The sequence below is a fragment of the Macaca thibetana genome, chromosome 12 (genome assembly GCF_024542745.1).
Source record: "Macaca thibetana thibetana isolate TM-01 chromosome 12, ASM2454274v1, whole genome shotgun sequence".
NCBI classification, from domain to species: domain Eukaryota; kingdom Metazoa; phylum Chordata; class Mammalia; order Primates; family Cercopithecidae; genus Macaca; species Macaca thibetana.
Window position 1 is genome coordinate 26,578,954 of NC_065589.1, and position 227,228 is coordinate 26,806,181.

The 227,228-nt window shown below is 42.3% G+C and overlaps 3 protein-coding genes across 5 annotated transcripts; 2 read left to right on the top strand and 1 right to left on the bottom strand.

Moving 5' to 3' along the window:
* Positions 1-1,241: 1,241 nt before the first annotated feature.
* On the bottom strand, positions 1,242-21,527 carry TMEM169 (transmembrane protein 169). 2 transcript variants are annotated; one of them, XM_050751299.1, is made up of 3 exons: positions 21,419-21,527; positions 6,429-6,821; positions 1,242-2,381 (listed from the first exon to the last, which is right to left on the bottom strand). In XM_050751299.1, the coding sequence occupies exons 2-3, from the start codon at positions 6,697-6,699 to the stop codon at positions 1,759-1,761; spliced, it is 894 nt and encodes a 297-aa protein (XP_050607256.1). In that variant the 5' UTR covers positions 6,700-6,821; positions 21,419-21,527; the 3' UTR covers positions 1,242-1,758. The 2 variants fall into 2 exon arrangements, with proteins under 2 accessions (XP_050607256.1, XP_050607255.1); XM_050751298.1 differs by having other exon boundaries at positions 21,413-21,499.
* Positions 21,528-21,597: 70 nt separating this feature from the next.
* PECR (peroxisomal trans-2-enoyl-CoA reductase) lies at positions 21,598-63,470 on the top strand. The gene is made up of 8 exons (XM_050751291.1): positions 21,598-21,791; positions 36,066-36,199; positions 37,110-37,275; positions 43,631-43,712; positions 50,232-50,328; positions 52,734-52,844; positions 58,167-58,278; positions 62,590-63,470. Exons 1-8 carry the CDS (start codon positions 21,611-21,613, stop codon positions 62,673-62,675), a joined length of 969 nt encoding a protein of 322 aa, XP_050607248.1. The 5' UTR covers positions 21,598-21,610; the 3' UTR covers positions 62,676-63,470.
* A 5,021-nt stretch (positions 63,471-68,491) lies between these two features.
* MREG (melanoregulin) lies at positions 68,492-157,048 on the top strand. 2 transcript variants are annotated; one of them, XM_050751310.1, is made up of 5 exons: positions 68,492-68,934; positions 102,955-103,114; positions 152,667-152,757; positions 154,063-154,226; positions 154,787-157,048. In XM_050751310.1, the coding sequence occupies exons 2-5, from the start codon at positions 103,022-103,024 to the stop codon at positions 154,919-154,921; spliced, it is 483 nt and encodes a 160-aa protein (XP_050607267.1). In that variant the 5' UTR covers positions 68,492-68,934; positions 102,955-103,021; the 3' UTR covers positions 154,922-157,048. The 2 variants fall into 2 exon arrangements, with proteins under 2 accessions (XP_050607267.1, XP_050607266.1); XM_050751309.1 differs by lacking the exon at positions 68,492-68,934 and adding an exon at positions 83,090-83,600.
* Positions 157,049-227,228: the final 70,180 nt, after the last annotated feature.

Below are 227,228 nucleotides of genomic sequence, written 5' to 3' on the forward strand. Positions count from 1 at the left end.
GTATATGAGGTGCTAATATCTATGTATAGCATATTCGAAGTATATGTAGCTAATATCTATATATAAATTCTCTGTGTAAGATTCAGGCCTAAATAAATAAATGAATAAACAAATGAATGAATAAATAAATAAATAAAACCATATTAGCAGTTTGGGGTTCTGAATGTATTTAAATGATCATTGTGAGGCAAACATTCTGACTTGCCTACCAAAATAACCATTCTTTCCTATAATCCCAGCACTTTGGGAGGCCAAGGCAGGCGGATCACCTGAGGTCAGGAGTTCAAGACCAGCCTTGGCAACATGGTGAAACCCCATCTCTACTTAAAAAAAATACAAAACTGCCGGGCGCGGTGGCTCAAGCCTGTAATCCCAGCACTTTGGGAGGCCGAGACGGGCGGATCACGAGGTCAGGAGATCGAGACCATCCTGGCTAACACGGTGAAACCCCGTCTCTACTAAAAAATACAAAAAAAAAATAGCCGGGCGAAGTGGCGGGCGCCTGTAGTCCCAGCTACTTGGGAGGCTGAGGCAGGAGAATGGCGTGAACCCGGGAGGCGGAGCTTGCAGTGAGCTGAGATCCGGCCACTGCACTCCAGCCTGGGCGGCAGAGCGAGACTCCGTCTCAAAAAAAAAAAAAAAAAAAAAAAAAAATACAAAACTTAGCCGGGCTTGATGGCATGCGCCTGTAATCCCAGCTACTCAGGAGGCCAAGGCACAAGAATCACTTGAACCCGGGAGGCAAAGGTTGCAGTGAGCCGAGATAGTGCCACTGCACTCCAGCCTTGGCAACAGAGTAAGACTCCGTCTCAAAAAGCAAAACAAAACAAAACATAAAACAAATAACCATTCTTCCTTTTTCTCTTCAATTAGTGTGAACCCAATATTTAGCTGAGAATATAGCTACCCAGCCCAACAACTACATTTCCAGCCTCTTTTGCTCATGAGATCATGTGACTGAGGTCTTGCCAATGAGATATAAGAAGAATTGAGTGGGACTTCTGGGAAGTCTCCTTGAACAGGAAGGGTGTGTGCTTCTCTGCCCTTTCCTCTATTTTATCAGAAACATGGATGTGATGGCTGAAGATGTAATCAGCACTGGATGTTGAGGATAAGGGTAAGAAGGGTCACATCCTACTAATGGTAGAGAAATAGAAGAAGCCTGGGACCTGGATTACTTCACAGGGTCCCAGGATAGTCTGCCTCCAGACTTCTGTACAAGAAAGAAATACACTTCTATCTTGTTTAAGCCACTGATATTTTAGGGTTTTAATTCTATGCAGCTCAATCTAAATCTAAATGATGCACACAAATGTTTACCTTCTGCTACACTGTGGTAGCCCAGCTTCCTAAATGTCTCACTCCATCCCTGTCTATTATCTTGGTGGATGTGGTTACCCCTGAGGTTCTTTATTCTCCCTGACACATTTAGTCACATACTCCCCTCAGTTCTAGGCACCGGTAACACCTTCAGGCTCCCAAAATGACACACCGGAGAATTCCGTTGTCCTAGATAAATGGTGATTTTAGGGCAGGGAATCAAGAAGAGTTTGTCCATTGGATGAACTGCTTTGGCACAATTGCTCGTCTGTTCCCTGCCCTCCTGGAACCCTCAAGATGATAAAACTGATCAGTATGGACTATGGTTTCCCAGAAGAACTGCAGAGAGCAGGGGGTAATTTAAAGAAAGAATCTGCTGGAATTGTAAGATGATATATAGGCTACTGGGGCCAGAGGAGGAAGTAAGTTGTTGGGAGTTTAGACCGTGGAGGTTTCTACCTCTTGGATGGGGTCCTTGTTGGAGAGAGTGCTTGAGATATTGTCGGATTCAAGCAACTCTACAATGCTGTAGGGAGAACAGTCCTCTAGACCCAGCTTGCTGCAGAGCCAGCCACAGAAGCCTTTCTCCATGTCCCGGGCAGCTTGCCACCATGCTCCCCAGGACCATGAGAGCTGGACCACAGCGGCGTAAAGGCCCAGGGAGGAAGCCATGGCCATGATGAGCACTGGATAGAAGAGAATGAGGCAGGGGCAATACGAGATCTTGTGCCAGAAAGTCCTTTCCTCATTATACACGAGGAAGATGTTGTACCAGGTGATAGTGCCATAGTAGAAAGAGACAACAAAAGAGAGGATGAAAACCACAGGCAGGCAGACCAGCGTCCAGAGGACCACATGGGGCCCACGGTCGGCTCCCACCTGGCAGGCCATTCTTCCTTCAGGCGTCGTTTCCCTTGATGACTCTTTAGGCTTGGTCAGTTCCTGCAGCTCTTTCTCTGTCAATGTGACATGGATGTCCACCATCTGACCCTTTTTCTTCCCTCGTGTGATGGTCCCAGTTAAGGTGACATAGCGGCTGTCCAGAGGCAGGTTCCACATATCTGCAGGGTACAAAGGAGGTGAGAGTCGGCCGGGCGCGGTGGCTCAAGCCTGTAATCCCAGCACTTTGGGAGGCCGAGACGGGCGGATCACGAGGTCAGGAGATTGAGACCATCCTGGCTAACACGGTGAAACCCCGTCTCTACTAAAATACAAAAAAAAAAAACTAGCCGGGCGAGGTGGCGGGCGCCTGTAGTCCCAGCTACTCGGGAGGCTGAGCCAGGAGAATGGCGTGAACCCGGGAGGCGGAGCTTGCAGTGAGCTGAGATCCGGCCACTGCACTCCAGCCTGGGCGACAGAGCCAGACTCCGTCTCAAAAAAAAAAAAAAAAAAAAAAAAAAAAACAAAGGAGGTGAGAGTCAAGATCAGAAGAGTGGGCATTGCATCTCCATGTCGCACCCTCCCAGGCTGGGCATGAGGACAAGAGTAGCCTTTTTTACAGCATCTGGCACAGTCCTGAGTCAGTGATTCAATGGAGGACTGAGTGGGTCTCCCTTGGGAAGGCGACCACTGGTGTTATTGCTCCCACGTGAACTCACACTCCTTGTGCCTGGGCCCTGATAAAATTGTGAGGCATGTTAAGCTTGTTTTTCATGTACTCTCTCTGCTTTTGGGGGCCTCAATCTTGGCACAATCTCTGTGGCATGGAGGAGTGTGAGGAACTTTGATACAGACATGATGCAAATGATGATCCTATTTCTAGGTAACTGGTGCTGTGAAGATACTGTTCCTGTGTATCAGCTACTCTGTCAAGACTGCATGTGTGTGCACTGGACTGATGGACAGCCACCACCTTCCCTTATCATGCCTAGTTCTGTGCTTTCTGAGAGGGGGCCCCTCACATGCCTGATCCAGCCATCACATCTAGGGGCTGCACGCACACACACATGCATCCCACATATACCATACACATACACCCTCTCACATACTACATACACACCATACACACACACACATGCCATCTCCCATACACACGACACTGTCCCATACACACAACACACCATGCACGTCACATACACATACCACATACATACCCCATACACACACCACATACCCCAAACACCATACATAACACATACACCACACACATGCCACACACAACCTCCCCACACCTGCCACATACAACACATACATACACATGCCATATACACACCACATACCCATACATACCACACATACACACAACATACACACATCACACACCACACACACCCCACACACACATAGACACATCACACACACCACACATACACACACCATACATGCACACAAATGCTACCCCCCACACATTCCACATATACGCACTACACATACCCACCCACATGCCATAGGCACACACCACATAATATACACATTCTACACACACACCACATACCCATACATACCATACCACACATACCATACACATACACACACCACACACATACCACCCACACATACATACACCATATACTCCCCCATACCACACCACCCACACCCATCCACACACACAACACACCACACATCACACACATACCATACAACACACACAAACAGCCCACACACCTCCACATGCACCACACCCACACCGCACACCACACATACACACACATACATGACACACCCACACAGAACCAAATAGCCATCTTCTGGCCACCCTAGAAGTCTGGGTGGGGATGGGAAAATACAGGCTTTAGGCAGGCATGGACCTTGGGCCCTGTGGCCTCCTTGCCCCACAGCTGAGAGATAAGACGAAGTCACTTAAAGAGCAGGGCCCTGGATAGTGGCAGGAACTCTGCTTACCCAGAGAAAAGGAATGTGCAGTCCCCCAAGCCCCATCTTTTCCCAGTCTTCATCACGGTAAACACCACCATCTATCCTCTCTGTCATTCCTGTCAATCACCCAGGAGTCATTATTGATTCCCCTCTTTCCCTCACTCCCTGCCTCTGGTCAATCAGCAAGTTCAGATTGCATCCTGAATCCAGCTTTCTCCTGCTATCACCCGAACTTCTCCATTAGTGCTACTGTGGCTGCAGGGACATAATAGTCTCCCATCAGCATCCAGTCTTAACCCTTATAATTCATTCTTTATAGAGAAGCCAGAGTGATCTTTTACAAATATAAACGAGATGATGTCTCTTTGCTTAAAAGTCCTCCATTGCCTTCCTCTTGCACCTGGAACAAATCCCAAACTCTTTGCCAAGACCTGCAAGGGTCACCAGGATCCATCCCCTGTCCACCTACCTGTCCTCCTCTCACCATCCTCCCGCTTATTCCCTATACTCCCTACACTGAAATAACTCCTTTCCATAAACAGGTCAAAGCTGCTCTCACCTCAGGGGCTTTGCCCTTGCTGTGCCGCCTCCTCCAAAAACTCTGCCCTAGAACTTTTCGCGGTGGCTCCCTCATGTCATTTGGATCAATTCAAATGTTACCTCCTCAGAGAAAGCTTTCACAACCATGCAATCTCTCCCCCACCACCTTCCACCCTCCACCAGTACTCATCTTCCCATCAGCGTGGTTTTGTCATCTTCGGAACTCATACCACTACCTGAAAAAGTATCTTTTATTTGTTGACTTGTTCATTGTCTGTCTTTCCCTGAAGGTCAACTGCAGAAGAGCAGGGAAATTGCTTATCTTATTCACTGTGAGCATATGTCTTAGAGATCTATCCATCTACACAAGTAGATCTGCCTCATCTCTCTACAGCTGCACAATAATAATTATTATTATTTTTTTGAGATGCAGGCTTGCTCTGTCACCCAGGCTGGAGTGCAGTGGCAGGATTTTGGCTTGCTGCAACCTCCACATTCTACAAACACACATTCTCCATCTCCCAGGTTAAAACAATTCTTGTGCCTCAGCCTTCGAAGTAGCTGGGACCTCAGGCATGCCCCAGCACACCTGGCTAATTTTTGTATTTTAGTAGAGATGGGGTCTCACCGTGTTGGCCAGTCTCAAACTCCTGTTGTTGGTCTCAAAGTCCTGACCCCACGTGATCTGCCTGCCTTGGCCTCCCAAAGTGCTGGGATTATAGGTGTGAGCCACCGTGCCCAGCCTCCACAATAATTCTTAATACAAATACATCATAGTTGCATTAGCTGCAACAAATATTCGTATACATGCCTCCTTATACAAGGATAACATGGGCACAAGTTTCATGGAGTAGATATTGATAATTTCTGGGTCATGAGGTATGCATGTTTTGAACTGTGAATTTTACTAAATATTTAATAAATGTTGACAAGTTTCCTCCACAAAGTAGTTGAGGCAGTTTCCACTTTCACTAAGGTGCATGAAGTATATCCATTTTCTCATATTGATGTATTCATAGTTTACCCAATTTTTGGCAAGCCTACATGGGAAGGAATACTATATCTCATTGTTGTCATCATTTGCCATATGATTTTCTTATGGCAAATTTTCTCATAATTTTCTTTATTTATATGAAAGTCAACAATTATTATTTTATATACATTAAGTAGTTAGCATAGTCTGCTTGTGTTACCAATTTTTGTGTATAAATCAGCCTCTTCCATTACATTAGGAATTCTGAAAGGGTGGAGATTTCTGTACTATCTAGAAAAAATGTAATAGGTGCTCAGTAAATACCATTTGTTGAATGAAGACTGTAATATTGCGCCAGGCGCAGTGGCTCATCCTATAATCCCAGTGCTTTGGGAGGCTGAGGCGGGTGGATCAATTGAGGCCAGGAGTTCGAGACCAACCTGGACAACATGGTGAAACCCAGTCTCTACTAAAAATACAAAAATTAGCAGGGCATGGTGGAGCATGCCTGTAGTCCCAGCTACTCAGGAGGCTGAGACAGGAGAATCGCTTGAACCCAGGAGGTGGAAGTTGCAGTGAGCCGACACCACGCCACTGCACTCCAGCCTGGGTGACAGAGCAAGACTCTGTCTCAAAATAAATAAATAAAAGATGGTAATATTGCAAGAAGAAATGTATCACCAAGAAGAAATAGGTCAGTAAGCATACGCCTGTCTGTTCTGGAAGATGCCCTTTTGGTTTCCTTCTCATGGCTTTAAACACGTGGGCTAGAGAGACTTACCATCATCCACAGGGTAGTCTAGGAAATCATCTCCCTCCTCCTCTTTTGGCCGATCTCCACCTTCTGATTCACTGGGCTCCTCGTCTGTTTTCTCGTTGTCTGAGCGGTAGATGATGATGGATTCTGGGCGTGACTCTTTCCTCTTCTTTTTCCTGCGCCCTATTGTGGATTCGCCATCCAGCGCCAGGGCAGCAGCCACAGCCTTCCTGAGAGAGCCCTGGTGGGGGCTTGGGAGCTGGACCTGGCCTTCTACTGCTGCTGGCTCTTCCATCCCAGCCCTGACGTCTACCTATGTATTATAAAGAGTTGGACTTCTTTGAGCAAACTCACAGTTCACACATCACAGAGCTTCTTCCTAGATGGGGCTATGCATGTCCCAAGGATGCATTCCACCTGAAAGATAGGAAAGCAAAGCCATCAACAGGAAGCAAATGGGGTGAGATGGACAGGAATGTGGGAAAGGATCCTCAACTTGGCAGAAGCCTTCCTCTCCCTTTACTTCTTGCAACACTTTATTTTGGGAGTGCAATAGAAATCTCTTACAATAGATAGTGAATAAACTTTTTTTTTTTTTTTTTTTTTTTTTTTTTTGAGACGGAGTCTCACGCTGTTGCCCAGGCTGGAGTGCAGTGGCGCGATCTCGGCTCACTGCAAGCTCCGCCTCCCGGGTTCCCGCCATTCTCCTGCCTCAGCCTCCTGAGTAGCTGGGACTACAGGCGCCCGCCACCGCGCCCGGCTAATTTTTTGTATTTTTAGTAGAGATGGGGTTTCACTGTGGTCTCGATCTCCTGACCTTGTGATCCGCCCGCCTCGGCCTCCCAAAGTGCTGGGATTACAGGCTTGAGCCACCGCGCCCGGCCGTGAATAAACTTTTGCTACAGCAATATTTTCATCATTTATACAAACATATAATATTTGGCAAAATCCATGTGAAGGAATACTATATCTCATTGTTGTCATAATTTGCATTTTCCTTATTCATATGAAAGTCAACAATTATTTTTTTTTTTACATACATTAAGTAGTTAGCATAGTCTGTTTGTGTTACCGATTTTTGTGTAGAAATCAGCCTCTAGTTGGAGCATGCAGAGTATAAGGAAGTTGGGTGAGGAAGCCTTACCAGTAAATGAGAGTTAAGAATCACAGGTAGGCCAGGCGTGGTGGCTCACCCCTGTAATCTCAGCACTTTGGGAGGTTGAAGCGGGTGGATCACCTGAGGTCAGGAGTTCGAGACCAGCCTGGCCAACATGGCAAAACCCCGTCTCTACTAAAAATACAAAAATTAGCCGGGCACAGTGGTGGGTGCCTGTAATCCCACTACTTGGGAGACTGAGGCAGGAAAATTGCTTGAGCCTGGTGTGGGGGTGGGAGCAGTGGAGGTTGCAGTGAGCCGAGATCATGCCACTGCACTCCAGTCTGGAAGACGGAGTGAGACTCTGTCAAAGGAAGAAAGAAAAAAGAAAAGAAAAAACCACAGGTGGCTGGGACCAGTACTCCAGACTTCTGGCTATTGAGTCATACATTAAAACTATACTCAAATGGATAAATATAACATTAAGCAAGCCACTCACAGATGGTACAACCTCACCAACCATGTCTACCTTGCTATTCTGTAAAGGAAATCTGTCTCCTGGCTTCTTGTCAGCCCACAATTTCAAAAAGTTGCTGGGATTTGTCCTATCACATGCTGCAAGAGCAGTGGAGAGGCTTCACTTTCACCCTTAAAATAACATTGTCTCTCCACTTTCTGTTCTGGACAGCGCAGGTCTATATACCTGTCCTTCATTATTTTTCCTGGTAACTTATTTGTTAAAGAAAGCAGGTCATTTATCGTGCAGATTCTCATAGTCTGGTTTTTGCTGATTGCATCCCCACAGCATATGCCTCTGAACTCTGTGTTATGAGTTGATAGTTACATAGAAAGTCTTGGCCGGGCGCGGTGGCTCAAGCCTGTAATCCCAGCACTTTGGGAGGCCTAGACGGGCGGATCACAAGGTCAGGAGATCGAGACCATCCTGGCTAACACGGTGAAACCCCATCTCTACTAAAAAATACAAAAAACTAGCCGGGCGAGGTGGCGGGCGCCTGTAGTCCCAGCTACTCGGGAGGCTGAGGCAGGAGAATGGCGTAAACCCGGGAGGCGGAGCTTGCAGTGAGCCGAGATCGCGCCACTGCATTCCAGCCTGGGTGACAGAGCCAGACTCCGTCTCAAAAAAAAAAAAAAAAAAAAAAAAAAAAAAAAAAGAAAGTCTTGATCAATTTCATGTTGAAATTTTTTTGGTTGATGGTTTGTTTTGTTTGGCAAGACAACTTTAGAGGTGGTGTTTTGTACTTCCATTAGAAGTCCCCTAATGCCTGGTTGACTCTTTTTGTGAAGTTAATAGCCCATTTATGGCCATTGACTATACCCATTAAATCATTAGGGGTTACAGAATGATGCTATTCCATTTCTCTCACTTCGTCATTTATTAGCTAGAATACTGTCATACACTTTTAACATACCCAGTTTTAATCCTAGTGAAAGAGGCAAATGTTCCTGCTGTTATGCAATATTATTGGCATTTATACTGTGAAAAATAGCATAGGAACTATAGTGGCACCCCATATGGATATAAAAAGTTTCCAAGCTATTTACCAAAAAATTCCCCACTTTTCAAATAACTGTGCATATTATTGAGAATAGCAAGCTTCTACTCACAACCCTGCTGCCCCACACTCCTCGAGGCTGTACACTCTTCAGCAACTCCAGGTTACTGGCTGTTACTTTTGTTCCCAACTCCCAAATCCCTCACTGTATTTCAGTGCTCTCTGAGCTTTTCCTTTCTTGCCACATGTACACCATTTGCCATCCCTTTATTCCCAATAATAAAGCTTCTTCTCCTCTCATGTGTATTCAAATGTTCCCAGTGTCTAGTGGACTGGCCCAGTGGATGGGAGTGGGGCAGTGGAGAGAAGAAAGAAACAAAAATTTCACTAGGCTCTAGGATTCCACTAGGCTCCATTCATTTTGAAGCAAATCCCATGTCTAAAAATTATATATCTTTGGTAATTACCATGTGACAGGAAGGACTGTATATCATATCTCTTCAAATGCCAAAATACATATTTTTTTTCTCATTTCAATGTTTCTAAAATTTAGGTGAATTTTAAGCCCAATGGAATGGCTTTTTCTCTCCCTCCAGGCAGGGGAGCTCTCCTCTGCTGCTCTCTCACCCAGTATTTCCTCTGTCCTCTGTTAATTTTCTTTTCCTTTTTTTTTTTTTCTTTGAGACGGAAGTCTCGCTCTTTCACCCAGGCTGGACTGCAGTGGCGCTATCTAGGCTCACTGCAAGTTCCGCCTCCCGGGTTCACGCCATTCTCCTGCCTCAGCCTCCTGAGTAGCTGGGACTATGGGCGCCCGCGCGCCCTGCTAATGTTTTATATTTTTAGTAGAGACGAGGTTTCACCGTATTAGCCAGGATGGTCTCGATCTCCTGACCTCGTGATCTGCCCGCCTCGGCCTCCGAAAGTGCTGGGATTACAGGCATGAGCCACGGCGCCCGGCCCCTCTGTTAATTTTCTTTGTCTTTCTGTTGGATTGGCAGGTGTTGCATCTAAATTAACTTTATACCTGGGCACTTAACCCAATGCCTGGAATAAATCAGGCACCCAGCGACAGAATTGGGAATCTTAGTGGTAGGATCCACAGGAAGAAATGGGCAGGTTTCACTACATCCTCACTGCCTGACTTTGCCTGGGGGGTGTACTGTGGGCAGAATGAGCGCAATTATCTTTAAATTCTTATACATGGAGCTTTCTGGACCAGGAGACTAATTTGGCTGAGGCGTCTAAAAGTACAAAGATGTACACAGAGAGAAGCAGGGGAGACAGCCCTCCGAAGGTAAATAGCTCCCGAGGACATGTAATCCAACCGTTAGAATGCTGAGCAGGCCTTGGGCAATGATGAACTCGACCAGGGCTCTTCTACCAAAGTGGCCTCAACACAGAGGACAGCGGACCTCTACCCACAGGAAACTGAATGTGGAGGCTGAACGCGATCCACCCCCAGGTGAAGATTTTCAGGTTTTGTTGTTAAATATATGTATATGTATATGTATATGTATATGTATATGTATGTACACACACACACTTTTTATTATTACTTTAAGTTCCAGGATATACATATATATGTATATCTATATATGTACTTATACATATGTATATATACACAAATGTGTATATATACACATTTCTCATTCTACTCTCTAAGTAGAATGTTTAATACAAAAATGTTTTCCCTGATCAAGTCCTCTTGTAAACTGACACTCAGAAAGCTGCATCATGGTAATTCTATGGTAGGAACGACCTCTGAACAAACCACTTTGTACCTACTTGAAGGATGCAATGATCACACCTTGGGAGGCCACCCTAATCCACTGTGTTTTCCTACTTAGATCTTCTGTTTTTCTCTGTAGTTTCCTTGGCCCTTCTATACAGTGTAAGTTTTCATACTAGGGGTTGAGACCCTGAGGAGATTAAAGGACCAGAACTTCTGAGCTGGGAGAAGGTTTATGTTCTGTACTCCTTACTCCTTCTTTGAAGATGTGCCTAGATGTTCAGAAGGGAGACAGAAATGTTAAAGAGTATATGTGAGAAGGCAAGTTGCAAATCTCATACTTCTCGTTCCCTTTTCCTCTCTCTTTGTTGAGGGGATAGTGCTCTAGGAAGATGTGGCAGGGCAAAGTGAACACATGCATGGAGATCATGACCCTTATTAATGGGCCTTACAAACAAAAAAAGGTAGCCGGGTGCGGTGGCTCATGCCTCTAATCCCAGCACTTTGGGAGATCAAGGCAGGTGAATCACTCAAAAAAAATTTTTAAATTTAATTTAAAAAAACATAAAAAAGCTATGGTGTTCGACACTCTTGATTTGGTTGGGCACAATGGGAGAGGCCAATGTTAGATAACAGGAAGAGCTTCCTGAGCCCAGGGACAGACTAATATAGAAAATAGTAGCTAAGAGAAGCTTTGGAGTCTCTTGGGGATATAAAAGATAAACGTGATCATCTTGTCAGCTGATGGCGGAGAGGGACAATCCTATCGGAGGCAAAAAGAGAGATGACTTTTGAACATCCCATTAAAACCTTAGATAAGAAATATGAAATGTAAAGGTTGGTGAGCTCCTGGCCATTCACATTAGGGGGCTATTTTTTGCCTCAGGCACAGCTCATTTTAGAAAGGTGCCCAGCCAATGTCTACTCACAGTAGTCACAGGACAGAGACACTGTCCTTGATTTACCTTGAAACATGATTTCCTCATCTCCCTACAATTAGAACATTATCCTTTGAGACTACAAAATATTCCCACAAACTTAGGAAAAGATGGATTGTTTTGTAGTCATGGTAAAAAGTAGACAGTAGAACCAGTTTTAAACCTGTTCAATTGATTAACAACAATCTCCCTCAGCGTCTTAGTCCATTTGAGTGGCCATTAAGAAAATACCGTAGACTAGATGACTTATAAACAACAAAGATTTATTTTGTACAGTTCTGGGAGCAAAAAGTCCAAGATCAAGGTTAGGGGTTTGGTTAAGGGCTCACTTTCTGGTTCATAGAGGGTGACTTCTGACTGTGTTTTTACCTGGTTGAAGGAGGAGCTGACTAGCTCTCTGGGCCTCTTTTTTTTTTTTTTTTTTTTGAGAGGGTGTCTCACTCTGTCACCTAGGCTGGAGTACAGTGGGGCAATCTCAGCTCACTGCAACCTCTGCCTCCCGAGTTCAAGTGATTCTTCTGCCTCAGCCTCCCAATTAGCTGAGACTACAGGCGCCCGCCACCACGCCTGGCTAATTTTTGTATTTTTAGTAAAGATGGGGTTTCACCATATTGGCCAGGCTGGTCTCAAACTTCTGACCTCATGATCTGCCCGCCTTGGCCTTCCAAAGTGCTGGGATTACAGGCGTGAGCCACTGAGTCCAGCCTCTGGGTCTCTTTTATGGGGGTACTAATCCCATTCCTGAGGACTCCACCTTCATGACCTAAAGCCTCACCTAAAGCCATGACCTTGGGGGCTAAGATTTCAACATATGGATTTTGGGAGAACACAAACCATACCATAGCACTCAGCAAAGTTGTTTTTGGAAATTAACCCATCAGTCAGTCCTTTGTTTCTGAAAGTCAATCAGGTGAGTGACTCTGTCCCTGTTTGGCTGACTTTCACACTAGTGTGAGTTGACTTTTGGCCAATCAGGGTCTGGCACTCTGATGTTGGCTTTCAAAAACGTGCTCACTTAGGCAGTTGTTGATTTAACATGTTTAAAACCAGTTCTGGTGACTACTTGTTATCACGAATACTGAAAAAACAGTGTTTTCCTAAATTTGGGGGTATTTTTTATTGTTCCTGCAAGGCTGGAATGATATCAGATGTCTCAGTACTAGAATATGAGTTATCTGTTGTCATGCAACAAATAACCCAAAAAGTAAAGGTTTAAAACAATAAAAAAGTTATTATCTCACACAATTATGTGTGTCAAGAAACTGGGAGTGCCTTAGCTGGGTGGTGAGTAGTCTTCTCTACCTGCTTCCTGCCTATAGAATTTGGAGGTCCAAAAGCCTTTTGTTTTGTTTTTGTTTTGTATGGTTTCTGAACCTTTTAGTGTTCTGTGAACAGAATTTTCTCAAAAATTCTGTGGGATTCCTATAAATAGTTACTCTGAGTCGCTGGTTTTGTTTCAAGATCTCTAAAGATGTCAGGGCTGCAGTGATCTGAAGGCTTGAATGAGGCTAGATCTGCTTCCAAGATGGTTCACTCACATAATGCTGACTCAGTTTCTCTCCACGTGGGCCTCTCCATGGTCCACCTGAGTGTCCTCATGAAAGTGGCTGGCTTCCCCCAGTGTGAGTGGTCTGAAAACAGGTATTTTCTTTGACCACCCTGACTTGACTCTTGATCCCATCTCTTCCTCATCTTTGATTTCCTCCTTCTCCAATAGCTCCAACTTCCTTCTACTGGCTCTTTCCCCTTTGCCTTCAAACAAACTCAGAGTTCCTTATCTAGAAAAAAATAACTTTACCTTGCCACTTTACTCTATCTGATATCCCATTTTTTTCTCCACCAAGCTTTTCTATCAAATAGTTTATAGCCACTCATATCCAGTTCCTCCTGCAATCTTCTGCCCTCTTTTTCTCCCCACTCCCAACCTCCGTACACACACACACATATGCACATGCAAATCACTTGCAAAGATGATTTAGGCCAGGAAATTAGCATGTTTCAAGCCTTAGGTGTCAGGCTGTAAGGTAAACTCTTTATAGACGTTACCTTACTTGCATGTCTCAACAAGCTTGACGGGTAGGTCTTATTTTCCTCACTTGACCTATTAGGTTCAACATGTTAAATATAGCAGTGAGAGAACTTGGGTTTAACTCTATACTTGCATAACTCTAAAGTCCAAGATTTCCCCACTGAGAGTTAGAAGTCAAGGCGGGGTGTGGCGGCTCACGCCTCTAATCCCAGCATTTTGGAAGGCCAAGATGGGTGGATCACTTGCAGTCAGGAATTCAAGACCTGGCCAACATGGTGAAACCCTGTCTCTATTAAAAATACAAAAAGTAGCTGGGTGTGGTGGCGCATGCCTGTAATCTCAGCTACTCAGGAGGCTGAGACAGGAGAATCGCTTGAACCTGGGAGGTAGAGGTTGCAGTGAGCTGAGATCGTGCCACTGCACTCCAGCCTGGGTGAGAGAGTGAGACTCTGTCTCAAAAGTAAAATAAATAAAATAAAATATAATGAAAATAAAAAACTAGAAGTAGTCAAGTTGTAGTAGCTGCAGTGAGCAGCTGATGGTTTTTGGGTTTTTGGTTTTGTTGTTTGCTGTCGAAAACCCTATTTCTCCTTCATTTGATGACAGATCCACTCATTTCGGTGAGGAACAGTCTTGAAAGTGCCTGATGGGATCACAGTGACCACTTCGCCATTCTTACTCTCCTTGTCACACCAGTGCTGTTAATTCCACTAATTTCCAAATCTTTCTTGAACCTTCCCTCACCTCCTTTAACTTTCTACTCTCTCTTTTACCTCTCAAACCTTCCTTCTGTCTCTTTTGCTCCCTTATCTGCCTTCTCCAACCCATAATTGCCAGTATTTTGTAGGCCCGATTCTTAATTCATTGTCCTCTATTCTCAATAACACACTCTGTTCCTCTTGTTGAAATATACAGCCTTCCTGCACACAGCTGTAGGACCACTGCTATACCAAGAACACCCAAATCTAGATCTCAAGACTGTATCTCCAATAGCCTGGCAAATATTTTCTAATTGAATTCCCATCATTTTAGCAAAGCATGTTCAAACCAAACTCATGTTTATTTACAGCAGACAACCTCTCAGTGTTACTAAGAGGAAAGGAAAAGGGGGAAAGGACAGGAGAAAGGGATGAAGAAGGAAACTCCACAACATTTGTGGGGTTTACTGACTGTATAATTTGGTAGGTTCTGTGTTAATTGATTATATAGTTCAGGCATTATCTCACTTAATTACACATTCAAAAAGTATTTATGTATTCATTTATTTTTAGAGATAGGGTATTTCTATGTTGCCCAGGATTGACTTGAACTCCTAGGCTCAAGTAATCCTCCCACCTCAGCCTCCTGAGTAGCTGAGACTACTGTCATGTGCCACTGTGCCCAGCTTCAGTAAATACGTATTAAGTAACACTATGTGCTAGATATTGCACAATTGTTCTACGTACAACAAATCTTTTTTTTTTTTTTTTTTTTTTTTTTTTTTTTTTTTGAGACACAGTCTCGCTTGGTCACCCAGACTGGAGTGCAGTTGTGTAATCTCAGCTCACTGCAACCTCCATCTCCAGGTTTAAGCGATTTCTGTGCCTCAGCCTCCTGAGTAGCTGGGACTATAAGCATGTGCCACCATGCCCAACTAATTTTTGTACTTTTAGTACAGATGGGGTTTCACCATATTAGCCAGGCTAGTCTTGAACTCCTGACCTCAAGTGATCCATCTGCCTCGGCCTCCCAAAGTGCTGGGATTACAGGTGTGAGCCACCATGCTGGCCTAGGTACAACAATTTTATGAAGCAAGTATTATTTTGCAGACGAGGACACTTGGACTTAATAATAGTAACAACAGAAACTTATTGGATGTTTATTGTGTGCCAAGTGCTCTAAGTACTTTAAAATAATCATATTGTTCAATATTCACAACAAACCAATGAAGTAGGTACTGTTTTTATTCCCATTTAGAGGAGAAATTTGCTCAAGCTTACATAGCTAGTAAGTGGTGGGGATGGAACTCACACCCAACTTTGCTAATTTCAAAGCCCATGTTATTTTCATTGTGCCATACTACTCGCCAACATTTATCCAAAGATCTATAAACTTCTAGAATGTTCTTTGATGAACCCATTTCCTATATGAAGGACATATTTCCATATACCTAATAATAATTAGTCTCAAAGTACTGCTAGTCATTCCTATGAAATCTTTTTGTTAATTTGTTCATTTGAATTTCTCCTACCACCATATGCCAGAATATAGCCTTCATACTACTTCCTGTAAACTGGAAGTCATTCTAAAATAGAAGACATTCCTCTACCATTTTTTACCATATTAATGTTGATTAATAAACAAAACAAAACGAAACAAAACAAAACAATATTTTTATTTTTCTGAAGGCCTGTCTGGTGTTTGAGGCTCTCCATATTTGCGCCCCACCCTAGGATTCAGAAACAGTTTTTCCCCTTCCCTTTCCCACATGACTACTCAACACATCTGCTTATGTTGATTTATTCATCTTTGTCACATTTCTCCACCTTTTTCAAGCCTGGCTCAAGACACACTCACTCAGTCACGTCCTTTCCTGTGACTACCCCAGCCCCCACGTCCTCTCCTCCCACCCTAACCCTGTGTTGCAGGTGTATGGTGAGAATTCAATGAATGGCCCAGTATAAAATGCCTAATACATGACTGACACTTCATAAATATGTTTCTATTCCCTTTATTTGGCCTCCTTCTATATGCAATGTAATAGCATTTGCCATCTGAACCATACTCTTAATACTTAATTACACAGCATTTCATATCATTGTATGGATTATAGATGGCATCATGAGTTTTCATTCATCTTCCTAAGTAGATAACAAACTTCTAGAGATCAGGAACTCTCTTACTCTTTTTCTTCACCACCAACGGGAAAACCCCAGGGCTGGACTTATAGGACAAAGACAGTATGTATTTGTTGACTTGATAGGACAGAGAAGAGAAAACGCCTTACCAGAAATATGACATAAATAGCTGTTAAGAAAGAAAAGCTTAATTCTCTTCCCCATTTTTGTATACTTTATTATGCTGTTAGTATTTGATCTGAGAAGCAGGTTCTAAACATCTCTCCTTCCTTTTAGATTTCATAAGAGAGAGGTTAAAAGAAAATCTTACCCAATTTCCAAGGCTTTAATAAATAGACTTGAGAGGAGAGAGAGGACTTTGTTCTTTTCTCTGGAAGTTAAGCTGTGCCCATCTTCCACTTCCACTTCCAGTCTAAAGATTATTAATAGGCTGGTCACGGTGGCTCATGCCTGTAATCCCAGCACTTTGGGAGGCCGAGGCAGGTGGATCGCTTGAGATTAGGAGTTTGAGACCAGCTTGGCCAACATGGTGAAACCCCCTCTACTAAAAAATACAAAAATTAGCCAGGCATGGTGGCACACACCTGTAATCCCAGCTACTCTGGAGGCTGAGGTAGGATAATTGCTTGAACCTGGGAGGCGGGTGACTTCACCCTGGGTGACAGAGCGAGACTCTGTCTGAAAAAAAAAAAAAAGATTATTACAAATGTGATATTACAGAGTGTTAGCTTCAAGCAACCATTAACTCTGGACTCTTGGTCATTGTAGGGGGGAAAACAGGTTTTTAAGAACATGCTTATACTCTAGAATTCATGCTTAGAATAACTGCTTTTAAGCCACTTTTGAAAAAAACTATCCAGATAATTCTTTTTTTTTTTTTTTTTTTTTTTTTTTGAGATGGAGTTTTACTCTTGTTGCCTTGGCTGGAGTGCAATGGCACGATCTCAGCTCACCACAACCTCTGCCTCCCGGGTTTAAGCAATTCTCCTGCCTCAGCCTTCTGAGAGGCTGGGATTACAGGCATGCACCGCCATGCCCAGTTAATTTTGTATTTTTAGTAGAGATGGGGTTTCTCCATGTTGGTCAGGCTGGTCTCGAACTCCCAACCTCAGGTGATCCGCCCACCTTGGCCTCCCAAAGTGCTAGGATTACAGGCATGAGCCACCACTCCCGGCCCAGATAATTCTTAAATTCATCTACCCAACTTTCCCATCTCCACTGCTTCTCCTCTGGTCTAGGAGGCCACTGTCTCTTAACTGTGGTTCTAAAAAAAAATGCTCCTATCTTCCAGCTTCCACTCTTGCTGCCTTCCAATCAATTCCTCACTCAGCAGTAAGAAACATCTTTTACTTAATTTTTTTTTTTAAATTTTTTGAGACAGAGTCTCGCTCTGTCACCCAGGCTGGAGTGCAGTGGCATGATCTTGGCTCGCTGCAACCCCCACCTCCCCGGCCTGATTCGCCTGCCTCAGTCTCCCAAGTATATGGGATTACAGGTGTGTGCCACCACGCCCAGCTAATTTTTGTATTTTTAGCAGACATGGGGTTTCACCATGTTGGCCAGGCTGGTCTCAAACTCCTGACCTCAGGTAATCTGCCCACTTCAGCCTCCCAAAGTGCTGGGATTCCAGGCATGAGCCATGGCACTCAACCAGAAACATCTTTTTAAAACATAAAGAAAATCAGATTGCCAGGTGTGGCAGCACGTGCCTGTCATCCCAGCTTCTTGGGAGGCTGAAGCAGGAGAATTGCTTGAACTTGGGAGGCAGAGGCTGCAGTGAGCTGAGATCGCTGCCATTGTATTCTAGCCTAGGAGACAGAGTGAGAATCCATGTCAAAAATAAAAATAAAAATAAAAAAGAAAATCAGGCTGTTTTCTGCTTAAAATCCTCCTGAAACTTCCTACTGTTATACAGGTGGAAGTCCATGTGGCCTAAGGACCTCCTGATCCTGCCACTCCATCTATACCACCATAGGAGGTACACTATGCTCCAATCACACTGGCTGTATATTTATTCCTCAAGAGCACCAAATGCTTCCAAATGCTTGAGGTCTTCTTCAGTGCTGTCTACTTTGCTGCTCTGCCACTCCACCCCTGCCTCTTCCTATGCCCGTTTTTTTTTTTTTTTTTTTGAGTCCTTGTTCAAATGTCTCCTCCTCTGAGCCCTTCTTGACAACCAAACTAAAAACTTGACTCCCTGCTCTGCCTCTCATTATTCTTCATCACAACAGCTTGTTTCCTGTATAAGACTTACCAACATTTGTGATTATTTATTTTTCTTTTACTTATGTATTGCATAGCTCTTCTACTAGACTCTAAGCTCTATGAAGTGGTACCATAGAAGACGACCAACAAGTAGATGTTCGATAAATCTTTTTAAGTGACTGGGTGAAGTGGTAGCAACTCAGGAATAGCTTATTTCTGTGAAAGCCTGAGACTAAGGAGAAGTTTAATAAAAAGACATCAATAAGCTCCTTTATATGCCTCGTTACGGCACAATTGCTAGGGAGTTTTGCTTCGAGGTGGGGGCAGGACCAGATGCCTCACTGACATTCCTTCAGCACTGAGATTCTGGAAGTCTAAATGTTGAGAATCCCACAAGCCCCTGTCAGTCTGAGCTAGCAGCTGCTTTGCAGAGGGGAGAAAATAAAGTTACCAGGCAGATGGGGTGGGGGAGGGGTGGGAAGATGAAGGCAGTCATTGCTAATGGGGTATGACAGAGCCATGGGGAGAGGTTTGGGGGTGTGGGAGGACCTTGGTCACAGGAATGCCTTTTTCCCTAGGACAAAGAGGGCAGTGACACAGAGCACAGGGAAGAGCAGCATTTGATTCAACCAAAGGAGTGGTCAATGCGGCATGGCGTGGTTGCCTTGGGAAGAGATGCCGCAACTGGAGGCAGAATTAAAATCTGAAACAAAGAGCGTCCAAGCAACAGAACTATTGCTGTGCTTCCAGGCCTTTTCGCCTGGAACTTAGTGGATTAGTGGACTTTCAAACCCTGACAGAGGTCAGAGGCAGAGGCAGAGATCATGCCTCTAATTTTAAACAAAAGATCACTTGAAGAGACCCCAAAGCTCTCTTAATCGCAGGTTCTGCCTGGATTGTGAAAAATCGCCTTCTGACTGCTCATCCTGCAGCTTCCTTGCAGCTGAGGAATGGCACCTTGTCATCCTCAGTGGGCATCACTGGCTTGCAGCCCTCAGTCCCTGTTTCACTGGAAGACATCAGAATCCCACTCTCAGTCTACTCGGCAGCCACATGGAAGCTGCAGAACAGCCAGATTCCCACTGACCTGCCCTGGCACACCTCTGAGAATCCATGGGTCCAGGTCAGGGCATAAATCATGTTAAGTTATATCTTCAGTAAAGTTATCATTTAAAAGAATTTAAAGTGTCCCCACCCACAAGCAAGAAAGCCTGGACTTTTCTTGAATAAGTTACCCCTCAGAACTGAATCAATATTTCTTTTCCTTAAAAAAAAAAATACTTTGTCATTGGGATCAAACCAAGAAGAGGTATATTTTTCTGCAACAATACTTTGAGCTTTCCTGTTTGAATTTACTTTGTTTTAAAGGAGGTGATGGTGTTGTGATTTTGAAAAATTGGTCCTAACTACAGAACTGACTTAAGTAGTAGAGGTAAGTGATTCCTGGATAAACTATCTAGCAAATGGCAACCAGGAGATTTATCCTTTTCTTTAATGAGTGTAGATTTGAATCTGTCAGCAACAAAGATAGAGGGAGAAGTGTTTCTAAAAAGAGATCAGAGAAGGACAAGAGGATGGAGGAACAGGGAAGTGTAGCTTCCAACAAGAACCGCAGCCTGGCTGGTGGGTGGGACCTCATGGAGGAAGTGATGTCTGATTCCTCTGTCAACCAGACCCATTTCCAAATGGCTTTTGAATCCTAGGTGGTAGGTCCAACAAAAGGATGATGGCATTTATTTGCCTTTATATCGTTTTAATACCTGTCAGGGGAAAATGCAACACTCTGACAACAGCCTTAGAAATAGCATCCCACCTGGATTGTTAAGACCACGGCAACTGGCACATTTGGCCAAGTTCTTATGGTGAAGTCTCAGTAGGCCAGTCCAGGTGTAATCTGACTGGTGGGTTGACAGCGGGAAGCGAGATGAAAAATAAGGAGCAGATCTGAATAATAAATCACTGTTACTAGGCACCAAAACACAGATGAGAAATTTCCCTCATCCTCAGCAGGTTCACCCTCCTGCACAAGGAATCAACTACAGGACATGATCTCAAACACCTATAGATGCATCTTGCAGGAAGCGTACACCCTTCAATGAAAGATCCTCTTCTGGACTTGCTATGCAGCCCAGCTGAAATGGATCAGGTCTCAAATCTGGTAAAGATGATCTTTCCCCTTGATTTTTGGGTGGGGAGTGGGAGGTGAGACAGGGGTGGGCCTGAGTTTATTTTTTAAATCGTGTATTCTCTTGGTTCTGTGGAAAACTGCAACCGTATCTCCTCTTCTCCTTCACTCTCTCCTCCCGGGCTCCCTCCCCAAGGATGAAAGGATCTAAAAGTCGGATTTCTCCCCCTCAGCTAAGCCTGCCCTTTCTCCCCTTCCCAGCCAGCAGCACACAGCACCTGGAGCCCCAGCATCGCCGACGTCCGACCCTGGCAGGCGGGCGCAGCGAGGGCGCCGAGCTGCAGCCCTTTTCCAGCTGCACTGGAAATTTAATTATAATTAATCGTGAGAGCTTCAGCCTTGAGGATTGAATTTTTGAAATAGAGCACACCCCGCTGGTTTCTTTCTGGTCTTTTTTTTTTTTTTTTTTTTTTGCATTTCCCTTCCACCCTCCCCAATGGCATCGAAATTTAAGAAAACGAACGAGGAGTCTCACCCACACCTGCCCAGGGACCGACGCTGGCGGAGGATGCGGACAGCCGGCGAGGAGCTGTTCTGCTCGTGGAGGATGCGGCTTTGCCGCGGCGCGCGGGCGGGGCGAGGGGCGGGGCGGGGCAGGGCCGGGCAGGGGAGGGGGCGGGGTCCTGGCTGTCACGTGGGCTCGGGCCCTGCCCGGCCCTCCCGCCCGCCTCGAATGGCTCTGAGAACCAGCAGGGCCCCCGCTCAGCTGTTCTGGCACGCCGCTGCAGAGATGGCCTCCTGGGCTAAGGGCAGGAGCTGCCTGGCGCCTGGTTTGCTGCAGGGCCAAGTGGCCATCGTCACTGGCGGGGCCACGGGCATCGGAAAGGCCATCGTGAAGGAGCTCTTGGAGCTGGGTACGTGAGCGGGCCGCTGGTGCACAGAAATGGCTGGGGTGTCCTGGGGTAACCTGGAATCGGGAGCCAGGGGCTCTCGGCGGGGCGGGGGAGTGCGGAGCTGCAGAGCAAAGCGGGGGCAGGTGTGGGCGAAATTACGACCACCATGGAGACAAAAGAGAGCAGTTCTTCCTAAGGAATTATGGAGCCACTGGTTAAAAACTAAAGGGACCACTCAGGCCAAAGAGACTGTGCCCGAGATAGGCAATAAAAAGACCAGTGACACATGCTGTGCAATTAGTTTTATATTCAGATTTAAAATTCATCCATTCTATATGCTTAATGTGAGTGATTAGGAAACGTGGGAAGACTTCATTTAACTGGAAAAAATTGTAAGCATACTGAGAGTCTCTCATAGTATCTTCTCACATCTCTTAACCACAGCAAGGAAGTATGCTGAATATTTACCTTAACTTGGGTGAAGGAAAGCCTTTGTAAACATTAAGTGAGGGAATAAACCACAAAGGGGAACATAAATCAGTCTGCCTGTATGAAGGTGTAAATCTTCATTGAATTAAAAAAAATGTATAAAGTTTAAGGGCATATGAAGAAAAATATTTACAACATCGATAAATTATTTGTTGGTTTTGAGATAGGGTCTCACTCTGTTGCCCACGCTGGTCTAGAACACCTGGGTTCAAGGGATCCTTCTGCCTTGCCTCTGACTCCCAAAGTGTGGGGATTACAGGCTGAGCCACTAGACTCGGCAAAGAAAAAATCCAACACACTGATAGAAAAATTAGACTAATGGTATGGACTAAGTGTTCCAAAAGAACTACAGACAGGCAAGAAGCATATGAAAAAAGGATCAACTTTATTGGTAATAAAATATAAAACAGTAAGATTTCATTTTTCTAACAAAATTTTGAAATATTGGGAAAAATTAAAGTGTTGATGCAGGAATGAGAAGGCAGGAATGTAAATTATTACAAAATTTCTGGAGGGCAATTTGGAAAAAAAGATCCAAAAACCTTCACAATGTTTATGCTCTGACAGTAATTCCTTTCTCAGGAATTTAAAGAAACAGAGTCAAGCAAAGATTTTCATGCAAGGATGTAGTCTTGAGTAGTGAAAAAATGGAAATTGCCTAAAAATCCAATATGAGGGAAATAGTTAAATCAATTACAATGAAATATAATGCTTCCATTTAAATATCTTGCTATTTGTCCTGGCAAGGTGGCTTATGCCTGTAATTCCACACTTTGGAGGGCTGAGGCGGGCAAATAACCTGAGGTCAGGAGTTCGAGACCAGCCTGGCCAACATGGTGAAACTCCATCTCTGCTAAAAATACAAAAATTAGCGAGGCATGGTGGTGCACACCTGTAGTCCCAGCTACCTGGTAGGCTGAGGCACAAGAATCACTTGAACCTAGGAGGCAGAGGTTGCAGTGAGCTGATGTCAAGCCACTGCACTCCCGCCTGGGCAACAGAGTGAGATTCCATCTCAATAAATAAAGAAATAAATATCTTGCTATTGAAGACTTATTTGGATAAATGCATACCGTATTATTGGGAAAAGTAGAATTCTAAACCTAATAGCCTTCCAATTTTACTTTTTTTTTTTTTTTTTTTGAGATGGAGTTTCACTCTTGTTGCCCAGGCTGGAGTGCAATGGTGCCATCTTGGCTCACCGCAACCTACGCCTTCTTGGTTCAAGTGATTCTCCTGCCTCAGCCCCCTGAGCAGTTGGGATTACAGGCATGCCCCACCTCGCCTGGCTAATTTTGTATTTTTAGTAGAGACGGGGTTTCCATACGCTGGTCAGGCTGGTGTCGAACTCCCAACCTCAGGTGATCCGCCCTCATTGGCCTCCCAAAGTGCTGAGATTACAGGCATGAGCCACCGTGCCTGGCCCAGTTTTGCTTTTAATAAAAAATACACATGCAGGGCTGGGCGCGGTAGCTCACGCCTGTAATCCCAGCACTTTGGGAGGCTGAGGCGGGTGGAGCACGAGATCAAGAGTTCGAGACCAGCCTGGGCAAACATGGTAAGACAGGGTTTCATATGCCTGTAATCCCAGCTACTGAGGAGGCTGAGGCAGGAGAATCGCTTGAACCCAGGAGGCAGAGGTTGCAGTGAGCCAAGATCACGCCACTGCACTCCAGCCTGGGTGACAGAGCAATACTCTGTCTCAAAAAAAAAAAAAAAAAAAAAGTATTATACATGCAAAAATAGACCGGAAGGAAGTTTATAAGATTTTTAACTATTTTTCTGAAAATAATGTTAATTATGAGTAATTAAAATTGTCTTCGTCTTTTAAATATTTTTTAATGAACATCTAAATTATCTTTGGTTACCACTGTTTCCAACATCTGGCATAGTATGAACTGAAAAAGAAAACATCTATGTTTTTAGTTAAAAAAAAAAAAAAAGCAAAAACATTTCCTAATAAGGCCATGATATAACCTCATCACCATTACTGCCTAGTTTATTCTCAATACCAAACTCTCTCCTTTTTCAGGAAAATCTATAAGAAAATCAGAATCAGTTATCAATTCATGCAAAGGTCAGCTACTAGGCTTCTCAGCAGATGCATAGGACCCTAGTTCACCTTGAAGGACTTTCAGTGGGATTTTATGTATTTGAACTTTCATCCTGTTGCATAAGTGTGCTATTCGAACTTTCATCCTGTTGCATAACTGTGCACTGGCCAAAAACTACACCCCTGGAATAAGGTTGTATTTTTCTTACCACAAACTAAAACATTAGGACAATGGTCTTGTAATCTTTTGGAAGACATGGATCTCTCTGAGATTCTGATAAAAGCGATGGAGTGTCTTTTGAGAAAAAAAATCATATACTTAAAATTATATATAGACAATTATTTTGTTGTATTGGAAATGGATTTCCTTCAGTGAATGAATATAATATAATATAGTATTTTATATATATATATATATATATATTTTTTTTTTTTTTTTTTTTTTGAGATGGAGTCTCGCTCTGTCGCCCAGGCTGTAGTGCAGTGGCACAATCTTGGCTCACAACAACCTCCGCCTCCCGGGTTCAAGCAATTCTCTGCCTCAGCCTCCTGAGTAGTATTTTTAATAGAGATGGGGTTTCACCATATTGGCCAGGCTGGTCTTGAACTCCTGACCTTGTGATCCATTCCCCTCGACCTCCCAAAATGCTGGGAGCTACCACGCCTGGCCACAAAAATCATTTTTTATAATGACTTTTTCCTCTTTATTTTTTTAATGCAAGAATTAATGGCTATTTCCACAGCATTGTTATAAAAACCCAAATTGAGCAAAAAAGAAAATGTTAGCCAGTTTTTTTTTTTTTGAGACAGAATCTCACTCTGTCACCCAGGCCAGATTGCAGTGGCATGATCTCAGCTCACTGCAACCTCCGCCTTCCGAGTTCAAGCGATTCTCATGTCTCAGCCTCCCAAGTAGTTGGGACTACAAGCATGTGCCACCACGCCTGGCTAATTTTTATATTTTTACCAGAGACGGGGTTTTGGCATGTTGGCCAGGCTGGTCTCGAACTCCGGACCTGTAGTGATCTACCCACCCCAGCCTCCCTAAGTGCTAGGATTATAGGTATGGAGCCCTCACGCCTAGCCTCCAGTTTTCTTTCTAGTCAGAAGGCCACTGTTTTTTGTTTTTGGTTTTGTTGAGATGTGGTTTTTAAAACGATGATGACTGTATTGTCTTTCACTTCCACAGGATTTTGACTTTTCCTTTTGCTGAGAGGATACAGAGAGCTTTAGCTCACAAAAGCAGGATATTGTAGGCAGAATTGGATCTCCTTTGTACCTTTGACAGGTGCCGTTAGGCAGAGAGAAACCTGATTTCGTCAAGAAAAACCTAAGGTCATGAAGTTGAATTCATATCAGATCTTTTTTTTTTTTATCTTCAAGTTAATCATTCACTTTCTGTTACTACAGTACAACATAAATTAGGTATAGTAGATAAAATGCAATTAGGAAATGCAGGTGGAAATTATGAGCCAAGACAGCATTTTTTCTTGCTCTAGTCTAGTCTAACTAGCCTGTTACCAACACCAGGGACCAAGAAGTTGCTGAATAAATGTAGTATTCTGAGTTGAAGATGGAAAAGGATCAGTATCAGCCTAAGCAGGAACGCAGCATACTGGGGCTACAAGCCTCTGATGTTGAAAGAACTCCTTATCCACAAGCTACTCCTATACCTATTCTTTTTTTTCTTTTTTTGAGATGGCGGAGTCTCGTTCTGTTGCCCAGGCTCGAGTGCAGTGGCGCGATCTCGGCTCACTGCAAGCTCCACCTCCCGGGTTCACGCCATTCTCCTGCCTCAGCCTCCCGAGTAGCTGGGACTACAGGTGCCTGCCACCTCGCCCGGCTAATTTTTTGTATTTTTAGTAGAGATGGGGTTTCACCATGTTAGCCAGGATGGTCTTGATCTCCTGACCTCATGATCCGCCCGCCTCGGCCTCCCAAAGTGCTGGGATTACAGGCGTGAGCCACCGCGCCTGGTCTTCTGCACCTATTCTAACCAAGTCAGTTGTGCTTCCAGGATCTCTCTAGCTACATATAAACAGAAAGTTTATTCAAATGATTCAGCATGAAAGGTAAGGATTATATATAATATTTTTCTAGTTTATTATAAGGTAACATAAGAGGTTTCCAATAAAAATAGTATAGAAGTGTATAAAAGAAAAAAATGAGCTTTACCCATTCTGCCCTTTTTCTAAATTCCCTTCCTAGTGATTTTCTATAAATTTAATGTGCACATGTATACACATGTATATATATTTGTTTTTTACAAAATTGGGATAACAGTATTCCTGCTCTGTAATCATTTATACACACACACACACACACACACACACACACACACATAAATATCTTGTTTTTTCTTTGTTTTTTTAGACACAGGATCTTGCTCTGTCACCCAGGCTAGAGTACACTGGTGCCATCATAACTCACTGCAGCCTCAAACTCCTGTCTCAAATGATTCTCCTGCCTCAACCTCCCAAGTGTCTAAACTATAGGCATGTACTACAATGTTTGGCTAATTAACACATTTTTTTAGAGACAAGGTCTCACCCAGGATGGTCTTGAACTCCTGGCCACAAGCGACTCTCCAACCTTAGTCTCCCAAAGTGCTGGGATTACAGACATGAGTCACCATGCCTGGCCCATATCTTGTGTTTTTCGATGGTAGTACTGTAGTCATATCTCATTCATTTTAAAGCTGCATAGTATTCCATTGTGTGGATCTGTAATAACTTATTTAACCATTTCCTGAATGGGCATTTAGGTTTTAATTTTACCCAGCATTGCATTGTTTTTCCCTGTAATACGTTTGCACCCTAGTTTAAGTTTGTCTATAATGGACAGTTCTACCAGTGAAAGTAAATGGACTTGTAAAGTGGTATTTCAGTGCATCTTTACTTGTAGTAGACAATTGACCTGAAGTCTTGAGGTTTCAGATAGTAACTAGTGATAATTTAGTAAACTTCTATTTAGATAATCCATGTGAGTCATCCTATTTATAGTCTCACCATATTTTTTATTTGAGGTCTTGGACAAAGTTAGGCATTAATCACCTTAATGTTCTTGTTTGGTTTCTCTCTTCCCTCTCCCTCTCTTTCTCTCTTTCTCTCTGACACAGTCTCACTCTGTCACCCACGCTGCAGTGCAGTGGCACAGTCTTGGCTCACTACAACCTCTGCCCCCAGGTTCAAGCAATTCTCGTGGCTTAATCTCCTGAATAGCTGGGATTACAGGCATGTGCCTTCATGCTCAGCTAATTTGTTTTTGTATTTTTAGTAGAGGTGGGGTTTCACCATGATGCCCAGGCTGGTCTTGAAGTCCTGAACACAAGCGATCCACTGGCCTTGGCCTCCCAAAGTGCTGGGATTACAGGCGTGAGCCACTGCGCCCAGCCTAGGTGAAGTTTTTAATCCCCGCCCTGCGGAGCCTATGCCCTACTCTGGGAACTGGAGCGAAAAATACACATGTTGAAGGCAGAAATATCAAAGAAAGAAGTGGGCGAAGGAGGTGGTGGCTTGTCCTGGGGTGCTTATTTCTCCTTTCCATCTCACTGATCAGCTCAGCTATTTCTCCTAAGTGACAGAAACCTAACAGGGTTGGATTAGTCTGGAAGTATATACAGTCATGTGTCACTTAACAAAGGGGAAATCTTCTGAACATGCATCCTTAAGCGATTTCATCATAGTGTGAACATCATAGAGAGGTAGGCAAACCTAGATGGTGTAGCCTACTATACACCTGGACTATATGGTATAGCCTACTCTACACCTGGGCTATATGGTATAGCCTATTGCTTCTAGGCTACAAACCTGTACAACATGTTACTGTGCTGAATGCTGTAGGAAATAGTAACACAAAGGTAAATATTTGTGTGTCTAAACATATCTAAACATACCAAAGATATAGGAAAAATACGGTATAAAAGATTAAAAAATGGTATACCTGTATAGAACACTGCATAGGACATAGGAGCTTGTGGGACTGGAAGTTGCTCAGGGTGAGTTAGTGAGGGAGTGATAAGTGAATGTGAAGGCCTAGGACATTATTGTTTACTGTTGCAGAATTTATAGACACTGTACACACAGGCTAAACTAAATTTATTAAAAAATAAAGTAATTGCACCTATGACATTACAGTGGCTACAGTACCACTGGATGATAAGAACGTTTAACTTCCACTTTAATCTTATGGGGCCACTGCCATATATGTGGTCTATCATAGACCAAAACATTGTTATGGGGCGCGTGACTGTGTTTCAGTTGTTTTTCCTCCTGGGAGAAGAGGGCCCTCCTGGAAACTAAAGGAGAAAGGAGTAAGCATTCTCCTAACCATAGAACTTCTGTTTTGTTGAACATTATATATTTTGATAAATTCCATTTTAAAGTTAGGCAAGGCTTACAAGGAACTCATGGTGAATCTTTCCAATTTTTGCTTCATAAAACCCTCAGATTGCACACAAGAATTTCCAAAAGTTGTTACCATTTTTAGTTTACTAAATTATAACCTAAACTTTAAACATAGTTTTTTAAATTGCCTTACTTTGTACAAGCTCTATGGAAAACAGTATAGAGATTTCTTAAAGAATTAAAAATAGAATTCCCATTCAATTCGGCAAACCCACTGCTGGGTATCTACAAAGGAAAATCAATCACTATGTGAAGAAGACACCTGCTCTAGTATGTTTATCACAACACTATTCACAATAGCAAGTTAAGGAATCAACCTAACTGTCCCATCAATGGATGACTGGATAAAGAACATATGTTATATATACCATGGAATACTACTCAGCCACGAAAAGAATGAAATCTTGTCTTTTGCAGCAACACGGATAGAACTGGAGGCCTTTATCCCAACTGAAATAATTCAGAAACAAGGTCAAATGGTGCATGTTCTCACTTATAAGTGGAAAGTAGAGAGTGGGTACACATGGACATATAGAGTGGAATAATAGACACTGGAGACTCTAAAAGGTGGGAGGGTAGAAGCAGGGGAGTGAAGGTTGAAAAATTACCTGTTGGGTACAGTGTCCACTATTCAGGTGATGGGTACACTAAAAGCCCACACTACACATATATCCATGTAACAAAACTGCACTTGTCACCGCTACATCTATAAAGATAAGAAATAAAATAAAATGCCTTATTTTAATATGCAGTAGCTAGCTTATCTTATACAACTAAAAGAGTTCAGGCCAAATGGAGAGCCCTTGTACTCTGTGCCTTTATGAGCTTCATTTATTCCACATATATATGTTGGACTGTGTGTTAGCATAACAAATAGAGCAATTGCAGGGTCCCTACCTTCCAGGAGATGACAGTGAGTGGTGCAGACTGTTAAATTAGCAGGTAATTATGATACAGTGAAATGCTGTATTAGGGTGAGAACAGTCTATAACTGTATCGCCTCACATGGAATTTAACACTGAAGAACCACTGCAGTCCAGCCTGGGCAACACAGTGAGACCTCATCTTTAAAATATATATGTAAAAGAACCATTTAACAGTTCATAGGTAGTCTTTGCTTTTGCATGGCATTGTAGCATTGTAACAATGATCATGCAAGCTGAAACCATGCAAAGCAAAAATAGTCAATGGGAAAAAGTACAAGTATTTCATTACCTTCAGAAATTTTTGTCAAAGTGGTGCCCAAACAGGGACTTTCAGGGACAAACAGAGACCTGAAGGGACCTAAAGAGGCCTGCAGGGACAAATAGAGATAAGTAGGGATAAATAGAAATGGTGATAGAGTTCAATAGAGACTTTTTGGCAAAAGTCATCTTCACTTGCAAGGCATTACTGTAGTCCCAGGAGTTGCTGATTTTGATTGTGAAGAAAACATTCCAGTAGTCATAGTGTCACAAGATCTTTGGGTTTTTGAACGAGGAGAGTATATTGCACAACTATGGCTTGTTTTCTGTAAGTTGCACCCTTCTCCACGGAGGGAGAAGCGAGGGAATCAAGCATTTGAAAGTACAACTAGGAGAGAGATTTTTCTATCACAACCCACAGCATTTAATGGACCCACCTGTACAGTACAAATTGAAGTTCTTAAGGATCGTTGTTGTTGTTGTTGTTTTTGGAGACGGAGTCTTACTTTGTTGGCCAGGCTGCAGTGCAGTGGCATGATCTTGACTCACTGCAAGCTCCACCTTCTGGGTTCACACCATTCTCCTGCCTCAGCCTCCTGAGTTGCTGGGACTCCAGGCACCCACCACCATGCCCGGCTAATTTTTTTGTATATTTAGTAGAGACAGGGTTTCACTGTATTAGCCAGGATGGTCTCGATTTCCTGACCTCATGATCTGCCTGCCCTGGCCTCCCAAAGTGCTGGGATTACAGGTGTGAGCCACCGCACCCGGCCAAGGGTTTTTTTTTTGCTATGCTGTTGCACGAGAAGGATGAGCTTCAATTTGCTTTCCCTGTGCCTTCTGTTAATCAGAGAGAGCCTGCATCTCCTTATCAATGAGAAGTTTTACCCTACGGTAATTAACCAAAGAGGCAGAAGCTGAGTTACAGCTTGTGGAGCAGATGCTTCGGCATGCCTCCTGGCCACAGCCACAAAAGCCTTTGCTTCTGTTTCGGTAGATTTACTAACGTGGGGATGAGGGTATCCTTGTGTTTTTGCAGGAGATGAACAAACCGTGTGGGTTCCCTCAAGGTGTGTGCGACCGTAGAATGGGAGACTAGAGGGACCCATGGATCCCAACCATGGGCGTGGTTCCCCCAGTACATGCTGAATGTGAAGACGGAATGAACCACCGAGGCTACACATTTTGCAATTGCCTTTCTCAATTAATTCAAAAAACAAAAAGGGAGAGATGTTGCAGGCCGAAAGAGTGAGGGTCGTGATCAACTCAGTATAACACTGGAGGGTATATGAGCAAACAGCAAACTGTTCTCGTAAATGCAGAATGTTGGCATACCGACAAACTGTCTGCCACCCGGAAGGAATGCTGAAGATAGTCACGACCCAGGCACAAGTGTTTCTTGTGATGAGGCACATCTGAAGCTTGTTAGCAATAATGTGAACCTGTGATCAGTTAAGCAGCTGACCAATCATTTCCTCCTCCTCCCTGCTTTTTCTACCCAATAAATACAAAAGGCTGTAGAAGCTCAAGGCTGCTGCTTTTGCTCACTAGAAGCAGGGAGCCCTCTTCTTTTTCCCCTGGCCCCTTCCTTTAAAACAGTTTCTTTTGTTTTAAGTTTTCATTTCTGCATTCATCTTCCTTCCTTCAGTCTCCTAATGATGGTCTCAAGTAGTAACAGTAGTAACTGTAGGAGTCAGTGTCTCAAGCTCTCAAGTAGTAACAGTAGTAACTATGGCAGTCTGCCACATAGGGAAATGAAAAAAATAGTAAAACTAGACCAGTTTTACTGGGGAGATGTTGGTCAAAGAGTACAAAGTTTCATTTAGACAGGAGGAATAAGTTCTGATGATCTATTACACAGCACGATGGCTATAGTTTGTAATGCATTGTGTATTTCAAAATAGTGAAAATAGTGGATTTTGAATGTTCTTACCTCAAAGAAATGGTAAGTATAAGAGGTGATGAATACATTAGCCTTATTTCATTATTCCACAATATGTTTATGTATCAAAATATCATGTTTTACCCCATTACTGTATACAGTTATTTGTCAATTAAAAATAAAAATTTTAAAAACTCAGTATTGAAAATTAAACTATTATTTTCATGTGAAAAGTATGTTGAGTCATTTGATTAGTGCTTGCCTTCTCATTGTATACCTTATGATATGGAGCAAGCATTTTTCCTATACCTTGTTAAATTGTCATACTCCTTTCTACGTTTGGATCAGCTTCCAACGTTTTATCTTTTATACTTTCAATGTCATGAAATATTTCCAAAAGTTTCTTTCTTTTTTTTTTTGAGACAGAGTCTTGCTCTTGTCACCAGGCTGGGGTGCAATGGTACAATCTCAGCTCACTGCAACCTCTGCCTGCCTCCCGGGTTCAAGCAGTTTTCCTGCCTCAGCCTCCCGAGTAGCTGGGATTAACAGGCACCTGCCACCATGCCTGGCTAATGTTTGTATTTTCAGTGGAGACAGGGTTTTGCCATGTTGGTCAGGCTGGTCTCAAACTCCTGACCTTGTGATCTGCCCACCTCAGCCTCCCAAAGTGCTGGCATTATAGAAGTGAGCCACTACGCCCGGCCCCAAAAGTTTCTTTAATGTGAAATTTTTTGTGGGTGTCACTTCCTTTGGGATATCTTCGTCTTCTTTGTCACGTGTACTTTCCTCATTAAGTTTGCCTTCAGTAAGATCTTCTGGCTTTCTGTAGTTTCTAGAATGGTGGCAGTGTCATGCATTCCCCTTTTATAATTCCCCTGATATGCAATTCTAATTTTGCTTCCAGTGTTACAGATTTTCATTTCTTGGTCTCACTTTTCATGTTTGTTGACCAGTCCCTCCTAAGATCATGTGTTTTTGTAAAATGTCACTTGGGTTTCTTGTTGAAAAACCAGGAGGTGACACAGCTATATTCTTTGCTGTCTGAGCTCTTCTGAACTGAAGAAGCGATGCACAGTGGCCATTCACTGATAGATGTTGGAAGAAATGACATGATTAATCACTGATCTTGATGTGCATCTGTTCTTTATGATTTGCGGGTTGAAAAGCTAGCAGTGGAGTTTGCATTTTATGCAGTTACAGTTAATATACCGTGGTTATTGAAATTTGAACCTTGTTGTTGAGAGACTGGTGTCTTTAAGCTAAGCTAACTGAAATCAGAGCATAGTAGAGCAGAGCAAAGGAAGGACTGTCTCTACTTCCATTTCACCCTTCTTAGCCATTGTGCTATTATTATTATTATTATTTTTTTTTTTTTGAGACGGAGTCTCGCTCTGTCGCCCAGGCTGGAGTGCAGTGGCGCTATCTCGGCTCACTGCAAGCTCCGCCTCCCGGGTTTACGCCATTCTTCTGCCTCAGCCTCCCGAGTAGCTGGGACTACAGGCGCCCGCCACCTCGCCCGGCTAATTTTTTTGTATTTTTAGTAGAGACGGGGTTTCATTGTGTTAGCCAGGATGGTCTCGATCTCCTGACCTCGTGATCCACCCGTCTCGGCCTCCCAAAGTGCTGGGATTACAGGCTTGAGCCACCGCGCCCGGCCATGTGCTATTATTCTTAAGGAGAAAGAGGGAACCATTTTATTTCTACATATGTTATAAATCCTATAATACGTTGTTATTTTTGCTTTGAACTATCACTACCTTTTAAAGAGATCTGAATAGAAAGAAGAAAAATCTTTATATTTTCTCACGTAATTACTATTTCTGCAACATAGACCTCATCTCTACAAAAAAAAAAAAAAAAAAAAAAAAAGTGGCCGGGTATGGTGGTTTATGTCTGTGGTCCCAGCCACTTGGGAGGTTGGGGTAGGAGGATCAGTGGAGCCCAGAAGGTCAAGGCTGCAGTGTGCCAAGATCACCGCTGCACTCCAGCCTAGGCAACAGAGTAAGACCTTGTCTCAAAAACAAACACACAAACGAATTGTTTTTAGTTCTCTTTCTTCTTCTGTATATTTTTAGATTTTTATTTGGCATCATTTTCCTTCTACTTGAAGGACTTCCTTTCATCTTTTTTGTAGTGCAGAACACCTTGATGAATTCTTCCAGCTTTCATATGGGTGAAAAAGTCTTTATTTTGCCATCATTTTTGAGAGGTAGTTTCACTGGGTCAAGATTTCTAAGTTCACCATCTTTGTCATTGCTTTCGGTACCGTAAAGATGTTTCACTGTCTTCTGGCTTGCATTGTTTCTGAAAGAAGTCTTCATCTTTCTTGTTCTATATTTAATGTGTTGTTTTTCTCTGGCTGCTTTTAAGATTTTTCTCTTCATCACTGGTCTATTTAATTATGTCATCAGTGTCATTTCTGGTTCTAGTTTTTGTTTTTTGTTTTTTTTTTGTTTTGTTTTGTTTTGTTTTGTTTCATACAGGGTCTTGCTCTGTTGCCCAGGCTGGAGGGCAGTGGGGTGATCTCAGCTCACTGCAACCTCTGCCTCCCAGGTTCAAGAAATTCTCCTGCCTCAGACTCCTGAGTAGCTGGGATTACAGGCGCACGCCACCACGCCTGGCTACTTTTTGTATTTTTAGTAGAGACAGGGTTTCACCATGTTGGTCAGGCTGTTCTCAAACTCCTGACCTCATGATTGGCCCGTCTCAGCCTCCCAAGTGCTGGGATTACGATTACGGGTGTGAGCCACTGCGTCCGGCCTGGGTCTGTTTTTATTAATTGACTTTTCTCCTCATTATGTGCTGTTATTTTCCTGTTCCTTGGCATGCCTGATAGTTTTTTTGTTGGATGCCAGATACTAAATTGACCTTGGTGGATGTTGACTATTTTTATATTCTTATAAATATTCTTAGGCGCAAGAGACTGAGACCATCCTGGCCAACATGGTGAAACCCCATCTTTACTAAAAATACAAAAATTAGCTGGGCCTGGTGGCGCATGCCTGTAGTTGCAGCTACTTGGGACGCGGCGGCAGGAGAATTGCTTGAACCCGGGAGGAGAAGACTGCAGTGAGCTGAGATTGTGCCACTGCATCCCAGCCTGACGACACAGCGAGACTCCGTATCAAAAAAAAAATAAATAAATAAAATAAAAAAAAAAAAAATATATATATATATATATATATACACATACATATACTCTTGAGCTTTGTTCTGGGATACAGTTAGGTCACTTGAAAACAATTTAATACTTTAAAAGAGGCTTGATCCGAGCAGCCTTTAGTCTATGGTGAATTTTGCCTCACTGTGGAAGCCATCTGCTTCTGTGTATTTTACAGAATGCCCTGTGAAAGGTTTCCTTCTGCTGGGCACACTAACCATTCCCAGTGCTGTGTGAGTGCCAGGGTTTGATCTCCCTGCCCAGTTTTGGTGGTTCTTTCCTCTTTGATTTATTCCGAAGCATCGATTGGTACTCAGGTGAAGATTCAAGAGAGACTCTGCAGATCTCTGGAGTTCTCTCTCTCTGTATATCTTTCCTCCCTATTCCCTGGGCAGTCTCACTGCCTTAGATCTCTGGAGTTCTCTCTCTCTGTTTATCTTTTCTCCCTATCCCCTGGGCAGTCTCACTGCCTTGGCTCCCTAGGCTCCCAACTTCTTCTCTTCCACCAGGGAGACTTTGGTCTCTGAACGTGTTCCCCTCCCTTGCTGCAGTCTAGAACCTCTCTCCAGGCAGCAAGCTGGGGCAATCCAAGGGCTCATGTTTGTTTTCAGTCTTCCAGAGATGACCGTCCGGTGCTACTTGATGTCCAGTGCCAGAAAACCATCGTTTCATATATTTTGTCCAATATTTTAGTTATTTCAGGATGGAGGGCAAATTCAATTTCTATTACTCCATCTTGTCCAGAAGCAGAAGTCCTAATTCAGCTGTTTTTAAGACGTAGGAACACACATGGCCAGGTGCAGTGACTTGTGCCTGTAGTCCCAGAACTTTGGGAGGCCAGGTGGGAGGATTGCTTTAGCCTGGGAGAAGTTCAAGGTTACAGTGAGCTATGATCGAGCTACTGCACTCCAGCCTGAGCAACAGGGTGAGACCTTGACTCTAAAATAAAAAATACTTCAAAAAATGAAAGACATGATATTTTTTTCAATATTATTATTGAAATTTGGACAACTGGTGAAAGCATATTTATTTGTTCCCTGGCTGTTTACTTCTCAAGGTGTAATGTGGTCACTGCATCTCATGAAGGCATATTTATTTGTTCTCGGGCTGTTTCTCCTCAGGGAGTAATGTGGTCATTGCATCCCGTAAGTTGGAGAGATTGAAGTCTGCGGCAGATGAACTGAAGGCCAGCCTACCTCCCACAAACCAGGCACGAGTCATTCCCATACAATGCAACATCCGGAATGAAGAGGAGGTAATGGAGAGCTATCTGTATCATTTATTCATTCATTGTAATTTGCAGTAGTAGTTCTTAAACCTGGCTGTGCTTCAGGTTCTCCTATTGTAGCTGTCTTAGATGAGGCTCACTAGAAGCAGAGGCTGTGAAGGAGATTCTCATGTTAATGATTTACTGAGCCAGTGGCTCCTGGAGAAGGAGAGGAAGGGAGGCAAGAGTGTGGTCTCAGCTAGAGATGGCCTTTTGCCCTTTAAGTCATTTTTTATCTTTTTTTTTTTTTTTTTTTTTGAGACAAAGTCTTCCTCTATTGCCCAGGCTGGAGTGCAGTGGTGCAAAATCGGCTCACTGCAACCTACACCTCCTGGGTTCAAGCAATTCTCCTGCCTCAGCCTCCTGAGTAGCTGGGACTATAGGTGCATGCCACCATGCCCAGCTAATTTTTGTATTTTTCATAAAGACAGGTTTCACCATGTTGGCCAGGCTGATCTCAAACTCCTGACCTCAGGTGATCTGCCTGCCTCGGCCTCCCAAAGTGTTAGGATTACAGGCATGAGCCACCGTGCCTGGCCCCTTGAGTCATTTCTTAATGTTCATTTTAATCTGATTTCATCAGTGTTTATTCTGGGTTGGTAGCTTACAAATTAATATACGATGGAGGCCTGCCCTACTCAAGGGTGTTCCAGGCCCTTGGATCTATCTTGTCGTCAAAATGACAATTTTAGCTTTGTGATGTGTGGGTATTGGGTGCTGGTACATTATTCGTTGATGTAGGAGTTTTAGGGTTATTCATTGCTGCATGTTCATTCATTGTGGTACTTGGAGTGACTGTTCACTGTGAGAGATTGCAAACTCTGTCTAGAGCAATCAATCAGGCCAGGTAGCAGGTTAGGCTAGTAAACTTTTAGTAACTTCCAATGTTCTTCTTTAGGTGAATAATTTGGTCAAATCCACCTTAGATACTTTTGGTAAGATCAATTTCTTGGTGAACAATGGAGGAGGCCAGTTTCTTTCTCCTGCTGAACGCATCAGTTCTAAGGGATGGCACGCCGTGCTTGAGACCAACCTGACGGGTACCTTCTACATGTGCAAAGCAGGCAAGTACCGTCAGTATCCACAAGTCACCATGTCTTTATTTAGAGATCTCAGGAATCCTATGAGGGACTCAGAAACCCCATGTCATTAACATTTCTTGCCTAGCTTTTCTCACTTACAACATAGGAATGTAAATTGGTACATTTCAGTATAGTAATTTGGCAATATTTATAAAATGTGGATATCCATCAATCTCATCATTTTATTTCTTGGAATTTATTATGAGGAAATTATTAATGATCTGTACATAGATTTAGCTATAAACTTGTTCATAAAATTGGCGAAAACTCTCACACTTATTTTGTTTTTAAGAAATGAATCTATTAAATCTTTTAGCAGAACCAATTAATAAATTCAGAGAGAATACCAGAGACAGAGTCTGTATGCTCTCTAACAACTAATTAGCATGCATGTATAGTCTTTGGATTCAAGGTTGTGTTTTGTGGGTTGTTAGTACTGAACTCCTGAGTTGGGTAACTCAAGAGATTCTTTTTTTTTTTCTTTGAGAAGGAGTCTTGCTCTGTGGCCTAGGCTGGAGTGCAGTGGCCTGATCTCAGCTCACTGCAAGCTCCGCCTCCTGGGTTTACGCCATTCTCCTGCCTCGGACTCCCGAGTAGCTGGGACTGTAGGCGCCCGCCACCACACCCGGCTAGTTTTTTTTTTTTTTTTTTGTATTTTTTAGTAGAGATGGGGTTTTACCATGTTAGCCAGGATGGTCTCGATCTCCTGACCTCATGATCCGCCCGTGTCAGCCTCCCAAAGTGCTGGGATTACAGGCTTGAGCCACCGCGCCCAGCAAGAGATTCTTTAAAAACTACCCAACTCTTTCTTATGATGAAAAATACAGATGAAGTACAACCCTAACTCAAAGGGTCTTCATGCCAACCTGAATTAGGCTTTATATTCTTAGTGTCTACAAGTCAGAGGTCTTGCAGACATCTCTACCTGTCTAGCAGAATCAAGCTCTGTATAAGTTGCGATACAAGCTGGGTCATTCCAGTAACATGAGTTGATTTTTCTCACATAAAAAGTCCAGGTCTGAGGATTACATGGTAGTTTCATAATCGTTAGGGACTGAGGATCCTTCTTATTGCTCTACTGTTCTTGACCTGTGGTTTCCATTGCATGACTGAAGAGGGCTGCTCCAGTTCTTGCTATCAAATGTGCATTGCAGACAGCAGGAATGGGGAAAAGTGTAATGCTCACCCATTCCTTTTATGGGCACCATCTGGAAGTAGCACCATGATGTTTGCTCACATTCATCAGCTAGAATTCAGTTAAATGATCATACCTAGCTGTAAAAGAAACTGGGAAATAGAGTCCTTAGGTGGGCAGCTATGTGCCTAATACAAATTCTATTTCTGTGGAAGAAAGGGAGACTGAGTATTGGGAGACAACTAGTGGTCTCTAACCCAAGCTGTATAGCTCGGTGCTTTCACTCCTTGTAACAAGCAAATCAGCAATGTCTTACCAATCCAAGATTCCTTGCTAACCACTGTCAATTAAAAGTCTACAGAATTGAAATTCAGCAATAATTTTTATTAGCCAAAACTGGCTTGTAAAGAGTACAGGCCGGCCGGGCATGGTGGCTCATGCCTGTAATCCCAGCACTTTGGGATTTGGCCGAGGCGGGCGGATTACCTGAGCTCAGTAGTTTGAGACCAGCCTGGGCAGCACGGTGAAACCCCGTCTCTACTAAGATAAAAAAAAAAAAAAAAAAAAAAAAAAGAGCCAGGCATGGCAGCATGCATCTGTAGTCCCAGCTACTTGGGAGACTGAGACAGGAGAATCTCTTGAACCAGGGATGCAGAGGTTGCAGTGAGCCGAGATTGCGCCACTGCACTCCAGCCTGGGCAACAGAGCGAGGATCCATCTCAAAAATAAAAAATAAAAATAAATATAAATATAAATAAATAAAAAGAATACAAGGCCTATTATTTTTGCTTTTACTTATTTGGGGCTTTTAGTTTTTAGTTTTCATAAGTTATATTTTTCTTTTTTCTTTTTTTTTTTCTTTTGAGACAGAGTCTCACTGTGTCACACAGGCTGGAGTGCAGTGGCATGATCTCTGCTCACTGCAACTTCTGCCTCCCGGGTTCAAGAGATTCTCCTGCCTCAGCCTCCCAAGTAGCTGGGACTATAGGCACACACCACCACATCTGGCTAATTTTTATATTTTTAGTGGAGACGGGGTTTCACCATGTTGGCCAGGATGGTCTCCATCTTCTGACCTTGTGATCCACCTGCCTCGGCCTCCCAAAGTGCTGGGATCATAGGCATGAGTCATTGCGCCTGGCATGGCTACTAACCACCATGCTCGGCTAATTTTTTTTTTTTTTTAGTGCCAGTGTTTCCCTATGTTGCTGAGGCTGGTCTCAAAACTCCTGGGCTGAAGCCATCCATCCGCCTCTGCCTCTCAAAGTGCTGGGATATAGGTGTGAGGCACTGCTCCCGGCTGATTCCATTTCTGATCTTTGCCCAATTTACTTTCAGAATTGGAAGATGTACAATGATGATTTTAAAAATTTATGCCTTATTTATTAATTGGCATTCTTTTATGAAGATGAGTTTTTCCTTGTTTTCTCACCTCCCTATCCCCATCTCCTAAGCATTACTGTCGATGAATGGAATTTATTTTTATTCAGTATTTCTAACCCATTATTGTCATTTTCTTTCTGACGTTCTAGTTGTCTGGCTGATCTGGCTTCTGTATCTTTTTGACATGGCTCAGACCTGTTTCTCCAAGAAGACCTAGTTGCCTTTACTAGGGAATCATAATTGTTGTTTGCTTATTTATTTATTGACTTTTTGGAGACAGAGTCTTCCTCTGTCACCCAGGCTGGAGTGTAGTGGTTCAAGGCTGCATAGCCCATTGCAGCCTTGAACTCCTGGGGTCAAGCAATCCTCCCCGCTTCAGCCTACCGAGCAGCTGCTACTATAGGCACATGACACCACGCCTGGCTAATTTTTAAATTTTTCATAGAGACAGAGTTTTTCTGTATTGTCCAGGCTGGTCTTGAACTCCTGGGCTTAAGTGATCCTCTCACCTGGACCTGCCAAAGTGCTGGGATTACAGGTGTGAGCCACCACTCCTAGCCGGGAATGATTTTTAGAAGGTGAGATTTGGGTGCTACATGTGTTCACTACTACTGCGTTATCATTTCTTCTAGACATTTTCAGAACTAGGAAATAAATAAATATATGAATATGGTGGTATTTGTCCAGAAGCAGAAAGTCTGTATAGAATAATTTTAATAAATGGTTATTCTTCTTTCTTGTGCTAAAAACAAATGGTTTTATATAGTTTTCAGTATTTGATATGATATGGAAAATATTGCTTTATTTATTTTTATTTCCAAACTTTTCTTGGCTATTCATGACCATTTACTCTTGTTTTCTTTTTTTTTTTTGAGACGGAGTCTCTGTTGCCCAGGCTGGAATGCGGTGGTGTGATCTTGGCTCACTGCAACCTCTGCCTCCCTGGTTCAAGCAATTATCCTGCCTCAGCCCACGGAGTAGCTGGGATTACAGGCACGTGCCACCATGCCCTGCTACTTTTTGCATTTTTAGTAGAGATGGGGTTTTGCCATGTTGGCCAGGCTGGTATTGAACTCCTGACTTCAGGTGATCCATCCACCTCGGCCTCCCAAAGTGCTGGGATTACAGGTGTGAGCCATCACACCAGGCCCATTTATTCTTTGACATGAATTTTATATTCAAGCTTCTTTCTCAGAAATCCTGGGGAAATTTGATTGGAATTGTGTTAAATTTAATAACTTGGAAATAATTGACATGTTTAAACATAGAATCTTTCCATCATAACATATCTTTTCATTAATAAAATATTGTTTATATCTTTTGGCAAAGGTTTGTGGTTTGAATCACATAGATCACTTTAAATTAAGATTATATGCCTAGATATATTTCATGGCTATTGCTAGTTTGAATGGACTCTTTTTACACTTTATTTTTCAGCTGGACTATTGTTGGTTTATTGAAAACTTATTTTTTTTCAAATTTATCTTCTAGCTTTAACTGATAATTTGCAGCTTTATTTAATAGTTTGTCAAACTAGTTTCGGGTTTTCTAGGTATATGATCGTATTGTTTAAAAATAACTATTGTATTTCATTGGGCCAAAGATATAATTAATTGTGAAATTCACCATCATTCTATATACATTAAGAAAGTAAAAACACTGCTATTTATAATTGTGAGATACCACCAACTGTAAGGCATCCCAAATTTAGCAATGTGAAAATAAGGTGAAAAAATTGTCTTAGATTCCGAATATGTTGTATTTTATGTCTTCTTTTCTACTGGCTTTACTTTCTTTTTTCTGTTGTATATTATGAATTGGTAAAAACTCACAGGGAAGCAGTCGGTAATAATGGTAAGGTATTCTTATTTTTGCTTAAGCCCTTAATAGGATTGAGTATTTAATTTTGTCTGATCTTTAAATTCTAAGAATTCGGGGCCGGGCGCGGTGGCTCAAGCCTGTAATCCCAGCACTTTGGGAGGCCGAGACGGGTGGATCACAAGGTCAGGAGATCGAGACCATCCTGGCTAACACAGTGAAACCCCGTCTCTACTAAAAAATACAAAAAACTAGCCGGGCGAGGTGGCGGGCGCCTGTAATCCCAGCTACTACTCGGAGGCTGAGGCAGGAGAATGGTGTAAACCCGGGAGGCGGAGCTTGCAGTGAGCTGAGATCTGGCCACTGCACTCCAGCCTGGGTGACAGAGCGAGACTCTGTCTCAAAAAAAAAAAAAAAGAATTCGGGTTTCTATTGAAGAGAGACTGGAGATACATCTCCAGCATTATCTTGATTTGTATGAGTAGAATTGGTGCCAAATATCAAGTGGAGCTTCCAGCATATATAAATCATAAAATATTTAACAATGAGGCTAACAAAAGAAGTGTAAGACTTGTATGCTACAAACTGCCAGACACCGCTGAGAGAAATCAAAGAAGATTTAAATAATGTAAAGATATTCAGTGTTTATGGGTTAGAAGTTTCAATATTGTTAATGTGTTAGTTCTTCCGAAATTGATCTGTAGATTCAGTGCAATCCCTGTACATTTTTGCAGAAATTAACAAACTGATCCTACACTATATATGGAGATGCAGAGGGCCCAGAAAAGCCAAAACAATTTTGCCAAAGAAGAAAGTTGGAGGACTTAACGCTTCTTGATTTCACAGCTATTTCTTGATTTTAAGACAATGTGGTACTGACATAGGATAGATGTATAGATCAACATGATTAGTCGTTAGGGAAATGCAAATAAAAACTCCAGTGCGATACCACTTCACACCCACTAGAGGGCTATTATGAAAAAATCAGACAGCAAGGGTGTATGTAAACTACATCCCACATGCATTCCTGAGAGTAATGTAAAATGGTGGGGACACTTTGGAAAACCATTTGGCAGTTTCTTTAAAAGCTAAACAGAGTTAACATATGACCACACAAAGATTTGTATTCATAATTGCCCCAAAGAGGAACTATCCAAATGTTTATCAGCTGATAAATGGATAAATAAAATATGGCATATGCACATAACAGAATACTACTCAGCAATCAGAAAGGAACTATTAACACATTGCAACATGGATGAACCTCACAAACATGATTCTTTTTTTTTTTTTTTTGAGACGGAGTCTCGCTCTGTCGCCCAGGCTGGAGTGCAGTGGCCGGATCTCAGCTCACTGCAAGCTCCGCCTCCCGGGTTCCCGCCATTCTCCTGCCTCAGCCTCCCGAGTAGCTGGGACCACAGGCGCCGCCACCTCGCCCGGCTAATTTTTTGTGTTTTTAGTAGAGACGGGGTTTCGCCGTGTTAGCCAGGATGGTCTCGATCTCCTGACCTTGTGATCCGCCCGTCTCGGCCTCCCAAAGTGCTGGGATTACAGGCTTGAGCCACTGCGCCCGGCCACAAACATGATTCTAAGTGGAGGAAGTTAGACACAAAAGACCACATATTGTATGATTCTCTTTACATGAGATTTTCAGAAAAGGTAAAGGCAAATCTAGAGAAACAGAAAGATGAGTGTTTTCCTGGGGATGGGTTGAGCTGCAAATGGGTGTGAAGGAACTTTTTGGGGTGATGGAAAGGTTCTAAAGTTGGATTGTAGTAATGGTTGCACAACTCTGTGTGTATTTATTAAGTCATTACATTGCACACTTAACGTAGATGAATTTTATGATGTGTAAATTTTACCTCAATCAGGCTTTTTTATAAGGAAATGTAAATGAACATGTAAAACATAAACCAAACAGGCACTGTGCTGAAACAAGGTATCAGGAGGAGCAGGACACTGTTTAAAAATTTAGTGATCGAGTTTGCCTCTATCCTGCAGTTTACAACTCCTGGATGAAAGAGCATGGAGGATCTATCGTCAATATCATTGTCCTTGCTAAAGCTGGATTTCCATTAGCTGCGTAAGCATTTTTATACTGTTTTCGTTCTACGTCTTTGAGTTTTGTCTTCTGAATGGGGGAAGCGGGATAGGGAACATTTCTTAAATCAAGATCATTAATACCTTTAATGAGTTGTGATCCTAATAGTTAGCATTTTCTTTTAATTGAACTTAAAATTGAAGTTAAATTTCAAAGTTTTATTTATTGTTTATTGACCTTAAAATTCAAAGTACTTCTAAAACATTCCCGTTCAGATTCAGACTGCCAGATTCAGACTACCTAGTCATGTGTTCACCCATTAACCAAAAACTGTAGAAATGAGGTTGCTCTGATATGCATGGTCAGCCTGAGGAATGAGGAACTGCGGTCATCACCACTTGGACATGCACTGAGAACAGGCAAGAGGTACTTCCTCAGGTGGAAATCAATGTGATGTTACTAAAAACAGAGTAAAAAATGGTGTGCAGGCCATTGATACCACTATACCTTCTTTTCCTGCTCATTATTCTTTACTAAACATATTTACCTATTTTAGCATCTTGGAAGAAATAATTCAGATTGTAGGTTCTTTCTGGCATTTCCCATTCCTCACAGGCAATTACTGTTGATAGTTTTGGGGGCATGTCTTTTTCCTACATTTTAACAAAAAATTTAGGATACTTTAAACACTATTCTGTATCTTGATTTTTCTCAAATGAAGCAAATATCCTGGAGATATTTTCTTACCCAAATCTAAAGAGATTTCTTCTTTTTTTTATGACTAATATGCCACTTTATAAACCATAAGTAAGGAATGATTTATGTAACCATTTCCAGTTGGTGAGCATTTGGGTTGTTAATACCAAAACCCAACTAAAAACCTGCAGTAAGTAACATTTTATATACATCAGATGGTGTGTGGCCTAAATTGCAAGAAGTATATTTGCTAAGTCCAAAGCCAAATGCCACTGTAATTTTAAGAGATATTGCCAAACTGACCTTTGGAAAAGTTGTAGTTCCTTTATGAGTGAAATTTATCCTCCTTCATGCATATGTAAGAAGTAATGAGAGTTTCTTTGCTTAAAATACATTTTTGAAATGAAATCAGTGGCTTTTCTGATATTCGGTTGGAGGAAAAAACACAACTTGTCTTTGCTATGGAAAAGACAGTCTTTGCTGTGGAAATATGTTTCAGATATTTCTTTTATTCTTTAAGAATCGTTTCCTTTTCCAATGGCTTTCACACTTTTGACCATGACTCATAGTAAGAAAAAAATTTTACATCTTGACCTAGAGAACACATACGTGTATGTGTGTCTATAGGCAAAACAAAATTTGTGAAGGAAACCTATTCTTACTATCTATGTGCCTCTGATTCTTTTTTTCTTTCTTTTCTTTTTTTTTGAGATGGAGTTTCGCTCTTGTTGCCCAGGCTGGAGTGCAATGGCACGATGTTGGCTCACTGCAACCTCTGCTTCCTGGGTTCAAGTGATTCTTATGCCTCAGCCTCCCGAGTAGCTGGGATTACAGGTACCCACCACCACGCCCAGTAATTTTTTGTATTTTTAGTAGAGACGGGGTTTCACCATGTTGGTCAGGCTTGTCTCTAACTCCTGACCTCAGGTGATCCACCCACCTCAGCCTCCCAAAGTGCTGGGATTACAGACGTGATCCACTGCACCTGGCTGATATTTTCAATTTTATTGTGGTCTGCTCTGTTATATTTTCTTTTTTGCACTTGCTGCTTATTACTTGCTAATTTTATTTCACTATTATCATGGTGTTGTAATTTGAGATTTGGAAGACATAGGTTTCGGTATCCTCTACAATAGATGAGGAGGGTGAATGTCAGAGATTGAGCACTCCTTTGTTTTAAATTTGAGCTCTCTTAAGAGACAAATTGAAGCTGTTGGCTGTCACTTGTTTACTTGACCGGTATAGGTACCTGCACAAGGTACATCTGGAAATACTAAAATGAATCAGATGCCGTCCACACTCTGAGGGAGTCACAATTAGTAGGGGAGCAAAGTATGACAATAATCAGCCAGAGAGAGAAGGTGTTGGATGTTCCAGCAAAGGTATTTGCAAGTGTGCAAGCAGGGGCACAGAGGAGGGCAGCATCCTGGCAACATGTCTCGAAGGTGAACTCGACTTTGGTGACATAGGAGGAGGAGAAAGGAAGCCAAGTCAATGAGACATTTACTATGTAAAGATGCAGAAATTTGAGACATTATGGCGCTTTTGGGAACTACAAATAATTCATTGTGATGATGGGTGGTGCGGCCAAATGGAAATTAATAGCTGGGAACAGAGTGGGAGTCAGAAAAGGCCTTAACTACCAGGGAGAGGAGTTTGAACTGCGTCAGGGCTTCCTACACTAGAGCCTGTGGCCCTGGGGCTCTGGGGCTGTGCATCCAGGAGGGCGCCTAAAGCCGCAGGATTATCACAACTAAGGCATTTACTTGGAGGATCTTTTTACTCTTAATGGTTGAGAAGGAAAACATTTATATTCAAGTATGTATTACAAAGAAAAGCTCAAGAATGATGAGGATTTGGGAGTCATGGTTTGGGAGAGCATCATCTAGTTGTCTTTATGGGGAATATTTATATACTAGGTTTAGCCTATTACAAGTTGTCTTTTCTTTTCTTTTTTTTTTTTTTTTTTTTTTTTTTTTTTTTTTTTTTTTTTGAGACGGAGTCTCACGCTGTTGCCCAGGCTGGAGTGCAGTGGCGCGATCTCGGCTCACTGCAAGCTCCGCCTCCCGGGTTCCCGCCATTCTCCTGCCTCAGCCTCCTGAGTAGCTGGGACTACAGGCGCCCGCCACCGCGCCCGGCTAATTTTTTGTATTTTTAGTAGAGACGGGGTTTCACTGTGGTCTCGATCTCCTGACCTTGTGATCCGCCCGCCTCGGCCTCCCAAAGTGCTGGGATTACAGGCTTGAGCCACCGCGCCCGGCCTTCTTTTCTTTTTTGATACGGAGTTTCGCTCTTGTTGCTGAGGCTGGAAGTGCAATGGCACGGTCTTGGCTCACCACAACCTCAGCCTCCTGGGTTCAAGCGATTCTCCTGCCTCAGCTTCCCGAGTAGCTGGGATTACAGGCATGTGCCACCATGCCGGGCTAATTTTGTATTTTTAGGAGAGATGGGGTTTCTCTATGTTGGTCAGGGTGGTCTCGAACCCCTGACCTCAGGTGATCTGACCACCTTGGCCGCCCAATGTGCTGAGATTACAGGCGTGAGCCACTGTGCCCGGCCTATAAGTTGTTTTTATATTAAATATCTTTTTTCTTTTTTTTTTTTAAGACAGAGTCTCGCTCTGTCACTGAGGCTGGAGTGCAGTGGCGCAATTTCTGCTCACTGCAGCCTCTTCCTCCCGGGTTCAAGCAATTCTCCTGCCTCATCCTCCCAAGTAGCTGGGATTACAGGTGCGTGCCACCATTCCCGGCTGATTTTTTGTATTTTTAGTAGAGGCGGGGTTTCACCATGCTGGCCAGACTGGTCTCGAACTCCTGACCTCGTGGTCCGCCCACCTCAGCCTCCCAAAGTACTGGGATTACAGGTGTGAGCCACCGCACCTGGCCTACATTAAGTATCTTTGAATAACCCCAAATTTATTTTTTAGCTAATGACTAACTTACAACATCCGTGACTGTAGAATTTGGAATATCTTGTGAAGTTCACCATAATGGAATTTGACATATTTCACTCTTATTTTGATTTTGATTAATTTTTCCATTGACAATAGATATTTATTTTTTCAGAAAAGAAGTCAGTGGGGCTGGGGGCAGTGGCTCACACCTGTAATCCCCGCACTTTGGGAGGCTGAGGTAGGCAGATCACCTGAGGTCAGGAGTTCAAGACCAGCCTGGCCAACATGGTGAAACCCCATCTCTACTAAAAATACAAAAATTAGCCAGGCATGGTGGTACACATCTATAATCTTAGCTACTTGGGGGGTTGACGTATGAGAATCACTTGAATCTGGGAGGCGGAGTTTGGGCTACAGAGTGAGACTGTGTCCCCGCCCCCCGAAAGAAAAAAGAACTTAGTGACCTTATTTAACCTACTATCTCAGTTATTTCTTTCTTTTCTTTTCTTTTCTTTTTTTTTTTTGAGATGGAGTTTCACTCTTGTTGCCCAAGCTGGAGTGCAATGGCACGATCTCGGCTCACTGCAACCTCCACCTCCTGGGTTCAAGCGACTCTGCTACCTAAGCCTCCTGAGTAGCTGGTATTACAGGCGCCTGCCACCACGCCCAGCTAATTTTTTGTATTTTTAGTAGAAATGGGGTTTCACCATGTTAACCAGGCTGGTCTCGAACTCCTGACCTCAGGATCTGCCCACCTCAACCTCCCAAAGTACTGGGATTATAGGCATGAGCCACCACACCCGGCCTATCTCAGTCATTTCTTTCAGAAGAATCTAAAGGCCATCCAAAGAGAACCAGGAGAAAAACAATATGCCAGGAAGTAACTTGAAAAACACAAGTTTAGCAGTTGACAAGTGTGGATTAAAAATACATATATATTTGCTGATTTCTTTAGTATCTTTTCAACATTCTGATTCCTTCCATTTTTTGGGGAAGCCAGAGATTGCATTTTTAAGAGGCAATAGAGAAGGTCTTCTTCTACAACCTTAGATAACACAGGCACTGAAAAAAAAATTACACAAATATAGGTTGAGCATCCTGATCTGAAAACTCAAAATCCAGAATGCTCCAAAATCTGATAATTTCTGAGCACCAATAGGATGCTCAAAGGAAATGCTTTTTGGAGCATTTCAGATTTTGGATTTTCAGATTAGGGATGATAAACAAGGTAGTATATGCAAATATTCCAAAATCTGAATGGATTTGAAATCCAAAACACTTCTGGTTCCAAGCGTTTTGAGTAAGGCATACTCAGTTTGTAAAATGTTCAGTTGAGGCTCGGCACAGTGGATCATGCCTGTAATCCCACCACTTTGGGAGGCTGAGGCAGGCAGATCACCTAAGGCCAGGAGTTTGAGACCAGCCTGGCCAACATGCCGAAACCCCATCTCTACTAAAAATACAAAAATTAGCCAGGTGTGATGACGCACGCCTATAAACCCAGCTACTCGGGAGGCTAAGGCAGGAGAATCGCTTGAACCCGGGAAGCAGAGGTTGCAGTAAGCCGAGATCGTGCCACTGCACTCCAGCCTGCGTGACAGGGAGACTCTGTCTCAAAAACACAAAAAACAAAAACAGAGCCTTCGTGAACTGTGAGACAGTTGGAGTCTCTGAAAGAGAAATGAGAAACAGGGACAGAAAAAAATTTGAAGACACTGTGGGTGAAAATTTTCCAAATTTGATTAAAAACTATAAACCTATAGATCCAAGAAGCTCAATAAATCCCAGTACAAATAACATGAAGAAAAGTGTACAAGGCACATGATAACCATATTGCTGAGAACCAGTGCTGAAGAGAAAATCTTTTTTTTTTTTTTTTGAAGAGAAAATCTTAAAAGCAGCTGGAGGAAAAAGACACATTGTAGACAGAACAGATTTCTCATCAGCACCAATGCAAGTTAGAAGTCAGTGGTGTAACATCGTTAAAGTGCCAACAGAAAAAAGCATGCAAACCCGGAATTCTGCATCCATTGAAATATCTTTCAAAACCAAAGATGAATTAAAGACTTTTTCAAACATAGAAAATCTGCAAGAATTATCACTAGCAGACCTATGCTAAAATAAATGTTAAAGGAAGTCCAACAAGATTTACTAAATAATGTGTTTTTTACCATCTGATTTCAAATGCCTTTGATTGGAAGAATTTTCCTAATTAGTTGTATAAGTTAATTTTCTCACATTAAATTATCCTATATTTGGTTTTGAGGATCTTGTAATTAGAAATTCTAAGCCATAGTGTCTATCTACACAAGACCCCATACTTCATTTATTTTTGAGATGGAGTCTCATTCTGTTGCCCAGGCTGGAGTGCAGTGGTGTAATAACAGCTCATTACAACCTCCGCCTCCCAGGTTCAAGTAATTCTCCTGCCTCAGCCTCCTGAGTAGCTGAGATTACAGATGCCTGCTACGATGCCTGGCTAATTTTTGTATTTTTAGTAGAGATGGGGTTTCACCATGTTGGCTGGGCTGGTCTTGAACTCCTGACCTCAGGTGATCTGCCCGCCTCAGCCTCCCAAAGTGCTGGGATTATAGGTGTGAGCCACTGCACCTCGCCACCTTTGTTATTTAAAATTGATTTTAAAAACAACCACATGCTTGAAATCCTGAAAATTACCGATATGTTTTCCTTTATAATCAAAGTTCTTGAAAGTATTCCTCTTGCATAGTGATTTGAGGAGCCTTATCTGGGTCTATGCCATGTGAGAGTTGCTTGATCATCAGCTGTGGCTTGGATTTAATACTGAAGGACATAGTTTTTTCTTTGTTGTTTAGACAGAAGCTCAACAAGACAGACTCCATAGCAAGAAGTCTCTGGTGGAATTGTCAGGTAGTTGGCATACCTGCCAGCTTGGGAACAAGAGAAATACTCAACAGAAGCTGATTGTCATGTTTATGTTTTGTCTTTCAAAGGCATTCTGGAGCTGCAAGAGCAGGTGTTTACAACCTCACCAAATCTTTAGCTTTGGAATGGGCCTGCAGTGGAGTAAGGATCAATTGTGTTGCCCCTGTAGGTAAACGATCTATATTGAAATTTACTGACAAATTATGCTTCTCTGATTCCATTTGTGGTGTTGATAGAGGTATTTGGTAATATGCAAGTGTAGCATAAAAGATTGACTTTAAAACATAGATAAAATGAGAAAGTCTAATTTTCTTTTTTTTTGAGATGAAGTCTCACTCTGTTGCCCAGGCTGGAGTGCAGTGGTGTGATCGTGGCTCACTATAACCTCCACCTCCGGGGCTCAAGTGATTCTCGTGCCTCAGCCTCCTGAAGAGCTGGGACTACAGGCACACGCCACTACCCCGGGCTAAGTTTTGTATTTTAGTAGAGATGGATATTCACCATGTTGCCCAGGGTGGTCTCGAACTCCTGAGCTCAGGAGATCTGCCGCCTTGACCTCTCAAAGTGCTGGGATTAGAGGCATGAGCCACTGCACCCAGCCCAGAAAGTCTAATTATCATTACAGAAGTACTCTTTGATTTACAGCCAGATTGTCAAGAATGTTAAACAAGTGATTCTCGATTCTGGGTATTTTTTTTTTTTTAGAAGGAGTCTTCCTCCGTTGCCCAGGCTGGAGTGCAGTGGCATGATCTTGGCTCACTGCAACCTCTGCCTCCCAGGGTTCAAGTGATTCTCCTGCGTCAGCCTCCCAAGTAGGTGGGACTACAGGCACTTGCCACCACCCCCGGCTAATTTTTGTATTTTTACTAGAGACGGGGTTTCACTGTGTTAGCCAGGATGGTCTCAATCTCCTGACTTCGGGATCCACCCACCTTGGCTTCCCAAAGTGCTGGGATTACAGGCGTGAGCCACCACACCCGGCCTATCTGTAGATCTTATCTCTGTGATGTCAATAGGTGTTATATGTGCCACTCAGTGAAGGCTAAGCATGCCTGACTTCAAGCATGAAGTTAGTAAACTCATCTCTGACAAAGGCACTCCTACTAGTTCTAATTCATGTTTGCCTTCCAGAGACTTTTTTGGTTTAATGACCAAATTTTCATACTTCTAGATTTTATCTTCTTTAAATAAAAGGCAACATATTGTGTAATTGGAAGCCACTATATCTCTCCAGTATCATTTGAAGTAATTAAAACTGCCAAATTTTCTAATTTTATTTTAACTTTGCTTTCCTCCCCTCCTCTCCATAATTTGTTTAACAGTTTGGCCGGGCGCGGTGGCTCACGCCTGTAATCCCAGCACTTTGGGAGGCCGAGGCAGGCGGATCACAAGGTCAGGAGATCGAGACCACGGTGAAACCCCGTCTCTACTAAAAATACAAAAAATTAGCCGGGCGCGGTGGCGGGCGCCTGTAGTCCCAGCTACTCAGGAGGCTGAGGCAGGAGAATGGCGTAAACCCAGGAGGCGGAGCTTGCAGTGAGCCGAGATCGCACCACTGCACTCCAGCCTGGGCGACAGAGCGAGACTCCGTCTCAAAAAAAAAAAAAAAAAAAAAAAAAAAAAAAAAAAAAAAAAAAAACAGTTTGAATCCATTACAAATGGCTGTATCCTGTGACATACAGTTTTTTTTTTTTTTCTTTTTTTATGTTTGGGACAAGGTCTCGCTCTGTTGCCCAGGGCGAAGTGCGGTAGTGCGATCACGGCTCACTGCAGCCTCGACCTCCTGGGCTCAAGTGATCCAACTCAGCCTCCTGAGTAGCTGGGACCACAGGCGTGTACCACCATGCCCAGCTAATTCTTTTTTATATTTTTTGTAAAGACACAGTCTCCCTTTTTTCCCAGGCTGGTCTCAAACTCCTAGGCTCAAGTGATCCTCCAGCTTCGCCCTTGCAAAGTTCTGAGATTACAGGCATGAGCCACTGCACCTGGCCTGGGATACAGTTTTTGAGTAATTTTCCTGACCTTAGAAAGCTAGCGAAAGATACATTTAAAAATTTCGAAACAATTAACATTTTAGTTTATTGGTATTGGATTCAAATGCTTTATTTGCGATTTCAATCTAGGTAAAAAGCCAAGAAAATATTGCATTTTTCTAAGTCTCACGTAGCCATTGCCCAGTCTTCTCTTGTAAAGCAGAGAAGCCAAATGGAAACTAAAATAAACAGAGTCCCCTGTCCCATTGTTCCAAGTTAAGTGCCTCTTTCATTTACTTACATAATCATGACCTTCAGAAAGCAAGTCTTTCATGAAAAAATCCAGGACATGCTTAGGAGGAAGAGGAGGTCACAAAATAACCATTGAGATCATCCATTTGAGGATGATGGGGACTGTACTCCTTTGACAACATGGAGGAAAATTAATATCAGCACTGTTCACTTGTTTTTGACTTAAGCTACTTAATGTTTGAAATGCCAGTAGGCTATCTTGATATCTTTATAATTAAAATGTAATGCACTTTATTTTAGTGCATTTAGTGTAATGCACTAAATTTGTTTTATTTTTAAACACAGGGAATTATTTATTCCCAGACTGCTGCGGAGAACTATGGTTCTTTCGGACAAAGCCTCTTTGAAAGTTCTTTTCAGAAAATCCCCGCTAAACGAATTGGTGTTCCTGAGGAGGTAAGGCATATTTCCAGCATTGATTAGAATTGCTGTGTGTTGTACTTTGGAATTTGTAATTCAGTGTCATTTTTATGTGGTCTGGATGACATTATTTCTCCCACTGCCACCAGATCATTTCCCCTGTTCTTTCTGGCTCTCAGATATACTCTGGTTGTGCTTTGACTACTGACAGCAATCTGTACTTGAGAGTGAATGTGGTATAAATTAATAACAGCGTTTTTTTCCAGTTTGTTTTATTGTATTTTCATCCCATTATTTTATTACCTGGCATTTGTTGGTACACAGGACCCCAGGACTCTAAGCAAGTCAGACAATTATGGCCATAGGAAGTTCCACATGAGATTTTGGTAAGATTGAAGTCTGTAAAATCAGCGGCTTTCCAAAATGCCAGCAGCAGCAGTCTTTGTGGTTTTTTTTTTTTTTGGCTTGAGACAGGGTCTCACTCTGTTACAGGCTAAGTACAGTGTCGTGATCATAGATCACTGCAGCCTTGAACTCCTGCCTTGGCCTCCCAGAGTGCTGGGACGATGATGATGACGATGATGATTTTTTCGACAGAGTTTCTTTGTCTCCCAGGCTAGAGTGCAGTGGCGTGATCTTGGCCCACTGCAACCTCCACCTCCTGGGTCAAGCGATTCTCCTGCCCCAGCCTCCCGAGTAGCTGGAATTATAGGTGTATGCCACCACACCCGGCTAATTTTTGTGTTTTTAGTAGAGGCAGGGTTTCACCATGTTGGTCAGGCTGGTCTTGAACTCCTGACCTTAAGTGATATGCCCACCTCAGGTGTGAGCCACAGCACCTAGCTTTGCATCAGTCTTGAAATGTAATTTTTTTTTTTTTTTTTAGGAAAAGGATGTCTTTCCCACAACAATAAAAATGAAAATATCTAGTAGTAAACTTACCTCTAAATGAAAAACAAAACAAAAAATCACCTGCCTCCTTAGGGCAGTAGGTGGTGCATCAGTTTCATAAATGAAAAAACAAAACAAAACACAAAAAGTCCCTTTTTCTGAGGAGCAGCAAAAAGACCGGAATAACTAGGGGCATATAATATTCCTTGATGGGGAGAACCAATTTTATTAAAAAGTCAAGTTTCCCTAAATTAATTTATAAATTTAATATCTTTTGGGAATTTAACATGCTGATTCTATCAAAAATATTTATGCAAAAATTGCCAAAAATGTTTTGAAAATGAATAATGAGACGATTACCCTTCATGGTGTAATGAAACTGAAGCTGTATATATTTACGTACTGTGTATTTACATACTATGAAACTATATTTATTTACAGCATCTGGTGCCACTAAAGAAAAATATTAAAAATAGTAGAACAGAACAGATTCTTGAATTGGAACCATATGGGGGAGTTTATGGAGTCAAAGTAGCATTTTAATCTGTAAGGAAAGCACAAAACACTCAGCAAAGTGTTGGGGGCATTTGGCCACTTAGTAATAAATTAGAGTCCCTATCTTGTATTATATACAAAATAACTTTCAGATTTACTAAATTGCTAAATATAAAAGCAAACCCATGAAACTCATTAAAAGAGTTATCATGCCTAGAACTAGCTTTTATCAGTTTGATGAATGTCTTTCCAGAAATGTACTATGCGTGCATTAAACGTTTGTATTTGTTGACTTTTTTTTTTTTTTTTTTTTTTGTGGCGGAGTCTCACTCTGTGGCCTAGGCTGGAGTGCAGTGGCCGGATCTCAGCTCACTGCAAGCTCCGCCTCCCGGGTTTAGCCATTCTCCTGCCTCAGCCTCCCGAGTAGCTGGGACTACAGGTGCCCGCCACCTCGCCTCGCTAGTTTTTTGTATTTTTTAGTAGAGACGGGGTTTCACCGGGTTAGCCAGAATGGTCTCGATCTCCTGACCTCGTGATCCGCTCGTCTCGGCCTTCCAAAGTGCTGGGATTACAGGCTTGAGCCACCGCGCCCGGCCTTTTTTTTTTGTTTTTGTTTTATGAGACGGAGTTACGCTCTTGTTGCCCAGGCTGGAGTGTGGTGGCACAATCTTGACTCACCACAACCTCTGCCTCCCAGGTTCAAGCAATTCTCCTGCCTCAGCCTCCTGAGTAGCTGGGATTACAGGCATGCGCCACCACGCCTGGCTAGTTTTGTAAAGATGGGATTTCTCCATGTTGGTGAGACTGGTCTTGAACTCCTGACTTCAGGTGATCTGCCCACCTCACCCTCCCAAAGTGCTGGGATTACAGGCATGAGCTACCACGCCTGGCCTATTTATTGACTTTTTTATGAAAACAAGATCTTCCTTTATGTTATTTTCCGTAACTTGTTATGGATATACTATAATATAATCAAGTCCCATTATGATTTGCATTCTGTTTACATTTTTGTTCTTGTGGTAGTTCTGCATTGAACATTATGAATATAATCATGTACTCTTGTGTGACGGGATATGTTTCTAGAAACAGAGTTCCTGAACCAAAATAGGCTTGCATTATATTTTGTAAGATACTGTTAAATCAAACATTTGATGAGCCAAGGTCTTTGGATTTGTATTCTGAAAACTAAGAGTAATTTTGAATGAATTTTAATCAAGGGAATTATATTACATTTTTATTTTGGATAGAATACTTTGTTTAGGAGGCTAGGCACAGTGGCTCTCACCTGTAATCCCAACAGTTTGGGAGCCTGAGGCAGGCGGATCACTTGAGGGCAGGAGTTCAAGATCAGCCTGGCCAACATGGTGAAACCCCATCTGTACTAAAAAATACAAAAATTACCCAGGCGTGGTGGTGCGTGCCTGTGGTCCCAGTTACTCGGGAGGCTGAAGCAGGACAGTTGCTTGAACCCGGGACATGGAGGTTGCAGTGAGCAGAGACTGCGCCATGCACTCCTGCCTGGGTGACAGAGTCAGACTCCTTCTGAAAAAAAAAAAAAACCATATATATGTATGTATGTATATATTTATGTGGCTTATGTTGTCTATATTTGCTGTATTAAAAATTAAAACCAAAATTTAAGAAATATTTATGAATTCATGTAAAAATGATAATAAAGCAGTACATGTTAACATAACATGTAATCAAAAATAGCTACATTTAAGAAAAGAAACAAGAAAACCATTATTTTTTTTTTTTTTTTTGGGTCAAGCAATTCTCCTGCCTCAGCCTCCTGAGTAGCTGGGATTAACAGGCATGCATCAGCATGCTTGGCTAATTTTTGTATTTTTAGTAGAGACAGAGTTTCACTAAGTTGGCCAGGCTGGTTCAAACTCTGACCTCAGGCGATCCACCTGCCTCAGCCTCCCAAAGTTCTGGGATTACAGGCCTGAGCCACTGCGCCTGGCCGGCTTTTTGTGTTTTTGAGGGGGTGTGGTGTACAGAGCATTAGAGGTCATGATTACTTGGGTGAGATGGCTGTTGTCTGGCTGGCATTTCAGAAAGGAGCTCATTGGAGCAAGCCTCTTTTAGATGGGCGGACTTGAACGAACATGTTCATTGGCTGAGTTGTCACTACTGGATCAAACAGGGTTAAAACCAGCTCCGTTGCTTATTACCATGTCTCAGTACAATCTGCCTTTTCACAGCAATGTGGGACCTTTTAAATAGGGAATTCTGTGCCAACCCTGTCCAATAGAAATACAATAATAGCCACATTTGTAATTTTAAACTTTCCAGGAGCCACATAAAGAGGTGAGATTAATTTTAATAATATATTTGATTTAGCTAATACATCCAAAAGTGTCATTTCAACATGTAATCAACATCAGAAATTGAGATTATTTTCTTCACCCCTTGGAGCCTTCAGGATTAATGAGATATTTTACATTATTTTTCCCATACTAAGCCTTCAAAATCCAATGTGTGTTCCACACTTACGGCACATCTCAATTGGACCAGCCATATTGAAAGTGTTTGAGTAGGCAGCTATGGCTAGTGGCCTCGTTTTAGATAGTGCAGCTCTGTACTAGCTGCTGGGAATACAAGGATGGAGAGAAGGCTTGGCTGCTCTCCAAGCTCTTAGGGTCTCAAGGAGGTATAGCCTTGTAAATGTAGGACCAGGACTGGGATGAGGCAAGCAAGGCATGGACAGAAAATGTAAGGACCCGCTCCCTCTCAGGGAAGATTTTGCACTTGTGCAAACCTGAGAGTGAATACCTCCTTAAATCTTGCACCCTTGACACCTTATTTGCCTCACGCTAGTCCTGGCCCTGCCTGAGGTTCTTTTAAACTGCAGATTCTGGGACCCCCAACCCCAGGGTTTACAATTGCTATGATCCTGGAAGGATCTAGGAATCTGGAGTTTCAGTAAGCCTCCCTAGTGATTCTAATGCAGATGTTTTGGATCATCACTGTTTAAGAAACTCTGCTTCTTCCCACAGCCTCAAATGAGAGCTCCTTTACAATCAGTGAAATAACTTCCTTCTGATTGGGTTGGGAGTAGATGGTGCTGAACCCATCAGCTCCCTATTTGAATTTTTAAGGAGTGCAGTGGGAGTCTGAAGTGCCTTTGGGTTTGTTTCTGAAATGGAGTCTCACTCTGTCACCCAAGCTGGTATGTAGTGGTGCAGTCTCAGCTCACTGCAACGTCCTAGGCCCAAGCAATCCTCCCACCTCAGCCTTGTAAGGAGCTGGGACCACAGTGCTTAAAACTTTAAATACCACAGTGTTTAAAAAAAGAAAGAAGAAAACCATTATTTATTTATTTATTTTTTTTGGTTCAAGCAATTCTCCTGCCTCAGCCTCCTGAGTAGCTGGATTAACAGGCATGCACCAGCATGCCCAGCTAATTTTTAGCCACTGCGCCCGGCTAAGTTTTTGAAGTTCCTCTTGTAGAGAGCTCCTTTGAGTGTGTGTTGCTGGGCTTTTGGCCTCACAGGACCACAGACTGAACAAACCAGAATGCTAGTTTATTGCTAAACAGACACGTTGGCTGTTTCAGGGACCAACATATAAAAGACCATGAGGTAGTGATGGAAAATGGGGTTGCGAAGGACAATGAAAGGCATGAAAGGAAGTGAATTGTTTGACATGGGAAAGAGCAGAGCTGAAGCACTGAGTCGACTTATGGCTTCTTCACGTCGTGTAGCTTGCTTGACACTGTCTAAGGCTCCCTCATACCTTGCCACCTTTACCCTATTCACCTACCTGATTTTGGTGATGCTCAGGTAGAAAGGGAAGTTGTAGGAAAAGGAAGTTGTCTATGTACTGTGAGGTTGTGGTGCACATGCACACACTGTTGGATTCATGTTACAGTCATGTGCTTTGAGCTGTCTTTACTAGGGAATGTGAAGTGGTTGGAAATGGGGAGTATTTGCTTTTACCTATTCACGTGTGTGTTTCTGCTTCCAGGTCTCCTCTGTGGTCTGCTTCCTACTGTCTCCTGCAGCTTCCTTCATCACTGGACAGTCGGTGGATGTGGATGGGGGCCAGTGCCTCTATACTTACTCGTATGAGGTACCAGGTGAGCAGCTGAGGAATGAGCAGTCACCAGCTTTATGCTGTGTCGTGTTCAGGAGTTTAAAATGTATTATAAGTAGTTATTTAAGACATGAAGGTGTTCTTTTATAGAACTTAAGAGATGAGGGTATTCTCTTATAGAACATCAAAATGTACAAAATGTTTATATTCATGATGTGATTTTTTAATGAAATATTCCTAGTCACAGAAAATATCTCACTATCTTTATTATAGAACTTAGCTTTTTATGTATGCATAGGTTGGTGGAATTTGAACCCTGAGAAATATTCTCAGTATGAGTATATGTTTCTAAAGAGGAGATAGAAAAGAGGCAAAAGCATGCTATAGTTTTAAAGATTTAATTCCATTTTGTTCCTCCAATAAATGGCTTACATATCTGAGCAGAAGAATCAGGCCTGCTAGGTGGGGTGGGGTGCTATGGTGCTATTTTGTACTGTCTTTGAGATGTATATTGAATGAAGCTGTATGAATTTTTGTATTCATCATTTTTGATGTACAAAAAACAGAAATATGGCTGGGCGTGGTGGCTCATGCCTGTAATCCCAGCACTTTGGGAGGCCGAGGCGGGTGGATCACTTGAGGTCAGGAATTTGAGACCAGCCTGGCCAACATGGTGAAACCCCATGTCTACTAAAAATATATATAAAAAACAACCAGCTGGGCGTGTTGGCAGGCACGTCTAGTCTCAGCTGCTTGGGAGGCCGAGGCAGGAGAATCGTTTGAACTCGGGAGGCAGAGATTGCAGTGAGCCAAGATCATGCCACTGCACTCCAGCTTGTGCGACAGAGCAAGACTCTGTCTCAAAAACAAAACAAAACAAAGCAAAACAACAAACAAAAAACAAACCAGAAATTTTATAAGTTTCAATCAAATATTGATATTACATGCAAATGCCTTTGTGTGTGTGTGTGTGTGTGTGTGTGTGTGTGTGTGTATCTCACGACTAGACAACAGAACTTTGGCATTTGATGGGTCCTAAAAGATCACGAAGTCCAGTACCCTAGTTTTATAAACAACAAAACAAATCCACAGAAGTTAAAAGGTTTGTCCAACCTAGTAACTCTAAATCCCTCCAAAAATGTAGTAAAGGATATAAAATGCAAATGTATTGAACTTCTGTTCCTAAAGATAATTAAGTGACTAGTAGCAAATTAACATGTGGTTGATGTAACCCAGATGAATTTGAATTTCATATCAAGGACCCAGGTTTTACCTACTCTTTCAGGTGCTGACAGTCTGATCAAGGCTTAAGGCCTTTTTTGCATTGATAAATGACTGGTATATCGGAGAGGTGAGCAAAAACTGAAACTGGTTTTCCTCTGCTCCCACAACACAACAACCATTAGCACAGAAGACCTCTGTGTCCGGTTGTTTGGGGTTATTTCCCCCACACACCAAGCAAGCCAGAACTTTTTTTTAGTTCCGTAGCAGACCCCGGCTGGGCGTCCTCTCATTCAGTTCTGACAATGGAGATAGGGTCCGCTCCCACAGGCTGAGGCTCAGTCCCACAAGATGCCCCCTGCTGCAGACACCGTCGCAAGTCAGGGCCTCCAAAGCTTCTGACTGACTAGCTGCAAGTTGGGGTTCCCATGACCCCTTCTTTGGGTTGGAGTAATTTGCTAGAGCACCTCACACAACTTAGGAAAACACTTCGATTTACTGGCTTATTATAAAGGATATTACAGGAGATACAGCCGAAGAGGTGCACAGGGCAACGCATGTGAGAAGGAGCACGTAGCTTCTGTGTCCTTTTGGGCCCCACCACCTGCCAGGAACCTCCATGTGTTCAACTATCTGGAAGCTCTTGAACCCAGTCCTTTTGGGTTTCTATGGAGGCTTCATTACATAGGCATGGTTGATTAAACCATCGGACCTTGGTAATGAACTTAACCTTCAGCCCCTCTTACCTCCCCAGAGGTTGTGGGGTGGGTATGGGCTGAAGGTCCATACAGCCTTGGTCTGTCTGGTGACCAGCCCCTATTCTGAAGCTAACTAGGGGCTGCCAGCCGTCAGTCAATCATTAACATATAAGAACACACCACTTTGGAGAGTCTAAGGATATTAGGAGTTGTATGCAGGAAATGGGGTTGAAGACCAAATGTATATTTCACAATATCACGGTATTAGAACTTTAATTTTACTTATTATTTTCCCCTCCCATGTGTACTTCATTACTAGTAGCATCAATGTGGTGATGTCCATAAGATACTGTGGTTTGAAGCGTCTTGGTTGGAAAGAAGAAACACCTGCCTAGTTTTGCTGTATTGTTTTCTGAAGGAATTCCAAGTAGTGAGGGTGGAGAGAATCTTTCCACTTCTCTCACAGTAGAATTCAGTCACTATTTCTTACGGTAGGTTGCACTGTTTTTCCTTTAGAAGGGCAAGAAATTTCAAATAGCTGCTTCCTTAGGCCTTCAGTGAAATGATTTTCTTTTGTAATTCTAACACTTTTTTTTAATCATTAAAAATATTTTTTTAAGTTTTTGAGGAAAGCAGCTACATCTGTCTTTTAAGAATATACTGCCCCCCGAGAAATGATTGAGACTATTCAGCCTTTCATTATAGTGTTTTCTTTTAAGATTGGCAGCTCCAACGTGAGAATGCCTAAGATGGAAACTTGGCTCTACCCTTATTAGCTGTATGATTGTGAGAAAGTTAATTTCTATAAGCCTCCATTTTTTCCCTATATGCAGGGACACATACAGTATTTATTTCATAGAGCTGTTGGGAGGATTAAGTTAGATAATGCACTTTTTTTTTGTTCTTTTTTGAGATAGAGTCTCACTCTTGTCGCCCCGGCTGGAGTGCAGTGGCATGATGTCGGCTCACTGCAACCTTTGCCTCCCAGGTTCAAGCGATTCTCCTGCTTCAGCGTCCAGAGTAGCTGGGATTACAGGTGCCCGACACCATGCCCCACCACTTTTTTTGTAGTTTTAGTAGAGATGGGGTTTCACCATGTTGGCCAGGCTAGTCTCAAACTCCTGACCTCAGGTGATCCGCCTGCCTTGGCCTCCCGGAGTCCTGGGAGTACAGGCGTGAGCCACTGTGGCCGGCCTTAGGTAATGCACATTTAAAGCCCTATGTCAGGGGCTGGGCACCATGGCTCACACCTGTACTCTCAGCACTTTGGGAGGCCAAGGTGGGCCAACTGCTTGATCCCAGGAGTTCGAGACCAGCCTGGGCAACCCGGCAAAACTCCGTCTCAACAAAACATTGAAAAAATTAGCTGGGTGTGGTGGCATGTGCCTGTAGTTGCAGCTACTTGGGAGGCTTAGGTGGGAGGATCACTGGATCCTGGGAAGTAGAGGCTGCAGTGAGCCATGATCGCATCACTGCACTCCAGCCTGGGTGACAGAGCAAGACCTTGTCTCAAAAAATAAAAATAAAAACATAAAGTTCTTTGTTGAACTGGATGTTTTTAGTCACAACTCAAAATGGGCTAATCAGTAAAGGAATTCGCTGGCTCACATCACTGAAAAACAGGTAAGACTTGACTCAGGAGCTCACTAATCTCATCAAGGATAATTTTTCCCCGTTTCCTGTTTTTGCTTCCATGGTGTTGGCTCTGTCTTAAGGCAGGCTGTCCTCATTGCAGGATGGCTGCCTGCTGTTTCTGTGTGTAAGGCTGCATACTTCCGTGTTCCTACCCAGATGGACAGAGAGAGAGAGGGCTGGGGGAGTGACTTTGTTCCAGAATTTCTAACAACATGCTGAGATCCACTCTATATTACATCAGCTTATGCAAATGTCCATTTCCAACCAATAACTGTGGCAGGGTTATAGTGCACTGATTGACTTAGCTTAGACCTCATGCCTTGGTGCCAAGCTTCCCCGGCGCCTTCTAGATCCTTAAATGGAAACAAGCTGTTGGAAGGAAGAGATGGGGACCTGGATGCTGGAGAGGCAACTAACAGTGCCCGGTACAAAGTAAAGACACTATTTTTAAATTGTTATTATTAAGGAGACACTATTTCTTGATGATCCACAGTATGCCAAGCAATGCACACATGGTGTCATGTTTAACCCTCACAACTCTAAAAGGTAGATATTGTTATATCCTTTAATAGAGGAGGAAACTGAGGCTCAGAAAGAGTCATGCCCCCAAATTCAGGAAAGCTAACATGTGGCAGACATGAGATTCAAACTGAAGTCTTTTCTCAAACGTGTGCCCTAAGAATTTCTTTTTTGGTGCTGAGAAAATGTGTGAACCAGGGAAATTCACAAGAGGATTTGGTGGGATCAAAGAGGACAAATGAGATTTGCAAATGACAGGAGGTTTTCCACTTCTTTAACAGATCATGACAACTGGCCCGAGGGAGCAGGGGACCTTTCTGTTGTCAAAAGGATGAAGGCGTCTTTTAAGGACAAAGCTAAGCTCTGAGTGGAGGAAACAAGGTGTCCTCCATCCCCCAGTGCCTTCACATCTCGAGGATATGCTTCTGTACTTTTTAAAAGCTTATAGTTGGTATGGAAAACATTTTTCTGATTTTTAAATGTTATTAATTATATCTATTGAAAAACTATTCCTGAAATATATACACTCTTATGTCCCAATAAGCCTGTGATTTAAAAATGTTTAAGTAACAGAAATTAACATATTTTAATGATTTTACTTTGTATTTCTAAGAAAAGTATTTGAAAGATGGAATAATTTTAAATCAATAATAATTCTAGGGATCATGAACTCCCAGAAGATTTTATTATTTAATTGTAAAGGTGGAGGCCAGGAGCCATGGCTCACACCTGTAATTCCAGCACTTTGGGAAGCTGAGGCGGGCGGGTCACTTGAGATCAGGAGTTCAAGACCAGGCTGGCCAACATGGTAAAACCCTGTCTCTACTAAAAAACAACAACAACAACAAAACACAAATCAGCCGGGTGTGGTGGCGCACTCTTGTAGTCCCAGCTACTCGGGAGGCTGGGGCAGGAGGATTGCTTGACCCCGGGAGGCAGAAGTTGCAGAGAGCTGAGATTGTGCTACTACAGTCCAGCCTGGGCTACAGAGTGGGACTACATCTTAAAAAAAAAACCCCAAAAACAAAACAAAACAAAAAAATCATAAAGGTAGAAAATAAATCTAAATTGTGTCATAATTATGATTATTACAATTAAAATTATATAATGACTTATTTTTGGTGGCAAATACTTTTGGAACAATAAAGCCTTATGGTAATTATTGATGTGTAGTTTCTTTTGTTCATGAAGTCAAATTTGTATAAATTCTGTTAATTCAAAGAAAAAGTTTTTTGTGATTTATTTTTGGCAGTGCCTGATTTGTGTCTTGATTTTCTGTCCAAAGTATTCCCTTTACTCATGAATCTCCTTCTGTAGGCAAAAACAAAATTTCAATTGTATGCAAATGTATTAGGGTTCCACATTCTGCCTTCCGTGGCTCCAGTCTGATAGTTAGACCCTAATTTAAGAAATGCCTTTAGCAGCTTGAGTATGTTCATTCTTTGTCTTAATCAAAGTTCTTTCAAGTGTCTGAGGTGAAGTAGCTATTTTATTTTCTTTATCATTAACACTCATCTTATTTGTTTGTTTATTTTTGAGATGGAGTATCACTCTGTCACCCAGGCTGGAGTGCAGTTGAGCAATCTCAGCTCACTGCAACCTACGCCTCCTGGGTTCAAGCGATTCTCCTGCTTCAGCCTCCTGAGTAGCTGGGATTACAGGTGTGCACCGCCACGCCTGGCCAATTTTTGTATTTTTAGTAGAGATGGTGTTTCACCATATTGGCCAGGCTGGTCTTGATCTCCTGACCTTAAGTGATCCACCTGCTTTGGCCTCCCAAATTGCTGGGATTACAGGTGTAGGCCACTGCGCCCAGCCTATCATTAACACTCATTTTAAAGTGTATGATTTACCAAGCTCTGGGGTTTGGGACCCAGAATCTGCAGCTTCCTCATGCTCCCAAGCAGGGCTAGCATGAGGGAGAGGCCAACACGGTGCCCAGGGTGCAGCATTTAAGGAGGTATTCTCCATTGTCAGGTTTGTGCCAGTGCAGACTCGCCCTTGAGAGTGTGTCCTTAAATTTCGTGCTCATACTCATAATGTGGGAAGATCAGGAAGCTTTCTTTTCCTCCCAGACAGCACTTTAACGGTGGTCTTCTGGAACCGATAATATCATAAAGACTGAGGATTACAAAGTGTGTTCAAGGGCAAAGTGGCCCTAATACAGGTTGGTGGAGAAGTTGGAAAAGACAGGGCTTGCTTTCACATGACCTGTGTTGTTGACTGCCACTGACTCCTTAAATCTCCATAGCGTTGCCATTTATTTCTGCTTAAGGCACGGAACCTGCCTATGTAGCACTAAACTTAGGTACAACTCCTTATTAGAGCTTCTTCTTAGACTATCACGGGACAGCTGGTCATTACCTATATTTTAGAATTATGAATTTATTATCCAGGGCTCTTGTATACCTCATAATAGTATCCTGTCAATAATACTCTTTTGAAACTACACTTAGTAAATTTTGTTGTAGAGTGAGTGTTCTTGAAGAGGCTTAATAATTTGGAGCTCCTACTATGTATTTAGCATTATGCTAGGAGTCAGACATGCAATGGTGAAAAAATACACATGGATCCTGCGCTTACTGAGCTTACAGTAGAGAGAGAGTCAGAGAGAGAGAGAGAGAGAGAGAGCGCGCGAGAGAGCACGAGTGCTATAAAGGATAAGGCCATGATGCCCGTGGCGTACAACTGAAAGAAAGGGGCATCCAGAAAACAACATGAAAACCATTCTATATTTATGTAAAAAGAGTTTGTTGATAAAGATGACCCTTGTGAACATTATCCCTCCCCACACACTAATCTTACGGCTTGTGGCTTATGTTAGTTCAGGTCCTCTGAAAAGCAGGTGCCCAGACATAATGAGATTTGCATGACACTTATTGGGCACCAGGTCTGTGGAGGATAAAGACAGGGAGCCAGAGAAGGCAGCGTTGGCCTTCAGACCATACTGCAAGGGTGACCCCTGTAAAAGAGAGGGGAGAGAGGATTGGGCAGGAGGCATCTCGGATTACAGCTAAGTGATGCTTTCTTAAGACAGGCTTGCTGAAAGTATGCATTCATATTTCCAGTGGCCCACAGGAATACCAAAAGGCCCTCAATGGGTCACATGGATTCCACCTGTATTGCTCCCTGTCCCTACTGTGTAAAAGTAACTCTATCTCCTCCTGCCGGTGCCTGGACAAAGGGAGTCCAGAGTGTTCCGGCATCAGTCATAGTTTGTAGCTCACTGGGACCTTATGTCCCCTGGCAAGAGCCTCCCTCTTTGGGACCAGGATTTCCAGTGCTGCTATTCTCCTTAAATCCTGCAGCAGATCACTGGGAATGATGGAATGCAGGGCCACTCCTGCATTCCGGATCCCAGACATGGTCCCAAACCTACTAGGGACATGCACCCTTGAAGTCAGCACTCCATCCTGGCCCTTCAGCCGGGTCTTGGTTGTTGAAGCCCTCTGTGAGGCTGGCTGCCGATGGGTGGTGCAGAGTGTGGACGGACAGTGGTTCCACAACCAGGGGCTCACTCTTTCATGTCCTTCACTGGGAAGTGAGTCACCTGATTGGATGCTATGTCCCATGGGATTCCATGCCTATGGACCAGGCTTTCTATAGCCCCCAGATAGTCATGGTGTCTGAGTCCCTGCAGGCAGGAAAGGCAAACTCTTGCCTGGAAGAGGCATCTATCAGTATGAGAAGTGACGAGAAACCACACGGCAATTTGAACAGGGACAGTTAAAAGTGAAGAGTGATTATCACAGCAGATTGGAGTAGTATAGGACTGGCTAGCAGGAAGTAAAAAGAACATGAGAATAGCGGAAATCAGGAGTAGCCTGCACTACTAGGGCCAAGACTGAGAGCTCAAAGAAGAGCCCTGGCTGGGCACGGTGACTGATGCCTGGAATCCCGGCACTTTGGGAGGCTGAGGAGGGTGGCTCACCTGAGGTCAGGAGTTTGAGACCAGCCTGGCCAACATGGCGAAACCCCATCTCTACTAAAAATACAAAAAATTAGCCAGGCCGGTGGCAGGCATGTATAGTCCCAGCTACTAGTGAAGCTGAGGCAGGAGAATCTCTTGAACCTGCAGTGATCCAAGGTTGCAGTGAGCCAAGATTGCGCCACTGCACTCCAGCCTGGGCGACAGAGTAAGACCCTGCCTTTAAAAAAAAACAAAAAAACAAAAGAGCCCTCCACAGCACCCCTGGAGCTGACGCCCAGATTGAGTAGGGAGGGCATGGCTGTGGCTCAGTGGAAGGCAGAGAAGTCACTGTGGTGCTCTCCTGGTGGAACTTTCTAGAAACCTGCCCTCTGGGGTCCTGGGGAAAACTGCACAGAGAGGTGTCCAAGCAGAGGCCTCTGATGCAAAGCTCCCCGAGGGAGGTACTGGGAAGCTGGTGCTGCTTAGCACTCCTGCGGAGCAGTCTGCACTGCGCGGGTCAGGAAGCAAAACCCTCTTCCTCCTCCAGTGTCTCTCCATCACTCTCTCCTGACAAAGCTTCAGAGCCCACTGGCCCAGGGAAACAACTTACAGGGCCCAGATCCATTTTCACGGAACGGAGAAGCAGTACATCTGGAGCCAGCCGCTTGTCGACTGGCCATCCTGTGGCCCCTTGGTGTTCTTAAGGAGCAGTGCCACTTCAGGGCTCAGCAATGGTCTGTGTTGCAGGAAGGTTGGACGTTCAGAGGCAGCAACAGCTCTGTTGACCTCGGTTAACGGGGAGTCCATGCTAATGGGCCGTCGACAGCCTCCCTCCATCCCTGTGCCTGTCACACCAGTTCTGGGCTGGCCAGTGATGAAGGCCAGCTATCAATCGGCCGAGTCTTCTTGGCTGCTTGGTTGTTCTCGCCTCTTCCGTGAGGATTCCATTCTAGGGGCATTAACGTGGGAGGCGGAAATGACCCTCCCCTGGAGCACCCACTCCCCTGGGCTCCTCTGTAGGCCTCTACCCCAGTCCTTATTTCCTGGCCACTGTATATATTCTCATCTCGGGCCACTTTTCATTCCCTTGTAGATACCAGTTGCTCCCTCGTACGCAGCCCATTAGAAAGCTTTTCCATCTCCACCATCACGGGGCCACTCCTGAATAGTCCTATCATGAAGTTCTGTCAGCTGTGAAGGAGAGAAGGAAGGGAATTGGGTTGGAAAAAAAAATCACAGACTGCAGTACAGTCCAAGAAAGGGAGGACTAGGCAGATGGGAAGTTCTCAAGCCAAAGTCACCCCTGGGAGCCGCCCTTGTCCCAAGGGAACAGCCTAGATGGACAGCAGGACTGTGCTTGTCATGGGCCAGGAGCAGCCCGAGGGGGAAGGCAGTGGTGGATGGAGAGTGACAGCAGCTGGGGCCCACAGCCAATGGATTTTGTTTCCCGTAGCAGGAAATCTACGGCATTTCTTTTCATGGCTGCCACTTGGCTATTCTGCAACTGTAAAACTTCACTATTGATCTCATTCAGTTTTTAACACGACCTGGGGCTTGGCTCAAAGCAGTGCCACCTTGTGGTTAGTTGTGGAACACCAGCCTGTCTGGGCAGTGGCTTCTTAGGATTCAAGAGGTGGCTACAAAGCTTCAACTTGAGCTTTAGTTTCTTCCTTTGGTATTTCTTCTGCACCCCTTGTTTACAAGGATTTCATTTCAGCAAAGGAGGCATCTATTGAAATAAGACCAACCAGCAGGAAGATTCTAAACCATATTCAAGAATGGTATACTACATCCAAACTAGCGATTATTGAGCCCAAACTGAATTATTTGGACGGGGGTAACATGGGGGAAAGTGAGCTGACAACACCTAAAGGTTACTGGGGAGAAACAGGATGGAGTTTTCACTGAGCCTGCCATAGTTTATGGTGGTTCATGAGTATGGCAGAGAGAGTGGAAGACCAGGTCCCAAATAGAATATACGTTTGATGGTGCAAAGCTATTGCCTTCTGACCTGGATTCTGCTCTGCAGGCCCTAGGAAGAACCCTGTACCCCTGGTCAGCCTCCCATGCTGGGTTAGCATTACCAGTGAGTCAGCTCTAGCATAAGCCAGTTGGGTAAATGGAGGGTTGCAAGAAATGGACAATGTCATCCAATTATTCTGTAGCATTGTTGTACCTGAGGTTCATATGCTTTGAGTGGGAAAATTATATCCCGTTGGTAAATTTGGAAAAAAACTCAAATAAATCAGGAAAGCAAAAACAATATTCCTTGTTTCTCTTGCATATTTTGGACCATTTGGCTTTTGTTTTCATTTGTCTGGACTGAGTTACAAGTTTAGTCAGAGTTTGTAGTTCTAAGTATGACTCAACAGAGTCAGCTTTTTCAAATGCAAATGATTATCATGGACTTAAATAGCAAGCATCTGAAGAAAAAGTCATTTCTGTAAGTGATTCACAGTAGATATAAGTCAGAATTTCTTACCCTGTAATTTTACCTTCTGCATGAAAAGCTGTCTACCAAAGGCTATTTTGTTAGTTGTCTTTGACTTCCTGTTCTCAGATGAACCAAGAAGAGAGGAACAGCCTATTTCTGGTTTTACTGAAGCCTTTTAAAAATTCTTGATGATTTAAGAAATACAAAAATACAGAGAAATAGAGAGGTTCCATTTGAGTTTATAGTGAAAGATGAGGAGGAAGATGAGGTCCTCAGAAGAAGGTAGGTAAGACTTGCTGGGAGATTTAGCTGTGAGACATCGAATCTGGATTGGGATTAATGGGATTGATTGTGAAGTGGAGGTAGGCTGGTATGGCCATTAGGGGAATTAGGGTAAATGAATGCTTTTATCCAATTCTTTCTTTTTTCCATTTTCTTTCTTTCTTTCTTTTTGTTTTTTTTGAGACAGATTCTTGCTCTGTCACCCAGGCTGGAGTGCAGTGGTGTGATCGTGGCTCACTGCAACCTCCGCCTCCCAGGTTCAAGTGATTCTCGTGCCTCAGTCTCCCAAGGATTACTGGCATGTGCCACCACGCCCAGCTAATTTGTATATTTTTAGTAGAAATGGAGGTTTCACCATGTTGGCCAGGCTGGTCTCAAATGATCTCCCCACCTCGGCCTCCCAAAGTGCTGGGATTACAGGGGTGAGCCACTGTGTCTGGCTACCTTGTGGTTTTTGGGCTACTATTCTTACTTCAAAGTTAAGTTTCTCTTAGGGAGCTTCTAACTCTACTGGGTAATAGTGGTGGCACAGCATTATTTGTTTAAAGATACTTTAATTCACATATTTTTTAGCTTCCAGCAAGTATATTCACACCATTGTTTTGTCTTTCTCTCACCAAATACCAAATGTATTACAGCAGAATATTCCTATCCCACTTTTCACATTTTACCAATAAGAGATGAATGATTTCATCAAGTATCTTTGAATTGTTTGGAGTATGCCTTTGCTAACAGATAATTATTTTGGACACCCTGAAATCTCTAAACATCATTTTTATTTCAAGAAACTTAAAAGAGTATATGATCATAATACTTCAAACTCCTTTCGATGAAAAATATTCTTTACATGTAGACAGAAGTTATCTCTCATGTTTAAAGTACAGATTTACATAATTTGGCTCTCCAGAGCCTACTACATGGATAGGATGCTTGATTTTAAGTACAGATAGTTTTACCTGATTTGCCTTGTGTGATTTAAGTTTGCTCTGAAGACAGAGTAACAACATTTTAATAATTCCAAGTTATTAAAAAATTAAAGTTCTTACAGTAGAGGGTTAATTTTCATAAAGTAGGCTGTTCCCAGGGATTTTTGGGTTTGATTTTGTGTGTGTGTGTGTGTGTGTGTGTGTGTGTGTGTATGTTTTACCCCATTTCATTTAATTGAGGTGAAAACGACATAATATAAAAATTAACCAGTTTAGCCAGTTGCGGTGGCTCAAGCCTGTAATCCCAGCACTTTGTGAGGCAGAGGTGGGTGGACTGCTTGAGCTCAGGAGTTCAAGACCAGCCTGGGCAACATGGTGAAACCCCATCTCTACAAAAAATAGAAAAATTAGCCAGGCATGGTGGCGCCTGCCTGTAGTCCCAGCTACTCAGGAGGCTGAGACGGGAAGATCGCTTGAACCTGGGAAGGTTGCAGTGAGCTGAGATCGTGCCACTGCACTCCAGCCTGGGCAACAGAGCGAGACTCCATCTCAAAATAAATAAATAAACAAATAAAATAAAATTAACCATTTTAAAACGAATGATCCAGTGGCATTTAGTACATTCACAATGTTGTGTAGTTATCATCTTTGTCTAGTTTCAAAACTTTTTCATCATCCCAAGAAGAAACTCGATACACATTGAGCAGTTGCTCTTCATATTCCATCCCCCTCCCCTGCCCCCAGCAGCCACCAGCTGGAGTTATGTCTCTCTCTATGGATATTTAATGTATATTGAATCATATAATGTGTGACCTTTTGTGTCTGGCTTTTTTCACTTATCATAATGTTTTTGAGGGTCATCCACGTTGTCACATATGTCAGTACATCTAGGGAAGAGCTTTCATCATGTTTATGTGGGTGAGATTGCTTCTACTTGTGAACAACTTCCTGAAATTTATTTCTAGAATGTTCTCTCCAAAGGGCTGAAGGCTTAAGTGATCATGCCTGGAGGACTTACTCTTATGTTAAAGAAATCTGATAAAAGAATTCCTGGCATTTTGAGGGGAAGGAAATCCTGAGCTTGTGTGACTGCCCACAGGGATGGATTTTGGTGCAGGGATTGCCGGGCAGTGGCTGCTGAGATTGGTGGGCCCTAGATCCTCCCTCCGGAAGGAAGAAGCTGCTGGAAGTGTTGCCAGCCACGGCCCTAGCTGTCAGCCCACATCTGGGACAGCCTCCGCTGAAGAGGGCTGCCTCAGCCAGGGCCATGTTCCCTTCCCCAGTAGCCCTCATCCAAAGACTGATGGTCATGGAGGGGACAGAGAGGGCCAGTTCTCGCTCACCGACTCAGAACAGCTCTAAATTTTCATTCTGTCTTTAGAACTCCCCGTAGGGTTGACTGAGGCCCAATCAGTTCCTTCGTGCCCTTCTTTTCCCCAGGTGTTGGTTCCATGCGCACTTATAATAAATCTGTGTGCTAAATTCCATCTCACAGTTAGCCTTCCTGGGAAGCTGATCGGCAGTACCAGATTTCCTGCCAGTTACAGAGAAGGAAGGAAGGTCTGCACCTCCTCTAAGCCGAGAAGCTTTGCTCTTTGGCTGCTGCACTGTCTGTGGGTAGTAGAGGTCTTCTCTCCTAGTTTTACGATTTTTCCCTGTCGAGATCTTTGAATCAACCTCTTCTAGGTATCAGTGGGGCGGCAGCTAAGGATTTTGCCTTTGTTAATAAGTTTTGCGTTCCTACAAAACCATTCTCCTATGTTGCCATAGGAGAAAACATAAACATTAAAATGAGATGTGCATTTTCATGCATTCTCTTGCTTTTCAGGGATGTCATAGTGCCAGGAATCATGAAAGGAATACTCAAATTTTGAGTCAAACTGTTATGCCAGTGCATCTTTATAATACGTTTTCTTTCTTTTTTTTGAGACAGAGTCTTGCTCCATTGCCCAGGCTGGAGTGCAATTGCGTGATCTCGGCTCACTGCAATCTCTGCCTCCCGGGTTCAAGCAATTCTTCTGCCTCAGCCTCCCAAGTAGCTGGGATTACAGGGATGGGCCACCATGCCCAGGTGATTTTTTTTTTTTTTGTATTTTTAGTAGAGATGGGGTTTCGCTGTGTTGGCCAACCTGGTCTTGAACTCCTAACCTCAGGTGATCCACCCGCCTCGGCCTCCCAAAATGCTGGGATTACAGGCATGAACCACCACACCCAGCCAATACATTTTCTATAGGCAAGAAACCACATTTGTTTAACAACAACTGGACAGGTTCTGCTCTCCCTTGGACTGAGAAGTACTTGTGATAAGTCATTTGGCCTAGGGACAAAAGAGTGGGCACTGGGCCTCCTTTATTTGTAATTTTTTGTTTTTTTTTCTTTCAGACTGAGACTCACTCTGTCGCCCAGGCTGGAGTGCAGTGGTGTGATCTTTCCTCACTGCAACCTCTGCCTACTGGGTTCAAGCAATTCTCCTGCCTCAGCCTCCTGAGTAGCTGGGATTACAGGTGCCCACCACCACATCCGGCTAATTTTTGTATTTTTAGTAGAGATGAGATTTCGCCATGTTAGCCAGGCTGGTCTTGAACTCCTGACCTCAGGTGATCTGCCCGCCTCAGCCTCCCAAAGTGCTAGGATTACAAGCCTGAGCTAACGTGCCTGGCTAGCACCTGATCTTCTTACAGGGTATGTAGGAAAGATGTGTGCTATAGGGAGGGGTGGCTCAGTTTAAATTCCCTACCTGAAGTGACAAGGCCTTTCTAAATTGAAAACAGCTCATGGGGAGAAGACCCTGCAAGGCTCGGCATGGGAAGGGAGAGAAGCACTTAGAGGCGGACAGATTCAACTCCACGCACTGGTTCAAAGGGTACTCATGCATATGCTTGAAAGGGCCCTCTACTTTTGTCAAGGAAAATATCTAATATTAAGCATTTATCAATTGGAGAGGCTGGCCAGGTGTGGTGGCTCACACTTGTAATCCCAGCACTTTGGGAGGCCAAGGTGGGCAGATCACTTCAGGTCAGGAGTTTGAGACCAGCCTGGCCAACATGGTGAAATCCTGTCTCTACTAAATATATAAAAATTAGCTGGCCATGGTGGTGGGCATGGTGGTGGGCACCTGTAATCCCAGCTACTCAGGAGGCTGGTGCAGGAGAATCGCTTCAATCCCGGAGGCAGAGGTTGCAGTGAGATGAGATTGTGCCACTGCACTCCAGCCTGGGCAACAGAGAGAGACTCTGACACTGACACACACACACACACACACACACACACACACACACACACACTCTGAGACAGAGAGAGAGAAATAAAATGTAAAAACAAAAAGTTTTAATGGTTCATTTAAATTGCTTCCTTTGTATTATTTAAGAAATATATCTAGTGGCTTATACATTTTCCCATGGTTTTCAGGCTAATAAATCAAATACCAGTGCTTAATAAGATGAAATGAAATAGCAATGCAATAATCAATGCTATTTGGCACATGGTAGCCAAGAAAAGAGAGGACTTACCTATTGCTCAATTTAGCAGTGCCCTAACAGGTTTAGAGTTTAGTTTACAGCTAGTTTAAATCTCCCACCTAAATATTACTATGTCCCTGTAAGCTCTAGGCTCATACAGGCATTGTGGCCACAGCAGCTCTCCATCTGTGGAGTAAAATAAAGCTTCCGAACCTGTTTGAGATCCTTAGCCCCATCTCCAGAGACTGCAGTGAATTTACAATTGGAAGCCAGGAGGTGGCAGCACAGAGGATTATAGGAAGGTTTGTAAATAACCTTTGTAGGGAAGTCTAAGGTTTGTATATAACCTTTGTGGGGAAGTCTACCTGCTGTCTTTACTTTTGTAGAACTTGGCCGGGAGAGTTGCAGGGTTCTGGCCTGTCGAAGTATCTCCTGAGTGTTGTGGAGAAAGAAACCATATAAAGGAATGGCGAACTAAAAACCCACAGGCATAAATCGGTTATCTTTAACACTCAGATGGGGAAGGATCTGGGCTTCAAGTTGAGGCAAGCCTTCAGTGGCCTTTCATAGCAAATGTGAATGATGCTCAGCTTTTCTCCTACTACAGTTTTTGATGCATATTTTCTCCTATTTTGTAACTTTGAGTCACCTTGCATATAGCAAGTGCTTAATAAATGCTTCTTAGAAACTCTACTTCTGCTTCTTAGAGTTTAATTGAATTAGGAAGCGCACCCATGATAGCTGGGTCCAGGCTTATGTTTAATTTTGGTTAGGTTTAATATGGAGAGACTTTGGAGAACACAGAAAACTTGGAATTGTAGGGGGCTTGTCTTCCGGAGGTAGGAAGAGGTTGAATTCCAAATCTCATCTCCGGGGCTGAGACTTGAGACTGTTCCGGGCATCTGGAAAGTGTTTGTTATGGCAGGAGAATTAGCTGTGACAACAGAGTTCGATATAGGAGCATAGTTAGAGATGGAGATATAATCAAAGTGGGAATATTGTTAGATGTAGCAGTATAATTAACCATGGGAGTCTAGTTAGAGATGACAACATAGCTAGCTATAAGAATCTACTTAGAGATGGCAGCATAGTTAATCATAGGAAAGATGGGGGTGAGGTAGGGAAGAAGATATGGTAGGAACCGAAGGATGGGTGACTGAAGGCACCGATGAACACAGAACATTTGAGTTTCATAATTTTCTACTTTTGGCTCTGGGTAGTACACTAAGGATAAGTACTGTTGTTATTATTTTTTTTCGAGATAGAGTTTTGCTCTTGTCACCCAGGCTGGAACACAGTGGCACGATCTCAGCTCACTGAAACCTCCACCTCCCAAGTGCAAGTAATTCTCCTGTCTCAGCCTCCTGAGTAGCTGGGATTACAGGTGCCAGCCAGCCACCACACTCAGCTAATTTTTCTAATTTTTGTGTTTTTAGCAGAGATGGGGTTTCACCATGTTGGCCAGGCTGGCCTTGAACTCCCGACCTCAGGTGATCCACCTGCGTTGGCCTTCCAACGTGTTGGGAGTATAGGCATGAGGCAGCACCCCCGGCCAAGTACTGTTTGTTTTTCTTCTTTGCATTGCAGAAGAGGTTGAGCATAGTGCCATGCTTACACGGTTCATAATAAATACTTGTTGAGTCGAATCGTTTCAGATGGTCACAGTTGCCTATGGAAGGTGATGGGGTTGGATCTGACTGAAGTATGAATACTTAACAATAATTGCAGCTAACGTTTACGCAGTGCTTCCCATTTCCCATGACACTGTACTAAGGGCTTTCTGTGTATTATTTCACCCAGTCCTGACAGCAGCCACAGGGAGGCACTGTTATGCCAAAGGCCATACTCTAAACAACCCTGCCAGTGGTTCATAAATTTGACATGCCTCAGAATTCCCAAGCCTCTGGAGCTTGGGAGCGTTTTAAAAATGCAGATTTGGCCAGGTACAGTGGTTCACACCTGTAATCCCAGCACTTTGGGAGGCCGAGGTGGGTGGATCGCCTGAGCTCAGGAGTTCGAGACCAGCCCGGGCAACATGGTGAAACTCCGTCTCTACAAACAAACAAACAAACAAACAAACAAACAAAAAACCAAAATGTTAGCTGGTTGTTTTCGTGCATGCCTGTGGTCCCAGCTACTTGGGACGCTGAGATTGGAGAATTGCTTGAGCCCAGGAGGTAGAGGTTGCAGTGAGCCGAGATCGCACCGCTGCACTCCAACCTGGGTGACAAGAGTGAGACCGCATCTCAAAAAAGCCCAAAAAGCCCGAGAAATAGTAAAAAACACAGATTCTTGGGCCCTACCAAAGAACATCAATTCAGATGATGTCAAATAGGGCCCAGGAATCTGGAGTTTGAATAAGCATCCTTAGGGATCCTAGTGCAGGTCTTTAGGGTCGTCGCTCTGTGAGAAACTCTGCTTCTGCCGACAGTCTCAGATGAGAGTCCCTTTACACTCAGTGAAATCATTTCTGTCTGTTTGGTTTGGGGGTAGATGTTGGTGAGGTCACCAGTTTTCTATCTGAATTTTTAAGGGACGCAGTGGGAGTCTGACGTTACTCTTGCAGAGAACTCCTGTAGTGTGTTTTGTGGGGCTTTGGCCCCACAGGACTATTCCCTGTGGGGTCCTTTCTGTCCATTCTAGATGGTGGTCCTCCTTGGATACACACACCCTGCTTGAAACAGTGCATTGGCAGCTGCCATTACCAAGAGTTGTGGATGTTTTCTCTGGCCCTGCCAGGATCCATTCCCCTTTTTGTGTTTCCAGTTGATTTTCCTTTGGAAACGAGACCTTTCCCACTCTTAGCCCTTTCCTGTCTCCCCAGTTCCTCTTCACTTGAGCTCTGCAAGGGTGTGCATGAGACTAGAACCTGCTGGGGAGATGTATTTCCTCCCTCTGAGCAGAGCAATTGGTTCTATTTGGGCCCAGGAGAGCCAAGGCTGGGCCTGTTGATCAACTGTCTGGGAAGGAGCTATCCTCTTTCTGCTAAGATCACTAACAGAAAAGAGGGTGCAATTCAGGCCTAGTAGGGACCTGAGAATGCCATAACTCAGAGCTCAGAGATGAAAAGAGACCAATCTTTATTTTATCTTTGGAGGGCCTTGGTCCAGTTATGTCTAAAGCTGGCATTACGTCTGAAGTTTCCAGTTACTTGAGGCAGTGCATTTCTTCTTATACTTAAACTCGTTTGAGTGATGTTTTTTGTCCTTAATAATTAGAAGACGATTAATATCCAGAGGATAAAGGTCATAAATCTCTACACAAAAAAGTGTTAGACACACAACGGGGTTAGAATCCCTTCGTTGAAGAGCTGAAATAACCAAATTTTCTTGGAGAAAAACATCTTACTGTGCTCTACACCTCTTCCAGCCCAGCTTATGTGTGTTTTTTTTTCTCCCTGGGAAAAATTACTTTCTCTTTTTAAAAGGGCAGAATTATTCCCAAGTATGAACTTGCCTAGAGAGTAATCTCTACTGAATTTTGAGAAGTTATAATAGGTTTGTTGTTTGGAACTGAAGAATAAGAAAAGACTATGACTATTAAGGTTTCCTAGAGTATATACTTTGGGGAAGGAGGGGAAGTGAAACTGACCAACAAACTGCATCCGATAAAAATAGTTTGAGGCTGGGCGTGGTGACTCACAATAGTTTGAGGCTGGGCGTGGTGACTCACGCCTGTAATCCCAGCAATTTGGGAGGCCGAGGCGGGCAGAGCAGGAGGTCAGGAGATCCAGACCATCCTGGTAACATGGTGAAACCCCGTCCCTACTAAAAATACAAAAACAATTAGCCGGGTGTGGTGGTGGGCGCCTGTAGTCCTAGCTACTTGGGAGGCTGAGGCAGGAGAATGGCGTGAACCCGGGAGGCAGAGCTTGCAGTGAGCCGAGATCGCGAGATTGTGCCACTGCACTCCAGCCTGGGTGACAGAGCAAGTGTTTGTCTAAAAAAAAAAAAAAAATTTGAAAATGTAGAAAGTCATTTGTATTATGGGAAACGACAGAGTGATAGAACAGATGGAAACCGATAGATAGTGTCTGTTTCTCTTCAGGGAGGTGAAGCAAAGCAGATACACAGAAATAAAAATCTCACCTGACTAAACCAAACTTTGGTGTGTTGTACCCTGCCTAAAAGAGGGTTGTATTCTTTCAGGATTAGCTCTCTCTCTCATCACAATTACCCTTTTCCTGCCTCTTAACCTACTTCAGGTGACTGTATGGGGTTAGTTTTGAAAGCAACAGACTCTAACACTGGTTAACTTAAGCCAAAAAAGAAAAAAAAAATTAGTGTTGACTGACAAGTTATGGAGTAACCCATAGAATGATGGGAATACTAAACAGCTAGACTAACAGACCTTGTTTCGGAAATGCAAGAGCAGGAAAGCTCTAAGCATCTAACGCCTACAGCAATAGCAGTTGGACCGGCTCTTCAAGATGCTACCCTTAAAATCATTCATGCCTCAACTCCAACTGTTTTCCAACTTTGAGTCTTTGCCCTTAAGATGCAAATTATAGAAAAAGTGATTGGCTCATCTTGGTCACATGTCAATGTCTTGGTCACATGTCCATTTCTTGTTGAGGGTTAGGGGTGAGGGATGGAGGGTACCTTCATTCTTATAGCCAACCTATGGAATTGGGGGCGTGTTCTTCAAAGGAAAACAAAACGCTGTTACCAAAAGGCAGAGTGAGGGATACTACAGAGGCAGAAACAAGAGACTCTTTAAGGACCCGTGGCTGGATTTTACTTTGGTGATGTTAGTCATGTCACTCCCTAATGTGACTTCTGTGGAGAGGTGAGGCATGTTGCTTCTCTATCTTGGATCACTTGGGGTGAGTGATGATGCTTGGCTCAGAATACTGTTTTGTTTCAGAAGCTCTCTTTTTTCTCTAAGGAAGAAAGTGCTTGTTAGTTTTTTTCTGCTGGATTTGGGGAGCGCATAAATAGACTCCTCAGAATTAAACATAACCTTCCATGTCAACACTAAATATCTTTTTCTGTTTTCCTGCGTTTATTCAGCACATTTGTTAAGTGTGCACTATGTGCATGCATTGTTCTAGATGTTGTTGTATGGCAAGGTCTGCACTGTTCTAGATGTTGGGGATATTGCAAAGAACAAAAGAAAGTCCCTTACTCCATGAATGGACCCCACATTCTAGTTCACCATTGTATTCCCAGTGCCTGGCTTAATAAATTTTTGTAGAACGAATAACTGAATGATACCAGCTCTTGCTATGTTGTCTAAGCACAACTTTTTGGTGAAATGTGTTAATGATGTGCCATAGGAGCTTAATTTTTTTAATTTTTTTTTGAGGTGGAGTATCACTCTGTCGACCAGGCTGGAGTGCAGTGGTGTGATCTTAGCTCACTGCAGCCTCTGCCTCCTGGGTTCAAGTGATTCTCCTGCCTCAACCTCCCGAGCAGCTGGGATTACAGGCATGTGCCACCACTCCTGGCTAATTTTTAAAAAAATATTTTTAGTAGAGACGAGGTCTCACCATATTGGCCAGGCTGGTCTCAAACTCCTGACCTCAGGTGATTCACCCACATTGGCCTCCCAAACTGCTGGGATTATAAAGGCATGAGCCCCCGTGCCTGGGCGGAGCTTAAATGTTTTGAATTTCTACTTCTTCCTCCCTGCCTATGCCTTTTCCTCTAACTCCCAGAAGTCGTCAAAAAATTCTTAAAGAGAGGGGCCTGCAAATTCTACTAGTTGTTTTCAAACCAGACTCTAGAGTTTCCCCTGCTATGGGGAAATCTGAAAATAGGAGCCAGCAGGTCTGCCTTGGAAACAAGCAGATAATGGGTCTATGAGTCACTGATGTCAGGGGACTGCCTACTCCCCGGACAGCAGGTGCCAAGGGGGCTCTTGGTAAAAGTCAGATGCTGCTGCCTGTGGTTGGCGGTGTTGGCTTCAACTCAGGCAGTAGGAACCATCTAGCACCATTCTAAAAAAGGGGAAGCTTGCTGCTCCCCTGTGAATGATATCTGAAATAGGAAATGGGATTGTCAGAATGTGATCTCAGCTACCACATTTGAATGTGAAACTGGACAGTTTGGTCATGTTTTCATTCCTATCAAAGTTGTAATTTATCAACAAGGAAACTGTGAAGGCACTAAAATTCTGGGAAGATGAATGCTAAGAAAAATACTGATCTAAAAATCCCTTAAAACCTAATAAACAGAATACTCATATCAGTTAGTAAGAATGAGGTAGTATTATGTATACTAACAAGCGTTGCTTTCCAAGACATATTATTAAGTAGAAAAAGCTTGCAAATAGATGCATGCATGCCTTTTAGATAAACAAAATAAAACTCACTACCGATAATAACAGCACACACAATGATGCTACATCACAAGTACACATACGTGTTTATGTGTCCAGAAAAAGGTTTGTACCATATTGATAATAATGATTACCCTGGGGAATGTGGGGGGAGGAGGTAGAAAAGAGATTAGCGTTGTGGACAGTCAACAGAGGAAATCTGAACTGTAATATTCCAATTTTTTAGAACACTATTTCATTTAGAAGTTTTAGAACTTAAAATTAATTTTAAAAATGTTAGTAACTGTTAGAGTTGGCAAACATTCCACATAATCCTTAGCAAGGCAGGACATTAACCTCTTGATCAAGTTTGTTAAATAGATGTAGTTTTGTGGCTTTCTATCAATATGGCTTTCTACAAATACCCTGTCTGAAACAAACCACATAAAAGGTGTCTGTATATTGCAGAGGTACAAATGTCATATGCAAGCCAAGTAGTGCTGGAGCAGACATTTCCCCCAACGAGCCTATATTATTTGAATTTGTTTAATAATATTGAATTCTGATATTTCTTCAGCGTTTTATAAAGGTTTTAAAACTGTGTCATTTGAGTCTGACAACTGTGTTGAATAGGGTAAGACTTGTCACCTGTATTTCACAGATTAGAAAACTGAGGTTCAGAAAAATAAGTGACATGTTTAAAAATCAAAGTTAGTAATGGGGCACAGCACCTATATTTTCCAGGAGCTGAATGCTCCAATTTCTCCATTCTCAGCAAATCCAACTCCAATAGTTACTAGTAGTTGTCTGTCCCTAGATTTCATTTTCTTGCTAGCTGAGTTCACATTTTGGGACCCTCCTTTACTCACTTTCTACTTGAACCTAGGTGGATTATCTCAAAATCCAAAATCTAATTTCAGAATACAGTCATTTTTACCAGGGGATTTTCCAGCCAGTAGGAAGTGTGCTTTCTAAAACCACACTCAGCCTTCATCCTGGCACCAGGTGCAAGTGGTAAGCGACATGGTGTGGGCATGACAACACAGTCCTGTGCTGTCTGGTGACAGCTGGTTCTCCGTCACATCCTGTTAATGTTTCATGATGGGTCCATATCCTGTCTCCTCAGCTAAGCCAGAGGCTGCAGGGACCTTCTGTTATTTTTACTTATCCCTTAGTAGCCTCTCAATGAATATGTACTAGATAAGTCCCTTCACCCTCACACTGTAGCTGGAACAGGACGAACCTGTGTGTAGTAAGACACTTTTAAAAATAATTCACCGCCCATGAGGACTGACACTTTCATAAGCTCTTGCTCCTCCTCCTCACCCTCCAAACCGGTTCCTCCCACACTCCTCTATCTCAGCCAGTGGAGATTCAGCCTGCAAGTTTATAAATCCAAAACTTGGGACTCACTTTTTTCTTTTTTTCTTTTTTTTTTCACACCCTACTTACAATCCTTCAGCATATTCTGTTGGCTCTACCTTCAAATTCCATCCAGGGTCCAGCCATTCCTTATCACCTAGACTGTTACCACCCACCACCCTGGTCTAAACCACTGTCATCTGTCACCTGGACCATTAGAAGGGCCTCCATATACATCTCCCTTGACACCTAGATTTTTCTCAAGACAGCAGCCAGTGGATCCTATTACCATCTTAGTCAGACCATATCGTTCCCTCTACTCAAAAACCTCTGAAGATTTGCTCAGCTCATGTGGAGCAAAATCCAGAGTCCTTGCAATCAATGTCCTACAACGTCCCATGTTCCACTACCTCCTATAACTCTTCCCCTTCCATGGCCCCCTTCTCTCTAGGGCCCCTGGAGTTCATACTCTCTCGCAGGTACCCTATAGTTCATTCTCCCTCCTCTAGGGTTTTGCCCATAGCGTTCACTCTGCCTGAAATACTCTTCCTGGCAGTATCATGGCTAGCTTGCTCACCTCCTTCAAGTTTTTCTTACATGTCACAGTCTCCGCGAGGCCTTCCCTGACCACCTCATTTAAAAGTGCAGGCACCACTCCGCTCCACGCAACACACACACGCATGCGCGCACACACACGCACGCGCGCACACGCACGCACGCACATGCGCGCGCGCACACACACACACATACACACACCCCGCTCTCCCTGGCACTTCTTATTCCCTTCCTCGCCTTATTTTTCTCCATAGTACATATCGGCTCCTAACATACTGAATAATGCTTTGTCTGACTTCCCACTAGAACGTTTGCTCCATGAGAGTAAAGATTCGTATTTGTTTCATTCACTGCTGTATTCCCAGCTCTTAGAAAATGCCCGGCACATAACACATGAGATGCTCCATAAATATTTGTTGAATAAATCAGACTGGAAAAGACAACACTTTAGATTGAACCTTGTATTTGGCGAGGGTATAGGGAAGTAGATACTTTCATATGTTGCTGGTCAGAGTGCAAATTCGGATTATTTCTTTGGGGAGCAATTTGGCAAGATCCATCAAAATTAAAAAGGCCCCAGACCAATGACCCAGCAATTCAACTGCCAAAATTTATCCAATAGATATTTTTTGTTTTTAATTTAATTTTTTTTTTTTTTTTTTTGAGACGGAGTCTTGCTCTGTCACCCAGGCTGGAGTGCAGTGGTGTGATCTCGGCTCACTGCAACCTCCGCCTCCCGGGTTCAAGCAATTCTCCTGCCTCAGCCTCCTGAGTAGCTGGGACTACAGGAGCGTGCCACCACGCCCGGTTAATTTTTGTAGCTTTAGTAAAGATGGGGTTTCACCATGTTGGCCAGGATGGTCTCGATCTCCTGACCTCTTGATCCGCCCCCCTCGGCCTCCCAAAGTGCTGGGATTACAGGGGTGAGCCACCGCGCCCGGCCTATCCAATAGATATTCTTGCAGATGTGTTCAAATACGTTGGTTCAAGAATGTTCACTGCAGCATTATCTTAATAACAAAAGGCTGGAATCCACCCATATGTCTATCGATAGGGGTCTGAGTAAGTAACATGTGGGCATCCTTAAAACTGCTTAGCATGAAACGGTTAAAATGAGAGGAGGATATCCACGCGCTGACATGGGACAGCCTCCATGATACAATGAGTCAAACAAGCCAGGTGCAGAAATGTGTGGAGTTTGCCGCTGTCTGGGTCAAAGGGAGGAGGACAGGTACATATATTAACAAGTCTGTACAAGCACAAATAAATACAACTGCATATAAATAAATAACTCCGGAAACTCACAAGTGGTTGCTTCACAAATAGGGGCTACTTAAGGACTAGGAGGTTTGAAAACAATTTTTCAAATCATTGTAAATATATTACTTAAAAAAAAAAAACGACAACAAAAAAAAAACCCCTACGTCTAGATGCATCAATCCATGCTCTTTTGGTAACTTTTACTCTGTGTGGAGCTGACATCAAAAACATGCCCAAAACTCTGCTTTGAAGGCGTGTGGGGGTGGATAAGGAACTTTAATTTCCTCGCGCAGTGAAGCCAATAAAAGGTATGAATAGATTCAGCCCAACCTCGTGCTCTGTGGCTCTAGGGCTTTCCCCTCTCCGCCCTCCCCCAGCCTGGCTGCCAGTCTTCGGTGCCCTGGGATTTTGAGGACTGGCTGGAGTCCCCGCTTCCCCCTTAGAGGGCGGCAGCGGGGCGTCTCGGGGACGCATGCGCCCCAAATTGCGCTCGAGGAATTAAAAGAGAGGGAAAAAAGCCCCAAGAAAACTCACGCCCCAAACAAAACGCAAGTAGAGGAGGGCGCGCGGCCTGCAGCCCTCGCCCGCGTCCCCGGCCGCGGCGTGATGCGCGCGGACCAGCCCGCGACGCTCGGGCTGCCGCTGTCCCCGCACCTGGACGCCGGCCCCGTGGCCGCGCCCCAGCCTCGATCGCTCGCTGCGGCGACAGGCCCCCAGGCTCTCGGCGCCGGTGGGGCCCTTCGCTCTCCATGGGGCTGAGGGACTGGCTGAGGACCGTGTGCTGCTGCTGCCGGTGCAAGTGCCTGGAGGAGCGCGCCCTGCCTGAGAAGGAGCCCCTGGTCAGGTGGGTGCACCGCCCGGGCCGGGATCTGGGCTTACCTGGGCCCAGGCCGGGCGCCGGGAGTGTGGACACCTGTGTGCTTGTGTGAGTTGGGGAGGTGGGCTTGCTGGAAGGGCACGCGGAGGCGCCATCTCAGCCCCTTGGTTCCTTATAGGATGTTTTGCGTTTAATTCTTGGGTAAGATTTTTGCCGAAAAGCACAAATCTTCGGAGACACCTGAGACCCAGCTGGATGTCTGTACAAAGTGCCAAGAATTCGGGTGTCCTGCCTGGGCAGGGAAGTAAGGGAGAGAAGTTGATCAGAAGTTTCCATAGGCGTCTGATAAAATACAGCTGTGACTGGGTATTTGATCGGTATATTACAGTGAAACGGGCGGCTGTGGATTTCTGTGTCATTCAGCAAAAAAAGTTGTCTATTTCTCATTCAATTTTATTAACCCAGAGAAGACGATTCCAGTGACTGAGTATGAGGAAATATTTTTCACATGAAAAAAACGCATGTTTCATCAAGGGGCAGCCTATTCACTAGGATGTTGATTCATTACAGGTTAGGCTATGAAGTGTGAGGAAATGTAATACTCATTAGCAATAAGCTAAGAGGCTTTGTGAAGAGACCATACCGGCCCAGTTTTGTTCAGGGCTGTGATTTTAAGCAATGATTTTCTATCTCGAGTTTGCTGAAATCGAGGCTGGACTAGGTCATGCCTCAGGGGTAGACATGACAGAAACAGAGTATTTAAAATGGAATTAGGAAACAGTATTTCAGGTGGAACCCCAGGGTTGAGTAAGCCTATACCGAAGCCAGGGTTTCTTTCTTTTGAAGTATGCAAGTCACGTAATACAGCTTGCACAACTTTTTCTAAGGGATAATTTACCTTTCTTACTCTATCAAGTCCAAACACCCCCTTGACTTTGGAGATCTTACATAACCCCTTCCTGCCTGTCCACTGTGATTTTCCAGTACATTAAACAGTGTACACTCCTTGCGGCCGTGGGAATAATCCACTCATTCGCTCCAACCCTCCCTCAAGTGGTGACCTTTATCCTTGCTCCTCCTTACCAAAAGCTGTTTTCAAGGCCTTCTCAAGCAATCTTCTTTGATTACTTTGCCCTTATCCATCTTCCTCTTGTAGGATGTAGGACTTAGAAATTACCATCTACTCCTTGCTGTTTGGTGAGCACACATGTATATAAACATGTAACTCGTGTATATTATATATATAAAGTCATACACACAATACACGGCGTTTTTGATTGCTCTGTCGATGGCACTCCCACTTAGATTTTTAGATTATTGTGGGTAGGGAGAAATGGAATAATCTATCTCTAATCTAATAGGTAGTGGGCAACTACAATCTAGAACTTTATGCTTAGGTTATATGCTGAACTTGTCAGGGCTCTTAGTAACATGAAATACAGGTTTGAGCTTAGTTTCATCCTCAGAGGCCTGAGTATTTCCAGTTTTCTGTCCAGGATTGCTGTTTCAGTTAATAGTTCTGGTGGTTTTAAGATCTAGACCCTCTCCTGTCTTGGCTTCTGTCTAGTGAGTACAAGTCAGTGAATTTTGCATGTGATTTTAAGAAGCCCCAGGGTCAATTGGAGCGGAATAGCATAGTGCTTGTGAATCAGGTTGCCTGGAAGGAGTCTGCTCACCCAACTGGGTGACCTGGCACAAGTTATTAAAATTATTTGTGCCTCAATTTCCTCATCTGTAAAATGGGGATGATAATGGTACATACTTCAAAGGGTTGCTGTGAGAGACCAAAGGAGATAATACATATAAAGTGCTTAGTAGAGAGTGTGACACATGGTTAACACTCAATAAATTGTAGTAATTAATTATCATTGTTATTCTGAGCATGTGGGTAGGAGTGGACTGGTCTCATGTGGTTTAGTGTCATGCTGGCGTCATTTCCATATAAGAATATTTGGGAAGAACAGCTTATTAATGGATACGTGGAACAGTGGCATGTGTGTATATGGGTACCTGTAGGTTCTTTCCTACACAAGGCATCTGAAGATTGGATCTGAAAACTTTTTTTAGTTGATTTAAAAATTTTTTAAAGTATGCAATTCAGTAGTTTTTAGTATATTCACAAAGTTGAGCAACCATAACCACTATCTTTTTTTTTTTTTTGAGACGGAGTCTCGCTCTGTTGCCCAGGCTGGAGTACAGTGGCGCGACCTCGGCTCACTGCAAGCTCCGCCTCCCAGGTTGACGCCATTCTCCTGCCTCAGCCTCCTGAGTAGCTGGGACTACAGGTGCCCGCCACCATGCCTGGCTACTTTTTATTTGTATTTTTAGTAGAGATGAGGTTTCACTATGCTGGCCAGGATGGTCTTGAACTCGTGACCTCGTGATGCACCCGCCTTGGCATCCCATAGTCATAGGATTACAGGCATGAGCACTATCTAATTCCAGCAGGTTTCATCACCCCCAAAAAGAAACACCATACCCTTTTGCAGTCACTCTTCCCTCTCTTCCTGCCGCCACTGAGGCAACCACTAGTCTACTTTTTGACTCTATGGATTTGTCTGTTCTGGACATTTTGTATAAATGGAATTATGCAATATGTGGCCTTAGGTATCTGGCTTATTTCACTTCACAGAATGGTGTCAAGGTTCATTGTGCTTTAGCATGTATCAGCACTTCATTCCTTTTTATGGCTGAAGATTTCATTGTATGGCTCTATCACAGTTTGTTTATCCATTCATTAGTGGATAGACATTTTGATTGTTTCTACTTTTGGGCTATTATGAGTGCTGCTGTGAACATTCATATACATACAGATTTCTGTGTAGATGTGTGTTTTCAGCTCCCTTGGGCAAATACAGTATATCTAACTTTTTGAGAAGCTGGCGTGCTATATACAAAAATGACTGGTTTGAAATCTTGATGTGGTGAAATCCTGTGGGCAGATGGTCCGAATTATTATTTTATTAAGAACATCATTCTTCATGTCGATTTTTTTCCATCTATAAAAAAAGTTTTGTTCAGACATCTTTTGTTCCCAAACCAAATCCTTTACTGATTGAAAGAATGGTTTCCATGTTTTCGCTCCCTAAGGCAATAGTGCATGGAAGAGGTGAGGTCAGGGAAGACATTTGTCACCTGTGTGCATGATCACCTCCAGTCCTTTTCCAAAATGCACCAGGGACTCTTGTTCATTCAGGAAAAACCACGGTTGGTCCCAGCTCATTTGCCAGACTGACAATACCACTGATGACATTGGTCCTTTTGCTTTTTCTGGAACCATGTCCCTGCGGGGGGAATGCCTGTGCTTTCTCTGATTTTCATCTGTATTTCTTTCTGGCCCACTAGTTTTCTTCCTTCCTTCCTTCCTTCCTTCCTTCCTTCCTTCCTTCCTTCCTTCCTTCCTTCCTTCCTTCCTTCCTTCCTTCCTTCCTTCCTTCCTTCCTTCCTTCCTTCCTTCCTTCCTTCCTTCTTTCTTTCTTTCTTTCCTTCCTTCCTTCTTTTCCTTCCTTCCTTCCTTCCTTCTTTCTTTCTCTCTCTCTCTTTCTTTCTTTCTTTCTTTCTTTCTTTCTTTCTTTCTTTCTTTCTTTTTCTTTCCTTCCTTCCTTCCTTCCTTCCTTCCTTCCTTCCTTCCTTCCTTCCTTCCTTCCTTCCTTCCTTCCTTCCTTCCTTCCTTCCTTCCTTCCTTCCTCTTTCTTTCTTTCTTTCTTTCTTTCTTTCTTTTCTTTTCTTTTCTTTTCTTTTCTTTTCTTTCTATTCTTTCTTTCCCCTTTCTCTAGAAATCTGCTGAGGCTTCACTCAACTAAAAATTTGTCCTGCTGTAGTCCTGCCCTTCAATTCCTGTTCTCTGCTGTTCACTGTATAATGCACAAACGTCTTTAAAGAATAGTAAACTGTACCCCCACCTGCTTCTTCACCTTTGTATTTTCCCCCCACTTAGAATCACCTGGTAAATTTGTTTAAAATGAAACTTTTGGGACCCATCCCTAAAGATTGTGACTCACTGGGTCTGGGATGGAGCCTGGAATTCTGCATTTCGGTAAATATACCAGGTAGTTTTGCTGAAGGTGGTCTAGGAACACCCTTTGAGAAGCACAGCTCTAAATGCTGATGCTCAAGATGGGACTGAAGGATTGCATCCATTTGGGTAGCATCCATTTATTAAGTGAGTAGTTATTGGGCTTCTACTGTTTGCCAGGCACTGAAATCTGGTTTCTGCCTCTGGTATAATTACATGAAAAGTGCTCTCTTCAAAGAGAAAGAAATTGGATGTTCTTTTCTCAGTGTACATGGAATACCTCTGTGCAGACTATTCATCCTTTCTTTTACATTTTCTGCTGCCCTGGCTTCTCTGATTTTGCTTTCTCTAGTCTTTTTGTCTGTAAACCTGATCAACCTCATCATGCAGGTTTTCTTCCTGGTGCCATTGCCAATGCCATAATTGTTAGCAGAGACACCTTTTTGTTTTCTTTACTTTTTAAAACTCTGCTCAGATTTTAAAGACTACCTTTTCAGTTGCCACCTTTTTGATGAAGTCTTAGAAATTCTCCCCAAGAAGTTATGGTATCTCGTTTCTTTCTTTTTACCCCTCAGGTCACTTACTGCATTTTGCCTAGTATTACGTTATAAGGTGGGTGGTATAGTTCCAGTGAAATTGGAGAGGCTGAATCTTACCTTAGTATCCTCTGTGGTGCCCAGCACAGTGGTCTACATGGAATAAGAACTGAGTAAATCCTTTTTTTTTCTCTCTCTCGAGACGAAGTCTTACTATGTTGCCCAGGCTGGAGTGCAATAGCATGATCTCAGCTCATTGCAACCTCTGCCTCCTGGATTCAAGTAATTCTCCTGCCTCAGCCTCCTGAGTACCTAGGATTACAGGTGCACCCCACCATGCCCAGCTATTTTTTGTATTTGTAGTAGACACGGGGTTTCACCATGTTGGCCAGGCTGGTCTCGAACTCCTGACCTCGTGGTCCTCCCGCTTCGGCCTCCCAAAGTGCTGGGATTACAGGCCTGAGCCACCGCATCTGGCCCATAGTTTTTGATTAGTAATAATTACAATGAATCTTTGTTTATTAATTGCTTTCTATGTGTAAAAATTTTAAATGGTATTTAAAGCAAAATATTGTGAAGAATAATAAAGCTAATACCCATAGCTAGCTACCCTAGCACTCACCTTAAGAAAGAAAACGTTAAATAGAGTTGAGTGACGCACATATTTCTCCATAGCCGCATCCTGCTCTCACCTGCAGTGGTGACCTTTACACTGAACCTGTGTTTAGTTTTCTTAAACATGATGCATACTTGCTCTGTGAACCAAGCCTAGTGGGAATTAGGAGACCAGAGTCCTCATCCCAGCTCTTAACCAGCTGTGAGATCCTGGGGAAGTCTCCTAACTTCCTTGAACCTTAGTTTCTTCTTTTGTAGAATAAGGAGACGAGACTTTAATCATGATCTTGAAGGGCTGTTCCAGGCTTGATTGTCCTCTGCCCATGGACTTGTGTGAGCTGACGTTCTGTTTGACCCGACGTGGAATACAGAGCAGTGAGGCTGGCTGTAGTGCCCGGAAGGAGGCTGAAGACCCAGGAAATGTGAATCCTGACCTTTTGTCTAACTCTTCTGTCCAGAGCTGTCTTAGCAGTGAATAATTTTGAGTGAGCAATTTTTATGGAAGGAGCAATTTTTATGGAAGCAATTTTTGTGGAAGGAAGAACAAGTCTGGGCCTGGAGAAAGGACACATGGCCTGATTCTAACACAGCCTTGATCCTAACCCAGGCTTCAGTCCCAAATATTTGAATCATCTACTCACTGTTTTCTCACGTTTTCCCCAATTTTAGGAATGAGTCATCTAAGAGTCACAATATCAACCGTCCATATAAGGTTTGAGGTTCTGTATGCCACTCTCCCCTACACTGACCACATTTCTAAAACAGGGTAAATAGTGATCACACAACAACAACAACAATAAACCAGTATGCATTGAGGAGAGGATAATGATGCAAATAGATTGTTTTGGTGTGGCTAGATCATTGATCATTTGTCTGTAAAATAGTGAGTGGCTTTTGGTTCAAAATTTCATGTTATTAATTAAAAGAAATACTTGGAGTATGTAATCACCAGTTTTCTGGGGTTGCCACCACCATTTCCCATAAACGTGGTGGCTTTTAAAACAAGATAAATCTATTCTTTCACAGTTCTAGAAGCCATAAGTCTGAAATCAAGGTTTCAGCAGGGCCACAGTCCTTCCAAAGGGTCTAGGGGAGAATCATTTTTCACTGATTCCAGCTTCTGGTGGCTCCCAGTGTCCCTTGGCTTGTGGCCACACAGCCTCATTGTTTGCCTCCCTTCATCTTTGATGTGTCTCTCCTCTGTGTCTAAAATCTCCCTCTCTTTTCTCTTATGAGGACACCAGTGATTGGATTTAGAGTCTGCCCTAAAACCTAGGATGATTTCATCTCAAGATCCTTGACTTAATTACATCTGCAAAGCCCTTGTTTTCAAATAAGGTCATAATTATAGCTACTGGGGATTAGGACTTGGACATATCTTTTGGGGGGAAACTATTCAACCCATTACAGAATGCTTTTGGAAAAATGTGTGAGCCCAAAGCATTGGTTATTATTTCAGTTTTGTAGCATGGCTTTCTTCCATCAATGATAACAGCATGCTCTTGCCGTATAAAAATCTACCTGAGGCCAGGTGCGGTGGGTCATACCTGTAATCCCAGCACTTTGGGAGGCCGAGGCAGGCCGATCACCTGAGGTCAGGAGTTTGAGACCAGGCTGGCCAACATGGTGAACCCCGTCTCTATTAAAAATTTAAAAAAAAATTAGCCAGGCGTGGTGACGGGCACCTGTAATGCCAGCTACTTGGGAGGCTGAGGCAGGAGAATGGCTTGAACATGTGATTCTTCTGAGCATGTTTGTGTTCCTGGTGGCACAGCTGCAGTCACTTTTAAGGAGAGAGATGCTCGTCCTCTGGCACCATGGAGCCTACTGCCATGTACGAACTAATACAGACATCAGAGGCCTGGGAGATGCTGAGTCAGGACACAAAAGAGCTGGCTGTGGTGTAAACGTCATGCACTGAGGGATCTTTCACAAGGGTTACTTTGAACTTTTTCAGGGAAGTGCAATTGTTACTCTCTAACTTCTATTAGCTGTTAATAACTGATAAACATCATTACATCTGTCTGATTTTTCAAAAGCAAAAGAAGAAATGGAAAGAATGAACAATGATAGCTATGTTTTTATGCGTGGCTCTCTTTAAGCCACCCAAGAGGACCATATAATGAGCTTCCAAATCTATTTTGCTCCTTGTTCATCTCGATGCCCACCTGCAGCTTCCATTCATGATAACAAACTTGATGCCCTCTGCAGGCAATGAATGGAGAACAGATGTCACTGTTTTGTTTTTCTACAGTGCCTGAATTCCTGTGAGGGAAAAGTAAAATAAAATCTCAGTTTGCTCTAGATGACTATTTTGTGCCCACACAAAGGATCATTCTAAAAAGGAATTGATCAGGGCCTTCGGGTGTGGGCCAAATTCAAAACAAACTGAATTTTCCCGAATGACCCACAGATAGAAAGCATTTACAACAGTGCCTAGTCTGTCACAAGCACTAAGCCCAATCTGTGCAGGATCAGGAGCATGAGGGCAGGGAAGATGAACTTCCCTGTCAGAGACACTTTCCTCCTCAACTCAGTCTCTGCCCCAAGCAATGTGACTCAAACTAAACCATTTCTTCTGTATCTGTTAGTAAAATCCCCACCATAGCCCTATGAGGCACAGCTGTTTCTTGTTGTCTGTGGTCGTTAGATTCTGTAAAGTCACTTGAACACTGAATTAGTGAATACCAAACCATTGTTCCTAGGGGAAATACAGGGTTAGGTTCCTGTGGGCCGATGGCAGGATTAGATCCCTGTCAACCAATCAATACATAACGTTGTTTTATGGGTTTCTGCCTAAAGACACCTTATTTAATATATATTGTTGATCTATCAATATTGAACTCTTGGCCAACACCCTATATCTCACGTTGGAGTGAAGCTTATCCAACATGTATGTTAGTACTTTAGCACTACATTTTGGGAGATATTCTAAACAGTGAAATTGCCAGCTAAAAGTACAAAAATGCAAAAAAAAAAAAAAAAAAAAAGCCGCTAAGTGGGGGTCGGGTGCGGTGGCTCACACCTGTAATCCCAGCACTTTGGGAGACCAAGACAGGTGGATCACTTGAGGTCAGCAGTATGAGACCAGCCTGGCCAACATGGTAAAACCCCGTCTCTACTAAAAATACAAAAATTACCTGGGCGTGGTGGCACGTGCCTGTAATCCCAGCTACTCTGAAGGCTGAGGCAGGAGAATCACTCGAACCTGGAGGCGGAGGTTGCAGTGAGCTGAGATTTTGAGACACTGCGCTCCAGCCTGGGTGACAGAGCGAGACTCCATCTCAAAATATATAAATAAATAAAATGTTGCTAAGTGATCACAAAAAGGACACTTGTTTCCAATCTGATAGCTGAACCAAGAAGCCTGAGTGTTGCCTTTTGACCTCAGCTGGGTTGTGCATCTCAGGCAACTCTAAATTTTTTGCCACTCTAGGCATGTTCACGAATGGCCTTGGAAAAATCACTAGTATTGATTTTGGGGTTACAGGTAAATTTTGATGAGTGGGCGAATTTGCAAATACAGAATCTGCAAATAATGAGGATTGGCTGTAATTATGTCTGCCATCCCCACTTGGCCACTGAGGAAACTGAGGCACAGAGAACTTCAGTAACTTGCTTAGAGGCACACGTGGTTGAACTGGGATTCATATGCTAGTAGATTTCAATGCCATAGAAAGAGCAGAGCCCTTCGCGCCGAGAGGTATGGAACTAGCTGCTTACGTGGTGTGTGTTAGAAATTGTGTTTGGAGTTTGAATCTTTCCCTGAATTGTTATAGCCTGGGGTCCAGAAACACTGGGCCTTTTCCTGCATTGAGGCTAGGGAAACCAGGTGCCAGTGGGAAAGAAGGGTGGGGGAAGGGAGGGCTCACAACATGTAAAAGGGAATCACCACCAACTCTAGAAGTATCATAATCTTTTACATTTGTAGAGTTTCTCATTTTACAGTGTGGACTCTCCTGACTTGGAGCTGATCAAATCGTCTTCTCCCCGTTGGAAGGGCTTTTAGAAAGTGTTGACGAGTATGTTTATGTCAGTGAGATTTCTCAGACCGGGGCCCAGATGGCCTGACTTTTTTCCCACCACATACTATTGGGTTTTCCAGAGCCAGGTCTCTGAGCAGATTGGGAAGATTGGCACACCTCATCTGTGGCTTCCTGCAGAAACCTGCAGTGTACAAAGCTCCGGGGCCAGACAGTGATTCACAGGAAGTGCCTGCAGGGGCACAAAGGGTTTGTACTGAAGGAAAGTGCCCTAGATGGAAGATTCTCATTGCAAGGCCGGCACTTTTGCCTGCTTGAAAGACAGGGGAGTGATAGGGGAGGGCCAAAGGGGCGTGAATGCTGTCCCGGGTACAGGGCTTTACCCCCAACAAGTAGGAGGGAAGCTCTTTATAAGAAGTCAGCTGTCCAAAATTCACAAGGATGACTTTTAAAGGTTTTCTTCCCTGGAAAGCCACAGCATCCCTCTTCTTTTTTTGTGACTTGCATTAGTCAGTCTTAGTGCCGTTGGAAGTTCCCAAGATGAAATTTCTTTCTCCTACACATCATGTGAGTTTGCTGGAACTTTTTATTCTCTAGAATCTTGAAGTGATCTTATCAGTACACCACCTATGTTTAAAAAGTAAACTCTGCTTAAATGCTGGATAAAATAGTTTATTCCTTTAGCAACTAAAGTTGTTTTAGTCTTGTTAATAAATCTTTGTTTTGTGACAGTTATATACCATGCACTCTATTCTTTTGTGCCCTTTTAGGAAGTAATTTTGGTGACATAGTATGCAACAAAAGAACCCTGAACTGTTTGACACCGTCCTGAATCGGCTTTTACTTAGCTTTTTTACTTTTTTTTACAAAAATCTTTTAAAAACGTGTTTGAATGTGTGATATTACAGACAAAAAACCATACACAAATATGTTTAGTATAAAGAATAACTATAGGCTGGACGCTGTTGGCTCACGCCTGTAATCCCAGCACTTTGAGAGGCCGAGGCAGGTGCATCACTTGAGGTCAGGAGTTCGAGACCAGCCGGGCCAACATGGCGAAACTCCGTGTCTACTCAAAATACAAAAAAAAATTAGCTTGGTGTGGTGGCGGCACTTATAATCCCAGCCACTCTGGAGGCTGAGAAAGAAGAGTCACTTGAAGTTGGCAGGCAGAGGCTGCAGTGAGCCAAGACTGCACCACTGCACTCCAGCCTGGGTGACAGAGGTAGACCCTGTCTCAAAAAAAATAAAAAATAAAAATAAAAAGAATAACTAGAAAGTGAACACTCCTGTAACCACCTCCCATGGCGAGAGATAGCTATTGCCAGCCCTTATCTCCTCCTCGATCATATCTAGACTTCTAGCTTTCCCACCTATGTGTGCACCTTAAAGATGTACTTTTGTATTGCCTGCCTTTAAACTTTGCATAAACGGGATCAAACTGTGTGTTCTCATAGAACTCACTTTGTTGGTGGAGCTTTGGGAGATTCCTCCGTGGTGTTGTGTGTAGGCTTGTTCGTGGTTCTTATTGCGTTAGAGTGTATTCCATTTTGTTCCCCTATTCTACTCTTGGTGGACTTTTGGGTGGTTTCCAGTTTGGGGCTATGAAGTATGGTTTAAAGTCAGCATATAAGGTGAAATTAATTATTCATCCCTCAGTCATACTGGCCTGCCCCTGGTTCCTCAAATATACCACCCACACCCCTGCCTCAGGACCTTTGCACTTCCTGCCTACCCTGCCTTGAAGACTCTTTCTCTGGTTTTCTGTGTGGATAACTCTTTCACTTTATTTAGATCTCTGCTCAAAGTCATTTTATCAGAACATTCTTCCCTGACCATTCTCTTAAAACCGTGCCCCACTCTTCACTGTGTCCCTTACTCACTATGTATTTCTTTATAGTCCTGAATATCATGGGACATAAACATATGTGCTTATCATCTGCTTCCTTCCACAAGACTGTAAGGCGAATTTTCAAAAATTTAAACAGCTAAAAAAATGTTAGGAGCTCGTCTGTGAGCCTGAAGACACAGAGTCATACTCATCTGTACAGTTTAGAGCCCTGTGAACTTGGGAAACAAGGGTGCATTGGGTCAGGAAATATTTATTGAGCATTTACTATGTGCCAGGCACTGGTGTTTTTTTTTTGTTTTGTTTTAGGCAGAGTCTAACTGTCGTTTAGGCTGGAGTGCATTGGCACGATCCTAGCTCACTGCAACCTCCGCCTCCCGAGTTCAAGTGATTCTCCTGCCAGGCACTGTTTTAAGCACTTGAGATATATCACTGAGCAAAGTAGATGCAGATCCCTGTCCTAGTGGCTTTTATTCTAGTGGTGGCGGTGGTAGTGGTGGGGGGCACAATAAACAGTAATAAGTAAACTAGGAGATAAATAAGTTTGTAGGAAACAAAAGTAGAGCAAGGGAGGGAGCATGTTGCAATTTTAAATAGGTTGGTCAGGGCAGGCTTGTTGAGGAGGTGGTGTTTAAACAAAGACTTGCAGGAGAGGGAGGAGTGAGGATGTGGCTGTCAGGAGAAAAACATTCTAGGCAGATGGAGATCAGCCAGTGCAAGGCCCTGGGGTCAGGGTGTGACTGATGGGTTCAGGAAACCGAAGAGGACAGGGTGGTGGGACTGTCACTGCAGGCCTGTGGACCACTGCAGGACTTTGGCTTATCCCGTAGGCCAAATGGGTTAGCCACTGGCAGGTTTTGAGCTGAGGGATGACATGATCTGATTTACATATTAAAATGGTCACTTTGGCCATCCTGTTAATAAAGAGAAATAGGTGGGTAAAAAAGACAACTGCAGAAATTCTTATGCAAAACATAAGAGGCCTTGGCTCAGGGTGTAGTGGTAGAGGTGGATGGTTTTTGATTGTGGAGCCAATAGGATTTTCTGATGGATAGGATGTAGGGGATGAGGGACTGGGGGATGCCGTCAAGGGTCTTGGCCTGAGCAATGGGAAGGACGGAGTTGCCATCATCTGAGTGGGGAGCCTGTGGATGGGTTTAGTGGGAAGATCAGGTGCTTGGTCTGGACCACACTGAGCTTGTGTTGTCTGTGAGACATCCCAGGGGAGATGGGAAATTTGAAATTTGGGAGAGAGTACTGAGCTGGGGATTCCGATTCAGGAATCTTCCTCATGTTGATGACGTTTAAAGGCGTGGCACTAGATGAAGTGACCAGGTGTGAATGAAAGCAGAGGAGACACCGAGGACTGGGTCTTATCTTCCTCAGCCCTCGTATTTCCTCAGCTGGATGACATAACGGTGCTTGCTTCACAGGGTGCCTGTAAGGACCGTCTTCAAGCCTCGAGAGCAGGGCACAGATGTGTGAAGCAGCATCATACGGGGCTCTGCCTCAGTGTGAGAATAGAAAGCCCAAAGGGTAGGAGCACATCAGAGTGGGATGCCAGGAAAGGGGTGCCCAGGGCTTTTCTTCCTTCACACTGAGGCAGGTCACATCTCTGGGGTTGAAGGAAGTCATGAGTGTAGGTGGCAAGTGCTGAGGAAAGTGCTGGAACCAATGGAACAATCGCCCCACCGCACCCCAGCTTGGGCAACAGAGCAAGACTCTGTCTCAAAAAAATAAAAAATAAATAAAAAAATAAGAAAAAAACTTGGGGATAAAACATGTTTAAACACTGGATCAACTAGGTAAGAGAAAGCTGGTATCTGAAAGAACAAAGGAAGGAGAGATAGAAAGAGAGAAAGGAGAAGGAAAGAGAGAATGAGAGAGAAGGAAAGAGAGAATGAGAGAGAAGGAAAAAGAGAGAGGAGGAGAGGGAGAGAAAGAGAGAAGAGAGGGAGAAAGAGAAGAAGAGGGACAGAGAGAAACCAAGAAAGGACAGGAAGAGAGAGGGGGGAAGAAAGAAAAAAAAGAAAGAAAGAAAAGAGGAGAGGGAGAAAGGAAGGACTGAAGGAAAGACAAAGAAGGAGAGCGAGGAGGGAAGGAAGGCGATGGTGGAGAGGGAGAAGATCTTTGGTTCACCTTCTCCATCCCAGGGAGGTCTCAATAGAGGGAAAAAGGGAAAGGTCTTGAAGCCAGGGGAGGTAGCAGGCCAGCGACTTCCTAGCAGGAAATCAGACCAAAATCTGTGAGTGTCAAGGGCGTGGACCATTGATTGCTGTTGACTGGAGATTTTCTTTCCTTGCTGTTTTCAGAGTTTCAGTCTTAAGCTAGTGGCCACTGCCACACGACCTGTGGGGAGAGCAGTAAAGTCACTGGAACTGCTGGTGTGGGCAGCCAGCCTGTGTGCACTGTATTTGGTGGAGCCTTCCAAGGTCTTTTACATGCAGTCCTTGTTAGTAGTGAGGAATCCTGAGGAACTCTTGGTAAATGGCTTCAATGCTGACTAGCACTTTGCAGCCGTATCCCCAGGCAGAAGTTAGTACCTACAGACCTTTGTCTCTTGTTTAGCTGTAGATCATGTTGAAAGAAAAGACTCTGGATTGATTGGGTCTTGTGCCCCTGGGTGGGATTAAGGGTGAAATCTGAGACTTTTCTCACCCTACCTTTTGAGAGTAAAAGCAGCTTAGTGTGTAACCTCAGAGCCACCTCTCAAACGCCTGACGTTAATAAAATATTTATCATCAGCAGATGGTGGCCAGGGGAAAACAACCACTTTCACTTTCATTAGAGCCTTTTAGAACTCATGATATGGGGGAGGGAGAGAAAGGGAAGCTTCTGACTTCTGGTCTGTTTCCCCTCATCTGTCCTCCCAGGGGTTTTCAGGCCCAGACCCCTGGGCCTTTGCACTACATTCTCTTGGCACAGGCCCCAGAGCCCTTCATGGTCTGGGATACATAGAGGTTCCAAAGCTGCTTCTCCTTAGGCCATTTGCTGTAGGCTTCTGTCTGTTCTAGTTTCTCTGTCCAAAGGATTAAACGTTTTAAAACAATGTGGCTTGATACCTTGACCTGATGGCTGTGAAGGAGTGAAAGGGGCAGGCCCAGAGAACGGGACCCAGGATCCGGTGAGCCAGGCCAACTCTCACAGATGCTTCTGATGCTGCTGAATGAGCTCACAGCCCCTGTGCATTTTTACCAGTATTTTGAAAAAAGTTCTTTCTTTATTTAACAGTGGTGCCCCACCTTTCCTATGCCCCAAAGAAACCTTGCAATTACTGAATAAGAACGAAGCAGGAGCCAGGTCTGGGTCTGGAGAGGGAGCGGGGCAGAGTGGAGGAGGCTGCTCTGTGGCCACCAGCAGGTCAGATCCTGCTGGGAAGGGCCCAGGAGCTCACAGAGATTACCACTGCTGGGAGGCATTGCCCGTCCAGGGGCATAGCAGTTGGTTCTCTGTCCTGATTTACATCATCCCCTGAGTATCAGTGACGAGGCAGAGTTGGAGGCTTGTTAGGGGAACACTGCTTCTAATTAGGGCAGGGCTAGATATGGTGAGATCCCAGGAGGCACTCACCTTCTGGAGACATGGGCACTTCTAAACAGGCTGGGGTTGACCTTCCTATGGAGCTTTACTTGGGCTTGTAGATGAAGGATGAGAGGCTAGTGTTTTATGCTGGCTGAAGTCATGCGTGTATGTGTGTGGATGGATGTGATAGGCGAGAGAAAGAGAGGAGAGACAGAGATGCAGAGACAGCTAGAGAGAGGAGAGGAGAAATAGAGAAAGAGGAAAAGAAGCGAGAGTGACAGAGAGCAAGAGAGAGGAGGGACAGAGAGACAGAGAGAGGTTGTGAGAGGGTGGGGAACTGGCCAGGGAGGCAGCTGAGATCGTCATTTTAAAATAGGAAAAGAAATTGTGGCTTAGCAAAGTAAAAGGTGGCTAAATTATTCATGGTCTAATGTTATTTTTACTGATTTTTCAGGTACATACTGGCTCCTTTCTAAAGCTCCTGCTTTAGGGAAATTTTAAAAAGGTGGTACCATGAGTTATGTCTGGGATTTCCTTCAGCAGATTTCGGGGTTACAGCGCAGTTTGTTGCATTCAACAAGTGCTTTTAAGGCAACTGCTGTGTCCTAGGACCCTGCTAGGTGATGTGGGAAAGAAATGTAGAAATGTAGAAGAGAAACTGGATACAACCCCTGCCCTACAGGAACTGACCCACCTGTTGAGGAGACAAGACATAGAAATGAAACACATCTGGGAGAAGATGGAAGACCGATGTCAGGAAAAGTACCAGGGTTTCATTGCCCCAGAAGTGCATTTATTGTGATGTTGGAAGCCATGGTTGCCGCTCTTGGTGGGAGCTCTGTGCCAGGTCTGGGTGACTCAAGGAGAGTGCGTCCTGGAGACAAGCCCCCAGGGGCACCTGCTGGTTTGTACAGGGAGCATCCACATAGGTAGTCAGGATCTGAGCTGCTTCACTGTGAGTTCATCCCTGTCACGGCATTTGGATGCTGAGTTATATGACAGTGGCTTCTCTGGGATCCCCACCCAGGAACTCATGTTGGGGGGACTGTCAGCTGGCTGCCTGGCCCAGAAGAAGTCAAGCACTGCAGTATTCTTGTCCCTATCTGCAAAGGATGGGTCCTGACACCGAGACCCATGCTTGTGTAACATGAAGGGTGGAATGCAGGAGCCCTTGGCTCAAGCCCTGAATATATTATGCAGTGGTTGCATATCATTGGCTGCAGAAAGAAATTGGAGTCAGCATCCTTCATGTTATTGACACTTCTGTGGTGTCCACCTGCTCTTTGGCATTCCTCTTTGTCCTGCCTGATCTCGCTTTCTGGACTCACCTATTCTTTTCCGTCTCCTAATCCCCTAAGACTATTCTTCTGATTCTCTGACCTGCTTCTGTGATGCCATGAAATGCTGTATATTGCTCCCACATCTAGATCTCTGCCCTGTCCTCGCTCCTAAACCCAGGTCCCTGACATCTCCGTGAACATTCTGCAGACTCATGAGGTCAGCCTTGGCTTCTGCCTCATACGTTGCAGTTAAAGGCATCACCTTTGCTGGTACCTCTGTGCCTCCCATGATGGGCTGCTGTCACCCCTCTCAGATGCTGCTGGAATCAGTCCTCATTTCCACTCTCACTGCTATTTCCCTCACTTTCAACCTCACTCACTTTTATCTCAATCATAATTTCAGAATGTTCAAAATTATGTATTTGTTTAGCGATAGAACCCCATTTTTCCTGAGCCTCAAACAACCTTCCTTCTAGCTCTAACAAAGACTATTTGAATGGAGAAGCTGCTCTGGTTGTGGTTGGTTTGTGGGTTCTTTCTATCTCTGCCAGAGAAGCCCTGCCCATCTCTTTCTCTACTCCTGCCCCACTGTGGTCCCAAGGCCCCCTGACACCAGGACCTCAAAGAGCATGGCTTGAAAATTACCCCTACCCCCGTGTGACAGTTGATTGTGACACCCTTCTAAGCCATCTTCTTGTTCTTCCTTCACCCAGAGTTATTTCTCTAAAATCCAGACCTGACATGGCTCAAAAGCCTGTTGATAATGTTGCAGTTCACAGAATGAAGCTTGGACGCCAGCACTACTTTTAGTCTGACCCCATATTACCTTTTCTTCTTCATGTCCCTCCATTTTCCTTGCTCCACGCACCACATGCTGCAGTCATGCAGGAATACTTCGATTCCCCAATCCTGTGGGCTCCCAAAGCCCCCATATACTGCTTTGACTTGAGCTGATCTTTCTGCGAGGAATAACTCTGCCCTTGTTTCTCTTCCTGCTGGAAGCCTGTTCAGTCCTCAGGTCTGGTTAGTTCTTGAACTTCCTTCTCATCATACATAACTTATTACTTCTTCCAGTTTGTTCCTACAACAATCTGTGCATGCTTTTTTTTTTTTTTTTTTTTTAAATGTACTGATCTCATTGCATTACAGTTATGTTAAGGGCAGAGACAATGTCCCATTTATCTTCATGTCCCCATGGCACCCAGTGCAGGACTCAGTATACAGCAGGCATTTATTCCACATTTGTTGAATAAACAAACAATGGAACGAATGAAATGAGTGAATTTAACATGCTCATTAAAGTTCATGTGGGCAGCGCCCAAAGGCATCGTTTGCCTCCTCTTTCACTGGTTCCTCATTCTCAGGAAGAGTCAGGCTGTGGGGCTGCCTGTGTTCTAGCTTTTATGGTATCAATCAGTAAAAGCAGTGTGGTTCTGAGCATAGTGCGCTTGAGCTGTGTCTGATTTCCCATCATCTGCACCTTTCCCCATAGGGCCAGGTACTTTGTTCAGTCCCAGACCCTAAACTTCTGACCTGCAGCCACAGGGATTTCAGGACCATTGTTCAACATTCAGTCTCTAAACCCCGTGCTGATTCAGGTAGCTGGCCTCCTGCTAGCCTTGGTTCCAAGGTTCTGTCCCCACCTTTTGCCCTAGTTTTTGTAAGTGGGCCCTGGTTGTTGTCCCAATTTATTTTATTTTATTTTATTTTTTTTTGTGAGCTGGAGTTTCGCTCTGGTCACCCAGACTGCAGTGTAATGGCGCGATCTCAGCTCACTGCAACCTCTGCCTCGCCAGTTCAATCGATTCTCCTGCCTCAGCCTCTCAAGTAGCTGGGATTACAGGCATGTGTCACCACACCTCGCTAATTTTTGTATTTTTAGTAGAGATGGGGTTTTGCCATGTTGGCCATGCTGGTCTTGAACTCCTGACTTCAGGTGATCCACCTGCCTCAGCCTCCCAAAATGTTGGGATCACAGGTGTGAGCCACCGCGCCTGGCCCTGTCTTTCAAAATTTGAGACTGTGATTGGCAGTCTGACCTGTACATCATCATTCTAGGGCTGGAGCCCCTCCCTAGCTGGCTGGGTTCCTGCTGCTGAACCCCAATCTGGGGACTAGCACTTTGCTTCCTGTTGCAAGATTTCCTTAGTGCCAACTTCTGAGCATCCCATATTGACATCTCAACATTTTGTGTTTCCTTCCACCCCAGGCCTTTGAAGATGCTGTTTCCTTTGCCTGCAACTCTGTTCCTGTTTTTCCACTTAAAGGTGGAAAAACCTTTAAGAAGAGGTGCTCCAGCACCTCTTCTTCGTGACGCTTGCCTGACGCCTGCCTTCGTGAGGGTTTTCTCTTAGCAGCTTGCATATGTTCTCACGGCCTCCTGAGCTCCCCCTTAATGGCACTTATCACAATTTTTATTTTATAGTCATATGATCATTCATTAATGTCTTTCCCATACTAGTGAGGTCCAAGGGCAGGGATGATGTCTGTTTTGCTCACAATTTTATTGAGCCCTGTGATTAGCATGTAGTCAGTGCTTTATACATATTACTAGATGAAGTGAATAGCTTCGGTATGACCCTACCTGTCCTTCCCACAGAATTCAACTGGGGGTTACAGAATTAACTGGGGCTGTGTGCAGGCATGCCCCAGATGTGATGCTCTGTCACTAATCTCTGTAAGTCCACACCCAGGTACCACCTTATAAGGCATAAATCATAAAACAAATGTACAAAACAGGACTGCTGAAATTCTCACTCAACATTCTGTCTTGTTTATTGAAAGTCTTTGGGTATGCATATTTATTACTTAATTTTCCTGGTGTAAGGAATTTTATAGCTATTATATATCATTGTACTCCAAGTTTACTGTGCTTCCTTGAACTCAGAGCTAGTCAAACGTTCATCCCTTCCTGTTAATCGTTTTCTTTTAATCACACAAGAATTCTATTCCTGGCTGGGCACAGTGACTCACCCCTATAATCACAGCACTTTGGGAGGCCGAGATGGACAGATCACTTAAGGCCAAGAGTTCAAGACCAGCCTGACCAACATGGTGAAACCCTGTCTTTACGAAAAATACAAGAATTAGCCGGGCGTGGTGGCAGGCGCCTGTAATCCCTGCTACTCGGTAGGCTGAGGCAGGAGAATCACTTGAACCTGAGAGGTAGAGGTTGTAATGAGCTGAGGTTGTGCCACTGCACTCCAGCCTGGGTGACAAAGCGAGACTTTGTTTCAAAGCAAAAAAAAAAAAAAAAAAAAAAAAAAAAAAAGAATTAGATTTCCTTTGTTGTCTTAGCTTCTGGGGTACTCAGTGCTGAATTTCATATTTAACTGTAGTAATTACCTCTGCTCAGGTACATCTGTTCTCTGTTCTTTTTAAAGTGATTTATTTGTATTTTTGGTTTGTTTTTACTGCTCTATTGTGTTATGCTTAATTATTAAAGACAATTCAGACCTTTTTGACAATATATTTGTATATTACATTGTATAAGTTTTAGTTGATATTGTATGTTGCATGCATATGATATATAACATTATATATATTATAAAACCCCAATCTTTCCTTTTTTTATACAACAGTGATAGCAATCCGTATTCCTCATTTGGAGCAACTCTGGCGAGGGATGATGAGAAGAATTTATGGAGTATGCCCCATGATGTGTCCCACACAGAGGCAGATGACGACAGAACCCTGTACAATTTGATAGTCATTCGTAATCAGCAGGCCAAAGACTCAGAGGTGAGCACCATTTGAAGTCTTGCTGTGTGCAGATGATGCTGTATAGCAAAAAATAGTAATTCCTGAGAAGATCAGCTTGAAATAACAAAAAGAATGAAGGATGAGATGTTTGAAATGAAGGGCAGGTATTTCAGCAGCATATATTATCACTGGTTGCTAATTATAGCTAGTCTTGATTGACCTGCTTGATATAGAGATAAGGCTCATTTCTAATTCCTACCTTAATGGCACAAATTACATGCAAGGCAATGCTGTTGAAGTGTGTGAAGATAGTTTGCCATCTTAAATGGCTTACCCCGTCCATCTCTAATCTTTCCAGTTGTTTACTAAACCACAGTTACTTGATTCAGACTGAAGTTTGAAGGGTACTTTGCCTTATCACTAATTTTGAATTAGTGAAGCCTGAATTAGTTTTTTTCCCCTTGTTTAAAGATCCTTAAATTGTGCATATTGATCAGACAGCAGTGGATCCACTATATATTCGAGATTCTTCTTGTGATAAGGCTTGAACCCTCGCAATAACTCTAAATCCAAAGTGATTGATTTAAGAACACTAGAATATTAAAAAGGAGAGAACTCTGTAAGTTAAGAGAAAACAGCAAAGAGGATCGTAGTCTTTTTCTCCTTTCTTTCAAAAGTCATGTTTGAGTTAGGTTTTCCGACTTCTGTGTTCATCAGCTAGCTCTGAGGAGGAAGCTGTACTAAATATACACTCCATGCTTCTTTGTATAGAGGAATTGAGCAGGGTAGGGAACCTTATAGTTGGGTTTAGTATGTATGTTGGCAGCGGGGGGGCGGGTGGAGGTGCTGTGGAGCTCGTCTTTTCCTTATCAAGGTTTCTTTATTTTTGGTAATTAATTGCTATCTCCCCCGCTAAAAAAAACCATATTTTAGCAGGAGGTGATAAACTTTTAGAAGTGCCATGTGTCCCAGTCCTTTTATTCTGATGTGACTTGGATGCGTTGGAGGGGTTAGAGATGCAGATCACAGGGCCGGGGAAGGGCCTGCAGTTGCTTCTGCTCTCTAGGTCTAGGGAAGGGTGGACTGGGACTCCTTCAGTGGCTGCTGTGTAGCATCCCACTAGTGACTGAGCACCCACTACCTCTGGCTGCTCATGTCCCCAGCAAAATCCCCTCTGTGATGGGCAATGCTGAAGGCAAGTCATAAAGCCTGCTGCTGCCAAGAACTGCATTCCCTGGCTGCCCTTTCTGAGCGTATAATTGGGAATGTGTGGCCTTGTTTTCTCTTTAGTGGAAAGAACAAATTCTTACACTCCTGTATTACATTAACCAGCTAAAGTTTCCGCTGGTGAAAACAGTCAGTTCTTCTCTTTTCTTCCTCTTCTTCCCTGACTCTGCCCAAAGCAGTAAGAGCAATATGGAAATAATGTATAGTGTCTCTCTCCCTTTCTCTCTTTCTGTCTCTCTCACCAGGCCCCATGCAAATGTGTAAGGGGCTGGAAAAGGTATTTGGCCTGAATTTGGCAGCTCTCCCTGGAGGAGCTCCCACCTTTCTGCTCACTTATCTTTACTTTTCAAAAGACAGCAGAGGCAACATGAACTACAAAGCCCCTCGAAAAGCACAGCTTCTAAAGTGGCCCATTGTGTCTTTTTTGTGTGATCCTTGGGCCTGGTGTGATGGGTCTTCCAGAAGCCACCGCCTCCTCCTCCTCCTCCTTCTTCCTCTTCCTCTCCTTCTTCCTCTTCTCCCTCTTTTTTTTTTTTAAAATTATACTTTAAGTTCTGGTATACATGTGCAGAACGTGCAGGTTTGTTACATAGGTATACACGTGCCATGGTGGTTTACTCACCCATCAATTGTGATTGCTCAATCACAGACCCAGGTCTGTGATGTTCCTCTCGCTGTGTCCCTGTGTTCTCATAGTTCAGCTCCCACTTATGAGTGAGAACATGTGGTGTTTGGTTTTCTGTTCCTGTGTTAGTTTGCTGAGAATGATGATTTCCATCATTCTCGAGAGCAGAGGCAACTGAGAATGATGGAAACCATCATTCATCCATGTGCCTGCAAAGGACATGAACTCATTCATTTTTATGGCTGCATAGTATTCCATGGTGTATATGTGCCACATTTTCTTTATGCAGTCTATCATTGATGGGCATTTCGGTTGGTTCCAAGTCTTTGCTTTTTTGAACAGTGCTGCATTAAACATACGTGTGCATTTGAGATACATTCCATCAATACCTAGTTTATTGAGAGTTTTTAGCATGAAACGGTGTTAAATGTTATCAAAGGCCTTTTCTGCATCTATTGAGATAATCATGTGGTTTTTGTCATTGGTTCTGTTTATGTGATAGATTACGTTTATTGATTTGCATGTGTTGAATCAGCCTTGCATCCCAGGGATGAAACTGACTTGATTGTGGTGAATAAGCTTTTTGATGTGCTGCTGGATTTGGTTTGCCAGTATTTTATTGAGGATTTTCACATTGATGTTCATCAGGGATATTGGCCTGAACTTTTCTTTTTTTGTTGTGTCTCTGCCAGGTTTTGGTATCAGGATGATGCTGGCCTCATAAAATGAGTTAGGGAGGATTCCCTCTTTTTCTATTGATTGGAATAGTTTCAGAAGGAATGGTACCAGCTCCTGTTTGTACCTCTGGTAGAATTTGGCTGTGAATCCGTCTGGTCCTGGGCTTTTTTTGGTTGGTAGGCTATTAATTACTGCCTCAATTTCAGAACTTGTTATTGGTCTATTCAGGGATTCAACTTCTTCCTGATTTAGTCTTGGGAGGGTGTGTGTGTCCCGGAATTTATCCATTTCTTCTAGATTTTCTAGTTTATTTGCATAGAGGTGTTTATAGTATTCTCTGATGGGTGGTTTGTATTTTTGTGGGATCAGTGGTGATCTCAGCTTTATCATTTTTTATTGTGTCTATTTGATTCTTCTCTTTTTTCTTCTTTATTAGTCTGGCTAGCGGTCTATCTATTTTGTTAATCTTTTCAAAAAACCAGCTCCTGGATTCATTGATTTTTTTTTGAAGGTTTTTTCGTGTCTCTACCTCCTTCAGTTCTGCTCTGATCTTAGTTATTTCTTGTCTTCTGCTAGCTTTTGAATTTGTTTGCTCTTGCTTCTCTAGTTTTTTAATTGTGAGGTTAGGGTGTCAATTTTAGGTCTTTCCTGCTTTCTCCTAGGCACATTTAGTGCTATAAATTTCCCTCTAAACACTGCTTTAGCTGAGTCCCAGAGATTCCGGTACATTGTGTCTTTGTTTTCATTGGTTTCAAAGAACTTATTTGTCTCTGCCTTAATTTTGTTATTTACCCAGTAGTCATTAAAGAGCAGGTTGTTCAGTTTCCATGTAGTTGTGTGGTTTTGAGTGAGTTTACTAATCCTGAGTTCTAATTTGATTGCATTGTGGTCTGAGAGACTGTTATTATTTCTGTTCGTTTGCATTTGCTGAGGAGTGTTTTACTTCCGAGTATGTGGTCAGTTTTAGAATAAGTGTGATGTAGTGCTGATAAGAATGTATATTCTGTTGATTTGGGGTGTAGAGTTCTGTAGATATCTATTAGGTCCGCTTGCTCCAGAGCTGAGTTCAAGTCCTGGATATCCTTGTTAATTTTCTGTCTTGTTGATCTGTCTAATATTGACAGTGGGGTGTTAAAGTCTCCCATTATTGTGTGAGAATCTAAGTCTCTTTGTATGTCTCTAGGTACTTGCTTTATGAATCTGGGTGCTCCTGTATTGGGTGCACATATATTTAGGATGGTTAGCTCTTCTTGTTGCATTGACCCCTTTACCATTGTGTAATTCCCTTCCTTGTCTTTTTTGATCTTTTTTCCTTTAAAGTTTGTTTTGTCAGAGACAAGGTTTGCAATCCCTGCTTTTTTTGCTTTCCATTTGCTTTGTAGATCTTCCTCCATCCCTTTATTTTGAGCCTATATGTGTCTTTGTACATAAGATGGGTATCCTGAATATAGCACACTGATGGGTCTTGACTCTTTATCCAATTTGCCAGTCCGTGTTTTTTAATTGGGGCATTTAGCCTATTTACATTTAAGGTTAATATTGCTTTCTGTGAATTTGATCCTGTCATTATGATACTAGCTGGCATTTTGCCTTTTAGTCGATGCAGTTTCTTCGTAGTGTTGATGGTCTTTACAATTTGGCATGTTTTTGCAGTGACTGGTACCGGTTTTTCCTTTCCATATTTAGTGCTTCCTTCAGGAGCTCTTGTAAGGCAGCCCTGGTGGTGACAAAATCTCAGCATTTGCTTGTCTGTAAAGGATTGTATTTCTCCTTCACTTATGAAGCTTATTTTGGCTGGATATGAAATTCTGGGTTGAAAATTCTTTTCTTTCAGAATGTTGAATATTGGCCCCCACTCTCTTCTGGCTTGTGGGGTTTCTGCAGAGAGATCTGCTGTTGGTCTGATGGGCTTCCCTTTGTGGGTAACCCGACCTTTCTCTCTGGCTGCCCTTAACATTTTTTTTCTTCATTTCAACCTTGGTGAATCTTACAATTATGTATCTTGGGGTTGCCCTTCTCGTGGAATATCTTTGTGGTGTTCTCTGTATTTCCTGAATTTGAATGTTGGCCTGTCTTGCTAGGTTGGAGAAGTTCTCCTGGATAATATCCTGCAGAGTGTTTTCCAACTTGGTTCCATTCTCCCTGTCACTTTCAGGTACACTAGTCAAACGTAGATTTGGCCTTTTCGCATAGTGCCATATTTCATGGAGGTTTTCTTTATTCCTTTTCCTTCTTTTTTCTCTAATCTTGTCTTCATGCTTTATTTCATTTAGTTGATCTTCAATCTCTGATATCCTTTATTTTGCTTGATCGATTTGGCTATTGATACTTGTGTATGCTTCATGAAGTTCTTGTTCTGTGTTTTTCAGCTCCATCAGGTCATTTATGTTCTTTGCTAAACTGGTTACTCTAGTTAGCAATTCCTGTATCCTTTTTTCAGGTTCTTAGCTTCCTTGCATTGGGTTAGAACATGCTTCTTTAAGTCGGAAAAGTTTGTTATTACCCACTTTCTTAGGTCTTCGTCTGTCAATTTGTCAAACTGATTCGCTGTCCAGTTTTGTTCCCTGCTAGCAAGGAGTTGGGATCCTTTGGAGGAGAAGAGGCATTCTGGTTTTTGGACTTCCCAGCCTTTTTGCACTGGTTTTACTCATCTTCATGGATTTATCTACCTTTGGTCTTTGATATTGGTGACCTGTGGATGGGGTTTCTGTGTGGATGCCCTTTTTGTTCATGTTGATGCTATTCATGTTGATGCTATTCCTTTCTGTTTGTTAGTTTTCCTTCTAACAGTCAGGCTTCTCTGCTGCAGGTCTGCTGGAGTTTGCTGGAGGTCCACTCCAGACCTGTTTGCCTGGGTATCACCAGTGAAGGCTGTAGAACAGCAAAGATTGCTGCCTGTTCCTTCCTCTGGAAGTTTTGTCCCAGAGGGGCACCAGCCAGATGCCATCAGGGGCTCTCCTGTATGAGGTATCCATTGACCCCTGCTGGGAGGTGTCTCCCAGTCAGGAGGCAGAGGGGTCAGGGACCCACTTGAGGAGGCAGTCTGTCCCTTAGCAGAGCTCGAGCACCGTGCTGGGAGATCCACTGCTCTTTTCAGAGCCAGCAGGCAGGAACGTTTAAGTCTTCTGAAGCTGCGCCCATAGCCACCCTTTCCCCCAGGTGCTCTGTCCCAGGGAGATGAGAGTTTTATCTATAAGCCCCTGAATGGGGCTGCTGCCTTTCTTTCAGAGAGGCCCTCCCCAGAGACGAGGAATCCAGAGAGGCAGTCTGGCTACAGCGGCTTTGCCGAACAGTGGTGGGCACCACCCAGTTCAAACTTCCCAGCAGCTTTGTGTACACTGTGAGGGAAAAACCGCCTACCTAAGCCTCAGTAATGGCAGACGTCCCTCCCCCAACCAAGCTCAAGCATCCCAAGTTGCCTTCAGACTGCTGTGCTGGCAGCGAGAATTTCAAGCCAGTGGATCTTAGCTTGTTGGGCTCTGTGGGAGTGGGATCTGCTGAGCCAGACCCTTTGGTTTCCTGGCTTCAGTGCCTTTCCAGGGGAGTGAACGGTTCTGTCTTGCTGGTGTTCCACTGCCACTGGGGTATGAAAAAAAACTCCTGCAGCTAGCTCGGTGTCTGCCCAAATGGTCACCTTGTTTTGTGCTTGAAACCCAGGGCCCTGGTGTTATAGGCACCCAAGGGAATCTCCTGGTCTGTGGGTTGCGAAGTCTGTGTTAAAACTTCCTCACAGCACAATCCCTCACGGCTTCCCTTGGCTAAGAAAGGGAGTTCCCTGATCCCTTGCTTTTCTCTGGTGAGGCAACACCCCACCCTGCTTCAGCTTGCCCTCTGTGGGCTGCAACAACTGTCTAACCAGTCCCAATGAGGTAAGCCAGGTACCTCAGTTGGAAATGCAGAAATCACCTGTCTTCTGCATTGATCTCGTTGTGAGCTGCAGACTGGATATGTTCCTATTCGGCAGTCTTGAAAGAACCTCTTCCTCTTGCCTAAGAAATGAATTCAGGCTCAACTGTAGAGGAACAGGAACTCTGTTTCCAAAACAGGCACTCAAATAAATACCATGAAGATGTGATGATAATTATGCATGAAATGGTTAGAAATAACCCTTTTCATCGTGCTTCCTTTATTTATTTTTAGTTTTTATTTTGAGACAGAGTTTCACTCTTGTTGCCCAGGCTGGAGTGCAATGGTGTGATCTCAGCTCACTGCAACCTCCGTCTCGTGGTTTCAAGTGATTCTCCTGCCTCAGGAGTGAAACTCCAGAGTAACTGGGATTACAGGCATGTGCCAGCATACCCAGCTAATTTTTGATTAACTACCGGCTAATTTTTGTATTTTTAGTGGAGACAGGGTTTCACCATGTTGGTCCAGCTGGTCTCGAACTCCTGACCTCATGTGATCTACCTGCCTAGGCCTCCCAAAGTGCTGGAGTTACAGGTGTGAGCCACTGTGCCCATCCACTGTCTTCTTTTACATGTGTAACAGTAATGTAGTTTTCAAAAGTTGCTTATGTTGCCAGATGTGGTGGCTCATACCTGTAATTCCAGCACTTTGGGAGGCTGAGGTGGGTGGATGATGAGGTCTGGAGTTTGAGACCAGCCGGACCAACATGGTGAAACCCTATCTCTACTAAAAATGCAAAAATTAGCCTGGCGTGATGGTGCTCGCCTGTAATTCCAGCTACTCAGCAGGCTGAGGCAGGAGAATCTCTTGAACCTGGGAGGCAGAGGTTGCAGTGAGCCAGGATCGTACCACTGCACTCTAGCCTGGGAGAGAGAGCGAGACTTTGTCTCAAAAAATAAAAAAATAAAAAAAGTTGCTTATGTTTTCTTCTAAATTGTTGAAATTCATTTTCCCTACAGATTGGATCATATATTATGTACTGTTCTGTACTTTGCTTTTTTCCCACTTAATATATTTTGGACATATTTGCATTTTAATATGCTTAGATTTACTTTTTTGCTTTAGGTGACTCTCTAGTATTCTCTTGCATGGATTCACCATCATTTATTCAACCAGTTCCTATTGATATTTAGGTTGATTTAATATTTTTCCTGTTGAAAGCAATGTTGTAGTGGACATGCATATATATTTGTATGACCTTCCATAGTTTTTTCAGTAGAATTGTTGTATCAAAGTATGCACATTTGAAATGTTGGAATTGTGACAATGCTTCATGTATTAGTCTGTTCTCATGCTGCTAGTAAAGACATATCCAAGACTGGATAATTTATAAAGGAAGGAGGTTTAATTAATTCACAGTTCCTCATGGCTGACGAGGCCTCACAATCATGGCAGAAGGCAAAGGAGGAGCAAAGTCATGTCTTACATGGCAGCAGGCAAGACAACTTGTGCAGGGGAACTCCTATTTATAAACCATTAGATCTTGTGAGACTTACTCACTACTACGGGAACAGTATGGGGGAAACTACCCCCATGATTCAATTATCTCCACCTGACCCTGCCCTTGACATATAGGGATTATTACAATCCAAGGTGAGATTTGGGTGGGGACACAGCCAGACCATATCACTTCATTCTTGCGAAACTAGGGAAAACACTTCAAGATGGAGAACAGAGGTTGCAACCTCAGATGTCTTCAGGGACTAGGCAGTAACATCAGTAAGGGAAGTGGGCACCCCCTGCCCATCACCCCGCATATTGAATGGCATTGGAAACTCATACTGCTTTTAATGGGAGCAGCTGTTAACTCTAGATAGCTGCTTGCCATGTTGAGAATGTGAACCCACTCACCATGTTGAGAATGTGGGCCCACAAATACTGAAATTTTTAATTTTTCAAAAGAAGCTGAAAATCCAGATTTTCAAATAAAATGTCGAGATTTTAAAATAACTCAATTAGAAAATATGTCAGCTAACTAAAATATGTTTTCTTTCCAGTAGGAGATAGCTTAAAATAAAATAAAATAAAATATGCCTATGGGCTATTGATATGTAAAGATGTTTATAGCAAGGACTACTACTACTTATGATTATTGTTGTTTTGTCCAAGATAATTGAAAATTGAATTCACCATTGATTTAGAAGGTGAAAGTGGGAAGCTAGAGGGGGGTTGTTTTTAACATTGAATGAGTTCCATATTTATTACTATTGCTTATTTTCTTTTCCACACAGGATAAAATTGTTACAGATTTTAATTTAAAAAAAGGATTTTGGTTTTGGAGGAAAATCAAATTTCACTTACTAAGGAACAAGGAACCCTAGATATATTTTGCATGATACAATTTAGAAGCTCAAGAAAGGTATTAAGAAGAATGGAACATAATATTTTTCCTTGAGTAGCAACAGCACAAAAGACCTAGAAATGTCCATATTTGGAATTCTCTAAATGATGAAAAATAATTTCAAGACAGTGTATGTATTATCTGCATTCCCCTTGGAATCTGAAGCTGGTAGAGGAAGGACCACAAATAATTAAGGCTAAATTTACAGTATTCCAAATTGAAAAAAAGTCAGGAAAAAATATACATGTAGAAGAGCAAATAATGAAACAAAGGCATGAGCTTGAAGTCAGTTGGTGTCAAAAAATACAAAACAACATTATTTAAATCTCATAGAATCCACCTTCATTTACATAAGCCTTCTGGAGCTGATGGAAAACAGACCTTCAGCAGAAGAAATGATGCATTTTCAAACCTCTAAGTAGTGGAAAAATTATTGCTCTTATCGTTGAATGATGCCATAAAGCACATTATGTTTGCCTAAGAAGTAGTAAACAGCCTCAAAGTCATGTCCCTAAATTATCCTTATGTTCATTTTCATTAAAGTAGTTGTACTTTATGTAACATGCTCTGCTCTAGGGAGCTTAATAATTGTTAATGAAATATGGATACAACTTATTATTTATCTAATAATTATAATCATACTGAGTGAACTTATTCTCTAAGATATTAATAATAATGAAAATAGTGCCAGGCACTGTTCTAACCACTTTGCCTATATTAACTGTGTCCTCTTTAACAACAACTCACTGAAGCAGACACCATTGTTATTTCCATTTTAAGCAACTTTTCCAAGGGCACACAGCTGCTAAGTTTGGATGCAGGATTTTAATCTGGCTTTGTGGCTCCAGAGATATATAATGAGTATCAGGATTGAAATGGAGAGAAAGGAACAGATATTGTTTGTGATTCAATACAGATTTCAAAATGTATAAGCCGAGTCTGCTCATAAGCCTGTCTCTGTGTCTTGTTGGTGCCAGTGAGTATGAAAGGGATTTTCATGTCAGTGGGATGACAGCTACGTTTGGTCTGAGGATGGTGACCATGTTTCAGGAAGTGCTTCCAGGCACAACACACATGTTTCCCAACTTATGCTTTTCCATAAGCATTGGATTGCCACTGGTTAAGACTTATTTTCCGGGCTTCTGTTTGATGACCTCCAAAATATTTCATTCTACTTTGTTCCATCCCTTCTTCACTTCGTTTAGTGTTCTCTGACCTGTTTTAGTGCCTGTTTCTATGGTTTGGCAGTTCCTTTAGGAGTTTGTACGTAGCTTTAACATTTTGACTCTGCTAAAAAAAGCCTTAATTTTTATTTTTATTTTATCTTATTTTTTTGGTGACAAGGTCTTGTTCTGTTGCCCAGGCTACAGCATGAGGGGCAATCATAGCTCACGATAGCCTCGACCTCCTGGCCTACAGCAATCCTTCTGCCTTGGCCTCCCACAGCATTGGGATTACAGGCATGAGCCACCGTGACTGGCTGCTTTTACATTTTTGATTAAGGAGATATATGCTAACTAATACGGTTTGGCTGTGTCCACACTCAAATCTCACCTTGAATTCCCACATGTTGTGGGACGGACATGGTGGGAGCTAATTTGATCATGGGGGCAAATCTTTCCCATGCTGTTCTCTTGATAGTGAATGAGTGTCATGAGATCTGATGGTTTTAAAAAGAGGAGTTTTCCTGCACAAGTTTTCCTTCTTAGCCTGCTGCCATCCATCTAAGATGTGACTTGCTCCTCCTTGCCTTCTACCATTATTGTGAGGCTTCCCCAGCCATGTGGAATGGTAAGTCCAATTAAACCTCTTTCTTTTGTAAATTTCTCAGTCTGGGGTATGTCTTTATCAGCAGCATGAAAATGGACTAATACACTGACTATCAGATCATTCTCATAAACCCTTTCTAGTACTGTTTTGGTTCAAAAATAGGTGATGTTTATTTGGCATAATGAGTGACAGAAATTCTATGCTTATCCTTTAAGGCTATTAAGTAATTGTATGCTCACAAATGCATATCCCTCTCATGACATGTGTCTGCCTGCTTGTCATTCATCAGCAGGAACCACATGGTCATCAGATGCTTGTGTGGCTGGAGTGATCTCTGAAAACCACACTTGGCCAAACCCCCTGGGAGCAGCTAAATTTTATTTTTTTTAAAACTACAGAGGCAATACTTCCTAAATACATACAAGTATTACGTATCAACTAAAAATAAAAGTGAAAAATTAATACTACAGAGGCAGACACATAAATGATCCTCGTTTATAATGTATTTGCCTCCAGTACATCAAGACTACCTGCTAGGGTGTTGCCAGACATTGTAAACAGTTCCTTAAAAATGTTGAAGATAGGAACAGACCTTCCCAGCGGCTCTCTCTAATGTCTGGGTCATACACTTAGCCTATCATGTCCCTAATACAAAAAGAGGCAACAAAGCAGAGTTGATTGGAATATTTGGTGGGAGAAACAGGGAAATGGGGGTTGAATTGATCATGTACCAGCCACAGAATGCTTAAGCACTCAGAAACCCAGATATTCCAGTTTGGCTCTGTAAAACTGTGTCTCAACATGTCCCCAAGAATTGGACAAAGCCCACTCTTTCGGGGCCATCTGATTTCTCCAGAAGTGGGTGAACATTGGCTACATTTAGAGATAGGACTGCAAGTTTTACCCCAGCCATGGAGGAGCAAAATAACTGGAAAATGGAAGCGATTCTGTAGATAATTTTGGGATCCTCTGAAGGCGTCTTTCTTTGAGGTCCAGATTATCTGGATTATTGAATGCATTTGTTCTTTCTTTTACTTTGCTAGTGACTATTTGGGTTCAGAGGATTTGGGGCAGGGTGGAGGGAGAGAATAAACAAGCTTACTAGGATCTGAGAATCAAGGTTTCTTGCACTCTATGTTCTAGAGAATAATATTTACAGAGTATTACCCTGTGTGCTAAGCAGCATGCTTCATGTTCTCCAGACAAATACTGAATCCTCATGGTAACCCTATGAAAGAGGCATTTTGACTCAGATGATTAGAGACTTTGTCACTGGTACAAAGTGTTAGAGGAAATGACTGGGAAAATTGGGATCCCAGCTCAGTTCGGTGTGACCCAGAAACCTGCATGACTAGACACAGTACTTCAGGCTCTCCAGTGAGTTTAGAAAGAGCTTCAGTGGAACTTCTTTGGTCAAAGACAAAGTTACCAAGCAGATGTTGGCTTCCTACCTCGAGTAGACACTCTGGTCTGTGTTTGCTGATCATTACTCACCCTGTGTCAACTGATTCATGGAGTGACTGGTTTTGGTATTGGTTTTGTATCTACCTGCTTTGGGCACTGTGTATCACGTGGCCCTGATGGTGTTGCACCATTCAGTTACTAAAATCCACTGGATTATACCAGAAGACATTGTGTTCATCGGTCTGTGATGTTTCTACTCTTCGCTCATCCCCCTTCTCCTTTTTAAGGAAAATATAAGCATTTCTTTTGGTTAGCATTAAGAGAATCAGTGTTTCTTTCTTTCTTTCTTTTCTTTTCTTTCTTTCTCTCTCTCTCTTTCTTTCTTTCTTTTTTTTTTTTTGTGACAGAGTTTTGCTGTGACAGAGTTTTGCTCTTGTCACCCAGGCTGGAGTGTAATGGTGTGATCTTGGCTCACTGCAACTTCTGCCTCCCAGGTTCAAGTGATTCTCCTGTCTCAGCCTCCCAAGTAGCTGGGATTACAGGCATGCATCACCACATCTGGCTAATTTTTGTATTTTTAGTAGAGACAGGGTTTTGCCATATTGGTCAGGCTAGTCTCAAACTCCTGACCTCAGGTGATCCACTTGCCTCGATCTCCCAAGGTGTTGGGATTACAGATTTGAGCCACCGCGCCTGGCCAGTGTTTCTTACTAAGCAGGTAGCACATCAGTGCTCCATGTAAGTCAGAGAACTGACACAATAAATAGTGGCAAACCTGATGTATGCCAGGGAGCAACGTCATTAGCAATTCTGCAGGATGTGTGGTGGTGAAGAATGTGGTCTCTGGAATCAGACAGTTTGTGGATAAGAATCATACCTCTGCCATATTCTAATGAGATGACACTGAATAGTGGTTTAACCTTAGAGTGATTATACTATCTGTTGTCCAGTTTGGGACATACTCACCTAAGTTCTTAAGTAAGAGGAGAGGGGCTGCTAATATTAAGTATTCCAGGCCAAAAATATAAACTGGGACTGCCCTAGACAAGGATCACCTTTCTTTTTTTTTTTTTTGAGACGGAGTCTCGCTCTGTAGCCCAGGCTGGAGTGCAGTGGCTGGATCTCAGCTCACTGCAAGCTCCGCCTCCCGGGTTCACGCCATTCTCCGGCCTCAGCCTCCCGAGTAGCTGGGACTACAGGCGCCCGCCACCTCGCCCGGCTGTTTTTTGTATTTCTTAGTAGAGATGGGGTTTCACCGTGTTATCCAGGATGGTCTCGATCTCCTGACCTCGTGATCCACCCGTCTCGGCCTCCCAAAGTGCTGGGATTACAGGCTTGAGCCACCGCGCCCGGCCCACCTTTCTTTTTTAGTTTAAAATGTATATAACAAAAATTTCCTATTTTAATAATTTGTAAGTTAAGTGGTAGTTTGGTGGCATTGAGTACATTCATATTTTTTGGCAACAATCACCACCATGCATCTCCAGAACTTTTTCATCTTCCCAAACTAAAACTCTATGCACACTAGACAATAACTCCTCAGCTCCTGGCAACTTTCTACTTCCTTTCTCTATTAATTTGGCTACTTTAGGTACCTACTGTAAGTGGAATCATGCAGTATTTGTCCTTTCATAGCTAGCTCGCTTCACTTAGTGTAATATTTCCAAAGTTCATTCATACCATAGCAGCCGTCATAATTTCCTTCCTTTTTAAGGTGGAATCATATTCCATTGCATGTATATGCCACATTTGGTTTATTCATTCATCCATTGATGGACACTCAGGTTGCTTCTATGTTTTGGCTCTTGCGAGTAATGCTGTTGCAAACACGGATGTACAAATATCTGCTTGAGTCCCTGCTTTTGGTTCTTTTGGGCATATATCTAGAAGTGGAGTTGTTGGAACATAGAGTAATTTATTTAATGAGTTATTAATTATTTAATTTAAGTAATTTATTTAATTTGTTAAATTTTTTGAGGAACTGAGATACTGTTTCCCACAGTATCTGTACCATTTTACATTTTCACCAGCAAGGTACAAGAGTTCCAGTTCCTCTACATCTTTGCCAACACTTGTTATTAATCTTCCCTTCCCTTCCCTTCCCTTCCCTTCCCTTCCCTTCCCTTCCCTTCCCTTCCCTTCCCTTCCCTTCCCTTCCCTTCCCCTCCCCTCCCTTCCCTTCCCCTCCCCTCCCCTCCCCTCCCCTCCCCTCCTCTCCCCTCCCCTCCTTTCCCCTCCCCTTCCCTTCCTTTCCCTTTTCTTCTTTATTTAAGCCAGAGTCTTGCTTTGTTTCCCAGGCTGGAGGGCAGTGGCATGATCTCGGCTCGCTGCAACCTCTACCTCCTGGGTTCAAGTGATTCTCCTGCCTCAGCCTCCCGAGTACCTTGGCCTCCCCAAGTGCTGGGATTACAGGCATGAGCCACTGTGCCCGGCCTCTATCACTTTTGTTAACCTCCAAATTGCTCATTGGAAAAATAGCTGACAGCTTCATACTGATCAGTTTTCACACCTGCATAAAGTAGATGCACTGAAACTGTGGGCCAGTCACAACCACTCAATGTCATCATGAGGGATGTAAACCTGGAAGAGGCTGATGTCTGGTGGAGCCTCCCTCGAAACTGCTTGGCCATGGAAGGTAAAGGAAAGGACAGGAGACTGGGGAGCTTTTTGTAATTGAATTCTACTCTGTTTTCTGAGCATTCATATTCTAGGATGTGATGACCAGACCTCCTTGTTTTACTCTTCTGTAGATCTAGTCTGTCCTCATTGACCTCCTTCCCCTGGAGCCCCAGAAAGATATATGAAGGCCAAGGGTAACGTAACTTGTGAGTCCTGACAGGTCAGTGAAATAGGAAGGATGGACAACAAATTGGGACCCTCCAGGAGAATGTAGTGCCTGGAGGAAAAGGGCAAGACACTGGCCAACTTTCTCCGTATCCAGAACCTCGCTATCACACCAACACATCGCTGCACTTCTGTGTTTCCTGCGTATTGTGCTTGTGGTAGTCAAAATTTCTGGAAGGCCACCTATTAATTGGCAGGCATGTGCAGGATAATTTGCTGACAGAAATGGGCTCTTTCCATTAGTTTGTTATTACTTTTTTTCCACATCTTGCATATAATAACTGGGCCTGAAAGGAAACTGAAACCATAAAGCTGCCTCAAAGGTTTTATTTTTAAAAAATCACAGTCAATGACATACATTTTGAAACACCAGGGATTAATACCAAGTCAAGCCTCCAGTGACCTACTCAGTATTGACTTTGGTTTTTCTTAGAGTGTCTGAGATCATCAGAGATGGCTGCCTGTCATACAGTCAAGGCACCTCCTATAAGCATTTGCTGGCTTCTCATAGCAGTCTTTTGAAATAAACAAACTATTGGCCGGGCGCGGTGGCTCAAGCCTGTAATCCCAGCACTTTGGGAGGCCGAGACGGGCGGATCACGAGGTCAGGAGATTGAGACCATCCTGGCTAACACGGTGAAACCCCGTCTCTACTAAAAAATACAAAAAACTAGCCGGGCGAGGTGGCGGGCGCCTGTAGTCCCAGCTACTTGGGAGTCTGAGGCAGGAGAATGGCCTAAACCCGGGAGGCGGAGCTTGCAGTGAGCTGAGATCCGGCCACTGCACCCCAGCCTGGGTGACAGAGCGAAATTCTGTCTCAATAAAAAAAAAAAAAAAAAAAAAAATAAATAAATAAAATAAACAAACTATTTTAAAAGAGAGTGAGTGAGAAACCCAAAGAGGTTAAGTGACTTTTCTCAGTAGTGCCCAAGCAGAAATGCACTTCTTACTTGCTGTCAATGCATTTACTATAAAGTGGAGAAGGAAAGCTACAAGGTTCAGTGAATTTAGGGCAGATAATTGAATACTTTTGTTTACCATTTATTATTATTATTATTATTATTTTTTTTGGGGACGGAGTTTCGCTCTTGTTGCCCTAGCTGGAATGCAGTGGCAGGATCTCGGCTCACCGCAACCTCCGTCTCCCAGGTTCAAGTGATTCTCCTGCCTCAGCCTCCCGAGTAGCTGGGATTACAGTCTTGCACCACCATGCCCGGCTAATTTTGTATTTTTAGTAGAGACGGGGTTTCTCCATATTGGTCAGGCTGGTCTCGAACTGCCAACCTCAGGTAATCCACCTGCCTCGACCTTCCAAATTGCTGGGATTACAGGCGTGAGCCACCTCGCCCGGCCTATCTTTTATTTTAAATGTGAACAGGAATAAGCTTATAGGCATAGAACTTTGCAGAAAAAAAAATGTAAGATAGCGTCCAGCTTATTTCACTCTTATGAAAACTCCAATGTGTGATTGTTATTTCAAAGGCATCTAGGCTATTGTCATACACAGGGCATGCTTTAACAAAAGCTCAAATTCTACTTGATGTGTCCATTCATCAGTTAATTTTATTTAAAATGACGTGTCTCACATTAAATCAGGAAGCTTTGATTAGTAATTAGAGTGTCGTCATTTCTTCATACACCTGAAAGGCTACTTTTTGTTTTGAGTCTTGATGGTAATTTTGGCCTAGGAAATTCCTTTCTGTTTTTCCTAGATTCCTCACCTCTCAAGTCAATGTGAGAACTGAGTGGTCGATATTGCCACACATTAGATTTTCTCCATCTGCCACCATATGGGCCCGCTTCCAGTTTTGCATCTATTCTTAGCGTCAGCATGGTAGATGTGTGAGGAGGGAGGCTGGTCGATTGTTCATGCAAAGCTCACAGACTTGCAGTGCAATCGGTGTGGTGACTTCTGCTCTGATGATCAGCTGTGCAGGTCTCTGAACTTGATTGTTTTCAGGGCTAGGGCTGTTTGAACTTAGTGGGTGTATTAGTCAGCATCCTCTAGAGAAGCAGAACCAACAGGATGGAGAGAGAGAGAGAGAGGGGAGAGAGAGTGAGAGAGGAGAGAGAGAGAGAGAGAGATTTATTTTAAGGAATTGGCTCACGTGATTGTGGAGGCTTGGCAAGTTCAGAATCTGAAGGAAGCCAGCAGGCTGGAGACCCAGGGAAGAGTTGTAGTTCAAATCAAAAGGTAGTCTGCTGGCAGAATTCCTTCTTACTTGAAGGAGGTCACTCTTTGGTCTATTAAGGCCTTCAACTGATTAGATGAGGCCTGCCCACATCATGAAGTAAATGTGCTTTACTCAGAGTCCTCTGATTTAAACATTAATCTCACCCAAAAACACTTTCAGAGAAACATCACAATAATATTTGACCAAATATCTTGGCACTGTGGCCCAGCTAAGTTGACACATAAAATTAACCATCACACAGGGTTTCACTAACACTAACCAAATTCTCAAAAACTGCTGTATAAACCCACATGCATATAACCATTAGGTTGGACATAAACTTGACTGGTCAGTGCGGTCTCTCCCCTTTAACAGAATCTGTTAGGGAAGACTGAACATACAGGCAGGTGACTTGGTAAAAAGGAATCAGATAATAAGAAAAATGACAACTGACCTTTATTTATTTATTTTATTATACTTTAAGTTCTAGGGTACATATGCACAACATGTAGGTTTGTTACATAGGTATACACGTGCCATGTTGTTTTGCTGTACCTATTAACTCATCATTTACATTAGGTATTTCTCCTAATGCTATCCCTCTCCCTGACCCCCACCCCACAACAGGCCTTTGTCCAAATGTTCTCATTGTTCACCTATCAGTGAGAACATGTGGTGTTTGGTTTTCTGTCCTTGTGATAGTTTGCTCAGAATGATGGTTTCCACCTTCATCCATGTCCCCACAAAGGACATGAACTCACCCTTTTTTATGGCTGCATAGTATTCCATGGTATATATGTGCCACATTTTCTTAATCCACTCTGTCATTGAAGAACATTTGGATTGGTTCCACGTCTTTGCTATTGTGAACAGTGCCACAATAAATATATGTGTGTGTGTGTCTTTATAGCTGCATGATTTATAATCCTTTGGGTATATACCCAGTAATGGGATGGCTGGGTCAAATGGTATTTCTAGCTCTAGGTCCTTCAGGAATCACCACAATGTCTTCCACAGTGGTTGAATTAGTTTACCCTCCCACCAACAATTTAAAAGTGTTCCTATTTCTCCACATCCTCTCCAGCATCTGTTGTTTCCTGACTTTTTAATGGTTGCCATTCTAACTGGTGTGAGATGGTATCTCATTGTGGTTTTGATTTGTATTTCTCTGATTACCAGTGATGATGAACATTTTTTCATGTGTCTGTTTGCTGCATAAATGTCTTCTTTTGAGAAATGTCTGTTCATATCCTTTGCCCACTTTTTGATGGGGTTGTTTGTGTTTTTTCTTGTAAACTTGTTTAAGTTCTTTATAGATTCTGGATATTAGCTCTTTGTCAGGTGGGTAGATTGCAAACATTTTCTCCAATTCTGTAGGTTGCCTGTTCACTCTGATGGTAGTTTCTTTTGCTGTGCAGAAGCTCTTTAGTTTAATTAGATTCCATTTGTCAATTTTGGCTTTGTTGCCATTGCTTTTGGTGTTTTAGTCATGAAATCTTTGCCCATGCGTATGTCCTGAATGGTATTGCCTAGGTTTTCCTCTATGGTTTTTGTGGTTTTAGGTCTAACATTTGAGTCTTTAATCCATCTTGAATTAATTTTTGTATGAGGTGTAAGGAAGGGATCCAGTTTCAGCTTTCTACATATGACTAGCCAGTTTTCCCAGCACCATTTATTAAATAGGGACTTCTTTCCCCATTTCTTGTTTTTGTCAGGTTTGTCAAAGATCAGATGGTTGTAGATGTGTGGTGTTACTTCTGAGGGCTCTGTTCTGTTCCATTGGTCTATATCTCTGTTTTGGTACCAGTACCATGCTGTTTTGGTTGTGTAGCTTTGTAGTATAGTTTGAAGTCAGGTAGCGTGAGGCCTCCAACTTTGTTCTTTTTGCTTAGGATTGACTTGGCAATGCGGGCTCTTTTTTGGTTACATATGAACTTTAAAGTAGTTTTTTCCAATTCTGTGAAGAAAGTCATTGGTAGTTTGATGGGGATGGCATTGAATCTATAAATTACCTTGGGCAGCATGACCATTTTCACATTTGTTCTTCCTATCCATGAGCATGGTATGTTCTTCCATTTGTTTGTGTCCTCTTTTATTTCATTGACCAATGGTTTGTAGTTCTCCTTGAAGAGGTCCTTCACATCCCTTGTAAGTTGGATTCCTAGGTATTTTATTCTCTTTGTAGCAATTGTGAATGGAAATTCACTCATGATTTGGCTCTCTGTTTGTTAATGGTGTATAGGAATGCTTGTGATTTTTGCACATTGATTTTGTATCCTAGACTTTGCTGAAGTTGCTTATCAGCTTAAGGAGATTTGGGACTGAGATGATGTGGTTTTCTAAATATACAATCATGTCATCTGTAAACAGGGACAATTTGACTTCCTCTTTTCCTAATTGAATACCCTTTATTTCTTTCTCCTGCCTGATTGCCCTGGCCAGAACTTCCAACACTATGTTGAATAGGAGTGGTGAGAGAGGTGACAGTTTTCAAAGGGAATGCTTCCAGTTTTTGCCCATTCAATATGATATTGGCTGTGGGTTTGTCATAAATAGCTCTTACCATTTTGAGATATGTTCCATCAATACCTAGTTTATTCAGAGTTTTTAGCATGAAGGGCTGTTGAATTTTGTCAAAGGACTTTTCTGCATCTATTGAGATAATCATGTGCTTTTTGTTGATGGTTCTGTTTATGTGATGGATTATGTTTATTGATTTGAGTATGTTGAACCAGCCTTGCATCCCAGGGATGAAGCTGACTTGATCATGGTGGATAAGCTTTTTGATGTGCTGCTGGATTCGGTTTGCCAGTATTTTATTGAGAATTTTCACATCGATGTTCATCAGGGATATTGGTTTAAAGTTGTTGTGTCTGTGCCAGGCTTTGGTATCAGGATGATGCTGGCCTCATAAAATGAGTTAGGGAGGATTCCCTCTTTTTCTATTGATTGGAATAGTTTCAGAAGGAATGGTACTAGCTCCTTTTTGTACCTCTGGTAGAATTCAGCTGTTAATCTGTCTGGTTCTGGACTTTTTTTGGTTGGTAAGCTATTAATTATTGCCTCAATTTCAGAGCCTGTTAGTGGTCTATTCAGAGATTCAGTTTCTTCCTGGTTTAGTCTTGGGACGGTGTATGTGTCCGTGAATTTATCCATTTCTTCTAGATTTTCTAGTTTATTTGCCTAGAGGTGTTTATAGTATTCTCTGATGGTAGTTTGTATTTCTGTGGGATAGATGATGATATCCCCTTTATTATTTTTTATTGCGTCTATTTGATTCTTCTCTGTTTTCTTCTTTATTAGTCTTGCTAGTGGTCTATCAATTTTGTTGATCTTTTCAAAAAACTAGCTCCTGGATTCATTGATTTTTTTGAAAGGGTTTTTTGTGTCTCTGTCTCCTTCAATTCTGCTCTGATCTTAGTGATTTCTTGCCTTCTGCTGGCTTTTGAATTTGTTTGCTCCTGCTTCTCTAGTTCTTTTAATTGTGATGTTAAGGTGTCGATTTTAGATCTTTCCTGCTTTCTTTTGTGGGCATTTAGTGCTATAAATTTCCCTCTACTCACTGCTTTAAACGTGTCCCAGAGATTGCTGAACATTGTGTCTTCGTCCTCATTGGTTTCAAAGAATATCTTTATTTCTGCCTTCATTTCATTATTTACCCAGTAGTCATTCAGGAGCAGGTTGTTCAGTTTCCATGTAGTTGTGTAGTTTTGACTGAGTTTCTTAATCCTGAGTTCTAATTTGATTGCATTGTGGTCTGAGAGACAGTTTGTTATAATTTCTGTTCTTTTACATTTGCTGAGGAGTGCTTTACTTCCAACTATGTGGTCAATTTTGGAATAAGTGCGATGTGGTGCTGAGAAGAATGTATATTCTGTTGATTTGGGGTGTAGAGTTCTGTAGATGTCTATTAGGTCTGCTTGTTGCAGAGCTGAGTTCAAGTCCTGGATATCCTTGTTAATTTTCTGTCTTGTTGATCTGTCTAATATTGACAGTGGGGTGTTAAAGTCTCCTATTATTGTTGTGTGGGAGTCTAAGTCTCTTTGTAGGTCTCTAAGGACTTGCTTTATGAATCTGGGTGCTCCTGTATTGGGTTCATATATATTTAGGATAGTTAGTTCTTCTTGTTGAATTGATCCCTTTACCATTATCTAATGGCCTTCTTTGTCTCTTTTGATATTTGTTGGTTTAAAGTCTGTTTTATCAGAGACTAGGGTTGCAACCCCTGCTTTTTGTTGCTTTCCATTTGCTTTGTAGATCCATCCCTTTATTTTGAGCCTATTTGTGTCTCTGCATGAGAGATGAGTCTCCTGAATACAGCACAATGGGTGTTGACTCTTTATCCAGTTTGCCAGTCTGTGTCTTTTAATTCGGCATTTAGCCCATTTACATTTAAGGTTAATATTGCTATGTGTGAATTTGATCCTGCTGGTTATTTTGTCCATTAGTTGGTGCAGTTTCTTCCTAGCATCGATGGTCTTTACAATTTGGCATGTTTTTGCAGTGGCTGGTACCGGTCTTTCCTTTCCATGTTTAATGCTTCCTTCAGGAGCTCTTGTAAGGCAGCCCTGGTGGTGACAAAATCTCTCAGCATTTGCTTGTCTGTAAAGGATTTTATTTCTCCTTCACTTATGAAGCTTATTTTGGCTGGATATGAAATTCTGGGTTGAAAATTCTTTTCTTTCAGAATGTTGAATATTGGTCCCCACTCTCTTCTGGTTTGTAGAGTTTCTGCTGAGAGATCTGCTGTTAGTCTGATGGGCTTCCTGACAACTGACATTTATGGAGCACTCCCTGTACTCCAGATGCTGCTCTAAATATGTTACATATACCACACCAACTACCATTGTCCTCCAGGTATGATAACTTGGTGCTTTCCTCTCCAGTATAAAGTTATTCATGTCATTTGGCTAGAACCTCCTGTCCTTTGATGGTGGTAGATGGTGAATTCTGAATGTCATCCCTAGATGAGTAGTAGCTTTAAGCACTGGGTACATGCAGAAATTTGGGAAGGAAGATAGCAGAATGTGGACTCAAGGCAAATCTAGAATAATGTAATATTGTGTGAATATGGGGCTAAGAGCAAGGGATGTATTTCAAATAAAGGCTCCAGTTGAAGAGGCTGGGCAGATAGATACCCAGACAGAGCCAACAGATTTGGAATAGAAGGCAAGATGCATGGGATAGAACGGAAGGTAGAGTTTCAAGAAATTGTAGTCTGAGTGAAACACACAGATTGTTGCAAGTAGAACTTAATGCATTACCAAGGCTCAGTGAGGAAATGCCATCTTACTGTCCCATTTTTTCTTTTTTTTGAGACAGAGTCCTGCTCTATCACTTGGGCTAGAGGGCAGTGGTGTGATCTTGGCTCACTGCCACCCCTGCCACCCTGGTTCAAGTGACTCTTCTGGCTCAGCCCGGCTCCCCCGCACCAGGCCCCCTGTGAGTAGCTGGGATTACAGGTGCACACCACCACGCCCTGCTAGTCTTTGTATTCTTAGTAGAGACAGTGTTTCCCCATGTTGGCCAGGCTGGTCTTGAACTCCTGACCTCAGGCAATCTGCCCGCCTCAACCTCCCAAAATGCTGGGATTACAGGTGTGAGCCCCATGAGACTTCTTGACTGTCTTCCCGTCAAATAATGATATCATCTCTGTTGCCCATTGATAGTTACACTTTTCCAACTGAAGGCTCATTCATTTTCTTGATTCATTATTTAATATATAAAGCTGACTGAAGGTACAGAAACCTATGAGGATATTAAGCTTTGGGGAATCTCTGCCCAAATGGATTGTGGCAGTGTCTAGTAAAGATTGACATTTTTCTCTTGGCTGAGCCCATGGGAAGTGGCTGCCCCCAAATGGTATTCCTTGTGATCAAAACAGCTCCTTGGCTTCTGTGTCAGTCATTTAGGTTGCACTGACTAGCTCTTTTTAAGGTAGAATAGCCTACATATTGCATCTAAATTAAATCAGCTCATCCAGCAGTTTTGCTGTCAATCTAGCCTATGGTCAGTGGGCACCATTCTCACACTGCTAAACAAAGTTATATGTTTCCTGGAGTATGGTTATGAAAGGCAAAATTATAGAAATAAAACTACCTAATGAAAGTACTGGTTAAGTATATCTTAAGTAGCTTCACTAATGAATGCTATATACCTTGAAAAATAATGAGATAGGATTTATAGATAGTGAATTGGAAAGATGGTTATGATTTATTGCTAAGTGGGTATGTATAATGTTATCCCATTTGTGTAAAAGCATATATATGCTAATGTACAGTGATAAGATTTGTGGACAGTTACCTGTATTAGAAGTAGGTGGAGGGAAGGAGGCTTTTACTTTCCTTTAACTTTATCGTTTTCTGTACAGTTTGAATACAATTCAGAGGTATTATTTCATATATATATAATTCATATAAAATACAATTCTCTCCCTATTATTTCCTAACACATTTTGTGGTGGCTGTTTCCCTGGGTCTTTCTAAACTATTTTGCTTTGATTTACTGTGGGTGTGCTGGAGAAAGTGGGAGGTGGAGAGAGAGAGAGTGTGTGTGTGTGTCTGCGTGTGTGTGTGTTTAGGAATTGTGTCTGTGTGTTTAGGAACTGGAGCAGGCTCTGAGGAATTGCACCAGAGTAGATAAAGCAAAAAGGTGTTGAAGCCATTGGTTAGCATGTATCTTTCCAAGGGTCTAAGATTCTTCCTTTACATCAGGCCCTTTCTTTGCAGCTGTCTTCCCCTCCACCTGCCTGTGAAGTCACATGCTAATTAATAGATCTTTGTGTGCTGCCTTTTTCACCACTGTGCCCTCAACACCACTCCTAGCCCTGCCTCTTCCCCTTGGTTGTTCTTGCTCCTCTTACAGTTAATGAAAATGGCTCTTAATTGCATGGCTCCCAGGAGAGCCCCAGATACAGATTCAATGGAACCTCCTGATGTGTGTGGGCTCAGGTGGGGCATTGAGGAAGGTTCTGAGGAGCCCTCCATAAGAACACTGGGCTTGCTCTCTGGCTTTAATTGAATATGTGGGGAAATGGGAGCACCTGCCCAATTCTGATGGGGGCTGAGACCTGCTGCTTCTCAAAATTAAATCTGCAGAGTTCTGGAAAGAGACTGGATTTTTCTTGACATGAAACAGTCCTTTCCTTTGGGTGCCAGGTCCCCAGATACCTGTTGTTACATAATCCTTACACATGGTCATGCTATTTACAGCCCAGGAGTGAGCTGTGTCATTTTATGGTTTTGCAATCTAGGAGGCAGGCCACACACAGCAAAAGAATACAAGCTGGGCACACCCTCTTGAAATAATTGCCATGTTGAATTACAATTTAGGTGAGGTAAAGTCACACCCAAGCTCTTTTACCAATACGCTGTTTTCTTTGTTGTTAATAAAGCACTTAACGTGGGGTGATTTTCAATGGACCCAAGTCCAAATTAACCTAGTTTCTTCTTCCATAAAAAACATGTTTTGCAGCAGGAGGCCACAAGCATGCAGGAAGTGTGTTGGAGTCACAGATTGCCAGACCTGGCTGTGAAGTTGCATTTTTCAACTAAGAAGTAGAAGGTCCAGGTGCCCTTGACGATTAACCAGGCCCAGGTATTGGGCTGTCCTCAGAGAGGGCTGTGATGGGATTAAGCCTGTTGCAGCACAACCAAAATATTTTTTGTTCCAGTGTACAACCGAATGTACTTTAATCTGTTCTAGTTTCTTTTCTTTTTTGCCAGCGTTGGTGTGTACCAGAAAGTTTGGAAAACAGGTCCAAGTGGTAGAGATAAAAATCTACTGCAGTTGAATTCGTTGATAAGCCCAGGACATGCCTCAGGGACGTGGCATTTATCCATTTGCTCCAATCTCTTTCCCAGCAATCACTTAACATTTGGGGGAGTTGGAGGATAGCTGGGAGTAGGCATGCAACAGCTTGTAAGGAGGGAGAGGCCTGTGGACTGTGGACTGGACAGGGTGTCCACTCTTTAAATCCAGCCTTGGCAGTCTGCAAAAATAAATTCAAAAATGTTCTTTGTTGTCTTACGCTGAATGTGGTGTTACCTGTTTAATGTTGAGGTTTCAGCGTTTCTTTCAACAGGGCGTGACTACAGTACATGCTCTTGAGCCATTATCCCTTTGCTTCTCCAGGCAGAAGTTTGGAGGGAAGGGGCTTTGGAGTAGGACTGAGCTACCCAAAGATGTATTTGTAACCAGCAAGGTGGGCTGCCCTTGCATGCGAGGTCATTCCCCCTATTGTCCTGGGCTCTCCTCTTAACTCCCGGAGGGCCCCTTCTCCAGGGTCATCCAGCCTCCAGGGTTCTTGCCCTGTCATCCTCTGCCTATGCCCCTTTGGTTGCTCCTTACCAAGTTTAGCTCACCCCAAAAGGACCCCAACACTCATATTTTTTTTCTCCCTTCTTTTCACCCAGTTACATGTCCATTCACTCTACCTAGGCTTAGCTCAGCTGGGAATTGTTAAGAAGCAGGTATTAGGAGACAACCAGAGGAATTCAGTGAGGGGTGTGAATGGCCAATGAATTTAACCTGCTCTGCAATTTTGGAAGAGGAACTTGTAAAGTGAAATTCATTGTAACTGGTGAAATTGAGGGACAGGAGAGGTTTTCTGAACAGAGAGGCCAGTTCAATGCTTTCTTGCCGGACGTCCAGATAACCTATGGATAATGCTGCTGACGTTTTTGGTTTTTCCCAAGTTGGAGTTGGAGCAGCCTTATCATCTGAGAAACACTGCCAGAAGCTTGATTTCCAGGATTCCTAGGAAGGAGACAGGGTCCTGAAGGTAGAGGACATGGCACTGGATCATCCAGGTGGCTTCTTGTCCAAAACGATCTTGTGGAGCCCAAGGGCTGAATGGTCTAGAGGGGGTGATCCCTGGCATGAGCAATCAGCCCCTGGTACATCTTTGAGTTGCACTGTTGGGCAACTAACTGTGGGTGCCAGGAATGTTTTTCCCATCTGACAGGTTAGGTAAGGCAGCACGTTTGAGAAATGACCTCCCTTCTCGCTGGCAGATCCTTGGCTGACATTGAAACACAGACTGTCCTTCATATACTCACTCTACCTGTTCATCTGCCCTAGTTTCAAAAGGTGTTTTCTTGTTCTTTTGTCTCTGCTGTTTTGGACTCTTTGCCCAGCTACAGTAAGTTGAGAGCAGGGCCATGTAACACAGGCAGGAAAGGAAGTAGGCAGGACCTCTGCTCCTTTGATCCATCTTTTTCTTCATTCAGCTTGCCCAGGATATTCTACCTCATTCTGTCTGTGCCTGTCTTTATGCAAACTTCTCATCTGACACAGGGCAAGATCCGGTCATCTGGAGGAACTGGCTCCGGACGATATATATCTAGGCTTTTGATTGCTAGGTGTCCAAAACCATAAAATTTCATTGACTCCTTAATATTTTAATCCATGACATGATATTTACTGCTTACCTGTTTTGAAGTGATGTTTGCGAAATAAAAAGCACCTTAGGGTATATAGATACTAGAGAGAGGGCATATGCTGACAGGTGTCAGAATGATGATTTTCTATTGAACTCCTGCCTCCAAGCATGGATAACAGTTGTAGTTGTCACTATTTTATTTTAAGTTCTGGGATGCATGTTCAGAACGTGCAGGTTTGTTATATAGGTATACATGTGCCATGGTGGTTTGCTGCACCCATCAACCCATCATCTAGGTTTTAAGCCCTGCATGCACTAGATGTTTGTCCTAATGCTCTACCTCTCTTTGCCCCCATCCCCTGACAGGCCCCGGTGTGTGATGTTCCCCTCCCTGTGTCCATGTGTTCTCATTGTTCAGCTGCCACTTATGAGTGAGAACGTGCAGTGTTTGATTTTCTGTTCCTGTATTAGTTTGCTGAGAATTATGGTTTCCAGCTTCATCCATGTCCCTGCAAAGGACATGGATGAACTCATTCTTTTTCATGGCTGCATAGTATTCCATGGTATATATGTGCCACATTTTCTTTATCCAGTCTGTCATTGATGGGCATTTGTGTTGGTTCCAAGTCTTTGCTATTGTGAATGTCACTATTGTTTTTTTAACCCACTGTAGCAGCTGAAGCTGTGATTATCTTGTCCTAATAATTAACATTTGTGCAGCACTTTTCTTTGCAGCGTGCTTTCTCGTGTAATATTTGAGCTTTACAAGCCTGTGGCATTGGCAGGCAAGTGTCTTTCACTCTACAGTTGGTAAAACTGAGGTCACAGAGACTGAATGACTTGCTAGTCAGGGGTAAAGCTCAGACTCAGACCCAGAGCCCATGCGTTTCCATACTGCCCTTGTGCATGTATGGCTGTGCAGATGAGTAAGAGACCCTTGTTAGAGAGGCTTGGGTCACAGTCCTTTGATGCAGAAGCCTCAAAGTAGAACAACTCATATTTCATGACTGGCTCTGTTTATTTGATTCATCTTGTGAATTCAAAATGGAAAATCCATGCATTTAGTGGCTGTGTTGTTTGCTGGGGCTGCCATTCCAAAGTACCATTAACTGGGTGGCTTAAACAACAGAAACTTGTTCTCTGACAGTTCTGGGGGCTAGAAGTCTGAGATGAAGGGTTGGTTCCTGCTGAGGGCAGGATGTTCTCCAGGTCCCCCTCCTTGGCTTGGAGGTGGCTGTCTTCTCCCTGTGTCTTCATGTTGTCTTACTGTGCACGTGTCTCTGTCTGAATTTCCCCTTCTTACTGGGAAACCAGTTGTACTGGATTAGGGCCCACCAGAATAACTTCATTTTAACTCGATTACTTCTGTAAAGAGATTGTGTCTAAATAAGGTCATCTTCTGGGATACTGGGGCTTAGCACTTCAACATACCAATTTTGAGGGGACTCGATTTAACCCGTAATGATAGGCATGCAGTTGATAAAATAAAAAATGTAGGCCATGGTGAGAATTTTTAACTCTGTCCTAAGAGTTAAATACTTTCTAGTGAATACTAGAAAATACTAGAAAATTCTAGAAGTGAATACTTCTAGAAAGTGAATACTTTCTAACCAAATGAGTAGAAAACACTTCTTTGTCCCTTTGCAAGATTTTTTCTTTCCCTCTGAACCCTCTAACTCCTAGCCTGAGAAGCTTACATTGGGAGTCCTAAGTAGGCCTAGCTTTAACTGCACCCCCACCCCTCCATGACTCCCACACTGGGAGACAGTTCTCCCTGGGTTTGCTGGTCTCTGCACATCTTGTGAGCAGAGGCATCGTCTGCCCTTTGTTCTGGACTACCTTTTCAAGGATGCTTATATAATGCATGGCCTTGGGAGGCGGACATAGTGTCTCCCTCTGGCACAAAGAGCAGGCAGGATTATTGCCCATTATAAAAGATTCAGGTTCCCTAAGTTCAGGGTTTCTCCTTTGTAATGCAACCTACTGTATATGCATCATTTGTTTTTCTTTGCCTTACAATATGGAAACTGGGACTCGGAGGTATGGCATAAAAAATGCTGATCCAGGAATCTCATTTCTTTTGCCAGCACCCATGAAATTGGCAGGAGAACTTGTTAGCTTGTAAAGCGGGTAAAATCTCAGATGCTTTACAATTCCTGACACACTTAAAATAGCTCGTGTACTGGCATTGCGGCTCAGATCTTAATCGTGGGTCAATGCTTTGGCATAAGTCTGTGCTTTTTACGCTTTATAATGTTATCTCTGGAACTCTTTTCCCTCAAATGAAATCCACCAGGAAACTGATACAATTAAAGCTTCTCTGGATCAATGACATAGGGGTCATTGACTAGAAGCCTAGATTTCTAGAAGCCTAGATTTCTCCATCTTAGATAGCTCCAGAGACATCTTTGGAGAAGCTGCCCAATTTCAAAAACACTGTGTTGGGCTACTAAAGACCCCTTTAAAACTCAAATCTGATGTCTGGGAAGAATAACACATTAAATTCTTATCAGACAATGCCAGGTGCAGTGCCTCACGCCTGTAACCCCAGCACTTTGGGAGGCTAAGGCAGGAGGATTGCTTGAGCTCAGGAGTTTGAGACCAGTCTGGGCAACATAGCAAGACCTAATCTCTACTAAAAATAAAAACAAAATTAGCCAGGCGTGGTGGTGTGCGCCTGTAGTCCCAGCTACTCTGGAGGCTGAGGCGGGAGGATTGCTTGAACTTTGGAGGTTGAGACTGCAGTAAGTCATGATTGCGCCACTGTACTCTAGCCTGGGTGACAGAGTGAGGCCCTGTCTCAAAGAAAAAGGTCTCATGAGACAGATTAATTATATTTAGCAAAAAATTGAGTTACCAGTTACTCATAGGTCAGCACAAATTCATTTTTCAAAGGATTGGACTCCAGAACTAGTAAGTTTTGATTGTAGGCTACAGAGGGGAAGTTTGTGAGAGGGAACACTGCATCGGCGGGCCCTGGGCATAGGGCAGGGCTGAGAGGTAGAGTAGGAGAGTGCTAGAACTGAGAGGTGCTAAGAGTATAGTAGATGGTAATGAAAGTCACTTTTGAACTACTTGGTTTCTGTGCTCATTAGGATCCCTTCAAGCCGTCCTGTGAGCTTTGGGTAGGGCCAGGCAGTGGGAGAGAGGCACCTTTCATCCATGTATGTTTTATGTTGGGGTTCTGATGTGAGGCATCATTTGAAAAAATTACTATCCTGCTGAAGCAAGATTAAAAGCTCATCTTTTAGGCCGGGCGCGGTGGCTCAAGCCTGTAATCCCAGCACTTTGGGAGGCCGAGACGGGCGGATCACGAGGTCAGGAGATTGAGACCATCCTGGCTAACACGGTGAAACTCCGTCTCTACTAAAAAAATACAAAAAACTAGCCGGGCGAGGTGGCGGGCTCCTGTAGTCCCAGCTACTCGGGAGGCTGAGGCAGGAGAATGGTGTAAACCCGGGAGGCGGAGCTTGCAGTGAGCCGAGATCCGGCCACTGCACTCCAGCCTGGGCGACAGAGCAAGACTCCGTCTCAAAAAAAAAAAAAAAAAAAAAGCTCATCTTTTTTACTGTCTTACCTGACGCTGTGGTAATGAGTGTTGAAAAGTAAAACAGATGCTTGTTCCCTAGAGCACAAGAGGAAGGTGGCTCAGCAGAAAGAGTTCCTGGGGTTTGGACCCAACTCTACTACTGTCTTCTGACTCTACTGTGAATTTGCTGTGTGACCTTTGGCTGGCCACTCAACCTCTCTGGGCTTGTTTTCTCATCTAACAGAAGGGATACCTCCTTCTGGAGACATGATTTCAAAAAGTCCCCATATTTAAAGGCTGATGTACTGTGAAAAGGTGGTGTAGCTTTTAACCCCCAAAAAACATTAAATATTGGATTCCTATGTGTTTGCATCTTAAGCTGCTAGACCTCATTCATGCCAGACCTCATTCATGCCCTTTGAGCAAGATGCATGCATTGGGCCTGAAGTGGAAGTTGTGGGCATTTTTGAGAGTAAAATGGGTGGATTTGATTCCTCCTGCTACATTTCCCTTCACACTTAGGACACACTATGACACGTGGGCCAAATCCAGTTTGCTGCCTATTTATAAATAAAGTTTTATTGGAACACAGTCATGCCCATGAGGTTACCTACTGACTATGGCTGCTTTTGTGCTACCAATGATGTTTCACACAGAACCCCAACATAAAATACACATAAAAAGTTTGCTGGCCTCTACTTGAGGCCACTTGGTGCTCGGTAGAGTTGGCCCAAATGACTGTGTGGATTTAATTTTTCATACAAAAAGGACACATGAGCAACCTCTTTGAGGAAGACTTCTTATACTCACTGATGTATGATACTTTGGAAGAAGAGATCCTCTTTAGAAATTGAGAGAATCTTCTAGCTTTTTCATTTATGGGTATAAAACATTTTTCATTTACCAGTGATTTCTTTCTTTTGAAAAATGGCTAAACAGTGCTCTATTATGTGAGATTAGTCTAAGTGAAAAAGTGCACTATAATTTTCAAATATATTAAAATGCACCCTCTCTTGGACTAGTGCCACTCTGCTATTTTCCTTTCATAATCTGGGGTTTTAAATCCACAGAAAATGTTTTAATGGCTTTGTTTGAAGCCTATCATGTTGACAAGGAGGCAGGCAGATGACTGACAAGGTAAATGTCTCTTTACCTTGAATGCTGCAGAATTCAGCATTCACAAGGCAGCTTCCTAACTTGCTTGGTGAGGAGTCATTCATATGTCTATAATAGCGAGGAAAGACTGGGGTAATTATAAACAAATGTGTTAACCAGTGAGTTTCCAGACAATCCCAGGACTGCTTCAGCTTAAGTGATTATTTTGCCCGAGGCTTTTGGCATCAGGGTTTATAAGAGTAAACCCCAACACTTGAGTGGGGGAGGCAGAATCTGCAGGTTCAGTTAAAGATTATGGGGGAGTAAAAATGGACAGTGAATGGGATACTAGAATTGTAAGGGAAAATGTTTGCCAAGTGTGGTGGCTCATGCCTGTAATCCCAGCACTTTGGGAGTCCAAGGTGGGAGGATCATGAGGTCAGGAGTTCGAGACCAGGCTGACAAACATGGCAAACCCTCATCTCTACTAAAAACACAAAAATTTGCCAGGCGTGGTGGCGTATGCCTGTAATCCCAGCTACTTGGGAGGCTGAGGCAGGATAATTGCTTGAACCTGGGAGGCAGAGGTTGCAGTGAGCTGAGATCGCACCAGTGCACTCCAGCCAGGGTGACAGAGTGAGACTCTGTCTCAAAAAAATAAAAAATAAAAATATAAAAGGGAAAATGTTTTACAAGGCTTGAACTTAATAATTCTTAGTTGTTAAAGGAATCCTATTGCCATTGACAAGCACAACATACTGTCCCTTTTATTAAAGGATCAGTGTGACCGGATTTGTTCGTAGGGACACAGTGTGCTCTAGATGTGCTTGGGGTGATTAGGGAAGTGGTTTAATTTGTGGCTCTAAGTCTTAAAAAAAGAATATAGGTAATTTGAGAAGATCTGGGGTAGGTCATGAAAATATGGAAAAATTAGAAAGTAGAAATCAAACTATGGAAGTGGGGCGGGATGAACAAAACCCATTGTCAAATCGGATCCACACAGATCATAAATTTTACCCATCATTAAGCTTTACTAATAATTTTAAAGAGGCAGGCAATTGAGAGGCTCAGATAAAGCAGAGAGAGGTCTGGGACATTGAGGATGCCTCCCTGGGACCCCCTTGCCCTCCCTAGACCTGTCCCTCTGACTCATAATACTAAATGGGTCTAGGTAAGGTATACAATGCAAAGCTTTTAAGTTATAAAAGAACTCCATTTGATACCCCTCATTATTTTGTTGGCTACATGACATTTTCCAGGGAGCCATGCCTCAAAAATTTTGAGTATTGCAACTCTAAGAAATCCTTTGGCCAGAGACATCCTTCTAAGGGCATTCAGTAGGCAAGGTTTTTCCTCCTAGCAAGGATCATTCCTCTCATTACCTGGAGGTGCAGTTGATGAGAAATTAGATAGGATCACCTGTCTTCTTTCCTTTCTTCCTAGGATCATTCATCCCTTCTCACCACCAAGTCCCCTACTCCCTTTAGGTGAATGAATGGATCACAGCCCTGCTGCTTAAACTTCTTCCTCCTAGAGAGTCAAGGTAAAAAGGACTGGCATTGTTCAGTGTCAAGCAGAAATAAACAACTTGACAGCTTGCAAACAAAGGAAGAGCAGATGTAAGTAGGGTCCATGGTGATAGGTTTCCTGAAGAATAATTAGGAAAGGGTTCACCACTACAACAAGAAGCTTTTGGGCTAAAGAATGAGAAACCCAGATTTCTAGGACTGTTGGTTTTTCTAAAAAAGCACATTTTAACTTTCTAATTTCTTCTCTTCCTTCCTCCCTCTGTATCCCCTGCCTGTCTCTGCTGAATGTTCTCCCTACCCCCTGAGATGACCTCAACTCTGCTGGGGCTCCTGTCCTTGTCGTCACCTTGTTCTTGCTGTCGCCATGCTCCCTGTCTGCCTCCTCCCCTTTGAGGCTGGCAGGGATCCTGGAATACAGGGTCAATGCCCCACAGAAGCAACAGTGTTTTCGGCTGAATTCGGGGACATGCACAGGAACCTGCAAATTTATCAATAGGACTTTCAGTTTAACAAAATTCTTTGAAATCAAATGAGCTATGGCCTGTGAGTTGCCATCCTAAACATAGCAAATACCTTTTAAAATAAATGTAAGTTATAATAGTACTCAGACCTAGACTTTTCCATTTTTGAGCTAATTAGATGCTAGATTAGGTTTACAAAGGAAGCTTTAAAAATAATCATTCTTAGGGATTTTAAAGTTTCTGTTCTGATTATAAAAGAAGTATGTGAGCATTGTGGAAAATTTGAAAAGTACAGGAGGAAAAGAGTCACTCATACGTAATCCTAGCCGAGATAAATACTATTGTACCATTTTATTGCATTTTTCTTCTGGTATTTTGAAAAGAAATATCTGTCTATCTATCTATCTGTCTGTCTGTCTATCTATCTATCTATCTATCTATCTATCTATCTATCTATCTATCTACCTACCTAGATTCTTAGAACTGGAATTCTTGGGTTAAAGATTTTGCCCATTTTTATATGCTTTGATACATCCTGCCAAATAGTTTTCACAGAAAGTGACAAAAATTTTATAACTCAATCATAATACAAAATAGCGCCTTTCACTAGACCCTCTCAAGCACTGGCAACTTCGTTTTATTTTTATTAGAAAATTTGGCTAGACAACAATAGCAAAACAGTGTTCATTGTTTGAGAATTTCTTTGATTATTATAGGGTGGATATTATATCTTAATTGATATTTTTGTGAATTATCTCACTGTCTTTTGCTCATTAGTGTGATTCTCTTTTCTTTCTCTCTCTCTCTCTCTCTTTCTTTTTTTGAGACAGAGTCTCACTCTGACATCCAGGCTAGTGTACAGTGGTGTGATCTTGGCTCAACTGCAACCTCGACTTCCTGGGTTCAAGCGATTCTGGTGCCTCAGCCTCCTGAGTAGCTGGGACTACAGGCACGCACCACCACGCCGGGCAAAGTTTTTGTATTTTTAGTAGAGGCGGGATTTCACCATGTTGACCAGGCTGGTCTTGAACTCCTGACCTCAAGTGATCCATCCGCCTCAGCCTCCCAAAGTGCTGGGATTACAGGTGTGAGCCACCATGCCTGGCCTGACTTTCTTTCTATATTAACCCCCTGCTATATTTATATCAAATACTTCTGATATTTTCTTGCCATTTTCTTGTGATTTTTTTCCGTAACTGTATAAAAGTTTCAAAATTTTACTAGTCAAGATTATCTTTTCTGTTGTCTTGGAAGTCTTTTAAAAGTAATGAGACGTGTGTCTAAGTGTAGCTGTCAGTTAAGTGAGATTATGGGTATGAAAACATTTTTGTAAAACGAAAGACACTATTATTTCTTTCCCTTCACATATAGAAGTTTCAGATTTGTATTTAGTCAAATTTATTTATCTTTTTTCTTGTCTTAGGGGTCTTTTCAAAGCAATGACGTTAGTCTAGGTGTAGTTATCAGTTAATGAATTAGGGTTATGAAAGCATTTTTGTAAACTGAAAGACATGCTTCAACTATAGAACTAAAAGGGCAACGAATCTTCACCTCCACTATCACCTGGAGAGGGCCTGAAATCCTGAAGGATCCACATGAGAGTGTTTTCTGGTGGTATTAGGCTAAAGAGACATTCCTTTGCAAGTTTTGCCATATTTTAAAATTAAACGATTGAGTATAATGTTGTGTAGATCAGCACTGCCCAATAAAAAGTCAATGTAAGCCATATAAGTCATTTTAAATTTTCTAGTAGCCACATTAAAAAAGTAAAAATAACATAGGTGAAATTAAATTTAATAGTCTAATTTAATCAGTTATATAACAAAATTATCATTTCAACATGTAATCCATATAAAAGTTCCATTTTTTGTTTGTTGTTTTTGAGATGGGGTGTCACTCTATCACCCAGGCTGGAGTACAGTGGCATGGTCACGATCTCGGCTCACTGCGATCTCCGCTCGCAGGGTCAAGCCATCCTCACACCTCAGCCTCCTGAGTAGTTGGGGCTACAGTATTTTTGGTAGAGGCGGGGTTTTTACCATGTTGCCCAGGCTGGTCTTGAACTCCTGGGCTCAAGCAATCCATCTGCTTTGGCCTCCCAAATTGCTGGGATTACAGGCATGAGCCACCATGCTTGGCCCTTTCTTCTTTAGTCTTCAAAAATCTGATGCATATTTTACCCTTACAGCCCATCTCAGTTTGGACCAGCTACACTGAGGTGCTCAGTAGCCATGTGTGGCTATTGGCTGCTGTATTGGACAGCACAGGTCTGGATGTGGAGGCATAGCAAAATGTTTGAGATGTTTTCTCTACCCTGGATTCAGAGTTCAAATTAAATTTGGGTCACTACTTTGAAGAAGTGGCCTTTCCCAATGGTACATGCTTAAACTAATTGAACGAATTGGCTATTTCTGCCTTGTTAGAAATGTAAGTCTTCTTTTTCTATTCACAAGCAGGAATTTAGTCATGTTATCCTTTGTCTTTGCTGTAACTAATTCTCTTTCCTCCTTGCAGAGCCCCAGAACTCGGAGGTGGTTCCAACTAGTTGATTAGGAATAACAATATCACATGGAAAATGGCAAGCCCCAGCCCTCCCACTGACAGCAATAGCAAAATCTCATCCTGAGTTTTGCTCTTTTAACCCTAAAGCTGTACATGAGGTGGGAGTCCCCAAATTAGACAAAACTAGCTCGAATCTTATGCTTAGTGGCCCCTTCCCATGGCTTTGCAGACACACTTGGGCAGCAGCAGCTGTGAGCTCTCCCTTGGCTTAATCTGGTTAAAACCAGGATAAAGAATTAGGTCAGGGGCCTCTGGCTGCAAAGCAGTCTGTTTCCAGAACTCAAGTGGAGCCGTGGAATAAAAATAAATAGAATTGGAAAAGCATTACTCAGCCTTCGCATTCGACCTGTTCTAGGTCAAAACTCTAGCTCGGATTCAGAGTAAAAACAGATAAGCATTGCAAAGAGTGGTGGGACTGCATTAGTGACCAGGCTATGCATGTACCTGTCTAAGGTGCTCTAAGCAGTAACTCCAAGGTGCAATTTGGGATTTGAGGCTCTGCATGGTATATAGAGATGAACTGCCCCCCCCAAATTTCACTTTATTAATCTTTTAAGTATCAGAGCATCTGGGGTGGGGCCTTAGGGCCTGGTGATGGGAGCAGCAGGTAGTCCTAGGCCTGGGGGCATCGTGAACTTCGCTAAGACCCAGTTTTTCCTGGGATTCAGTGAAAGGGCAAGTAGATAGCTCTGGGTCAAAAAGGAGGAGAGGCTGGGTGCGGTGGCTCATGCCTGTAATCCCAGCACTTTGGGAGGCTGAGGCAGACAGATCATTTGAGGTCAGGAGTTCAAGACCAGCCTGGCCAATATGGTGAAACCCCATCTCTACTAAAAATACAAAAATTAGACAGGCATGGTGGCGGGCACCTGTAATCTTAGCTACTAGGGAGGCTGAGGCAGGAGAGTCACTTGAACCCAGGAGACGGAGGTTGCGGTGAGCCAACATTGTGCCACTGCACTCCTGCCTGGGTGACAGAGAAGACACTGTCTCAAAAAAAAAAAAAAAAAAAAAAAAAAAAAAAAAAAAAAAAAAAAACGACCTATGTGTGAATCTATACCTAGAAGCTGGTTCTCATCTTACTGAATGGGTAGGTCTAATGAGGCATGGAGAGAGATACCTACATGGAGAGTTTGACCTGCCCAGCCAAAAAGGCTCATTTTCATCAGCTCTGGTTACCAACAGACAAACCTTTCTTAAAGTGAGTGCTCCAGGGTGAGGAGACATCCAAGCTAAAGCATAAAGCAACCATTGATGGGAGTTATTGAGGGCCCCTCTAAGTCCTGAAGGTGCCAGGCCGCTGGGCACAGGTTCCCCCTGGCCTCCACCCCCTCCCACCTGCTACTCCAAAGTTAGTCCAGTCTCTTGCTTATCCTCTAAGTCACTATGTTTCTTTGCTGTGTCATTTGATCCTTTTCCATTTGGGCTGAGGTGAGGGCAGACAGTTAACGAGTGCACCAGCTGTCTAGGAACAGTGAAATACGATCCTATCTTTTTCGCTTGCACACCATGGCTGGTAGATGCAGAAAGTCAGCTTTTGTAGTGCCGGAAGAAGATGACACCATCCAGGCCCAGGTGTGTTTAAAGGAAGCTCGGAGCTTCTTCTGCATGATCCCCCATCCCTCGTCTTCCCTGCACTCCAGCCTGGGCGACAGAGCGAGACTCCGTCTCAAAAAAAAAAAAAAAAAAAAAGGGAGTATCTATACAGTCAGTAACTCTACAACAATTTTCGTAAAGGAGCTGAGGAAGTTCAAAGCAAGCAGCAGTTACTTTCAGTTGGTAAGAACAGCAGAGACTTCTCAGAGGTGGTGGCATTTGAGCTGAGCCTTGAGGGGTGAGTAGGATTTAGATCACAGAGGAAGGACATGAATGAACATGGTCGAGGCATGCAGGTTCAAGGCGTGCTGGAGGATAGAGTGGTGATCCCAAGTGTCAGAGGCAGACTATGTGTGGAGGGCTGTCATTGGGAATAAGACCAGAAAGGCCAGATCGTGGGTAACCTTCTTGGGATTGAAACTTTATTCAGTAAGCGGTATGGAACAACTGAAGTTTGCAGGGAGGGAAGTGACCCAGTCTCATCTTTGGGAAGACAGCAGGTTGGGAGGAGATTGGAGAATTTAGCTTCTGGAAGCAGAGGAACCAGTTCCTGCAGGCATTCAGGCCAATTAAGGCAGAAAAGAGTACGAATCTTGTGCAGAGGGAAAATCTCTGCACAAGTTGAGGTGGCTGGCTTAGATTTGGAAGATGGGATTAAGGGAGGGAGCAGCAGTTGACAAAGTTGGGAACATAAGGTGGAAGGGTGACTTGTGGGAGGATGGTGGAGTCTGATTGGGCTCACGCACATGTCAGCAGCCCATCCACTTGGACACATCCAGCAGAAAGGTGGAAACTGAGACCTGGAGCCGAGGCCTGAGGTGAGGACTAAAGTAAGAGATTTAGGTGTCACTAGAGAGAAGTAATAACAACAGAAATTGAGGCATTAGGGGAAATTATCTAGGGAGAGAGAGGTGAGAAGAAGACCTAAGACAGAGCCTTAGGAAAGGACTGCAAAGGAAGAGATGAAGGAAGAGGAACCAGCAGAAGGAAGAGAGCTGCGAGTGAGGGGGATCAGCTGGAGGATGTGCTTTAGAGGCAGCAGATCCCGAATCCCAGAGCTCCTCCTGACTTAGACTCTAGGCAAGCTACTGTCGCTTTCCTCCCCCAAATAGGGATAATAATACTACCCATGGCGCTCAGTGGGCACTTAATAAATGCTCATCTCCTTTCCCCTTTCCCATAGAAACCTAGAAAGGCATGTTAAGAAGGGTATGGCCATCAGGATTAAATACTTCAGAGGCGGTGAGGGTCTTTGGAAAGGACTATAACACTCCCCTAAATCAGGTCACTAGTGGGATGGGGAGAAGTATTAATACCTTAGCCTTTTCCATAGAGAGCAGGCCTGAAGAAGGCAGATTGCTGGGGGCTGGTGATCAGCGGGTAGGAGGAAGTGAGAAGAGCAACGGAGGCTCCCAGTCTAAGCCATTTGGCAGTGAAGGGAGGGATGGAGAATGGACTGGAGCTTGAGGAGGTCAAGGAGTTCGTTAAGGGCAGGGGGCTGTGGCTGCTTGCATCAGTGCAGCCAGCTGTCCTATGAAGAAAAGTGAGCTTGTTTCTTGCAGAATCCTTTTTCTCTTGGGTTTGGCAAATGCCGTCAAGCATTTGGATGTTTGTTAAAATGTGCAGCTGATTAACTGTGGGAGGAAGAGGCCCATCATGTGAGTGAGTGAAACTGGTTTGCTGCACGAACTCTGAAGACGACTTGGCTGGGTTGTGAATCAGGAGTTCTTGAAACGCTGTAATCTCACAGGCCTGGGGGAAGAAGGGTGCATGCTGTCCAGGGAGGTTTCCAAGGAGAGTCTTCCTTTTGAGATAAGAACTGGGGGAAGGAAGTGGGAAGAGCAGAGGAAGTACCTTAGGTAAGTCTTCCTGGGGGTTTCTCAGTCTGGAAGCCTGAAACCTCATTTCAGAAAAGTATCAGGGAGTCTCACAGCCCTCCCTGCTGCAGACAATCACAGCTCAGTCCCAAATATTTACCTTCTCTCCTCCGTCCTTAGAATCTCAGACCTCTGCGGCTCCTGCCCGCTTCCTCTCTTTCTTCCTCTTGAGGGGAATGATTTACCTTCATCAAACTCCTTGAGAGATGAAGTGGAGACAAAGTGGAGAGGAGGGTGTGGGGGAGGGAGGGACGGGAAAAGTAGGAGGGGCTGGAGGGTCCTACCACTGGCTCTGAGGAGGAAGAGGAGCGCTGAGGTCCTCAGAGGAAGCACCAGGGCGCTGTGTCCCGTGAATCCACCCTTCAGAAAAAGATCGTCCCTGGGTTTGGCAGCATCCTTTGCTGGATGCGGGGAATCTCTGCCTCTAGCAAAGTTCTGTTTCTCCCCAGATTTCAGTCGTGTTTTCCTAGTTCCTCCTCAGGTGTAGCTGAGGAAGCGTGGCTTCAGGTTGATCTTTTCTCAAATCAGTTGTTTTTTCTCTCTTTTTTCCACTTCTTTTCCTTCCTTCCTCCCTTGCCCACCCTCTCCCGTCCTGTTTGAAGAGGCAGGGTGGACGGTGGCTCAATGTGTCGGTGGCACAACCAGACTGTTTGGGTTTCATATCCCAGCTTTTCACTTACCTGCTGTGTGCGCTTGGGGAAGTTACTTCAGTCTCAGTTTCCTCATCTTAAGATGGATTATAAGGGTATCCGTCTCATAGGGCAACATAGCGCTCCCCAACTGGAACACTGAAGTATAATTTTTAGACTTTATATAGAAACACACTATATGATTTTTAGTCCATGTATGGTGACTCATGCCTGTAATCCCAACAATTTGGGAGGCCAAGGCAGGAGGATCACTTGAGCCCAGGAGTTTGAGACTAGCCTGGGTAACATAGTGAGACCTCATCTCTACAAAAAATAAACAAAATTAGCTGGGTGTGGTGGTGCACACCTGTAGTCCCAACAACTTGGGAGCCTGAGGCAGGAGGATTGCTTGAGCTTGGGAGGTCAAGGCTGCAGTAAACCACAATCATGCCACTGCACTCCAGCCTGGGCAACAGAGTGAGACACTATCCCAAAAACAACAACGAGCAACACCAAAAGAAATGAAATGTACTATAAAATTTTTAATTTCTAGAAATTTAATTTCTACAGGCTATTTCAATATAACATGTTATTTCCTGTATCACCCGACAAAACCCAAAAAGGATTTAAAGGCATCTGCAAAAAAGGGCAGATAGGTGATTGATAGATTAGATAGGTAGGTAGGTAGGAAGGTAGATAGATAGATAGATAGATGTAATATTTGCAGAGTATTTACCATTTCTTAGGGACCACTCTAATCTCTTAAACTCATTAATCCTCATGAATGCCACATTTTGGATAGATTGTAATGTTTGGTTTATCCAAGCCCTCAGCCTTTCTTTCACATGAACTGCTGTGTAGCCAGTTCTGCTGCTTTGGCTGTGTTGATTTTTTTCAACCTAAAAATAGAGTGTATTTTTATTTATTCCTAATAAATTTTGGTCTTTAGATTGTGCCTCACAGGCTTTATTTGTTATACGTTTGACATTATAATTCCATGTACTAGTAGTAATCCTTTCTACTTTTGTGATCTTTGACTTCATCGAGTCACTGATAAAAATCAGCTCCAAAATTGAGCCCCACGGTGCATTACTGGAGACCTTTCTCCAGACTGACATCAACAGTTCTGTGTACTCCTTAGTAGTGGCAGAACTACCCTAGTCTGCATCATCTGTTTCACATTTCTCTGTGAAAGGCAAACATGAGAGGATTTCTTAGATGCTGGTGGCAATCCAGATCCCCACCGTGTATTATATGTCTTTCTCCACCTTATCTGATATTTCCCACTACCTACAAAATGAGAGAAGACTAAACTGGAGAAGCAGTCAATACAGTTTTTCTATCTTTTAGATGATCCCTCTTCATTTTAAGTAGAAGCAGCATAAGATGATGTCAATGGGTGAAAACTGGAAGGAAAGCGACAACAGTCATCATATTCAAAGAATTCATTTTACCAAGAAGTTGCCACTTTCAAGTAAAAGTATTTAACAACTCTAATTTTTAGTCTGTGATTTAGATGTATTTAATTTTTGTAAAGCAGTGTTGTCAGCATCCCAGCCATGTGGCATATTCTTTTAGTGTGTGGTTTGAGTTGAAATGAAAATTCCCGAAGGGTTGTATATAGTGCATGAATCCATGTGGAAGCTTAATGCTTTTCAACGGTGATACTGGAAAGAATGACTAGGAAGCCAAAAATCTTAAGGAATGTTCAAGTTTTAAGACACATGTAAGAAAATATTTTTCTGTCTATACCAAATGGTAAAAAAGTCAAAGAAAGAGCCCAAATCTTACATTTTCATAAAGACTGATTGCTAAAACATATTATAAAGTGAAAAGTGCAAGGTATAATATGCTACTATTTATGGGGAAAATGCTGCTAAAATTGGTAACATTAATTACCTCTAGAGAGAATACTAGTGACTGGGGGACAGAGCCTTTAGTACTTTTTGAATCATATAAATGTATTACCTTAACAAATAATGAATGTGGCCAGGCGAGGTGGCTCACGCCTGTAATCCCAGCACTTGGGGAGGCCAAGGTGGGTGGATCACCTGAGGTCAGGAGTTCGAGACCAGCCTGACTAACATGGTGAAACCTTATCTCTACTAAAAATACAAAATTAGCTGGGCACTGTGGTGCATGCCTGTAATCCCAGCTACTTGGGAGGCTGAGGCAGGAGAATTGCTTGAACCCAGGAGGCAGAGGTTACAGTGAGCTGAGATCGTGCCATTGCACCCCAGCCTGGGCAACAAGAGTGAAACTCCTTCTCTAAAAAAATAAAATAAAACAATTGAATGCATAAGAAAAAAGAAGCAGGACTCGAGGAAACAACAATAGTCATTCTTTTCTGTTTTTTTCTTTTTTATAGGGTCTGTGGGCTTTGGGATTCGATGCATTTAGATTTGAGTTCTGGCTTAGCTGCTGTTTGCAGTTGGGCATGGGACAAATTACCTAACTTCACCAGAGTGTCATCTATAACATTTTGAGTGATACTCTTTCAGTTGTTCTCTCTCTCTGTGTGTGTGTGTGTGTGCACGCGCACGCACGCACGGATCAAATACAATAAGGATCATTTTAGCCTGAGTTTGAACATCTTCCTCTGAAGATGGTTTTTCACCATCCAAGAAAGACAAAAGACAAAGTCATCTTAATGGTTGGTCTTCAGATGGTGAATAGATTTTAGCTCCAAGTTTTTAATCAAACGTGAACTTTGAACTGGTCATTACATCCAGCCAGAAGGATTCAACCTGTCTTCATACGAGAGTTGAATGGTTAAGTCAATCATAGTTAGACCCTTCTTGCTTGAATCTTCAGAAGAAATTAGCCAATTAGATATAAGCCACCTCTTTCCTTTGTTATAGCACATCTCATGAGAGTTAGAGGCTTTGCTCTGCTGGACAGAATTCAGGGGAGGTACCATAAAGTAAGCCCTGGCTACAGACAAGGGCTGCTGTTATATCTGTGTCATTGCCTAAGACACTTTTGGGACAGAAAGATGGGGATCTAGGCAGAGCCATTAACACTGCATCCTCTGTAAGCCCTATCTATTCCCAGCTAGATAAATCCACGCACTGAAAATTTTTCCTGAGGGCGAGGGTGGGAAAATATGAAACTAACATTTTGTGTGGTATCTATATTGTCCTTTATATACTCAATGAGTGGGCTTTGCAACATGAATCTTTCCAATGCAAGGGCCAGAAAAAGAACTCCAGTTGTCTAAACCCAAATGGATTGGCTAAGATAACAGAGAGTTCCTGAAGTAGGTCTGACTTCAGACGAGAATTGACCCAGAGGCTCAGAATATCCATAGGCTCTATATCTCTGTGATTGTTTCAACTTTGTTCTCTGAGTGTTACTTCTTGTTTAATCTGGCTCTTCTCAGGCTAATCAAAGTGATGAGAGCATTTCCTGATTTTGCAGCTTCATATCACATTATGCAGGACAGAGAAAACACCATTTCTGATTGCTCCAGAAGCTTCATGGATTTCACTGCCTCTCTTTTGGCTTGAGTTGGGTTATGTGCCCATCCCTGAACCAATAGGTTATGCCAGTTGGCTTAGGTCATTGGATTGCAAACCTGGAATCCCTTCAAGGGATTCTGATATCATTGGTCTGGGAAGTGAATCCCATCCATGGCTATTTTAAAACACTCCTTGGATGATTCAGCCAAATGAGTTTATTGGCATAAGCCAATCAGTGTCTGCTCTGATAGCTAAGACTATAACTGTTCTGCAAGGGAAAGTCTGGGTGTACTTAATAGATTGATGGGAGAAGGGGATAACAGATGTTGGCAAAGAAAACATCATATTACTTGTGGCAAACATATTAGCTGCCCTGGTGTTCATGCCCTTTATTTCTTCCTTGCCATCAGAACCCAGTTTTTGTTTGGGGCAGCAAGGTGCCAACCTTAGGTGATGAATTGTGGTTGTCCAAAGTGCTATTGATAATCTGCTTCCTCACTTTTCCAGCCTCCCGTGCAATGAGATAGGGGAGAGAGAGAAAGAGAGGAAGAGAGAGAAAGAGAGAGAGTGCACATGTGCACAGAGGAAAAGCTAAGTTACTCTTTGTTCATAGAGGGAGTACAAGGAAGTTTAAAGTTAACACATGAGAAAATTGGAAGTATAAGCCTATTCTTGGAGTTATGGAAGTAGCTATCAGAAAAAGAAGAAGAAGAAATGTTGAACAGTAGCTATCTCTGAGGAATTAGACTGGAAGAAGAGGAGTAAATGAAAAATGAAAACCTTTAGTTTTCATTTTGTATCTTTCTGTTCTCTTTGTTATTGTATTTGTATGTGATTATATTATTTTTATAATTAAAAATGAATTGATCTCTTTTGAAGATGTTCCTAAGAGTTTAAGGTGATTTAAAATGTATATGTTATTGTTAGAGTATATTTCTTTAAGTGTGTAAGTCACCTTTTTATAAGAAATAAAAAGTACTTTTAAACTATCCCATTTATCTACAATCAATAATATAGATGAGAATCAAATGTTGTGTTTTAAAATATTTAATTGACAAGTGAAAATTATATATATTCAAGATATACAACATGATGCTTTGATATGCATATACATTGTGTGGTGATTGCCACAGTCAAATTAATTAACACATCCATTACCACTCATAACTACCATCAGTGTGTGTGCCCGCGTGTGTGCATGCAGTAAGGACACTTAAAATCATCTTGAATTCCAAGTAAACAATATAGTATTATTAACTATAGTCACCATATATACACCATGGGGATGTATATCTGTACCCCCATGTTCATTGCAGCATGATTCACAATAGCCAAGATATGGAAACAGCTTAAGTGTTTCTGGATGAATGAATGGATAAAGATAATTTATTAAATATATTGCAATGGAATACTATTCAGCCTTAACAAAGAAGGAAATCCTACCACTTGTGACAACATGGATGGACATAGACGTCATTGTGCTAAGTGAAATAAGCCAAGCGTCGAAAGACAATTACTGCATGATCTCACTTATATGTGGAACCTAAAAAATCAAACCCATAGAAACATAGAACAGTCATTGCCGGGGAATAAAGGGTGGGGGAAATGGGAAGATGCTGGTCAAAGAATCAAATGTTGTTTTAGTTTTATGCATGAGGAAGTGATCTGAGGAGCTTAAATCAGGACTCAAGGTCAAGGTCAAGGTCAGCTCCTGGGGATCGAAAGCTGGAGGAGAATTAGCCATTGATGGTGGCAGGACATTGAGTTTTTTCTGCCTTTCATCTTGTTGCCTCAACCTTCTTATCTAGCAACCCTAATCTGATTTGGCCAACAACTGATGAGGAAAAAACCCCCAAGAATTCAGCTATAAACATCTTCAGTTATTGATTTTCAATTATGTTTTTCAGTTTGACTCGTTCTCAGGTATCTTATGAAATTAGCTCAGTATGTTTTCTTTTGCTACACCTTTGTTAATTTACCCATTGTTAAAGTTCAGGCCCACGGCATCACATTGACCAGAATATATTATTTCAGAAATTAAGGAGAAACAAATAATATTATTTTAGAAAATAAGACTTTAGCTTTTGATGTCTGGTAGAATTGCATTGAAGTCACTTGGGAAGAATATGTAATTGACCTTTAACTGTTATTTTCAAAATATTTGTTTCAAACTTAAAAAAATAGATCATTACTATTTAAAAATTGGAAAGGGACATCAGAAGACTTGCTCTAACGCCAGGGAGTAGGGGAGTTAGTTTCTTTAGTTGTGGAGAGACGTAACTGGATAAAATTTTTTACATCACTATTTTTCATTTGCTGCATTTCGATCTGTATTAGCTTGTTCTCACACTTCTATAAAGAACCACCTGAGACTGGGTAATTTATGAAGAAAAGAGGTTTAACTGACTCACAGTTCCACAGGCTATACAGGAAGCATGGCTGGGAGGCCTCAGGAAACTTACACTCATGGCAGAAGGGTGAAGGGGAAGCAAGCACCTTCTTCACACGGTGGCAGGAGAGAGAGAGAGAGAGAGAAGTGGGAAGCGCTACATGCTTTCAAACAACCATATCTTGTGAAAACTCTATCACGAGACAGACAGCACCAAGGGGATGGTGCTAAACCATTAGAAACCATCTCCATGGTCCAGTCACTTCCCACCAGGCCCCTCCTTCAACACATGGGGATTACAATTCAACATGAGATTTGGGTGGAGACACAGAGCCAAACCATATCAAGATCCAATTCTTTGGAGTCACTTGTTTAAGAAGAATCCAGATTCTCCTCTTACCAATTATTTAATCAAGTGCCTATTCTTAGTTAAAACCCTACCAATGCTTCTAGTTGTTTTAGAGCTTTAAATTTTGCATAAAATTTCCAGATACTTTCATGTATGATTATTCATGACTATTCTGTCAAAAGAAGACAGTAATAATATGGAAGTATGACATCCATATTTTCATTCCACTAATTTTAACAAGCACCTGTCATGTGCAAGCTGTCCCCAAACCATGGTAGGGGAAGGTGGGATCCAAAGATGCATCAACTATGGATTCATCCTTAGCAGATCTTTAATCTCGTATTGATTACTAGTTGTGTGTTACTTCCCCAAAAAATGTTTTATCAGAATAACAGGCACTGAAACTGAATGAATTCATGTAACATTCATTGTGGATATTTAGGAATAGCAAAATGATTAATAGGTGGACAGCAGGAAGGGAAGGATGTTTTAGAAGTCCAAAGCCTGGATAATCCAATGATGAATGGGTCTCTGAAAAACGGAGATTTGGCTGCACTTAGAACAAGGCCTACAAGGCCTACAAGGCCTAAGACATCAGCCTATGGAGCTACAAGAAAAATTGGTAGAGACCTCTAATTGCAAGTTGGCGAAGCCACCTAGTGGTTCGTTTCACAAGTTAAAGTTGTGTGAACATATGAGGCAACTCATCCGTGGATTGAGTGGGTCTCTAATCAAGTGTGATTAAGAATCTGGTCACTTTTCATGAATTCCAGAAAGCAGGGTCATTTTCATTGAGAATAAGCACAGTGTAACTCCTCCTAATATTTCTCTTATTTTACTGCCATCTTTTTATCTAAAAGGAGTTAAGGCGACTCACATGAAAGTATAGTGAGATAAGATAAACTAGAATAAGACAGGAAAGAAAGAGGAAAATATGAATAAAGACATAAAAAGTAGCCAGAAATTGAAGTAATTCAAAAATGCTTGTGAAACCCTATATATATATATATATATATATTTTTTTTTTTTTTTTCATGAAAGTACTTGAAATTTTCAGGCACAAATGGAAACGGATCAGTTATAAAATTTACAGCATCCAGAAAGACGAAATAATTTTTAGGAAAGATAAAACCATCTGATACTTAGAGCAGATAAATTTTTCTTCTGGAGGTCCTCACAAACTGCATACTGCATAATGTAATGTATCATGTCCTCCATGCTCATAGTAGAAATAATTCTGAGTCCTGGAGGATATTTTTTTTTTTTTGAGACAGAGTTTTGCTCTGCTTTCCAGGCTGGAGTGCAGTGGCACGATCTCAGCTCTGCCTCCCAGGTTCAAGCAATTCTCCTGCCTCAGCCTCCCGAGTAGCTGGGACCACGGGCACACACCACCATGCCCGGCAAATTTTTTTTGTATTTTTAGTAGAGGCGGGGTTTCACCATGTTGACCAGGCTGGTCTTGAACTCCTGACCTCAGGTGATCCGTCTGCCTCAGCCTCCCAAAGTGCTGGAATTATAGGTGTGAGTCACCACACCTGGCCCTCTGATTTTTTTTGTTTTTTTTAGACAAAGTCTCACTCTTGCCCAGGCTGAAGTGCAGTGGTGTGATCTCGGCTCACTGCAACCTCTGCCTCCTGAGTTGAAGCGATTCTCCTGCCTCGGCCTCCTGAGTAGCTAGGATTACAGGTGTGCGCCACCACCTCCAGCTAATTTTTGTATTATTATTATTATTATTAGTAGTAGTAGTAGTAGTAAAGACAGGGTTTTGCCATGTTTGCCAGGCTAGTATGGAACTCCTGACCTCAAGTGATCTGCTAACCTCCGTGTCCCAAAGTGCTGGGATTAAAGGTGTGAGCCAGTGGGCCTGACCTAGGATTGTTTCTTAATTGTGCTACACTGATTTGGAGGAGCATGTGGACCAACCTCCATTTTAAGGGCTTGCATTAACTCATCTGATCCTCACAATAAGCCAATGAGGTAGGTAGGTTTATTATCCCCATATTGCAGATGAAGCAACTGAGGAACAGTGAGGTTAAGAACTTCTCTGAAGTCAGGCTGTCAGTAAATAACAGAGCTGGGATTCAAACCCAGACACTCAGGCTCAGCACCCACAGTATTTTCCAATATGCTATACTGAGTGGCCAAGTAAGTATAATAAGGCCCATCCAATGAAGACAGCAGTACTTGAGTTTTTTCCCCTACAACTTACATAGTCTGTGGGGGATGAGATAGGTATGCTTTTTTTTTTTTTTTTTTTTTTTTTTTTTTTTTTTTTTTTTTTTTTTTTTGAGACGGAGTCTCGCTCTGCCACCCAGGCTGGAGTGCAGTGGCCAGATAGGTATGCTTTAACATGATGCTAAAGATATGGCCAGGGTTGCATATTTCTTATATGACTTAGTTAACTTTGCCCTCTTCCAAGGTCACAGACTTTGTCTCTGACCCCAATCACCATGCACACGTGCACATGCACATTCAACATGTCTTTGGTAAAATACAAGAGGACTGGGTGAAAGTGTTCAAATTTGCCACTTCCTGACTTCTAGAAAATAGCTGAAAGCCCATGGCCTGCGGATGTGCCATCCGCAGATTCAAGATCTAAAATGCAGTCATAACAAAATTTTGCTACCTTTTTTTTTTTCAAAGTGATATCTATAAACATTCGGAAATGGCAGCTAAATTGGGTTTTCTTAACCAGTCATGAGTTGATTAGCGATCAACAAGGCAAGCCTTGAACAGAACTTAGTAGAGAAATAATGGCATCATTGAAACATTTTCAGTTAGAGGAGTCAAAATATCATATAACTTGAGTCCTAAATTGAGCATTTAGAATGATGTTCTTTTGGTCTGTGCATTAGGATAGCTGTGTGGTTAATGTCTTTGCTAAGAAACAGTAAAAGGTATACTCTATAAAATGACTGCTCCGTAGTGACAAGGCTTGTTAAAAACAAATTTCTTTGACATTTTAAAGGCACACTTATCTCAATAAAGATCCTAATGCTCCTAAAAGATTCAAGTTCTATATTGGAACAACATGATGACATCCTATACATAGGACTGATAAAGAACTTTAATCAGTTGATAAAGTTGAATTTGTGACAGATTCATCCTATCAAAGGAATATAAGTAAAAAAGAATGTTGCTGAGATATAGTGAAGGAAACATTGCCCAGGAATCAAGAAACTTGGGATTTTCAGGTCTACTTTATTCTGACTACAAAAGGAGACATAGATTTTTGTGTGTGTCAGTTTCTTATGAACTTTGGAGCCAGATTTGGGTTCAAATATCTATTCTGATACCTATTAGCTGATGACATTGGATTAGCCAATGAAGCTCTTTGGGCCTCAGTTACTGCATCTATAAAATGGCTTTAATAATATATAGATTTTATTAGGTGCTCACTGTGTGCAGATATTGTGCTTTCTGTATGCCATCAGTCTTTATAACATTCTTAAATGGAATATTTATCATTGTTAACTCCACTTTACAAGTGAGATCACTAAGTTGAGAGACTATGTAATGTGAAGAGTTTCAGTAAGATAGTTTATGCAAGGTGCCATATCACCTGGTGCAGAGCAGATTCTCCAGCAGTGGAAGCTGATACTATTCCTATCAACTTTATCTCATCCGTCTCCTTCTCTTCTTTTAGGCATGCTTTGAAGATTAATAAAAGAGAAGAGCCATGTGTTTAAGCAACATGAGGTTTGGGAATGAGATAGAGGTTTAAGCCAAGGGGTATAAACAAAACTAAACTTTTATTTTCCTACAGGAGTGGCAGAAACTCAACTATGATATCCATACCCTGCGGCAGGTTCGAAGGGAAGTAAGAAACAGATGGAAGCGCATCTTAGAAGATTTAGGTAAGTCTGAAAGAGATTGTGAAATGGTAAAAATAACTAGTTGTGATCATTATTCTTCAATTTCTCCACCATAGTTTTTATAAAAGGAATGTCAATAATTGGCTGATTAAGGCTACTGGGTACTAATTATTTTCCCAATCTTGCTCTTATATCCTCAAGCATAAATGCCTGATGTTTCTGTTGTCACCAGTCCATGTCTTCTGGATACACTCTGCCATGTGTTACTCCATCTGTCCCTAGTATAGGGTACACAGGCCAGTGCAGTCATATAGGCACTACCATTTATTTATTTATTTTTGGCATTGTACATTAATTTAATTAGATGTGGGTGTTGACCAATTAGTCATAGCTTTGTAAGATGAAGCAGGTTGGGAGAAATATTGTTTGCAAGACAGACAGCAAAACTCAGTGTAGAATTTCAGAAGAAGTATGGAAGAAAAGCTTTGTCAAGGTTGGCAAAAATACTTGTGACATTAGGTTGGATACGTGCCCTCATCACTAATGGTTAATGATAATGATTTTTCTTAGTTGTCCCAGGATTGTGATGTAATAAATGTGACCCCCACATTATAAAATAATCCTACTTCAGTGTTTAAAAAGTGAATTGATCAGTTCTGAAGTCCTTGATCCTTTTGCTTTGAAAGAGAGCATGACATCTTGGCATCATCACTTTTCAAGCGTGGGGTGCCATGTGACCAGTCTCTGTTGCTTTGGTTGGCATGCAGTGGGATGGGATGGGACCTCTGCCCTCTTTGCACATCCAGTATTGTTGTGAGCTAATAGCCATTTTTTTTTTTTAAAACAATGTAAGTTACTCCAAGTGGGTTTAAGTCTTTGAGTTCTTTATACTTTTGGGTAAGTGGTTTTTACCAGCTAATCATATTACCCTGAGGAAGGAAATCTAGGTTTGGAGAAGGACAGCCTGGAGGGAACCACTTTGCAGGCTGGGAGGCAGGTAGGAATTCTGGGGACAGGGGAGAAGGTAAAACAGTAGGGAGGACAGGAAAGAGGGCTTCAAACCAGAAACAAGGTGGCAAGCACCTGGTGGATGAGTATCTGAGGCTCTGAGGGAAAAGTTAACAAAGAGAAAAAAAAAATACCAAAAGAGTTGTAATTAAATATCCAGGCAATCACAGAGATCTGGGAGGCAGCACATGGAATGGTGCCTTTGGCTTCAGTTTTCTGATGCTTTATACTTGTACAGAATCCACATGGGTCTGCTTGTAATCTCCTGTGGGGACCGTATTGCGGGACACTTGTTAACTTGGGACTACTATACATGAGTGGTACATTTTTCTACCTTAGGTTTTCAAAAGGAAGCTGACTCTTTGTTGTCAGTGACTAAACTCAGCACCATCAGTGATTCGAAAAACACAAGGAAAGCTCGAGAGATGTTGTTAAAACTGGCTGAAGAAACCAATATTTTCCCAACAAGTTGGGAGCTCTCAGAGAGATATCTCTTTGTTGTGGTAAGTGGATGCTTTTTTTCATCTGCCCTAATTTTGCCTCAATTGTTTGCCTTTTAAAAACTATTCACTATCCTACTTATTCCAGCACCACCATCACTATCACATATGAGGTGGCAGATGCTGGCATTATATACTCTGATTCCCAGTGGCCCGCAGCATCAGAATCACCTAAAGAGCTTTAAAAGTTCGGATTTCCGTATCACACATAGACCTACTGAGGCTTGGGTTCCAGCTCAAGAGTTTGTATTTTTTCAGTGGATTCTACTGTGTAGTATGTTTTCTGAACCATTTGTAGGTCAAAGAGACGTGAGAAGTATTGAACCTATAAGACTAAAAAATAATCTGAAAGGACATTAAGGAGTGGGGAAATATTTCTTGGATAATGTAAGTAAAGGATTAAGGTGTGTCTCTACATTTGTTAGGAAAAAATTAATAAACGTCTTACGTGCTCATTGTCATTTCCAGGGTGGGTTTTGTTGTTGTTAGATTGATTTTTCCTATTGACATGTCTTGGTTCCTATCTTGCCAGCAGGTTTTTGGTTTGTTGTTTGTTTTTGCAGGACCGTCTCATTGCACTTGATGCTGCAGAAGAGTTCTTTAAGCTTGCTCGTCGAACTTACCCCAAGAAGCCTGGGGTTCCATGCCTGGCAGATGGCCAGAAAGAACTGCACTACCTTCCATTTCCAAGTCCCTAAAGGAGAGGCTCAGGGACAGAATGGGAATTCTTCCATGAGGACTCAGCAGTCAACCAAAGTTGGACAATTACATGTAGAAGAGAGTGAGCAAATAGAGAGTTTGCTTAGTGAAAAATGATAATGAATTCTACATAAATGTAAAGTCTTTAATCTGAGGACCCTGCCCCATGAATTGTGCAGGGTGCACTGAAACGCCTTGGTGATCTCACATTTAGGAGGAAAGTTACAGAGTTGGTCAGATGGATAGTTCATAATGGGTGGTTCCATTCCAAGACCCCATTGCCCCAGCTTTGATTTTGGTTGTATCATAATCTCTGATCATGAATCCTACTGACAGAGTGGACTATTTCAGTTCATAAAACAATATGATTAATAGAGAGAGCTGTCACTGAGTCTCAAAACAGACTACCAATTTTAAAATAATTATTATAAAATGTATGCTAACCCCAAAATAATACTAGACATGATGTAACCTCTCTGATTTGGTCACCTTGTAGAACCTTGGAGGTGTCAGGGCATCGCTTTGAGTATCAGTTATGATTATTCAGAAGTATAGATGTATCAGATGACAGACATGACAAGGAGTGGCTGGGCGTGGTGGCTCACGCCTGTAATCCAGCACATTGGGAGGCCAAGGTGGGTGGATCATGAGGTCAGGAGTTCGAGACCAGACTGACCAACATGATGAAACCCTGTCTCTACTAAAAATACAAAAATTAGCCAGGTGTGATGGCACGCGCTTTTAATCCCAGCTACCCAGGAGTCTGAGGCAGGAGAATCGCTTGAACCTGGGTGGTGAGGTTACAGTGAGCCAAGATTGCACCATTGCACTCCAGCCTGGGTGACAGAGCGAGACTCCGTCTAAAAAAAAAAAAAAATGGAAATGACAAGGAGTACTGCTCAGAAGGGAGACCCAAATGGAACTTCCTACAGCTGCATTTAAAGAGTTCTGTGTTCATGTGTGGTACATGCATTTTAAATTCCCAACATTATTGATATCTGGTTCTCTCATCTCTGTATATTGTCCTTTTCTATTCCAAAAGCCTTTGGCCTTTTTTTTTTTTTTTTTGACGGAGTCTTGCTCTGTCACCCAGGCTGGAGTGCAGTGGCGCAATCTCGGCTCACTGCAACCTCCGCCTTCGGGGTTCAAGTGATTCCTCTGCCTCAGCCTCTGGAGTAGCTGGGGCTACAACAGGCGTGTGCCACCACACCCGGCTCATTTGTTGTATTTTTAGTAGAGATGGGGTTTCACCATGTTAGCCAGGATGGTCTCGATCTCTGGACCTTGTTAGCCGCCTGCCCCAGCCTCCCAAAGTGCTGGGATTACAGGCGTGAGTCACCGTGCCCGGCCATGCCCTTGGCATTTTATCTGGAATAGCATCTGTAAACTGAAATGTTTGACCTCTGTTTTCTTCTCTTGTCTTTCATCTGTTTCTGGTTCGTTGGCTGGCAGCTACACCTGTGGGGGGAACTCTCATGCAGACTTTTGCACATATGCAGAGAGTATTGCACTGAAGATCATTGCTGGACCTTCTTCAGTTCAGAAGATAATTTTCAAAAGGGAGCAATGCTGCAAATGCAGGTTGCTTTTCTCTACAGATTGAGAAGTCCAGCTTCAAAAGTTACTTGCCACTTAAGCAAGGAACTTATCAAGAGATCATGGTTCATTTTACTGAAAAGACTTTAAGGATTTGTAAGTTTAATCCATAGATTGCTGAGAACAATGACAATATGTTTATTTTTACAGATTTTGCACTTCTGAATTCAGGTTAAAAACTAACTTGTATTTAGTCTGCTTAGAGGATTGTGACTTGAAAATTTTTGCATACCAATGAGCTTTTTGGTAGCATCCACAGTGTTTAAAATATTTCATAGGCAAGATCCGTATTCTCCATTTATTAATGCATTGCAGACCAATTTAACTGCTGTGTTTCAGGAAAATTCTTCCTAGTTTAATAAGTAAATTAAAAGTTTTATTTTTTATATTTAGTGCTTAATCTTTGTCTCATGTTATGTAAAATTAGCCTGCAGATATTTTCTCTCACTTCTGTAGGCTCTTGCAAGATAAACATTCAAACAGTGAAACAAACAATAAAATAAACAAATCTAAGGATGTTGTGTTGTTTTAATCTCTGTCTCAGAATTTGCGTTTTGCCTTTCCGCCTTTTTTATGTCAAAATAGATGAGATTGTTTGCATCTATAGAGTATAAATTGTTACCACAGTATTTTGATAATGAATAAGGATAGGACTATCTCTGTGATTATTAAAATACATGGAATTATCCAGGAAATTTTCCTTACAAGGAATTAAAAGACTCCTGTATTTACTTTTCAGCTGGATGTGTATTATATTTCTGACATAAGAAGGGATAGATATTCTTTCCCATCATCCCTTTAAATTAAAGGGCAGAGAGGCTGAAACACTCATGGGTTTAAGGACCTCCCATCATCCGAAAGCTAGTCAAGAATTAGATGTGTGCTAAAGTCCACTGCCCATGGCAGTGCATGAGAGAGGTGCAGGGGTGCCTCAGGTGGCCGCTGGAGATGTCACTGTGCTTAGCAGGACCAGGAGCCACAGATGTGTGGGAGGCCAGAGAGTTTCCCACTTTTTGTCTCCCTGTCGACTACTTTAGTACTCATTTTTTATTTTCTTTTTTTTTTTTTTTTTTTTTTTTTTTTGAGACGGAGTCTTGCTCTGTCCCCCAGGCTGGAGTGCAGTGGCCGGTTCAGGCCATTCTCCTGCCTCAGCCTCCCGAGTAGCTAGGACTACAGGCGCCTGCCACCTCACCCGGCTAGTTTTTTGTATTTTTTAGTAGAGACGGGGTTTCACCGTTTTAGCCAGGATGGTCTCGATCTCCTGACCTCGTGATCCGCCCGTCTCGGCCTCCCAAAGTGCTAGGATTACAGGCTTGAGCCACCACGCCCGGCCTCATTTTTTATTTTCTTACTTTAGTACTTCTTAAAGGCTCATCTGTGTATGGAGGTTGATTTTGGGTGGTAGATGGATTGAAGTTTTTATATTAATATTTATTTTAATATGCACCAGGGGAAAAACCCTATAACTAGTAGATCAAACACCTGGTTTTACAGTTCATGGATGTATTGCACAGAATATTATTTATGCTTTCTTAAGGGCAAAGGGACACCCAGGAAGGCACAGAGGACGCATGTACTAAAGGGATAAGGAATGCATTGGTCAGAGGGCAGCAGCATCCCTGAGAAGCTCAGTGGCAGTTCTGAAGGCCAGATGCTGTTACAGACGTGAGCTCACTGACAGCAATGGACATGGAAGAACAGAGGCCCAATGGCAGTGAGTCACTATCAGAAGACAAATGGATACAATTATCACAATGAGTGGCCAGGTCGAAGGATTCCTGCACAGAGCTTTGGAGACAATTAATGGAACATGGCATCTTTAGGAGCAAAATAGGTATAAAATGAGTATTGCTCAAACGATACCTTCAAAAGACCTCAAGGATGGGTGATCAGGAGATAGGGCACAGCCTCCTTAATAAAAGGTCGTAATCTTTTGCCAAATTTTCAAACCTTTGTTATTTTCCAAATGCAGAAACTGCTGATTGAAGGAAAGTCTAGGTCTTCAAGAAGGTCTTTGTAAAACCACTGCAAGTGTGTATAGCAATGATGCCCCTATGGTTATTTACTTGGATAACTGTACACTGGGGAAGGGGAGTACATGAATAATCTGAGGGTGCTGAGACACAAGGTCCAAGCTGACATTGATACTTCAGGACCAGAGTATCACTAGAGTCCACCTTTTGGAGCGAGGGGCATATGGGATTCAGATAATACAAGGAGTTCTTTTCCATGTATTACTTAGCACTAGGTCCACTGAATTCATGGCTCTACCCAATGGTAGGGTCCCTGTCGATACTACTTTCAGAATAAATGATCATTTCCCTACTTAGACTCCCTGTCATCTCCTTACTTTCAGAATAAATAATCAGACTGAACATACTTGGGAGTTGACAGAACCGCCATTCTTTTCTTGGTGTGTGTGTTAGAATTGTCTTAAACGGAAAGCCATGTGGAAGCCTCTGAAACTGCCCCACCTCCTGGCCAAGACAGTAAACCAAAATTAATATTCCATCCCATGTGAAGGCAGAGATTAGTGCTACCCTTCAAGACCTAAAGCGTGTGGGAATGTTGAGCCTTATCATAATTCCATTTAATTCACCAGTCTGACCTCTATAAAAACTAGACACTGGATGAAAGTGGACTATTGAAAACTCAGCCAAGTAGTAACCCTAACTGCAGCATCTGTACCAGATGTGAAACCTTGGCTAGAATAGATTAAGACAATGTCAGCTACATGGTTTGTGGTCACTGATCTGTCAAATGTGTTCTTTCTCTACCCATCAGAATGGTAGGTCAAAAACTGTATTCCCTTGAGATAGAAAATATTTATGATGGACACACACACACACACACACATACTCTCTTACATTGCTCCAGAGTTCCCTATTAGGTTGGCTGAGGCTTTTGTTAAATCTCTCCCTTTCTCCAAGCCTGTCTTCCTTCTCTCCTCCACAGGAATTTGCTAATAGACTTCTTTCATGCCAATCTCCATCTCAAAATAATTTCCCTCAGGGAACCCAACTGTGACGGTATCTCAGTTGCCAATACAATCACTACCACATATTTTCCAATGTGATGGTTTTTTCAAGACCATCATCAAGTATCCTTTCTTTAGTGAAGACATTAAATGTAAGTTTCCCTAGGTGTTATCTGACTAATGGCAGTAACTTTTGGAAGAGAAACCAATTTATCTGACTACTTTCCAATGCCCAGAGAGGGATCATGGCACAACCCTGGCTTCCTTTTCATTGAATTAATGTATTTATTCATTTCCTCGGATCACTTTCTATTACTAATATCACAAGAAATATTTTGCAGTGAAGAGAGTATACTCTCATAACTTCTAAATCACAACCACCTACAGGATGAAAATAGCTAGCCACTTTGAACTTGCTATTTACAATGTTTCAGCAAGTGTTATTAACTTCTAGAATATTCTTCCATCTTCTGTTTTGACACACTATGGATGGGCATTTCGGTATCCAGTTTTCAAGTCACTTAACCTATGGGTTTAGAACACTGGGTTGTGGAGAACTAAGTCAGGCAACTAGATTTTAGCTTGAGTCTCATTGTTTGATCACTTATTAGCTATAGGAGATTTATTTGATATTGTTTCTCACCTATGTTCTAAGTATGTAAAGATAATCAATTTGGAGAGAATAGAATTAGAAATATAAAAATAAAATTATGACATAATAGCTAGAAGAAGCTTAAGCCTATAGATCATCACTTTTTAAAAAACCAACATCGGGTTTACTCATTCTGCCTCAGCCTCCCGAGTAACTAGGACCACAGGCGCCTGCCACCACGCCCAGCTAATTTTTTTTTTTTTTCCAGTAGAGACGGGGTTTCACCGTGCTAGCCAGGATGGTCTCGATCTCCTGACCTTGTGAATCACCCGCCTCAGCTTCCCAAATTGTTGGGATTACAGGCGTGAGCCACTGCACCCGGCCAACATCTGTAGTTTTTATGCAACAATTTATTTTAAACATTTTTGACATAAGTAGTGTGAAATATGCATATGTGTAACTGAACTTTATCATATATTTTAGAGACATATAGTTAGCATTTGAAGTATCCTAATCAGGAATCCACTTTCTAAAGATGGTTGCTTAATCATTTCAATTATCTTCATCAAAATTTGTATCCAAAAGTTTTTTAAGCTGTGTAAAGGATACTAGGAATACTTTTCTGTCTGGTTTCCGTCACCTTTTCTAGGAAGAAGATACTAAAAATCTGTCAAACCCAGCGGTACTCAAGGCCTAGAGCTCTATTTGTTTTTTATCTGTCTAGTTCACACACCTAACAATATGTTGTCGGATCTTATTATTGGAATATTGTTGTGTCTGCCAAAGAATGAAACTTTGCTCCCGTTTCATTGAAACTTTTATTTCAATTGTTGTGCCTGAGAACAGAAAGGAGGACTTATTTGGGATTACAGGAAGCAAAGGTAGAATTTCTGAACAATAAGAGTTGTACATTTAGAAGAATTTGGGCCAACACTTGCCTTCATGGTAACATGCCACCTGGTTATAAGATTATGGGGAAAGAAATATATGGTCTTCACTTTCTTTTTTGTTGTTGCTGGAGATGACTGGTATTTACTAAAAGACTGGATATTTACTGACAGGTCACATTGGCTCAGGTTTCTAATTTCTAATTTCTAACCCATTTTCCAAACAAAAGATTAGTGCAGAAAATTAAAAAAAAAAGAAGAATCAACTATAATATCAGAACTGTAAGACAACCAAGCATTCATAGCAATTTGGAATATTTCATTCTTTTTTATGTGCATATTTAAAATTTATATGTATAATAATTATTTTTTTGAGATGGAGTCTCCCTCTGTCGCCAAGGGTGGAGTGCAGTGGCGCAATCTCGGCTCACTGCAACCTCTGCCTCCCGGGTTCAAGCAATTCTCCTGCCTCAGCCTCCCAAGTAGCTGGGATTACAGGCACCTGCAACCACACCTGGCTAATTTTTGTATTTTCAGTAGAGACGGGGTTTCACCATGTTGGCCAGGCTGGTCTCAAACTCCTGACCTAAGGTGATCTGTCCACCTCAGCCTTCCAAAGTGCTGGGCTTACAGGTGTGAGCCACTGTGCGTGGCCTATATGTATAATTTTAAACCCTGATTTTAAAATTTAGGTCAGGGATTGTGAACTCCAATGCTTCCAAGAGTCATTGGATTGGGACTGTGGATCAAAGGGGGTTATATGTTTTTTGTCCTAAAGGGAATGGTTATTACTTAGCTGCAAATAATTGTCATGTACAAGGGCTCAGTTTTGCCAGTTATTCTGATTTTTTGAGTAGAGTCAAACAAACATATTTTTGTGTAAATTTTCTCAGTATGAAAATGTTCACTAAATTAAAATTTTAAAAACATTGTATAAGCCAAAGATATATATATATGATCTGATAGTTTACCACATTTCTCAAGTCATAAACATTTTATGTTACTAAATAGCCTCTGAGAACATCATTTTTACAAAGCTATATAATATTTGAGTAGATGCAACAAAGTTTACAATCTTTCATCTATTTTTGGACTTTTAGAGGCTGTTCCCAATTTTTCTCTGCAGTGAACATCTTCATGCATATTGCTTTGTCCTCTGTTCTTAGTGAAATTGCAGAATCAAAGGTCATGAATATATAAATCATTCTTTATGCTTATCATCACGTATTTTCCAAAAGACCTGTACAAATTTATGCTATCACTTACCAGTGATGTATGAGAATATAGTTTCACTATATCTTTGTCATCACTGAAATATACACTAGTAAAAAAAATTGGTAAGGAAACAAATTGGTACCTCCTTGTTGATTTAATTTGCATGTTTATTAGTTAGGTTGAACATTATTCCATACGCTTGTTCACCATTTTTATTTCTTTTGTGACTTGTCTATTTGTTTTCATTGTCCCTTGTCTGTGGGGAAGAAACTCTACTTTGAAATTTTAACAATGTCAATCTATGCAGCAGCCAGGTATAAATAAACATCAACACCTGCTTCATGTTTAAAACATCTGTTTTATGGGGCTTTTCTGTTCTCTACTACTTGTCAGCTTTTATCCTTGGGTCTCTGTCTCACATGGCAGCATTCGTAATAGAGGCAAAATGGATTGAAAGGCATCTTTGAACGCCTTTGATACTGGCTGAGTTCATGTTGTGGGACATCACTCTAAAGGACTAAGACTAATCAAGTTTTACATTTACCTTTTATTATTAGTTTCTGAATTATGTTCTAAATTATTTTGAGTTTACAAGTTTTAACACTGTGATACTGGGTGCAAGCGTAACTCTTGGCTTTGAGATTCCATAGTGAAAACTCGAGAGCTCAAATGGATCTTACAAGTCTTCTATTCCAAACTGATCATTTTGCTAACGTGGGTTTAGGTCACTGCTCCGAAGCCACAAAGCTGGTAAGTAACTGCAACATGGTCTACTACCTGTGACTCTGATCTCGAGTTTAATTGTCTTTCCTCTTCATCATGTTCTGTTTGCATGTTACCGCTACATTTTGCAATATAATTTGGTCCTGATATATCTTAATTCAAGTAAGGAATGGCGGCATTTTCGTTATATTCATGTCAGAAATCTGTTACAGAGGAGTAGTTACTTAGCTCTTTCAAGCCTGATGAAAAATTTCTGGAACCATGGAAAACTTTTATAAATATTGGTTTTGTTACTCTTCTCTTTGTTTTTTGATACGGAGTCTCGCTCTGCCGCCCAGGCTGGAGTGCAGTGGTGCGATCTCGGCTCACTGCAAGCTCCGCCTCCCGGGTTCGCGCCATTCTCCTGCCTCGGCCTCCCGAGTAGCTGGGACTACAGGCGCCCGCCACCGCGCCCGGCTAGTTTTTTTTTTTTTTTTTAGTAGAGACGGGGTTTCACCGTGTTATCCAGGATGGTCTTGATCTCCTGGCCTCGTGATCTGCCCACCTCGGCCTCCCAAAGTGCTGGGATTATAGGCGTGAGCCACTCCGCCTGGCTGGTTTTGTTACTCTTTGAGAGATACAGTGGTGAACCAAGATGCAGGACAAATTAACCATCAAATATTTTACTTTGTTAATGGCAGAGTGCAAAAATGCAGTTTAGATATCTTATTAGAGGTAATTTTATTAGCATCATTACTGCAAGAGGCTCAAATCCAATTATGGGGCAAAAATTGAACTGATGATTTCTATTCAGAGGCATTTGATGGCAATAAAATACACGAGACAAAGGAAATGGCTGCTATGTTCTAGAAGCTAAGTATCTACTCTTTAGTATCCTGAACTTCGTCTCTGTTGAAGCTTCTGAACCTTTCTTTTGGGCAGGTGAGCAGGTGGCTGCAAGGGTCTTGCCTTGTAAGTGTAGTAGGAGTTCCAGCTAAGCCTACATTAGTTTTCAAAACTGGGGGTCTTGTTGGATATGTAGGTGCCTGCATCCCACTCAGGATAATCTAATTCTGAAGGACTAGCATGAGGCCTGAAAATAGGCATTTTTTTTTGCAAAGATTGTACAGAAAGTTTTCGTGGCTGGGCGCAGAGGCTCATGCCTGTAATCCCAGAACTTTGGTAGGTTGAGGTGGGTGGATTACCTAAGGTCAGGAGTTCAAGACAAGCCTGGCCAACATGGAGAAACCCCATCTCTACTAAAAATACAAAAAATTAGCTGGGTGTAGTGGCAGGGGCCTGTAATCCCAGCTACTAAGGAGGCTGAGGCAGGAGAATCGCTTGAACCAGGGAGTCAGAGGTTGCAGTGAGTGGAGATCATGTCATTGCACTGCAGCCTAGGCAACAAGAGCAAAACTCTGTGTCAAAAGAAAAAAAAAAGAAAGTTTTCATATACCCCACATCCAGTTTTCCATGTTATTAACACCTCACATAAGTATGGTACATTAGTCATATCTAGTGAACCAATATTGATACATTATTATTAATTAAAGGCTATCCTCTCTTCCTATTTCCTTGGTTTTTACCTAATGCCACATTACATTTAGTTGTCATGTCTCCTTAGGTTCCTCCTCTTGGGCATAATAGTGTCTTGCACTGTCCATGGTTTTGAGGAGTACTGGCCAAATATTTTGTAAAATATACCTCAGTTGGGATTTGTCTGATATTTTTCTTGTGATTAGACTCGGGGGAAGGCCACAGAGATAAAGTGTCATTTTCATCACATCATATCAAGGTTACACATTAACAACATGACCTAGTGTGATGATGTTGACCTTGATCTCCTGCCTGAGAAACTACACAGCTTTCATGCTCCCTGCTCCAGGATAGCTTGATGCAGGTGATCTCTGGAGCACCTTTGGAGAAAGAGTGGATGTTGCGTCCACTCAAGGATTCCGGCATGTCTGAAGATGTCTAAGGGGCTTATATCCAAAAGACAGGCAATAACAAATGCTGGCAAGGATGTGAAGGAAAAGGAAGCCTCATACACTGTTGGCAGGAATGTAAATTAGTACAACCATTAGGGAGAACGGTTTGGACATTCTTTGAAAAACTAAAAATAGAGCTGCCACATGATCTGGCAATCCCACGGTTGAGAGTATACTCAAAAGAAAGGAAATCAGTGTATCGAAGAGATAATCTGCACTCCTATGCTTGTTGCAGCACTGTTCACAGTGGCCAAGATTTGGAAGCAAGCTAAGTGTCCATCAACAGATGAATGGATAACGAAAATGTGGTGCATATACACAAGAATGAGATCCTGTCATTTGCACTAACATGGATGGAACTGGAGGTCATTGTGTTAAGTGAAATAAGCCAGGCACAGAAAGACAAACATTGAATGTTCTTACTTATTTGTGGGATCTAAAAATCAAAACAATTGAACTCATGGAGATAGAGAGTGGAAGAATGGTTATCAGAGGCTGGGAAGGGTCGTGGAGAAGGGGTTTGAGGGTAAGGTAGGGATGGTTAATGGGTACAAAAGAAATTAGAATGAATGAGTAAGATCTAGTATTTGATGGCACAACAGAGTGACTATAGGCAATAATAGTTTAATTGTACATGTTAACATAACTAAAAGAGTGTAATTGGATTGTTTGTAACATGAAAGATAAATGCTTGAGGGATGGATACCCCATTTTCTATGATGTCACTATTATGCATTGCATGCCTGTATCAAAATGTCTTATGGACCCTAGATAGATGGATAGATAGGTAGATAGATAGATTTCTCCTTTTGGTTATGTTTCTTGGAAGAATACTGACTAATAATGTGAGTGACCTTGGGCAAGTTATTTAACCACTTTAATCCTTAGTTTCCCCTATAGTTAAATGGGTGAAATGCTTGTTATAAAGTTTAAATGAGCTAATGCATGGGAATTGATCAATTCAGACAGCACCCACTAAGATACCACTTGAAGTGGTTCCAGCTGTGGTTTCTGAGTAAATCAGGGGCCCAAAGATTTTGGAAGGAATTTCCAAATTCCTGAGGTGAGGGTGGCCACAGTGAGTTGAGATGAAACTAGAGAAATTTTGTTATGTGACTGCTCTTGAAACTTTATAGTAGCTTCTTAGCTGAGATGTCCTGAGAAATAGTTTCACACATGAGGGCAAGGTTGAAAAGATCTGATCTAACTCTTGTTTTTCTCTTTACTGTCCAGGCCTCTGGAAGAGGCAGCACATCCACCCAAGACAGTGATGGTGCCAGGGAAATTACCAGCTCTTCTGAGAGTTCTGCTGATTCTGGTTAATAAACTGGGGCTTGGCATTTAGAGGAGAATGGAACAGAGTGGTGAAGAGCATAGGCTCTGGTGCTGGAGTGCTAGACTTTAAGATGAGTTTACTTGTGTACAGTTGGGAAAGTTATACAGCCTTTTGTGCTTTAGTTTTGTCAATTTAAAACAAGAGAAATAAAACCATCTAATCTGTCTAGGTTTTTGCATGAATTATATAATTAATTTATAAGGCAGTGCCTTTTTTTTTTTTTTTTTTTTTCTTGAGTCAGGGTCTCGCTCTGCCACCCAGGCTGGAGTACAGAGGCACCATCAGGGCTCGCTGCAGCCTCAACCTCCCAGGCTCAAGCAATCCTTCTAACTCAGTCCCCCTGAGCAGCTGGAACTACAAGCGTGTGCCACCATGCCCAGCTAATGTTTTGTATTTTTTAGTAGAGATGGGGTTTCACCATGTCGGTCTCGAACTCCTGTACTCAAGCAATCCACCTGCGTTGGCCTCCCAAAGTGCTGGGATTACAAGCATGAGCCACCGCACCTGGTCAAGGCAATGATTCTTATATAACAGGGAAGGGGAGCAATTTTGTTCCTCAGGGGATATTTGGCCATATCTGGAGATATTCTTATCTGTCACAACTGGAGCAGGGGTTGGGGGAAGCACTTCTCATGTTGTGGGTGGCCAGGGATGCTGCTAAACATCCTACAACGCGTAATACAGGCCCCTATCACAAAGAACTATACATCCCAAAATACTAGTAATGCTGAGATTGAGAAATCCTGAGATGAAGGATTCAGAATAAAGCCTGTCTTGTGGCAATTGCTCAGTGTTACCTATCATTAATAAGCTTTGAGTAAGAATGACATACATCTGACACATAGTTTACTGAGTGAAAGAGATGGAGAGGAATCTTCATTTTATTCTCTGATAAGCCATACAAAGGACATTTCAGCCATAAGGGCTGGTTTCCAGGTTTTTTGTTGTTGAGAAGATGCTGTTATTATTATTATTTTGAGATGGAGTTTTGCTCTTGTTGCCCAAGCTGGAGTGCAATGGCGTGATCTTGGCTCACTGCAACCTCCGCCTCCCGGGTTAGAGTGTTTCTCCTGCCTCCACCCCTGAGTAGCTGGGATTACAGGTGCCCACGACCACGCCCAGCTAGTTTTTTGTATTTTTAGTAGAGATGAGGTTTCACCATGTTGGCCAGGTTGCCAACTCCTGACCTCAGGTGATTCACCTGCCTTGGCCTCCCAAAGTGCTGGGATTACAGGCGTGAGCCACTGTGCCCGAGCTTATTATTTTTATAATCCGGGTACACATGTAGTTTCCAACCATAACAAATGCTGGCCTTTTGGTTGGGGTAGTTTGGAATATGTCCAATTATGCTTTCTCAGTGAATGAATAAGTGAATGAATTAATAATTATAGAGGAAGCTCCAAGGCACATGGTATTAGGAAGATGTCACAGGGAGACCTGAAGGATGAGAGTGAGAAGGGTGTTGTGCCTGGAAAATTGGCTGTGGGATACTGCCCACTGACTCTTCTTTCAGTAACCCTTCAGATTTTTGCTGGCACTGTCACCAGTAACTTGCATCTATGGGCAGACAAGTTGGCAGTCCCTGGGAAGGCTCAGAAGGGTATAAAATCTCTCGGAATGGCAAGGAGAATTTCCCAAAGGATCTGATGGCATCCTCAGCCAAAGACATGGTGCTATCAGCAAAGTGATGAGGATGAAAGCAGGGCACCTTGGTGGGTATGGAAAACAAGGGAAGCTTGTCTTTCCAAGTGGCAAAATGCTGCTAAGCCTCCTGCTCTTTGTAGCTTTCTGTGTCTGCTAGGTTACATCTTAACCTATATTAATGTACCTTGTATCCTTTGCCCAGGTCTGTTGGGTGCCTTTCTGTCACTTGTCTCCTAAAGAAAACAGATCCAAGTTTAAAAGGCTTGTGTTATGCTAGGAGTACCTACGTCTCTGCAGATAAGCCTCAGAAGCTGGGAGTGGCACGGGGCTGGGCCAACAGGGTGGGAGGCCAAGGAGAGTGAGGTGAGGAGAGGCAAGAGAAGGGTGGGAGTTCTGGAAGGCTGAGTGGCTGTAGATCTGGTTTTTCTACACCAACCCCCCTTTAAAGAGATCAGCTATAGATTATGTATATGTATCTATTCTTTGTAACGTTGTCATTCCAAATATCTGATGTTTTTCCCTTAAAGAATTTCATAGCTGGGGAAAAATGTTGAAAATCACTGGCATACACAGATCTAAAATCACCCCTTATTTATAGATTGTAGCCGATTAAATAGTTTCCCCAGAATTCACTATTCACTGAAGAGTTCAGGTGTCCAGAAAAAGTTAAGGCAAAAGCAGGATTATTTCCAACAATTAACACAATCTATTCCGTTTACTCCAGAGAAGGCTGTTAAACCATCTTAGAGGGCTTCTCGCCTTCAGGAACTCTCACGCACATAGTCCTGTCTTTGAGTTTGAGTCTGAGGGGAAGCTGAGATGAGGCTGAGATGGGCGTGAGATGCATGCCAAGGCTGTGTGATGTTCGGTCTTTCTGGAATTAGGACAACCTGCGGCCTTCTCCTGTGAACGTCTGTGGAAGCAGCACCATAAACACTCCGGTGAGTGCTTCTCAATGATATCCATGGGTGGATAAATGTAACTGATTTGCGTCTTAGAGTAACAAACAGATCCTCCCATCTCCAACAAGGGGCTGTGCAGGATTCTGATTGAACACTAGATGCCGCTGTTGACTCACTTTGTGGTCTGTGAGCGTCAAGCTATCATCCCCCAGTCTCCATCAGGAGAGACAATTTTTAAAAGCCTGAGTCAATTTCCGAAGTTCTGTCTATTTTTCTCTCATTTAGTGATTGATTTAGAGGGTTTTTCTTTATTTATTTTTTGGTGAATTTCAGAGGTTGTCTTTTTCTTGGAGAACATTTGGAAATTGGCAGAAAATGAAACGACGAAAGGGCATGGATGTCTTTTAAAGAAGAAAGGTCAACTCAGACTAAAGGCTTGTAAATAAGATCATTTTTGGACTTCTGAGTTTCTGCTCCAGAAAAAATTCAAGTTACTCTCAGGCCTACCTGTTTCTCTAGTTCTGTAGCATGCCAAATTGTGTGTGTCTTCGGCATGTATTTGAATATTATAATATGAGATATGCGGGATAGCTGCCTCTACTGCATTCCGGGTTGCTGGTGTCATTATTGGTTTTCTACCCTCTAAAACAACTTCTTACTTTGGCAAATTTTTACAACAAAAGGAGAAAGACTAGTGAAGCGTGCTGCAAATATCCATTCCTTTTAAACGTACCAAATTTTAAATAATCATCTAATTAATTTTCCTCTTAGGCACATTTTGCTATCTCACTTTGATAAGCAGTAAAATTAAGGATTAGAGAGATTAAGTAGTTACCCAAATTGATACAGCTAATTGTACAATCTGATTCAAACCTTTATTTCCAAAAAAGTTTCAACTTGACTTCTACCAGATCTGAGAGCATTTCTGAAAGCTATATCCTCTTTTGAAGACCAATCGGGCATATACGTTTTCAAAGGCTTTTGAAATATATTTGCAGAATCTTCTAAAGAGAGAACAGTTTATTGTTACATTTAGCTATAGCTAGATTTATAATAGCTGTGCATATTGTAAATGTGTGTATATTTAGGCATTGTATTCTACAAAGGAATTCAAAACTACCAGAATCTAGTTGGGATTTCTTAGAAGCTATACACTGGCACACAATTGGATGCTGTAAATGACAGAGACAGTTCATATTTTCAACCTGGAAAGACCCCTATAGGAATTTCCCTGGACATCTCACTGCATTCATAGCAACTGAATATTTTAAAAGCAAAGCTGTGCTAACTCTTGTTCTCTATAGTTAGTCACCCTCCATCTTCAAAACTATCTACCACTCCTTACTTTTATTAAAGTCCTGGATGCCTCCTTTGGTAACTCCATAACGTTGGACCACAGAAGATCATGGAAAGTTGGTTTCCCCTCACATAGGATGTAGTCTGGATCCCGTTTTATAAAGCCGGTCAGTCTTTTTATTGTTATTATTTTAGCAAACCAGGCACTAAAGAAAAATAGGCCAGTTAGGACCCAGTTTCAGACTCCAAGCAATTTGTTAATGTGTGGTAAAGGGAATCCCTCTCTCAAAAGGCAGATTACTGAAAGTGATTTAGAAACACAGAACATCGCAAATACAATTGGAGAGCCCTTGCTCCATTTTTTTATCTTCAAAATTCCTTGATTCTTCCAGAACAAATATGACTCAGACTTAGAGAGAGCTTTATCTCTGTGCTTCAATAGCAAAAGTACTCAAAGTGTTTATCATATTGAATTGAAATGTATGTTTACATTACTGTGTCCCTGTCTCCCAGAAAAGAAGACCTCTTTTAGGGTAGCACCATATCCTGGTCAACTACAAATCCTCGTTGTCTTTGTATTCCTGTGACCTGATCTTTTCATAGTGCCTGGCCTACAAAAATGTTTTTTCAATCCTGACTTCATGTCAGAATACCCTTGGAGTTGCAAATGTACAGATATGTTGGCCCCCTCCAGACCTCCTGAGTCGGGCTCTTGGACAGCATGGTTCAGAGAAAAGAAAACCAAAGACTTGGGCAGTTATAGATCTGAATCCTCCAGGACATGTGACCAACTCCTTTAGAAGAATATACATGCAGGCTGGCGCGGTGGCTCACACCTGTAATCCCAGCACTTTGGGAGGCTGAGGTGGGCAGATCACCTGAGGTCAGGAGGTCGAGACCAGCCTGGCCAACATGGTGAAACCCCGTCTCTACTAAAAATACAAAAATTAGCCAGGCGTGGTAGCACATGCCTGTTTTCCCAGCTCCTCAGGAGGCTGAGGCACGAGAATCTGTTGAACCCGGGAGGCAGAGGTTGCAGCGAGCCAAGATTCTGTCGTTGCACTCCACCGTGGGCAACAGAGTAAGACTGTCTCAAAAACAAAAAAAAAAAAAAAAAAAGAAAGGAAGAATGAAGAATATACATGAATTGCCAGCTTTGCCAGCTTCTTTTAGTTATAACATGGGAAAAGTGTCTCAAGAACTCTGAGACATTTAAGTTTAGAAAATAATTCAGCTTTCTGTTGGGGAACCACACCCAGAAGAAAAATGCTTCACTAATTAATATAATCTACACACCAAGCAGAACAAATTTATAAATATCTCTTTGGAATTATGTATGAGGGAAATCCTCAAATGTTGAATTCAAAGTTGGATAATAAACGGTGAAATGAATTGTACTGGACCCAATATTATGAATTTAAGTTCTATAAAATATTATCAGTATTATCTTTGTTTTGTATGCTATTTTATTGCTTTAGTTCAGCAACTACAGAAATGGTTGTGAGGTCTTTCACAGGTTTGCTGGGATGCTGTGATCCTGATTTCCCCATGATCATCAATGTTTCTTCCTGGGGAATTCTCAGTTGCGTAGCTCCTTTGCAGTCTCCTTTGCTGGATCCTTCTGTCATGTGCGTCTGTGTGAAGAGACCACCAAACAGGCTTTGTGTGAGCAACAAGGCTGTTTATTTCACCTGGGTGCAGGCAGGCTGAGTCCGAAAAGAGAGTCATCGAAGGGAGATAAGGGTGGGGCTGTTTTATAGGATTTGGGTAGGTAAAGGAAAATTACAGTCAAAGGAGGGTTGTTCTCTGGCGGGCAGGAGTGGGGGTCACAAAGTGCTCAGTAGGGGAGCTTTTTGAGCCAGGATGAGCCAGGAAAAGGAATTTCACAAGATAATATCATCGCTTAAGGCAAGGACCGGCCATTTTCACTTCTTTTGTGGTGGAATGTCATCAGTTAAGGCGAGACAGGGCATTTGCACTTCCTTTGTGATTCTTCAGTTACTTCAGGCCATCCGGGCTTATATGTGCAAGTCACAGGGGATGCGATGGCTTGACTTGGGCTCAGAGGCCTGACACCTTCTCTAACCAATCTTAAAATCCAGGAGTTTCTATGACTTTCATTCACTCTTTCGTTAAAAACAAATGTTGGCCATTCTGACATGAAGTCAGGATTGAAAAAACATTTTTGTAGGCCAGGCACTATGAAAAGATCAGGTCACAGGAATACAAAGACAACCAGGATTTGTAGTTGACCAGGATATGGTGCTACCCTAAAAGAAGTCTTCTTTTCTGGGGGACAGGGACACAGATGTTTAATGTTACTCCTGTAATTCAAACACTGTAGGAAGCTGAGGCGGGTGAATTGCTTGAGCTCAAGAGTTCAAGGTCAGCCTGGGCAACATGGCAAAACTCCGTCTTTACAAAAACAAAAACAAAAATTAGCCAAGCATGGTGGCGTGCACCTGTAGTCCCAGCCACTCAGGAGACTAAGGCGGAGGATCCCTTGAGCCTTGGGAAGTCAAGGCGGCAGTGAGCCGTGATCGCACCACTGCGCTCCAGCCTGGGCAACAGAGTGAGACCCTGTCTCAAACAAAAACAAAAAGCAAATATTTATAGAAGGCGTTTGAATAAAAAGAAAAGATTGGATCCAGTTTCTAGTGGGTAAGGCAGATGAGAACAGAGTAGACAAACAAACAAGGTAATTACAGTTTCAAGCAGTGCCATAATATGAACACTGGATGAGATAAGGTGGAACTGAGTGGGGCCTCTCTGCATAGGGTGGTCAGGGGCCTCTTCTCTGAGAGAGGTCTGGGTGGGACCCTTAAAGGAGGAGTCACAGTCATCAGTCATGCAAAGATGTGAAGGAAGAGTGGCCCAGGCAGAGGGAACAGCACGTGCAAAGGGCTGGAGGCAATAAAGGCTTTGGCATAGCTGAGGGTGAAAAGGAGCAGAACATGCCTGGAGTAGCCTAGGGGGTCATCATGAGCAGAGCGCTGGAGGCATGAGGAAGGGTGGATCTTCAGTTTCTGCCTCGTGCGACCAGAGAAGGGTGTCTGCCGTGGAGAGCCAGGAGCTGACTTACGTTGTGAAACAATAATTTGCCATGCATTGCGAATGGATCAGAGGATGGCAAGAATGGGAGCAAGATGAGTCAGAATTGAGAGAGGATGATGGTTTGGACTAGGTTGGTGGCATTGAGGAGGAGCATAAAGGGGTGAAGAGTGAGGTGTATTTTGGAGAGGTAATGGACAGGAGTTGCTGATGGATTTGAATCTGGGGGATGGTGCAGGAAAAGGAGAAATCAAGGATCACTCATGGCTTTCTAGCTGTGGCAGAGTGTGGGGCCATTTGCTGAGTTAAGGATGTCTGGGAGAAGAGGCTGGATCAGAACAGAATCAATTTTGGATCAGTTTTGATGAAACCCCACGAGTTCCTCCCCGGATTCCCAATAATTGGAGAATGTATTTTGTTTCTAAACACGTATAGAATATTGTGGATTTTTTTTTTTTTTTGGTAACAGCTTCATTGAGGTATAATTCACATACTATGCAATTCACCTGTTTCAAATAGATAATTCAATGGTTTTCAGTATATCCACAGAGTTGTGCAACTACTACTACAATCAATTTTAGAATATTTTCATTACCCTAAAAGAAACTGTACCCTATTGCAGTCACTCCTCCTTCATTCTTCACATCTACCCTCCTCACACCAAACCTTAGGCAGCCACTAACGTAGTTTCTGTCTCTAGATTTATGTGTTGTGGACATTTGTGTAAGTGGAACCTGTGGTTATATGGGACCCTTTGTTCCTGATTTCTTTCACTTAGTCTTGAAGGTTCAACCATATTGTTGCATGAAGGTGTTTGAATAAAAAGAAAAGGAATAAAATGATTGTATTCCTTTGTATTGTGGAATAATATTTCCTTCGTTTTTATGAAATAATATTTCATACAATATTATAACATTTTATGGATCCATTTATCGGTTAATGGGCATTTGGGTTTGTCTTAGTCTGTTTGGCTGCCATAATGCTCGCTGTGGCCTGAGTGACTTAAACAACAGCAGTTATTTCTCACAGTTCTGGAGTCTGGAGGTCTGTGATCAAGTTGCTGGCTGATTCAGTTCTCAGTAAGGGAGCTCTTGCAGGGCGCCATCTTTATGCTGGATCCTCCTGCGGCAGAGAGACATGATCTCTCTCCTGTCTCTTCTTCTAACGGCACCAATTCCATTCGCGAAGTCTCGTCCCTCATGACCTAATTACCTCCCAAAAGCCCCACCTTCAAATATCATCACAATGGGGATTAAGACTTCAACACATGAATTTTGGAGACATTGCATTCATAGTGAGGTGGTTTTCACTTTTGGGGTATTATGAATAATGTTGCTAGGAATGTTTGTGTGCAGGTTTTGGTGTAGATATCCAGGAGTTTTGTTTCAACGTGAGAATTTTGCAGTATTTTTAGGACAGTGTTTGTAGGACAAAACAAGCTGCTGCCCTTGGTTCCGTGCTGTCTTCTCGCAGCTGACCATCCTGTGACCTTTGCCATTGAGTTTAGGAGACTCCATTCCACTGTAGACAAACCAACCTGAACCCTCACGTCTCCACCTTGTGTCTCTTTCTGTTTTGTATCCAGCTGCTACACCTGCAGTTGGTCTGTTGGTGAGCATTTATGTGGGAGTTGGCTCACACTGTTGATGTGTGAAGAATGATGTTGGCTCATGAGAGCGTGGGGTGACTTCCTGGAGGAAGGAGAACAGCCTAACATGTATCACGAGAGGGAAGCTATGAGGGCAAGAGAAGCTGCAGCCAGGAGGGAGTCCTGGGTGGGACCTCCAGCTCTCCACTTCCTAACTTGGGCAGATTGCTGAAACTTCCTGACCTTCATCTGTAAAACGGCAATGCCAAGTACGATTTATTTCATCAAGCTGTTGCTAGGAGTAAATAAGATCATGCTGAGCACTGTCCTGGTATATAGTAATTTCTCAATAGCGGACGTTTATTATTATTTTTATGTAGCTACCTCTTCATGGGCTACAGATTATTCAACTCAACATAAATTCATTCCTCTCCGGTCAGTCTGGCCATCTGTCAAGTCTGGTGATTCTCTCACCTTCCATCAACAACACATGGAGGTCAGCAATGTGGCTCATGCCTGCAATCCCAGTGTTTTGGAAAGCTGAGGCAGGAGGATCAATTGAGCCCAGGAGTTCAAGACCAGTCAGGGCACCATAGTGAGACCTCATCTCTACACAAAATTAAAAAAATAGCTGAGTGTGGTGGCATGTGCCTGTGGTTCCAGCTACTCAGGAGGCAGAGGTGGGAGGATTGCCTGGGCCTGGGAGGTCGAGGCTGCAGTGAGCCGTGACCATGCCACTGCACTCCAGCCTGAGTGATAGAAGGAAAAAACAAACAAACAAACAAAAAAACCAGCACGTGGATAATAAGACATGCTTCATACGTTATTATAGAGGTTGAATGAGATAAGAACTGTACAGGATTTGGCATAAAATATATCATCAATCAATGATAGCTATGATAGCAGTGACTGTCCCTTTGTTAAGAATGTATCTTTTTTTTTTTTTAACTTTAAGTTCTGGTATACATGTGCAGAATGTGCAGGTTTGTTACACAAGTATACATGTGCCATAGTGGTTTACTGCACCCATCAACCTGTCATCTACATCAGGTATTTCTCCTAATGCAATCCTTCCCCTAGCCCCCTCCTCCCTGACAGGCCCCCAATGTGTGATGCCTCCTGCCCCATGTCCACGTGTTCTCATTGTTCAACTCCCACTTACGAGTGAGAACCTGCAGTGTTTGGTTTTCTGTTCCTGTGTTAGTTTGCTGAGAATGATGGTTTCCAGCTTCATCCATGTCCCTGCAAGGAACGTATCTTTTGAACACCTACTATGAATTGCTGTTCTAGTCATGGGAATGCAGCAGTGAATAGAATGAAGTCTCTGCCCTTGAGGAATCCGCATTTTCACCATCATTGTTATTATTGCCAATCTGGTCTGTACTGTTAGGAACAAAAGGGAAAGGAGAACTAGGCATGTCTCAGGTGATGCCTAAGTAGGAACATTGGCTGTATTTCTACTTAAAGCAGGCTCGGGACTTCGGTCTTTTTCCCCTTCATAGGAACAGACAAACAAAAACCCAAAAGAATTCAGGCTGTTAGGATCAGAGCCTGTTGACTCTACCCTTGGACTTTCCCATAGTCCTGGCCTGGGTCCCTGAAGAGTCTCACCGTTCAGTCAAGGCTGCTGCTCGCAGACGATGGTGATACATTCTGCTCTGTGTGTACCGTTTGAAGTTGAATTGCCTGCAAACCTAAAAATTATTATTGATGTTCTCAACTGTTTACTAGTGTGGCAGCGACTATGATTTGTGCTTTAATATGTTTTTCAAAGCCCATTTACTTTGTAAGTTCAATTCTAAAGTGCTCAGGGGGATTCCCAAGTGGCAGACGCTAATGGACGGCTGTGCTGGATGGCCCGTCGGAAGATGGCAGTAGAGACACGTGTATGCAGACCTGGATCTCTTAGGCAGGGTTTGTCACACCTTACAGTATTCAAAAAACAAACTTGTTGTTGCTCTTGTTTGGTTTTTCATGTAGGCCCCATAGATAATCCACTTAGGTTTTTCTTCTGGTGCCCTGAGAAGTCCGCATCCTTCCAGGAACAGGACATTTCAAGGGATCCATTTGTAAAAGTGAACAAGATTGTTTGCAGATAGGGTCTTCCGTCCCTTCGCAATTGCTCAGTAAATTGTTGCTGATTGACTTACGGTAGTAGATGAAAAGTGATTAACAAGAAGCAAAGTGATGGTGCCTACCCTGCAGGTTTTTAATAGGTTTTAAGCTTATTTATAGGTTTGTGAACAATCCAGAACATTGAATGAAAAAGGACTGGCAAGAAGAGGATGGACATGAAAGTGGATTTTATTTGATTATGATTCTTGTCCTGGATCATTTTTGTCATCTCTGCAAGGACGATCGGAGCTGAGCCCTACTGCCCTTGCAGGAAAGAAAAGCCTCTGCAGCTTCTTTCCAGCGTCTTTGAGAAAATGTTTATGTCGCATGATATGCTGACTGCCACTTGGTGCCCTGTATGGATTTTCTAGACAGTTTGATGGGCAAGAAGAAAATATGCAGACGCTTCGGAATCCACGACACGAGTCTACTTTCCAGCTTCAGCTCTGTCGTAACCCAAAGAGGGGTTTCAAAAACAGAAGGAAAACATGCACCACGATGATAAAGTGGAATGTTAGGAGCAAAAAAAGAGGGTAGTGGAGAACATATGCTTCAGCTGCATGAAATGGCTGAATGTCTCTTGCACAGGCATTTGCGTGCAGGGTCAGCTACATAATGTGCAGGGCCCAGGACAAAAGGAAAATATGGGGCCTCTCATTCTCTCTTGCAAAATTACTGAGAATTTCAAGTTGGTGAAGCAGAGGATTATATCAAGCACAGGAATGGTTCTGAGTATGGACCCTGCTCATGTGCATAGGTTTCACCCCTATGAAGCCAGCAGTGTGTGTGTGGTGTGTGTGTGTGTGTGAGAGAGAGAGAGAGAGAGAAAGAGAGATGGAAACAGAGACACACACAAATACACACGTGAGAGAGGGAGGATTTTTCTTAATATTCTATTTTCACTGCTTTACGTTTTAAGGCAGAGATTCTCCACTTTTGCACTAACGACATCTTGGAACAGATAATTCTTAGTTGTGGGGGTCGTCCTGTGCATCACAGGGTGCTCAGCCTTCTCCTTCTTATTCTTTACCCACTACATGCCAGCAACACCTCCCAGTGCCAGTTTTGACCATCAGAAATATCTTCAGACATTTGTCACGTGTTTCTTTGTGGGGCAAAATCACCCTGGTTGAGAATAACTACTTTAAGATAAGATTTACCACATTCCCAAAGAGAGCTTAATGGCTTATCTTTCTTTCTTTTTTCCTTACCCAAGCATGAATAAAAATATGAAAGACCCGAGCCCAGTGGAAGCAAAATACCAACTATCCATACCAGGCTCATCTGGTTTGGGGCGAAGGCACATCCGGGTTCTTCATATGCGTAGCTTGTTCTGGCTGCCTTGGGTGAATATACATTTCACAGACTGTCTGTTCTCTGAGCCCTGAAAATGTATCCTTTAATCTTCAACTCAGAAAACCCCTTGACTCTGGAACGAGACACCAAAGGCCTTCCCGTGACAGGAGGGGAGTGGGCTGTTTGGATTGCTAATTTGTTTTCACTCTTTAGTCTGTTTTTCCTTCATGCTGATGTTCCTCTTTAGACCTGGAGTATGAATAATTCTGCGTAGCCCGAGGGGAGAAGCAGGAGGCCTGCTTGTAGAGTTGTTTGTACTGTAATGAAATAGAAAGTTTAAAAGCTTACTGAGCCTGAGCAGTTGAAAAGGGAGGGAGGTCTAGTAAGCACTTTCAAAATTACTCATAAAGCGTGACAAATTCTGGATGTCTCTTGGTGGTCAGGGAAATGAATCACCCATTTCACTTAACAAAGGCACCCCCAAGCAGAACAGCTCCCCGAATGTCAAGTCCAAATGCAGAGAGGTCCAATCAAGAATGCTCATCAAGATAGCCTTCCTAACTCTGCATTTCATGAATTGTGAACCTGAAAGCCAAGGTCAGCCCTGACATTTTCTGGCTTGTAAGTAGTAACTTGACAGCTACTGTCTGAGATATCTCACCTCTTCTACTTCATATTCAGAGAGGTTCTGGTCTGGAGATGGTTGGGCTTATTAAAACTTAATGACAAAAAATGTAAGGACCTTACGCTTGAGTGCTTTGCTGAACCTTTAGTTGAGTTAACTAGCTACAGGCTGGACATCTCCTTCAGGACAGTTGTTCTGAAAATGTACAGGTTTATTAAGTGCTGCATGGCTACATTGTATTATAAATATTCATTTATGTGAAAGCGACCCTTTCAAACTGTGAGCTCTTTAAGGCCTATGAATTCCCAGCAAATAAAACAATGCCTACCCTATAGTAAATGCTCAATTAATGACCTGAACTGATTTCAAGCCAAAAAATAGATGAGATGAAAGAGTGGATCAGTTAAAAACATCCTTATTAGTTTGCACCACTGCACTCCAGCCTGGGCAACAGAGCAACACCCTGTCTCCAAACAAACAAACAAACGAAAAACATTCTCATTAATGGAAGGACAAATTAGCAACCTACCATTTTAATAAAAGAAGAAAGGCAACAGAGTGGCAGAAGAGAAGAGTTTTAACTGCTCTTCCTCCCCTTTCATGGAAGGAATCTTTGACTACCGGAAATCGCATAACACACTCAAGTTTTGGACTGATGGATCATGAATACTAGCACCGGGAAGATTTATTTTTCTTGCAGCTGTAATATGCCGAGGGAATGGAAGAATTAGAATATTCTCCTCTCCTCCTTTCACATAGAACTGGCTGCCTAAGAATCTGCTGTAAGTGTTACAGGGAAGGGGTCCCGATCCAGACCTCAAGAGAAGGTTCTTGGATCTCACACAAGAAAGAATTCAGAGCGAGTCCATAGAGTTAAGTGAAAGCAAGTTTATTAGGAAATTAAAGGAATAAAATAATGGCTACTCCATAGACAGAGCAACCTCGAGGGCTGCTGGTTGCCCATTTTTATGGTTATTTCTTGAGGATATGCTAAACAAGGGTGGATAATTCATGCCATATAGGCATGTAGATAACCAGCAGTGATACAAACAGTTCTTTGTCCATAGACATGCAAGTAAATTTTGTTCTCTGGAAATACACCATTGGTATTTCTCCATAACCTATTTTAGACCACAAAGGGTAACTTCCTGACATTGCCATGGCATTTGTAAACTGTCATGCACTGGTGGGAATGTAGCAGTGAGGACAACCAGAGGTCTCTCTCGTCTCCCTCTTGGTTTTGGTGGATTTTTCCAGCTTCTTTACTGCAACCTGTTTTTATCAGCGAGGTCTTTCTACCCTGTATGTTGTGCTGACCTCCTATCTCATCCTGTGACTTAGAATGCCTTAACTGTCTGGGAATGCAGCCCAGTAGGTCTCAGCCTCATTTTGCCCACCTCCTATTCAAGATGGAGTTGTTCTGGTTCAAACATCTCTGACATAAGGGTAAATGGCTAGAAAGACTGAGAAGACTTTAGGAGTGGAAGTGGGAAGAGAACAAGGTAGAGACAAGACAGGAGGGGCGATTTGAGGCCCACCTGAGGTGGACTTCATGGATTCTTCAATAAGGAAAGTAAAGATCAATTTTGTACTGTTCTCTGGGTTTTATAATTTTAAAAATAGAATACAATCACAAATCTCAGATATAAAATGAATACACATTAGAGATCTTATTTAAATCATTAATTAATGAGAGAACTAGTAAGATGTTACAACTAGTTCCAAGGAAAATTTAAAGAACCAGCAAACGATGCTGCAATAAATTTACAAATAGATGTAAAACTGTCTCATTCCACAGTGGGGGAGGAAAACCAATGGTGTATTTTTAGAGAACAAAATTGACTTTCGTGTCTATGGACAAAGAACTGTTTGTGTCACTACCAATTACCCACAACTGAAAGAGTTGTAAAACAGTGAAAGTCAAGGAAAGGCACAGAGACCTCAAAGAATCACATAACCTGAAATGATGTATTTAGACAGTGCCTAGTTCTCCATTGAAGACACCTTATAATAACTTTGGTCCATTTCCAAGTATTTTACATTTTTTGGTTCTATTTATATATGTTTGATTGTCTGATAGTAACACTTTCTTTGATGTAACAGACTGTACTTTCAGGAAAAGAAACTGAGCTGTAACTTCCTCTTCGAACAATTTCAGCAAGCCAGGATTAAACATTTGTGGATAGTGTCTGAGTCCATTTAGAGTTTCTATACAGAAATACCTGAGGCTGGGTAATTTATGAAGAAAAAAATGCTTATTTGGCTTGTGATTCTGATGGCTGGAAGATTGGGCATCTGCTGAAAGCCTCAGGCTGCTTCTGCTCCCGGTGGAAGATGAAGGGAAGCTGGCGTGTGCAGAAATCACATGGGTGAGAAAGGAGGCAAGAGAGAGAGGAGAGGTACCAGGCTCTTTTTAACAACCAGCTCTCGCAGGTACTAATAGAGCCAGAGCTTATTCATGACCGTGAAGACAGTGTCAAGCCATTCATAAAAATCCATCCTGGCTGGGCACGGTGGCTCACGCCTGTAATCCCAGCACTTTGGGAGGCTGAGGTGGGTGGATCATGAGGTCAGGAGATCAAAACCATCTTGGCCAACATGGTGAAACCCCGTCTCTACAAAAAATACAAAAAATAAAATAATAAAATAAAATAAAATAAAATAATTAGCCAGACGTGGTGGCAGGTGCCTGTAGTCCCAGCTGCTCAGGAGGCTGAGGCAGGAGAATTGCTTGAACCTGGGAGCTGGAGGTTCCAGTGAGCTGAGACCACACCACTTCACTCTAGCCTGGCAACAGAGTGAGACTCTGTCTAAAAACAACAACAACAACAACAACAACAAACCAAAATCCATCCCCACGACTCAAACACTTCCTACTTCCTATTAGATTCTGCCTCCAACAATGGGGATAATTTTAATATGAGGCTTGGGAAGACAAACATCTAAACTATAGTGGGTAGCTCTCAGGTTAAGGGGGGGGAAGGGTGAGCAGAAGTCCATTTTGTGTACATAGGTATACCTCCTCTGAGACAACAGTTACAGTTAAGTTTTGGACCAAGTATTAACCTAAGTTGTTGCATCTAGTGTAGTCTCTACCCTACCTTGAGCTACATTCTGTGGGCACATGAAAGTCTTGAAAGGTTACAATTTGGAGCTCCTTCAAGAGCAGAAAAGCGTAGCATCCCTCTTCCGCAATTGTTTTTAGTGCTCCTGTGGGTAGGCTCTGCTAGGTATTAGGGGAGGAAGAAGTGTCTGTCAGAACAGTCCTTAATGTGAAAAGGGCTTGGATAATGGAGAGGTGGTCTTTGAAGTGAAAGGAACATCATGAGAGGAGAGCACTCAGAAACCTCTACAGTAATGGTTTTCTGAGAACAGGCATTCTTTCTTTTTGTTAAAATAATTAATTAGGAGGCCATTAGACTGGCTCCTATGTAAGCAAATGGAAACCCAAGTCAGTGTAAATGGTCATATTCTAGGAAAATGAAACTTAAGCTTAACCAACCTGAACTGCCAATTAGTTTCTAATTAGCGACTTTCCACTGGAATCGTCCAAATTAGACTTCTGCTGCATTTTAACCAACTGTATTTTCTTTACCTTGCTTCTGAGAGTCACCCTATGAAAGTTTCACCCTATGAAAGTTTCATCCTTTGAAAATCTTCCCCTCATGCCCTATTGGCGGAGAGCACTAACCACCTGCAATCTGGAGCTGCCTGATTCATGAATTGCTATCTGCTCAAATAAAATTTTAATGTGGCCAACTTTATCTTTTAACACTTTCATCAAAGTATTGTCACAAGGATGTAAAAATATATATAGCTGAAAACTCAGTTCTGATAGGTTTTTGTTGACTTCATAGCTCAGACCAAAAGAGGTCATTTAAAGTTGAGTGGTGAAAATAGAAAAGAAACTTACACTTTTTTTTTTTTTGAGACAGGGTCTCATTCTATCACCCAGGCTGAAACTCAGTGGCACAATCATGGCTCACTGCAGCCTTGACCTCTTGGGCTCAAGTGATCCTCCTGCCTCAGCCTCCCCAGTAGCTGGGACTACAGGCATGCACCATCATGCGAAGCTAATTTTTAAAAATTTTTGTAGAGGTGGGGTCTTGCTATGTTGCTCAGGCTGGTCTCAAACGCCGATGCTCAAATAATCCTCCCACCTTGGCTTCTCAAAGTGCTGGGATTACAGGCACGAGAGGAATTTATACTTTTTAAAGATGGAGACATGGATATTTAGTTAGGAAAACCAATGTGCCTGAAGTGGCTCAGTATTTCTGAGTCATGAGATCATGGATGACATTAGTGGTGAATCCAAAATCATCCTCCAGGTTTGGATTGAAAGGTGACTCTTGAGGATTTACTTTTTGATGGGGCATTTAGTGCAAGCTATTGCTTTAAATCACAAAGCTCTATCTGCTTGCTCACTTTTTTTGCTCTTTCTCCAGTAAGTAAACATTGGTGGAGAGGTTTATCCTCTCCTTGCATTAGAATTTTTGAAAATCCATTATGAATAATAGTAGTTAACTGAACTCCTAGTCTTAGCACCATGGAAATTGAACAATTTGGTCTGAAAAGCAAGGAAGAAGACACCAACCTTCCTTTAAAACCTTTAAGTTTTTTTTTTTTTTAAATACGTGTTGCTACATTACATCTGTGCATTACAGATAGCTTGAAAGTCAGACATAATTTGTGATTCTAACTAATTTTCATAATTTTAGCTTTAATGCAAAATAGCTGGGGTTTTTGGATTGGGTTAGAATCTTGCTGTAAAAGTATGAAAATGAAACTGTAGACTTGATCTCCTTTCTTAGTAAACATACAGACAAAAATATGTCTGTGAAGCTTGAGAGCATATGATAATTTTTTTCTTATGGGAATACTTAGCACAATAACAAAGTTAACCCAGAATGGAGAATTACTTCTTTCCACATTGTATTTATATCAAGTCCAATATCTCAAAAAGAAGTTGGCTCAGAATCATTGATTTAAAATAGGTCATTGGTGAATTAATGAAACATAACACCCCAAATTCTCAGCTGAATTAAATAAATAAGCCAGATAGGACCCCTGGTAGATACAAATGTCTAGTTTATATCTCCCAAGTTACTAAGAGAGTGATTACTGAATCGGGGTGGAAGGGTAGAGTTTGACACATGGAGTGATTTATGAGTCCCTGTTCCATGGGAAAACATCAGGCTAAAATCAATTCAGGTTTTACTTGCATTGTATTCTCTTTCAAACTGTACGCGGATTCAAGAATAGTTGGTATGTTAGGTGTGCAAAGGTATAAATTCACATCGTGTGCTTGGAAGTGTTTCTCCTCCTGTAGGTGAGTCTCAGTAGTGCATGAGTAAGATTGAGGAGGACAGATGAGGTGGTCTGCACTGCTTAATCAATACTAGAAGCGGAAGTTGAAAAGAGACAATGGATAATTGAAGATGTTTTAGCATTCTGTTTGGCACCTAGAAAAAGTGGGAGTTATGTTTTTTGAGAATTGTGCATTCAGATTTACCACACCTATAGGACAGCTGGAAAGAAGACAAGTGAGAAAAACAGAGACACAGAGAAGGGCCTTAATTCCTTAGTGGTCGCACATTCCTAGGCTACCCGGCAATGGCCAGGTCCTTGGCTGTCATTTGGTCTTCAAGTTCTCTGCTGCTTGTAAAAGAGATTAAGGGCTAAAGTGCTCCCTGGTGAGGTGGAAACATCAACTTTTGCTTGACCTGATAGAACCGTAAGGCTGGAATATCCCTGGATTGCTGTTCCAGAAGAGCCAGCTTATTCGTCCATTGCTGTTATTCTTATTACTAAAAATTTATTTCCACTTGACAGCAGTGGCTGCTGTAAAATCGCCTCTCCAGTGACAGTTGTTTCAGGGAGCAGAACTGCCTGAAGTCCCAGAGTGTCCGCTAATGGCTGTCTTCTGAGTGCCTCCCAGATGGCTGGGGGATCATGGTCTCTGGGATTTCCCCTTCTTGCGTAGGGTGTGAGGCTGATGGTAGAGACGATGCCAGGTCCAAGGAGCTCCTGAGGGAGGATAGCACAGATATTCTGAGTGGGAAATGGAAGGGCTAGAATCACAGTAGTGCCATAAACTTGAAATTGAGTGTTGGGAATAGAGACGTTGAGAAGACAGCTGAAATAATTGAATAATATTAACAATATTACGAACTTTAAGATAACTCCTTCTAATTACATATAGCAACAATTGGACTGTGACTCTTGAAGTCATTCCTTATATTTTGAGACCTAGAATCTGTAAGACAGAAAAATATTTCACAGAGCAGTGAGACTGTCCCTTGCAACATCAGCCGGGTATAGTTGATGGCCATGGAATGACCTAAGAGGTATGAATGTGAGCTAGTGAGACTGGCTCCTGTGTGAGGCTTAAGTAATTTGTGACTTCTTCATGGTTACACTTCATTTACTGTTCTGAAAACAGTGAAACACAAAACCAGTGAGAGGCAAGAGAAAACCCTCTTTCATCCTCAATCAGTGGCTGAAACATCTCAACTCAGAGTTGGCCCACTCATGCTTCTCAAATCTTACAGCAACTCTTTAAACTGGGGGAAAAAAGGGATTCAAATTCACCCAATCTTTAAGCAAATTATTTTTCTTTAAAACAATTTTTAAAATACTTTAATAGGGTTCAGAACACATTACACCAAGTCATCCCAAAATATGCCTCTTTGGCATAAGGATTATTTTGAGCTGGTTATTTTGAGAGCCTGCAGACACAGGAGACACTTTGAAAACAAAAGTTACCTTTTTGTAAGAGAAATTTATACCTATGAAGGAAATCTTCACTTTTAAGGATATCTCCCTCTCTGTACCAGGAAGAAAGGGCTGACTAAATCACTGGAGACTCTTATCAGTGGAGAAAGTGTGGACTTAAATCTGCAAAATAAACCTGGTTCTTGTTTATTGTACTTTTCCTGACCACCTCCCCATGACCATTTCTTTCGCCACACTCCTCCTTCTTTATTTCAGGGGACAATAGTATTTAAGCCTGGAGTCTAAGACAATTCTTTATCTAGTCTTGAGATTTAATCTTTGAGATTTCCCAAAGTTATTGCCCATGTATTAACATGTATATAGGAGGTAAACATGTTATTAAACTTCTGTTTAATTTTCTCTTGTTAATCTGTCTTTTGCTGCAGGGAATCTCAGCTAAGAACCATGGAGGGTAGAGAAGAAATTATTTTTCCTCTCTTTTACTTACTTGCACAAGGCAAAACTTTTAAGTTAGCACATACAAATGTAGAGGAAAAGTAAGTTTCCATCCCCAACCCCTAATTCTTCTTCCCAAAGACAATAGCTGAGAGTATTTTCTGGTATAAGCTACCAGAGGCAGTCTTTCCAAATTGAAATGTGTATGTGTGTGTTTATGGATCTATCATCTTTTTGATACACACACAAAGTGTGTGTTTCCCTACCTTCATAACTATTAGTATATTATACATACTGTTCGGCATTTTGCATTTTTACATATCTTGAATAGCATTTCCTATGTTTAACTGTCTCATTTTTTAATGCCACAGTGAATATTTGAATACACTTTTCTTTGTACATAAATAAAAATAAATCTGTGGGATCAGTTCCAAAAGAGTAGAACTGCTGTGTCAAAATTTAAAATGTATATGCATTTTAAATTTTGATATATATTGACAAAATTTCTTCCAATTCATACTTGCAAGGGAGAAAAGAGATTGTTTTCTGTCTACCCATCTAGATTCTATGGTTGAGACCCACGAATCAAACTGATAAAAGACAGGTTGATAAGAGAAAAAGGTTTTAATTACAGATGTATGCATGGGAGTTCATAAAGAAAACGATGGGTCAAAGAGGTGGCTACAAGATTGAGGCTTATACACTATTTTTGGGTAACCAAAGAAAAAAGGATTTGGGGCTTTTGAACAGGGCAGCAAATTATGGAAAGGTGAGGGTGTGACTGCCCAATAGGTTCACTTTGCCCACTGCCTAGACAGAATTGATTTATCAAGACAGGGGAATTGCAATGGAGAAAGAGTAATTCACACAGAGCCGGCTGTGCGGGAGACCCACGTTTTATTATCACTCAAATCAGTCTCCCCAGGCATTTGGGGTTCAGAGTTTTTAAAGATAATTTGGTGGGTAGGGGCTTGGGATGTGGGGAGTGCTGATTGGTCAGGTTGAAGACGGAATTGTAGGGGGTCGAAGTGAGTTTTTCATGCTGTTTTCTGTTTCTGGGTGGGCTGGCAGGACTGGTTGAGGCAGATTACCAATCTGGGTGATGCCAGCTGATCCATCAAGTGCAGGGTCTGAAAAATATCTTAAGCACCAATCTTAGGTTTTACAACAGTGATGTTATCCCCAGGAGCATTTTGGGGAGGTTCAGATTCTTGGACCCTAAACTGTAATTTCTAATCTTGTAGTTGATTTGTTAGTTCTGCAAAGGCAAACTGGTCCCCAGGCAAGAACAGGGTCTTTTTGGGAAAGGAGTTTTCTTTTTTTTTTTTTTTTTTGAGACGGAGTCTCGCTCTGTCACCCAGGCTGGAGTGCAGTGGCGTGATCTCGGCTCACTGGAAGCTCCACCTCCCGGGTTCACGCTGTTCTCCTGCCTCAGCCTCCCAAGTAGCTGGGACTACAGGTGCCCGCCACCACGCCGGGCTAACTTTTTGTATTTTTAGTAGAGACGGGGTTTCACCGTGTTAGCCAGGATGGTCTGGATCTCCTGACCTCGTGATCCGCCCGCCTGGGCCTCTCAAAGTGCTGGGATTACAGGCGTGAGCCACCGCGCCCGGTCTGGAAAGGACTTTTATCAACTTTTTCAGAGTCAAACCATGAACTGAATTTCTTCCCAAAGTTAGTTCGGCCTATGCCAGGAATGAACAAGAACAGCTTAAAGGTTAGAAGCAAGATGGAGTTGGTAAGGTCTGATTTTTTTCACTATCATAATTTCCTTGGTTATAATTTTGCAAAGGTGGTTTCAAGGAGAGAAAATATTTGGTAACTAAAGATTGTCTTTTATTCAGATAAGAGTCTCTCATGTGATAAGAACTGTCTCTGGAAATAGCTGTCTCCCTGGTTAGAAGACATCTTTACAAATGGAAATTTCTTTAAAAATATATATTTCCTTTAGGGAGATAAAGAGGTTTTTCTGTATCTGCTGGTTCTCGGTTGCCTTTAGCTCAGAATATTCTCTATGCCAAAGTGGCATATTTGGGGCCACATATTCTTCACACTCACACCAGCAATGCATCAAAGTTGTTTTTTCCTTAACTCCTGCTCACACAGCCCAGGTTTTTGATGGAGCTAACAACAATTTAATGTCTTCTTTCTATCTCTCTTTTCCACCTATCCAAAGTGGGATTTTTATGTAATATTAGCAACGTTCAGAAAACAAGTTGTTGCCTAGATAATGCAGCTCTTCTTACATACTGTTCCTGTTGTCTGAAGTTATGGGAGCTGCAGTATTAACAGAATAAATGCAGTTGATTTGATTCGGTAGAAAGGGCTTGAATTTAATCTAATATTTGCTTCTAATTTGATTATATGATTGTCCTAAGTCCCACTACTGAAAGCAAGAGGACATAGTTCTTACTTCCAGGTAGCTTAAATTGTTTAGCAATTAAAAGGAAAAGAAAAGACCTGGAAAAATTGTTAGTAAGATGCTTTGAAGTATTTGTGGACAAAAGTGTATATCTGGATATATATCTCTTTTCGGCATACACAATTGCATGAAAATCAGCATATACTTGTTTGTCTGAGGCTTAAATGGAATCTGAATGTGGTAAAAAGTAAAGGAATAGACCAGCAGTGAATTGAAGCTATCCTTTTGGTGGTCAATTCCAAGGGAGTGAGGAGCAGATTGGAATTGAGCAATCGGAAGAGTATAGTTGGCTTTTCAGGAATTTGGCTATGATAGGAAAGGAGAAGGAAAGGAAGATAGGAAAGAAGAGTCATTGGAAAAGAGAAAATACAAGACTCAGAGAAAAAGGTTGTGGTGGAGCTCAGAGAGGCTGGGCTCCCAGGTATGAGAGGAAAGGAGGGAGGACCCTGCTGAGAAAGGGGAATGGGCAATTAGTGATGTCCATTGAGATAGCTCAGAGCAGAGGTAAGAGGAGTTGAAGTTTGTTTAATAGAGGGGATACAGGACTCGGATGTCAGCCAGGTGTTAACCCTGGGTCAACCACCCCTAGGTTTATAACCTTTACATGTCTGGATTGTTTTGCTTTTAATGGAGGTGTTCTGGTTATCATAAGGCTAAAGGTCTGAGGCACAGGAAGATGCCTGGTCCCATTAGCTTGGGAACACAGAGCACGGTTATCAACGATGATGGCTTTGGGAGATGTGGCTGGACAGGGGGCAATGATATAGGAGCTAAAAAGGAACTATTTAGGCAGACAGGGAGGGTACGGGAGTCCTCGGTAAGGTTTTCCTTTGAATAAAAAGCAGTCCCCAAATCATTTTCTTTTCTAACAAACAGCAGCCTGTAAAATCAAGCTGCAGACATAGACAAACAAGGTGGAAGCTTGCATGGGTGAATGCTGGCAGTTGTGCCAATACGAAAAGGCTATCTGGGACTAGGCGTGTTCAAAATGATGGCTCCATCTCCTCTTCTCTTTGCCAGCCATGTGTGCAGTAAGAAGCAGGCAACATGGTGCTAGCCAGGCAAAGACCTCATTTACATAATAAGATTAGGGTGGGGCAGCCAGCTTCCCCATGCATTATGTAAACGTCATACCTGGCCCAACCAATCTTTGGGCCCTATTTAAATCAGACACCGTTTCCTCAAGCCTGTCTGTAAAATCTGGTGCACTCCACCATGGGCCAGAAGTCCCATTTGGGTGCCCTCGTCTGACTTGGGAGAGAGAGATGTTCTCCTTTCTCTTTCTTTTGCCTATTAAACCTCTGCTCCTAAACCCACTTCTTGTGTCAGCATGCTTGATTCCCTTGGCCAGAGACAATAAACTCCAGGTATTTACCCCAGATGACACAGCTTCAACATTGTAAAGCCCATCTTTAAAATACAAGTGTTTAAGTACATCTCTGCATTAAAGGAATGGTTGAAGGGAAAAATCCTAAGTAGCCACATGAATATGGCTGTTTAGAGACAACCAGGACTATTATTTAAAAAGTGATCTATGCCTGTTCAATAGGCAGTGGAGGTAGCTTAGGAAAACTACTGGCAGGACTGGACTATAAGCATGGAGATAGGTCAAACCCCATGTGACAATCTTTCAGAAAGAATGTAAACTTATGCTTTTGGTCCATTTTCCATTTGTACCGTCATCCTCTGAGGTGTTACTAAGCCTTGAACAACCCCCGTGTTATCAAATACAAAAGCAGTGAAGGGCAGCACTTGGGCTATCAGTATATTGGTGCACTTGCAACAGATTTTGAATAATTTCCTTGATAAGATCTGGTCTCCAAAATACGGCCTGTATTGTTTCAGGAAAAGGGTTGCTTTCTGCCCATGTTAGGAGACTCTGATTTGGCCAGCAGAGGTACAGAGACAAGCCATGTGGGATTCAGGAGATGCTTCCTCTGCATCAAGAGGTGTTTATTTATCTTGCCTTTCCTCTCACAATGGCCAGTTATCAGATAGCGTTATCTCTTATATGAGATGTATTCTCCAAGGTAAAAAGTGGTACAGGGCTCAAAAGACATCCTCTGACGCTGAAAGGTGTTGGAATCAGGTAGGAGCTCCCAAAAGGGATTATTGTAAGGGTTTTACTTATATGTTACAGATTACTGTTCCTGCAAGGATATCAAAACACTACAAGCATTACGTTACTTATTCTCATTTTAAATTGATAACGAAGAGAAGCAGAAGTGAGCTGAGAATAGATGCTTGCCCACACTCACAGGATCAGTTAAGAAAACATGTTACCCCCAGGGTGAGGACTGGAGGCGTTTTCATGTTGGAGGAGCTCCCAAAAAGGCAAAACTAAAGATCCCTCATCAAGGTTTATGTTCATATCCATCTTTCCAGATGGCCACAACTTCAACCTGGCTGAAAATTTGAGAATGCAACCTTCAGCCCTGCCTGCTACCTTGAAAAAAAAAAAAAATGGCATGGCCATTGATTGAGTGTAATGATGCGCAGCTGCAGGGTTTCCTCACCACTAGCTCTTCCAGGGGAAATAAGGCTATAAACTCAGACCCCTCTTGAGGCACGGAGGGAAGAAACTGTCTGGGTCCTTCCTTGACACCTGGACCTCGCTGTGGTGCAAAGTGAAACTCATCAACTCAGGTGGCCAAGAAAAGCAGATGTTTAGCACAGCTAAGTGTAAAGTGTGGGGGAAATGGCTTTATGGGCCTTTGGCTGAGATGCTTACATTGAATGTTCTGCGTAGGAAGTCATCAGGTACTGGAATAGTATAAACAGACCTTACTTCGTGGAGTAACTTACTTTGGATTGGTGGCAACAGCAACAATTTCTAGCACAAAGGAACATAAAGATCTACTTTTTATTTGGAAGATTTTCCAACCAGCAAGGGCTGCTTGTAATGAAAAATAGGGGCATTGCTTCCTTAATTTTAAGTGGTTATTCATCATCAGAGGGGATGATGTTGACTTGTGGTGACAGTATTTCCCAAAGCACTTTCCATGGTATGATTGCCTTCGTCTGTCCAATCACCCGTGAGACACATAGGAATTATTGTCACTAGTAAACCCATGGGGAAACCGAGGCTTAGACAGCTTGAGAAATTTGCTCAAGGGCACACAGCCAGTAAATAGTGAGAAAGAAACTGAAGTTAAGTCTAAGTTCAGAGCTCCTTTCACTCAACTGGTGTTTCTCAAAGTGTGGTATGTGCCACTGGTGGGACATGAGATAATTTCAGGTGGTACATGAATGGAAATAGAAACATTTTAATATTTAGGCTTTTTATTTTAATCTAATTTAAAAGGGGGACAAGAAGAATGGCATAGAGGTTAACTCAGGTGAACTCAGGCTAAACTCAAGTTCCAGAGCCATCCTACCTGGATTCTAATTCCAATTCTATGACTTATGATGTGATTATTTCCTCATTAGTTTAAGCCTCAATTTCCTAATCTGTAAAATGGGCATAATAGTAGCCCTACCTCATAGGGTTGTTGTGAAGATTCAATGAGTTAATATTTGTAATAAGTTAATATTTGGTTACATTATAAGAGTTCTACAAGTGTTTATGAAGGAAATAAAAAAACATGGAACTTACGATCGCATTGGGTATTTTGAATTTAAAGAGAGTAAAATAGGCATTTAAGTAAAAGAAAAAGATTGGAATAATTTGAAGTAAATTAGGTAACTAATAGCACAGGTAGTGGTCATCTGTGAAGACAATGACTAGTCTATATCAGGTAGGACAGTAGCCCAAAGAAGCCTGAGCCCACTGGGAGGCACTGGGGGCTGTACTGCGTTGCCTTGCTTCTGGAGGGAAAGATGGCAGTGGGAGTCATCAGCCTGTATCAGGACATTTGCTTATGTTTTGTATCCATTTACCCTCTCCTCTATTCTGAAGAAGTCATCTTCTCAGGCAATGTTCCTTAGACCCAATGCATGAAGACTCACTTTAGCAAGGAGTACAGTTCCAATCACTCTACAAGTCACCAGGACAAGAAAACCAAGAAAAGTCACCTTGGTTCCTTGCTCTGAATGCTTTAGTTGGAGTGTCAGAGGCAGAAAGGTGGAAGCCAGGCCAGACCCAGGGTGCTGGAGGCAAGGGACTTGGGGGAACTGGGAGAAGGAGAGGAACTATCAATTCAAAAAACCAGACACCATGACCCTAAGGAGACAGGAGGAGAAATGCTTTAAAGTGAGTCATCCTGTTTCAACACCAGACAGTTACCTCAGTGGAATGAAGGGGAACAAAATTTGCTGATACCATCACTCCCATTTACTAATGGCAGGAGAAAAAAATGAATATGCCATTTGTAGTGATTCCCCTTTAGGCACAGATTTACCATAACCTGCTCCTCCCTGGCTTGAGGTCTTTGCTCTGGCCAAGGATCATACAAGGATAAAAGCATCCCTGTCTTGTTTAGTTGAGTTTGACACCCTGTTCCCTAATTAGCTGCTTCTCTGAGACCACTCTCTACTTGAACCTGTGTACACTGACGACATTCTTCCCTCAAGTCGCCAATAAACACAGCAACCTAAAATCACAGGGTGAAGTAAGTGGAGCAACAGGGCTTCTTCCTTGACGACAGTCACCGAAGGCTGTGGGCTGGAAGCCACATAGGCTTCAGGTCACTTGTCACTCTGGGCCAGTGGGATGTTGGAAGTTTTCAGACTCTCAGTAACTTGAGAAATCTGAGCTTCAGCAAAAGTCCTATAGTCAGGTAGGGTTAGACTACCTGGTTCAGATGAGTTCTTTCTCCTCTGGCTACTCCAAGGTAATTCAAGTTGATAAATTGTAGTAGAAAGGTACTGATCAACATAAGCAAAGGTTCAGTTTACTGGAAGGATTGGTGGTAGCTAAGAGAGTTGAAGAAATAACTGGATCATCAGATCTTGTAAGGCAGAGAAAATAGACTTTCCCAGAAATATCCGGTAACAACAGCTAACATTTATTGAGAGCTTACTATGTTCCAGCCCTTGTTCTAAGCCCTTGGCATACACTAATTCATCTGCTTCTTGATACAGTGCTATAAGTTGGGTATATACTTATTATCCTGTGGGTAAAAGAGTTACAAAACCTAATTGACCTTTTGTTAACTGCCTGTTATCTGGAAACCAGTTATGATGCTATGTGTCAACCTTGATGCTAGGAGACATTGCTTATGGTAAAAAAAAAAAAAAAAACCTTGATTGGGAAATTGCTCCTAGACTAACAGAACTATAAATACCTGTTAGGAAGCTCTAGTTTTGGGCTTCTCTGACTTTTACAACTTACATGTCCTTATGGGAGGACCTGAAAGCTATGCCTCTGGAATTGTTACAAGAACTACCAGTTATTTGAGAAGAAGAGGGTGAAGGGGGAGGAGAGGTCACAAGATTTTTAATCCAGAGCAATTCCCACCTGATGTGGATCTTAAAGCTAATTTTTATTGCGTGGACTATTGAAAGGACTCTTGTACTGAAGAACATCTGATATGCTTCTCAATAAACTGATGCCAAATGTGGAGCTTGTGGAGCTTATTGCTGTCTTGTGAGTCTAAATGTTTATTTGAACCTAAGACGACCCTAATGGGCAGTGCATATTGCTTTTCTGCAGAAAAAAATGAGGCAGAGAGAAGTAAACCTAAGTAATCCACGGTCACATGGACAATAAATAGTAGAGCCATGTTCAATCTTGGGCCAGCTGGTTCTAGTACTTGTGTGGTGCCACACGTTGCCTCTCAAACAATTGTCCAGTCTTTGTAGGGTACAGCCTTCTGGAGGAATTTGCTCCTGTTAGTTCCAGTTTTGGGTCTCTCAGTTCAAGATGCAAATTGCCGGGGAAGAGAGGTGTCCTCACTGTGCCATGAACCCATTTCTGGCCAGGAGAGGGACAAGTGCTTTGGATGAAAATCCCAAGAGGCAAATCAGAAGAGAGTGAGTGTGGATTTGACAAAAGCAATGAATGCTCACTTTCACTGGGGTTGGATTGGGCTCTAGGACACATCCATACTGAGCATTCGTCTGCAATATGCTTGTCGTTGCTATTGCCATTGGTGTTAATGTTGAACACATATCAGGGGAACCTCTATTTGGTAGATTCTCACAATACCCTCTATATTTAGAGACAGTATTTAGAGAGCCCTGAGAAGGGAAGTATTCCACAGTGTGGTTTTGCGGTATCAGGCAGGAAAGGTGTCTTTGGGTGAAACTGTGAAGTAGCTAAACTCCTTCAGAGGCTGGGGACACAGCTGGTAATTGACAGTTGGAGGCAAGTGGGAGAAGAAAATGGCTTGTTGTGGGGAGAAGCTTTGGAAGGCCAGAGCTTGCTGGATCATGGGAACACATTGTGCTGGGTCAGGAAACAGGTCTGGTCCCCTCTAGGAGACGAAAGGGCAGCAGTTCGGTAGGCTTGGAGAGGGTGAGGTTGGGATAGAACAGAGAGCTGGATAACAGGATAGGTGAGATATTGGGAATTGAGTGATAAGTTCCAGTGGGGTCGTTAAAGAAGAGAGGAGTTAGTGAGTTTGCTGTGTTGGGAGCATTTGCCAAGGATGTGCCCTCAGGGGATACATCACATTCAAAAAATACATCTAGGACCACAGTGTCCACTGACAGTGACAGCTCAAGGCTTCTGGGATGGCTGTGACTGGTGGTTCAAGGCCTGTTTCTCTGAGGGCTGTGGGTTGGGCAGGGGTCTCTATCACTGTCTGGCTTTGAATCTGCCCTCTCTTCAGGCTTTAGCCCCTCCTCCGCATCGCTGTGACTCTCTCTGGGCATCTCCTGGTCATCTCATACTTTGAAAGTTTTTTCCTCCTAACCCAATGTCTCAGGGTATCACTGGTTGCCTGGCTAGCTAATGTGAGAAATAAATTCAAAGAATAAGGCTGGTGTTAGTGACTGAAGAGTTCACTTGTTTTAGAAAATATATTTATATTTAACTAGTCCTTGGGAACACAATGTGGGAATCTCAGACATTGAGACATTTCTTCTGATTGACAGAAAGAAATATTTTTAAGCAGAAGGACTTTTGGCCAGACCTCAAACCTTATGAAAAATTTGGCCAGGGAAGAACTTGCAAAAATGAAACCTGGCTAACATGTATACGTGTTGCTTTGTAAAGTAATGCCCTCCTTGTCACTGGGTGTGTAGAGGCAGAGTGATTACCAGTTAGAATTTTCTCAGAGATGCCAATTAGAAAGATTAGATTAGTGATATCCTTTTACACATAATTTTTTTTTCTGTGAGACTTCAATGCAATGAGGTAGAAATGACTACTGTATTAGGATTCACAGACTTTTTTTCATTTTCCCTGCCTGCCAAGGGTTCATACGGGTTACAGCAGCACCTGGGCTTTGCCGTGTAGGACAGACTCAGGGCAAACAAGCAGAAAGCAAAAACCCAACTGGTGAAGCCAGACAGGCTAAGCTGAGCTACATAAAGAGGGACTGAGTCAGAAAAGGGAGGAAAGAGAGGTGGAGGAACCACACAGGTTGGATGTTGTGGAAAGTTTTTGTTCTGGCTGTGAAAGTAGGAAGGAACATAAGATTTCAGGAAGCACCTGCCACCTGGGTGAAGGAGATTAAGAACGGCAGCAATTGGGAGTAATGGATTTTAAAGATATCTTGGTGTGCATTAAATGTGTACTTCACCCCTTGGGCTTTTTCTTTAGAGACTGAGTATAGATTTGAATTGCTTTAGATTATGTATTTTTTCAATGACAGCTGTTTCTTTGAATGTGACTACATGCCAAGATTGGACCACAAAGCTGTCTGGCATTTACAGAAGAAGCCAAATGTAACATGGATCAATGGTAAACCACTCTTGATGAATACAGAACGGGCATCTCAGAGACCCCGTTAGCTTCACTCTTGTGTCCTGAGATGCTGGCTCTGACCCTGGGAGTTCTGTGAAGCCCAGTCTGAAATCGCCCTCTAAATCCACCCACAGTCCCTTCCAACTCTAAAAGTCATTGTGCAATGCCAGCCTTGCCTCACTTTTAGTCACAGACACTGGCCACAGGGAAATGTAGACTCTTTCTGATTACACATCTGAGTTGCCACATTTTGGAAAAGATGCCCTCGGCACGGAGCCTCTCCCGGTTCTTGGCCGTGGGGTGTGGTTTTGTGAATGGGACCCACTGTGGTGCCGTGGAGTCCAGGTAACATGACCCAGTTCTCTGCTTTGCCTCAGAGCGGACGTCTAGTTACTACTGCCAGTCTCTGCAAAACTGCTCTGATTACCCAATATTTTCCTCTTGTCTGCAGACATGACTTCTCATAAATCCGTTTGCTGTATCCCTTTTGGAACAGGGCTCGAGGGTTTAAACCAGTTTGTTCAGCGGGACCCTGGGCATCAGGCAAACAAGGGATCATTTGAAATATTCTGGGAGTGGCCCTGGTCTCAGGCAGGCAGACTTAGGGGACACTGCAGACAGCCTTCCAGAGCAGAATGTTGATGAAGCAAACACTTGCTCCATCGAGGCTAAAGGAACACAAGAGAAGCCCAGGTGCGGAGCCCCCTCTGAGAGGCTGAACGCTGGGTCCTGAGAAGACGTGGCATTGGTGACGACCAGCTGGATGAGATTCCTGTTTTTCCTTGCTTCCCATGGAGCAAGTTGAATTGTCTGTCACTGAGAATTTCCATATAGTCATCTGTCTGAGAAGCCTACTTTTATCCTCCACAGAACCCTTAACAAAAGACTCATGATTGACTTCTTAAATTACAAAAGTAATACAAGCTTGTTTTGACAGATTATAAAATCCCAAAGTGCATGAATTTAAAAGCATCTCCTGCTTTCCCGTACAATTTCCTTCCGAGAGGTAATTGCTGTGAATGAGTTGGTGTATGCCCTTCCAGAATTTTTTTCCACGAGAGGCTTCCATCTCAGTAGATAGAGGATGCAAAATGCCAATGCTATCATTTTAGATTTTGGGAGACAAGCAGGATTTGAGCGATGGGGGCTGGGGAAGGCCTGGTGAGAGGCAAGGGCCAAACCCCTTGTTCTGAGCCAATGATTTTTCCAGCAACCAGGCTCCCATCTCATGGGCTACATTTGCTCATACATATATTGTTTTCAATGCAATTTTAATAGCCCACACATGTGTCTGATTTATCTACTTTTATGGCATGAGCTGTGTCAGTGGTCTGGCGCAAAGTCCTCAGCGGTGCTTGGCAACTCCCTAGTTGCTTCCTGATGAAGAGCTACTTTTAGTTTCTGAAAATCCTTAAGATTTTTGTAATGAACTGGGGATGAAGTCGTGGAGGGAATCACATGGGACATAAGTCCTTGCCTGTGCAGTATTTCTTTTTCCCTGTAGGAATTTCCAGAAGTCTTGGGAACAAGGTAAATTCTAGCTCTCCTGTTGAATGCCATCCAGGCTGGGCTTTAGCATGGACTCTTAGGTTGAGACTTGTTGGTTAAAGATCTGTGTTTTAGAAACTCTGTGAGGAACGAGCAGTACTGTGTTAATAAATATAAATGCCTGTGCAGGGCCTAGCAGAGAGTACCACCTTCTTTCCCTTTTACCTCTCCTGCAGTTAACAACTGGGCTTCTTCAATATACTGATTAGCCATTGATAACATATATTCATTCAATAAGTATTTATGGAATGTCAGGCACACTTCTAGGCACTTGGCATACATTGGTGAACAAACTAAATATTCCTGACACCAAGAAGCTTACAACCAGTGGGAGAAGAAACATGTAAACCATAGGTCAATTAAGTAAGTAGATTTTATAGCATATTAGATGGTGATAAATGTTCTGGTAGGAAGAAAAGGGATAGTGTGGGCATGAGGTGAGAAGTAGGTGGGGTTTTCAACAGGGTTGTTCAGGATGGAGCCCCTGAGGAGGTGGGATTCGAGGAAGCTTTGAAAAAAAATAAAGGAATTAGGGAAATGCCCAGGGGAACAACTTTGGCTATCTTCCCAGACAAGGACTTATACTCTCAGTGCTTTCCTTCTGCATGCCAACCCAATCCATTATGACATTCTTAATAATTTTAGGAAACTGTAAGTTCTTGATTAGGAAATGACTGAGGAGCAGAGGTGGAGAGTGCCCAGGGAAGAGGGTGAGTTTTGGCTCTCCTCAAAGAAAGAAATGACCACAGCTGTTACTCCAGATACCAACAATGGCAGAGCCATGCACCGCTGTGTGGCACTTGAGGGTGGCGGAGCACTCAGCATGGCCAGAGAGTGAGACGGGCAACAGCATGGCAGGGAGGTGTAGGCTCAGAGGCAGAGGCACCCACAGATGTGATTGGCAGACCCAGAATGATCTCCCCTGCTCCTAGACACTCCTGCCTGAAACACCATCATCAGAATAGATTCTTTTGATTTCCTCTTTAAAAGTGCACACAGCATTATGGGGGTGACACATAACTAAAATCAAAATCGTGTTAGTGATTTATTAGTGTTCTCCTTCTGCTGGGAGAGACTCAGAATACAGGGCTCTCAGGAAGGGGCGTGGAAGGGTGGAGACAAGATCCAGAGAGAGTTGGCTGGGCACGGTGGCTCACGCGTATCATCCCACCTCTTTGGGAGGCTGAGGCGGGCAGATCACGAGGTCAGGAGTTTGAGACCAGCCTGACCAACATGGTGAAACCCCGTCTCTGCTAAAAATACAAAAATTAGCCGGGCATGGTGGCACGTGCCTGTAATCCCAGCTACTTGGGAGGCTGAGGCATGAGAATTGGTTGAACCCGGGAGGCGGAGGTTGCAGTGAGCCGAGATCGCGCCACTGCACTCCAGCCCTGGCGACAGAGTAAGACTCTGTCTAAAAAAAAAAAAAAAGAAAAAAGATACAGAGAAGGGGCAGACAGGCGCTGCAACCAGCCTCACTGGCACCTCGGAGTCCTCCCAACTGAGTTATGTCCATTTACTGATGGAGAGCAACAGGAAAGTCACACCATTCACATTGATTGCTTCCTGATAAATAGAAATACTGCTCAGTCAGTTTTTGAAAAGTCTAGCAAAATCTGCCAGTGGGGAACTGATGAGGAGAGAGTGGTTGATTTCTTTTAAATTGCTGAACCAGAGAGAGAAATATACTCCATAGTCTCTTCTTGTAACTGCTTGCTAATTTCAAAGCTGCATCCCTACAAGTCTCTACAAATAGAGATCTTGGCCCAGAATTTCTCATAGAATTCTCATAGTCCTGGAGTAAGGGATTTCAGTTGACTGATTATCCTGTATTGACTGTCCTCCGCATAGTATATACAACAAATAATTTTTAGTGTCTCCCACTCCCTGCTCAATAATTCTCCCCAGTTCCCTTTTCAAAGACTCCTTTTAGAGGCAGAACCCCTCCCTACCTGTCGTAGTCATGTAAGTATTATGTTTGGTCTATTTGCATAATAATACCATGGTAACAGCCCAGGTAATAGCCTAGCGTCTAACAGTGTAGTGTCTGCATCTAGTAGGTGCTCGGCAGTGGTTACATGGCTGAATGCTGTTGAGCAAATAAATAATTATAACAATTTATGCTCAATTTTTGGGCAGAAGATTTCAAAAGTCTTTTTAAAAACATACACTAGGCTGTGGTCTGAATGTTTATGTTCCCCCAAATTCATATGTTGAAATCCTCACCCCCACAGTGATGGTATTAGGAGGTGGGGCCTTTGGAAGGGGATTAGGTCATGGCAGCAGAGCCCTCATGAATGGAATTAACGCCTTTATAAAAGAGACTAAGAGAGAGACCCCTAACCCCTCCCACTGTGTGAAGTTAGAGGGAGAAGATGGCTGTCTATGAGGAAGTAGACCCTCGCCAGACATGGAATCGATCTCAGCCTTGATCTTGGACTTCCCAACCTCCAGAACTGTGAGAAATACATTTCTATTGTTTATAAGGAAACCAGGCTATGGTATTTTATTAAAGCAGCTTGAGTGAATTAAGACATTGTACTCCATTTGATCCTCACAGCATCATGGGAGACATTATCATTGTTCTCAGTTTAAATATGAAGAACATGGTTAGAAAGGTAGGTGAATGAGCTAAAGTCACAGCTGATAAGTGGAATTTGAACCCAGCTCTAGGCTTTTGCTCTCTATTTTGAGTGAGATTTACTTTCCATACATAGTAGGTAACATGAATATGCCTTTGTCCTAGATGCCTTAATATACTCTATACCATAGGTAGTCAACAAAAATAATGGGTCAGTCTCTTCCGTCATGAGGCTAATTCTTTTTTTTTTCATGAACTCTAAACCTATATAATTCAAAAGAGTAAAAAAATAAGAACTCTAGCCAGAGTTAAAATCTCTGACACTGAATATCCTCCAACCCTTACCTCCACCCTCCTGCCAAGTTCTGTAGATATGAGACAGGCAACTCAAAAATGATTTTACTTGCACTTTATGTAAAGCAAAAGTAATAAGCATTTGCTTCTGTTATGGGGCATTTTGAGATCTTCTGATGACCTTCACTGTTTGGGCCTGGTTCTCCAATTGTACAACGGTTCTCAAATTTGAGTAGGCATACATACCAGCTAGGGGGCTTAAAAATTCAGAGTCCTTAGTCACGCTTGCTATTTTAATTTAGGAGGTCCACGTTCAGCAACACTTCAGGGTGGTTCTGGGGCGGAAGGCATGGTGGACACATTTACTAGGATATTGGCTCACAGCCACTCAGAAAGCTGCTACCTAAGTGTCTTGAAGCTTTGAGGACATCAACTAGAAACTCCAAAAGTCAACACCTTGTTGATCTCACCTGAAGTCTGAATTCAAACACTTCTCAGGCTTTACTTGTATTACTTACTTTGGCTGATGGCTGAGGTTTTTCACTACCGTCTTGCCATGGTGTATGTGTTTTTATTCGGTTGGAACTTGGGCTGGGGAGCAGGGATGATTCCCCTCTTAAAATACCTTCTACTTTTTATAAAGATCAAAAGCACTAGTTGTGTCTGGAGGTCACTGAACTAAATGTCCCACCAATGACTCTCAACGATGCCAGGAGTCGTTTCCAATTGCTCAAATACTGCACCTGCTTCTCTTCTTTCCTTGTTAAATATTTGCTGTCTGTCTGAATTGGGAAAGGTTATTTTGCACCAAATGCAAATGAGGATGGTTTTGACTGGTGCTTCATTGTACTTTTATGTGGCTTCCTTTTCTTGAGAATGTGCCGTGGATAGAAGTGCTGTCTGTCACTCTTCCTAATGGGCTATTCATAAATGTGCCCCTCTGGTCAATCAGCTTGTTTTGTCTGTTCTGTGGCTTTATGGAGGCTTTGTTTTCTCACCTGTAGCAGATGTATTTGGACTCCAGATGTTTTAAAGAATCTTTCCAGGTGGGCCTATATTATGTTATACAGCAGCAATAACTCTTTTAAGGGGGTGGCTTTTTAAGAAGTTCTGATTGCTTATTGTTTGGGAAGTGCTTGTGGTTCCTAATTAAGCATTTCATTAGAAGCTGCCAAGGTCTTTTGGTCTACAAAGTGACTCTATTAAGTTGATTTTTTTCTAATTCCATATGGTGTTATGTCTACGCTTTGGTGACATGTAAATTTTGTTAAATCGAGACCCACATATGAGATACTTAGTAAATGATTTTTACTAGATGATGATGATAGTAAAAAAAAAAAACCCATAGAAACTTAGTAAAAAATATGCTTATATTGGCAAAACTTAGAGGAAGCAAAATCTAGCAGACATAGGGGTGTAGGAATTTTAATATTAAAAAATTTTTTTTAAGAAAAAGTTTCAACACATACAAAAGTAGACAAATAATATGCTGATCTCCCCTATACCTATCACTAAATTTTGACAATGTTCAGCTTATGACCAATTGTATTTTTCTATGGCTCTTCTTCTTCCCCCTTCCCTGGATAATACTAGGCAAATCTCAAGCCATGTTATATCATTCATATAATTTCATATGTAAATATTTCAGGATGCATTTCTAAAAGACAAGGACTATGCTATTACAATGTAATCACAATACACACAACAGACAATAATCATATACTCGAAATTGACAGAAATTCCATAATAACATCAGATATCCAATTAGTCTTCACGTTTCCTTAATTGTCTTAGGAATGCTTCCTCTCTCTCACATGCTTTCTCTCTCTCCCCAACTTAAAAAAACTCAGGATTCATACAATGAAATCAGTTAAGTATCTTTTAAATCTCATTTAATCAATAGAGACTTTCTTCCATTACATTTTATTTTTCTTAGGATTTTGTAGTTGTGTTGGTTGGAGAAATTATGTAGTTTGTCCTAGAGCTTCCAGTTTGGGTTTTGCTATTCCCATGATTATGTTAGATAAATTTTATTCCCATAATTATGTTAGATAAAATAATATACATCATGTGTGCATACTAATCCTTCGAATTGGAATTCAGGACTAAGAAGGGTTTTTACCATTTATATCTTCTTTCTCTCAGTCTCCAAAATCCCAGTTCTTATCAAAAGCTACGTAATTACTTATTTGTTTATCCTATACTATGCACAAAAGAATTTCAGAATAACAATTCCAACACTACTATGAAGACTATGATTACTGAAACTAATTTGTGGTAATTTTGCTTTGTAATTACTTTTGTCATTGGGTATGTAGAGTTAAATTCAGTGATGTTCTGGTAAATGTTTAACAATCAGTATGGTGCAAACAAACAAATAATACAAGATAGGAACCAAAGTAAAAGAAAACCTGATTTGCAGAATTTGCTAATTTCCATAGTATAAATACCCCCACTGTGGCCACCTTCAAGCTATGATCTTGAAGTCACTGAATGCATAGGTGAGAAGACATGCTCAAAATCAGAGATTGCCTGCTGGCTGGTTCCAGTACACCGTGGGGAAACTCCTCTGTTTTGAAGCCACTTGAAAGAATTCTTCACTGTGTGGTTGTGCTACCAATTGGACATTTGTTTCACTTCATTTTAAAGTTTTAGAGATTACTTTTCAAATTTAAATATTTTATAATTTTGCAAAGTATTTATGTGGTTTCAAAGTCAAATCTACAAATATTCATAGAAGGTTAGCTTCTATCCCTGTCATATTCATGCTATACTCCTCCTTCCTCCATAGGTTTTAAAAATCATGGTTTTAAACCATCTATTTTAAATTATTATAGTATCATTCCATTACTTTCTTTTTTAAAAACGTACATATATATGAGATCTCTCTCTCTCTCTATATATATATGTATATTCTCATTCTTAGATAAACAGTAGCAGTTTTACCTAAGCACACTTTTTTTACACCTTGCTTTTTCACTTAACAATATATCCTGGAGATAATTTCATAGCAATAAATTGTACACACACACACACACACACACACACACACACACATACACATTTCATTCCCTATTTAGCTGAATAGGACTACTCCATTTTTTAGATGGAACATACTTGATTTAACCAGTCTTTTATTGATGAAAAGCTAAGTTGTTCAAATAATTTTAATTAATTATTATTATTATTTTTTGAGATGGAGTTTCGCTCTTGTTGCCCAGAATGGAGTGCAATGGTGTGATCTTGGCTCGCTGTAACCTCTGCCTCCTGGGTGCAAGCGATTCTCCTGCCTCAGCCTCCCGAGTAGCTGGGATTACAGGCATGCGCCACCACATCCGGCTAATTTTGTATTTTTAGTAGATACAAGGTTTCTCCATGTTGGTCAGGCTGGTCTCCAACTCCCGACCTCAGGTGATCTTCCTGCCTCTGCCTCCCAAAGCGCTGGGATGTTTATTAGATAGTGCATTCAATAGTTTAAAATCCAGATGATATAAGAGTATACAGTGAAAATACCCTACCCACCTCTTTTCCCAGATAGCTAGTTCCTGTCCCCAGAGGCAATCTGTTATTTGTGTCTTTAGCTTACAGGCATTCCTATTTGTGCTTGTAAGGTGAAGACACTTATTGTCAATCCTACTTAGTAAGAAGGGTAAATAAGAGCTAGAGCACCCAAGTGTCTCAATCAGTCTTAGTCAATGCCATATCACTGGATATGGGACTAGGCATCAGGCCTCTAGATAGCAGCAGTTAGCTTTTTTATTCTATGAGTATGCATGTCCCCTTTCAGCTCCCACAGTAGAATAGCAGTTACAAAGGTATTACTTGTTACATTATCTTTGTCTCAGTTGAAATCAGTTAGTAGTGATCTGTGAGGAGTAACCACTCCCATCATCATTGTGATGATCAAATGATGAATTTGTTTTAATTATTGTGTTCTAATGTGAACAAAAATGGCATCGTGGTGAGAGTCAGAGAAAGCAAATTAAACAGGAAACCATTATCTAAAGTAAATGACATTGACCCAGACTCATCTATGAAAATATACAAAAGACACACACTTTGTTCTATCAGAGGCAGTGTAACAAGAGCCTAGCATCTAAAAAGAAAAAAACAAACATATCACAATTAGCAACTGCCAGTATTAGAAATAGTGGTGAGAGTTTATGGGTGTCCTGTGAGGAGAAAGGTGAAAGTCTGAGCGTTCCTCGTCAGTGATAACCTCTCAAATGCTCCAGTGCTCCAGTCTTCAATCCCTTGTGTGGTCTCCTCTCACAATGAATTAGGGCTGACTCTATGTGACCAATAAAATAGGGTGGAAGTAACAAACACTCTGTGACTTCCAAGGTTGGGTCCTAAGAGGCTTGCAGCTTCTGCTTTGGTCTCTTGGATTCTTGCCCAGGGGAAAGCCAGCCACATCTGGGAGGATGCTTAAGAACCTCCACAAGAAGAGAAGCTGAGGCCCCCAACCAACAGCCAGCCCAGTTTGCCAGCCATGTGAGTGAGCTGCCTTGGAAGTGGATCCTCTATCTCCAGTCAGTAGACTACAGGTGACTGCAGCCCTGGTGGTATCTGACTGCAACCTCATGAGAGACTTGAGCCAGAATGACCTGCTGTGCCACTCCTGAATTCCAGAGCCACCGAGAAATCATGAAGATTGTTGTTGTTTTAAGTCACCAAGTTTTGGAGCTTCTTACCCAGCATAGATAATTAATAGGATATCTGAATCACAAATTAGTAGATAATAAGAATCTTCATGACAACTTTGAGGCAGGCATTTTCTAAAATAATATTTATTGCTCCTTCCTGATTATAACAGTAGGAAAATTGGAAACTACAATAAAGTTGTAAGGAAAAATAGAGAGCACTTTTAACTATAAGATAGGCCCTATTATATTTATTATACAGGTTAGAAACCCAAGATGCAGAGAAGGAAGAAACTTTCCCAAGTTATACAGTCACTAAGTGGTTCAGTAGTGTTTGAATATAAGCCTGTTTAACTCAACAGTGTAATTTTTACCTGTATTTAATCTTTAAAAAGTGGAATTAAATACTGGTGCCCTTTAAATGAAAACTCTCTATATAGCAAAAAATATCTCTAAGCCACGGTCTCTGCTCATCTATTCATTCACAGATTCCACAAATAGGTATTGAGTACCTACTATGTATTAGATATTGTGCTAGGTGCTAAGGAAACTGAGGTAAACCAGAAAGACACACCTAGTGTCTGTTCTATGAATATTACAGCATAGTGGAAGACATTGACATTAAAAAGATAAGCACACAATGAATGTAGGACATTCAAATTGGATAAGTGCCAAGAAGAAGAAGCTCAATGCACATAAGTGTATTGAGAAAGAGTGCCATAATTTAGATTAATGGGGCCAGGAAAAGCTGGATATTTTAGTCTAGTTATTTTTTTATTTTTTTATTTTTTTATTTTTTTGAGACAGAGTCTCATTCTCTTGCCCAGGCTGGATGCAGTGACATGATCTTAGCTCACTGCAACTTCTGCCTCCTGGGTTCAAGCAATTCTCATGCCTCAGCCTCTCTAGTAGCTGGGACTACAGGTTCGTGCCACATGCCTGGCTAATTTTTGTATATTTAGTAGAGATGGGGTTTCACCAGGTTGACCAGGCTGGTCAACCTCAAGTGATCCTCCACACTCAGCCTCCCAAAGTGTTGAGATTATACTTAGTCCTCATTTAGTTATCTTCTGTAAGATGTAGAAGTTAGTAAAAAAAAAAAAAAAAAAAAAAAAAAAGACTAGGGACTAGAGTGTTCCAGGCAAAGAGAACGGCATGGGCTAAGATCCTGAGGTGGGAAATTGATTGGCATATTTACAGAATCAAAGGTAGTGTCTCTGCAGAGTAATGCATGAAGGAAAGAGAGACATGAGATTACTTGGAGAAGGGCTGGGGCCAGATCACATGTAAGACTTACCATAGGACATTCTACAGTGTTATGTATTTTCTTTTAGGAGCAAAGGGACACCTGTGAGAGACTTTTAATTTCTAATTTGCATTTAAAGATTATTCCATCTCCCATGTGGAGAAAGGTAGAAAAGGTAAGAATGGAAGAGGGAGAAAATAGCAATGAGGCACTTGATATGTTGACATGGCTCGTGATTGAGGGTGATGGGAGTGCTTTGAGATTTCTAGACGGATTGAGACTTGGTAATGGATTGAGTGTGAAGATGAAGGGACATTTACAGAAATGAGCACCAGGGTGAGTCAAAGTGACACTTCCAAAGGTGAGAAAGACTAGAGGAAGAACAAATTTGGCTGGGGTATTAAAGAATTCACTTTAGTTCTAGATCCTTGAGGAATTGTCTGCCACACTGTCTTCCACAATGGTTGAATGAATTTACACTAAATCATTCTGCTATAAAGACACATGCATACATATGTCTACTGCAGCACTATTCACAATAGCAAAGACTTAGAACCAACACAAATGCCCATCAATGATAGACTGGATAAAGAAAATGTGGCACATAGACACCATGGAATACTATGCAGCCATAAAAAATAATGTGTTCATGTCCTTTGCAGGGACATGGATGAAGCTCAGCAAACTAACACAGGAGCAGAAAACCAGACACCACATGTTCTCACTCATAAGTGGGAGTTGAACAATGAGAACATGTGGACACAGGGAGGGGAACAATACACATTGGGGCTTGTTGTGGGGAGCGGGCCAAGGGAAGGGAGAGCATTAGGACAAATACCTAAGGCATGTGGGGCTTAAAACCTAGCTGATGGGTTGATAGGTGCAGCAGACCACTATGGCACATGTATACCTACGTAACAAACCTACACATTCTGTACATGTATCATATGTATCCTAGAACTTAAAGTAAAATTAAAATAAATAAATATATAAATAAATAAATAAAAATAAAAGAATAATTCACTTTAATGTATTCTGATTGTCAATTCCATAGTGCTTGGGCAAGATCAAAGAATTTGACCAGTCCTTGGGAAAGGATTTATATCCTGGTTCTAGTCTGACAGCAACAGCTGCTTACAGATACCATCTCTCAACTGTTATCCAGGTACCTTGTGCTTTTCCTTCCCTTGTGATCTTATGATTGAGGATCTCAAACTGTGGGTAAGGAAACATGTCACTAGTTAGCACAGCTCTGGCTGGATAACCTTCTATGAGTCCATGAATCGCTGCTAACCACATTAGAGCAGTCACCTGGAGGTCTCCTTTGAAGAAAATGCCCCTGTGCTCTTTCTTTTTGGTCACTGCCAAGGGAGTAGGGGATTTTCTTCTTCAAAAATCATGTGTTTGCTATAAAAATCTTTACTGTTCCCTCCCCCTTGGCATGTTGTCTCTGGATGTTTTCGGCGTAAAACATACTCAGTTAAGTTGCTGAACACAGAACTCTTTCATTACAGTGTATGTGAATTTTAGGTCGATAGAACACTTATTAATGTATTTAGCTTCTTAACATTGCTTGTTCCAAAGAGATAAAGGTATGCAGATTTCTGAATTCAAGGAGCTAATTCACTTTTATGTATCTCTGAGATACATAAAATATCTTACTTCTCCCAAGTAACATAATTCTCTAAATCATATCTCTGGGTAAAAATAGGCCCATTAAAATATAGAAAAGAAAATACAAAATAATAAAATATTTCAAAACAATAAGAAACCCTCAAATAAGATTGGATCTTTCATGTAATTTTAGAAGTTATTTAACTGTTCTAAAAATGGCTCTCAGAGCAGTACTATTTTTCTGGTCAACAGAAAGAACTATTCTTTCCTTGAGAATTCCTCTTTCTTGACTTGGCTGCTTTGCCAGTGGGATTTCTCTCAAATCACATGTACTTTTTCTGAATACAGTTATCAGCTTTGCAAAACAGAAGCTCATCAGCGCCAGGCATGGTGGTACGGTGGGAAAGTGCAGGCTTGGGTGTGTAGTCTTTCTTGGGGGGGAACTTCGTACCTCTTATCAATCACCTGGAACTCATTCCTTCATCTAGAAGTAAAGCACTATTGGCTTTACTTGACTTGGTGGGTTTGTGTGAAGATTAATTGAGCTGGATATGAGTTTGGAAACCATCAAATCTCTTATTAGGGTAAGATGTTTTGCTTCCTCTTGCTTGGAGGAAGTTTTTCTTTTTTATGTAGTCCACCTCTCTCCATCCCCCTGTCACTACCTTAGCAAAGACCCCTTTCCTCTCTTCCCTGGACAGATGAACAGACTCCCGTCTCTAGCCTTGTTCTCCTCAGTCGTTCCTCCACCATGCTGCTCTTGCAATCTTTCCTAAACTCAAATCTCAGGAGACGGAGTTGCCACTTAAACCTGATGGTGCCATCCTATGACTTAAAGTCCAGGGCCTGTGGAATGGGTTTCAGAGCTCCCCCTAGATGCCCTCTCCTCTCTTCAGTCACCACCTCTGCAGCTACATGGACCCACCTTCCAATCTCCAAACTTACTCTGTGGTTGTGTTGCTCTGGGCCTTTGCAACTTCCCCATAGTCAGCCTGATGAGCTACTCCTACTTCTCTTTCTTGTCCTCACTTAAGGCTCATCTCCTCTTAAACTTTCCCTGACTCCCCCAACCCCTTGTCCTCGTCACCTCCTGTTTCTCTTTTGTTTTCTGCTTGTTTGAGCCCTATCTCAATGACATACTTCATACTGTTTGCCATCTGTTTTGCTATCATACTGTTTTGCCATCATTTGTGAAACCCAAGTGTTCCAGGCTTCATCAGTCACTGGGCTGAAAAATGCAGCCACTTTCAGCCCAGGGTGCATCCAAAGGGCTCCTTTCCCTTGTCTGCTCACAAGGAGCCTCCTTGCACAGCTTCCCTGTGCCAGGGGAAGAGTTTCTCAGAGTTTCAAAGAGGATCACAGTGGGTCTGTGAACCCAGAAGTATCTGAGACAGGTATCAGTCCATTTAGGAGTTTATTTTGCCAAAGTTAAGGAAAAACCCATGACACAGCCTCAGGAGGTCTTGACAACATGTGCCCAAGGTAGTTGGGGCACAGCTTGGTTTTATACATTTTATGGAGACATGAGACATCAATCAATATGTGTAAGACGTACATTGGTTCGGTCTGGAAAGACAGGACAATTTGAAGGGCAGGGGTGTGGGGGCATTCAGGTCATAGATATATAAGAGACAAATGGTTGCAATCTCTGATTAGCCTTTCACTGAATACACAATTTACATGTGAGAGGGAGGTAGAGGAATAGTCAGTTATGCCTTAGTCTGGCTTAGTGAATCTGCATTTTTACAGAAACAGTAGGGCAGAGGAAGGAATCCAACATGCCTCTGTCTCAGGTGAGCAGAGGGAAGACTTTGAGTTCTATCTGTCCTTTGTCTGGCACCTGTGAAGATAAGCTATCAATTTACATTGCCAGGGTGAAATTCAACAGAACAATTTTAGGCTAAAGATCTTGAGGCCCACAAGGAATTTCCTTGTAGACAAATATGAGGGAGGTGTGTAGCTTTTTGAATCTTTGTGGCTTTCTTTAGGGGAGGCAGGTTTGTCTGACTAGCAGTTCTCAGCTTAACTTTTCCCTTTGGCTTGGTGATTTTAGGGTTGTGAGATTTATTTTCCTTTTACAGGTCCATGTGAGTCCTTGCTCCCTTTTGCTATTGCGGCCAGGGAAGCAGCTGGTGAATGATTGATCGCCTTTCCCTCTGGAGCTTCAACTGGGACGGTCCTGGAGATTGGCCGCCATCATGCCCATCAGGGAAGAGGCCGGAGGTGAGTCGTGCGGCTCCTGCTGCACCCACCAGCCGAGGTATGACGCCTGCTTGCTCTCCTTTGGTGGCGTTTTGAGTTAGAAGAATGTTCCTTCCCTTCATGGAATGTCCACGGGGGAATAGAAGCCTCAGGGTGTTACAGAGGTCGTGATGACTTCAGTCTACTCCACACTCTGCCCATCTCGCTAGACGTACAATACCACAGATCTCAGTTGAGATATGTTCCAGAGAAAAGAGATATTGATGGTTCCCCATAAAAGACGTGACATGAAATGGTTAATGTGAATAGAAGAATCCTGACTTGTCTGAAATATACATTTCCAGGGAGGAAATGTAGAACCCATTGAGTATCATTTGTACATTTATGCTTGTTTTTAAATCCCGGAGACTGTGAATGCTGGCATCCTGGAATTTCCAGGAGTCATAGTCTAGACTGAAGATAAGACACTCTGGTCTCTCTGAGCCAGTCTCCGTCCCTTCTATCCACACTAGGGGAGGAACTCGTTTTACAGCACTGAGGTCTCTGGGGACATTTTTCTGCCTATGGTAGAGAAGAATTCCTTAGAAGAAAGAAAGATGACTATTTCAGATGAAGAATTAGGCATGTGTCTGAAAACTTCTGGCATAGATGGAGGAAGAATCCCAATATGTTTTTGTGGTTATACAGCCAAAAATTATGTTAACTACATGAGTGATGTGACTTGACTGGGAAAAGGCAACCTGAGAGTATTTTAAGATTCCTTGGTTATGTAATTATATATCCAGAAGGTACCATATCCAACAGAGTGATAGATTAAAAATTATAATCAGTGTTCTTAAGCACATAATTAGCATATTGAACATTGACAGTTCAGACCTTAATTAAGTACGTAGCCTGCTAACAGAGGGAGTTCTGATTTTAGAGTTACATCGGAGCCTTGCTCCCAGTGGGGGAAAGTTTTAACTAATCATGTAAAGTTTCTCTTCCACATCTCTTGTTGCAATAAATCAAAACTACCCTTTCTAATATGATTCCTTATGTTGCCCTGATGTCTGGGTAGGGGATTGAGGGTGGGGAGTGTAGGAGGAATTTGGTGGTTCTGTCAAAGGTAAATTGAATATGTTCATCATTACAATTTCCTTCTGTATCTGAAATAATTTCATATGTGAGTTTTTGGAGCTTTATGAGCAGCCTTTAAAATACTTAGGCTGCTTTCTTCTAGCACTGAAACCAGAAATCATTTTTTTAATGTCATGATCTATTTAGAAGTAATTTTGCCTTATAGCCAAGGGTAATCTCATCACTGAGTAATGCTTCTATTTATATAAGTCTGTCTCTCAGAGCCTGTTCGTATCTTGAAGAAATCCCCAATGCAGGAGGCAGGATACAAAATTGAATACCATCATGTAATATCCCCAAAGGGACTTGTTTAGTGTTTTCTTATCCAGTTACCCATGGCTACAGGGAAAGATTTTTCAAAATTCAATACAAATTGTGTTAGCTTGTTTTTCTTCTTGACACTCTGAAGTCTTCTTTGATCACAGTAGATTTTAGAGGAAAAAAAAATACCTTTAGATCTCTCAATGTCAAGGGGCACCCAGACAGTTATTCCATTGCCCTTCTACAGAGCTGCTAATTGTTTAGAAGGACAAAGATATCTCAGAGTAAGCATTCTGGGACCTCAGTAAGAGCTGTTTGCTCTGCTCAGTGTCAGGAGGGTCTCGGGCATTAGCCAAGGGGCTTTAATTATTGAAGGATTTTATTATGAGGTTGTTTTATCTAAAAGACAAATTCCATTTATCATATCACCAGTCAAGTATCAATTCATCATCAGGTATTTAATTATTGATGAACTATTATGTTTTGTGTACTTTCACCTATTTTGGAAAACAGCGTTTGTCAAAAGCTTGGCTTTCACTGCATTCACAAACTGTTGTCACTCCATAAGGAGCCAGAGATTCCAGAATTTGAAGGAAAGGGCAGAAAATGGCACCCTTACAGTTCACTGGGCTATGGAATTCCCCAAATCTCACTGCAGACTTTAAAATGCAGTTAATATGAAAGAATATGTGCTCTAATTTGTTTTAATTTCCCTGAAGTAGTTTTATAAGAGAAGGGATTAGTCTCTATGCAGTTTAGAGAAAGAAGGCCACAAAAAGTGGGTGGTGCTAGTGTTTATCTGGCTGAGGCCTCCTTGCCTTTAGTACACCTAGAGAGGTCAGCCTCTTAGTGAGGCGGATATCATTTCCCCAACTGCAGCAGCCTGAGAGACGTTTGTCACAGAGCACCCAGTTCCCTTGGCTGTGATTCTGTGTTCACCACACAAACTTGTGAATGCAAATTTCTCTTCTTAAGGACAGGGGAACCACAGTGTGTCAGGATCTGCCAAAATTAGTGACCCCTCCCGTGCCTTCCTTAGAACATACTTTGATTCTTAGGAGAATATTTCAGGATGTAAGGAGACATAAATTGATTAAAGGATTGTATAGGCTCTTTTATTCTCTTTCAAATGCAATGCCCCAATTTATCATGCCCACAGTGCTTTCAACTCTGTGGCTAAAGGTCGTCCCAGTGTCCCAGGTGTCTGAAGCTCGGAACTAGCCTGGTCCACTTGTGTTTGTAGGTAGACAGAGATCAACGTCCAGAGCCAGCAGCTAAGCCTTTGTAGGGATTTCTGAGCTAGAACTACAGAAAAAGGAGGAGGAATCCCGACTCTTTTCCAAGACTTTTTCTGAATAAGTGGTTGCTGTCTACCCATCCCTTACTTCCATTAGTCACCCCCCACCCCATTGCAAGGTTGCAGTTGACCCCATCCAGAGTCCATTCGAATTTGAACCAAATGGCAATGGCAAGTCTTCTCCAAAATATTACACAGATTAGGATTTTTAAACAAAGGCAGTTCAGGTAGAAAATGTATGTTATTCATCTTTCTTCTGCTAGGAGAATACATTCCTTTTTGATGTTGGATATATTGCGTTATAGACTGTACATTGTGTCCCCCACCCTGTTGAAGCCTTAACCCCCAGCATGATGGTATTTGGAGATGAGGCCTTTGGGAAATAATTAGGTTTAGATTAGGTCATGAGGGTGGGGCCCTTGTGAGTGGTTTCGTAAGAGGAAGAGAGAGAGAGTTCTCCCTCTCCAAGTGCAGGCAGCAAAGAAAGGTCATGTGGGAACACAATGAGAAGGACTTGCAAGCCAGCAAGACAGTCCTCACAGAACCCAACCCTGCTGAAACCTTGATCTTGGACTTCCAGCCTCCAAAGCTGTGAGAAAATAAAAATTTCTATTGCTTAAGCCACCCAGTCTATGGTATTTTATTATGACAACTCATCAAGCAGACTAATACATGTTGTCAATAGTTTTGTGAAAAAAATCTCTTGGTTTAATAAGTGTGACTCAGTTCTCTGGGATTTTCTCAACCGTGGATGAACTGGTAGCCTGATAAAACCCAGATCATAGATTCGCCTATTCTGGACCTACATACAAATGACATCATACAGTATATGGCCTTTTGTGGCTGGCTTCTTTGACTGAGCATGTTTTTCGAGATCCATCCATGATGCAGCATGTATCAGGACTTCATTTTTACAAAAATTTAATTTAATATAGTTTATTTTAAGTTGTGGGATACATGTGCAGGATGTGCAGGTTTGTTACATAGGTAAACGTATGCCATGGTTGTTTGCTGTACCTATAACCCATCACCTAGGTATTAAGCCCCCATCTCAATAAAGCTGTTATTTAAACAAACAAACAAACAAACAAACAAATAGATAATCAGGGAGCAAAGTTAGAGACTAAGCAAACCAATGACAAACCCATTGAAAATAACACCAAGGGATAGATGTCCCACGAGGTCCATCCTGCGCAGCCAGCCTGCTGCACGTGTGCACCTTTTCCATCTTGTTCTCGTCATTGACTCTCTTTCTCTCTATCCTCTTGCCATGCTATAAACTACAACAGAATTTGGGGAAGGGAGGACACAAAATTAAAACACATGAAACAGAAACAATACAAAGCTAAATGTAATAAATGATAATTTTACCTTCCTGCTTAAAACTTCTCAGTACCCTACATAGGAGTTTCATCAGAAATTTCCCTCCACTTCTGACTCCTATAAAAAAAATACAAGAAGGGGGAAAAAAGAGTTTCGTCAAAGTTACTTTCATATGAGAGGGCAGAGAGTATGGCAAGAACTGACCGAATCAATCAGGAAATCTACTTGAAACCTTATTTTTTATTTCAAAAACTGTGGAAATTTTGTATTCTACTGCAGAATACTGCCATGCTGTTTTAATCTAAAAAAAGTCCTTCCCTTCTAATCTTTATGTAAAATTTATGTTTCAAAAAGAGCCTCATTTGTTTGCATTTTTTTCTTTAAGTCCTGGCCTACCACATTTACTCCAGTGGGTAGATGTGAACTTGTTGACACCAGGAGCTTCTACAATGAAAGCCAAGCTCTGCAGCATGGCATATAAAGCCCTGAGTCATTTCTCTTTTCTTTTTTTGGAGTTCCATACTCCAGATTCACTGGAGTTTTTGGCACAGTTTCTATTATTCCTTAGACCTTACATGCTATTCCCTTGGACCGGGATGCATTTTTATTCCACCTGCTCTATCTCTGTCCACCAATACATCTCTTACCTCTCCTCCAATTCCCAGCTCATGTGTCTTATTCCTCTCTGAAGCACTTTCTTGACTTTCCCAAACAAAGATGATCATATTTTCTTTTGTGAAGGTATAAACTGAATATTCCAAAGCTCTCCAGTTATCTGAGTATAATCCTTTCCTTTAGTAGCCAAACATATTGAATAGATCCCCATCCCACATGCAGTACAAGATTCAGTGCCCTTTCCGGTATTTTCAAGGTTCTCATGGAGGCTCATAATTTCCTTCTTTTTGAATTTTTCAATTATCCAGCTTGCTTCCCTGCTTCTCTGTGGGCATGGACTAGCTTTGTCTATAGTTCTCCAAAGCTTCACTAACAAAGACGTGCTGTATGGCAGACATTTACTGAAGTTTTCAGAGGGGGATCACCAACCAAACAGATATTAGAATAGCGAACAACCTACACTTAAATATTTGATATTTTAGGCTCATGGCCAACCTCACATGGGACCCTTTCCCAGGCAATCCATGCCCCCAGCTGTCACCTGCTGCTTGTTGCTGGGGCTTTTCTCCTCCTCTTCTTTGAGTCTTCAGGGCCCTTTCAACCTCCAAAGCTTCCAGGGGCCAGTTCCACAGCCCTGCTTCTGGGTTATGTGAGGTAATTTGGCGCTTTCTTTGTCTTCTTTTTCATTTATATAAGTTTAGAGGGACCTCCCCTTTTATAACCAAAGAGGCTGTTCTAAACAAAAGATAACAATTTTCTTCGTAACAGCAATTCTTTAACATCCTAGAGCAACAGACTTAAACTGCAGTTAACCGCATGTGGCGGTTGCTGGATGCACCGCCCAGATCCCACTGCAGGAGTGAAGGATGTATTTTCTCAGCTGCTGGGAGTGGTAGAAACCTCTCAGCTGCCAATCCCCGTCAGTAATTGCCTTAACTGAAGAGATCGATCTTGCTCAAGGCCATTTAGCCTTCCTGGGGTAGCCTCTATCCAATGACTCCTCGAAATGCTTCCTGGCCCAAGCTCAGGTGATTCTGCAGGGGCCATCCCAGCCGCAGAGTTGCCCATGGGGTTGGCAGAAGCCTTCGCTGAGGCTCCATCACAGCTCATTTTTTCTTTCTTCTCCATCTTTCTTTCTCAGGGATTGATCCTAAGAGTACTCTACTCCCTGATAACCTCCTGCATGCTAGTCTCCACTGCAGTCTGCTTCTCGGGAAACAAAACCTGTGACACTCTGCTTCACACGTTTATCCTATCTAAGCTTGAGGTTCTGTTTGTCTGTTTGTAAAATGAGAATCCTAATAATATCCCCCACGTAGAATTGGGATGTGTATTATGATAGATGAAACACAAAGTGCTTAGCTGAATGCCAGGTACGTTAAAATATAGTAAGTAAGCCTTACCCATCATGATTATTGTGGACGGGTACTGGTCCGTGGCCTGTTAGGAATGGGCTGCACAGCGGGAAGTGAGCAGTGGGTGAGTGAGCGAAGCTTCATCTGTATTTAGAGCTGCTCCCCATCACTCACATTCCTGGCTGGGCTCCGCCTCCTGTCAGGTCAGCGGTGGCAATTAGATTCTCATGGGAGCATGAACCCTATTGTGAACTGTGTATGTGAGGGATCTAGGTTACAAACTCCTTATGAGAATCTAATCCCTGATGATCTGTCACTGTCTCCCATCACCCCCAGATGGGACTGTCTAGTTGCAGGAAAACAAGCCCAGGGCTCCCATTGATTCTACATTATGGTGAGTTGTATAATTATTTCATTATATATTACAATGCAATAGTAATAGAAATAAAGTGCACAATAAATGTAATGCAGTTGAATCATCCCCAAAACATCCCCTCCACCATCTGTGGAAAAATTTTCTTCCATGAAACTGGTCCCTGGTACTAAAAAGTTAAGGACAGTTATTCTAGGGTATTCAGTGAGGAGGAACTTAAACTTCTTTCTGTTTTGTTTTTGTTTTTGTTTTTTTGAGAAATAGTTGACAAATGTGGCTTGAAGTTTGTCGGAGCAGGGGTAGACACTTTTGTTTAAGGAGGCTGGAGTCCTTCTGGGAAGAAAGGGATCAAGACTCTGGATCTTCCTCCCAAGATTCCACGTTGGTTATATGTATCTGTTGACAGAAGTGTGCTGAGAAAGCCTAGAGCACAGAAGAGTAATAAGGTGTCTGAGATAAAGATCGCCATGGCCCAGTCATTGTCAAAAACAAACAAGCAAACAAGCATTTCCAAACTCACTCTGGGCTGCTGGTGGTGGTTGTGGAAAAGTCCCAGATGAGAACTTCTGCAGAAAAATGAACCCCATTATTACATTTCATCCATGAGTAGAACTGTTTGCATCTTTCATTTATGGAAACAAAGAAAATTACTGTATAAGCCTGATTCCATAATGTCTGTCAATCCAATTTTGTTGTGTATAAGAAGCATAGTAAAAAGATATGGCAAAGAATACAAAAAGGGGGAATATGGCTGGGTGCGGTGGCTCATTCCTGTAATTCCAGCACTTTGGGAGGCCGAGGCAGGCAGATCATGAGGTCAGGAGATCGAGACCATCCTGGCTAACATGGTGAAACCCCGTCTCTACTAAAAATACAAAAAATTAGCCAGGCGTGGTGGCGGGCACCTGTAGTCCCAGCTACCAGGGAGCCTAAGGCAGGAGAATGGCGTGAACCCAGGAGGCAGAGCTGGCAGTGAGCCGAGATCATGCCACTGCACTCCAGCCTGGGCAGCAGAGCAAGACTCCATCTCAAAAAAAAGAAAAAGGGTGGGGGGGAATGTGAGTTTTTGTGTATCTCCTGAGCGTCATTTCTCTTGGTATTGAAATAGGTACTGCAAGCACATGATATGATTTTGAAATTGTTTTCTGAGCTCATAACTTTGCAGCTTTTCTACCCCATGAGAGACCCAGTGCTTTCTTGTAAAAACCTGCTTTCAGAGGAGTCTGAAACGAAACAACTGACTCATATACTCAGATAAAGAGGTAAATTGATAACCTTGTATCCAAGTTACTTCTTTCAGATAGTTTCATTTTAAATGTGGACAAGGCCATCATAATTAAAGCCAAAGTAAGTGGTATTAGCTTGGTGCAAAAGTAATTGTGATTTTTGCCTTTACTTTCAAATGGCAAAAACTGCAACTACTTTTGCACCAAATTAATAATTATAAATACAATACCCTGCCTACACTCTGAACCAGAATTCCCAGATGGTGAGAGTTTCTCCCCATACCTAAAGGAAAGGAATGAAGACACAGAGGCACCAAAAAGAATCCGAACAAACAGGCCTTGCTAAATTCCCCCCCTTAGAAATAAAATGTTAAGTCATTTCACAAGTATGTAGTAACTTATGTTTACAGCAAATAGTGGGTGATATGGATATTTCCAAAAAGAGAAATGAGTGCTTGTATCAGTTGTCTATTGTTGTATAATGTAGGAGAGAAGAGGTTTCTTTTCTCTCCCATTGCAAAGTTTATGGCTGATACCCCTATAACAAAAAACAGATTAATAACAGAAAAGCATACAACCTAGTGCTGACCCTCCCTGCAAGTTCAGGTGAAGCAGAACGTGGCTTTAGTCAGATGAAACAGACCAAGTCACATATGCATGCTAAAATCAAGGCTGAAAGTGTGATGGATGTCCTGATTTTTCAGTTGAATTCTCCAGACATTAATAATTTTGACCCTAGGAAAGGTAACCATTTATGGAATACAAGAACACCATCTTCAACTGGTAACACAAGACCTAATTCAGATTGCTCATTACACTCAGAAAGCCATTGCGAAAGTGATTAGTAATATGACAAATGTTGACATTGTTGTTGCATAGTAAAAATAAAATAAAATAAAATAAAATAAATGGTTTACAGAAACCTGAAAAGGAAGAGAAAAGCATACAGGCTTACTTAAAGGAAGAGAAAAGCATACAGGCTTACTTAAATAAGTTTTATATGATACAAGAGCCTTTAGAAATGAAGACCTAAAGAAACAGGGAAATCTGTATATTTTTACGGGGAGTTGTATGACTGGAGGGCAAAAAAGTGCGATTGAATGGTAATAAACTTGGGGACAGAGAACTCAGCATGACCTGTTTATTGAGATTCTTCTTGGCACCTCTGTGTCTTCATCCCTTTCCTTTAGGTATAGGGAGGACCACTCTGGAATGCGGGTTTTATGAACTACTTTAGAGAAAGGTCAGAAAATTCTTGAATGGCCTGTGTCAGGGGAGAAGTGAGAGATCAGAGAGACCTTCTTATTTCTGCTGTTTTCTCAAATTCCTCCAGCTTAAAATACTCGATATGCCAACATGCTACATTTTGGGGTAGCACGTTCTGAGGCTCATCATGAGTGACTTAAAACAACATATATTTTTTGCCTTACAGGTTCTTTGGGTCAAGAATCTGGGCATGGTTTAGCCGGATTCTCTGCTTCATGGTCTTTTGCAAGGCTGCAGTCAAAGGGTCTCTCTGTGCTGGGGTCTCACTTGAAAGCTCAAGTGGAGAAGGATTTACTTCCAAGCTCATTTATGTGAGTGTTGGCAAGATTCAGTTGCTTGAACGTAAGTGCCTCAGTTCCTAGGCGATTGTTGGCCAGTGGCCACCCTCAATTCCTTGCAATGTGGGCTTCTCTAACATGGCTGGCCGCTTCATCAAAGCCAGCTACAGAGACAGTCTATAAACCAGAGGCAAGTCTCAGTCTTATATAACCTAATTACAGAAGTGATATCTGTGCAACATTGCTGTATTGTATTGTTTAGGAACAAGTTACTCCAGAGGAAGAGGTCACCTGGGAAATACCAAAGAAGTAGGGATTCCTGGGGTTATTTAAGAGGCTGGCTGCCATAATAATGATAAATGGGCAAAGTATATGCAAAGACACTATGGATAAGACAAAATATTTCATTTAATAGCATAACTACTTTGGGAAGTGCAATTGCATAGACATGTCTAATGAAGAAATCTTTCCTAAATCAAATAAAATTTCCTTAATGCACTGCTTTATTCTTCACATGTTCGGCAAACTTCCTAATCTTATCTCCTGAATCTTTGAAACTATTATCACGTTTTCAAACTTTTGCCAAATATTTTCCTCTCTTCTACACCCCAACATGAAATTTCCCTTCTGGATCATGAAAGAGAAAGGTCTACAGAAAGACCACTATGAATATGTGTACTTTTCTTTGTGGGCAAGGGAAAATGTTTATGAAGGTAAATAAAACAGTGTCAGAACTCTTATGAACAAGAGCCTGCCTTCAGTTAAACTAAACAGATTGTATTCCATCTGCTGTTCTTGTAGTATCTGTTGATGATGACTGAGAAAAGAGCTCTTTATTTTGAAAACCTACAGAGGTAGGAAAACTATGTGGAAAAAAAAAGAGAAGAAAAGATAGCGTGGGTTGAGTTGCGATGGTTTATTTGTGAAGATTTATTAAAATATGTCACAAAGCTTATCTTAAGCTTCCTTGTTGCCAGCTGTGGGCCGTGATAAATGGGGGATGGGTCTTCATTTCCATGTTGTGAGATTTTCTTTACAGTTGTCTTGATTGCCTGGTTTGCAATATTAATGCGTTCCTTCGAAAGTGTGATTTTTTTTTTTTTTTTTTTGAGACAGGGTCTACCTCTGTTGTCCAGGCTGGAGTGCAGTGGCATGATCATGGCTTACTGCAACCTCAGCCTCCCAAGTTCAAGCAATCCTCCCATCTCAGCCTCCTGAGTAGCTGGGACTACAGGCATATGCCACCACACCTGGCTAATTTTTGCATTTTTTTCTAGAGATGAGCTTTTGCCATGCTGCTCAGGCTGGTCTGGAATTCCTAGGTTCAAGCAATCCTCCTGCCTTGGCCTCCAAAGTACTGGGATTACAGGTGTGAGCCACCACAGCTAGCCTCTGCTCTTGAATTCTTAACAAAATCAGAGCACTCTCTTTTCTATCTGTAGCAATAGAAGAAGCAAATGGAAGGTGAGGGGAAGGAGAAAGCTTACAAATAGACTCAGTGGTGAGATTTGCAGCATCACGAATGTCTGAAGTCCCCTGTGTTACACAAAAGGTGCTTTTGTTAAATTTTAGTGTCATTTTTGATTTTCTGATTTAAATCACAGCTACTGGTAGAAGAAACCTAGTTGTAACACAATAGAGATGGCACTGGGTTATATCCGGGTTAGTTAACAGTTCAGTGAGTAGTTAAGAACCAGAAAGAAGAGATGCTTTGGGAAGAAGGGCTGAGGAGATCCAAAGGAGAAACAAATGAGCCCCAAGATGAACCTTAATCAAGTCCCAAGTTTGTCTGTAATTGATTCTGTAGAGGATGGTTAGTTTTTCAGAATGGTTATACTCATGGAAATATACTTTGTCCTCTAAACTCAAATGACTAAAGGATTATTTTAAAGGACATTCATTAATTTGTTCCAAATACAGAAATAATGTATGCACAGTATAGAAAATTAGAATGAACATAAAGCTGAATGTTTGATGAAGGTGGAATTTTAAACTGTCTTTTATTGAGACAACTGCCCTTCCGAGCGTCCTTCATTTTTGGTTACTGGAGGCAGTGGAGTTACTAGTTCACACTTGGAGCAAATTTGGTTTGGCTTCGTCATTAGGAGGAGTGTAAAGCAAGTGCTCACATAGAGTTCTTGACCAAAACTTGAAGTCACTGTGGATCTGACTTCAGAGGCTATAATGGAAGATTTTAAGTATTCAATTTAGGACTATGAATTTAATGTATTTTGAGATGGACAGTTATATGCTTGAAGAGTTAAAGAGATTTTTTTCCTAAATATGAATTAAAATGAGCTATTAATAACTTTCACATGATGCTGATCAACAGATTTTGAAAAACATGCCATCGACTACTGTGATTTTGTCTACTGAAAAAGAGTTAATCTTCCCACTGTCAGTCATCCTGAGGCTTGAAATGAGTGTCCCTCAGACTGGAGTAAGGGAGGCCCTCCTGGGGTTGAGGCTGAAGCTTTTATGGAGCTTAGGATGGGAGAGACCTAGAGATTCTGGATTATGAGGGGTAAGCTGGCCTCTGTCTCATGGAAGACATTTAAGAGTAAGATGGGAATTTAGGAGTAGGGTCAAGATGTGAGTAACCATGTTTTGTAGCAGCTAAAATTACTCTCCAAACTCTATTTATACTACCACTCAATTGCTCATGAAGTTTTGTTTAACAGCACATTCTGGTCTTAGCTGCCCTTTGGGTTGAAAAGGAAAGGAACTGAATTCATGCTTGGAGTGAAGAGATGAAAGGAAGATAAACCAATCCAGGGGAGCCACTTACGTGAGGGATAGAAATGACCTGAGGAATGGAGAGTATGAGGTGCCTCTTTCTCCACTCTTGGTAGTACTGGGTAGATCAAGCTCTCTAGTATTTGCTCACTGGACTGGTGAAAAATAACATTTTATGATTCATTTAACATGCATTTCTTTAATTACCAATGAGGTTGAATCTTTTCAAATAGTTTATTGGCTGTTTATGTATTTTTGGTAAACATTGTATAGATACATATCGCCAGTTTTCTATTGTGTTGCTGATCTTCTGTTTTTAAAATTTTGTCTTAGTCCTTTTTCTTTTCTTTCTTTGGTATGAATTCTTTTTAAACAAAATAAATTAGCTCTTGTGTACATATGCTTTCCAGTGTTTACTGTGGGTCTCTCAACTTTGTCTCTTACGGATTTTTTTCTATTTAAAAGCTTTCTGTGTTAATGTAGCCACTTTTTATTAGTCTTTTCTTTTTTGGCTTCTAGGTTTTCTGTCCTGTGCTTTAAGGTCTTCCTCAAACGTGTTTCAACATCATTTTTCAAATTCACTTTTCTTTACTGAATTGAAATTCCACTTTTACCTTAAAATTCCCATATGTATTTAGATCTATTTCTCAAGCGTTTTCTTGCATTGATGAGGTTTTTCTCCAATACTAAACAGATTTAATTTTTGTAATTTTATTATATGTTTTAACATCTTGTTAGTTGGATGCCCCTTTTCTTTTTGAAATTTTTCCTGACTATTCTTACATTTTAATTTTTCTAGTGGAACTTTATTGGTACATTTATTGACAACTCTCTCCACCTCCCTGAAATTCTGTTGGCACTTGGAGTTGCGTTAAACTTAAATATTAGATGTGATCGACATCTCTACAACATGGAATTTATTTATTTATTTATTTATTTATTTATTTATTTATTGAAACAGAGTCTCTGTTTCCCAGGCTGGAGTGCAGTAGTGCAATCTTGGCTCACTGCACCCTCTACCTCCCGGGTTCAAGCGATTCTCCTGCCTCAGCCTCCCAAGAAGCTGGGATTACAGGTGCACCCCACTATGCCCGGCTAATTTTTTTTGTATTTTTGGTAGAGACAGGGTTTCACCATGTTGACCAGGCTGGTCTCGAACTACTGACCTCGGGTAATCTGTACACCTTGGCCTCCCAAAGTGTTGGGATTACAGGCGTGAGCCACTGTGCCCGGCCAGGAAATCTTTTTATTTTAAGAGCCCAAGTTGTCTTCCAGTAGAAAGTTTCATGTCCAGTTGGCTGTTTTCCAGAACCCCCCTCCCTGTGTAGTTCCAGGTCGAAGTTGGCAAAAGGGAAATGTATGTGGGACATGGAAGGTACATTTGCTGCAGCAGCCATTGTCTCTGAAAGTGGTCATGGTTCGAAGTCACGAGGGGTACCTGTGGTGTCTAGTTTGTTTCCAGTGAGTTCTTACTCTTCCCCATTCTATGTTCTGCTCCTCTTTTTGACTCTGGCCCTGCTGACAAAGAGCAAGCCCAGTCCCACCATCAGATATTTGGCTGTGAGCTCACAGATGGGACAGCTATGTGGAAGCAATGGCCTTCTGGAGGCTGACGCTAGTCTCCCTTCATGGTACCACTTTCAGCAGGTGTATGTATCTCGTCTCTCAATTCCTCTGAATGCTCTGACTTTACATCCAGGATACTGCTTCAGGAGAACTGGGGAGTGACATTTTCTGGTCCTAAAATTTCCTGTTTTGAGTCTTAACTTCTCCAGCTCCTTCCACCAGTGAGTAAAGTTTCACTCTATAATCAATTCTTCATTTCATAGTATAACGTCTCTTCTTCCTTTATCTAACCCTGGTGGATACACTTTTTATTTGCTTAGCTTTTGTTTCTCTACACAGTATTGTTTTCTTCATAAAGATCTTAGACATTTCTTTTAGTATTTACTCATAGGTATTTTATTTTCTTCTTGTTTGTTGTGGATGGAATAGTCCTTCTGTAATATTTCTAACTGGGCCCACCTCAGAGCCTTTGCAGTTGCTGTACCTTCTGCCTGGTGCCATCATCCAGCAGATACAGCCATAGCTTGCTGGTCTTTGCACAGTGTCATCTTCTCAATGAAATCTTCCTTAGTCACCTATATGTAATTATAATTCCTCTCATACCCTATAGTCTCCTTCCTTATTCTATTTTATCCTTAACACGAATTCCTATTTAATTGTATGTATTACTTTTGCATGTTACATATTGTATGTCTTACCTCACTAGAGGATACACTCCTTATTAAGGGCAAGGATGCTTTATCTGGCTTGTTTATTTTGCTGTATCCTTAATACCTAGAATGTTGCATGGCAAATAATGAGTATTTGGAAAATATTTTCTGAATGTATGAACATACAGAAAAGTCACTGGTTCTAAAAATAATTTTGTAATTCATCACCTTACTAATTCTGGTATTGCTTCGAGTACTTGTTATGTCAATTTTCTTGGGGTTTCTTGTCTTTAAACTCATATCATCTCTAAAGAGTGATGATTCTGACTTTTTTCTAATACTTATACCCCATTAGCTTCTATTGTCTAATTGCATTGATTAGTTAATTCATAATGATGTTAAATTGTGTTGCTGATAATGAACATCATTTTCTCCTCCAGATTTTAATGTTTTACCATTAAAATCTTTTGAATCAAGGTCACTGATCCTAGACTTTTTTTTTTTTTGGATGTACCTTCTTTAAAATCTACTTATTTTGATACTTAGAGTTACTTATAAAGGGGTCACCAATTTAATTAATGGATTATATTATAAAAATGTTACTGTTAAATCAGTTGTTTGGATCCCAGAATTTATTTTCCTATACAAGCAATGGTGTAAATAATGACTACACTTCCTAATCAGCCCATACCCCATAAAGTTTCAAGTGTGGTATTGTTCTTCAAAGAGAGATGTTAAGGTCCAGTTCACTATATAATTTCTCACACACAGAAATGAATGTTCCATCCACATAATTGCCATTGTCTTTATTGTCTGAATCACTTCTTGGCACCAACATTCCACACTACATAAAGTGATTTGGTACCAACATTCCACACTACATAAAGTGATTTGTGTTAAACATTGTCTCTCCTGGCACAGTTTAGTCTGAGTTCACAAACTCCAATAAGGATAAAGATGCAAGCAGATCCTACACATGTTTGGAATTGATCAAGCAAGTTGCATAATAGGCAATAGTGGGGACTGGTGGGTCACTGAAGAGATCGCTGTTTGTTAAAAGGGCATGGATGCCAGCTGCTTGGGAATATGGACCCAGCATTCCAGATATTCTGATCTTTAAAGATGACTGTGATAACTCTAACCTTTTTGGGAAATCTCACATTTTAAAAAGGTTAGTGTATTGTTCAGCCCTGGTAGGGAATACATGGCACATTCAAGCCAAGTCATTAACAAATAAAATAAGTATTTAAACAGGTGTGAGTAGGGTTCCCTCATCTGTTGAGGAATGGTGAAGCACCCCAGGATTAGCAACAGCAGGAAGCATTACCGCTCCTCAGCCCTAGGGGGCCAGCTGTGGCTATGGGAGAGAGCTAGGCGGGCTGCCTGACTGGAGTATGGTCTTGGGTGAAGAGAAGTAGCCAATCCATGGTAGAGAAGGAGTCAATGGTAGAGGTACCTTCATCTTATTCCCCTTTCACTCTCTGGTTTCCTGCATGCTCATCCATTGGCTGAAACCAAGAGAAAGCTAGAGGGCAGAGGGGCATATTGATTCAGTCCCCAAAGGCCAAGATCAAGGTACAAACTAAGGTAGAAAAGAAAAGAGTAGATCTTAAAGGTCTAATGGAAAATGTACAACCTAGATAGCTATTAACTTGGGTTAAATAAAATGCAAATGAATACTGAGAATGAAAACAAAAATCATGCTGCAAGGTGTTGGTTTTGGACTTTTGGTTTAAGCATTTTGAAGATATTACCACATCTTTATCTTTCGATCATTTTATCCTAATAGAATGTATAAACAAGGTCCTTGATAACTGGGTGGATAAAAGTGATTTGAAAACTGAATATAATGTGGCTGGAAGATGCATTTTACATCCTCACAATAAAATGAAGAGATTTCTTTTCAGGATTTTTTTTTCTCCCAAAGGACAAATATGACATTATCATCAAGGAGTTTATGTTCTAAATTTCTCAAATGTTGCTTTTTAACTTATGGTATTAGTTACCTATTGTTACATAGCAAATTGCCCCCAAATTTAGTGGCTTAAAACAACAAACATTTATTCTCTCACAGTTTCTGAGAGTCAGGAATCTAGGCGTGGTTTCACTGGGTGTTTCTGGTTCAACATCTGGGTTGCATCATCTGAAGCCTTGACTGAAGCTGCAGGATCAATTTCCAGGAAGGCCCACTCACATGGCTGTTGACGGGATGTCTCAGTTCCTTGCTAATGGCTTTTCCTTGGGGTTAAGTGTCCTCAAGGCATGGCAGCTGGCTTCTTCCAGGAGGAGTGTTCTAAGGAAGACAGAGAACAAGAGGACAACCAAGACAAAAGCTGCAATGTCATGTAGAATCTAATGTTGGAAGTGACACACCATTGCTTATGTCATATTCTCCGGTTACACAGACCAACCTGGTACAATGTGGAAAGGTCTAAACCAGGCTGTGAACACCGGGAGACAGGAATCACAGAGCCACTTGGGAGATTGGCTACTAGGCATATTCTTCCTGATTTTCAGAGTGTCATACTTCCATATCTTCCTTTGTTCCTGAGTTTTTTTTTCTTTTCTTTTCCAACACTTATGAGTGGGTGCAGCAGAGGGAGAGCTGTCCATTGAATAACGCTCATAGGAGTGTCAAAAAATTTCAACAAGGGAGCCTTGGGCCTCCACTGCAGGGTGACCCTTGTATCCTAAGTGTGGCTTCACCTTCCATGCAGAACCTTGGCACATAGAGAACTAAGAAAAGAGAGGAAATGGTACTGGGAAAGATCCAGCAGAAGAAAGTCATATCTTTCCCACCGTTGGCCTGAGTCTACCAACTTCAGGAGAAATCCCTTTACCTACACTTCTTGTACCATGTGATGTGGACCTACGCTGCTTCTACCAAGCGATGTCACAAACTCATTGGGGTTCTGTATT

Coding starts and splice junctions, on each gene's coding strand:
- TMEM169 (XM_050751299.1), bottom strand. CDS start 6,699: ATGGAAGAGCCAGCAGCAGTAGAAGGCCAGGTCCAGCTCCCAAGCCCC. Junction 2,382..6,428: donor AGACTACCCTGTGGATGATG/GTAAGTCTCTCT, acceptor TGTACCCTGCAG/ATATGTGGAACCTGCCTCTG.
- PECR (XM_050751291.1), top strand. CDS start 21,611: ATGGCTCTGAGAACCAGCAGGGCCCCCGCTCAGCTGTTCTGGCACGCC. Junction 36,200..37,109: donor ACATCCGGAATGAAGAGGAG/GTAATGGAGAGC, acceptor GTTCTTCTTTAG/GTGAATAATTTGGTCAAATC. Junction 52,845..58,166: donor GAATTGGTGTTCCTGAGGAG/GTAAGGCATATT, acceptor TTCTGCTTCCAG/GTCTCCTCTGTGGTCTGCTT.
- MREG (XM_050751309.1), top strand. CDS start 83,506: ATGGGGCTGAGGGACTGGCTGAGGACCGTGTGCTGCTGCTGCCGGTGC. Junction 152,758..154,062: donor GCGCATCTTAGAAGATTTAG/GTAAGTCTGAAA, acceptor TTTCTACCTTAG/GTTTTCAAAAGGAAGCTGAC. Junction 154,227..154,786: donor AGAGATATCTCTTTGTTGTG/GTAAGTGGATGC, acceptor TTGTTTTTGCAG/GACCGTCTCATTGCACTTGA.